The sequence below is a fragment of the Patella vulgata genome, chromosome 3 (genome assembly GCF_932274485.2).
Source record: "Patella vulgata chromosome 3, xgPatVulg1.2, whole genome shotgun sequence".
NCBI classification, from domain to species: Eukaryota; Metazoa; Mollusca; class Gastropoda; family Patellidae; genus Patella; species Patella vulgata.
The window spans coordinates 63,568,359-63,856,716 of record NC_065881.2 but is presented as its reverse complement, the minus strand read 5'-3'; the positions used below and the strand labels follow the sequence as shown (position 1 = coordinate 63,856,716).

The 288,358-nt window shown below is 35.6% G+C and overlaps 7 protein-coding genes, 2 long non-coding RNA genes and 1 other non-coding gene across 18 annotated transcripts in view; 5 read left to right on the top strand and 5 right to left on the bottom strand.

The window, feature by feature from the left end:
- The window catches only part of LOC126815583 (1,25-dihydroxyvitamin D(3) 24-hydroxylase, mitochondrial), a 17,964-nt gene extending 14,209 nt beyond the window's left edge, over positions 1-3,755 (top strand). For all 3 annotated transcript variants that reach the window (XM_050541295.2, XM_050541297.2, XM_050541296.2), the window contains exons 7-11: positions 292-455; positions 868-946; positions 1,389-1,545; positions 2,000-2,043; positions 2,367-3,755. In XM_050541295.2, the coding sequence (XP_050397252.2) occupies positions 292-455; positions 868-946; positions 1,389-1,545; positions 2,000-2,043; positions 2,367-2,477 (555 nt within the window). In that variant the 3' untranslated portion in view covers positions 2,478-3,755. The remainder of the gene's footprint in view (positions 1-291; positions 456-867; positions 947-1,388; positions 1,546-1,999; positions 2,044-2,366) is intronic.
- Positions 3,756-93,128: 89,373 nt separating this feature from the next.
- On the top strand, positions 93,129-100,285 carry LOC126816624 (uncharacterized). The gene is made up of 3 exons (XR_007678472.2): positions 93,129-93,236; positions 94,205-94,589; positions 96,354-100,285. It is a non-coding gene; the product is annotated as an uncharacterized LOC126816624 (long non-coding RNA).
- Positions 100,286-100,310: 25 nt separating this feature from the next.
- On the bottom strand, positions 100,311-125,454 carry LOC126816623 (cytochrome b5). The gene is made up of 6 exons (XM_050543323.2): positions 125,282-125,454; positions 107,084-107,120; positions 105,411-105,502; positions 103,711-103,737; positions 102,434-102,471; positions 100,311-100,974 (listed from the first exon to the last, which is right to left on the bottom strand). The coding sequence occupies exons 1-6, from the start codon at positions 125,393-125,395 to the stop codon at positions 100,884-100,886; spliced, it is 399 nt and encodes a 132-aa protein (XP_050399280.1). The 5' UTR covers positions 125,396-125,454; the 3' UTR covers positions 100,311-100,883.
- Positions 125,455-134,236: 8,782 nt separating this feature from the next.
- Positions 134,237-150,853, top strand: LOC126816622 (tyrosine aminotransferase). The gene is made up of 12 exons (XM_050543322.2): positions 134,237-134,411; positions 135,737-135,938; positions 137,354-137,458; positions 137,651-137,718; positions 141,181-141,339; positions 141,574-141,765; positions 143,400-143,482; positions 145,341-145,407; positions 145,743-145,871; positions 146,217-146,300; positions 146,764-146,862; positions 147,723-150,853. Exons 2-12 carry the CDS (start codon positions 135,794-135,796, stop codon positions 147,855-147,857), a joined length of 1,266 nt encoding a protein of 421 aa, XP_050399279.1. The 5' UTR covers positions 134,237-134,411; positions 135,737-135,793; the 3' UTR covers positions 147,858-150,853.
- Positions 150,854-152,320: 1,467 nt separating this feature from the next.
- LOC126816621 (glycine receptor subunit alpha-2) lies at positions 152,321-217,568 on the bottom strand. Of its 4 annotated transcripts, none has more exons than XM_050543318.2 (9): positions 217,226-217,568; positions 193,749-193,839; positions 163,659-163,732; positions 162,296-162,363; positions 158,825-159,054; positions 155,953-156,035; positions 155,439-155,588; positions 153,832-154,250; positions 152,321-153,580 (listed from the first exon to the last, which is right to left on the bottom strand). In XM_050543318.2, the coding sequence occupies exons 1-9, from the start codon at positions 217,239-217,241 to the stop codon at positions 153,422-153,424; spliced, it is 1,290 nt and encodes a 429-aa protein (XP_050399275.1). In that variant the 5' UTR covers positions 217,242-217,568; the 3' UTR covers positions 152,321-153,421. The 4 variants fall into 4 exon arrangements, with proteins under 4 accessions (XP_050399275.1, XP_050399277.1, XP_050399276.1 ...); XM_050543320.2 differs by lacking the exon at positions 217,226-217,568 and adding an exon at positions 211,133-211,258; XM_050543319.2 differs by lacking the exon at positions 217,226-217,568 and adding an exon at positions 197,862-198,055.
- A 777-nt stretch (positions 217,569-218,345) lies between these two features.
- On the bottom strand, positions 218,346-230,342 carry LOC126815150 (uncharacterized). 2 transcript variants are annotated; one of them, XR_008787450.1, is made up of 9 exons: positions 230,183-230,342; positions 229,659-229,922; positions 229,182-229,254; positions 228,928-229,008; positions 224,375-224,413; positions 223,257-223,301; positions 222,657-222,874; positions 221,335-221,438; positions 218,346-220,031 (listed from the first exon to the last, which is right to left on the bottom strand). It is a non-coding gene; the product is annotated as an uncharacterized LOC126815150 (transcript). The 2 variants fall into 2 exon arrangements; XR_008787449.1 differs by lacking the exon at positions 224,375-224,413 and having other exon boundaries at positions 230,183-230,327.
- An 883-nt stretch (positions 230,343-231,225) lies between these two features.
- LOC130012139 (uncharacterized) lies at positions 231,226-235,373 on the bottom strand. The gene is made up of 7 exons (XR_008787448.1): positions 235,240-235,373; positions 234,167-234,228; positions 233,601-233,849; positions 232,426-232,575; positions 232,110-232,178; positions 231,695-231,796; positions 231,226-231,324 (listed from the first exon to the last, which is right to left on the bottom strand). It is a non-coding gene; the product is annotated as an uncharacterized LOC130012139 (long non-coding RNA).
- Positions 235,374-241,824: 6,451 nt separating this feature from the next.
- LOC126816051 (uncharacterized) lies at positions 241,825-259,087 on the top strand. Its single transcript, XM_050542173.2, has 14 exons — positions 241,825-241,845; positions 244,637-244,951; positions 246,950-247,097; positions 247,417-247,556; positions 249,946-250,081; positions 250,334-250,429; positions 250,640-250,764; positions 251,804-251,901; positions 252,582-252,666; positions 252,879-252,950; positions 253,078-253,176; positions 254,220-254,378; positions 254,876-254,971; positions 255,599-259,087. Exons 2-14 carry the CDS (start codon positions 244,685-244,687, stop codon positions 255,704-255,706), a joined length of 1,629 nt encoding a protein of 542 aa, XP_050398130.1. The 5' UTR covers positions 241,825-241,845; positions 244,637-244,684; the 3' UTR covers positions 255,707-259,087.
- A 1,750-nt stretch (positions 259,088-260,837) lies between these two features.
- Positions 260,838-273,136, top strand: LOC126815297 (transcriptional repressor CTCF). 3 transcript variants are annotated; one of them, XM_050540863.2, is made up of 4 exons: positions 260,838-260,925; positions 265,837-268,439; positions 269,880-270,307; positions 272,067-273,136. In XM_050540863.2, exons 2-4 carry the CDS (start codon positions 265,872-265,874, stop codon positions 272,143-272,145), a joined length of 3,075 nt encoding a protein of 1,024 aa, XP_050396820.1. In that variant the 5' UTR covers positions 260,838-260,925; positions 265,837-265,871; the 3' UTR covers positions 272,146-273,136. The 3 variants fall into 3 exon arrangements, with proteins under 3 accessions (XP_050396820.1, XP_050396821.1, XP_050396822.1); XM_050540864.2 differs by lacking the exon at positions 260,838-260,925 and adding an exon at positions 261,058-261,181; XM_050540865.1 differs by lacking the exon at positions 260,838-260,925 and adding an exon at positions 261,391-261,572.
- A 4,322-nt stretch (positions 273,137-277,458) lies between these two features.
- LOC126815162 (trypsin alpha-4) lies at positions 277,459-287,620 on the bottom strand. Its single transcript, XM_050540719.2, has 8 exons — positions 287,214-287,620; positions 283,430-283,537; positions 282,554-282,649; positions 280,997-281,162; positions 280,307-280,431; positions 279,259-279,393; positions 278,536-278,690; positions 277,459-277,712 (listed from the first exon to the last, which is right to left on the bottom strand). The coding sequence occupies exons 1-8, from the start codon at positions 287,521-287,523 to the stop codon at positions 277,542-277,544; spliced, it is 1,266 nt and encodes a 421-aa protein (XP_050396676.1). The 5' UTR covers positions 287,524-287,620; the 3' UTR covers positions 277,459-277,541.
- Positions 287,621-288,358: the final 738 nt, after the last annotated feature.

Sequence of the window (288,358 nt, the reverse complement as noted above, 5' to 3'; positions counted from 1 at the left end):
AATCGAACGAAACCTTGAGTAGTACAGCTTTGATTTTTTAAAAGTTCACGAAAGCCACAAAGTTGACAGTACAACTTATTTACGATTTTGTACTTGCCTCACCATCCTTACATTCCTACATATATTAACTTATATTGAAGTCCGCAAGATTATAAATTGATATGAAATCTGCTACAAAAAAAAAAGTAAGTGCATGATTGTTTAGATTATCATTTGATTAGAAACCAGGTAGAAAAACGTCATATTATTTTGAACAGTACCCAGTCATTATTGGATCTCTTTATCTTGCAGGCCGCAAACTCAATGTCATTTTTGCTGTACTCCCTGGCCAAAAATACTGACGCCCAGGACACATTAAGAGAAGAAGTTGATAGTGTGTTAGATGGTAAAACATGTACTTATGACGATCTTCAACGTATGCCTTACCTCAAAGCCGTCGTTAAAGAAACACTCAGGTAATTACTATTCGAAACGAAATATAAAATAAAACATATAATCCTCATAATTGCCATCTTTTAATAGTCGGTTTTCCGATGCTGCCGTGTGAAATTATAATTATCATTTCAAAAATGTACTAGAAGACCTACTGTTGCGGAGATATTTGTGTACTCGCTCATCAAGTCCTAAGTATTATCAACAATGTCTCTATGACTTTCTCCTTCAAGATTTGTTACCTTGAATATAGCTTACCCATACTGATGCCTACCGTACTGTTTATTTATATAGAGTGTAAGAAATGGAGATATGCATTCTTAAAATGACTAATACGCCTTCTTTATCGCTGTCATTTAATTTCCCCTCGCCATTTTGTACTGTCAAATCTTACATTTTATATATTTCTCATTACCCGGTAACTTTTATTTATAGATTATATCCACCGATCCCAATCAATGCTCGGATTCTTCAAGAAGATACAATTGTTGATAATACTCTTATACATAAAGGGGTAAGTTCAATATCATCAAATGTACCTCATAATTTACAGTTTACTATAGTTTAGTTATTTTTTAAAATTATGTTTCTGACAACGCTTCTTTTTAAAAACATAATTTTCAATTGGCCGTTAATTGATGGTACATTTGTATCGGTGGTGTTCAAATTACATTGTATTCAAAATTCCAGACAGATCTGCCAAAACATTGGGATATAGGCACTTTAAGATCTGTATGCGCGGTGGGTCTACAGTGGTTTTCGAAATTTCACCAGGCGTTCGTAAACAATGCTTACATCTCTGTAGGGGAGATCTACAATTTCATAATTAGGTCTGTCTTGGGTAATTTTGAAAATTAATTATATCTATTTTCTGTTTGAAAATTCTCGTGTCAGTTTAAGTTCATTTTGCAATTATTTTTAAAATGTATTTTATATTTGTATTTATTTCCTTTCAGACGTGTGTTTTACTGAACAACTACACCATGTCAAGAGATCCTTCGATCTTTTCAAATCCAGATCAGTTTGTACCAGAACGATGGCTCAAAGCTGAAGCTAAGGAATGGCATCCATTTTCAATTTTACCGTTTGGTTATGGTGCCAGAAGCTGTGTCGGTAAGTAACTATTATGATAAGTGGTAATATTGATACTTATTAAAGAAAAGGTATCATCCCCACCAAAATAATAAATTTTATTTAATTGTTATAATATCTTGTTCAAAAAACTCCGCTTATTATCGAAAAGTACTGACCTTCTTAGAGTAAGGTGTTTTTCCCGAGCATTCGTTAAAGTTCTTGAAACCGATGAAGAATTTACACGAAAGTTAAACCGATAGCTTACCAGATTTGTCCTAGAATTACAAATAATCTGATTTGAACACCCCCAAACTATACATTCAAATCGAAAATTACTATCATTTGTACCAAACTGTAAAAACCTAAAAACCTCAAAAGAACTAATACTAATTACCCATGAAAATATATTATCTGACAGAAATTCGAAAAAAAAATTATTAGCAGCTAAAAGTTTGTACATTTGTATTTAATTCACCATACTTTTTGTTCACAGGCAGAAGAATAGCTGAGACAGAGATCTACCTTGCTACAATCCGGGTTAGTAATCTTTTAACGTGTATCTTCAAATCCCCCACAAATGACTGTGACGCTTAAAAAATGTTATCGAAAATACAGGCTAAGCAAATTAAAACCTCTTTTGTGTCGGTAGTAGAGTGTGGGCTTATGTCACAACAAAAGTTTTTATTTAATTTGATTGAAAAGCTTTACATAACGGGTAATCTGTCAATTTCAAGAGAAGTCGAACAAAACATCAAATAGAGTAAACCAAATAAACCGGATAACGGATAATTCAATCCGCTAAGTTCTACTTCAATACATGAAACCCTTCTTTAATACGGTGTTATTATTTGTTCTTTCAGGTCTGCCAAAACTTTAACTTGAAATTGAGTGATAAGTTTGACATAACTCCTTCAGTTAGAACACAGCTGACAGCCGGAGCGGAACTACCTATTCTTTTCGAGGAACGATAACAAATCACATTATTGCGCCAGGCAAAGTAGACAGAAACATCACGTGGTCGTCAATCCTTCCCTTGATATCTTAAAACAGCTTATAACAGTTGCTTAAAACAGTCTATATATATAGAAATATCGACCTACACGAGAATCTCGTGGTTACTGCATGACCATATATGGATTGGGCGATCCCACGTCATGTCGCCATTAACGGGAGAAACAATCTCAGGTTGACCTAGTGACGCCATATCCTTGTGTAGAGGTGTTGAATAATGCTGACGTCATATGTTTATGTGTTTAAAATAGTTTATCACGTAATTTTGTAGCTTCACCATACAAGAAGCATGCTGCAATAAAAACACTAATCGATTAGCGTGAATAATCGATAATCGAATTAAATATTTAATTAATAAACATAATGTGATTGACTTGTTGCCAGTTTGCTCGAACCGAGCGTGTTGTTAGAAGCATTGGACTTCTTGTGAAAGAAGCTATTAGCCAAAGACATTAAGTCTAGATTGACGATTCAGAAAACGGGTATGATCTATGTACTATATAGTGCCATGTACAGAGTTACAAAATATCGAGGTATTTAACAAGTTATGTTGTGCATAGTGACATTTTTTAATTTCTATTGTTCGGTTTAGTATATCTATTATATATATATCTGAACAAGACGGACATTGTTTAATTTACACGTTGTCTACCTCTATGTTACTCTTTTGACCTATTTAATTGTGTGTATAATAATCTTCACAACGGTGTCCACATTCAGGACTCAAATTATTAACTATAATGTGAGTAGTAAAAAAGAGACTTAGTGTTGAATAATGAATATTTATAAACTTTTTATAGAAACTCTCTCGACAATGTGACAGTGTCTCTTTAACCTAAAACAAGATTTCGTTTTCTCTTAAGTTAATAGAATTGGAGAAACTAAGCGAACAACTTGCTCCTGAAATAAAAACTTTTAAAAAGATGTTCCCGAGTTCTGCTTCTCTTAAGTTAATAGAATTAGAGAAGGGTGAATAAATTTAGTACTAGAAAAACCTATGAAAGAAAGAATATTGTTTCATTAATGAAATTGTCTGTATCTGGAATGTGTAAATATCTTGAATGCTCATAGAGGTTTATTTGTGTATGAATACATTGTCAGTATTACACTTGCAATTCTTACTGTGTATACCTCTTACTCTACTGTAAATATAATATCATTATTATTATTATTATTATTATTCACTTATTTAATTATACATAAAAAAACTAACAAGAATACATTACAATGCTCAGTTCAATAAAATTGTTTTCGTTGTATTTTCTGCACCAACCATACGCCATACAGTGTGTTATGAGTGAAAATGTACTACTTGAACCGCTCCAATGTATGAAGGAATAACTGGGGTTTCACGTCCTACTTTTCTGCACCGACAGGCTAATGAAGAGGGGCATACGCCATGTGGTGTGCTATGATGGAAATCTGGTCAGCATTTCCATTCCAAGCCAACTGTTAAGGGTTCTTTTTAGTGCACGTGTACACGGGATCTCGGTTTTTTGTCTCATCCGAACGATTTTACTGTTTTTCCTTGCCAGACCCCCGTTTTGCACCACTGAAGAGGGGAAAACCACACCAGTAAAAAATCTGTATAGTACACATAACAGAATATCATTTTCAGAAACACCTGGAAAATCCCGGGGTACTTTCTCGGCAAACACCCGGATCGAACCCCGAACCTCCTAGTGAGGCCGCGCCTTCCTCACTGTGCTACTATATTTTCTGATATACTTTTCAACTAGGTTTCCGGTTAATGGTTCCTATTCAACACACAGCATTTTTCTTTTCTGATCGATGGCAATATTTTAATATTGAGGGGCTGTGGTCAAAGAGATTGCTGATTTTTTTGCAAAAACGTCCCTCGTGTTGGTTTCAATATATTACTTAAACATACATTATGCAAGAGCTAAATCTGCCTATTGCAAGTCTTTTTTTAGGCTTCAGATGTTACAGAAATTATTAATTAGACCTTTATTTACATGACAAGCTCAAAATCAACCCTGTAGACCCACGGATGGCTTGAACACAGTTTGGATTTAAACAGTCATTCATTTAAAATTTAATCAAAAAATGGCGGACCAAGTTAACGTTTACCGTTAGTCACTGATGTAACTACCGGAAACTGGTGATAAAAGCCATCGAGCATGTTACTTGATAATCGAGAATATGTAGGTGGAGTTATCGTCTGTCAATCAAACGATCGCAAATTCTCATAGACGGTGCAGACACAATTGATGCCTATTTCTAGTCCAAACTTCCAACAGTGACAATTTTTTTAGCATCTATTTTTGAATTATTATAGCAATCGGTCACACACCAGAAATTGATCAACCCTTTTCCCAACATAATGCTCGCAGGGCTTCGTTTTATTGGACCTAATCCATCTCGAGAGGGATCTCTCGGTCATTGACACAGGAATATGATTTCAAAAGTACAAAGCCTACGACGAAGATCCCCTATACGCGAGTGTTTAAACCTTCACTCCAGAGCCTATATACACTGTTAAAATTATGTGCAGTTAACACAGCAAAGGGTGTAAATTATTACACCCTGTTTGGTTTAAAATCATGGTTACACCACAATAAGCTTAACATTGCGTGAGATGGTTACTCGCATTTTGCTGTTGCACCAAAGTAAGTGTTGGGTTGATCGGTTTTTTTTTTTTGGTTTTTTTTTTTGGGGGGGGGGGGGTGGCGGGGGGGGGGGGGGTAGATAGTCCCTGTTAACGCAAGCTATGTCGATACCCAAAATTTGGTGCGGCTGTTTCGACTGAACCACGAGTATTTTGACACAAGAAAGTGTAAGGATGACCCTGTGCGTGCCATTAGTTCCTTCACGTTGTCCACAGTGCAAGATCTATTTTCCACTACAACACCCTACACATATATTGGCGCATAGGGACCCGTGTAATTTGTTTGCTACATGTCCATCGCATAGCCTGATGAGTGGTGGTGACTGAGTGCGTCAAGTTGCAGGTTCCTGGTTCGATCCCGGTGTTGACCGAGACATTTCCTCGAGATTTTCCACCGTGGTTTCCACCTTGCTAGTGGTGTAGAACGGGAGGCCTAACAAGGACCTATGTCTAGTCGTTCGGATTGGATGGACACCGAGGTCCAGTCTGGGCTTCGGGGAGACCGGGGCACATTGTACATATGGGTACATTGAACCACCATTGATATATCCTTAAGAAATAATATTAGGGAACCCAAGACTACACAGAAGAGAGATAACTCTTTACACCTGCTTCTACGTCAATCAGGCAGAACCAACGCGTTGTCAATTATTTGTTAGGCGCTGATTTTTTCAAAAGAGGGATTAAAAGTGAAAATTCCATACTTCAACTTATCATTTTCCAAACCTTTTACCCGCTTAGTTGAGGAAAATTCTTGTACATGGACTTACAATCAATTCATATGTCTAATCTACAATCCAGATAAACAAGAGTTAGATCCACAAAGGTCATTTGGAATTTTTTTAAAACTTCTATCATAAAACTGTGATGGGGCACATTGAACCACTGTCAATGCAGTACGTTGAACCACTGGTTCAACCCAGTGCATTATCATTTAATAATTTATATGTCATTAAAAATAACAGTCGATGTTAAAGATCTGGAGTCCTATTGAATAAAGGGAATTAAACCTTCACGGAAGCAGTGTTCGGAACTTGATTGTGACATACAGGGGCCAAATGAATCTCCCTGGTTAAAGCCACTTGTCAGCAAATCGATGTGTTTTCGAATTTAGACAGAATATTGGTTTGATTCACTGCTATTTATTCATGTATTTTTCATGTTTGTGTAGCCGAGGCCTAGACTACATTTTAGTAGGCCTGCGCCTATAGCCTATAGTGTGTGGGTGTAGATCGAAAATCGGAAAACCAAAAATGTTTAAGAATGAAATCACTATGTATTATAATGTTTAATGTAGTGTTTGTTTTATAAGTTACCCAGCTTGCATCGAGTATTTCCGCCACCGAAGAAATTTTCTGCAAGCATGGATTTGCTAACGATGGATAACGAAGAAGTCACAGAGTCACAGTGAGGATATCCCTTAGAGTAATAAAGGTATGTTGCTAATAAACTGGGGTCGGTGAATTTGGTGATACTGAAATTTAATATGATAATCCACTGTAAATATGCCTAAACCAAAGTAAGCGTAGCTACCTTACCTCGACTAGTGTTTTGATAGTATCCCATAGCAACGACTACCTTAGAGTTTGTTCCCTTGCGTTTCGCATGTTTTGATAGGCCTAAAATATAAACATGTCTTTAGAAAACGTTCGCCCAATTTGTGGTACATTTTCTTGGAGTAAAATTGTTGACTTCTTTCGTCACATTACCATGAAGCATAGGACAAATATCCAGTTCAGTCTTATTTGTCCGATCGATGGATGTTTATAGAAGTCGTGTTTATAGAATTCATATGCAGTAAAAAGAGAAAGAGAAACTTCTGATTTACAGATGTAACATCTCATATTACATGTCCTACTTAACATTCAATGAATATTTTTATTTAGTACTTGTAAAAGTTGACAAGAATGTTGGTATCCAGAAATTCAGTTTAAAAAATTCTTAAATGATATGTCAGTGTCAAAATGACCAAAATATTTATAGCCTACTTGCTATAAATAGACAAAAAAACATACTTATGAACAACAGCTACTAGTGTATTTGAGCTTGATAACGCCGAGAAAATATTTTTGGAAACGTCGCCTTAAAATACACTAGTAGCTGTTGTCCATAGGTATGTGTTTTTGTCTTTACTCTATCCAGTTACTAAATGCCATTTAAAGATTATGTCAGAAATAAAAACTATTATTCAGAAATGTGAAGTAAATAGGTCTTTATTTACTACAAAGACTCTCGATATGATGCAATTCTGAATTTATTAGAGACTTATAGTGTTGCACAGAGTGTTCTGAATCAGGGCCCTAATTTATACCCGGGAGCGTTGGTGGAGAGCCTATAAGTACCCCCCCCCCCCACCTCACACACACACACACACACACGGAAAGAAATTAAAATAAACGCCAATGCACCAGAATCGACGTCAAAGTCAGTTTAGTTTGTTGCATGTAAATTGAACTGACCGTTACATATAATTAGCTCTTTGTACACTTGAGATCCGAAAAGTCTTTTTAATTGTTTAATTTTGTATAAAGTGTGACTCCTTTTGTATTTTTTTTATTTTTCAGAACACACCAGCTACTGCTGATATAATTGAAGGTCCACCCAATCCACATATTGCCAGTGTGGGTACAATACAAGAGTCCAGGTACTTTTATCTCATAGTGAGCCTAATACTGTTCAGAATACAGAAGCGTTTTGGGAGGCAGTTTACAGCGTCTTTGCATCTTATTATGTATTCATCTTTGAATATCTAAAAAAGTGTGCGATTTTTTTTTTATCTTCAGTACTGTCTAAAGAATATAACATCCAAGAAAATACCACCAAAATGATAGTGAAAGTGGTCGATTTTCTTTGATAAAGTGGAACCATTAACTGAAAGGTCTTTGAATACGGGAGTTCATGTAAGCCATTTCCAGACCAACACGTCCCCATAAAACCATTTATTGAGCTCTTGTGTGGATCTCCACCAAAGATAAACTTAAACTTACAAATAACTTTCCTCCAGCAACTCCCATTTTAAATGATAAAAGTAGATAACATTGTGCAAGTTTGAAATGAACTATTCCCCGCTTCGTTACTCACTCGTTTCCACATAATGATCTATCCTTTGCAAACATTATATTATGGTGACGGGATTAGTCATAAATAGGTTTTCGGCACAGCGGTTCTTCTGACATTGACGATACGTAACCAATAAAACACAAAGGGGGATAATGCCTAGATGATAATCAGTAAACCACGGGGATTACACAAAACAGACGACCACAAAAAAGATATTAGGTTGCTTTCAGCTTATTTTAATTTATTGCCACCAGAGGGCATTAAACTCTCATCTCGATTGTCACCCTCTGTGGAGAACAAAGATGATGACGCAGCGCCGAACAAAGCTTCACGGGAGAAGTAGCATGAAACATAACAATAAAAATATGAAACAGTCCATTAAACTTTTTAAAAGGAGGAATTAAAGTAGACCGAAGTTCCTCCTTAAATGTGAACTAATAGCTTTCCTTGATCTTTTGAAACTGAAATAAAGAATAATCGGGACGAAAAAATGAAATATAAATGTATACTATCAAAACAAGGGGATTAAAGCATCAGTACGCGTGCTCGCGGATGACAAAATGACCCGGGAAGATATGATTGGTATATATATCAGTAGCTACTGTTTCTGGAATCAAGAGGGGAGTTTATTCCAAAAAGATTCCTAATTTGGTTACGCAGGTGATTTACAGTATATATGAAGAACCTTAGTAAATGTAAATCTATTCTAAAGGAAACTTACATTAGAGATAGCAAACTCTTAAATGAATGGCAGGCAGATTACGATTTCGTTTGCCTTCTATTCACAAATGTAATACAAAACAAAATATACAAACAACTTTATTCAAAGAAAAGGGTCATAAACGTCATAGAAAACTAAGACTGCTTTCAGTTCTAGATCATATAAATTACTATTGACAATGATTTTTTAAATTAACCATAGCGCTTTAGAATTGCCAGATAATCAAAGGGATCATTTGTTTAAATCAATCGGATTGAGATAGAGATATAAATTTCGTTTCGAAGTGTATATTTTGGATGGTTTCCATTATATGGATCTGAGCAGTTGCCATATTAGATTGAGCATTAAGGTTATAACTCTGGGACATTTTGGACTATTCGAAAGTATCTCCCATGATTCTGAATACTAAAATGAAAATTCATTGACTAGTCCAACCGCAGTTTATTTTTGGAAACTCTTCTAGATCTAAATGCAGCGAGCACTGAATTATTTAAACGAATCGAAATAGATTGGATATAATGCAATTTAAGTTTCGTGACAGACAAAAATGAAACTCTCATCACAGCTAAAGTGTTCTACTAAATCGCCTCTGATTAAAAAAAAAATCTGAAATGAACAAAATCACATTCTTCTAAACACAACAATTCTGGGGTCACGGTGGCTAAGTGGGTAAGACGCTGGCTCGCTAGCCTGAAGGTCGGGTGTTCGATCCCTGCATTGGCCGAAAAAGTTCATCCAGATTTTCCGGCGTGGTTCCCCCTTGTCAGTGATGCAGGACGGAGGGCCTAACAAGGACAGCTGTCTAGTCCTTCGGATGAGACGAAAAACCGAGGTCCCGTTTATACATTGGAATGCACGTAAAAGATCCATTGGCGGTTGGAATTCGATATAAGAGTAGGCGATAGTGCCGCTGCCCGGGAAAAATTTCCCTCATTAGGCCAGTTTAGGAGCAGAACAGTAGGACGTTAAACCCCATTTCATTTCATTTCACAACAGTTCTCGGTATTTTAAAAAATAAATTTAGACATGTGCACAATACCTTTTTGTACTAGTCATTACAAATAAAGAACACTAATACGATCAAGAATGAATGGCAGATTTAATTTTACGATATAACATCTTCTATAACGTTAGTTGGTAAAAAAAAAAATATTTTTCCTCGAGTGTAAAAATTCCCTACTGATTTTGTTTGATCATGAAAATTGATTTGTACTCCGTAAAACCATATTAGGTGAATAAAAACACCAATAACAACTCAATAGGGACACATGTACTACTTAGTATAATAGCAATTGCCCAACAACTGATAAGATAGCAGAGAATGCGGGCGCGCTGAGAGTTAGGAATTTTACGTCTGTGTTTGATTTAAATCAATAACCAGCATACATATTATGTTTTGTGGGATTAGATAGTATGTCTACTGCCAATCGATTAAAGTATATGTTACGTGAAAGAGAGAGAGAATTGGGGTTTAAGGTTCATTCATGGCGACCCTACTGTCTATTAAGTACAAGCGGGAAATCGGAACCACGCTGCTCTAATGATTCAGTGACAGAACTTAAACGCGTTAAGAAATGAAATGAAATGGAGTTTAACGTCCTACTGTTCTGCTCCTAACCTGGGCTAATGAAGACGGGCATACGCCATACAGTGTGCAATGAGGGAAATTTTGCCCGGACAGCGGCACTACGGCCTACTCTTATATCGAATTCCAACTGCCAAGGGATCTTTTACGTGCACGCCAATGTGTACACGGGACCTCGGTTTTTCGTCCCATCCGAACGACTAGACAGCTTTCCTTGTCAGCCCCTCCGTCCTGCATCACTGACAAGGGAGAATCACGCCGGAAAATCTGGATGAACTTTCTCGTCCAATGCAGGGATCGAACACCCGACCTCCAGGCTAGCGAGCTAGCGTCTTACCCACTTAGCCACGTGATCCCCTAAACGCGTTAAGCCATTTGGTCACCTAGATTTTGAATTAATCGTAGTTTTGTTGACCCTTTCTAAAACCTTATCACTATAATTACATTAGAACTCACTCTTTACAAAGCTACTGGTTGGTGTATATACATTGCCTGGAGACGTATGTTTGTTATACGATCGCGGCAAATTTTTGTCCGGACCCGAAAGTATCCACACCTTTTTCAACTTTAACTGTCAAATGATCTTGTACGAGCAGTGTGATTTTCCAGCCATATGGTCGCAAGAATTTGCAAAATACAAAAACACCCCATCTGTAATGGCTACGAAAAGAACAAAAGCAAAAAAAGACAAAAGGTAATATGTATTTACCCATGGAGTTAAGAACGTAATAACGCAACCTATGTGTACTCCCAAATCAATAACAACCTTTTGGTGCGATTTTTGCATGTTTATTTTCCTAGTGTTTGTTGATTATATTAACCCAATTCATTAATGTGGATTGATTTTCTACAGTCTTAACAAATAATTAACATTAATTCAAACCACAAACCATTCTTGATGAGTCATTATGGTTTTATTCCAGGTATCTGAGGCCGTTTGGATGAATCATGTATCATTCCGTACAGATAAATTTCGCCCACAACATAATGTAAGAATTCGTTTACAGACTTGATACCTTTGTGGTTTGGACACTATAGGTGTATAAAGTGTAGGTTGCAAGTATATGCGATATATCTGGGGATTGCATAAAACGAGCTAATGTAATACTGTCACCAATAGTCATTTCCAGATGCAATGAATCGTGTACGACGTATATATACTATTCAAAAAAAGTAGGGGATATTTGATTTTTAAGTGTTATTAAAGTCACCTAATGAAACTGACGAAGAAACAAATGACAAAATGAAATGAAGTTCACATTCATCGATTTATTCCAAATGATCGTTAGACTAAGTAAGGCACAGACTGACCATTATAAGGGTAAAATGATACCCGGGGTCAAACAGCAAAGTTACCACAGCATCACAACCAAGTCAGTAACGGGTAAATCCTCCTCTGTTTGCCAAACAAGCATTGATCCGACGTGGCATACTCCTAATGAGACGTCTAAGGTCATTTTGGTCCAGATTGTCCCATTCCTGTTGCAACGCAGCAGCAAGTTCTTGGACATTGGCAGGACGTTGTTGACGTTGACGTAACCTCTGTCCAAGCATGTCCCAGACATGCTCGATGGGGGAGAGGTCGGGACTCAGTGCTGGCCAAGGTAATGTGGTGATGTTCTGTTGTTGGAGGTAAACTGTAACGATCCTGGCCCTGTGACATCTTGCGTTGTCATCCTGGAAGATGAAACGGCGGCCATGACGTCGTGCGAACGGCACAACATGGACTGCCAAGATGTTGTCCCGGTAGTACTGGCCTGTAACACGCCCTGCAACAACATGTAAAGCCGTTCTTCCAGCAACAGTGAAGCCTCCCCACACCATAACAGAACCACCCCCAAATCGATCATGTCTGATGACGTTAACGTCTTGGAAGCGCTCGTTTCGACGACGCCACACCCTCCTACGTCTGTCCAAAAAATCAACAGTGAACCTTGACTCATCTGAAAACATCACATTGCTCCAGCGTCGATTATCCCAGTGTTGACGATCCCTACACCAACGACGTCTTTCCTGAATGTGATGATCTCTCAAACAAGGGATCACGCGAGGACGTCGGGCGCGAAGGTGACCCCTATGCAGTCGATTCCGAATCGTCTGGCCACTCACTCTCACACCAGTGTCTGTTTGAAGACGAGCGCTGATCTGATTTGCTGTGATGACACGATTTCTCAAGGCCAAGGTACGGATAAATCGATCCTGGGCTTGAGTTGTCGCCCTTGGTCGACCTGAGCGTGGTCTGTCCTGTACAGATTGTGTATCACGGTATCTGGACCATAGCCTGCTTATGACAGACTGAGAAACATTCATCGTCCGCGCCACAACCGCCTGTGTTGTGCCGATCTGTAGCATGCCAAGGGCACGTAACCTTTCATTTTGGGTAAGCCGACGCATATCAAAATTTGTTTTCTGGTCACTAAAACAATTAAACTGATGTTTCCACCCTGGAATTCAATGCCACAATGACTGTAACATTCAAAGTCAGAGTCGTGCAAATCTTGGGTTGGACCCCCATGATGATCCCAAGCATCACCTGCATTCCATGCGGTAGCTATTGGTGCGTTTGGGCGTCACATGTAACTGGAAATGTTTCTTCTGTTAGGTTCTATAGTGACTTTTTTCGTAGTCATTTGCATATTTTAGTATTATGCCCCCAAAATCAAATATCTCCTACTTTTTTTGAATAGTATATAACATCCATGAATATTTTATACAGTTTCGTCCCAGTATGATTTTTTTTTTAAAACGTATATACAATATTGAAACAAAGTTTTGATTAGAAGCCACGGTGGTTCAATAACTAGCTCACTAACCAGAAGGTCAACCTTGTCCGTTTCGCAGAACGGAAGGACTGAAAAGGAAAATCCTCTAGACGTTCGGTTGGTTGATAAAAAAACCCGAGGTCCATCCTGTGCTTGGTGGCTAACATGTAAAAGCACCCTTGACAGTTTGAATTTCACAAGGCGGAAATTGTCCTCATGGCAAACTATATGGCGTACACCCTTTTCCCATAATCCCGGTTGGTGTAAAACAAGGGCTAAATCTATTTGTTAAGGCCACCTCAAATTTTGTCAGGATCGCTTAGATGTAAATAAGGTTAGGGCGCTTGATTGTTGGCAAGATTGTAGGTTAGTTAGGGTAAGCATCGTGGCTAGGTTCAGGGTTAGGGTTAGAGTTGGGATTAGCATTAGCCCTGTTAACATCTCGTGACCTATGACGAAAAATTGACCTGGCCTTATCATTTAGCACTAACCGAAAATTTCACAGCACACCATAAATGAAAGTGGAAATGGTCACTAAATTGGCTTAATCTGCTTACGTATACAGCTGTATGAGTGGCATGATAATCGTGAAGATCACTTACCACTAAAACGTAAGCAAATATTAAGACATGGTTACCGGCACTTCTACAGCGTGAAATTTAGGGATTTATGACAAACGTCAGATGGATAGTAAAGTTTTTATGTCTTTGAAAATATTTTACAGAGCTTTAGATAGTTGTATAGTACTGGAAACCAGATTGCAAGAATCTTTCACCTCAAACTAATCATTTATATGCACTAAAATATATGCGGCCTTCTTGAACCAAAAAAATAGATCATATGAATTTAAATTACGTATACTAATTTATGTACATAAAACATCAAGTGGGTCATAGCCCACTTAAATATGATATTATTACAGTCACTTGGTTAACTTGTTATCTTAATGTATAAATATATCGGTGGGAGGTATATCAATATTTTCCATAATATAAGCTTGCACGAGGGGGGTATATTCAATCGTCAAGAGGAACAAGTCTTGTTCTGTAGATTTGCTCTAATAATCATAGATGCATATATTGTATCACAAGCGCTAAAGAAACATAATAAATTAAAGATCATACTTTAGATATACTTTTAAGTAGATTCGTTGTAATTTTAGCTAAGAACCACACATGCTATGAAAACCGCGTATAATATTAGCTTACAGTAAATGAACCTTCAGCGCCTTATAAAAAAATCTGGAGATCTTTTAAGCTGAGGACGATCTCTCTCTCTCTCTCTCTCTCTCTCTCTCATTCACGTATATATATAAAGGGGTCGATTTTAATTAGTTCATTAAGGTAATTGTGGATATTGATAGGCTAGAAAGTAGAATAAGAGGTACACCGCGTTGCTGGATTGATAACTTGATACTTTAAAAAGGTTTTCTAGTGCTTGCCGTTCTTCTATTGTTTGTGTGTAGAAAGTTGTGTTGGGAGACTTGATCTTTTGGGCTCATTGAGTTGACATGGACTAGACTTGAAACAAGTCACCGAGGACAAAACTACAGTCTAAATATCCAGAAAATGGATTAAAGTTTAACAACTAGCAATATTCAAATATACTTGTTTCTTTTTTAGGGTGATTGTCTGGAGCCTATCGCTAATCTTACACACAGAAAACGAGACGAATAGCGTTTTACACGTACATTGTGAATTGCTTTATAGCTTTATAACTATATTTTAACAGGTGACTACTCATAAAAAACTTCAAGTAAGCACGGCAAAGAGGTAAAAATACATTCCGATTTTTGAATAAATATTTTAATTCAGTCTATTCTGAAGCCGACACTATAGACTGTGATTCCTTCTGCTACGACTGCAATTTTCTTCTCCACGTGGATAATCGTACCCTATACAAAAGCTGGAATTCAATTACGCATGTCCTACGACCTTAGATTTCTCGGTACGTTTGGGTTTACTAGCAGATGCGGGGGGGGGGGGCATTTTACATAGGCAGTCCTTCCATGTCTACCGGGAGGGATTTGGTATGACGTGTTAGCCCATATGTACAATTTCCTACAATATAAGTCACCCTCAAAAAAGCGAGGAAAAGTTTAATCGCGTCGATTATTCTAAATAAATGTTTTGGAATATATACTGAGTTATTGTTCTGGATAACCTTTACTACTTACTTGTTTATTGGCAGGTATATTCTCTATGTCATGGGACCAAAAAGGTACATAAAAGATAAAAACGGTTACACATCGTACCCGAAGGCTATAATTAGGCTTATACCAAAGACTTCTTAAAATGAACCCAAATATGTCAACCGGTGCCAAGAAATCCTGCGGGTTTCGCATTCATTGCCATAACAAGATTGGTTTTGGCTCCAAGACATGGCGCCCCGGGCTTACATAGAAAGGCCAATAAGCCGAGACATCAAAACTGCGCACTTGTATCTATTTTTCGGAAGATGATCCAATTTTGGAAGACAATTACCTTAGTCAGCATACAATAATAGTTCAGGGTCAGAGAAAGAAAACAAAAATAGAAATAAATTTTGTTCGTTTTTACGTATCGGCTAATTTAAACATTCCGCGAGCAAGAATATAAAATATGCCGCGTGTTAGTCCCCAAATGACATAAATTATGTTAAGTGGTTTATATACTTCCCTACCCCATCCTCCTTCCCACAATACTCCAGACTAAAATTCAAATACACATTAAAAATTATTCTTATCAAAAATCATATTTATACAAAAATTAATCAAATCGATCAATCGTGTATGTTATAGTCAGCTAAAGTTCCCATGAAGTCCTCTGATAAAGTCATTTAGTTGGTACTAGAACGCCAGTCAGCTACTGACGAATAACTCGTTTCGATCCGTGAACATCGAAGTCAAGATGTTTTTCAACTTTGGGTTTTTATTTTTATGATGTGAAGCACGGAGGCTTTAAACTAGCTACTTGTTCCCAGAAATCAATCGCTAAATCGCTAATATTTGCGACCTAAAATTTGACACAAATGGGTCGCAAGGCATATAAAAATGTAATGTGGATGTATATAGACTGATTTACATTCAATCATTTCCGTTTTTACTCTTATTTTAAATCAGTTATGTTCTAGAAATACGCCAGAATTCTCAATCGTATGGCAACCTCTAGTGTCCGATAATTCCAGTCTATACCGATAGTATTTATTGCGCATGCTTGCGCATGCTCTCTAGATAAGAATATTCCTGTCTACACCGATTGTATTTATTGCGCATGCTTGTGCATGCTCTCCAGATAAAAATATGAGGCCACCGTTTGACATGACTTGTGGAATATGTCTAGCCTCGTTCTTCGAGCCCCTTGTTACAAATGCCGCCGAAACGCATTATGGTAAAATGTTTATTTTGTCTTAAATATTAGATATCAGAAGCCCCTCTTTTTCCCAGTAAGATCATAACTTCAATGTTGATTTAAATTGACACTTATAAGTGACAAGGGTCGCATAATAAAACATATACTACACTCTAAAGAATATTAAGTTACAAGTTAGTAGTATGTAGACTTTATCAGTAGTATGTACACTTCATCAACATAATGTTGATTTCATCAATAGTATGTAGATATGATCAACAGTATGTAGATTTGATCAACAGTATGTAGATTTTATCAACAGCATTTAGACTTCTCTAGAAGAAATAGTGCCGTCGCCCCTTTGTAGTGTACGATTTTTTTTATAATATTGTACTATCTGATTCAGAATTTTTGATTGTCTTACACCGAAGTATTAATTGATAAGATCTACAAAATTCCAATTTCTAATACTGAAAAAAAATAGCACAAAATAGCACATTACAATAGAATTGTCGTATTGTCAAGTTCGCAGCTGTCGGTACTAACGTTGAACAACTTAATATTTCAAGTTATTCTGATCAATTTTTAAGTTACATTAAAATGCCTCTAGAAAAAGACTTAGATACCGTTTAACGTTAGGACAAAAACTGTCAAGAATCGTTGTTGGTTCATTCTCTTGATCACTGCAACATACAGCAAACGACTTTCCTATAAAAAAAATATGTTGAAGTATGTGCATAATATATTCTACATTGATTGCTTTCTCAATCATGAGGATCATGAACTATGCCATGTCATTCAAGTCTTATCTGCTTTAGAGCTAATGTCATTAATTATAGCCATTGTTAAATATTTCTTGTGATATTTGTCTCTTGGGAACGGATCATTACTTTCAACAACATGTCTTTCATCTGCAATAATGACAACCTATCAACGTTGACGTACCAGCACTCTACTTCTGATCACTTTACCTGTCGTTTGGTATCAACGAAATGTGATAGGCATTGTTTCGTATCAATGAAATGTGATAGACATTGTTTCGTATGAATGTACCTTACAATCAAGCTGCTAGCAGGTGAATAAATTGAATAACTCGCAGTTCGAGTACAATAACAGCACTCATTATATAGGTTCAGAAGACCAATATTATTCCATCTTACCTAGTCGAGTCACATGTCTGTCATTGAAACCCCGCGTGGTCTCACTTGATACAGACATCACCTAGTGATTTATGGGTGATCAGATATCTTTATGCTATCGCTAATTGACAAAATATGGATTCCGACAATGGAAAACTAACGACAACCTGTCACGTAAAGGTCGACGAGTACATTTGTGTTCTAGAAAAAAAATGTTAACCTCAGTTGTCGGCTGTTGTGCACAAGGCAGTGAATGTTTACTATTTGTATAATGTATTTATACCGTTATACCGTGCCCTATAGCTTTACACCATATCTCTTGCAAACATAGTCATTGAAACATAAAATGGTCCCACTTTTAGAAACTGCATTGTCCAACCATATACACTAATTGTAAATTTGATCCTGACAGTTATATTCCGGAACGGAAAAAAATGAAATCCAGAGACTATGGAGCGCCGCATTTTTTGACTCCTCTTTTAATTGGTTACTAAATATAAGAAATGCATAGTATGGAAGCGGGTATAAAATTTCCTTTTAGCTATTAACGGAATGAAATTAGATTTAAAAGATGCGGTTGGTGTGTCCTTGACTAGGGCAGCTCATGGCGGTAGAGTGTAATGCCATTTTTGTATTCCTAGGCAGATATATTAATATGGTTGATGAAGTAGAGATGGTAATATATATTACAGGGGAGAAAAACACAATTCATTAATGACAAATAAAACAAACACACCTATTCTATGTGTAATATATACATCTGTTATATGTAATAACAACTAATATATATACAATATCTACTCTAATGTAGCTAGGTCAATGATGACGTAGAAAAAAACAAAATACACCCAAACCACACTCGTAGACTCATTAAACCCTCATTAAACCCCACAAATAAACACTTTGAACACTCAGTACTTAACGTATATATAGATATGTCTAACGGTAAATGTTGATTTTACGTGCAGTTCATTAATAAATGGGAGAAAATTGACAAAGCATTCAAGAATTATCGAGTATTTTCTTGTTTGGGTAAATATGTGTTTTAAGCTGTTCGTTATTTCAAGAACTATACGAAGAGCGATTGTTTTCATAAACTTTCCCCTGCCAGGCAATTCTCGAGTGCTTTTTCAAATAACGCAACAAGAAGTCGGGATAAAAGTGATATTGACAATACATAGAAGCTTTTTGGTTTATGTCAACAAAATGAATTATACATAAATGTAGAGTATATTCAACAGTCCCAGCGCCATATTTGATGATGCCGAACTTCTAAAGAATACCAGCTTGTTACAAAATAAAGGAATATTTTTGTGCATTATTCTGGCGACTTTGATGGGATTTTCCATTGGTACTAAGCCGTGGTCTTATTGTAATGAAAAATGTTCTAATCAAAAGCCTTGGGTATTTTTAATTTCTTTGAATTTATGAATGTGGCTGAATTTTACTTTGGTTATCACGTGGTTTTGTTAACTAAGTGGATTGAATTAAATTTATGAAAAATATGAGAATCTCAGTGGGGTAGAGCTTCTAATCTTTTTTTAATGCGTGTTGGCATTTCTTTAGAATTCGCTTTCTATTCGGAGACCCTGAATTCGCACCTATTAACCTTTATACAGTATATATATCGTATCAATCTAAATAAATTATATATTTATTTCGTTTCGTCTTTATGGATCTGATTTTCTACATCACATAATTAAATTTACATATTTCGTTTCGTCTTTATGGTTCTAATTTTATACACCGCATAATTAAATTTATATATTCAGTTAATTTCGTCTACATGGTTCTAATTAAATCTAATATAAGTTATTTCGTTTCGTCCTCATGTGCACTGACCCTGTCCACAATTACCGTTTATTAATGAGTGGATGAGAGTCCCCTTAGGATGTGGTCACATTAGCATTAAAATCCACTTGGTGTATGGGAACGCTGGATGTTGAATAGATATTTAGCGAGAAGCAGGACCCCCTCTAAATGAACCACGGCGTTAACATTGAGCTGCTATCAGGACTTTCGGACCAATAATCTGCGTTCACATGCACCAAGTGCACCTTTATTCCAGTGTGATCACAGCTTTAGCTTATCCTGTCGTTATATATAGAAACTAGATAAAGACAGCCGAAACGTCGCCCAGTAATAATCAATAGTTGTATTCCATAGAATTGTGTTCTGTATATACCAAGATCAATTGCTGAATACAATTAAAACAGATACTATATGTAGCTCTATAACCAGCATAGGGCACGGATACTGCGTTTGGCTATGGTTATTAAAGGAGCTAAATGGCTAACATTTGGGACCTAGATATTGACAGAGACCTGGGTTGCAACGCATATAATAATGTAATCTGAATGTATATAAACTGATTTACATTCAATCGTTTCCGTTTTTACTCTAATTTCAAATCAGTTATGTTCGGCGATATACACCAGAAGTCTCAATTGAGTGGCAGTCTCTAGCGTCTGGTTCTTTTTTGTCCCTTGTTACAAATGGCGCTGAAACTAATTATGGTACACGATTCGTGTACATATGGTAAAATGTTTATTTTGTCTTAAATATTGGATATCAGAAACCCACCTTTCCCGGCAAGATCACACCATCAATGTTGATTTAAATTGACAAATAATTCGTGTTTTCAATGTGAAAGACTTTGGATGATATTGAGTTAGAGACTTGGCTACTTTAAATTACGTTCTTGGGGCGATTTCAGAATCCCCCCAAATCCAAAATTGTGTCTAGCCTTAACCACTTTTTTGCTGAGATGCATAATACAGTTATTGGCGAAGATATCCTGGTTGTTTATACTAGATAATTTGATGGGCATGAAGTAAGAATTTGTGATGACAATAAGTACAAGTCTATATATCTATGTCTGGTTGCATGATGTATGTTTCTCGCGATGCTTATTTTATAGTTTATTACCAACAAATACGACAGGCATGGCATAAATCACCGGAACTATTTCACTATTGAGTAATTTGTCTACATTTGTCATGACTATTTCTAGATGGCTATATTCCAGCCTCGATAGTTAAACGAGAAGAAAAACAATGGAAATTCCGTACTTGTTATTAAGAGGTAAACAGTTAGTTACAAGACACTGTAATGGAGAAACGCATTAGTGTAAATACAAATTGTACATGTACACGGAAACGGACAGTAATATATGTAATTCCGGTTCACATGTCTTATAAAACACCGTAACACTAATGGTCTAATTACTAGCCTAATGGAGCTGGGTACATACATTAATTAAAAACATTTGCTTCTAATTTACGGAGCATTAGTGATTGTTTTTCTCCAGTGCTTTTTTTTTAACTAAAAACTTAGGCAGGGTACAAACCCAAAAAAAAAACAAGCGAAATAATAAATATTGTAATATTATTAAATGTATTTTTTAAAATTTAAAACAGTTTACTCTACGACCTTTTAAAATTTAAAACACCCGGGTCATTTTTCTACATATTTAATAAATATATTTTATAGTGTTTTTACTTTTTGTTATATTTTAAAGGGAAAGTATTGCTAAATTTACATGCAATGTGTATAAAAATTTATATTTCCGAACTGAATTTCCCATTTTATAAATGTAGAACATACGAAATGAAATGTTCTTGGTAAAGGGAGATACGTATTAAAGAATTTGTTCTTGGTTCAACATTCACAATTAATAATTATGGATTGAGATATATAGATTGACGGCACACTATTCCACACAAAAGGGCAAATAATAATATAGACTTCCAGTCTATACACAATAAAGAAAGTAGTCTTGCTAAAAAGACTGATTTTTCGGTCCAACAATATCTCCCATCATGTTTTATTGATTTTATGCCGCCATATTGTTTTTGTATAAGATTGCTAGCCAGCGCGTTAATGATATTTCATTTCTATCCTTCTACATGTCAAAAAGCATAGAAGCCAAATTTACTGCGAATTATTTTAGAATTATCTTAATTCCCTAGCAGTCATCAACACTTAGTGACACTTACTCATTAGACCAAGAATGTGATAGCTCGCTAAATTTATTTTCTTCATAAGCGATAAAATCAATTTGTCAGTGTATAATGCCTGTTTCAAAATTACGCAAAACCGCTTTATCTTGATCAGAAATAATTTCGTACTCGCTATATTCCTGGAGTGAAAAGTCTGCATACCTTTGTCAAATAGCACTGATAAATAAAAGGGTGTGATAAGATGCTCAAGGTCCGTAGCCACGCCTTGTTATATCTAGTGATACATCATTTATGTACGTACAGTTTCTAAAAATCATGATTCTATTCTACGTAGGTCGACTATAATCATAAGGTTGCCAAGAGCAAGTCTATTTACTTTTCTGGGGTTTGAATAAGGAAGCGCAGGATTCCTAGAAACGATTTTACAGTTTCTTGTTATAAATCATGTCAAAGTTATTGATTTGTACACAGATGTTAAGCTTTTTTGATTGATTTATGTTCAAATTCTGCAGATTGTCAACACGATTTTCTAGCTGGTGGACAAACACTAGGAATTGTCATATAGAAGTCTGTAATAATTAAATGGTCGCCAACCAGTCTTATTTGTTAAATGACTTGGCAAGAATGTCTATAACAAATCGTTATGCCGAGTTATCATGGCCGCGACACTACGGTTATTGACATATTTTGATAAAAAAAAACAACATATTCATGTTAATTATGTTTTGTGTGTGTGAGTTGGTCTTTAATCCGATCTTCAAACATATTATGTAGCAAGGGAACCGGATATAGTAGGCCAATGTGTCATAATACATAAGCAATATTATTATTGTTACCTGGGCTTTTATTCATTGGCTTTTATTCCTGGTCTAATATTTCACTTTTCATCACTTCGTCCTTTAATGAATTTAGTGCTAGTAATACGTATAGCCCAGAAATCCTTTCAAACAAGTAACTTGATTTTTTTTAAAGTCAGTAATATAATCATACCCATCTGTCCGCATTTCTTTTGCACGGACCGTGACACTATCTTACGGATGGAGACAGGCTGTAATGTTAAGATGATGGATTTTATTCAATGAAGTAAACTCGAACTTTAGTCTCGAACATGAAGCTGTATTATTCCAAATCTAGTACAAAAGCTACCATGTCCTTTCCACAAAATCAAGTACTAATTGATATGTATGATAAGATACATGTTCCACAGAGAGTGATTAAAGGATTAAAACCAGAAGATAGGCAATACATGATAAGAATACAATAGATAGATAATACATAATACCTGGCTATTGTTTAACTACCATGTAGGATTATTAATTATCTATTAATAGTAAACGATAACATGTAAATATAGATGTTTATTATAGGGCCAAGTAGTGCAAAAGTGGGGTACACGTGGCCCGAAATTGCCCGAATCTGTAATAAGTAGGCAACCCTGAGACCTAACATAGTACCATAGTTTTGTATAGGGCAGGGTATGCTAAACTAGTACGTTGTTGTACTTCTCCATTTGCGCATCTTGTTATTGCTGGAGGCGATGCAGAACAAGGTTGCCAGTAATTTGTTGGGGCTTCATCTTCTTCTACTAGTGTTTAACGTCCGCTTCCACCGATGCTGAGATCGCAGAACAGTTGTCCTATTTCATTATTCTTAGCGCACCTGCAGGGCAGCAGGGGTCTTTCCTGTGGGAGGAATCCGGAATACCCGGAACAAACGCACGATGTTGAAAAGGAGTCCCCATCTCCAAGCCACATACGCTCACACCAAGGATCGCAGCCATGACCGACAGCCAGAGGTGACCGTCCAGCTAGAGCTCGAAGTGCGACACTCTAGACCTCTAGGCCTCCCCAACCTGTTGGGTCAGCTGCAAACGTGTTTTATACTCAGGGGTAAAAAATTCGATTGCTTTGTGCATTACATTTCATTGAACTTGATATTTCCAACTCCAATATACATGTACATGACACTGAACAGATCACTTAAATTAGAAAAGCTATGGTTTATTTACCATCTGTATTCATTGTAAAATAATATTAATAAATCAAACCTCGCTATGACGAAGGTATAAGTTTTACAAATGAAACTGTCATCTGATGACAGTATAAAATTTAAGGAAATATATTAGTTTTTAAATTGGTGCATGAAGCCCTACGCATTCCCTGACATCCTTTTGTATTCCGCCTTGAAGACGTATATACTATTACCCCAGGTAAACATTTGTTTATGATGTTGGCCCAGTTCGAAGTACGGTTCCTCTGAGCTACCGAAGTCCATTGGCCGATGCCTGGAGACTGCATGTTATAAAAAGCACAGCTCTCAAAGCCATTTATTTTTAACCTTTATTAGAAGAAAAAAGGGCTTAATAGATTATTAATATATTATAGTATAAAATATAAAAATAACACAAATTTGCTTCTACATGTTTCAATATAATTTCATCAGGAAGCCATATAGATAATATTTATCAAAATGGCTTCCTGATGAAATTATATTGAAACATGTAAAAAAGCAAATCGGTGTTATTTTTATATTTTATACTATAATATATATATATAGGTACTGTAACTGTATCAAAATCATCAGAGTTTTCAAAAGGTGTTGAGCACTTTCATCTTACTCTATTAACTCACACATAAGAAATCTGTATTTTCTTTAATTGTTCAATCTGTTGGTGAAACATCTGACAAATGATACGACTGAGTCTGTGCTTAATAAGATATGTTTTATAGTAAAAAAGGCATCAAAAAGATTGTCGATGATGATAACCAGTAGAGATACACATCGATCTGGTTAGGTTACCTACATATCTGTGGAATTTCCTTGTTTAACGTATCTGATAGTCATCTCGATAGCTTTATTAGAAACAGAGAGAAAACACTCGCCCTGTTTCGTGCATTATCTTGTGCCGAAATCAAACAAATTGTTTGAAGTGACAACAATCAAGGTTGGCGATGGGGAAGATTTTTGCCACCGATTATACAGATGAAGTAACCGACGCCTATCCATTATCAAATATGATATGGACATCAATCGCCTCCCGTAACTCTTTTATCGTACTGTATGGATGTTTCACTTCCATCACACCTGAAGTAAGTAGTCGGCATTCTTCAAAGAATCGCTTGCTGTTTGATCTTACGAAATGCCGCTTCCCTTAGGACATGCTTATGACGCATACATGTTCCAATATTGTTGCTGCATTGTTTAAACATCGGTGAATTATCTTAAAGTCATTGAATATTTCAATGGCATGTTTGGCTATTTTTTTACGACAACTCGATGTAAAGTAGAACTGATAGTACAACTCGTACTGAAGTTTTATTAAACATATGCTAGGTATATCAAAGATTAACGCCGATGTCAACCCAAGGTAAATATGTACATTTGTAGTTCAAATAAACATTGGCAAGACTTTATGTATATATGTTTGTCAAAGAACAAGTGATGGAGTACGTTTTAATTGAATTTACCAGATGAATGAATATGTAGTTGAGTGAAAGATTGAAGAAAAAATAAACTAAAGTTGAAAGATAATTAAAGGGAGTCATAAAACTAACATTGATCGAACACTATTACAAGAGAGTCGTATAGTTCGCGGTAAGTCTAAAAAACATAAAGCAAAAGAAAAAAAAAAGACCGCCGATTGTCAAGTTCTTGCTAATGGCGAGGTTAAGTGTTCTACACATGCAATGTACAGACTGCAGAAATCAATAAATACATGTACACCATAAATGGCTTAATGGCATTGTATGCTTCCCGTTTTTAAGTTACTAGTAAATGGTTTTCTACATGCACTGTCTATTGATTATATAGTTCAGAAGGGGTGTTTTTTAAACCTAGTATTTCATTTTGGTTACGACCGGAGAAAATCGGGGTCCACTTGTCTACACATCGGCACGCACGTAAACTAGCTCTTGGCACACGGAATTCGAAGACGAATATAGGCGGAAACGCTGGATATTCTTCTCCCTGGCATTGCACACATGGCTAGTAAATAAAATTAACTGTGTGTTAACTGTGGTAGCAGATTGGTATCATGTCGTGATGTCGTGATGTCGACCTCCATAAGGTGGCAACCCAACATCATGAAATTTTAACCTGACATCACGACATCGCGACATCGCGACATCACGACATTTTAACCCGACAACACGACATTAAAAATGTAATGTCGCGTAGAAATGTCGTATAGTGCAGGACGGAGGGTCTGGCAAAGAACATTGTCTAGTTGTGCTGAGGGGACAAAAAACACGAGCTCCTATGTACACATTGGCTGCACATAAAAGAACCCATTGGTGCAGAAAAGTAGGACGTTAAACCTCATTTCATTGTCCCAGTTGGTATAAAAAGCAAAACAGATGATAATTCAGATGATGATTTTCTTTGACAGCCCAGACATTCAAAACTTTTAACTTTCGGGTCAAAGATCTTTTAGTGTGCAGGCACCTGCTTTATGGAATAAGTTACCATATGGCACCAGGTCCTGTAATAATATTAATACTTTTAAGAAAAAACTAAAAACTCATCTATTTCTCCAAGCTTTTATTTTAGATAAACATGTATATATATATTGAATTTTTTTTTATTGATCCTTGTGGTTTTATTTATTACTATTATACAATTTCACAATTCTATATTTGTTACATTGTAAAGCACCCCTGAACAGGTATATGTGAAAGGGGTGGGGTGTATAACAAATGTTTGTAATAAATAATAATAATGATAATAATAGAAAAAAGTAATCATGAAAATGTAATTTAATATGATTAAGCCCATTACGGGGTATTCAGTTGTATATAATCGCAAATCATAAACATATATATGGAATGGGGTTTAACATATCTTTTCAAAACATGCAATACTTAAGTATTTCGATAGGATAACATGTGGTAATCTTTTTTCTATGACTGTTTGTAAAATGCAAGGAAGGGGAATATTGCCCAGAGAGAGAGAGAGAGAGAGAGAGAGAGAAACGGGGGTTTAACTTTCACTCGACACAAACTAGGTCATTTCGGGACTAACATATGGTTCAATTTTATTTCCATAATTCGCTTGCGCGTAGGGGCCTTTAGCAGTGGGAATGGGGGGGGGGGGGCGGAGGACCCGGGGAAAACCAGCATCTATCTGTCCATGCTTCTTTGATTTTGAACTGACAAGGGTTCTTATATGTACATGCTAAGTACATTGTTCTTTTACGTACATGTTACGTACAAGGTTCTTATCTTGTTAAAACTATAGTAATTACAAATATTTAAACAAGATACCCACACATAAAAGAGAACCGCTATATTCATTTTTAACGTAGGGATATTAACAATTAACAATCCGATACATGAAAACAACTTCTTTATTCATACTAACATACTTTTTATTAGCCCACATTTTCATGTGGACGTATTATAATGCCGTAACCCTTTCCAAACGGAAGTTTGATCACATTTGTTTGTGGACGCTCTGCAGGTCACAATTTTTATCCAAATTTAATGAAGCTTAAAACATATGTTTATTTCCGAAATATCTCGAGTTAAAATGTCGTGATGTCGGGTTGTTTAGTTGTCGGATTTTTGTCATGCGGGATTAAAATGTCGTGATGTCGGTTTGTCGCCTTATGAAGGTCGACATCACGACAACGCGACATGATACCAATTAGCCACCATAGTTGGTATTATGCTGACAAACAATATTAATCTAGTAAAGTTCTTAGAAGTCGCTATGAGTGCAAGATATAATTTAACTGTTAATCCCGAAGTATTTACGTTAAAGTAGCTTTCTTATAAAAAATGGGTTTATAGTTTTAGAATTTTCAAAACATGAATTTAGCTATAGTTATTTTAATGTTAATAGGTATAATGTAAATATTATATGATTTAATAATTATAATGGATTGAAACAATAATTTATTACTTATTGAGTTAGTGATATACTTACATAATATGTGTATACGATATTGCTGCTTATGTGAAATCACTTACATAAACAATGTTCACCGGAAAGTTTGACGACAGGATATATTCAATTAACGTATATCACAGGGTGCGAAAGTTAAGACCCCTTGAAACAAACACACAAAACACATGCAGATAAATATTTAACACTTGTGAGTAACAGATTGTTTTTATTGAGTTTTATTTTTAAACCCATTTCATCTATTTAGAGACTCGTGAATACAAAAATAAAGATGGAAATTACGATATTATATATACAAACCTTAAACGGAAATATAAAGTGTACGTAAACAGCCTATTCTAAATATGGTTAAAATGAAATACAAAAATGTACCGGAAGATATCCTTTTGGAGACTGCGCCGCCAACAAGTCTATAAAACAAAACATCTAAACATAATATAAGAAAGTGATTATATGGGTTTTTGTATCGTATTACAATATTTTAAATTATAGAATACGGAACCTACCATCGCGTGACACTACGGTGTTTTTAAATAGATTAATTAACTCTGGCTTCCACGTTGTGTATAAACTATTTCCAATGATCAAATGACTCTTGAACACTGTGATTTTATTACTATGTTTATAGATAAGTGCATTAAAAAACACTGATGCAAACCCTATTTTCCCAAATTTTCTTTTCGGAGGGCACACTGGACCGTCAAGTGTGGGTACATCGGCGCCCACAAAAGCCCCGTCGGAGCCCCCAGAAGCCCTTGCCCCCCCCCCTCCAACATTTTGGGCTAGTTACGGGCCGGTTTCTGGGAGATTTAAACGATTGATTTTGGTAGTTAATTTGTTTTTTCGATTTGTGCAAGGGCAGGTTGTATATACTTTATATTATTAGATTTTCTGTTTCAGATCACTCGTGAATTATTGAATATTAAGCTGCCCATTTCGTATCACATATTTAACACGCCTCGTAATCATCACCATATTTGACGCACTATACCCCAATTGGTATAGGATGCAATTGGAAATCATTTCATCCCAACGTTCTAATTTCAGAGATATCGATAATAAAACCGCAACTTTGATCGGCTAATTATCTGATATTGATTAGGACTTATTGTTCTAATTGAATTTTATTTTATCTTGGTAAATAAATAGATACATATCAGATAATATTTATCTTGTGTGTTTGATTATTTACCTATTTCAATGTCCACTGATAATTCAGATTGCTCAATTATAGTTTTACTATAAGCTGATTTGAAATATTTGATAAAGAATGGAATGGAGTTTACTTCTGTACACAAACCCGGGTAATGAAGACGGGCATACGCCATGCAGTGTGATATGGGGGGGGGGGGGGTTTGCCAGGAAAGCGGCACCATGACCTACTCTTATTTTGAATTCCAACTGTCAGGGGTTCTTTTAGGTGCACGCTAACGTGTACACGGGACCTCGGTTTTTGATACCACCCGAATGACTAGACGCTGTACCTTACCAGTCATTCGCACAGATGAACTTATCCCCGATGGAGAGATAAGCTGTCGCAAATTATCGGCAAACTTATTAACATAATATATTATTTGATTTATAGTACGTATTTTATATTTTACCGGACTCAAATTTACTTAAAAATCTTACAAGTTTTATCATGAGGTCATGTTATTAATGTTGCACTGAGACAGCCAATGAAAAGACATCTCTTCTAATAAAGCCAATACATCACCGACTGGTCTATTTATAAAAACGCTTATACCAATTATAATAAAGAGTTTTTTATTTTATAAATCAAAATGTTGTCATTTGATACTCCCAATAGCAGGCATGTTTATAGTTGTCAACATATAAGGGTAATAATGCTGTCAAGTCGGACATGTTGTTTAGATTAGCATACCAACCAATTAAATGTCAGTGAACTGGACACAACACAAACATCCAAAATTTAGCCCCTTTTCTGGAGCTAGTCCATGGACTGTATAAAGTCTCGCGTATAAGTCAGACGTCTGCAGGGCAGTCGTTCTGAATGTACGTTAGATCTTAAAGAGGTGTAGAAAATCTATACAATACAAAGTATAGATATAATTTTAATTAGATTTAAATTATCGATAAACTAATATAGGTGGGGGAAATAGGCAATAGTCTAGTCAAAGTTATCAATTAAGGTAAAAGGAATCACCGAGAAGAGTCTCATCCGGTACCCTCCACGACACCATACAGTTTTCGCGAATAATGTATCCCATACCACAAATCCGTATGTGTGTGCTTTGCTACAAAAATGGAGGTAATTTTGGATATATTTTAATCTTGTATATTTTGACACGAATTCTCCCTTTGACCATGCGCGTTTTATTTTCTTAGGTCTTCCTCGGTTTTACACGAAGCCATGAATAGGTATCCCCGAGATTAACCAATGGGGTCTTCCCATATCGCCGACTCACAGAGTTTTGGAAAGTCGACCGCGGCAACCTTTGATTGGATTAAAACGGATTAAAAGCGTTAATGAGGCAGGGACCAGTCATTTTTAATATAGTTCACTGAAACTGATTTTTATCAGAAGTCGACTCACTCACTAATTAATAAAATAATAAAATGAATATAGTTCACTTAAATTACATGAACTTGAATTTTGTCAATTCAACTCACTCACTCATTAATTAATAAAATAATAGGCTGCAGTTCAACATGAAGCTGACAGGTGATCGAAATTCAGTTCATTGTGATTATTTCTCAAAAAGTATAAATACGTAAATCATTCCAAGACATTTCATATTCATTTCTTTAAGATGACTAATGCACAGTTACAATTTAAGTTTATTCCTACAGCAAAAGGTGGCAGGTACCTTTGTGTTGGCGGTTTTAAGTATAGAGTGAACAAGAGAAAGAATAACGACTTAGTGGTATGGCAGTTCTGTGAAAAAAGCAGGGGATGTAGGGTTACAACATCTACCACTAATGATATAGTTAGCAGAACAGACGTCGACCACAACCACCCACCAGCCCATTCCGATTTATATTCCGATTGAAGATTCCAAGCATAGATATGAACAAGGAAGACTAAATTTATTAGAATTTTTGGACTATGTTGGACACTTTATGCGTGCAAAAATTTAAAATTGTGTTATGTTAGGTGTTAAAGATTGTTATAAATTTTAAAAAAAATGCTCCCAAAATTATCTGCTTAATGAGCTATATCCTTCAGCTTGGGTCTATTGTTCTCAGCCACTCATTCCCATAACGTCGACCAAAATTTTCCCCCTAAAACTCGGTGAGTCGGCGATATGGGAATGAACCTAACCCATCTACCCATCGGAAGTTTTTACTGACCATTTATCGTTACTATGGTATTTACCAACACGTCTGGATTATATCTTTTTTTCACGCCACAGTGTAAATATAACAGGAAGAGGCTTAAACCTGACCAATGGTCAACGTGACTCGAGGAACCAACTGACCTGTATTTATGTGCATGTCCAAAAAGAATGTTACAAACATTGTTAATATTAACTTGAACCCAAAACAGTGTTGTGGCATTCAAGCAAGAAACGAATCCCGGATGTTTTGATCCTTATTAGTTAATTACCGGTACGGTTTCGGCAACCGGTCTGTGTTACTTACTGCAGGAAGTGCTAAACTGGTTAAAATAGATATTTTGATTTGATTTGCATCATAAGTCTATGCTGTGGTAATAACGGGACATTAATTTAAAATAGAAATAATTCCCCTATAAGATGTCATAAGATTATTTTGACAAACAAATCATATAGTTTTGCTCGTATATGTTCACCATATCTATGATTACATAATAAGGACCTTGAACTACAGCTGTACAATATATAGATCCGATTATATAACCCTGGTATTATGGACGGATTTCACGACATAATTCTAACTCATAAACCAGTAATGATTGTACAAATATGCTCACTTCAATGGCAATGCATAACCCCTTGATTATATTTAACAAATTGGATATCTACACATGTAAATGTGATTATTTCGTGACGAAGCCAATGGACTTTTAGAATTTTGTCGTTTTAGAATAAAACGAAAATATGACAAGGACTAAAATGAATATCGCAAATATACATGTATAAGAAAATACAAATAAAATACAAACTACAATATTGAAGAAATAGGTCATATAAATTAGCATTATTGTATACATGTGTAAATAATAGTGAATTTACTATATGTGATTAAGAGGTTGTGTATATTGAAGTAAGTATATTAGCATTAGTATTACTATTTTTGTCTAATACGGATGAACCGTGGTATGTACAATAACTTTGCAATAAATAAAACAAATACAGTTTTTGAAAGTTATTAATCTACCAATGTCTCCCGTGTAAGATAAAAAAAAATAGACTCGGCGTAGCTGTTCGAGTTGTTTGTTGCTATATTTATATAATAATTTACTATTATGACACGTGTTGCACCCTGTCAATTTAATAAACATAGCAAAAACTATTACATTTATAATGATCATAAACCCGTCTGACCCCAGTGTCACTAACTTTACAAGTTCAGAAATATTGCTTAAGTGTCGAGTGTAAAATTGATTTTCCATAAATACAAAACTAACGGCAATGATAGATGTATACTTTATTTTATATAAATGACATTTTGTCGATGCCGCGGCCAACATTACCCCAATTATGACTCATGTATTCGAAATTAATCCTAGAATACCAAAATTTATGTGACCTGGTAAAATCGATAAATATATTTATTTTAATATAAACAATTAGAAATCTATACAAGATCGCAGCTTGTGGCAATTATTAAATGACAATGGCATATGCTACAAAAACCACAATGTTGTAGTCCAGAAAGTATATCTAAAGGAGGGTGTAATGCCGAGAAGGCCAGAGGTCAAGAAGTATATAACTGTCATGCGCAATTTTAGAGTAATCAAACGTCAGGTACAAAAATCACTTTAGTTTTAGTTAGATAATAGCAGTAAATGATGTTGCGTACGAAACAGGGTATTCCTACTATTTCTATAACACCTGATACCACTTTTTATTTGACGAGTTCGGAAAGTTTACACTTTTGATTTCGAATGAAGTGTTTAACAAAAGGAGGAGATACCACATCATATGGAAACAACGAAGAAATGTTACATCGGGGGTGGGGTGGGGCTGCTCTCGGCTTTAAATTTTTTTTGAAAAATACGATCTCTAGCGTCAATTTGGCTTTATATCTTTGGAAACACGACGAGGTCACTGCCATTACACATAAACTAACATACTAGACTGTGCCGGAGCCTATGGTCAATATCTATATATTAATTCATACCGATGACTGATGCAACTGAACGACCGCGTGTTGTGCCTCCATTAACTCGCCAGCACATGGCAAACAGGCGTCAATGGTGTAGGCAGCGTAGAAATTGGGGTAATCGTCGATGGGCGCGTGTAATGTTCTCAGATGAGTCCAGATTTACTCTGGATTTGACCGATAGGCGTGCTCGCGTTTGGAGGCGTGTAAATGAGCGCCATGCTAACGTTAACGCCAGGCAGCATGTCAGATTCGGGCGCGGGTCTGTTATGGTGTGGGGAGGAATCACCATGACTGGCAGAACGGACTTGCATATTGTTCAAGGAAGGGTCACTGGTGTGTACTACCGTGACCACATCCTGGCACCGATAGTTCTGCCCTTTGCTCAACGTGCAGGTCGAGTTTCATCTTTCAAGATGATAATGCCCCTGCCCACCGCGCTCGTGTCGTGAATGACTACCTCCAGCGTCACCATATTGTCCATATGCCTTGGCCAGCCATGAGTCCTGACCTTTCCCCTATAGAGCATGTCTGAGACATGATCGGGAGACGTGTTCGTCGACGTCAACGTCAACCGACAACACTGCAAGAACTGGCCGTGGCACTGCAAGAGGAGTGGGTCAGATTGCCCCAAATCGTGATTGGACGGTTGATTAGGAGCATGCCACGACGAATTGCTGAATGTCTGAGGATTGGTGGAGCAATTACTCATTATTAAGACAAAAATCAAAAACGTCCATTTTCACTTTTGACTGTGTATCTCTTTGCGAGTGAAATGGGGCCGTCAGATAAGCCGCCCATACGAACTGTTTATATTCACGTGTAGGCAATTGGCCTGTTATTAACATACACTGGTTACCTCTAATAAAAACAGCAGTGCATTTCCGCAGTTTTGTATTGTTTCTGAATATCCTCTACTTTTTTTGAAGAGTATATATAAATATATCATTCACTTTCATTGGTCAGTATGATTTGACTCTATAGAAAGTGTGAACCAATAATTAATTAAAGATACAAGAAAGACATCGAATATTCAAGCATTTGCCAAATTCGAGCCAATAATTTTCAGATAGTCCTCTGAACTCCGTAAAAACCCGTTTTTGTATACTTTCGATGGCCTACACCACATCAAGATCTGACCAGTTGTACTGGGAGATCGCGTCAGGGGTCATACGAGCGGCTTTTGACCCTATGACGCCAGCCAAAAACTCGCCGTAACAGACCGTTTCATTGGCTAATTCCTCACAAGGGCCATAACTGCTGAAATTCAATAGTCTTCGGGGTTTCCCTAATCTAAATGATTAGCTTCTTCGTTTCACTAATTTAAATAATGCATATAAATTTCACAAAGATCGGATGATAACTTTTGGCGTTAGAGCGTTCACAAGGTTCAACAAGTGAAACAAGGGCATCACTCTGGACGTAAGAAACAGAAATTAATGAAATTCAACAGGATTTTTCTTTTTATTAATTTAAATGACGTATATAAATGTGGGCGTATAAAAAGTGCCCTCGTTTCGTTTAGTTCTTGGCTATTGCTACTTTTGATAACTTCAGACTCAGATATACGTCACATCGAATCTAGCATGTGCCGCATAATCAATACCACCCCCACCCCCTCGCCTAAAGTTCCCGAAGTTTGGTCAACCTATAGCCTCCTTCGGAGACCCCACCACGCCTCTGTAAACCGCAACTATTATACATTTTTTGTAAAAGTAAATAAAGCAAACTAAAACTCAAATATATATGATAATTTTCACCCTTTTATAAATAATAACCTATAATACGTCTATTTTAAACATAGAATAAGCTAAAGATAGACAAGATATGTATGAAATCAAGTTGTGTTTGTATACCCCAGGCTTAATAACCTGTGAATTCAGTTGATTATTCTAAAAATACTACTATCTGAAACATCCGTAGTTCTTGGTATTTGAGAAAAGATAAATGGATTGGTAATAATTCTTTATCGATATCTATGACGTAGGTAATAATACACTCTTAAATATTTATGAGGTTCATTTTTATATTCTTTTACCTATGAAAATTAAAAGGCACTCGTTCAATATTCTAAGAAGTTTATATTCTTTGCCGTGAGAAGCAGCTTAACATATTTATTCGTCTTGCACGAAGCACATGTCTGCACAAATAATAATACAGCTAAATAACAATACTATTTTTTTTATCAAGAATAAAATCAACCCTCTTAAAATTATTGGTCTTCTCATTTGGAGTACACTTTGACATATCTGACTGACATCGTGGTCTTAGTGGTTAGCTTATCATAGCGTCGATGAGCCATGGCGATAGTAACAATAATGGCACAGATAATGGTCAGCGTATGATGCCTTTTATAGTGGCTGCGCAAAACGACACTGAAGATATTTGATGCTTTTGGTCACCGTGATCCTGCGAAAATATTTAAAGATACATTATGGGAAAATTAACACTCTTATATGGATATACTACTTTTATTAACATGCTACGTTTCAATACACATACAAGTATCGTTATCAAGCAAATAATGATTAGTTAACATCGTTCGTTCGTTCGTTCTTGGTGTTTAACGTCTGCTTCCACATAAGTGATATCGCAGACAAGACATAGGAGAGCCGAAGCTGATTCCTGTTTTTTAGAATATGATTTTGCAATCTTTCCATTTGGCCTTAGGCCATGGATTTGGTTTTGTGAGAAGTTCTTCCCTTTATTTAATATAAAACATATCGTTTGGTAGATGATCTCGTCTGCTTCTAGATTAGTAGATGTCATCGTTTGGGGTTAGTGTTTAGGTGCCAGGCCCGCCTTATCGTGGCCTCCCCTTACTCCACTATCCCGCTCTCTCGGTTTGGTATCAGTTTTATTTGTGGAATAGTGTTTAGGTGCCAAGTTTGTCTGACCGTAACTCCCCCTTACCCCACTATCCTGCTAGTTTGGTAGATGTCATCTTTGTGGGGTTTGTGTTTAGGTGCCAGGCCCGTCTTATCGTGACCTCCCCTTACTCCACTATCCCACTCTGTAGGTTTGGTGTCTGTTTTTGGTGGAATAATGTTTAGATGCCGAGTCCGTCTGATCGTGACTCCCCCTTACTCCACTATCCTGCCAGTTTGGTATAAATCCCCAATGTAGTTTAGTGTTTAGATGCCGGGCCCGTCTAACCGTGACCCCCTCTTACTTCAATATTCTACTTAGTCCAACTGTGTCCATTAGGGCGTGGATTTGTTCGAAGATTTGCAGGTCTCGGGAAGAGTAGGTTCTTAGTGTTGAATGGTATGGTGTTGGTCTCCATTGTTCTCACTAGTTCCCTTCTCTCCTCCTCGTATACCTCGCAGTCTACCAGGACATGGTTGGCGGTACATTCTTCTCTGCACTCACAGATGATGACTTGGTGTTTGTAGTCTCGCAAGCGCTCTTTCACCCTTAGCTTCGTATAAGTCTACAAATATCTCTTCTAGGGTGATGGAGTGTTGTCTTTGTGTAGATCTTGTCATCCAGCCGGAATCTGTATGTGTCAAGTTCAACGAGATTTAATTCCCAGATTGAATTGACGTGTCTTTTGACCATACTGTAGATTTCCGTGGTGCTGTAGTCTATGGTGCGGGGTGGTGCTGTGTCCTTGAGACCTTCATTGGCGAGTCGATCTGCCTCCTCGTTTCCTCTAATGTTGACATGTGATGGAATCCACACGAGTTCTACTTTGCTTCCCTTCTCTAAAACCCTCTGGTACAGCTGTCTGATTTCCAAAATGACTTCTGGTCTTGAGTCCGAGTTGTCATTTTGGATTGAAATCAGACTGCTCAGAGAGTCGCTTGGAAAAGACGAACTTACTAGTCTTTTGATGGGAAATCCATGATATAGCGTCACGAATGGCCACAAGCTCTGCAGTGTACACCGAACAGTTATTGGGCAGTTTCCTGCTTATTCCCTGTTCCCCGTTTGGCAGGTATATTCCAAACGAGCTTTCAGGATTGCGTGAGCCATCCGTGTACACATGGTCCCAGTCATCAGACGGCCAGTTGTCTTCCAGGTGTTCTAGAGAGAAAGCACGTGCAGCAGTGGGGTTGTTTTTCTTGTCGGTTTTCTGTAGTAGATCTAGATTAACCGGCGGTATAGGGAGCGTCCAAGGGGCGATCACTGGGGGGGGGGGGAGGGTCGTGTTCATTTATCACGAGCTCCCCCAGTCGCAGTTCCTTGATTGTTTCCCTGATACCCTGGCCGAAGCTTTTTTTTCTAGGATCTCTCACATATCTTGTATTTTGTAGACTGACAAATGTTGGGGATCTTTCGCCCAGTTGCGAGATCTTAGCCCAGTACCTTGTCGCTAGTTCTTTTCTTCTTAGGGATAGGGGCAACTCCCCGACTTCCTGCAGTAGTGACTCTCTCCCAGTCCCTTGCCCTACGCCAGTCGCAATACACAGAGCTTTGTATTGGATGGTGTCAAGCTTCCTTAAGAGTAATGGTGCGCAGTTCATGAAGGCCAGAGAGCCGTAGTCTAATACAGATCGTATTAGAGCACGATACACCATCATTAGTGTGACTCTGTTGGCCCCCCAAGTGCTGCCCGTTATTTTCCTCATTAAGTTTAGCATTTTGGTGCATCTATCTACAGTCTCGTCGATGTGCGGTTTCCAGGTCAGCCTTCGGTCAAAGATTACGCCAAGGAACTTGGTTTGGTCTTTAAACTCGATGGTTTTCCCGTTCATACACAGAGTCATTCTGCTTATCCCTCTATCCCTGCTTACAAGCATGCCGACTGTTTTCTTCTCCGAGACTTTGAATCCCCAATCGTTTGCCCATGCCATGAATTTGTCTAAGGCCTTCTGCATTTTCTTTTGTAGTTCACAGAAGTTCCTCCCTTTCCTCCATATGGTACTGTCATCAGCAAATTTAGCTAACTCAGTTTTGGCGTCGAGGTAGGAAGATTTCTGTATGTCGTTGATCATGATATTGAAGAGAGTGGGACTGATAACCGATCCCTGAGGCGTGCCATTTTCTAATGTTTGCTCGGCACTCAGGAATCTGCCAACATTCACCTGTATCTTTCTATCGCTCAGAAAGCTTTTGATCCACCGAAACATTATGCCCGTTATACCAATACGTCCTAACTTGAAGAGCAGCCCGTCTAGCCAGACTAAATCGAAAGCCTTAGTTAAATCTACAAACACGACACATAACAGGTTCCCAGAGAGGAGTGCCTGCGACATGACTTGCTGTAGTCTCACCAAGTGGTCCGTTGTTGAACGCCCTTTCCTGAACCCGCTTTTATTTTCGTCGATCAGTCGGTTGCTCTCCAGATAGAACTGTAGTCGTATGTTAACCATTGTTTTGCACAGAATGGATGTCAAACTTACTGGTCGATAGGACTCTGCCTTTGTTCTCTCTTTACCTGGTTTTGGAAGAGGGATGACGTTGGCTTTCCGCCATTCTTTAGGTACCTCTCCTGCCAGCCAGGATGTGTTGAAGAAGTTTAGTAGTATCCTTTTGGAATTTCTAGGCAGATGTTTGAGCATCGAGTACTTTACTTTGTCCTCACCAGCCGCACTATCCTTCTTGAGGGAAAGAGTCTTATTTAACTCCTCCTCAGAGAAGGGTAGATTGATTGGTTTAGCCCCTTCATTAGATTCAATTTCTAATGAAGGGTGCTGTGAGTAAAAGATTTATTTTCTCTTCAGAAACTCTGATGCCTTCTTTCTTTCGTTAACCGCCTTCTGACATTCTGGTGACCACCAAGGTTTTCTAATCCTTGATTGCCCTCCAGAAGTCTTGGGAATGGAGTCGTCTGCGGCACCTATAATAGCACTCGTGATGTTGGCTGCGTACACGTCGATGTTGGCATCGATGATGTCTTCTTCTTTCCACCCAAGGCAGCCTACGCGGAAGTTAGCCCAATCAGCGTCTTTTATTTTCCAATTGGATTTCCCGTTACAGACTTCCCTGGTTGTTTCACATTGGATGCAGAGTTCTATCAGTAGATGGTCGCTGCCAAGTGTTTCATCTTCGTGTACTTGCCAGTCGCAGCGGTTTGCCATACCAAGCGTACAGAGCGTGAGATCCAGATATGAAGGTGGGGCAATTCCTCCAACAAAAGTAGGGCTCTCGTCGTTCAGTACGCATAGGTCGTTCTCTTCTATTATTGAGCATAGGCTAATCCCCCGACAGTCTTACCTCGGTGACCCCCAGAGGACGTGTTTTGCGTTGAAATCCCCGCAAAACACAAATTCGCCCTGCGGAAGCTGGTCGAGAAGTGACTGGAAGTCAACTGGTTTTCTCGTGACATCTGGGGGTACATAGACATTCACTATTGTCAATTTTGTATTATTGCTCAATGCGATGGCTATGCCCATTGCTTCTAGAGGGTCCTCTACGTCCAGCGAATCAGAAATATAATTTAAGTTATCACTGACGTAGATGGCAAGACCACCGCCACGTGTCGTGCTGCCCGGTCTGTCCCTTCTCTGACAAGTGTATTTTCTCAGCTCAGCACATCTGGGGGCCAGTCCATTAACGTTTAGTTGTAGAACTTTTACCTGGCCCGCCATGATGACTGTCCGGATGGATGCCTCTCTGTCTTGTCTATTTATTGGTCAATTAGCGTTTCACATTCCATAGGAGGTACCTCATTAGTGTTCGTCTTTGGTGTTAAAACCGGCAAGCAACTGGGCATATCGCCAGTGCTGTAGTGACGAACATGAGATATCCTTCTACGGAGTGCGAGGTTTGCCGTTTGATCGCCTTTTGTGGTTTCTTCGTCGTCGTCTTCTTCTCTTGATCTTTTTTTTACCGTGTTGATTGAATTAATCATGACACACAGGACATCGGGGTTGACCATGTGTGTCCTTATTTTGCCGAGTAGGTTTGTCATCTTGGTAGTTTGGTCCTCATTGGACACGGCCACCCTGAGGAACTCGATCATGAAGCCACTTTCCGTTTTAAATTTAGGAATGAAGTGTGTTTCATGAACATTCGTTTTCGGTTCCTCTTCCTTCTTGGATTTGGTCTTGTTCTTTGGTGTTGGTTTGTCTTTTTGGTTGGGTGCCGTGGTGGGGTTTTTCGGCGTTGTTTGGGATGTCGATGGAATCGGCTCCGGAATTGGTTTTGCAACCGGAGCCCTATTCCTGACATCTTTTATCTTCGCTTCCTTCTTTTTCAGCATCAATGAGGCTTCATTGAAACTTACTTTCTCTTTTACCTGGATCTTTAGATTAGAGTTTCCTTGGTGTTCTGGATTTTCGGGCATTCGGGAGAGTTCGCTGCGTGACCGCCTTTGCAGTTCGAACATTTTATTTGAATGCCCGACCTTCAGTCGGTCGCCGCATGACTCCACCCACACTGGGCGGACACAGTCTTTCCTTTTCAGTACTTGACTGTGTGCCCCAGCTTCTGACAGTTGGCGCACTGCCTTACCCTCTGTACATAGGGGTTATTACGTCGGGCGCTGTACCTTTCTTGAAGGTTAGGGCGACGCTTCCCTGGTCCCTCCCCTCGGCCACTTTAAACCGATATACCTCGGATGCTTGGTACCCCCTCTCTATTAGATCCTCCAGAATTTCGTCCCCGGTATATTCGGCCGGTATCCCAATGAACAACCACCTTGTCTATTGACAAGGTGGACGGTTCGGACACCGTCACGGTCACACCGAGAAGTAGGTTCTGGGCCAGCGCTAGGTCCATGTCAGACCTACTTTTAGGGCAAGTCTAACATGTCCCGGCACTGTGATCTTTATGTCGGGTATGTTGATAATACCCCACTTACTCTTCAATTCCTTGCCCACGGCCGTAAGTTTGGCTCCTTGGAAGGACTTACCTTCCAGTGGCCTCACAAGTACGACGTGGGTCTGTTCTTCTCTCCTTTTTGTCGCAGGAAAGAACTTTGGTGCAGGGCTGCTTTTAAAAGCGTCAGCCATTGACATGGGTGAGCTAGCCTCTGTCGCCATCGTTCTTATGCTGCCGAAAAGTAAAATCGAAAACAAAAGGAGTGACTGAACAGTGTTGATTAAGGTTGTATGCTGTTGTTAATTAATGACGTAAGCTGATATGACTGTTGTTAACCCTTTCCACAAAGAGCCGCTAGCCAATCAGTGTTATTAATACTAATTAACTATGGGTTCCTATTGCTTGTATGAGTTTACTTAACAGTTATGAGACTTGGTAATAATAATTTAGATTGTTAGTGTTGTTTTAAGCTGGTATAACTGTCGTTAACCCTTTCCACAAAAAAGCCGCTAGTCAATCAGTGTTATTAATACTAATTAACTATGGGTTCCCATTGCTTGTATCAGTTTACGTAACAGTTATCAGGTTTGGTAATTATAAAAGAGATTTAGCTTGTTGGTGTTGTTTTAAGAGGTTTGTGACGAGTTCAATCAGTTGATTGGCTTGTACACTAAGCTTCTTGGTTATTAGATGATAGAAAGAAGAGTAGAATAGTTAAATAAATGAAGAGTTGGTATATAGGGAGAATGAAAAAACAAATAACAAAAAGTAAAAAAGGGTGAGGGGAAGGTAACTAAATAAAGTAGATTAAATAAAGTAGATTAAAAATGTAGAAAATAAAATAGAAGGAGGAATTAAGGAAATAAGCTTATATCTGATATAAAAAGAAAAAATAGTATCCTAACAATAAATCAAAGAGAAAAGAAGCAAAAAAGAGTGGAAGAACAAAATAAAATAAAATAAGGCAGATAGAAAAGAAAAAAATGAGAACAGCTTATAACTTGTGAAGGTATAAAAATAAATACAACCTTAAAATTACTTATGGACTGGAGGATCTTTGCAGAATCTAGTAGTCCTGGGTTTGAGGAGTCTTTTGGAGTCTGGCTAGGCTACTTTATCTATGATAAACTCAGCAATAGCTTTGGAGCTCTGGTGCACTAGGTGTTATCAGTACGAGTACTGATGGATTAGTTAACAAAAATGTAGTGCAATATATAGAGGAACAGTTTGGAAGCCATTTAGCAGATAAAACAATAACAACAAATTAATTAACAAGATGAAAGATGTAATATATAGATAACAAGTAGAAACCATTTTAGCAGATAAACCAAAACAACAATTAATTTACCAATAACAACAACTAATTTACCAGATCAAAGATGTAATATATAGATAACAAGTAGAAACCATGTTTCTCGATTTCTGGGGCTTCTCGGGGAATACTGTTTTTCCACACTGTTAGGTTCCTAGCTAGAATTTCCGTCTTTTCCCATTTGATTTCATGCTGCGGGTTGTTGTAAATATGTTCAGCAATTGCTGATTTGTTATATTCCTGGGCCCTGTTTCTCGAAATTTTAACTAAAGATAAAATCCAATTTTCGTAGATAATTCAATTTTGATTGGCTAAGCACTCAAATCAATCTAATATTATCCAATCAAATTACTAAAATTTGGATTTTATCTTAGTTAAAATTTCGTGAACTAGGCTCCTACTTGCTAACTGCGGTGTGATGTTCTTTAATTCGCACTGAAATCGGTCGGGATGTTTCCCCAATATACGCGTCATTACACATCCCGGCTTTGTCTTTTGTTTTGTCTGTCTTGAAATAAAATTTTATAACCTGATATTTTAATTTGTTTTCAATTATAAGATTTCAAGCAAATCCCAAACGACGCTAATTTCTATTCGTACAAGTCCGTCCAAATTATCATAAATTAAGAAAATACATTGGCTGCTTTTTATTTTTGTGACAGACCCTCGCAGGTGTAATTTGAAGAAGAGTATATTGAAAATACTCCCCTCTCATTAAACACATAGTCATCTTTGCCATTTGTGGAACTAGGCACCCATTTCTTTTACAAAAATTCGTGAGCTAACAGACAACTTTCCTACACTATGTCTAAATATGATATAGTTCTTATAGGTGCCCCGACACACCTGTAGTGAATCCACTGAGTGGAATCTATTAAGCGTTTCAAGAGTGGAAGTTGATAATGTAAAAAAAACCGTACGACGGACAGTGGTGTAACAGAAGCCCTTTGATCCAATGTCCTAAAATATAATCATGTTAGTCTCCAAGAGATCGAGTAAAATATGGACAAAATGTTAAACCCCAATCTATTCGTATTTTTAAATCCATAGTCTGAATGACATGACAGCTACTCCATTTCAGAGAAATTGCTCTTTTTAACTATGGAATCGGATTTGCACCAGATGTTTACATATATTATATTCGATCAACAAAATTACCTATTGACCCTTACTCAAAACTCTACGTTACTCACACCTTACAACGTGAAGTTAAAGCGGTAGTCGATAATGTAGGGGATCATTGGCAGAGAAAGTCCATCCAGATTTTTCGGCGTGGTTTCCCCCTTGTCAGTGATACAGGACGGAAGGCCTGACAAGGACAGTTGTCTAGTCGTTCGGATGGGACGAAAAACCGAGGTTCCGTGTACACATTGGAGTGACGTAAAAGATCCCTTGGCAGTTGGAATTCGATATAAGAGTAGGCCGTAGCGCCGCTGCCCGGGCAAAATTTCCCTCATAGCACACTGTATGGCGTATGCCCGTCTTCATTAGCCCAGTTTAGGAGCAGAACAGTAGGACGTTAAACCCCATTTCATTTCATTTAGTCGATAATGTACCTGTGTGTGGTTTCTTTGCATCGACCGTACTCTGCAGATTGTACTCAGCGAACTGCATGCCAACACTACACACAGATACAAACCTCTAATATTAGTTGAAAATTATCGTAGCGTTTGTGTAGGGTGTGTCCCCTACTTTTACCCATTCTTAATCAACACAACTCATTCATTGAGTAGTGTATGCAAGGAATTCGGTGTATTTCTTTCATGAAATTCACAACTACACTGGGTCAGCAGGAGTGACCAAGCCCTTTTTCTGCATATGGAGAATAAAACTAACAAAACATAGCTAACTAAAGTGAAATAAACTGGGGGTCATCTTGGATTTTCAGCTTAATAACGTACCTTTCTTAAAATGTACATTCTGAACATCATGTGTGCCAAATTTGGTGCTTGTAGGTCCAAGTGAAAGATTCTTATGAAATATTGTCTTAACCTGTCCCACTATACCTCAAAACGGTTTCCGAAGGATGTGAATAGAGTAAACCGGGCCCCGAGTTCACAAAACATTCTCAGACTTAAGTTAAGAATTTACTCAAAATTGTTCGCCTTATTTTAACTAAAATATAACCCTTTATAAAACTATTGTTGTTTTAATGTATCAAATACATCAATAAGAAACTATGTGCAAAGTTTTGTGTTTCTGGATCAACGATATTTCTCATAAACAGTGATTCAAAGTTGAGTAAATTCTTAACTTAAGTCTGAGAATGCTTTGTGAACTTGAGGCCTGGTTTTAACGATAAGCGAGTATGAAAGGAATAAAATATGTATTTGTAGCTTAGAACCAATCAAAGGCAATCAGGTCCTATTTTGTTTCGTTTTTTATAGTTTAAAATTTCGTTTCATTTGTCTGGAAGAGTTGTTATATAACCTGCGTTCTGGATGGCGCGAGGGATTAGCCAATGCAACCATCTGTTTTGGCGACTTCTTGGCGTTCGATGCACGGAACTGAGGGTAAACCACTAGAAACGTCAACGCTGATTGATTAATCAATGTCTGACGTCATAGGGTCAAAAACCGTTCGAACGACCTCTGACGCGACCTTTTACTATAACCGGCCAGATCTTCATGTAGTGTAGGCCATCGAAAATATTAAAAAACGAAACGAAATAAAGATCTGTATTTTAATCAGATTGAATCAAAGGCTGGAAAATCAAAATGGTATTTGTCGTCATATGCTTCATATCTACAATCACCCAAACTATTACAAGCTTGGTTAGATATATTATTATTAACTGTAATCGAAGATATAAACGAATTCTGTGAGATAACAAAAGTCGTACATTTTCCGGACGTAAGAAGCACAATATTGGGATATATAAATATAAATTTATCATTCACTTATTACACTCGGCTATACATCACCTATTGAGTCTGCTACAAATAGACATAATAGTATCACCAAAACGAATTCTAGCTAAGCAACCATCGGCGAGTCAGGGACAAAGCCTCAATTTGATCGAAGACATTTGCTACGCATTCGCGGTACTCACAGGCACGTCATCAATATACAATAGAGACTTTTGGCAAGCGGAATGAGTAGCTGAGCTGAGCTTAGTTCTATTACAGCATGATGGCAGTTATCTGCCAAGATCACCATCAGTACTAGTCAAGTGCCTAGGATACAAATTCCTGGAGGGAGTAAAGTCGCTCGACAGTCGCTGAGCTATTACATGTAAATAAAAATTAATGTTGAATCTTATTAAAAATCTTTACCATAGAATGAATTACATCATTTACAGATTTGCAAGGTCCCACTTCCCTAAATTTAGCACGTAGATCAACCAGCATGCAGGCAGGCAGACAGACAGGAAAATATGAAAATTCAGAGAAAAACTCATCAAAAACAATGATTAAATTCAAGTCTTTATCATGGTTTAAATCAAATCAAATATAAACCTTCGTGTTCTAAGATACACATAGATTCATAAAAACGCTATGGCACAACATAGCGGTAAAAGACGGTAAAAAGGCGACGATGTTATACGGACCTTTTCTGTAAACTATATAAAAACGAAACGAAACTCGATCTGGATTGTTTAAAATCTCTGGCTTAGCATGTATAGCCTTACTCTAATCATTATAAAATATGACGATTGGTGACCTAATAAGGAATTAATTCTCTCGTAATATGACCCCAACAGATGGCGAGCATAGTTCTCTGCCTTTATTATGAGACACGTGATATATTCCCCTTGTGTCAGATTAAGTCCATCCACAGATGGATCATTATTATCATTATTAAATCTCTTTACTCCCAACCGGCACGCTTCTAACTAGCTAGAGAATGGAAAGAGATTCATCGAGGTGCTTATAAAGAAATCGGGTCTCAACATATGTGGACTCTCCCGCTGAGATATTTGTGACACATAATATAAAGTAACCTTGGAATAGAAATAAGTTCAAATCAGAACAGATTTGAATGAACTCTACATCACAAAGATCATCTTATGAATGCGCATCCATGTTATTAGATCTCCTGCAGAACTTTTGGAGTATGATATACTGGTCCCTAAATATTTTTGAATCACCTATTTTATAAGAAACAATATAAAGCCCTGAATATTTCCGCTGCCATTCTCCCACCAAATTCAAAAGATATAACCTAAAGCAACATCGGGATAGGCTTCTTCCTTATTCAGTGTGATAGAGTAAATTAATTGTGAAATATTATGTATTTAAAGTTTGTATATATTTTATTAATAATAGATGTGTTCATACGTTATAGACGTAATCAACCCTCAAGCTTCATAGACTAGTTGTAAATTGTAAATTAATTTTATTATTTTAATTACCTAAACGTCTAGAGATTTATAATTTAAGCTCATTCAAACTCTACTCTTATCATTAACTATGTGAAAGAGTAAATTATAACTCTACATGTACATATCACATTAATTGTGGTATATACATGTCGAGTTATAATTAACTCTATCACAGTACTAACCAAATGCAGCCGTCGGTATGTAGGAAATTATGCAAAAAAAAGGACACAACACCACGAAAGACATCATGTCAAGTTAGTCACATAGTCAGGGTAGGGTATGCATAAAGATATACATGTAAGCCCCGGGCTATTCCACGTATGAGGTCCCTCCCAATCCCACATCCTCATTATACAGTCCGCATAAAAAAGGCTTATGACAGTGTCAAAAATATTATATACAAGCCTGCCAAGGCTATAGGTAAACCCGGCACTGTACAGAGTGACGAGACATTAAACCCCCTACTCATGCCGCCTCTCTTTCATCGGTTCAATGTGTAGATAACTGTGGTTAATACCAAAGAAATCTGATTGTACGAAATGGGCGAAAAATCTAATTTACAACTATATTAATAGTTGGATCTCAGAGACCTGCACTCAGAAAGCGTTTAACATGTTATAGAATTGGCAAGTATCGGGTATCTTTGGGCAATGATCCTAAAAGATATACAATATGTATTTACAAAACCTCTTGTTCGTGTGGGTTGATGAGCTAAACACAAGAAATTATGAATGAGCGATTGACGTATGTAGCATGTCGTATGTAATGATGTAATTCTAACTGATATAATCGTTTTACCTGCAGGGACATCAGTATTGTTTATAGGAGATGTAGATCTGTATTTATCGTGTTTGGCTATCAACAACATTTTTATCATGGTAATACGTCTGAAGTAAAACATTATTTCACCCTAGTCTTCTGGTACAGTTCGTCTAGTACTATTAAACATAGCTAAATGAACCATTTTGAAGATATGAACAAATCTTGATTTGCTATTACCTTATGCCCCCATCACACCGGGTTGGCGTCCTTACTGCGCTGCGGCGACCATACGGCGAGAAAATGTCCCAAAAAATCACAACTTGAAAAAAGTCGTTTTCTCACAGCTTTCCAGGTTAGATCGCAGAACCTTGGCGTTTGTTTGAACATGCTCAAAACAAGCGCCGTCACTCGGCGATCATTGGCGACCATGGAGACCCAAGCACGATTCCTTGCGTTTCCACTATGCTTTTACTACGCTTATGGCTTCGAGACCATTTTCTGTCGCCGTAGCAGCGCAGTAAGGGCGCCACCCCGGTGTGACGGGGGTTTAACGGATCATCCAGACGATCATGCATTTGTCTAAACCATCCCGATTTGATGGAACGTGTGTGATAAGGTGTGAAGCAAAAAATCCCCAAGAAACTGGTGGGAAATGGCATCACTTATTGGTTCAAAATTGGGACTCATGATGGTATCTTCAGATGGATGAGTTACATCTGGGATGTTTTCTTCCATGGAGACTGCTATTTAGAATTTCGCATGATAGCTGTCCCACGTGACCTATATACTCCTAATTTGTTAATGGCTCAAAATAGTTTGAACATTCGATGGGAAAATGAAACATGTCTCTAAAGGTTTCAACGTATACATTTAGTCCAGATCTTCGTACATTTTATGAACATTAACATACGACTAAACAATCATGTCTTGAACAAATGTGTCGTCGTCTGGAGGTAGCTTACTAAACACGATACCAAAAGATAACACAGATACCAAAATCAAATCTTAAGTCCTCAAAGAACTTTAGCAGCGACTGATTTCAGGGTTATGCTGTATGAGAGTCCAGTAAGTTTGGATTATTAATAATAGTAAACGAAGTATAAATGCACAAACCAAATTTTCGGCAGACAAAATTTGCGAACGATAAACTATTAAAATTACTTTTAGAAAAGAAAAAAAAATAACTATTTGTATTGTTACAGCAATCACTTTCTTCATCAGTGATGAATTCTCCTACGCAGCTTCATTTCCTCGGCTATTTAAAGCCATGTCTTTCCATTAAGTGATGGGGCTTCTTAAATAATTGATCGCAATCATTTGAGAGGACTGTTAAGGTGTAAAAGATATACTTTTATTTAAGATTACGTTTCCAGTTACCTAAAGGTTAATATAGATTAATTAAACAGATAAACTAGGCAACGGGTACGTATTCTCTATCACCTGTGGTCAATCGTCTTGATTGTGCTACCCGATAAGCCCTTCCAATGCTTATAGATTGCCTTTCGCAAGAGTTTAGCACTTTCAATTCCTCCCTCTGACGTATGAAATTTATAGCTTGACACGACTCAGAGTTCAGTTGGTTCACACATTCTTTCAATAACCGTTTCCAAAATTAAATCCCGAGAAGATCGTGCAATACGAAATAAAATGGGATTTAACGTCCTACTGTTCTGTCTGACTGTGATAATGAAGAAGGGAATCTTGCAATACCAATTGAAAACAAGGTTACTTTCCCATTCGCGATTTTAGTTTTATTCCCAAAGATTAAGCCACAGTCGGATTTTTAAAAACCTCACAAAAACACTAAAAAAAACCACCTAGAATGTGAATGAATCTAGGTAACTATTGCGATTCTTATTTTTTATAAACAATATTTTATTGCATACTAGTTTTAGGAGATGGTCAAAGCTTATTATACTCCCCTTCCCAAAAATATACAGATACAAAAATAATATGGAATACAAAAACATTCTATACACGATTTACAATATAATACATATATAAGGACATTCAATTTTCCTTGCATTCACTGACGTTGCTTATAATAATATAAATGCTACTTTATAATAATAAATTATGGTACTAATAATAATAAGTTAATAACACAATTAAAATCGTTTGTAATTTCTATGTAGTTATGTACTATTGCAAACATGGAGTAGTGGGTATCAACGGCAATATTGGAAGATTTTAATAATAGAAGTTATGTTAATGTTTTAAACCGGAACAGATAAAATATTCCGGAGTTTGACTGCAGAGAGAGAGAGGTGGGGGGGGGGGAGAGACGGAGAAAACCCACGAGGTTGGACAGGCGACCCTACTCCTTTTCACGAAAAAGCGGGGAGTCGAAACCACGCCACTTGACTCAATGACAGCCTTTGTGATTTAACGCACACGCTTTAAAACATTCGAAACGCGTTTATAAAGAACGGAATGGCTGGTACCGAATAGCGATTCAGTTTATTTGTTTTATTTGGGAATACGATTTTTTAAAAACATTTCTTACATTTCAAGATAGAAGATATTTTAAAAACCAGCATGTTAAATCTTTACGGGTAGAGAAAAAATGGTTGATTTTGGTGATATCCTGTCAAAATTGGCAACACTTAGCCAAAAGAAAATTGTGTGGAGATAAGGAAAATTGAAAAGTGCATCGGAGTGAAAGACAAGCTGTTAAAAATAAGAGAAAAGAACGTGTTATCCATGTTTGTGTAAACTTGCTATCATCATTCTTGGTTCATTTTAATTACGCCATAGAATAAATGCTGTTGTTTTTGCAAGATAAAACAGAACTGCCTTTCATTCATATACAAACTCGGTCAACCTAGAATAACATACATGGAGTTTACATAAGGGTAAATTCGTCGATAAAAACATAGGTAAATAACTAAAATAAGATATTCTAAGTTAAAAGTAAACTAACTACTGAAATCACTGATACGAATTGCTCGGTTCCTACCCAGTATCATAAAACTAACTTTCTGAAATCAAATCAGGTTTACGTTCTGACCGGGCTTATATGGGTGGGGATACCCCATACAGTGCATTATTGACAAGGTAAATTGGAAAAATCCCGTGGAACTTTCTCGGCCAATACCATGAAACACTGGTTAACGAGCCAGTGGCTCCCGCGCTGAGCCATTCTAAAACTATATAGTTTTATTCTAATAACGACAAAAAACGCATTTGGCGTACCTACATAAAGGTTGTAATAATAATTTTTAGAAGGTATTTAATTCCGAAAATAGTTTCATGTGGTGTGTGTGTGTGGGGGGGGGGCTGATGCACAGGACATTGGTTTGATTACTATTCTCTATCAAAAACGAAAGGTAACCATGATAGTATATTATAACCTCACTATGTCACCAAGAAATCTGGACACAAGCACTAAAATTGGCATAGCCACTTGAATTTTCAAAATGGCCGTCATTTTCCAAGATTGCTGAAATTTTCAGGGGCTTTACTTCCACAGTATTTTAAATACTAGATCGATTGAGACAATTTTTATACGCCTACATTTTCATATGGACCTGTAAGATGGCCACCATCTTGGAATTTCGAATGGCTAAAGGAGTTTTTGTGCCTTTTTTGATATTTGTATCCTCATTTAAAAGACTTCCCTCTTATTTTGCAGTTATCTGCTGCAATACTCTGGGGATATGCATAACCCCTTTATACGATTCTAATATCAGACATTTTAATTCACAGTCACGGGTTATCAATTGATTCAAAATTATCAGGTTTGGATTGTGGCCGTCAATATATCATATCACTAAACTGTAAACAAATATATAAGTTATCTTATAAGCAGTCTAGGGTAGGAGTAAAGTTTCCTAAATCTAGAAATAGTTCATGTCTATGTTCACATTTTAATATTCAAACACTTTTATAATTCAGCCACCATATAGCCAAAACGTTTAGATAGCTATGGATATAACATATACAAAGAATGGAATTAAACAAAGACAATTATGACAAAATGAAAGCATATAAATATCATTCCATTTTGAGATTTTGACAAAACCTCAGAGGTGCCGTTTTGTGCAAAAACAGTAGCCACAATAAGTATGGCGGCGAAGAGTCGGGTACACAATTTGAAATCGGGATTTTTATCTTCTGAATGAGCAACTGCAGACATTGCCGGCGAAGAGCTAGGTATAACGCCAGTAACCGACGCCCCAAGTTGCTCTAATAGTAAGTGCAGGAGGGCCACACTACACGCAAAGGAAAACCAACAAGATAAACTACATGGCATTGCAAGAATATCAAATCAAGTGAATGGGTCTGGGGGTCAGCCGTGAGCGACCTCTGCGCTGTACACCCCCTGGCCTGTAATGATGCAGGCTTCACTCAAAATGACCAAATAAAAAAAATATTTACAAGAAAGACGGAACAGAAATAATGCTATCTATCTTGATGGTGGTCGTCTCCTGAATGACGATAGTCTGCCATTTGACGTCATGAGTCAGAACGTCAAACACTAACGGTGATAATCTGGATAGAATCTCAGAAAACGCTAAAAAATAAGGAATAAAATGTAGTGAGCAAAACCCGACAACTCATGGCAGACTAAGGCTTTTCTTGAGAAAAGATGTTACTGCTCAGGAACCATGAGAACTAGTATTGCCATCAGTGTACACAATATTACATGTTCAATAACAATTTCTGTACAGTTCATCATCCCAATTTCATTACAAAAAATTGATACCTAGTCAACTATTGAAAGTTAAACGTCATTTTCTCGGTTCTAAGTTATGTGGGTTATCAGGCTTATGTATGGACCAACGGAATTTGGGTAGCAGACAAAATGCATTTCTTCGTCAACTTCATTATTTAAAAGGGCCGGATTATCTCTCGTGGTGTTTACATGTAGATTTTAATTTAGTATTCGGACCTGAATCCAGATGTTTATCCACAATAATTACGTTCTCATAATGAGTAATGTGAATACAACTGAAGAATCGTCTCGTGTTGTAACTTCGTCCGCCAAGACAGTTCCGCATTTAATATATATCATTGCATAGCCCCAGGGTGTATCTTTAGCCTATTCAATTGGTGCAGCAAGGGTAGCTTGCCGACCCAGTATAAAACATCAGAATACACGACGTGAACACCTCCACGGAAAGTAAAGAGAGCAGAAAGCAAGGTTACCGCCAATAGATAAAATGTTAATGCATAGATTAATCTTTATCTGATTGTTCTTATCTTGGGTTCATACAGTGCATAAACCACAGGGGTCTACAAATATACTTATATATAGTTGAAATGTGTTCAGAATGGAAAGCGTTATCTCGGAGCTCCATAATTGACGAAATACTTTTTACGTAGGTCGTAGTTTTTAGATTTCCACCCCATATAGTTTTATTCTAATTGTGCCATTAAGCTAATGGATAAAATATCTTTGTTGGAGTCATATTTTATTACCATAAGTTACGACCTATATCATTACAGCATTTACACTTATACCTCATATCTTTCACATGTAGGTCTACTTGAAGTCTTTTCAAAAAATAGCTCACGAGGTGAAAGCCCCCAATTGCTTTTCAATACACGTGGATAAACTATTTAAAAACCATTGTTTATGTTGCAAGTTAACGAATGACGTACTGCTCCGATAATGCATAACACTTGTAAACACTAACATAAGAATTCACGAATAACGCCTCAAAAACTCTGGTTGAGTGGCTAAAAGCCTTACAGGCCCTTTTCTTTTATTCTTTTCGGATATCTTTAAAGACTACCTTAGATTTCGGATTGGTGAAATGTTATAGAATTGGCTATAGGCCTGGCAAGAAACAGCGTCTAATTGTCGACACGAAATATTGATGTCCCGTGCGCAGATTGGCGTGCACGTAAAAGAACCCTTGACAGCTGGCCGTAGCTAAGCTGACCGAGCAAAAATGTCCCTCATAGCAAAATTCATGACGTATAGCCCATTTGGTGCAGTAAAGTTGGGGGTTAAATCGCATTTCTTTTAAATTCGAATTCACCCATCGCATTATTGTTATAAATGCTCACTGACAAGCCATTAAGCCGTCTTCAGCATGCAGTGTAGCTTTGTGAAATATGCCCATTTTCAATGAAAATGTAAATTTGTAATATTTTATGGTGACATTTGTGATCTACATGTAACATTTCCCCATAAAACCCCCGACTGACATGATGATTACGTGCATTAGTGTCAGTGTTAAAATTCGTTTATCACATCATATCAACTAGGTGTTAACAGATAGGTTATAATATTATTATATAAAAACTCTATAACTCATACTGCTATAAATCAAACACCGCGATGTCATATTAGTACTTATCTTCTAGATTCTCAGGTAAATGTTTGTATCTTTCTGGTAGACTGATTCGTAATATTTCATGTTAATAAAATGTTAAATAAATTGTTTCACATCAGTCTATAATATAAAAACACATATTAAATGTTATACAGTTGGTTACCTTAAGGATGTATTATGTAAGAGCTAAATCTGCCTAATGCAGATCTTTTGTTTGACTTCAAATGTCATGTAAATTATTAGACCATCGGATGTTTTTTTTTATTTTAAATGGATTTAAACACGATTTGCCAGTTAATAATAATAATGGATAATCGAGACTTTTTTATTAACTTAAAAACGATAGCAATGACAATCGAGACTACACTGTTCTTCAAACGACCATAACTCCACTCAGAATGACTTAATTTGACTCAAATTTTCAACATTTTCCCTTGTCATTATCTATTTTTTAACTAGTATAGCCTGAACTGTCAGCTAGTCATCGAAAACTTACATAATGCATCTTTAAATAGTTGTATTAAACTACGTTGGTTGTTAGATTCCTTGCTGGATTCTGTGTTCTTTTTTTAATTTCTGTGATTTGCTCATTTTGAAGATTTGTACACACGTCATAGGAAAAATTTGATATTTAGTGTCGTTGTTCATTGGGTACAAAAAATAACCTATAAATATCGGAATCATCAGACTATTATTATATTCATAGCTATATAATAAATCATTGTTGTACTTATGAATTCTATTATATATTTTTCAATGACAGAAAAAGAAAACGTCCACCCATCGTGAAAAATCTGTTGTGCCATAATATTAATTTACAACTACTGATATATATCTTTTTTTTTTTTTTATTATATTTTTGTCGTAACATTAATCCTCACATTATTATATATCAAAGCTTAAACATGCACTATGCAAGAGCTAAATCTGATTATTGCAAGTCTTAATTTAGGCTTCAGATGTTATAGAAATTATAAATAAGATCTTTATTTAAACAACAAGACCAAAATCAACTCTGTAGACCCACGGATGGCTCGGCTACAGCTCGGATTTAAATATGATTTCACTAATTGATTAAATCAGATAAGGGGTAACCTGATGAAAATACGTCAGTTAGATCGAGGCTAAATGATAGAGTGTACTTAGCGAGGCCGCTGTAAAGCGTTTCCGTATGCCATTGAAAACTTTACTTGATAATCGAGATATGTAGGTGGAGTTAACGCCTGTCAATCAAACGACCGGCGAAGGTGAAGACACATTTCGTTACCATTTCTAGGCAAATATTACAACGATGATAACTATGTTCAGAATAAAGTAATTTCACTGAATTTTTCAATATATTCTTCTTTCATCATCTACTTTTGAACTGTTATAGCAAGAATGGCCAACTCTCTATAAAAATCTCCCATAATGTATCTTTAACGGGCACATTGTGTAAATTACTCATTATCGTTTATTTATTCAATAAAACTGTCTAAAATGATGTGAAATATTTTAACCATTATAAACTACACGACAGAAGGTGGGGCAGGCTTTTCCCCTAATCCTCACCGAATTCCAAATGCCAAGTGTTATTTTACGTCAACACGGACGGACCTTCGTTTTCTATACCATTTTTTTTTTTTATTGAAACACATCATATTGCAAATAATGGCAACACTTTACTTCTCAGACCTGCTGCTCCACCTGCCAAGAATGGGGCAACCTGGCGATTCTCCTCGGCCCACGTCGGTGTTGGAAGTCAGGAAATTCCTGCCCGGGGTGTTAACCTTATCTCGTTAGACTCAAAATGAATATAGTTCTTATAATCAGTTTGGTATTAAATCTGTCTTTAGTATGTGCATATTATGTAACCCATCGAGTAAATAATATGAGGGTAATAATAAAACGTTCGCTGATACAGTAGTTCCGGAAGTGGTCGGTTACATGTCTTAAATGTTACACATGGATCAATCCATTAGGTAATGGTATTACGTTATTTCCGGCGACCACTTGCCGAGAAAATTTGAGTCATATAAAAGAAATTTTGGATTAATAACCCTATTTTTATAGCAAAGCTAGGATAAAATAATTGTACTATAATCATTTAAAGGAGCTAAGTCTCTAACTCAATATTATCCAAAATCTTCAACATTGAAAACACGATTTATTTGTCAAATTAAATCAACATTCATGTTGTGATCTTACCGGAAAAAGCTGGGCTTTTGATATCCAATATTTAAGACAAAATAAACATTTTACCATTGGTACACGAATCGTGTACCATAATGCGCTTCAGCCCCAGATGTATCAAGAGACTCGAGGGACGAGGCTAGACACATTGCACCAAATCAAACGGCTAATGTAGACTGGAATAACCAGACGCTAGAAATTTGCACTCGCTTGAGACTGCTGGCTTATTTCGCCAAACATAACTGATTTGAAATTGGAGTAAAAACGGAAACCATTGAATGTAAATCAGTTTATATACATTCATATTACAGTATTATATGCGTTGCGACCCACTTTTGTCAATTTCTAGGTCCCAAATGTTAGCGATTTAGCTCCTTTAACAGGCTTATTTTACTGAATACATTTTTTTTTTTTTAAATATCTACCATGATGATCAGTACCTCATGTGTACGTTGAATAGTCAAAATGCATAATAATTTTGTCATCAATTGTTCTTAATAATAACAATGTACATTTGTGGAGCGCCAAATCCACCCAAAAGCATGCTTAAAGCGCAACGAGAAAATGGTTGTATACACAATGAGTGGAAAGTCTCATAGTATTCCCATTATTTGCAATATGATGTGTTTCAATAAAAAATATCTCAATATATATCCCATTCCAAATGCTTTAATCCTTTCATTATCTTTTTATTCTAAAATAGATGTGAATTTACATAATATTACACATTCCGCTTTGAGCAAATTTATTTTATTTATCAAAACTATGATATATATCGGTAATTAAACCTCGACTCACTCCTTGATCTAAATGTTGAATATAATAAGCGAATTAACCTTGATAACTGCAATTTTTATACATGTATTTTTTTAGAAATAAAATACATATTGAGATCCAAGGAAGCAGTTTAGGTTCGTTATAAATAATCATGCATTACACATTTTACAGCGGATTATCATATATACCATAAATTATGTATCAAAGGGAGAGGGACATTGCTCGACAGCGATGACTCTTCAGATTTAGGTACATAGCATCATGCACACACATGATTAAACTAAACGCCAAATAAGTTCTTTCTGGGGTTTTTTATATCAAAATTATTTTTCATTGCGTATATAACTTGGTTGGAAATAACTGATGTGAATAGATCAGATAAACAATCTGACATGAATGGAAAAAGAAACACATTTACAGTCAAACGGTAGAAATGGCAAATATATAAAATGTATATAAAATACATCTATAATCACGAAAAGTAGAATAAGAAAAAAATGACAGGGCTATATAGGGGTGAAATCTGAAACATCTTATCCGATTACTCGATTACCACCTTGCACTTCTTGATTATAAACACAAAAAGCAGACATAATAGAATGGATATTATCAACGAATTCTTCTGATATCGGATAACTAATACGGTAAACTTAATTACAAAACCACATATTTGAAGAAAGTCAAACTAAAGCCTGTATTTACTTTATGTAATTGAAATAGATAAAGTTATGTTAAAGACCACATAGTATTTAAATTTAAAGGCCAAAGTTATTAAGGTGTTAGAATTTATTGTTTATTTGTAAATGCACAACTATTACGAAGGTAGCTGTAACCTTTACTTGGAGCTTATATTTAGACACAGAACAATTACCAAGCCTCTATAGATGCATGAACATCCGATTTTTTTTAATGGTTACCTTTTTAAAACACGCAACACGGGTGATATTTGTAGTAACGTTTGATAATTGCTTGTCACAAGAATTGTCGGGGCGTGCTCGAATATGATACACGATTCTTCCTGAACTGAATAGCTTACAGTCAAAGTATTTCACATCCTCCATTGAAATTTGAAAAAAAATGAATCAAGCTTTGAACTGGTGCATGCGGTGGATTGTGAATCATATGTCGACGCGTTGTCATATTCTAAATCAAGTAACATAACTATATAGTTAGTTTTTGATTCATAGTTATTACACCTGGTAATGTTTACGTAATTCGTCGCCTTTTGTAAAGAAAATAGATAGTAACACCTGGTTTAACTCCAAATCGGAACAAAACACAAATAAAATCCAGACTTTCAAAATTTTTAACCAAAAAAGAGATGCATTGTTTTGTTTTTGGGTTTTTTGTATAAAATCGTACGTACTTCCGACTGACAGAATACATTATTCACTTTCCCTTTAGCAGTTAATGCATGTTTAAGAATCCCAAATTCAATATGGATTTCGAACCCATAGTTTTGGTTGCATTTTTTTTAAAACATTCTTAATAGAATCCACGTGCTTGTGTGGCAACGCAGTTATTTCTGACAATTCGATAACGGAAAACAAACTATTTAATTTAAAACATGTAGCGCCCATGACATTATTAGCTTTGTAGTATAACAGTACTACAAAAATAAATTAGCTATACGAACTTATCATGATTACCAACCAAACAACAACAGCCCCGCCTATAAAGGAAGTGGTAGTAACAGTTTGTAATAGATTAGCATTGGTATGATGCAAATATTGCCACACCGCATCTATCGGGGAGGCTAAGGTGCTGAACTGTCTTCTTGGTTCTATTTCGCCTGTCCCGCCGTGCGCTGGTACGGGCCATCGTCTTTCGATAAGTCTCGAACTGGCCAGGTTCCTCGGAAATATTCTGCGATATCATCTTAGGTGGAAGCGAACCTAAGCCCCTATTAGTAGAAATAATTATGTCAGAAGAGCGCGAGGTAACGATAACGTCTTATCACAAGTGACTGCCATCCGTCAACAAATGGGTCAGTATTAATTTCGTATAGCAATGGGGACAACCCAGCTCTCGAGTCACTGCGTGCACAATATCTCTATAAAAACTCTTAAATCCATATGATTTATCAATATTCAAGGTTTCACTTCTAATGCTATCCGACATCGTTGTAATTACACGTGCGTAAACACCTTTTGTTTGTGTCTATTACAAAATGTTATAAAAAGAATAGCGGCTGTGGTTTCGTATTAAGGTATTAATTTACGTTATTGCCGCTCGTAATAACCCCGGTTCTCACAATTATTTAAGATGTGAAGAGCATACATAGCTTACTTAAATGTAATGCTCCTTGTGGGGCGCATTACCTGTTTGAATTAACAACACCGTGTGGGGTGCCATGAAGTAGTGTTAAAGAGTACTTTATATTTTCATATTTTGCTTGAAACTTAATTAATGTGTTGCATAACGTGAGAACATTTTTTTTGACTACACTGATCTGTAAGAGGCATTGGATAGAGCAATGAATTATAACACATACTTGTATGATACTTCGCTAGCAAATTTCATACATAAAATAATCTTTGGGAGACAAATAAAGTGTACAGTCGATTTTTAGAGATCTAAGCAAATGGGTGTGGGTGATATAATCGTGGGAGGGTTTCAGGTCTTATTAATTACAAAAAGTTTCAGGAACATAATTATTTTCTGTGCATGACCCATTTAAAGGACGTATTTTTTAAAATGAAAACAGTCTGATTAGACTGAATTGGGAAACTTGCGATAGGATGCTGAGGGTGGCCAGTATACATTTAATCACCATTGGAAAATTACTGTCATAATTTTCACAACAACGGTTAACATTTTTATCAAATGTTAACAATTGTCGATGACATATAGGGGGATTACTGTCAAATGTCACAAGTTCATTAAACGATGATTTATCAGGATGGGTGGATGGCGATTGTTCTATTAATCTCTCTTTCTTAATCCTATGATTGAATTTAATTGTTGGGAGGCTGAACATGAAGGCGCGGTTGACCACTGATGTTTCATTCTGGGGTCATGCCATTCTAGATCTTAAAAGGTTAATATATATATATCTATATCAATGAAACGATTGATTGTGGATACAATGAATTACTGGAGTGTAATTCATTAAAATCGGTTGTCTTTGTCAAAGTTAGAATATATGAAATAAAAATAAAAATCTGAATTAGTTAACTCAAGTGTAACTTCCTGTTTAGAAAATTGGTAGTTTGTTGTATACAGCCTGGAACCAAACCTAACGTTAATAAAAATTTTGAAATCTTTCGTCTTCTTATCATGAATCATTTTTTGTTATATATATATGTAATAAAATGTTAATACGGAGGTATAATAAAACAAATATATTATTGTTTCTATACATGGTTCATTTCTCAAAGAAGGGATTTCCTGTCTCGTTTATGGTCAAAATCATAAGCCAACCACTGAAAAGACAATATTTCTTTTCATTGACCGTATTACAGGACATAGGCGAACATACGTCCTTGTTCTACTCTACCAATAAATCAGAGACTTAATGAGACGGTAATATTTAAAGGGCCATTAAATGCTATAACAGAATGGCATAGGCAAAAATGTCTGAAATGGGGCTAAAACATTAATCTCCCCCTCCCGGAATTTATCTTTTTACTTTGCTAGCTCAGTTTTTTGGTATACTTTGCCATTATTGTAACGTTTTAGAGCAACTGTGGTTAGCAATTCAACGTCTCGGCAAAACGTCTCATCAGTTTGTGTTTACGATCAACATATTAGAAGGTAAATTTTATTTTCTACGATTACATGTGCAATTCTTGGTGAACGAGTGGGGGTGGGGGGCTTACTTACACACCCAAGCAACTATGCCATTGTTAAATACAAAATACATGTCACCAAAATATTTTGATGAGGGTAATTGTAGAAAGGAGCAAGAAGATGATTCTATATTAAAGATGGATATTTGATATTGTATTAGAATGTCAGTTAAATAGAAGATCTTTTTTTAATTTGCGAGAGAAATATGGTGTATCATATTCAAGTACTCGGTGAACTAAAGTTTGCGGTTTCGGATCACCTGTCTTGGAAGAGTTCGGGCGTGATTTACGAATTGCGGCGTCGCGTGCTATTGTAGACTAAATAAAGTCTTGTATTATGACCAGTGGTTGTGGTTTGACAAGTTATTGTGACACCCGTCGTCTGTCAATATTATGATAAGCGATTAACCTTTTCTATACAATATCAGTCTTTTAGAAAGTCCGAATGGCTAGGATAATTTGTGTAAGCTGTAGAGTTCGACAGGTACTTCAGTAGATTGACCAAGTGATTGTCCATGAACTCTTTTTTTTATTCGTATCTCCATTCAGTGCACTGACTCGGTGGAATAGTATATTACATGTGTGATTTTAACTTCTTTGCTTTTTATATGTGTATAATACTTTTACTGAAGATTTCCATTGAAATATCACGCACGACCTTCCATGAAAGATATGTATTAAGTGCACATGTACACAAAATATTATTCGCTTACATGACATGATTGGCTCTTTAAAGAGCCGCGTCTACTTTAAACAATCGTAAAAATAATTTATAGGTACCTTCAGAGTAAAATGTGTTCATAAAATTCTGATAAAATCCACCAACGAATATGTGCAGAATATTGTGTACAGTTCATTTTACTTTTTTGTTATTATTATCTTTTACAGCGTATTGATGTAGCATAAGGGAAGTAACTCTGGGGTTTTCTCTTTTTCTCAAGATAAAAAAAACAAGACACGCAGAGTAATTATAAATGTAATTTCCCCACAAAAAATAAGAGCAAACAATCAACAAATTCGTGTATTGGTGTAAATGAATCAACAGGGTTAAGCGTAATGGGGGGGGGGGGGGGCTTTTTCATCATTTTCGTTATTTTATTAGAATAGGACGGGGCTTTTTTTATCAGTAGATAATTGCTACTTATAAATTCCAAAGTAAATAGAGGGTGTCACCAAAATATTTTGATGAGGGTAATTGTAGAAAGGAGCAAGAAGATGATTCTATATTAAAGATACATCATACCACTTATGATGAATGTGCACATAATTATATCAGTGACCATGTGTAATCATGCGCAATAGATTGTAAAATCCAATTACAAATTTATTTTATTGCAGCAGTCAGACAAATAAGTCTATTCCCATGCACATATTTTATTACTTTACATTATTCTCCGGTTTTTTCTTTCATTTCACTAATTATTTAAATACTTTTTAATTTTAAAAAGTATACAAATAATTAGCGAAATCTGAAGATTCTCTGCGGCTGCCGTTACATGTTAATCGTTGCAAACTGGAGCATGCTTAACACTAAAAGTATTGGAGTGTCAAAATGCAATCTGTAGATATAGCCTATATACATATAAAGAAAAGAAACAGTGTATAATATCAAATGGTTTGTATATAAAAAGCGAAGACCACCAAAGATGCGTTTGATTTAAGTACGAAAAAAATGTTGCGAATGGCATATTACTACAGACTGAAAACCTCAACAATGGCATCATATTTTTTAATGGAATTACATTCCTCGTGTGAGTAGCAATTTAACTACTACAAGATGATATTATTAAAACAACATTACATTCTTTTCGTTCACATGTTACAATTTTCTTGCACGCAAGGTACTTTTAAAAAAGTAATGCTTTAGTATTTCTGGCACTATCAGGCAGGTGTAACAGGAACTTCAGAAAGACAGACATAAAAATGTTTTTTGGCACCAGTTAATTCCAAGGTAAGTTCTACCAGCCCCCACTACATCTAATTGATTGAGAAGGTTAATATGCTGTCTGTATTTAGACATTGGCACTTGTGAGTAGTTGGACTGTTTTTACAAGAATTTGTACCGAAATCCACTTTGTGTTGAGGTTCGGAGGGCATCGAGTCCAGTGCAAAGAACATCTTTTCTTCTCTCTGTTGAACTATGTAGATATCGGGAATAGCTTGCTTCATCACCCAAGCACAATAAACGATAATTGTCAAAATTTCTATCTTATAAACATCATAACACTGAGGGTGGATAGTACGATGATCGCTGTTTAACTGATCCTAGATACGTGAAATTTAGGGTATTCATTATAAATAAAAGCAGAAGTGTAAATATAAGTGCAATAACTTGTAGAATATTATCAATATATCTTGCGAAGTTAAGCGTAATCAAACATTTATCATACACACTCCCTCAAAATCTCAAGTATCAGAAGTCAATCCAGCAATGGATAGAGAGTATGGCATTTATTCGTGATTGTAAGTTCCTTCGAGAGCATATACATACCATTAACGGCTGCGCGGTGCGTAAGGCGCTGGTTTACTTAAGAGGAGATACGGGGCTCGATCTCACCGTGGTCCTAGTAATTTCTTCTTGTCAGTGATGCAAGACGGAAGGCCTGACAAAGAAAAGATTCTATTCGTTCAGATGTTACGAAAAACCGAGGCATGCACGTAAAATAACTATTGACAGTTGCAATTCGATTGTTGTCCGGGCAAATTCTCCCTCGTTCTATGGCGTTAAACCCATTTCATTCGTTTATTCAAAGCTATCTCAACCAGCAATCAAAATGCATTATGTTTTACAAAAAGAAACCCTGAATATACGTATTTTCGTTTTTTCTAGCATATTATAAATAAATTGATAAACTTAATTAAAAGATTAATGGGTGTCACTATTACTGGAAATGACATGTTTCATGGGCGTCTTCATCCTATGAAACTTAATAAAAAATACAAGCGATACTTAAAGTAGCCAAGTCTCTAACTCAATAACATCAAAAGTCTTCGACATTGAAAACACGAATCATTTGTCAATTTAAATCAACCGGGAAAAGATGGGCTTCTGATATCCAATATTTAAGACAAAATAAACATTTTACCATTGGTACACGAATCGTATACCATAATGCGTTTCAGCGCCATTTGTAACAAGGGACTCGAAGAACGAATTTAGACATATTTCACAAGTTATGTCAAACGGTGACGACATATTCTTATCTGTTGTTGTTGTTCTTAGTGTTTAACGTCCGCTTCCACCGAATGTGATATCGCAGACAAGTCTTATTTTTCATTTTATTATCTTGGCGCACGCGCAGAGGTCTTTCCTGTGGGAGAAAACTGGAGTACCCGGAGTAAACCCACGAAGTTGAGAAGGCGCCCTTATCTCCAAGCCACATACGCTCACACCATGGATCGAAACCACAGTCGCGAGCCAGAGGTGACCGGCCAACTAGAGGTCGAAGCGCGGCACTCTAGACCACTAGCTCAATAATATATATATATATATATAAAGACAGTTTCTTGCTGAATATTCTCGTGGGTCTTTTCTGAGATAGTCAGTTATCTTAAAGTATAAAGTATAGTAAAATGTCACGCCATGTGTTTGAGATTTCTTATTTTTATTATTTTAAATAGATAACCGCCTTGGCGTTTTTCGATTTCCAGTATTAAGGAAGAAACACATCTTTAAAATAGTTTTATTAACTGGTTATTGTATCGAAAATTAAAACTGTGAGTAACTTTCAAGGCGGTCCGAACGACAAAGTGCCTGATTGGAATTGCACTTAAATTCTATTGTATTGTATTTTTGTCTCTGGATTAAATAAACCATTGCTAACCTAATATTGATAGCGTGTATGCACAAAACTAAACAAATCTATTGAAGAACGAATTCTATAAACAACAAGATTTACTCGAAACACGGTATATTTTGAATACAAAATGTCGCAACTAATATAACAAAGAACGTATTATTTTATAAATAATTACTATTCCCTACAGCAATAAGTCATGATAAAGGCTCCTACAACCACCGAACTCAAGATATGAATTACTTAGAATAAATTTGAAAAAATGATATTACATGTATTTTATGCTCAATTATCACAGTAGGATTTTAAGAGGATTTGGGTCATTAAAGGACAGTTTGGGAGTATTTTGAGATTGTTAATATAAGTTAATGTCTATTACCCAGCATGTCGTCAAGTGATATTTCATAATGATATTATGAAGTATGGGCATCATAAGTTGACAAATTTAAATACATTAAACTTTTAAACCCGTTTTAATAAAACTATTTCATTGAAAGAATTCTTGTTCTGCGTGTATCTCGACGGTCTTTAGTTGGCATCCGGGATTTAAATGGGGCAATAAATAACTAAATAAATGTTTATTTTAGTTGAACATTGACGGTTTTTCATCTTTAACAGAGATAATACATTATATTGTACAGTGCTTTAAAGTAAATTTTAGAAAGTATTTCGGGTGTGAAATTAATTGTTTACTTTAATAATTCAATGTATGCATTATATTAGTCTTTAAAAAAAATGCCATTAATAGGACCTACAGTTAAAGTTAAAGTTAGACCGTGAAGCTTATCCATCAGTCGATTGGAATATGGGCATTTTCCTTCGTTGTGGTGTAAAATCCAGAAGAAGGAAAACAAAACGAAAATGTAATATAATTTTAATTAGATTTAAATATTTAGCCGCGCCTGCAACAATTTTAGATTCTTTGCTACTCTATTGAGAAAGTGGATTACATTCGATGAGTGTCATAAAAAAAATGGAATCTGAATCTGAACAAATTCGGACGACTAAACACATTTTCTTTGCCAATCCCGAAGGTGCCTCTCCGTAGTCTAATGGTAAGGTCGACACCCGAGTTCTATCCGTGACATTCGGGTTGTGAGTCCAGTGTGTTAACCAGAAAACTACTGAAGCCTCGCAATTAAATTGGCTATGGTCGTTTCAAACTATTTGGGGGAACTGGAAGGATGAAAATTTAAGTCCCAGTGGCACGGAAAGTCCGTTAGATTTTTACTTTTAGGCCTTGTTATACACATTTATAAGATCAAAACCCAATAATTACGTGTTTCGGAACTCTTGGAGATGAGTTAATTCGAATTCCGCGTACTACATTAATTTTTTCGTTAAGTCTCACTATTGGTTCTGTCCGAGATAGAAGAGGATTTCGCGTTCTTAAGTTAGTGTTATGTTCTAGTGAACCAATAGTAAGACTTTTCACGAAAAAATTAATGATGTACGTGGAATTCGAATTAACCCATCTCTAAGGTTGGGGGGGGGGGGGTAAAGGGGGTGTTCTTAAGGGAGGAAGAAAGGGCCGTGTGTCTCCTTAAGCAGTGTTTTGATGACATCTGAGGTTGGTTGACATATGCACGAAAGTTGATCGTTGTACGCATAACTCGAATTAAATCCTTATTTTGGTCATTTCACCCATGCCCCCACCCCGTTTTGTCATTCCTATCCGGAATAGAAGAGGATTTCGCGTTCTTAAGTTAGTGTTATGTTCTAGCGAACCAATAGTGAAACTTTTAACGAAAAAATTAATGTTGTAGGGGTAAAAGGTGTGTTCTTAAGGGAGGAATGAAGGGTCGTAGGTCTTCTTAAGCAGTGTTTTTGATGACATCTGAGGTTGGTCGACGTATGCACGAAAGCTAATCGTTGTACCCTAAAGTTGAATTAAATCGTAATTTTGGTCATTTCACCCATGGCCCCTCGTTTTGTCGTTCTTATCCGGGATAGAAGGGGATTACGCGCTCCTCAGTTAGTGTTACGTTCTAGCGGAAATAGTGAATCTTTCTTTTAACGAAAAAAAAAATGACTGTTTACCTGAAGTCGAGTTAACTAATCTCTCAGGGGGTAAAGGGGTGTTCTTAAGGGAGGAAGGACGGGTATGGGGGGGGGGGGGGGTCTTCTTAACCGACATCTGAAGTTGGTCGACACATGCACGAAAGTTGATAGTTGTACGCGAAAGTCAATCGAACTCGAAATTTCGACGTTTTGTCGTACCCGCAACTTAAGAATCAAGGTTCAGAGTGTCGGGAACCGCTGTCCACTCATCTAGCATAGTAGAAATTTTGTACGCGATTTACGAAACAACCTGAACCTAGCCCCCTTACTATTTGGGTGTCTGTGTTCATGACTGCTTTAGCTATTTGCGATCGTTGATGATAAAAAAAATCAAACCAATATAATGGGTATATATAGGTCTGCGTCGATAGTGTCGAAATTGTAATTCTTTTTAATTTTGGTGATCATGGCATGCATTTACATACGCTATCCATACAAGATTACGCTACTATCTATATAGTTTTATTTCAAACTAATGATAAATAATCAAACGAATATAATGAAGATTGTAATTTAATTTAATTATGTTTGGAACTAGACATCTATGCGTCATCTTACGTTTTCCTATAAATTTATTTATTTATCATAGTTTTCTTTATCTTACATGAAAACGCAACTAACTGACCTGAGAAATAATTTCCCGGTAATAACCATAAATTTTCTTGTCCATTAATAAATCAGGTAAACGGCACGTTGGCGTTAATGTGACATACCGATGTTTATTTTAATACAATTTACCTAGTTATCACGTTAAAACTTTAACTGATCTTGTACCTCATCCATCATATTCGCGTGTACGAGCATGTTCGTACTCAGTAGCCTCTCGGAATCTCCTTACCGTTATAAAGCAAATGACCCTACACTACCTGACTATATGTTATATGGTTTATATATTTTTCACCTGTTTTGTGTAAATAAAATGTTTATCTAATATATATTGTAGGAGTAATGACATTAGTATATCTTAGATATGCCATGTATCTACTGCCCTCAAAACGTCTGGATGCATTTATCTGGGATCAGAACACAAAAGTTTCTGATCATTAAGATAATGCATCATCTCGAATTTCTTAAAGCTTTCTATGTAATACCAAGGCTCGGTCCACTAACAGACGTCACTTGCTTTTTATATGCCACATTATATGGGATTATATAGTCATCACTATTGTCCATCCGGTAACAGGTTTTGAGACTTTTTCCAAACTTGCCTGGATTGTTCACCTACCCTATTGAAATTGAGAGTCCCACGCCAATTTCCACCGAGTTGTTGCCCCCGTCATCGAAACCGTGGAAATCCTGTACAGAACAAATGTAGTGATGAAATTGTTAGACAGCCCTGTAGCTAATCAATTAAATGCATTAGAAAAGTTTCCAGTTCAATCATTTCGTTAACTTAAATGAGGATTATGTAAGTGTGATCGTGGTTTATTCACCCAAAGATAAAGCACAACGTAGATTCCTTAAGAATATCGGAAATAGTTAGCGTAAGTATGATATTCATCAGTACAAATAGCTAACTGCGGCGACGGTTTGGCCCCATGGTTGAAGTGGACGTACGAACGATGGGTTGGATTTCAAAAGTCAGAAATTACTGGCTCGACAACAAAGTCATTTCAAAAGTAAAACTGTATGAACTCCTTAAATAGGAAGTAGTATCGGGTGTTACAACAACAAAAACATGCCTTGCTTCGAAGCGATAATCACGGGAGCAAAGGTCACCAGCCGAGTTCAATATAAAATATGTGCTATGTACACTCTTCAACTGAAAAATGGCACCGAGTGTTCTAGAAAGAGTAAGTCTATCCTGCCTCGTATATGTCGCCGTCACTACTTAGGGCCATTAACCGACACATCTTAACATTTTGGCTAGGGTTCCCAGTAATGGTTTATTAATTGTACCAGTGGCAGTCATTGATCGTAGTGAGTACTTAATTTGAATGCATCGTCATCTACTTCCATCTGGTTTCCTTTTAATCCTTTATTTGTCACCTAGTTCACCAATATTGCTTCTAATATCGGATCGAGTTGCCAGTGACCAGGTGCAGTGAGTGATTTTATCGTACAAAGACAGATTAAACTAGACGACCCGAGTCTTTAATCTTTTTGTAATACAATAGTGGGTTGAACATGGGCAGTATTATTGGTACAAGATAACACACACAATAACAAATGTATTTTATCAATAACCAACAAAAATAAAATCATTCGCGAGAAAAATAAACGCCCACAACTTGCACTTAACATGTTTACTGTTCAGCATGGATCGCTTTAGTATAAGTTTACCTATTGTATTATTTTCTTTTTTTTTTGAAAAAAAGTATATGTTCAAACAGAAGAAAGAGTCTTACTAGAACCGTATTGGTATATACATTAAGTGGATCACTTGAATGAATAAATTATTATCGTAGCTATATTTAAAACGTTCGTTACGGTATTAACATTATCATAGTTTTTCTCTTTAATAATTCGATCTGTGAAATTCCAGATAACCAAAATGAAAAGGGTTTGAAATAAAATGAATTAGGGGTTTAACGTCCCAAGTTTCTACACCAAGCGCGCTAGCGAAGATGTAGGTTTTAGTAATTATCAAATTTGAAACAAAGTACATTTGATTTAAAACACCATGTGAATTATTTACTGAATTTGCTTACATACTTATAATAGGAATGTCAACATTCATGACTCGTATAGTTGTGATATCATTCTCTGGATAGTGTTTTTGGTCATCCTGTGCTCATTTGTCAATATGAGATACACGATCTATCATTGTTCTATCACAACATTTATGTTTATTTTAAAGGACAATATTACATATGTGATAGAACTGGTTAAACACATTCCAAATATAATTTTACTACAGGGATTATTGCTACGGTAGATGTGTAAGGAACATTTGAAGAAATGGGTAGTGACGCCAAAAATGACAAAGATAAATTATTTATCGAAAGAAATAGAAAGAGTCGTCATCACACATGATTTCAATAGAATATCAAACTCGCAAAACCTGTTATCCCCAATTTTGGATATTACCAATTAATAAATTGCCATTGGCAATCATCTTTGGTAAATATAAGATAAGAATAATATAGCCAGATTAGTCCCTGTAGTTAATAACCCGTTTTTATGATAAATATTTATTTCTATTCGTATAATTAAAACTTTTAATATTTATAAAAGGAAAGATCACATTGAGCTACGAGGCTGTTTGATAAGATAACAGCGACCATGACAAAGACATTCTGGCTCAAAATGTGCAGTACTTGGTAACCAACTACTTTATGCAATAACGATTTACAAATAGCATTTCTAGACAACTAATCTGGAAAATCTTCCTTTAACATATGTGTTGGCTTATCTCTCAATACGTTCTGCCTCATCTGTGTTTTCTTGTTTTACCACAGTGCCTTTCCATTAACAAATAGTCAATGACATTCCAAACAATGGATTAAATCTCTGGAATTCCAATATATTCCAAAATTCTACTTGACAAGTATTTGAAAGGCTAAAAAGAACGTATTGATTGGACCACCGTGGATGTGTGTAAATGGGGTGGCGGATTGGTGTTTAGTTATCTTTGACATATGGTTATCTCAAATAATTAGCCGTAATGATAACAAGACAGGGGGCGTCTCCTCTATCTACCAAGATATACTTACAATTTCTCTATGTAATTACTAATATACTATGGGCAGCTATAACTATACCAAAAGCAATCGATAAACCTCATCAAATCTACCAGGTGGAGTGTATCTAATTTATCTTGAATTGTACCCCAAACATAATAACGGTTAAATGTGAAAAAGACGCGATAATCCAGTCAACTTTATCTCCTATAGGGTCTGGATCCGTGCTTAATATTATATCGGTTTATTAATCACGACTATAAGAAACCGAATTATGCAATCATTCATGTTCATGTTTTATATTACGGGTTTTAGTTCCACTGATATAAATGAAAAAGTTAACCTTATTTCAAGACCAGTCCCATTAACAAATATTTCCCTAAAAAATCCTCCTCGGTGTTTTGTATATTGAGTTTGCAAACTGAATAAGTTTACGTTTCCCCTAGTTCATAGAAATGTTCCAGGGGCTTAAATAGGCCTAATTCTTCTGGGTTAACAAGTAAAACAAGAAGAATTCGTATTAAGTGTTTCTTTCATTAAGACAAAAACAGTTAAGCTATTATAATCTGGCAGTTTTATGACATTCATTTATTCCCTCCTAGTGACTGTTCTGGTTTCAAAATTAACTCTCTTCATGATTTGTTTTCTATTTTGACATTCCACACCATTTTTTAAAACATGAACTGTAGGTCTAATGACTTTTTTGTGTTAAAAACTGTGGAATGAAAATGCTAAGTGTATTTTCTTATTTACTAACATTTCAATATCCGATCTCTGATAACCTTAACTTACTATTTTTTTAAAGAGCCGTTTGCAGTTTCAACTAATACTAAGGTTGTTTATCTTTATAAAATATTTAAGGTTAATATCTGTTTAACGAAATGTTAGAACGTAGCGTTGCCATTCAACGATTATACACCCACCAAGATCGAAGACAAATAATATGTGACAAATCGCTATGCTGCTCTGAATTTCGATATGAATTCCCTGTGTGGAATTGCTAGAAAGGTGCACCAAGTTTGGAAAAAAACACATCAAAAACTATAAACTGTAGATAAAACTATAAACTATACGGTTCTGTAAAAGGGGCAGTAACTCTGCAAAAATTCTTAATTTTGACGGAGTTCGTCCTTAGGACTAACCGAACAATTCCACAAGTTTGAAAAGAAAATCTCAAAAGCTCTGAGATGTGTATCGTTTTCAAGGGCAGTTACTCCTCGACAAATACATGTAGTTGTGTGACAATGAATTTTAAAGCTAGTTTTAAAAATAAAACTCCAAAACTCTGACATGTAAATCGTTTACAAGGTTTCGGTTACAAGGGCAGTAACTATGTGAAAAATCGTTGTGCTACTCTGAATTTTGATAGCCGTGCAATCCCAGCCAGTTTGAATACAAAATCACAAAAAAAACATTGATCTGTCGAATGTTTACATGGGAACGTGGGGCGGGTGGACATAAATACAACAATAAACCCAATATATGTTTTTTATGTTTGTAGATATGGTCCAGTATTGTGTCTGGTAGAGAAATTGTTTAAATCGTATAACCAATTTACAGGTCACACTTTCTGGGATTACTTTGCCGGGATTGTTTAACAATCATTTAGGCTGGTAGAAGAACTTCGGATTTACGTGAGCTGCGAAAAAAACCCGAAACAAATGATTTTTTCTTTGTTATGAAAGGTCTATATTATGAGTACAATTTCAGGAAAAATATCCACCAAAATCGCCTTGGGCAAAAATAGTTACAGGCGTTCTGGCTTTCGTACCCATTCGATTTGTAAAATCCAAAATACAATTTTTCTAACTTTTTGTCACTTTTTTCGGCATGCTGAGATTATTTTTGTGCATCACAAATGCTTTCCCGCTATTAGACCATCAAGAAAATCAGTAAATTCTGGTGTTGGGAAATTCTAATTGTAAAGACTTCCATAACCTACTCCACCCAAAAAGCTGAGCTAGAATAGCTCATTTACCAACTGCATGAAATTTGTTGCATCGTCATGTGCATCAAAAGTGATATTTTCACTGGTGAGTTAAACTCGTCAAGCATCCCTAATTGCCCCACCTAACCCCACTAGCTCATTTACTCACTACTACCCAATACTAAGTAAATATTACCAAAGTGGGAAACTAACATAATACTTCCATTATGATGGGTAGTGTTGGGTAAACTTCCCGCCGTCACACCCAGACGTTCCTATTTCCCCACACCAAAGGCAAAGCCAGATAAACCCTTTTCTCTATCGCACTAAACTTGTTGCAAATTGCTCTGCATAAGAATGGCAATGGCCAGATCTTTTCAATAGTGGGGTATCCCAGCCAGAAATCTAATTGCTCCACCCGAAAAGCTAATGTACTACGTATAAAATGTACCTGAAAATCATCAAAATATTCCATCAATAAATAGCCACTCCCAGACATATTCAGTGACGAAGTATCCTTGCCACGCGGAACTGTACAAACTGTAAATCGGACCGTTCAAAACATTAATTTTATTGTCTTGCCGCTCACCGCGCTCACTGTAACTCTTTATCGCGAGAATGAAAGCATCTCTTGATGACATTAATGATTCTGATCATGAACCCTTTAGCCCGTTCAGACGCTTATTTTTAAACCAGTTCATAATCGCTGGGGTTTTTAAGACAGCATCGTGTTGCGTTCACACGTACTATAAGCCAAACTAGTTTAACTATTCTGACCTCTTCGGTCGGAGATTAGAGTTAATTGCGCATGGGTGGCTTCATATTCTTTATTCGGTTCTCGCACGCTTTAGATAACATTGGCACAGTCTGACCCCGATATTTTCACAGGAATGTAACTTACTGCGTACTGCGCATGCTCAAAGCAAGCTGGAGCTGGGGTTTTTAAGCCAACCCGTTCAGACGGCTAAGATGAACCGGTTTAAAATAAAACGCCTTCTCGAAGACAGGTCGCGAGCTGGGGTTTTTAAACTGGTTTATATGCCCCACATGTGCGTTCAGACGCTTAAGTTAAACTGGTTTAACGATCCCCGGGGTTTTTAAACCAGTTCAACTTAAGCGTCTGAACGGGCTACTTGACAGATAAATCCAAATCTGATCCAGACGAGGACGTATACTAGTCTTGTTAGCTGCTCACTGATTATTCAATCTGATTAAAACACAGATCCTATTTCTTTTCGTTTTTTTTAAGTTCAAAATTTCGTTTTATTTTTCTGTACTACACTAGGATCTGGAAGAGTTGTTATATAACCTGCGTTCTGGATGGCGTGAGGGATTAGCCAATGAAACCATCTGTTACGGCAACTTCTTGGCATGCGATGCACAGAACTGTGGGTAAGCCACTAGAGAGTTTATAGGAAATCAGCCCACAACAATCAGTATCTCCATTAGAAACCCAACACCCGTATCAGACCAAGAAAGCCACCATCACGACACCCACCAGTTGTCCCTCAATATTTGTAACCATGAACTCCTCTATAATGCAATCTCAAACAAATTTTTTTTTCAACATTTAACTACAAAACTAAGCCATCACCCACTCGCGTCAGCATGCAATTCCGTAGCAGTTCATCCTACCATCAGTCCAGTATTGTGGATATTAATGGTTGCTCTAATAATATTATTTTTAAAAAATCATGGTGTTGAGTGTGTTTATGGTTACTTACAATTTGAAAATACATTTAGAGGGCGTAATGCTGAGGATATCATAAATAAGGTGGTATGCAAGGATCGTTCATTTGGAGGTCGGATGCCAAAACTAAATCGTACATAAAAAAAATTGTCCAAGTTACACAGCGGTGAATTTTTTTCTTGGGGTACTATATACATATCGCCTCACAAAAAAGCAAACATCATTTGTTTCGGATTTTCCCCCCAGGTTGGAGTGTCTCCTACCAGCCTAATTCGCTGGTATTAGTATTAGTAAGCGTTAGCAACAAGGCATTAAAGTTTGAGCAACAAATTCAACAATTCACCCCACCCACCAGCTCGCGATATATCTATATTTGCATTCAGTAATGATTTTTTTTATGTAAGCTACGGTTAAGTCATGGGAAAACAACATGCAAAAAATGTCTAATTAACAGAAATCTATTTATCAGAGGTATTTTAGTGCAAATATAAACAAAACCTCTAAGATGAAAGCCTTAATAAAACAAACTGATCCATTATAGCTTACGGAAAAGTAGAATTTTAAAATCACTCTTTGTAGAAATAGACATGGTTGATTGACATATGACACGTGCTACAGACAAAATAGGGTTGAAACCCGCTGTAAAAATAAACAGCACTACTCAAAGTTGTCTCTCGCCTGTCAATTACAGCATCTCTTCTGAAGTCCGTGTGTACAAAGGCATACAAAGGCAAAGAGTTACATTCCCACTTGCTACCTGGTGGTGCCAATGAGCATGAAAATGTCAGATTCGACACCTTATGGCTTCAGTGGAACTTGGCAGTTTTCGAAACCTAGTCCTGGGTTAACCCATCTTGTTTAAAGACACGATGCTAAAATTGTGATTATCTTCATCTGAATATAATATTTTGGGGGTTTTTAATGAAAGGTACTGACGTGGTTAGGGAACATTAAGATAAACATATTACAATATTGCTCAAGGTTATTTCTATTTTTTTTTTAAAGAAAATGCAATTTATGTTGTTAGGGTTTTTTTTTACACTTCCCGTCTTTCTGCACTACTGAAACCAGCATGCTTGTGGAGCTGGTCAGTTTTACACTTCCCGTCTTTCTGCACTACTCTGTCAAACCAGCATGCTTGTGGAGCTGGCCAGAATACCTGAAAACGTTACCTGTAGATACAATCAGGAATCAGGAATTAGAAACCGCTATGTGCCTCTTTAATATATTTGACCTATGATTTGTGTTTCTCCTTTTTTTCTAGCAAACCTAAGATATCGGTTAGAATGTAACAACAAACTGAGAATTGCTGATGTAATAAGAATCCTAGGGAATTAACGTACATGTATATACAGCTGTCAGTTATATAAGTAAATCAGTTTGAATATGTGTACCTAAATACAATTTACCTATTTCAATAAAATACCATGCCTATGATTAATCAGGTTCTAACAGCCCCCTTTAAATTGAGATTTTAATATGATCTTTGAATCTTGTGAGTTTTTACGCAGCCAATGAAGATTAGAAACTATAAATTGCCATCACAATTTATCATAATCGGTAACATTAGGACGTAATTAAAAAGTTTAGTTGTAGGAATAATGCGTATAAAACGAATTCAAATTCAAATCACAATTGTCATTGTTTACCCTTTTTAAATAACGGAATACTACAAAATGTTTTAATACTCTTACTATTGTTCAAAAATGATGTACAAAAAGAGGACACTACCGGTTTTCATTTTTAGTTCGTTACTTTTTTATGCACTTCCGGGAACCACTGTAGCTAAGTGAGTAAGACGCTGGTTTTCGCCTTTTTAGTGGCGCATGAGAGAGGATCTGACAAGGAACAGCTAGCGTCTTTTACCTCGCGGATGACGCGAAAGGTCTCGTGTTCGCATTGGCATACATGTAAAAGAACCGCTGTACGGGCAAAATTTCTCTCATAGCACATTGCATGGCATGTGCCCGTCTTCATTAGGCCGGTCGGTGCAGAGAAGTTAACCCCAATTGCATTTCATTTCTGCACTCCCGGTGTAGGAGGTCTTATGAATTTGATAGAACTCGCCCGATGAATAATCGACCTAAATCAAAGAAGTTTACTTCCTTTAAGTTGTATTATATGTATTCGGGGAAATATTAAACCATCTACAGTTTTGGATTCACTAAATTCCAAATAACTCTGATTTAGACGCTGAAAAAACTGGCAGTGCAAAACAACAAATGTTTAATATTTCAACAAATTTGTAAGTAACTTCGTACAACATTCTTACTGTTTCAGGTGTGCAAGTCTGGAATGCCATCAAAGTTCCTGGACTAAGCAACATTTGTATAAATTCTGTCAATAGCCAATTTGGGCACCAAAACAGAAGCAAGAAGAAATACCAAACAACATAATGCGATAACTTGAGTTCGATTCCTTGCGCCATAATGACAGCAACTAGCAATTGTTAACATACCTGTTTCGTCAGCGCTAGGATACGTTAGGTATTGTTTTGTTATTCTTGCATGCCGGCAACTGTTCGGCAACATGTTCATAACACTTGTCATTTACGAAATGAAACGAATGAGACTAATCATCAAACGTCAACTAGCACCCATCAGATTCGCCGTATTTTCACATTAAACAATAGAGATAACCTAGAAAATTCCGCGCGTATTAACCGCCCAAAACATTGCATCGAATTACTCTTATTTTCTCCCTCCTTGAGTCATGATTAACCACTAGGTTTTATGATAAAATGATTTCACCTGTTATTTTAGCTCACGTATAAAAGCATAGAAATATTATCTGACAAGGGAGGGGAATTCTTGAATAATGTAAAGAACTGCGAACAAAAGTAATAATTCTTCGATAAGCAATATAAGCTAATGTTTCACTAAGCGTTGCTACAATAACATAAGTTTATATACGCTTGGGATAATATATATGTTAACGATGTTGACCATCTTTTTGTGGCTACTAGTTGGCTAAGCCGCCGTAAGTACTTTAATAGCTATCGGACAAGTTCAGAAAGTACGCCAGCTCAGTATAATATGTAGGGAATTCGATCATTGTATACTGCTTGCCCTTTACAATGCCAGCTTCTCTATAACATCTTCATTATGTTCCTAATGCTTATTTTATCACCAAATAGCTGTCTTTTCGTAACCCATTAAAACGCCTATACATTAAAACTGGCACATAAAAACGCTTTTTATTGGTAAACATGATTACCACCACATTCTTATTACACCTGAAAATAAATTGCTGCCAACTTCAAACATCGCAAATCCACAATATACTTTTGATAGTTTTACCTGTAAGGTTTAGGTTTGGCTATAAATCTGAAAAAACAACTTCTACACGGTAAATACTTGTTGCATTAATGATATAAAGGCGAGAATTTGGTATGAACAGTAGGCTTATCTGATTAAAACACAGATCCTATTTTGTATCGATTTACGTGTCTTTACTACACTAGGATCTGGAAGAGTTGTTATATAACCAGCGTTGTAGATGATGTGAGGGATTAGCCAACGAAACGGTCTGTTACGGCGAGTGTTTGGCGTGAGGTGCACTAGAAACGTCAACTGCACTGATTGATTAATCAATGTCTGACGTCATAGCTCTTATGAAACCTGGCGCGACCTTCCACTACAACTGGTCAGATATTCATGTAGGAAAGTATAAAAAAAACGAAAACGAAGGATAGATCTCTATTTTAATCAGATTTCATTCAGACTTAGGTGCGATACTTCTCAAGAAGAGAACATAAAACAAGGTTTCGGTGACAGCTGTAATAAGTGATCATCTTGGCCTCCCCTTATTTGTTAACCGGGAGTACTAGAGTATGAAAATGTTGACCGGGTATTCACGTTCCTTCATTCGTTTGTGTGCTTAACATCCGCTTCCATCGAGGGTGATATCGCAGACAAAAGGTATTCTCGGTCATCGAATGTAATGTATATATATATATATATATATAGAGAGAGAGAGAGAGAGAGAGAGAAAGAGAGCTGAACAATATGGAAGACGAAACGGCCCTTTATTCAGTGTTCTTATTTCTTAATTCATAGTTCTTGATTATTATTTCTTCATTTGTTGTCGTGTTTCGATATTTGTACACTAAAATTAACATTTGTATCTTAAAATCATTATTTGTTTCACAAATTAGACATTGTCATATCAGATTTCTAACATGTATTTTTGTTTAATTAATTTTATTTTTAATATAAAGACAAAATTTATTCTAGTAAATAAAAAAAAATAACCTACATTTACATTTCATCATAGACATACAACGAAAAACAAATCTCGAATAACAAATTTCTAAATACAAATCTTGCAAAACATTTCTCCAAAAACATTTCTTTAATAACATTTCTCCAAAAACATTTCTCGAAATCCATCCATCCGGAATATTATGACGACATGAGCGGAAATCAACCTGGCATACAATAAGTCACCATTTAATACGCTCAAGTTGTTATAATATTCCGGTTAGATGGATTTCGAGAAATTTGTTGTTCCAGGTTTGTTTTTCGTTGTATTTCTCTGGTGAAATGTATAGGCTCATTTTTGATTTTCTAAAATAAATTTTATCTTTATATTAAAATACAATTAAAATACATTTTACAAATCTGATATGACAAATGTCTGATTTGTAAAACAAATATTGATTTTAAGATACAAATGTTAATTTTAGTGTACAAATTATGTCGAAATACGACAACATATGAAGAAATAATAATTAAGGACCATGAATTAAGGACTTGGAACACTGAATAAAGAGCTGTTTGGTCTTCCATAGAACAATCTCAGTCGATTTTTTGAAATAGAAGTACCAAAACAGGCTTACACAATTAAAATTATACTTCTGATAAACAAGCGCCCAAGAGAATAATATACTTAAACATATACTATCTGTAAAAGAGGTCAAGCGAGAAATTGAAAACTAGCGGGTGATTGTGGATTTGCTCTGTCCATGCAGAAATAATGTGTTGTAATCTGACACGACCGTCATCTATTTTATCAGGTTCAAAATGGTGGTGAAGGTGAAAACCCACAGTTGAAAGAGAAGTTGTGATGGTATATAACACCGAGACACACATAAGCTGTACATTTTCCGACAAATGGATTGAGCCACAATGAAAGGTTCACCATCTTGGACAATTTTAATGACCGTGGAGCCCAGTCTTTGTTCAATCTGGTGTTCATACCATAATCTTTTTAAAGTCCCTTTAATCCCCCCTTTCCATTTCTTTTGCATATTATATGTTCATCTTTTGAGCTTTATAGTTGGTTTGGATACGTTCCGTGTAACTATCACAAATGGATTGAGCCACAATGAAAGGTTCACCATCTTGGACAATTTTAATGACCGTGGAGCCCAGTCTTTGTTCAATCTGGTGTTCATACCATAATCTTTTTAAAGTCCCTTTAATCCCCCCTTTCCATTTCTTTTGCATATTATATGTTCATCTTTTGAGCTTTATAGTTGGTTTGGATACGTTCCGTGTAACTATCACAAGTCAGACATCCAATATTATATATCTAATATTCCTATTTGTGGAGTTCATACAGCAAACATTTTTGTTGTACGTTTGTATTTAAATCAATTCTACAGGTGTAGCACTCTGAGTCTTTTGTCAGACGTGAACAGCAGGCCTTCAAATCCGGTCGCCGTATCCTACGTATGACCCATTCACTCTACTTACTACATTTCTTAATAGCCTTGTGATCTTCTAATATGTGTAATTCTCTTCTTTGGGTTCCTTTTCACGTTGTGTATTTTCTTCTCACTACTATCTCAGTAGTTAAGGCGTTTGTCTTACCAGGAATATTAATGCAACAGTTCAGTTTTACATTTTTATGTCAAGCTGGATACATATGGTTACAATGCATAAAAGATTACATTAGCATACTTAAAATTAATAACTTTATCTCGGCCCCAACTCCTGTAAAAGTCCAACCAGCATGGCTAGACTCAGGAAACCGCTATATCATATGGTCTAGGAATTCAAATCGTAATCTCTCCGGAACCCAAATTTTAAATGGCTGGTTTGGGCTTTCTAACAGATTTGCTTACGTCATGACTTAAGATTCTGCAAATAATGAATTTGATTGGATGGCTACAGTGTATGATGTAATTAGTAAATTTCCAATCACGTGTTAAACATGATATTCTTGTTCCCAAGGAACCAGCTATGTTTAGGTTTTATAACTCTTTTTGTGTGTAAATCCGTCACTCATTATTTGAGTGCATGAGACCTGACTTCTATAGAATGTGTGCACCAAATAATTAAAAATATAATATAATGCTATCATTAATTTAAAGAGCAAAAATTCTAATAATCTTACTACACAGGTGGTCTTTGGCTATAGCTCCGAGGTTATTATAATTTTAAATTTGAAATTCAGTTTCATAAATAGGAGCGGAGCAGGGTATATATACTCTTTTGGAACCCCTGATACCACTTCCCGTTTAAGGGGTTTCAATGTTGACATTTGTTTGTACTTCTGCATTCTGTACATCTGAATTATTATTACTTAATGGTTTGATGTGTTTAAGCGTGAAACTTATCAAGGTTGTGTCGAGTTAATAACTAAATATTTGTGCCCGATATCCATTTGGACATTGGCCTTAAATTGCTGATTCAACCGAAATTGAATAAAAATTAAAATGTTATCAAATATACGTTATAACTATATGATATGATTATTTACCCACAGAAAATGACTGTGAGTTTCTGTATTTATTTTTAAATAATAAACGTGAAGGCATGTATTATCTATATATGGCCTTTACGAATTTTATTTTGGAAAAACAAATCATTTTCAAAAAGTCCTCATTTTGGGGGGAATTTACGCCAGTGTCGCAATACCTCTACGCTATTCCTTTACTGTTATTAGTATTCTTGCCGTTTAAAAAAAAACAAGCGATGACTTTAAGGTTCTCATCCTATGACACCGTTTCCAAAAATGTGGCAGACAATTACTAAGACAATACGTCATGGTAACTTATTTCTAATGGCATCGTTTCGGGGATAATCACTAAGGTAATACGTCAATGTAGTTTTTTCTATGCCTTTATTATGGTAAAAAGTTTATTGTGTTCCAGGAAGTTATTTCCTTAATTAGAGCCTTGTAATCGAATTCATTACCTTAAAAGCACACCAGTAAACATTAACTCCGTTTAGAAATAGAAATAAAGAAGTCTACATTAGATATAGGAGTAATTAAGCTCAAAGATAAAGAAATCGTTTTTAGGCATCTCTTGTTTCAAACCAGATAGGTAAAATAATAAACAAGTTAATTAAGAAATATAGTAAAACATCAAACGCTAAATTCTATTTGAGTGTGATTTTTTTTTTGCTATGTTTTAGAAGTGTTGGAAACTTTAGTTGATCGAACTTAACTAACCCCTCACACAGATAGGATAGAATATAAAAAGATTGTATGTTACTATATCAATGATTTCCTCTAACTACTCTATCTTTATGGTGATGGTTAAAGCTAACCAGAAAGGTAAACAAACTAAATACAGATAACACAGAAGAGTTTTTGGGTGCAATGATATACCCACGCAACTTCTTTCTTGAACAAATCAATGTCGTTATACCATTAAAAGTCATTACTCGTATAAAAAAAAAATTATTAAAAAAAACCGATTTAAGAAAAAAAAAGGTTCTTTATAACCATCTTACTAGTTTATTAATCTTCTAAAGTCTCCGACAATTGAAACATATCTCTACATTGGTTAACATCATTATAAGTACAAACTCATTGGCATGAATAATTTTATGCTTCATTTACATCTATTGAAATGCAGTGCTATGGCCAGTTATTTAAAGAGCCCCCTTTTTATTACTTATTCACAATTAACACGCATCCATGAAATACATTTTTAAAAGCTATTACATCAACATGCACGGTTACTCTCTTGCAATTAGTTTCTAAATTATAATATCTCTTGTGCACAAACAAGTGAATAAGCAATCAAAGGGGTGGGAGATGTCTTCGCTTTTATGTCCAGTGTCTTTTGTCTTCGTTAAATATACCGGAGGTGCTAAGAAGTACGACATAATGGTATCATTCAATAATGGCCGTTGAATATGCGATGTTTTGTTAAATTTATAACTAAAATAGTGACCGTTGGCCCCGTTAGAGGAGGAATGACAGTTGATTAAAGCGATGATACAATGGAATTTCTACGGGGTCAATTTATCGTGACCGCTTACAATGAGATATCGCTGAATAGGAGTGGCTGCTCGTACAGATTCTACTGTAAACCCGTACTTGAGATATACTAAAACAAGTCTGTTCCTTAAAAAAAATCTGCGTGGTGGCGTATTCTTGTAATTAATCGTGAGATTTTTGATTAAAACGATATAGATAAATTTAACTTTTTATCGTATACCTCCTATCATGAAACGGTGGAAATAAAGTACGAAAATTATATCATAACTTAATTTGATGATGACTTCATTAAATATATTTAACCTAACTGATTTATAAAACGCTTGTGATTAAATCTTCTTTATTAGAATAATGAATTTTACATGTTTTTAAAACCTTCACACGAATGTCCCACTATGTATTCTGACATTCGGCTCCTGTTTCTCACAATGTCTGGATATTTTTAGAGAGGAGCGGTATTATTCAGCCTTTCATAAAGATAAATACCATATTTTAAGTCGTAGAAACATTACGATGTTGTAACATTAAAAGGATGAATGAAAAAAAAAGAATGTTATCGAATTCCTGCGCCACAATCTAAGCGCTCATATCAGTCCTGTGGCCAGTAGGGTGTAATCACGCCACATACATAAATAACGTATATGTCGTAAATATACATTAAACAACATACAGATTTATATGTTCATCATTATATACACCATTAAGTGTCAGTCTCTTAGTTTGAAACTGGGAACACTTTATGCTAATTTGGTATTATTTATTAAATCGCAATGCAATGGCGGTCGCAACAAATTATTAGAGGTTGTTCAACCATATCTGGTTTGAGATATATGCCGTTATGAATGAAAAACAACATCTTTGTCCGCAGGTTTATCTTGTAGATTTTTGTTTTACGTGTAGTGCGGTCCTCGTGCACTTACTATTAAATGAAATGAAATGAAATGGGGCTTAACGTCCTACTGTTCTGCTCCTATACTGGGCTAATGAAGACGGGCATACGCCATACAGTGTGCTATGAGGGAAATTTTGCCCGGGCAGCGACACTATCGCCTACTCTTATATCGAATTCCAACTGCCAGAGCATCTTTTACGTGCATTCCAATATATACACGGGACCTCGGTTTTTCGTCCCATCCGAACGACTAGACAGCTGTCCTTGTCAGGCCCTCCGTCCTGCATCACTGACAAGGGGGAATCACGCCGGAAAATCTGGATGAACTTTCTCGGCCAATGCAGGGATCGAACACCCAACCTCCAGGCTAGCGAGCCAGCGTCTTACCCACTTAGCCACGTGATCCCCCTTACTATTAAAGAAAACGGTGCATCCTTAAGATTTGACATGGAAGCCTAAACATTGGCGGGGGTTCGTCAGGCCCCCTAAACAGAAAAGTGGTACATTCTAGATCTAAACTCAATTTAAAGCAATATGGCAGATAATATTTTAAAATACTTTAATTAATATTGAAATGTCACCCCACTCTATACAATTCCGTCATAAACTTTGTACTATATCGCGTTCACGTTCGAGATCACAAGATCTCCTAATTTGAAACGCTGCTGGAAATATACGCAAACGTTTTGAATTTCGATACGGCTCTAATCGTTCGGATGAGACCAAAAACCGAGGTCCCGTGTACACAATGACGTTGAAATTCGATATAAGAGTATGTAGCGCCGCTGTCACAGCAAAATTTCCCTCGCAGACTGCATGGCGTATGCCAGTCTTCATTAGCCCAGTCCGAACAGAACAGTATAATGTTAAACCCTATTTCATTTTATTTCGATTGGGCTCCTCGTTATGTCCCAATAAACTACCCCCCCCCCCCACGTTTTTATATATTCCATTCATCACAAGCTCTAAACGCCCAAATGTGACTGACAACCTCAAATTTTAGAGTATTCGGTATTCTATTGTGCACTGCGTCCATGTGATTTCATAATTCGAACGTATGATCAAATCAACAATCCTTTGGCGAATTTTGTAAAGAACTCTGACATGTTCGGTGTTCACAAGAAATTTTGGACGGGCCGAACGACGATTGTAATAACAATTTACGTTAGATGTGAAAAATTACATTGTACAATTGTAGTTTAGAAACATAATTAAACAAGAAGAAGGCTGTCCTGTCTATTGTAATATAAAGTAATCTCTCGATGCCCCAGTGTTTGCTAGCTCCTCTCTCTCTCTCTCTCTCTCTCTCCCTCACTCAGAGGTTTAATGTCTGCTTCAACCGCAGACTAAATACTACTGCACCAATAGTCGGGTCACAATCTCCAGATCCGTGACCATTTGTCGGGGAACAAGCATTAACAATTTGTAGTTTGCTACGGTACCTCTAAAATCTACGGGCTAACTCCAGGAGAGCTGAAAATCCAAGATGGCGGCCAAAAATGGTCCGATGGTCTGAAATTGACCTTGTCAAACATTGTTGGCCAAATAACCCGTGTAATATATCATTTTATAGGTTTTGTTGTTCACCCGACCCATTTTGGACAGTTTCCGATTCATTTCACAAACGATTGATCCAAAGGGGCGATGGAAATTGGATCGAAAAGTATTCTTTCAATACCAATAAACGTGTGATATGTCGTTCCGGAGTTTGTGGGGGACGAGAAACACAAATATGCCATTTACAAGCCTGCATAACTAATTTGAAAGGAGATAGCATATATTTCAGCTGTCATAATACATTATAATGCAATATATAATTATTCCGCACTGTGGCTCTCAAATCTCCGAAAACATGTGCGAACTTGCGCACTCAGAATGAGAAGTATTTTTATTTTGCAAGATATCGACTGTGAATTTGTTTTAAACGCTTAGACATAAATCATCGGGTGTGTATCATAAAGACAAACACTTCCTATTCACTACTTTCCAGCCATTCCTAAGAGACGATGGTGGATTCTGGAGTCTGTAATGCAGCATAATGTAGGGTTTTTAGTCAAATCCTTTGATCTTTTGCATAAAATTATAGCCATCTAGTGACATATATACGCGTGGTACACCCTACAAATTGTATGCTTCTAAGTCACTGAATAGTTTTCTTTTCAAATAATGTTGAGCGTATCGGAATTGGGGCATTCATAGTCTTTTAAAAGGGTATAGTCCCAACACATTTTAAGGTCAAATAGAAGATATCTTGTACAAAATCTGTTTCTTTTTCATAATGGCTGAATGAATTTTTTTGAAAGTGGTAAGGATCACCCCAAGATGATAAAGATAATAGTTTGTCTGAAAGAAATTGGAGAATTTTGATGACTATTATTGCATGAATGTTACTTATCGAATGTAATTGTTCGATCCCATAGTATTGGTGAAACAACACCTTGATACCGCAAATTTTCAACTCCTCTAAACCCTTTAATGGGTTTAAACAAAATTCAATGGGCATGTTGATCGAGTGATGCTTGTCCAGGATTTTTCAACTGGACAGGAAATGGACCCGAGGCATGGAATTGGAGGAAGAGAGATGGTGATTCTTCTAAAAGTCATAATAGATTGCAGATAAATTCTTAACCTATTGCCAGGATTATGCTGGACCAGTTTTATAGAGAAGTTTGTATTGAAATATTTAGTCAAAATGTTCTGTTGAAAGCGCTCCTGCACAATCCTGGCAATAGGTTCTGAATTTAGCTGCAGTCCATCTAAAGTTTTACGAGAATCAAGAAGTCCACAATGTCTAAATATGTCCCTTCATAGTGCCAATGTCAGCGGCGTGCAGCGGTTTAATGATGCCGGAGGTCATTATTTGCCCCGACCGCAAATCCAATACTAAAGTATAGGGCCTACTACTGAAAATGTGAGAAAAGAAACATTTCATATAAATTATATGAAATCGGATAAAATAAACCTTTTACAACAAAGGTAACAAACTTAATTTTGAGTTCACCCTTTGAGTTGATTTCCCATGAAATGGATGCCTGGCGCATGAACGGATCTGGATAAGCACCACTCAATCAACATACCTACCAAATTTTGTTGAAACCCATTAAAGGGTTCGTGAGGTATCCAAAATTTGCTCAGCCAGGGAGCGTTTGCACCAAAAACTGTGGGATCGAGCAATTTAAGTAAAAATTCTTCAACTAATTTCAGATTAACTATCAAATTTCTATTTGACCCTTAAATGTGTTGGGACTTGAGTGACTACATATACAGTTTGAAAAGACTATAAATGCCCAAGTTCACTAATATTTGAAAAAAAAAATATTCCATAACTTGGAAGCATACGATTTGTTCCCCGACATATTGTCACGGATCTGGCGGTTGTGCCCCGACTATTATGTTCCGTGTGTAAAAATGTTCGAGCGACTAATTATAGATTTTGAAGAACATTCGTGATATACCTAAAAACCGTAAAGAAATGCATGTAATCCCAATAGAACCATATATCAGGTAAACATAGAACATTTGTCTATTTAAAGAAATCTCTAACTGATAGACTGTACTTATTTTGAATTACGTGTTTGAAAAATGTTGTACTAGGAAGTAGATGTCGTCGTTATATTTAGTTTGTATACACATAGATATTATAAATGGGGTGGCCTGTGCCAGATTCCGTACTAAACTCAATGCCCTCGATGGAAATATTCTGTTTTATCTCGTTGTTGAAAGAAATATCTCGAAAACACATAAAGACAATTTATAGCAACCATGTTATCATTTGTACCAGCTCCACCTTCTCAAGGGAGACTTTATTTGCTAACTATAAACCACTTATATATACAAATACCAGATACCCCCACATTCAACAAACTCTTCCTTGTGTACGTTCGATTTGACTGATCAGAGTTGAAAATATGCAAGAATTAGTTCACAGATAAGGCAGTTGTTGATCGTTCCTTACGAAACGTGGCCTTATAATGTACGCAAAAACATCTGCCAATCAATTACATGTCAACATCATATCAAGACCAGCTTCAGATGCACTTTGTGCCAAAGGATATGTTGGAATCCACGTTTAACGTATAAGTATCTTAACCAGCCATTACTCGGGCATACTTTAAGCGGCAATAAATCTATGCAAGCCGGATTAATCAACTTTTAATCATACTATTTTTTGAATGCATATTAGTTTCGAACTTCTAACAGTTTAAATTCCGTGTATCTCTATAGTATCACTAACTGTAAACAAATGTTAATTTGGTAGCCAACCAATTCAATAATAAAGTGATTTGAATTTGTAAAGTATTCGATACTGTAGTTTAAAAATACATTTATTTCTGTTGATAAAAAAAACCTATATAATAGGAAATACCGCCTCATCTCAGTAGAAAACCCAGCCAGCGAACACCATGTGTATTCTATACCAGAATCTTTTATAGGTAATCAGGTGTCGTGGCTTGACTTGGTTCCTGGTTTGGCTCGGTTCCTTTCGCATTCAAATCCGTCGAATATATATAGAGAGAAATGGGGTTTAACGTCCACTAGACACAAACTAGGTCATTTCGGGACTAACATACGGTTTAATTTTATTTTAATAATTCGCTTGCGCATAGGGGTCTTTAGCAGTGGGGGGAAACCGGAGGACCCGGAGAAAAACCCACGAGGTTGGACGTACAACCGGGGATTCGAACCACGCCAGTCGACGCAATGACAGACTTTATGATACTGCGCGCGCACGCTAACCATTCAGCCATCCAACCCCCCGGTGAATATATAAATTGGCACGTATCTGATCATACGAAACTTATTTTATAACAGTCAATAATTTAATTTATCCAGTAGCTCTTTCTTTACCTTTACGTTATTCTTTGTTAGATGTTCTCCTTTGGTTATCATTATTATGCCCATTACTTGCAAAATCGTCAAGGTGAAGATTTCTTATTTTATAACTATAAAGAAGAAAGGAATACCTATCCAAACCAGGTACCCAGTGAAACCGCCACACCGCCATTCCTTTTAAATGAAGAACGGCGTAAATTAGTGTTAATCATGCTAAAGCATGTTTTATCTTGAATTATTACTTTTGTCGTAATGTTATATATTGTTTATGGGTGTGAAGGGCTATGGCGTCACCGGGGTTGTTTATCGTGACTCTTCGTTTATATTTTGATAAGATTATGTTCAAACTTAAGCAAGTCAGTCTGTGTAAAATGGATAACTTTGCAATCATATAAACCATTATAGTCTAAAATTTAGATTTCGTGATGGATGATTTAGACCCTGCCACCTGTTAATCATCTTTTAATGCTCGTCTGCTACTGACTTTTCCCGCCCGTTTTCTATTTCTAGGGTGCAAAAGTATTAAACAAGCCTGGATCATTTCAACATCAATGACTTTTTTTTTGTACACAATATTTTTTTTATCAGCTGTCGACGCAAACTCATCGTTCTAGTCATCAAGCTTTGATAAAAATTACAATTTATACCCTGCAACATTAAACTTTGATTTTCTAGAACTTCATTCGAAACTGAAGACCTTCCTTCTGATTGCTGTAAGGGTCAGAAAAGACGTAATTCAGCTATGAAAATTTACATTTTTAAAGCATAAAAAGTGTACTGCCAAGAACTAAGGTAAATGAAATCAACCATTGATTTAATGGCAACATTTAGATTATCATGTTATTTTGGGTTGGTTCAATGAGTTCTGTGGAAACAGGTGTTTGTCGATTATGGGCTTTTAGTATCACTACTCCTTTCCTCGGAATGTCACTTAGGCCTACATGATTATTTTCCTACTAAGTTGTATGCTAATAAACTTGTATTCAACAGCACATGGTAGCGATAGAATGGGTTGAGTGTATCACTTTTTAGTCAAAGAGTTTGTTTTGTGAATTTTTAAATACGATATATCCAGTCCAAGTCAGAAACGCAACTCTGATTTAGATCCATACGTTGATTCGCTTATTTCGTATCACAAATCATACCGTAACCTGCATGCTATTAGATTTACAGCAGTCAGACCTTAACCGGTACACATTGTCACCGGCTATTTTGTGTATTGGGGTGCATAAAGGTGTAGAGCATTACGCACTTCTCATAATCATTTGGTTTCTGTGACATCATACGAGTGTGGTCGGAATAAGCGTGTATTGGGTAGTGGGCAAAACTATTTTCTTGTATAGAGCCATATTGGCTACTTTGGTGACTATATCTCTATTTATCATGAACATGCCTTTACTCAAAAAAATTGGGGAGTCACGGTGACTAAGTGGGTAAGACGCTGGCTCGCGGTGTTGGCGCGAAAGTTCATCGGGATTATTTGGCTTGGTTCCCCCTGTAACTGGTGCACAACCAAGGGTCGGGCAGGGCGGCTGTCTAGTCGTTCGGATGGGACTAAAAACCGAGGTCCCGTATATACACTGGCGTGCACGTAAAGATATCTTGACAGTTGGAAGAGTAGACCATAGCGCCGCTGTCCGGGCAACATTTCCCACATAGCTCACTGATAGCACTCAGTATGGCGTATGCCCGTCTTCATTAGAGCAGGGCAGTGGGACGTTTATCCACATTTTATTTCATTTTCTCAAAAAATCGGTACTGTAGAGGTTTTTTTTTTAAGTTTCATTGCACGAACTTGCTGAACAATCCAAGATAGATAGAAAAATTAAAATCTCTGAACTATTGAGAGGTTTTGTTATCCATAACTTGGATTTGTATATGAAACCCACTTATAATCACTTAGCAAGTTTTTTGTCTTTTAAAGTAGCCATGTCTCTAACTCAATATCATCCAAAGTCTTCGACACTGAAAACCCGAATTATTTGTTAATTTAAATCAACATTGATGTTGTGATCTTACCGGGAAAAGACGGGCTTCTGATATCCAATATTTAAGACAAAATAAACATTTTACCATTGGTACACGAATCGTGTACCATAATGCGTTTCAACGCCAACTGTAACAAGGGACTCGAAGAACGAGGCTAGACATATTCCACAAGTCATGTCAAACGGCGACGTCATATTCTTATCTGGAGAGCATGCGCAATAAATACTATCGGTATAGACTGGAATAAGCAGACACTAGAAATTGCCATTCGTTTGAGAATTCTGGCGTATTTTTAGAATATAACTGATTTGAAATTAGAGTAAAAACTGAAACGATTGAATGTAAATCAGTTTATATCCATTCATAATTATATGCGCTGCGTCCCATTTGTGTCAATTTCTAGATCCAAAATATTAGCGATTTAGCTCCTTTAAATCTCAATAAGAAAACAATATGTAGAATTTTCAATGAATTGTTGACGGACGGATAATAACATATACTTCCACGTCAATAGTGGGCGTATAAACATATTATTTAATATGCAATCAAAACAGTATATAAATAGACAAAATATGGAATGTCAGAAGAAATTCATCGATGTCATTTGGTTCGGCTTAACCGCATTACTTTATTATTTGCCATTATACAGTGAACATTAATGCAAACCTTGGCCAATTCTCGAATTTTTGCCCTAAAAAAATATTATCTTTTCTCCTCTTTATATGTTTAAAATTGATCTATATCTTAAAATGTTTGGAATGATAATAAATCGGGTTTCTATTATAAGACCACCTGTTGATATTAATAATATACAATTTATTGACCTATTGTTCGTTTACATTCTTTCATAGGTATTCATCTATAATACTTAATTGCTAACATATACAGACGTCATATGCTGTAGCCCAGTGAGTACATGCGCTCGCTCACTAACCAGGAGGTCCGGGTTTCGAACCCGGTGTTTTTCGAGAAAGTTCCAGTGTGGTTTCCACTTCTCGTCAGCGGTAAGGACAGTGTCTAGTCGTTCGAGTGGGACGAAAAACCGAGGTCCAGTGCATACATTGGCGTGTACGTACAAGAACACTTGAAAGTTGGAATGCGATATAAAAGTTTGTCGTATCGCCACTGTCCGGGTAAACTTGCTCTCATAGCACACTGTATGTTGTACACCTGTCTTCGGATCACTAGCCCAGTCGGAGCAGAAATGTAGCTCGTTAAACTACGTTTCGTGTTATAATTTAGGCTAATAAATACTTGTCGTCTCCAAATAGTTACCTGGAAAAAATATTCTTCTCATCTGTGAACCATATAAAAGCGTTATCCCTGACTAGGATTAGAAGAGCTAGCTTAGAAGGGGTGTTATCGACGTCCGTTTGGACTCAAATTTGGGTTATTCTAGTAATATGTTGCATTCCCAAACACAGCCATATTTATAAAAGAATTTTAATGAACATTTTTATTTGAAACAACAGATGAAGAAATTATTTATTTGATAATATGTATGTGTTAAGAGTTAAATATACAAACTTACATATGGGTATGTTTACATATGTATCATTAGCGTTTGTTTACTATTAACATTTATGTACGAATGTATTGATTTAAACAGAATAGTTCTTTGGATAAAGTACAGTGCCGCGCAGGTAAGTAAAGTTACCGCAATATTCTCAAGAAATCATATTTGCCAAAAATATTTCCACCCCACTTTACTCAACACACTCTTTACTCTTATATAATATACAATTTTATATAACAATCAAATTATTCTGACGCATTCTAGATTTAGGGCCGCTTCAAACTATCAAAATTTAAAAATCTTCGTCTCGTTTCTTAATTTATGAGCAATCCGCTTCATGGGAGATAACTATCTTTTGGCATACCAAGGTGTGCTTAACACGCCAAAATTAATAAACAACCATTATTCAATATGATGAAAAATATGTTTGTGCAGTGTTCTATCAACTGTTCTCTCCTTCATAAATTATCCTGCATTTATAAAGTATTGAAGTCTAGACCTTTACTTAAATTGATTGGAATTCGGGATATAAGCATTATTATTGATCAAATTTTTGTGTGTATGTGTGGGGGAGGGGGGCGTTGGCTTGGTAAGAGAGAGAGAGAGAGAGAGAGAGAGACAGAGGGAGAGGGGGAGGGGGTCTTTAGCCGTGGAAGGAAACCGGAGGGCACGGAGAAAATTCACGAGTTTGGACAAACGACTCTACTCCTTATCACGTACACGGGCGGAGAGTGAGAGAGAGAGAGAGAGAGGGGGTCTTTAGCCGTGGAAGGAACCCGGAAGGCACGGAGAAAACCCACGAGTTTGGACAAGCGACCCTACTCCTAGTCACGTACAAGCGCGGAGTTGAAACCACGCAACTTGACTAAATGACAGCCCTTGTGATTTCATGCGCACGCTTTAAACCATTCGAAACCCCTTTCATAAAGAACGGAATGGTTGGTATTGAATAGCGATTTAGTTTATTTGTTTAATTTGGGAATATGATTTTTAAAAAATATTTCTTACATTTCAAGATAGAAGATATTTTAAAAACCAGCATGTTAAATTTTTACGTGTAGTGAAAAACTGGTTGATTTTGGTGATATCCTCTCAAAATTGGCAACACTTAGCTAAAAGAAAATGGTGTGGAGATAAGGAAAATTGAAAAGTGCATCGGAGTGAAAGACAAGCTGTTAAAAATAAGAGAAAAGAACGTGTTATCCATATTTGTGTAAACTTGCTATCATCATTTTTGGTTCATTTTAATTACGCCATAGAATAAATGCAGTTGTATTTGCAAGATAAAATAGAGAGAGTTTAAACTAGGTCATAAACATATGGTTCAATCAGGTTCAATTGTATTTTATTAATTCGCTTGCGCGTAGGGGTGGGAGGAAACCGAAGAACCCACAAGGTTGAACCGGTGACCCTACCCTTTGTCACGTACAAATAGGAATTGACAGATTCCATGACATACCTTAAGTTACAACGCGTACGCGTTAACCAGTTAACCGTTGTCGACCCTCCCCCTTTTCTAGGAGCAGCGACTAGTTGTTTGGATGGGACAACAAACATAGCCTACACATTGGCGTGCACGTAACACAGAGCCCTAGTTCAATGCATTAACCGCTCATCTGCCTCATCAACCGCAAATGAACTGGGCTAATGAAGACGGAAATTTATAAATATCGAATTCCAACTGTCAAGGGACCTTTTATGTGTACACGGGACTTCGGTTTTTCGTCCCATCCGAATGATCCGACTAGACAAGAGACCTCGGTTTTCCGTCTATCCAAACGACTCGACAGCTATTCTTGTCAGGCCCTCCGTCCTGCATCACTGACAAGGGGGGACCACGCCGGAAAATCTGGATGGACTTTCACTGTCAATGAAAGGATCGAACACCCGACCTCCAGGCTAGCCATGACTTAGCCACCGTGATCCCCCTCTCACCTACCGCAGCATTTATTTAATTAGACATCCCCAAGATAAATCAGACGATGCAAATGTCCATCCTTGTTTAAAGGTATGCTGTCCAAATCTCTGTCCAGAAAAATGCCAAATATGACACAATTGAGAGAGAGAGAGGGAAATGGGGTTTAACGTCCACTTGACACAAACTAGGTCATTTCGGGACTAACATATGGTTTAATTTTATTTCAATAATTCGCTTGCGGGTAGGGGTCTTTAGCAGTGGGAGGAAACCGGAGGACCCGGAGAAAACCCACGAGGCTGGACAGGCGACCCTACTCCTTGTCACGTACAACCGGGGATTCGAAACCACGCCAGTTGACTCAATGACAGGCCTTATGATACAGCACGCGCGCACGTGCTAACCATTCGGCCACCCAACCCCCGACGCAATTGAACGTGCACCCATTTATTTGTAAAAATACATTTTTTTTTTTTTTTTATAATATATCCTATAAAACACTGTGATAATCGGATATCATGTTTCAAATATTTCAAAAATCTCCTTGTCGACAGACCTTGCGTGAGAAAGGTCAATTACGTTGAGAGAGAGTAGCCTATCTGACCACACACAATCCAATCAAGCCTGTGAGCCACAGAGATACTCTGTGCTGTGAGCGTTTACTACAGGGGGGATAACTACCATTTACCCGACAATTTACCTGAAGAAATTGAGGAAGTGGGCAAATCAGTATTTATCACTCAGGTGTTTACAAATGGAGATATTTACAATTCACAAGGTTTCTGTATAAAACGAAAGGTATATAGGCCTAATTATGAATATAACTCGATTATGTGCATTATGAAACAGTGCCATTATATTAACTTTACAAAAAAGAAAGCACTGTTGTGAACGCCTTGAATTTGAATGGCTTGAATTTGTCGGCGCTTGAACTTCGCAATAAATAATGGGTTGGTGGTGTAATTAGTAACCTCTGAACTCCAGGCTGTCAGGCGATGCTCGAAGTTTATGTGATAGGGTCGGGTCGTCAGACAATGGGGTATTTTATGGCAACATGTAGGCTCTACATGGTAGACCTACATCGGTTTTTAGTCCCATCCAAACGACTGAACACTGGGGTCAAACTAGATAACTAACCTCATCTCTCATCTCTCCCTTATTCGAGATAAGAGATGGTGCTATATAGTTCCACATAGCAAAGCCCATCGCAAATCACATCGGGCCTCAGTAAGCAAAATTAACAATATTTTTCATCAAAACAACGATTGATTGTTATTTATAATATTTTTGCCACATTAAGCATATAATCCTACCTGAAATGGGTATAAATCATTGTATTTAAAATTGAGGCATTAAACCGTTACTAGGAACGCCATTTTTAAACGGGAGATATATGACGGTGTATGTCGGATAAAAAAAACACTTAATTAATTTAAACTCGAGCCACCCTGCCTCAACCCTGACCTCCTTGGACTAATAATGGGGTGTGATGATTTTAATTTGTCGAATATACTATCAGAGCAGCTTCAAAAAGAATGATCAAAAAGGCCTATTTGTAAATAATGATACTTGCAGATGGTTTTGTTAAATTACATTATGTATCCTGTTTGAATTGTATATATTGTATATATTTTATTTGACTATGTTCAAGTGTCATTTGATATTTGTCTTTATCTTGGTTAGGTGTAGTTGGGTTAGGTGTGCAGTCCTAATGTATTGTCTAATAATTTTATATGCCATTGAGGTTTTCAAACATTTATTTTTAGGTATGGGAGTATGATTTATAAAAGATACTATAGCAAGTATGCGTAGGAGAAAAATTTCTTTTGCATGTGGAAGGAGTTGTCATTTGAATTCATGCAATGACGAAAGACGATGCCAACATACTTCAGAACGATGGTTTGTCATCAACTGCACCGCCAGATAAAGTAAACAGCAGTGACAATAGTAATGAACACAACACTTTCATTCCACCGAAGGTATCAGTGACTTTAACTGACTCTGTGGCAGCGGTAACAGTGGCTGTACTAGCTTGTGTTCTGCTGTTAACTGTAGTTTTTATTATTAAAGCTATAAAAAGACGTAGAAGAGCTCAACGTGGTGAAGAGATAAATCACGTCCCAACCATTGCAGCAGGTGTAATGGGAACAGGTAAAATCTTGTCTGTTCAGTGCAGTCCTATTCCTGTTGGAATATACAAATATGTCTTCCTTAGTTTAAAATTTTTCACTGGGACAAGCTCACGGAACCCCATAATCTCTCGCTAAAATAAGATAGATAAGATAATATTTTTATTGTATCGAACATTCGTAACATCCATTGAGGACAGCATACAATATAAACGTATGTACATGTATGCTGGCAGCCACCTAAATATGAATATTGTCTGGTGGACTTTTGGTATGAAACTACTGTTACAAAATAAAAAAACAACACTCTGTAAAATAGTAGGCCGACTGGCCGACATAAAATATAATACAGTTCTCGTTAGACCTAATAATATCTACTAACTAAGATTCATTGGTTCCCCTTTATATGCCCACATGGAAATGTGGACATATATTGTGGCATTGTCTTCGCCCCATCCGTCAGTCAGTCCGCCCGTCATCCACAATGCCTTGTGCATGCTCTAACGCCAAAAGTTATCATCCGATTGTTTTAACATTGATATATGTTGTTTAGATTAGTTAAATGAAGAATCCTATTTAATTTCAATAATTTCCGTTTATTACACCCTTGTTTCACTTTGTTGAACCATGTGAACGCTCTAACGCAAAGAATTATCATCCGATCTTTGTGAAATTTATATCCTTCATTTAAATTAGTGAAATGAAGAAGCCTATTGAATTTCAGCAATTTCCGTTTATCTAAGTTATGGCCCTTGTTTCACTTTATTGAACCTTGTGAATGCTCTATCGCCAAAAGTTATCATCCAATCTTTGTGAAATTTATATATGCATTATTTAAAATAGTGAAAAAAAGAATCCTATTGAATTTCAGCAATTTCCGTTATTTACTTCTATAGTTATGGCCCTTGTTTGACTTTGTTGGACCTTGTGAATGCTTTAACATCTAAAGTTATCTGCCGATCTGTATGAAATTTATATGCGTCATTTAAATTAGTAAAAAGAAGAATCCTATTGAATTTCAGTAATTTCCGGTTATTACGTCTAGAGTTATGGCTCTTGTTTCTCTTTGTTGAAAGTAATCATCCAATCTGTATGAAATTTATATGCATCATTTAGATTAGTGAAACCACGAAGCCTATTGAAATCCATTAATTTGCAATTCTAGAGTTATGGCCCTTGTTACACTTTGTTCAACCTTGTTAATGCTCGATTGATGAAAGTTATCGTTCGATATGTATGAAATTATATGCATCATTTAAATTTGTGAAACGGAGGACTATTGAATTTCAGCAATTTCCGTCAATTATTTCTAGATTTATGACCCTTGTTTTACTTTGTGAACCTTGTGGACGTTCAAATGACAAAAGTTATCCGATCTGTATGAAATTTATATGCATTATTTATATTAGTAAAACGAAAAAAGCCTGTCAAATTTCAAAATTTTCGGTAAATTACTTCCAGAGTTAAGGCCCTTGTTTCAGTTTGTAGGACCTTGTGAAACCTCAAATGACAAAACTTATAATCTGATCTGTATGAAATGGTCTTGTAATATGCGACAACCCTTGTCAACAGTTCAGACGATTTAGCTGCTGTGAGCGTATGTTTCGTTGCCTGGCAACCTATCTTTACCATAGCTGATCATGTACTCCCCGTACCAATGAAACTTTTCATGATTTACAGAAACCAGGAAAGCACCTAGAGGACATGTCAATGTGTAGCACCCTCATGTTGTGGTGATATAATAGATGTTGACCACATTTTAAATTCCCAGATTTGTTTATTCTAGGTGTAGCAGCATACAATACTAATAGACATCATAATAACACTGTAGAAGGAAGCATTAGTTGGGAACCAGTTACTCCTTTACCTTCAACTTCAACTAGTTTACACTTTCCACCAAGGGGAGATAACTCGGTTTAATTGTACCACGAAGAGATAGCTCAGTTATAATCAGTAAACGAAGGGAACTCATTTGAATTTACTGTGATAGACTATAGACTTACAGTTTTTTGGACAATTTGTACATATTTGTGCCATAAGTAAATAAGTGAGCACAGGTTTGCCTTTTTGTATTTAAAACAGTGTTAATTTATGAAAATAATATTCACAAAAATATGTCTTGTACCAGTTTGTGTCAGGATTTATTAATCCTATGGTAGGCCTATGCATTTAAAAATATTTATATTATCTTTTATATTATCTTCTGATATGAGATACATGTACCCAGTGACGAATCATGACGAGGGCAATAGAGGCAAAAGCCTAGGGGCCCGGGGATTTGGTGACAAAAAAAAAATATTTATTTTATATTTTGTAGAAAAAAATAATGAAGACCCATTTCCCAAAATGAGTTTTGAAATTATTAGGTAGAGGGACACAAGAGGCATAGATCAGAAAAAAATTGATATCAATTATCTTGATGTGACACATTTTGAAAATTCAACTGATTGAAATGCTACTGACTTGCAGTCTGATTGATGTTATTTATTAATTCTTTTTGCAAACTCATGTAGTCCGATTTGGATAACAGGAATGTGGCATAACCGTTAAAAAAAAAAATCTTGAATCAATTCTCCAAGTATATTCCTGAAGAAACAAATTCTGCACTATTCGGAAATATGATCTGCAACAACTGCTTAGAACTAAGCATATGACTTCCCACCAGGGATATACTCCATAGACCACCATTTCGAAATTTCAAAATTTTTTGGGGAAGATCCCCTCAATCTCAGGGGGAAAGAGCCCCCAAAAAACCCTAGTGTCATCTTGTCACTGGGCTCGACAGCTACGCTGCCTCAGGGCCCAGTGATCTCATGATCTGCCACTGCATGTACTATATGTAAAACTTTCTCAAATTTTGAATTCATAGAAAAAGGTTACATCTTTTGATCTTAGGATCTATAAGATCAATTTCTGTGGAAGTAACTTTTTCTAGGAGTAAAATATTTGAGACCTACACTGTACGGGTATATCTTATTGCGCGGTAGAGAATAAAGAATTATATAAACTGTGTTATATATCATCTTATTTACAGATAATCTTAGTTATTTTTACCACAGTTAATTTTTATATTGTACTACATGTACATCAATAAATTTAACATGACATTTTTGAATGAAACTGGCATTCAGATACCATAATATTAACTTTTTAACTATACAAATCATTTCTGTTGATGTAACGGGCTGCTTATTGTTGTGAATTACAGGAATAATTCTCTGTCAGTCTGTGGTTTAGAAGTTATAACCATTTGGAGTGAAATATTAGGCTGCTATTCGGTCAGACTACAGTGTAGTGGAAACAAAATTGTAATTTTCTTGGAAGCACATTTCTCCATTTATGTTGTTGAGATAATTTGTAAATGTCTTCAATCCTTCTTAATCAATGTTGTATGCACAAAATTAAAGTAGAGCATTTATCACTGCCACAGAGATTTTTAAAATCAAGTTATACTTGGAAAAAAGCTTAACACGTAATTCTGGGAAAGGACATGGCCTTATGGTTTTGGTCACTGTTCATAACTTATAAATTTTGATATATTATTAAAATGTCTAAATCAAACAAGGATGCTCTGCTTTGTGAAAAAGCTTTACATACCAATGAGTACCGAGTTTTAAGCTTAGTTTAAATCTACCGATATTCTTAAAAATTTATTCATTGGGGCTGATTAATTCATTGAGCCTGATGAATTCATTGAGATAAACATATAGATATATTTTATCTATATTCTTATTATAGTCTACTGTATTATAGTATAATTTACTTTTATCTGTTCTCCCATTGTAGAGGATAAAAGTTCATCGCCTTAATTATATACATTTGATAGTCTCAAACACCCAGACCATATATACTTAGATCCATGAAAATGTACCACCTTTATAAACTGGTGATAATCTTGTTTGAGAGATACATTGTTGGATTTTAAAAAGATTAGGAAGTGCCTGTCTATTAATTAAAACTATTTATTAACCTGTGATATAATTGATCAAAATTACACTTACAATGAGATTATCATATAATTTATTATTTACATGTATATAGAAGCTCTTAAGTTGTGTATGTCAGAATGTCCCTTTGTTATGATATCAACATCTTCACATTTCTTGTTAGTATAATTAGACAACAAAACTACATGTATCTTGTTGAGATTGATAAGAACAGTTTTGCTCATTGGTTTACAAGTTATGCCCTTTATTATGTAAACTTGGGCTGCAATTATTAAACTATGTTTCTGAAATTTATATTGGTTGGCTATCCTACTGAAAGGAAGAATCCTATTTATTTTCAATAAATTTTGATTTGCAGTTTTTATGAAATTAGAATATTAAAATTATTGTCTTAATAAATGGGATTAATTGATTTTCATGAAAGGGGAGAACCACTGTCAAACAAATTGCATATGAACAAGTAATCATGAATGCATGAAAACTTTTCATACTTGAAACTTTGCATACCCATTCCTTATACCATATTGTTTTTGGTGAATGCCCGACCCCCAGTGGGTGAGTCACACCCATGTTTCCTTTGTGTGTCGACTACAGGTCACAATTTTTAATGGACCATCTTGGAACTTAGTATATGTATTCCTTCTAGCCTAAGGATGACAACTATTGATTTTCATGCATGACTCGACCCCCAGGGGCAGAGCCACGCCCAATTATTGTGTTTATCATAAACTGGCCGCAATTATGAATGGATCATCTTGAAACTTGCACAGGTATTCCTTATAGCCTAAGTGTGGCAACTATTGATTTGGGTGCATGTTCCGACCCCAGGGGCATCGCCACGCCCAATTTTCGTGTTTGGCGTCTAAAGGCTACAATTCTGGATGGATTATCTTGGAACTTGGTATACTTATTTATTATACCCTAAGGACGGTAACTATTGATTTTGGTGCAGGAATGTGGACTATATTGCAGCGGTAGCGATGCTCTTGTTTTATTATATTAAACTATAGTACACCAAGCATTGAAATCATGTAAAAGTAATAATATACACACACTATTGTGCTTTCTTCATATATACTGTAGTTGAAATCTTTATAATCTGGTGGTGTACTGAGCACTACAAGATTTTATTTAATTGTACAATTTTACTTTACATGTTCTCTATCATTCCATATATATATTATTGTATTATTATTTTATATTAAAAGTATGTTTTAAGAAAAGCTATTTCAGGCCCAAAACAGTCCACAGAGACCATAACATTGAAACATGGGCATGAGGAGTATAAATCAAATCATTAACATGTGTGTCCACTTCTAGCAAGAAATCTGCCGCATGTATAGACTCTGAATAACAGCTTGTGGGTTCCTTCTCCTACTTGTTGCATTGCTGTTTATGGGCCATTATGGTGATTCTTGTATATTGTAATCACTGTTTAACCGATCATAAATAGGATGAAACAATTGGTAACATTATTATATGGTGTGTTTGTTAGCTTCATTGTCAATCTCGGCTCCCTGTGAGAAGTTTACCGTGCGTTTATCTCTGGAAAAACTCGCCGGCCATTATTTATCAATCTTAGTTCGGTTCCTAGTCTCTCCGCCAGTGGCTCCTGTATTGGATAGATTTGTTTGAATGAAATGCTGCCGATTTCTCGAAAGTTAGGCATCGGTTCGTTGCATGGAAAGACAGGCCCGTTTTAATAGTCCCCTTCTTTCTCGATAAAAGAGAAACAGAGTATCATTATGAACCAAGGCTATTTTAAAGACAAGGTACAAAAGCAATGACGTAAAATATCACTTCTTCACAGATTTATTTCAGTTACAATAATATTATAGTATTCATCACATAAGTCCTTTAAAAAGGGACATTTTTAGCCATTAATACTATACAATACTCATATAATAACAGTATGTGATTTTGGTAATCTAAGAGATTAAAACTTAATAATTAGGACATGTGAAAATGAATTGGAGTATGATTAACAAAGATTACAAATAAAAATAATGAACCATCGTCATAACATAATTATTTCCTGATCGTCAGTTATACTACTTTTCACATATATAATAAATCGATATTGAGATTTTAAAATACAAACAGCTTTTTAATTTAGATATAATATAAAATAAAGCTTTAATCAAAACAATTTTGATTTATTTAAACAAAAGAGAAACAAAACTGATTAAAAGCTGTATAATGGGTCCCAAATGGACATGACCAGTTCTATTAAATATGAAATAGACAGAAGTTGCTTAAAATCATAAATATATTATTTGTTAGCTCATATTCTAAATGTCTATATACTGGGTGTTCTGGATACTTTTTGTGTAAAGCTGGCTATCACAATTGAATAATAACTAACATATTTAATGATTGGCAGGAGCAATTAAGAAACGGTACACCAGGGCAGCTGCTACAGCTATTCCTAATGGTAACAACCAACTTGTTATACCAGAGCTGTAATTAAAAATAAAAGACATATGGCTTCAAATGCAAATTTTAATTAGATTCTTAAGATTAGGCTGGCCTTGAATCTGTGCATGATAATAATAACTAACTGTACTAATTTGTTTATTCAGAGAAAGACTGGACTGAAGGAGCAGAAATCAGATCATATGCAAAATTTTCCAAAGAATCATAGAAAATGGACAAAAATCCACAATTAGTGAAGTGAGACGTGGTCATTTGACCTTGCAATTTACCTCAATATGTAGAATTCTCATTGAATAACACATCTGTAATCAAAGTTAATATCTTATGTGTGATCGGTATACCACTTAAATATATGTTCTTAATTTTAAAAATAGAAATCGGCTAAAATAACAAAGAATAAATATCAATACAGATGCAAATAAGGCAGTCGCCATTCTCCAAAAGCCTTATAAATGTGGATGACAGGAGAAATTTTGTGATAGAGTAGAATCTGTTTTAAGCAGCCACTCACAGGAATTTTCATGACTGACCGCTTAACAGGAGTGACCTCCTAATAAAATCTCAGTGTTTGTTAGTGCTGATGTCATGCATAACATCAATACTTGCATTGGTAAATTTGGCCGTTGCTGAAATTTACTTTAAACGAAAATTCTTTGACTCAAATCTCTGATGTAAACGCGTCATTTTGTACCAACATTGATACTACTGTCTACCAACGTGATGTATTCGATAATATTTATCCATTTTTGTAAAGAAAACTGATTTGGCTACTTAGGGTTAGTAGTGGAAGTCAAAAGTAGCCGGGTCTACGTACTAGGCCAGAAAACCCTCGAATTAATTTTATTTTATCAAAAAAGCACATGTCCAAAAAACATCGCAAAATTTATCACCGATTTTCAGAGAGAGCAACTCTGTATGTAATATAGGAGGCGCTAAAACATTGGTTCAGCAACAAAGTAGCAATGGAAAATAGATACTAAATGATCGTGACAAAACTCGGCTTTGTCGGTACTTCTAGTTTATTCAATCGGTATCAAATAATGTTTCTCGTTACGTGTGAAAACAATGATCAGCAGATCAGGGTTTGTGATTTAGTAAAACAAAAGATTAACAGGTAATCTCGGTTTTATTGTTATTTTCACAATTCTTTTTACCTAATCGGTGGGAGGCCAGATAATTAACTATTAATCACAGGATTACCAGAGGCACTACGAAGTATGACAAGATGGTATCATTTAACAATGGCCACTGAATGGGCGATGTTTTGTTAAATTTATAACTAAAACAATGACCACTGGCCACGTTAGAGGAGTGATCGTTGTAGAGATGAGACAATAACAATATAATTTATACGGGGGGGGGGGGGGGGGGGGGAATTTATTGTGACCGCTTACAAGGAGATGTCTAATAGGAGATGTCGCTGAATAGGAGTGGCTGATCGTGCAGATTTAGATGTATTTAAATTTCTATAATTGTTATTTACCTGCTGCTTGTATCTGGCGTTATTATTCCTGTATTTTTCTGAAGACAAAAAAAATATATACAGTATTTACTATTTACCATAGTGATTGTGCATAAATACATGTAGATTTTACAAAAGGTATAAGATAAACAATTATCAATAGGTAGTGCATGTATAGCTGTGTCCTGTATGGCCATGACAGTTTGATTTTGAAAAAAAGAATGAGCCTGAAGTGCTGCTGTGCACATAAAATTTCCCTCACCGCACACAGCAAGATCCCTTGTCAGTGATGCAGGACGGAGGGCCTGACAAGGACAGCTGTCTAGTCATTCGGATGGGACGAAAAGCCAAGGTCCCTTGGCAGTTGGAATTCGATATAAGAGTAGGTTGTAGCGCCACTGCCCGGGCAAAATTTCCCTCATAGCACACTGTATGGTGTATGCCCGTCTTCATTAGCCCAGTTTAGGAGCAAAACAGTCGGACGTTAAACCCCATTTCATTTCACACTGCAAGATGTATGCCCAGATGAAGCAGAAAAGTAGGATTCTAAACCCAATTGCAACTCATAAGTGGGATTGGTTAAACTGCATCATCAATGAAAGCCTAATTCTCTTCTACTAATAACCACATATACAAAAAGAGGGCATAAAATTATGTATTATTACAAAGGTATTAATTGTAGTGATTTGAGACACAATATTTACAAGCCAAAATAACATCCAGATGTCATATGGTAATCCAGATGTCATATGGTAATCCAGTATATATCTTATGTGGATGTTTCCACTAAACTATGACCCTTGAGGCTAGAAACAGTAGAAACATACTCTTTAGTGAAGGTAATATAGGTCTCAAAATTAAATCGAGAGCGGTTTACCTCGACTCTGGGAGAGGAGAGAGAGAGAGAGAGAAATGGGGTATTATGTCCACTCGACACTAACATATGGTTCAATTCTATTTCATTAATTCGTTTGCGCGTAGGGGTCTTTAGCAGTAGGAGGAAACCGGAGGACCCGGAGAAAACCCATGAGGTTGGACAGGCAACAGTACTCCTTGTCAGTTTTGTCACTCACAACAAGGGAATCAAAACCATGCCAGATGACTCAACTCATAACAGACCTTATGATGCAACGCTCCCACGCTAACCATTCGGCAATCCATCCAACCTTCCCCACTTACCCGATTCTGGGAAGATGATGGTGGAACAAACTAATGCTTAGTAAATTTGCAGAGTCATATTTTTAGGTAAATGGGACAAAAAACTTTGGAAATGAAATTTAAGGACTGAAGATATATACCTTTGTTTCTTTAGTACTTTTCTGGCTCTGTAAAGAGAAAATAATTAACATTCAAAATGTTGTAGATAAACATCCATTTCAGTAAACAAGAGATTTAAAAAAAAAAGGTTGCCAGGCAATGAAACATACTCTCATAGCAGCCGAATTGTCTTAGCGGTCAACTAGGGTTGTCGCATATTTATACTGTTGTAGATCAGATTATAATTTTCGTCATCTGAGGGTTTACAATGTTCTTCGAAGTGAAACAAGGGCTTTAACTCTGGAAGTAACCTAATTTAAATGAGGCATATCAATTTCATACAGATCAAATGATAATGGAAATTGCTGAATTTCAATAGGTGTCTTCGTTTCACTAATCTAAACAAGCCAACAGTGAGGCTGATGTCCCTCGCTGACATCCCAAAATAAATAGATGACACATATTAATTAATCGCACATTTATTTTTTCGAAAGTATCGAGCAATCAAACTGATTATCAACTATACAGTTTCATCACTCTCTATCAGATAGAATCAAAGTTATCTTGTCCCAAAGCATCGACCAATGAAATTGCTTAGCTCTGCTTAGCTTTAGCTCGAAATGTTAATCATTGAACTCGGTCAAGACATTCACCTAATGAACGTCTACATCAAGTTTAAACATTCTACCTTATTAAAAGCAGAGCTGTTATCTCTCAAAGTCTTGACCAATTAAACTGCTTATCGTTCCTTGGCCTAAGCAGAAAATTCTCATCATTGAACTTAGTCAAAGTAATGATATAATGAATCTATACTCAGAGTTTCATCGCTCTTACTTAATTATAAAGTTATCGTGCCCCAAAGCATCAACCACCCCAAAGCATCAACCAATCAGATTGCTTATCTCTGCTTACCATATGCAGACATGAACCCCATCAAGGCATTCACCTAATGAACGCCTACACCACGATTGAACATTCTACCTCAATTAGAAGGAGAGTTATTGTGTTCCAAAGTCTCGACCATTCAAGTTGCTTATTACTCTGCTTATTTCATTTCATTTCTACCCTCAGCAGAAAATGTTCATTATCGAACTTAGTCATCAAAGTATTGATGTGATAAAACAATACACCAAGTGTCCTCACTCTCACTTAATAAGAACTAAAGTTATGTGTCCTAAAGCATCAACCAATCAAATTGCTTACCCTAAGCAGAAAATGCTCATCTTCGAACTCCATCAAGGCATTGACCTAATAAACACCTACAACAACTTTATACATTCTAGCTCAATTAGGAGTTATTATGTGACGAACAGACAGAAAGGCATATGATTTTCATAGAAATTGGAGGATAACTTTTGTTGTTACAGTGTTCATAGTGCAACAATGTAAATAACGCTAGACGTTAAATATCGGAAATTGCTGAAATTCAATAGGCTTCATTAATATACATGTACGTGCTGCATATCAATTTCACACAGATCAGATGTTAACTCTTGTCATTCCAGCTTTAAAAGATGCAACAAAGTGAAACAAAGGTCATAACTTCAGAAGAATTTAACGGAAATTATTGAAAATAATTGTGGATGATGAACCGACAGGCCAACAGACGGTGGGGGCGACTGCAATATACATGTGCGTCCACATTTCCATTTCACATCGACTGATATCCTTCGAAATATATGGTGCCTGTACATGTATCGGCCAGTCATTAAACGACTATAAAAATCTTTAATAAAAGTACCTCGTGAACTTTTCCTATCAAATGTTCTTTCATTAATTCTCTAGCATCTGTGGAATGACCAACATCTTCAAAAGCCTCAGTAGCTTCGGCACCTGCAATAATATATATTTGAATATTTAGTTGGGAATATTTACCTACACATACATGTACCATTTGAAAAGCAATGTATTAACTGAGCAACATTTACGTGTATCTGATAGTGTTTGAACATAAATTGGAAGTATTTTTATAAGGATAGAGGATACAACATATGTTACTGAGAATGCATTAGACAGTCATAATTTACATTAAGATCAGTTGCCAGGCAGTGAAACATATGACAACAGCAGCTAAATCGTCTGAGCAGTCGACAAGGGTTGTCGCATATTTATTCTTTTGTAGATAATTGAGGGCATTTACAAGACAATTTCATACAGATCAGGAACAAGGGCCTTAAATTTGGAAGAAGTTTACAGAAATTGTTGAATTCGACAGGGTTTTTATCATTTTACTAATTCAAATTAATGCATATAAATTTCATACAGATCAGGTGATAACTTTCGCATTCAAGTGTTCACAAGTACGACAAAGCAAAACAAGGGCCAGTAATTGACAGAAATTGTCGAAATTCAATAGGATTATTTGTTTCACTAATCTAAATGATTCATATAAATTTCGTACAGATCAGATGATAGCTTTCATCATTCAAATGTTCACAAGGTTCAACTAAGTTGAACAAGGATGATAACTCTAGGCATAATAATTGAGAATTGTTAAAATTCAATAGACTTCTTTGCATCACTAATTTAAATTATGCATAAAAATTTCATACAGATTGGATGATAACTTTTGTCAGAGTATTCACAGGGTGCAACAAAGTGAAACAAGGGCAATAACTCCAGAAGAAATTAACAGAAATTGCTGAAATTCAATATGATTCTGTGTTTTAAGTTTTACTAGTTTAAATGATGCATATAAATTTCATACAGATAACTTTTGCCGATGGAGTGTTCACAAGGTTCAACAAAGTGAAACAAGGGCAATAACTCTAGACATAGATTGTGAAAATTGCTCAAATTCAATAAGCTTCTTCGTTTCACCAATATAAATGATGCATACAAATTTCATACAGATGTGAAGATAACTTTTGTCGTTCAACAAAGAGAAACAAGGGCAATCCATACCTCCAGAAGAAATTAAATAGACATTAATGAAATTAAATAGTTTTCTTAAACTCACTGATGTCAACAACATAATATATATAGAACTTTAAAAACAGTAATGATAAATGTAGTCTGTAGAGTGTTCACAAGAAATTGTAGAAGACGGACGGACATGGGCGACGGCAATATACGACCACATTTCCATGTGGGCGTATAAAAAATTTTTTTTTAAAATTTGGATCCATATGGATTGAGCAAAACTCCATTCTATTGGTCCAAAAGTCTTTGTCATTTAACATAAACAAAGGAAGAGAGCTCTTGTCCAAATGAACAATTCCTGCAAATCTGAAAACAATCCAGTAGGGTGTTCAGATGACATTGTAGACAAATCATGGCCAATAAGGGTGACAAGCTTATATGATCACCTTAAATGTGGAAGTACAAAAAGATTAATAACTATTGATTAATTTTATGTCCTGTGTTGCCACTGGACTGGTAGACCTACATGTAGTACTACAGAGTTATAAATACCTGCTTGTTCTAGTAGAACTTCTTCTCCTCCAGGATGCTGAAGATAAAAACAATATAATCATAAATAACAAACTAGAACTGCGATGCAGTAATGACGGGTTTCACCGGTGCCACGTTACCCTAAACATATGTCACTTCCGGTACCAATGAAACCATTAAACAGGTTTCCACCTCATCATTGCACACATCAAATAAAATGGACGCCGAATCAACCAAATCCAGCAATATCAATTCATTTTATATATTTGTTACATGTAAGTGTACAGTACTTCCGGTGATAATGAAAATATTCAATTAGTTTTATGAAATCAGAAATGGCATAAGGCATCACATGGTGAAAATTTTATGTAAATCGAATAATAATTGCCACTTTTATAGACCAAAAACCTTAAAAAGTGACTTGTAGAAAACCGTCAATTGCTCTGCAACCATACAAGTTAGAAACCATTTTCTGGAATCTGTATGATCGTATGGGTTTATTCTATTTGTTGATTGGAATCAAATATCATAATTTTAAAAACATAACAACTCAGACTCATTTGAATAAAATATCTGTTTTGAAAGCTAAAAATACAGTTTTTGCTAAAATGACGTTACTTCCGGTGATAATGAAAATCTTAAATTACTTGTATGAAATCGTAAATTGCATTAGGTATCACATTGTGAAAATTTCATGAAAATCGAATAATAATTGACACTTTTATGGACAAAAAACCTTGAAAAGTGACCTGTTGAAAATTACCTATTTCTCTACAACTGAACAAGTTAGAAACCATTTTGTGATACCTATATGATCGTATGGGTTCATTCTATTAGTTGATGAGAATCAAATATCAAAATATTAAACAAACAACAAATACGACTCATTTCAATAAATTATTTGTTTCTAAGGCTATAAATACAGTTTTTACCCAAATTTCGTCATTTCCGGTGACATGGAAAATGTTAAATTGAGTTGAACTAGTCACAATTGACATTACGCATCAAATGGTGTCACTTTTATGAAAATCCAATAATAATTGACTCTTTTACAGACACAATAGCGTAAAGAGTGACTCATGCAAAATTGACCATTTCTCGGCAACTGCTCATATTACAAACTAATTTTGAGATAGATTCTCTTCGTATGGATTAATGCTACAAGTTTATGAAAGTTGCGAAGAAATATTTTAAAATATGAAAAGCCTGAATGGGTTGTAAATAGCTCATTTTTTCACCTTTTTTCACCTTTAAATCAAAATGACCCGAAAAAGAAATCGAAATTAAAAAATGCTACAAGTTTATGAAAGTTGCGAAGAAATATTTTAAAATATGAAAAGCCTGAATGGGTTGTAAATAGCTCATTTTTTCACCTTTTTTCACCTTTAAATCAAAATGACCCAAAAACGAAATCGAAATTAAAAAAACTGAGCCCGATGTTTTCTGCGCCTTTACAGGGCACACACTTTCAGTCATACCAGATTTGAAAAAAAAAGTATTTGCTTTCAAAAAGTGGTACCGAACTGTCAAAATTGTAGTTTTTGCTAAATTTACGTCACTTCCGTTGCCGAAAGGTAACTTTACCGGTAACAAAAAAAATGACATTTTGGATTACGGAGCATATGAACTTTGTTTTATACAAATCGAGCAATAAATAATTAATCCAGGACTGAAAAACTGTATTAGCCAATGGGGGTCAAGGAAATTTACGATGACAAAAAATGGTGCCATTTTTGGTCAAATCAAATGACTCTTTAACCCTGGGTAAAATACCACATTAAAATATTCATGAATAAAAAAGTTTTTTGTAAAAATTTAAATTTTCAAAATTTGGCGCCTAATATCTCCGACGATTCGTGGAAAATCAAAAATCTAAAGAACCGTGGCTATGTGCCTTGTCTCTGGCTATGTCAAAATGTATCCAATGTTAAAATCCGACGATTATTGTTAATATTACGGCAATATTTCAAAAATCGACAAATTCGACGATTTCGGACATTTCGCATTGTCGCAGAACGTTCGAAATAGCTTTAATCTCTAAGTCACACCCACTTTTCCAGTAAAACCGAAGACATCAAATCAATCCGACAAGTAGTTTCTGAGATACAATCAAATTGGAAAAAAAAAAATAATAATAATAAAAAGAACTAGAACTGCGAAGCAGTAATGACGGGTTTCACCGGTGCCACGTTACCCTAAACATATGTCACTTCCGGTACCAATGAAACCATTAAACAGGTTTCCACATTAGCATTGCACACATCAAATAAAATGGACGCCGAATTAACCAAATCCAGCGCAATCAATTCATTTTATACATTTGTTACATGTAAGTGAACAGTACTTCCGGTGATAATGAAAATTTTCAATTAAATTTATGAAATCAGAAATGGCATAAGGCATCACATGGTGAAAATTTTATGTACAGTAGAATCTGCATTAAGCAGCCACCCAAGGGAATTTTCACAACTGACCGCTTAACGGGAGTGGCCTCTTAATAAAATCTCGTTGCTTTTTGTGCCGACATAAATTAAATATAACGCTTGGATGCATTGGAAGCGGCAAATTTGGCCGTCGCTGAATCTTGCGCCGAACGAAAATTCTTTACTCAAATCTCGGACATAACTTAACGGGAGTGGCCTCTTAATAAAATCTCGTTGCTTTTTGTGCCGACATAAATTAAATATTACGCTTGGATGCATTGGAAGCGGTAAATTTGGCCGTCGCTGAATCTTGTGCCGAACGAAAATTCTTTACTCAAATCTCGGACATAACTTCTGTAAACTTGTCATTTTGTACCAACCTTCGATACTACTGTCTACCATTGTGATGCATTCGATAATATTTATCCATTTTTGTGAAGAAAATCGATGAATTCATTTTATTTTATCAAAAAAGCACATGAACAAAAAACATCGCTAATTTTATCACCTATTTACAGGGGGTGTAACTCTGTATGTAATGTTATAGGAGGCGCTAAGAGAGATACTAGATGATCGTGACAAAACTCGGTACTTTTATTTTATTCAATCAGTATCAAATAATGTGTCGTTACGCGTGAAAACAATGATCAGGTTAGTCGTTTAATAAAACAAAAGATTAATTAACAGATAATCCCGGGTTGATTGTTATTTTTACATTTCTTTTTACCTGATCAGTGGGGGTCCAGTTAATTAACTACTACTCACGGGATTAGCGGGGGTGTTACAAAGAACGACAAGATGGTATCATTCAACAATGGCCGTTGAATGGGCGATGTTTTGTTGAATTTATTAGTAAAATAGTGACCGCTGGCCGCGTTAGAGGAGTGACAGTTGAATAAAGAGATGAAACAACAGAATTTCTACGGGGGGAATTTATCGTGACCGCTTACAAGGAGATGTCGCTGAATAGGAGTGGCTGCTCATACAGATTCTACTGTATATCGAATAATAATTGCCACTTTTATAGACCAAAAAACTTGAAAAGTGACTTGTAGAAAATCGTCTATTTCTCTGCAACCGTACAAGTTAGAAACCATTTTTTGGGTATCTGTTTGATCGTGTTGGAAAATGAAATGAAATGAAATGGAGTTTAACGTCCTACTGTTCTGCTCCTAACCTGGGCTAATGAAGACGGGCATACGCCATACAGTGTGCTATGAGGGAAATTTTGCCCGGACAGCGGCACTACGGCCTACTCTTATATCGAATTCCAACTGCCAAGGGATCTTTTACGTGCACGCCAATGTGTAAACGGGACCTCGGTTTTTCGTCCCATCCGAACGACTAGACAACTTTCCTTGTCAGCCCCTCCGTCCTGCATCACTGACAAGGGAGAACCACGCCGGAAAATCTGGATGAACTTTCTCGGCCAATGCAGGGATCGAACACCCGACCTGATCGTGTTGGATAGTTGATTCGAATCCAATATCAATTTTAAAAACATTACAAATCAGATTCATTTTAATAAAGTATCTGTTTTGAAGGCTAAAAATACAGTTTTTGCCAAAATGACGTTACTTCTGATGAAATCGTAAATAGCATTAGGTATCACACAGTGAAAATTTTATGAGAATCGAATAATAATTGACATTTTTTTGGACCAAAAACCTTGAAAAGTGACCTGTTGAAAAAAAGTCTATTTCTCCGCAACTGAACAAGTTAGAAACCATTTTGTGATATCTATATGATCGTTTGGGTTCATTTTATTAGTTGATTCGAATCAAATATCAACATTTTAAACAAATAACAAATACGACTCATTTGAATAAATTACTGGTTCTGAAGGCTATAAATACAATTTTTGCCCAAATTACGTCATTTCCGGTGACATTGAAAATGTTTAATTGGTTTGACCTAGTTAAAATTGAAATTAGGCATCAAATGGGGTCACTTTTATGAAAATCGAAGAATAATTGACTCTTTTACAGGCAAACTACCGTAAAAAGTGACTCATGCAAAATTGACCATTTCTCGGCAACTGCTCATATTACAAACTACTTTTCACATACATTCTCTTCATATGGATTATTGCTACTAGTTTATGAAAGTTGCGAAGAAATATTTTAAAATATGAAAAGCCTGAATAGGTTGTGAATAGCTCATTTTTTCACCTTTTTTCACCTTTAAATTGAAATGATCCGAAAACGAAATAAAAATTAACAAAACTGAGCACGTTGATTTCTGCGCCTTAACAGGACAACCCCTTTCAGTCATACCAGATTTGAAAAAAATAATCTTTGCTTTCAAAAAGTGGTACCGAACTGTCAAAATTGCAGTTTTTGCTAAATTTACGTCACTTCCGTTGCCGAAAAGAAAATGTACCAGTAGCAAAATAAATGACATTTTGGACCACGGAGCATATGAACTTTGTTTTATACAAATCGAACAATAAATAATTAATCCAGGACTGAAAAACTGAATTAGCCAATGGGGGCCAAGGAAAAATACGGTGACAACAAATGTTGCCATTTTTGGTCAAATCAGATGACTCTCTAACACTAGGTAAAATACCACATAAAAATATTCATTAATAAAAAAGTTTTTCGTAAAAATTTAAATTTTCAAAATTTGGCGCCTAATATCTCCGAAGATTCGTGTCGAAAATAAAAAAATCTAAAGACTTGTAGCTATGTGCCTTGTCTCCAGCTATGTCAAAATGTATCAAATATTACAATCCGACAATTATTGATAACATTACGGCAAAATTTCGAAAAACGACAACTTCGGTGATTTCGGACATTTTGCATTGTCGCAGAACGTTAGAAATAGCTTTAAAATCTAAGTCAAACCCGCTTTCCCAGAAAAACCGAAACGATCAAATCGATCCGATAAGTAGTTTATGAGATATGCTCAAATGGAAAAATAATAATAATAATTTGTTTAAAACAAAGTTCATATGCTCCTTTTTCCAAAATGTCATTTTTTTTTTACCGATAGAGTTATCCGTTGGCACCGGAATTGATATAATTTTAACAAAAACTATAATTTTGACAGTTTGGTACCACTTTTTGAAAGCAAATATTATTTTTTCAAAATTTGATATTAACAAAAGGATGCGCCATGCAATGGGCGCATAAAACATCGGACTCAGTTTTTTTTTAATTTCGATTTCGTTTTCGGGCTATTTCGATTAAAAGGTGAAAAAAGGTGTAAACTTAAGCTATTTATAACTCATTCAGTGTCTTCATATTTTAAAATATTTCTTCGTAACTATCATAAACTCGTAGCAATAATCCATACGAAGAGAATGTATGTGAAAATTAAATTGGTCTGTAATATGAGCAGTTGCAGAGAAGTAGGCAATTTTGCATGCGTCCCTTTTCACGTTATTTTGCCTGTAAAGGAGTTAACTATTATTCGACTTTCATGGGTTTTTTTACTATTTGATGCCTTATGCCAATTTTGACTAGGTCAAACCAATCAAACATTTTCGCTGTCACCGGAAATGACATCATTTGGGCAAAAACTGTATTTTTAGTCTTAAAAAGAGATATTTTATTCAAATGATTATTATTTGTAATGTTTTTAAAATTATGATATTTGATAAAAAAATCAACACATAGAAAAGACCTATACGATCATACAGATACCACAAAATGGTTTCTAACTTGAACGGTTGCAGAGAAATAGACGATTTTCTACAAGTCAGTTTTCATGGTTTTTGGCCCATAAAAATGTCAATTATTATCAGATTTTCATAAATTGTCACCATGTGATGCCTTATGCCATTTATGATTTTATAGAACTAATTTAACATTTTCATTATCACCGGAAGTAATGACATTTTGGTAAAATCTGTTTTTTAGCCTTCAAAACTAATATTTTCTTGAAGTGAGTTATATTTATCATTCGTTTAACATTATGATATTTTATTCCAATGGACGTATAGATTGGATCAATAAGATCATATAGATGTCCAAAAATTGCTTCTAGCATCTTCCCTTGTCGAGAAATTTCCATTAGAAAGTCAGCTAACTTAGCGGTAAGTTAGTAACAAATTTTGTCAGGATCACTTTTTTGACATGTAACACATGGTAACACATGTATAAATGGAATTGATATTGCTAGATTTGGTTGTTTCTTCGACCATTTTATAACACGTCTGCAATGCTTATGTGGAAATCTGTTTAACGGTTTCATTGGTAACAGAAGTGGCATAAGTTCAAGGGTAACGAGGCACCAGATGTGACATAAGTTCAGGGGTAACGTTGGACCGTTGAAACCTGTCATTACTGCATCGCAGATCTAGTAATGATTGTTTTTACCAAAAAATCAATCATCCAACACGTTGGCCGTTTTATTTTCCACTTGAGCATATCTCAGAAACTACTTTGGTTATACGGGAAAATTGGCATAGCATAGATATTAAATCTATTTTGAACATTCTGAGACAATGAGAAATGTCCGAAATCACCGAAGTTGTGTTTTTTTTTTTAAATATTGCCGTAATATTTACAAAAATCGACGGATTTTAACATTTGATACATTTTGACATAGCCGGAGACAGGGCAAATAGCTACGGTACTTTAGATTTTTGATTTTCGACGAATTTTCGCTGATATTATGCGTAAAAATTTGAAAATTTAAATTTTTACAAAAAACTTTGTTATTGATGAATATTTTTGATGGTATTTTACACATGATTAAAGGGTCATCTTACTTGAGCAAAAATGTGAACAATTTTTGTCTCAGTAATTTACGTTAGCCGCCATTGGCTAGTTCAGTTTTTCGGTCCTAGAGTAATTATTTATTGTTCGTTCATAGGGTCCGTTTTCGGAAATGTCATTTTTCATGTTACCGATAAAGTTTCCTGTCGGCAATGGAAGTGACATAATTTTACCAAAAACTACAATTTTGACAGTTCGGTACCACTTTTTGAAAGCAAATTTTAAAGGCGCAAAAAACATCGGACTCAGTTTTTTTAATTTCCATTTTGTTTTCGGGCTATATCGATTAAAAGGTGAAAAAAGGTGTAAAATTAAGCTATTTACAACCCATCCAGCGTTTTCATATTTTCAAATATTTCTTGGTAACTTTTATAAACTCGTAGCAATAACCCATACAAAGAGAATGTATGTGAAAATTAGTCTGTAATATCAGCAGTTGTCGAGAAACAGGCCGTTTTGCATGCGTCATTTTTCACATTATTTTGCCTGTAAAATAGTAAATTATTATTCGATTTTCAATTTCGTTTTACTATTTGATGAATAATGCAAAATTTGACTTGATCAAACCAATTTAACATTTTCACTGTCAACGGAAATGACCTCGTTTGGGCAAAAATTGTATTTTATTAAAATGAGTTTTTTGTTTATATGTTTTTAAAATTATGATATTTGATTCCAATGAACAAATAGAATGAACCAATATGATCATGCAGATACCACAAACTGATTTCTAACTTGTACGGTTGCAGAGAAAAGGATGATTTTCTACTAGTAACTTTTCAAGGTTTTTGGTCTATAAAAGTGTCAAGTATTATTCGATTTTTATAAAATTTTCACCATGTGATGCCATATGACATTTCTGATTTCATAAATCTAATTTTACATTTTCATTCTCACTGGAAGGAATGTCATTTTGGCAAAAAACTGTATTTTCGGCCTGTAAAACAAATATTTTCTTGAAGTGAGTTATATTTAGCATTCGTTTAACATTATCATATAGATGTCCACAAATTGCTTCTAGCATCTTCCGTTGCCGAGAAATAACCACTTTTGTCAGGATCCTTTTTTTAAAGATTTTTTGCCTTATTAATTTCAGTTTATTGGTTCTAGGTTACTTATTTACTTTCCGATATTTATAATACAAAGTTCATATGTTTCATGGTGCAAATCGCTAACTTTTTTGTTACCGATAATGTTATTTATGTCGCCACCGGAAGTGACGTAATTTTGCGAAAATTTTCAATTTTGACCGGGATCACTTTTTAACATATGTAACACATGGTAACAGGTAACAAATGTATAAATGGAATTGATGTCCCTGGATTTGGATGATTCTCTGTCTATTTTGTAACACGTGTGCAATGCTTATGTGAAAACATGTTTAACGGTTTCATTGTTACCGGAAGTGACATAACCCTAACCCTAACCCTTTACTTCACTTTGTCGTATTAGCTGGAACACTCAGAGTTATACAAATTGATTATTATTATTATTAAACGTTAGTACAAATAACGTGGGAAGTCTTCTCTTTAAAGAAAACGTATTGCTTAATGTCACTCCTATTGTACGGTGTATGTGAAGCTTGTAATGTATTACCGATTTCAAATCATTTCTAAAAACAATATTTTTTTTAATTACGACGGACCAATAGGCTTAGATGACTTTAACCATGTTTATATAATATGCAGATTTCGTTCTAAGTATAAGATGTTTAACACATAAGTACAAGTAAGTAAGTAGGCTTATCATTAAATATTGCGATCATTAGAAGTGGAATAATTGCCGATAGTTCATCAAACTGCTTCTACTTTGATATATTAACCAGTGTTTGATTCTACGGGGTGATTGGATAAATAACCCCGATTAAACTCTATATTTATTTATGTAAAGAATAAAACATAAAAACATGCGAGAAAATCAATACAGCTGAGCACATGGTAAATTGAAGATTTGGAAAACGTTTCTCACAATCTATTCTCTATCTTTTTTGTAAGTTTATTTTGAGGTTTAAATAAAATATTCACTGATTCAATCAATAGGAAATTTTCCATAATGGCTGACTTAATGCTAGGCTGACCTTAAAAATATCTTTGTTTCGCCTAACGCGACCGACTAACTAAAACCACCCCCGACTTAAATTATTTTATTGCACTTTTCCACGATCTTTTTATTTTATTTTGTGTGTCAACCTGAAATATATCATGAGAGTTATTTCCCTTTACTATGGCTATGGTTTGATTCATTATTGAAACTGGTTGATCAAGACGAAAGCGTCATAGGTGTCGCTTCTCAACAAAATGGTTGCAGACGAATACACGTCCATTCCCACGAAATGATTCTGCCTCTATGTCTGTGGTGCGTAGTTTTAAACATGACGACGATATTTTCAATATCCGTTTTCGAGAAAAATGAAGGCACAACCCGCACTATCGTTAAAAACGTGTTGAAGGAGTTTCACACTTCAAGTTCGTGGCAAATCGTGTGCGAGTCGGGCATCACGAAAAATCCTGATGTCATTGATTTGTTTGCCAATAAAGAAGACGAATGTTTAATAAGTTTAATAAAAACTTTCAGTTCGTTACTTTTTACGTCAGACCCCAAATTCATTAAACAAAATTAATGAATCTGTAGTATACAGCTAATAAGTTTTCTGTATTGATTTCTCTGACTTTAAAAAAAAATCTGAAAAAAAAACGACCTACCGACCCTTCTCCTCGATTGTGGGTCGGGTTTGGTGAAACAAAGATATTTTTAAGGTCAGCCCTACATGTGCAAAACAATTGTTTTATTATTGGTTAGAAATGTATTGTTTTCTAGACATCTGTCATACAATAACTTGTTGGATGGTGAAAGAAATGTTGTAGTGTTGCTTGTTTGTCATGTTTTTAAAACATTTGGTGTATTGTTTGATTCTCTAGAAATATGTACAAATAAACAAAATCAATTTCAAGCCATGTAAAATTTATTATTAAATGAATCCACGTCAAATGTTTCTACCAAGATAAAAGTTTGAATATTTTTGATGTGTCGTATTTTAAACTATTTTCGAAGAATTCAAATTTTCACCAAATATTCACCAATTCCAGATAAAAAGGTCCTTGGAGCTACCAACAACAATCCAAATCACACAGTCACGGGTAAAACAAGCTATTGGACGTATTATACATACAGTCTCAGGTTAAAGAAGCAGAGAGAGAGAGAGAGAAATGGGGTTTAACGTCCACTCGACACAAACTAGGTCATTTTGGGACTAACATATTGTTCAATTTTATTTCTATAATTCGCTTGCGCGTAGGGGTCTTTAGCAGTGGGGGGAAACCGGAGGACCCGGAGAAAGTTAAAGAAGCAATCCAATGTATTATAATAATATACAGTATAATGATCTATACTAAAGGATAAGAGGGCAGAATTCACATAGGTTGATCTTTAAATACCTAACATAAGCACATACACGTGCAAAGAACAAAAAAGTTATACACACCAGTCCAATACTTTTCTAAAAATGAGAGAGAGAGAGAGAGAGAGAGAGAGAGAGAGAGGGGGGGTAACGTCGACTCGACACAAACTAGGTCATTTCGGGACTAATGTGGTTCAATTTTATTTCAATAATTCAAGGGGTTGGACAGGCGACGCTACTCCTTATCACGGTACAACCGGGGAATCAAAACCACGCCAGTTGACTCAGTTACAGACCTTATGATACAGCGCGCACGGGTTAACCATTAGGCCATCCATCCCCCTTACTCAAAATGAAAAACAGACATACAATAAGGAATATTTCCCAAATGTTGTATAATAATATTGTAAGTAATAATCGGCTATTTGGCATAGAGCAAGTTCAAAGGTAATGTGGCACCGGTGAAACCCGTCATTACTGCGTCGCAGTTCTAGTTATACATTTGTTGCCATGTGTTACATGAGTCAAAAATGTGATTCTGACAAAAATTGTTACTGACCTGCCGCTAAGTAAGCTGACTTTCTAATGGGAAATTAAATTGCGAAAAAAATCTGAAAAATTGATCCTGACAAAATTGGTTATTTCTCGACAAGGGAAGATGCTAGAAGCAATTTTCAGACAACTATATGATCGTATTGATTCAATCTATATGTCCATTGGAGTCAAATATCATATTGTTAAACAAATAATAAACATAACCCACTACAAAAAAAATATTTGTTTTGAAGGCTAAAAATACAGCTTTTGCAAAAATGACATTAATTTCAGTGATAATGAAAATGTTAAATTACTTCTATAAAATCATAAATGGCCTAAGGTATCACATGGTGAAAATTTTATGAAAATCGGATAATAATTGACACTTTTATGGACCAAAAACCATGAATGGTGACTTGGAAACCATTTTGTGGTATTTGTATGATCGAATGGGTTTATGCTGTTTGTTTATTTGAATCAAATATAATAATTTTAAAAACATTACAAAAAAAGAATCATTTGAATAAAATATTGCTTTTTAAGGCTAAAAATACAGTTTTTGCCCAAATGATGTCATTTCCGGTGACAGCGAAAATGTTAAATTGGTTTGACCAAGTCAAAATTGGCAAAAGTCATCAAATGGTAACAAAAAAATGAAAATCGAATAATAATTGACTCCTTTACAGGCAAAATAATGTGAAAAGTGACGCGTACAAAATTGCCTATTTCTCGGCAACTGCTCATATTACAAACTAATTTTCACATACATTCTCTTCGTATGCATTATTGCTACGAGTTTATGAAAGTTACGAAGACATATTTTAAAATATGAAGACGCTGAATGGGTTGTAAATAGCTTAATTTTTCACCGTTTTTGACCTTTTAATCGAAATAGCCCAAAAACGAAATCGAAATTAAAAAAACTGAGTCCGATGTTTTGTGCGCCTTTGTATGGCGCATCCTTTTGGTAATATCAAATTTTGAAAAAATTATATTTGCTTTTAAAAATTGGTACCGAACTGTCAAAATTATAGTTTTTGTTAAAATTATGTCACTTCCCGTGCCGACAGATAACTATATCGGTAACAAAAAAAATGACATTTTGGAAAAAGGAGCATATGAACTTGGTTTTAAACAAATTGAACAATAAAAAATCAATCTACGAGCGAAAAACTGAATTAGCCAATGGACGTCAAGCAAAATTATCTAGACAAAAATTGTTGACATTTTTGCTCAAATCAGACGACCCTTTAGCCTTGGACAAAATACCATAACGAAATATTCTTTAATAAAAAAAATTTTGTAAAAATTTAAATTTTCAAAATTTGGCGCTTAATATCTCAGAAGATTCATCGAAAAAAAAAAATCTAAAGAACCGTAGCTATTTGCCTTGTCTCTGGCTATGTCAAAATGTATCAAACCTTAAAATCCGGGAATTATTGTTAATATTTCGGCAATATTTAAAAAAAAAAGCAACTTCGGTGATTTCGAACATTTCGCATTTTCGCAGAATTTTCGAAATATATTTAATCTCTAAGTCATGCCATCTTTCCTGAAAAACCAAAGATATCGGATCAATCCGAAGGGTAGTTTCTGAGATATGCTCAAGTGGAAAATAAAACGGCCAACGTGTTGGATGATTGTTTTTTTGGTAAAAACAATCATCACTAGAAGTGCGATGCAGTAATGACGGGTTTCACCGGTGCCACGTTACCCTAAACATATGTCACTTCTGGTACCAATGAAACCATTAAACAGGTTTCCACCTCATCATTGCACACATCAAATAAAATGGACGCCGAATCAACCAAATCCAGCAATATCAATTCATTTTATATATTTGTTACATGTAAGTGTACAGTACTTCCGGTGATAATGAAAATATTCAATTAGTTTTATGAAATCAGAAATGGCATAAGGCATCACATGGTGAAAATTTTATGTAAATCGAATAATAATTGCCACTTTTATAGACCAAAAACCTTAAAAAGTGACTTGTAGAAAACCGTCAATTGCTCTGCAACCATACAAGTTAGAAACCATTTTCTGGAATCTGTATGATCGTATGGGTTTATTCTATTTGTTGATTGGAATCAAATATCATAATTTTAAAAACATAACAACTCAGACTCATTTGAATAAAATATCTGTTTTGAAAGCTAAAAATACAGTTTTTGCCAAAATGACGTTACTTCCGGTGATAATGAAAATCTTAAATTACTTGTATGAAATCGTAAATGGCATTAGGTATCACATAGTGAAAATTTCATGAAAATCGAATAATAATTGACACTTTTATGGACAAAAAACCTTGAAAAGTGACCTGTTGAAAATTACCTATTTCTCTACAACTGAACAAGTTAGAAACCATTTTGTGATACCTATATGATCGTATGGGTTCATTCTATTAGTTGATTAGAATCAAATATCAAAATATTAAACAAACAACAAATACGACTCATTTCAATAAATTATTTGTTTCTAAGGCTATAAATACAGTTTTTACCCAAATTTCCTCATTTCCGGTGACATGGAAAATGTTAAATTGAGTTGAACTAGTCACAATTGACATTACGCATCAAATGGTGTCACTTTTATGAAAATCCAATAATAATTGACTCTTTTACAGACACAATAGCGTAAAGAGTGACTCATGCAAAATTGACCATTTCTCGGCAACTGCTCATATTACAAACTAATTTTGAGATAGATTCTCTTCGTATGGATTAATGCTACAAGTTTATGAAAGTTGCGAAGAAATATTTTAAAATATGAAAAGTCTGAATGGGTTGTAAATAGCTCATTTTTTCACCTTTTTTCACCTTTAAATCAAAATGACCCGAAAACGAAATCGAAATTAAAAAAACTGAGCCCGATGTTTTCTGCGCCTTTACAGGGCACACACTTTCAGTCATACCAGATTTGAAAAAAATAGTATTTGCTTTCAAAAAGTGGTACCGAACTGTCAAAATCGTAGTTTTTGCTAAATTTACGTCACTTCCATTGCCGAAAGGTAACTTTACCGGTAACAAAAAAAATGACATTTTGGATTACGGAGCATATGAACTTTGTTTTATACAAATCGAGCAATAAATAATTAATCCAGGACTGAAAAACTGTATTAGCCAATGGGGGTCAAGGAAATTTACGATGACAAAAAATGGTGCCATTTTTGGTCAAATCAGATGACTCTTTAACCCTGGGTAAAATACCACATTAAAATATTCATGAATAAAAAAGTTTTTTGTAAAAATTTAAATTTTCAAAATTTGGCGCCTAATATCTCCGACGATTCGTGGAAAATCAAAAATCTAAAGAACCGTGGCTATGTGCCTTGTCTCTGGCTATGTCAAAATGTATCCAATGTTAAAATCCGACGATTATTGTTAATATTACGGCAATATTTCAAAAATCGACAAATTCGACGATTTCGGACATTTCGCATTGTCACAGAACGTTCGAAATAGATTTAATCTCTAAGTCACACCCACTTTTCCAGTAAAACCGAAGACATCGAATCAATCCGACAAGTAGTTACTGAGATACAATCAAATTGGAAAAAAAAAATAATAATAATAATAAGAATAATAATAAGAATAATTTTAACAAAAACAATAGTGTTTCACACAAGCTACGCAGTGTGAAACCCTAATAATAATAAGAATAATTTTAACAAAAACAATAGTGTTTCACACAAGCTACGCAGTGTGAAACCCTAACTAGACAGTATAGTTTTATTATAGTTCAACAAGAGACATAAGGGACAATGATTTTAACAAATATATGTTCTTTCAGTAGATACATGTATCTGTATCTAAAGCCTTCTTGGTTTTGATCACAAGATTATATACATGTATGTGGCAAGGACAGTGCTGAATTTTGGGCAAATAAGGCCCTGTGCTAGTTAACTGATGAGGCCCCTTACTTGGGCTGTGAAGGAGGTAGGCTCCAGCATGCCTACACAGGCAGCCCAACATTATATGCTCAGTGGTAAATCCGGCACAGGGCAAGGCTTTCTCTAGAACCTACGACTTCCTCCCACTGCTCAAGACCCCTATGTGCAGACAAATTTTTAAAAAACATTGTACCTAGTATGTGTTGATTGGATGTTAAATGCCATTTCTTTCCCTATGAAAAATATTGACTATTTAGGTTTGGTTTGTGACTTAAACATAAATAATCTGTTGAACAGGTGGCCTTCATAGGTTTTTCAGTTTATGCATCCTCAACAAGACTTTGTGTTATGCTTCTTTTCCATAAATGCAATCAACAAGTATATTTTTTTAATATTTTGCACAGTTGGAGAACAACTAGCTGACAGATTCAGCCCAACCTTCAAATACATCATTATACAAAACTTTAATTCTTACTAATATAAAATGTTAATTACATTATAATAAATCAAGACGGTTATGGTTGAAATGTAACTCCTGGGGGTGGGAAGAATTCTGTCAGTTTTGGATGCAGTGTATGGTACATGTAAGTGGTTGTATTTTATAGTGAGAGGTTAGAATTTGGAGATAATTGGCTAGTCTTTCAGCCACTTGAGCTACTGGTAGTGGGTATTGATACTGTAAATAGACAATGGAGTTAATTGTAAAATTCTTGATAATTCTGTAAATTAACTAATTTTTGGAGGGTAAAATTAAAGTATGCTGTCAGTTTATAACAATATTGATGTACATGTAGTATGTGGTAGTATTGTTTTAGTATTGGATAAATCATTCTGTAGGCCTACCCGCTGGCTTAGTCAAGACTTAACTGCCAATGAAATTCTAGTTAACATACATGTACATGTAATTATTGGTTGGTGTAAACCTAGTTCAGCTCTGAACATACATGTAGGTTCAGGAACCGTCCTATTGAAGACTTGTCGAAAAAGAATCGGCATCCAGTCAATTTTACTGGGCAACTTTTTACTGCTAAACGGTTGTGTGTGAGTCTCTGTGAATGTCTGAAGAATGTAATGTAACATTTTAGTAGGAAATAAGACCTTGCTTACCTCACTAGAGTCATTATGTGCATCACAACATGCTGTTAAAAATATGTCACTATCTGCTAAACGGCATGGCAGATAAATATTGATGTAGTATGTGGTAGTATTGTTTTAGTATTGGATAAATCATTCTGTAGGCCTACCCGCTGGCTTAGTCAAGACTTAACTGCCAATGAAATTCTAGTTAACATACATGTACATGTAATTATTGGTTGGTGTAAACCTAGTTCAGCTCTGAACATACATGTAGGTTCAGGAACCGTCCTATTGAAGACTTGTCGAAAAAGAATCGGCATCCAGTCAATTTTACTGGGCAACTTTTTACTGCTAAACGGTTGTGTGTGAGTCTCTGTGAATGTCTGAAGAATGTAATGTAACATTTTAGTAGGAAATAAGACCTTGCTTACCTCACTAGAGTCATTATGTGCATCACAACATGCTGTTAAAAATATGTCACTATCTGCTAAACGGCATGGCAGATAAATATTGATGTAGTATGTGGTAGTATTGTTTTAGTATTGGATAAATCATTCTGTAGGCCTACCCGCTGGCTTAGTCAAGACTTAACTGCCAATGAAATTCTAGTTAACATACATGTACATGTAATTATTGGTTGGTGTAAACCTAGTTCAGCTCTGAACATACATGTAGGTTCAGGAACCGTCCTATTGAAGCCTTGTCGAAAAAGAATCGGCATCCAGTCAATTTTACTGGGCAACTTTTTACTGCTAAACGGTTGTGTTTGAGTCTCTGTGAATGTCTGAAGAATGTAATGTAACATTTTAGTAGGAAATAAGACCTTGCTTACCTCACTAGAGTCATTATGTGCATCACAACATGCTGTTAAAAATATGTCACTATCTGCTAAACGGCATGGCAGATAAATATGACAAAAAGAAATTTAGGTAAGCTGGGGAAAAAAATTGGAATCTTTGAAAAGTTGAGAATCTTATTGCTTTGCCTAGTCCAATTACAATCGAATTATTTCAAAAATTCCAATTTCGTTTCACTTGATTACCTAAATTCCTTATCGTCTTATATGGCCGAGTTGCGTAAATTTGCGCATTACCCTATATTAAGATTTCAATGGCTTCTGCCAAGCAGTTTAGCAGAAGGGGACATATTTTTAACAGCCAAGTACAGCATGCTGTGTTGCACATACTGACTCTAGCGAGGTAAGCAAGGTCTTATTTTCTCACTAAAATGTTCCTTTATATTGTTCAGGCGTTCACAGAGACTGACACACGATCGTTTAGCAGTAAAAAGTTGCCCAGTAAAATTGACCGGGGGTGATTCTTTTTCGACAGCCAAGTACAGCATGCTGTGTTGCACATACTGACTCTAGCGAGGTAAGCAAGGTCTTATTTTCTCACTAAAATGTTCCTTTATATTGTTCAGGCGTTCACAGAGACTGACACACGATCGTTTAGCAGTAAAAAGTTGCCCAGTAAAATTGACCGGGGGTGATTCTTTTTCGACAAGGATTCAATAGGACGGTCCCTGAACCTACAGGACGAGTGTAATGAGACATATGTTCAGAGCTGAACTAGTGTGAACCAGCATTTATTATGTGCTAATTTAGGAGTTTCCATTTAGATTATGGTGGACAACTGTGTAAACGTGCTCTGAAAGTCTACTTAGCAAGGTCATGAATTTCGTCAGTGTGAGGTCAATAAATAGGACTTTATTACTTACTTGTAAACTTTATTACTTATACATACTATAGGCCAGTATTTTCCTATATTATGTATGTAAATCAGTCATTTTCTAATTTATGAAATAATATAGACCTATGGTTGCATCATTTAAGCAATCTCCCACTCCAATCATCATCATGCATCTTGCCATCTGCATTCACTTCTTCAATTTTCAAACATCCCTTCTTCAAACTGTCCGGAAGGCGAAGTCATAGTAATTTGAAACTCTGTATAATCATCTTGTACAAGAGTGTGTGATATATCATTAGATCAGTGCAATGTCAGAAAATCGGAATAGAAAGACTAAGAAAAACTTTTTTTTACAGAACATCACGTATCCTCATATCATATTCATGACCTCGAATAAATAAGCTAAGTCTCAATAGATAGATCTAGGCTATATAAGTTATAAGAAATGTACAGGCAATAAATAAACTATTACCTCTTCCAAAAATTTAGTAACATCATAAACTTCGTCGTGTATTATGAGCCACGTTGATTTAGAATTATTGTGTTTAGCAATTTCTTCTAAACGATACACTTTTAACTCAGTCATTGTGTGATTCTAACGTGTAGCTCTTTGTACCGGAAATCATCAATCTTCGCATTGAATTGTGGGTATGGTAAATAACTAATACAAGAATGGGACTGGATCAGACCATAGAACTGTACTAGAACCACGCGCTTTAAAGCTAGATCTATTTCTTAAGGTCATCTTCAGATTTCGTCAAGGTCGCTGAGGTGTAAATAAGGTTTGGACACGTGATTGTTGACGAGATTGTGGGTAAGGGTCTGGGTAAGGGTAAGGGTAAGGATTAGGGCTAGGGCTAGGTCCAGGTCTGGGGTTAGCGCTAGCCCTGTTTATATCTTGTGACCTTTGAACAAATCTGGAGGTAGCCTTAAGAAATAGATCTATATATATATACGTCATTGGATCTAACCTTGTAAGTAAACCTGTTCCGATGTCATATTGAATGATCATCCGATGCAAACCGGCCATGGAAGAACAAACCGGTCAAATTTGATTATTTTTGAAAATAAAAACTGCATTAATGATTTTGTCTACAAATTTAAAATATTAGGCAGGAAAGTTCTCGAATATAAAAAATCTAAACTATTTTTTTAAAAAATTTAAACTGTCTTTAAAATATATATATATAAATAACAAGATTCTCAAATGGGATTTCATGTCAAAATTTTCTCCATGAAAAATTTCAAGACAAATATCTTGGTTTCACGACATAGTTCAGCAGATAGTCTCGGTCATCCAGAACCTCATAGTCTCCAACGTACGTAGGGTCTAAATAAAATATCTTTAAAATATATATAACAAAATTCTGAAATGGGATTTCATGTCAAAATTTTCTCTATGAAAAATCTCAAGACAAATATCTTGGTTTTACGACATTAGTTCAGCAGATAGTCTCGGTCATCCAGAACCTCCTAGTCTCCAACGTACGTAGGGTCTAAATAAAATAAAACCAAGTACGACCAATCCAAACCCTTAGACAAAATTCTAAGTTCTAAAAAACGGTATAGGCAAAATACTAATAGTGTAATCAGCAAATGGACTGTTCACCATATTATAGGGCCTACCAAATACATGATGAACATTGGTAACAATTCTAGGTGTCCGGAAGCGTAAGCGTACCATGACTATACAGCAGAAAGCACTTTGAATCCCATCCTCGGTATCCCCAGGGGTCTCACCCCTTTCTACTCCACTATACCCTGGGTAAATCCATGGGGTTTCCACGATTTCAAATTATACAAAATACATGATGAACATTGGTAACAACAGGTGTCCAGAAGAATAGCGTACCCTGCCTGACAATGCTGGAAATAATTTTCGAATGTGTGTCTGACTCCCTGTCAGACTGGATGTTAACATTCTGCCTGACATTTAAAATTTTGGGTCGGACATAATATTCTGACATTTGGGTTGGCACAATGTCTATCAAGATCTATTCTGTTGACTAATATCTTTTGCGATCCATAGGCGTGAGCCAGGACAATTTAGCTTAGTTTTCGTAACTTTGATCGACGAAATAGGTTTTGATTTGTCACGGATATATAAAAATGTTATCCATTAAATTGCCTTGAATGTCATGATACTTGTGGTAGATACGTGTCGGTCGGGAAATGCAGGGTGCTATTTTTTCTCCGGAATCAAACACGAACACGATGTTAGTGACTGAATGGTAGAGACTATACAGCAGTAAGGCACTTTGAATCCCATCCTCGGTATCCCCAGTGGTCTCATCCCTTTCTACTCCACTATACCCTGGGTAAATCCATGGAGTTTCCACGATTTCAAATTATCTGCCCTGGGCTTGATTGTAGCTATAGTCTACGAACCAATTAAAAAACAGTTTACACAGGGGCGGATCTAGGAATTTTGAAAAGGGGGGGGGGGCGCACTGACCGCGGAGACAGGGCACGCCGCTGCAGAGAGGGGGGTTTGGGGGGGGGGGGGCGAAGAAAATTAGCCGTCATTTCCTTGCATCTGTAGCCATTCCAAGAGTTATTTGGCTGATATTTTCGTCGAAGTAAACGTTCGGAAATCGTTGAATAAAGAGCCTTAAAATCGAGCAAAAAAGCCAGTAGAACATGCGACTCGAAAATTGTCATGGCGAGCGAGGCATTATGATAGGATCAAAGACGAATCTATTCCCTAGCCACTTTGTAACTTGTACTGTGTACTGTCCACACATGAAACAATGCTACATCAAGTTGCACTCATGCGCGTCGTGATGGGCATGAGTGTATACGCCGCCGGGGATCACGTGGCTAAGTGGGTAAGACGCTAGCTCGCTAGCCTGGAGGTCGGGTGTTCGATCCCTGCATTGGCCGAGAAAGTTCATCCAGATTTTCCGGCGTGGTTCTCCCTTGCCAGTGATGCAGGACGGAGGGGCTGACAAGGAAAGCTGTCTAGTCGTTCGGATGGGACGAAAAACCGAGGTCCCGTGTACACATTGGCGTGCACGTAAAAGATCCCTTGGCAGTTGGAATTCGATATAAGAGTAGGCCGTAGTGCCGCTGTCCGGGCAAAATTTCCCTCATAGCACACTGTATGGCGTATGCCCGTCTTCATTAGCCCAGGTTAGGAGCAGAACAGTAGGACGTTAAACTCCATTTCATTTCATTTCGTATACGCCGCCGATTCCACAAGATGCTATCAATGATGTCTGTCTATTGTCACTCTATAGGATTAGGGCACCGCCAGCTAAACAACAAGAATTCGTTTGAAAGTGGAAGCATTAATTAGACCAGACTGGTGTATTTGAGTCGATGGTTTGAGTCATTTGGGATCCCTTCAACGGGTTGGGAACGGACATATTTGGGTCTGAGAAAAGGCACTTTCAGCAGTAAAAAAGGGCACTGTCGAAAATTAGGGGGGGGGGGGCGCCCCTTCCCCCTCCCCTTGGATCCGCCTCATTTACAAACCAGTCTTACTAATGAAAGGCCTTCGTTTTGCGTTCGTTTTTATAGGGGTAAATAACCATATTGATGTCCATTTACTAAATGATTTATGTAAATTATAATGTATATTTTTCTAATTCATTTATATTAAATTTAATTATAGTATCAAATTCTGTGGTATGTTTCGCTGATTGTGGTCGTCGTTTCGATCAATGGTGGGGGCGTAATTATGTGGCTTGGAGACAGGGGAGCCTTCTAAACTTCGTGGGTTGACTTAACCCTGACGTGACTACTGTTGTGTCTCTCCTCTTTAAGACTTCAATGCTGTTTTCTAAATAAGTAACACAGGAACAACAATAGTTTTTCTAAACGTTTTTATGTCACAACTGAAGCAATAGTCTACATTACAATATTTAAAATTAACCTGTCTTTCCCTTAAAACCCCTCCACTCGCAGAGTTAGTTGATGAAAACCTCTACATCTTGGCTCTCTCAGAATCAACAGGTCGTCTGGGAATCAAATGGTCGTCTGAAGATCCAAGCGGTGACTGACTATTCTAGCCGTTGCTATGCTCTTCTATAGATAGGTCCCATGACGTTGCTTTACGTCATAGACTGATAACAGATACTAAATATGGAATAGACATGCACCATATCGGCAGGGATTGTTACCTAATTTGGTCAACAAAAATGATATACGTTTATGACAAAGAAAAATGTAAATGACCAACATGTTAACTTAACAAAAATAACCTGCATTACTTACTATAATTTTTTTTAATTATGAAATTTAGAATCTATAATTCTATAGATTGTTACACATGACATGGGGTGGGGTGGGGTGGGGGTGGGGGTGGGGTCTACGGATTGCCCCTCGCACAAACTCCTATGGGATCAAAATTCTGTTTATAAACTATATGCAATATTGAGACGCAGTGAATACACAACATTTTTATAAATGAATGATTGTCATATTTGGTTTTGTGGGGTATTTTAATGCTATCAGTTTTAAAACCAACAATGCATTTCATTAGTTCCAGTTTTTGAAAGTTTCCTGTTGTCAGATTTCTATAGACGATCCTTGTAGAGTAAGCCAAGGAAAAGATTATTTGCTGTAGTACGCAGATGAATCATAATTTTCATATGCTAGATAAGAAAATTGAGCCCCCCCCCCCCCGAATATTTTGAAAAATAGACGGGGACGCAAACGCGTTTTCCTGCCATTCCGACTCGTATAATAGCAACTAAAGTAGTCCAACTATATGCCTTATTATGCGGTTTTGGAACAGAAATAACACTCTGTGTTCACCTGAATTCCAGATTTTGGGGAAGAGGGGCAGAAATGAAAAAAAGAACCGTTAAGTCTCATCGGAGCCTTGATAGGTTTGGGGTCGCAAATGCGTCTTCCTGCTATTTAATCTCAGCATGGAAGTGATCCAATATAGTTTATATTGTTTTGAAACCGAAGTCACACCCAATGGCCATCTGGCGTTCAGGGCTGGGGCCATTACATTGCCAATGTAATTAATTACATTACTATTACCATTACTTTTTAAATGTAATCATTACAATTACTTTCTCACTTTTAGCATTGTAATTAATTACCATTACAATTACTTTCTCACTTTTAGCATTGTAATTAATTACCATTACCCATTACATTGAAAGTAATTAATTACCATCACCCATCACTTTGCTTTATCACCCAATAATACATTCTACAGTAGATATCGCTTGTGTGATATATTTCATAATCTACTGCGATATTTCCTTAGGAGATATCGCTTTACATGAATCTGATTGGTCAGTTGAAAGGGGACTATTAAAATGGGTTCGTCCGTCTGTCTGTCTGTCTGTCTGTCTAGGGTCTGTCTGTCCGTCACACTTTTTTGGGACACAATAACTCTCCCTCTAATTGACCTAGAATGTTCAAACTTGGTGTAGGTGTTTATTAGGTCAATGCATTGATGGAGTTCGAAGATGAGCATTTTCTGCTTAGGGTAAGCAGAGATAAGCAATTTGATTGGTTGATGCTTTGGGACACGATAACTTTAGTTCCAATTAAGTGAGAGTGATGAAACTTGGTGTATAGTTTCATTACACCAATACCTTGACTAAGTTCGATATTGAGCATTTTCTGCTCGGGGTAAGAAGAGCGATAAGCAATTTGATTGGCCGAGACTTTGGAACACAATAACTCTCCTTCTAATTGAGTTAGAATGTTCAAACTTGGTGTAGGAGTTTATGAGGTCAATGCCTTGATAGAGTGCATGGATGAGCCTTTTCTGCTTATGGTAAGTAGAGATAGGCAATTTGATTGGTTGATGCTTTGGGACACAATAACTTTAGTTCTAATTAAGTGAGAGTGATGAAACTTGGTGTATAGTTTCATTACATCAATACCTTGACTAAGTTTGATGATGAGAATTGTCTGCTTAGGCTAAGGAGCAATTAGCATTTTGATTGGTCAAGACTGTCGAACATAACTTAATCGAGGTAGAATGTTTAAACTTTATGTAGATGCTCATCTTGACTGAGTTCAATGATTAACATATCGAGCTAAAGCTAAGCAGAGATAAGCAATTTGCTTGGTCGTTGCTTTGGGACAAGATAACTTTGATTCTATCTGATAGAGAGTGATGAAACTTAGTGTATAGTTGATAATCAGTTTGATTGCTCGATACTTTTGAAAAAAATAGATGTGCGATTAATTAATATGTGTCATCTATTTATTTGGGGATTTCGGCGGGGGACATCAGCCTTACTGTTGGCTTGTTATTTTCAAAGAACAGTTCATTTCTTATTTAAAGTAACTTTTTTTTTTTATTAAAAATGAACTATTGTTATTCAATTGACCTTGATGGAAACACTGGGTCAATATAAAGGACTTTGCAATGGTTGAATTGCTGTCAAAAAATGAGGTATCACTACGCCATAATGTTCAGTAAAAGTTAAATCTACAACAAAGAATTATATTTATCTATTTGTGCATGTAAGAAGGGATTGGGTGATAAATAAAATCTCCTACTCGTCTTTTTTGATATCAAAAAATATCAACACTCGTTGATAAAGTAAAAAATACTCGGCAGAGCCTCGTTTTTTGTTACTTTATCAACTTGTATTGATATTTTTTAATATCAAAAAAGACTGGTAGGAGATTCTCTCTCTCTCTCTTTCTCTCTCTCTCTATATATATATATATATATATTATGCCCCCAAAATCAAATATCCCCTACTTTTTTTGAATAGTATATGTTCCTATGAACATATATGTTCCTATGAACATATATGTTCCTATTTCTATGAAAAATGTTTTATATTTATATATATATATATATATATAAAAAAACATTTTTCATAGAAATTAAAAAGACAATCTTATATTTCTGCCATGAAGCGCCTACAAAATCAAAATCAAAATAATCTTTGATACACTATAATAGGAACATATACTATTCAAAAAAAAGTAGGGGATATTTGATTTTGGGGGCATAATACTAAAATATGCAAATGACTACGAAAAAAGTCACTATAGAACCTAACAGAAGAAACATTTCCAGTTACATGTGACGCCCAAACGCACCAATAGCTACCGCATGGAATGCAGGTGATGCTTGGGATCATCATGGGGGTCCAACCCAAGATTTGCACGACTCTGACTTTGAATGTTACAGTCATTGTGGCATTGAATTCCAGGGTGGAAACATCAGTTTAATTGTTTTAGTGACCAGAAAACAAATTTTGATATGCGTCGGCTTACCCAAAATGAAAGGTTACGTGCCCTTGGCATGCTACAGATCGGCACAACACAGGCGGTTGTGGCGCGGACGATGAATGTTTCTCAGTCTGTCATAAGCAGGCTATGGTCCAGATACCGTGATACACAATCTGTACAGGACAGACCACGCTCAGGTCGACCAAGGGCGACAACTCAAGCCCATGATCGATTTATCCGTACCTTGGCCTTGAGAAATCGTGTCATCATAGCAAATCAGATCAGCGCTCGTCTTCAAACAGACACTGGTGTGAGAGTGAGTGGCCAGACGATTCGGAATCGACTGCATAGGGGTCACCTTCGCGCCCGACGTCCTCGCGTGATCCCTTGTTTGAGAGATCATCACATTCAGGCAAGACGTCGTTGGTGTAGGGATCGTCAACACTGGGATAATCGACGCTGGAGCAATGTGATGTTTTCAGATGAGTCAAGGTTCACTGTTGATTTTTTGGACAGACGTAGGAGGGTGTGGCGTCGTCGAAACGAGCGCTTCCAAGACGTTAACGTCATCAGACATGATCGATTTGGGGGTGGTTCTGTTATGGTGTGGGGAGGCATCACTGTTGCTGGAAGAACGGCTTTACATGTTGTTGCAGGGCGTGTTACAGGCCAGTACTACCGGGACAACATCTTGGCAGTCCATGTTGTGCCGTTCGCACGACGTCATGGCCGCCGTTTCATCTTCCAGGATGACAACGCAAGATGTCACAGGGCCAGGATCGTTACAGGTTACCTCCAACAACATAACATCACCACATTACCTTGGCCAGCACTGAGTCCCGACCTCTCCCCCATCGAGCATGTCTGGGACATGCTTGGACAGAGGTTACGTCAACGTCAACAACGTCCTGCCAATGTCCAAGAACTTGCTGCTGCGTTGCAACAGGAATGGGACAATCTGGACCAAAATGACCTTAGACGTCTCATTAGGAGTATGCCACGTCGGATCAATGCTTGTTTTGCAAACAGAGGAGGATTTACCCGTTACTGACTTGGTTGTGATGCTGTGGTAACTTTGCTGTTTGACCCCGGGTATCATTTTACCTTTCATTTTGTCATTTGTTTCTTCGTCAGTTTCATTAGGTGACTTTAATAACACTTAAAAATCAAATATCCCCTACTTTTTTTGAATAGTATATATAGGAGGCTTCTGAAATTTTGCAGTCTATATAAGTAGGCTAATCCCTTGATTCCGTGAAATAAAAAAACATTTTGCCACCAAAGTTTGAATATTGATGCAAAGTGGACGTACCCTTTTTTACAGCCTAGTTTGCTATATGTTATTGTGTGTACGGTGATAATGGGTTTTTGCGGTTCCTTTTTGTCTGTCATATACATATATTAATATCTTGATAAATATTAAAATAATACAGGGTTTTATTGGCGCTAGGAATATGTTTGCTAACACCATTTCGAATTCGTGTGAGAGATCCCACTCGGTAACATTAAACCCCAATGATTCCATTATAAATATTTAGAATATTTGATCTACTTGTGAACTTTATATTTACTTCTTTTTTTTTTCGGTTACTGGTACCAGTGGCGGATTAAGCTCCACCAAGGCCTGAGGCGGCAGTTGCTGGAGGGCCTATTTAGTTTTTAAAGTTAGAGCCAAGGCAGTTGCTAACATTAAAAACGTAATGTAACTTTATATGCCCATAAATGACGTCACGTGGATACAATATATTAAGCAAGACATAACCGAAAACTTACAAGGATTTAACGTACATTGTAGGCCTACGTTTAAAAAGTAAGTTCAGATCTCCAAACAATAGGGCCTATTTAAAATGGCGTGGGCCTAATTAATTTCGGGTCAGGGCCTATATGTTGATTCCCGTTGGGCCTAAACCCCATCCCCCTAACATTCATTGTCTATGCGTTTTTAATCGTATCAGACAATTCGAAAAAAATTTTTTTTTACAAAATCTTTGGGCCTGAGGCTGCAGCCTCATCAGCCTCACTGATAATCCGCTACTGACTGGTGTGTTAACTTGTATCCGTCTTTATTCGTTTCGCATTGGCCCAGTTGTATAGGACGTTACAAATGTAAGCAATTAGGCGAAATCCTTTTCTTTGAAAGGTGGAAAAAAGAAGCCGATTAATTTCGTCACTAGTCGAATTTTATATAGACTACGCATATAAAAACGTGAAGACGCAATAAAGCTAACGAATGAATGTTTATCATTCAAGGGTCGGATCAATCGGTTTATTATTATCTCACACATTCTCAGCCAATCAAATTGAAGTGAAGAAGACCTGCCCACTTTCGAACCAATCAACGAGGAGTAGTGTGGAATGGCGTGAAGGTCGACTTATTGCACGCTAAACCGAACAACGTCGACAGATAACGGAACAATTTCTCCTGAAACACACAGGTAAGCCCAGGTATTCTCTTTTATTGCTGCATTTTAACATCATGACATTTTTCAAAATCCATCACATAACACGCATAGATATCAAAAGTTCAGTTTGGATCGACTGTCAAGACTGATTTATGGAAATGTTTAACAGAAATCTACTCTGAACTGACTGAAAATTAGTCGTGAAAATGTCACCCGATTTTTAGAGGTCATTATTCCAATGAAGGGTTCAACACATAATAATAAGAATAAAATGTTTGGTTCAAAACTTTATTTATGAATTAAATTTCCACTAGTGTCTTTTTTTCTTTCTTTTTCTTTATGTTTCACCATACCATTGTTTTATCATTGATTAAAATAATAATCTAGATTAGATAGAGTATTAATATAGGATAGCCTAACCATGCATTAATTGGCTAAAATAGTTTATTTCATGCAAATATACCGGTATTGAATATTAATTGTATTCACAAGTAGAAATATAGTATGCATGGGGCCCCATGTTACTGTCTAACATGTGCATATATCAAAACATAATTAAAAAGTCATTTTAAAATGACATTAAAATTTGTTACACTATGCTGCAATTTACAAACTGCAAGTACATATTTAAATTATAAAAGCAAAAACAAATCTGATTGTGAGCCCCATGTGGATTGTAAAGGCCCTATAAACTAGATACAGCTTGTTATAAAGCTTTTCTTAATTATTAGTACATGTTATTAGTACATGTATGCCATGGTCTTTAAAAGTGTCAGACCTGTCACCTGTTCCAGCATGACAAACTGTGTTATTTTTTTGAATGCTGTTTGTTGTTATTACATAGTTTACTGACATGTTTAATTTATGAGGCATTTTTTAAGTATCAATTAAACAGTCACAGTTAGAGATTAAGTCATTTATTTAGGTTATTCTTTGTGGGCAATTAAAAATCTGTGCTAATGAGCTTATGTAATTTATCTATTTGAATTGACTAATTAATCAGGATTATGAGGTTAAAGATAATCATATATTGTTTGTTTGAGTTATAGAAAAGCATTATTACAATTTTATTTTTTAAATCCATTTTGATTCATGTTTTTCTTTTCGCAGTGGGGGGGTTGGATGGACAAATGGTTAGTGCATGTGCGCTGTATCATAAGGTCTGTCATTGAGTCAACTGGCACGGTTTCGATTGTCCAGTTGCCCGTGACAAGGAGTAGAGTCGTGGGTTTTCTCCGGGTCCTCCAGTTTCCTCCTACTGCGAAAGACCCCTGCGCTTAATCCTGAACTTTCTATATTTGAAAACCAGCATTCTATAAGACTTGCTCACAATCAAATTAACCCATTCTTTTTTTCAGAAAATATTTTCCCTTCACTTCCATTACTCGTAATTAATTGTCTTCCATCTTTGAAAAATGTCTACGAAGATGAAGGAAGCAAAAAAATGGAATGTTTCTTGTTCTCATATGGCTGAACAATCTGTTAACCCCATTCGTAACTTGGTTGACAGTATGCACATTACACCAAATCCTGACAAAGATATGATTGCACTGTCAATAGGTTAGTAGTTTGTTTTATATCTTATATATGTACTTCTTACGAAGATAAGCAAACATCATATCCAAGGATGAGTTTAGGTAATAATGACACAGTGAAATGTCAAAGGTAATAATGACACAGTGAAATGTCAAAGGTAATAATGGCACAGATAAAAAGTGCACAGGTGGAAAAAAGAGAAATGAAACAACAAATGAAAAAAAAATACGCAATGTTTAAACATAATTTAATCAAAATTATACTAATCATTCCAAATAGAAGCAAGAAATTACCAAGTCCAATCTGATTACAAAAATTGTAATTCCATAAAAATTCATAAAAAAATTTAATTGTAATCTAAATTTAATGATATAATGTCAGTGACAGTATAAATTGCATTTGTACACAAATATATTTTTACATTAAACATATCAATAAAAGAAAAGCAAAACAGAGTAATTGTGGCCTGAAATAGTCAGTCACAGATGGCTTATACCCAGGCTTGGTTATCACTCATTAAAGATTTTTGAATCTCTGATTGTCTTTTGCAAAGGTGTTTTATCTGGTTACAAGTTTTGCACAATCATTGTTTTCAATATATTATATTTGCAAAATTTATAGATGCTTTATTGTGTAAAATTTATACTAACAAGGCCTAATGCTGCTCAGGCAAATTTTTTCATGCTGTTTACATCTATTGCTTTTAGTGACCCAAAATAAATGAAACTAGAGGACTAATGATCCTTAAATGAGAACAAGTTAAACATACATTATGCAAGAGCTAAATCTGCCAATTGCACGTCTTCTTTAGGCCTGAAATGTTATCTAAATGATTAATTAGACATTAATTAACATATCCAGACCATATCAACTCTCGATGTCATCGCTAGCCTGTGATATTTACTGGATTAGAATCCTATCTGCCGCACAATGCTCATTGATATTTAAATCAAAAAATGGATAATCGAGACTATGTTTTTTATCGTACCGACTTTAGTAATGATGATCGAGGCTAAGCCAAAAATTCAATCGCTAAATTCTTGGTTCAGAGTGGATCAATTTCACTGAAATTTTCAGCAAATTGCCTTTACATTATCTAGTTTTTAACTATTATAATGAGAACTGACAGCTCTTTATCTAATCTCCCATAATGTATCTTTAAATAGTCTTAATTTTATGGCATCTATGCCTCCTCCTCTATCGTCAACAGAATAGTAATCTTTTTTATACATTACCATAATGGAAAGGTTCCTTATTTGTTTGATTTATTATGAAAGAGTACTTTATGCTAAAAAGTAGGCCAAAGCAATTATTGTGACTCTCCCTCACCCCTATCTGCATGTACTGACAAGACTACACTCTCAATTCAATAACTCAAATAGCTCAAATAGCTACTTTCTTGAAAATTACAGTGCCTTTTTTTCCACATATTTTTTTAGGAGATCCCACTATATTTGGAAATCTACCATACTGTGAAACAGCCGAGAATGCTGTAATTGAAGCTATAAAAGGCAGAAAATCAAATGGTTACACAGCTTCAGTAGGTTAGTATAATGGATGTACATGTATCTTAATTAGCTTATACATCCTTTTATGTATAATTTTTTACAGCAAAGAAGCCATTATTACTGATGTGCTTCAGTTATATTTATGAATTCAAGTATTGAAAGTTAACTAAGTACAAAGTTTGTACGGGTACTTGAAACATATTACAAAATTTTATATTTTAATTTGAGGTTATGAGAGTGCAAGAACTGCTATAGCAGAATATTCATCTACACCCACATCAGAAGTTTCAGCTAAGGTATGTAAAATACTCTTTGATTGGGTAATTTTGGGGATAGATTAATGGACTTCTTTGCTTAATCTTATCTGTGGAATCACAGTGAGTAAGTCAGTGTTAAACATGCCACATTTGATGCCAGCATTGGTCGAGAAAGTTCCTTATTTTTTCCTGCATCATTTTCCCTTGTTAGTTGTGCAGAATGTAGGACTTGGCCAGGAACAACTTCTAGTCAAAAAAACATGCTTCTGTGTACAATTTGACGCACACATATGAAACTTTGACAGATGCGTAGGGGGTTAGCTGTCTGGGCATCATGTCTTTCATAGCATGGCATATGCCCATGTTCATTAGGGAAGTTGGTGCAGAAAAGAAGAATGTTAAACCCCATTTCATTTTGATCATGTCTGATGTGTTATTTTGATTGCAGATGCAATGAATTTACCATTTTAATTTTGCCCTTTCAAATCATTTGTTGCATTATTTTATGTATGGTTTTTGCTTTGGAGCTGAAATCATATACATGTAGTTGTAGAATCAAATTTTGTGAAATTTTAAATGTCACACTTTAGATGTAACAAAACGACATATGGCTCAGGTTTTATTATAGATATATTAATTACATTAGCATTTATGACATTTGGCATTTAATCTCAATCAAATCATTAAGTCTAGATTAATCTAGATATGCTGATTGCTGTCTAGAAGGTTTTATGAATTATGTTAATTTTAAAATCTATAATTTAATATCATTTCAATTATTTATGCTCATGATTTGTGATAAGGATTGAGAAGATACAAAATGTATATTTTATCAGTATTTAATAATGTGGAGCAAAGCTAAATGCAATAGCTATTTCCATAAGCTTACACCCACATTTTGTTAGACTGTTTTGTAATCAACATCATCTGTCCATACGGATGGCCATTCCCAATTATAATAAACACTGCATAGGTCAGAGTTTGGGGGATTTTATTTCTAAACTTGACTAAACACAAAATTGAAATTTAGAGACAATAATCAATTGGAGATTGCCCCTGCCTCTGAAATATGTAAACACCGAAAAAGACCAAGGATTGGCTTGGTAATGCACAGACTTTTTCTATTTCTTCGTTTTCTCTTATCTAGTGACATTCAATTATTTTTTTGAATTGTCAGATATCCTCCCACAGTCTCATATAACAACTTTTGGTCTTCTAAGGAATTATTTCTGAGCAGAAATTCGTCCATGTATCTGTTATCACTCATCACTTCAGCAGTCATTATTTTTTGTATTTTAGAGGAGAGCCAAAAAAAGCTCTCCTTTATGAACAAATTGAAAAAATCACTCCCCTAAAAAAAGCTCTCCCAGTTTCGATAAGAAGAGTGATTTAGAAATTAAGGAGAGTGATCTGATATTAAGGAGAGTGAATTAGTTGTATGTATATGGAAAATGCTTCTGAAGATCAATAACTGCGCGTAAGGTGTCATTCCTGATTACATAAATGATAATAAACATCGTCTGCTAAATAATAGCACTCGTAGTCGTACGGTCAAGTCAAACTTTTACCATCGTCTAAAACTACTTACGGTATTCCAATAGAAATACTTGTCGATAAATATTTATTGCTTGTATAAATTTGGGTTAAAAACATAACCCATATATTAAAAAAACCCTCGAAAATTCCATCGAAATATAATCTATTTATTCCGGATTTATTCTCAATGAGAATTTTAACGTGCCATTTCTCGTAATTTACAAATAAGGAGAGCAGGGACCGTACAAATTAAAAACATTTATTTTTTCATAAAATTTTGTCATTTCTCATAAAATTATCATAAAATGGAAAAATATCATAAAAAATATCAAATTACACTACTTGTCATCAAATGAGAAGAAAAAATTTTCAAAATATAAAATTAACCATGAATCGCTACTCCAAATAATAGATTTCTATACTAATAAATTAGGATGTGAATAAGTAAATCATCCAGGTATTTATGACCCCAGCTTGTGGCTCTCTTAAATTTTCTATTTGACAGTGTTCAGTCAATGTTATGTGGGTATATTAACACAGGGCCCTCACATAAAAACATCATAAAAATCATAAAATTACACTACAAACTTTCATAAAAATATAAATTTTTGACAAAAATCTGTATACTGTCCACGGAAGAGCAATTTTCAGTTTTAAGGTGGAGGAGAAAAACTTCCCCTCTGTTGACATTCTGGTGCGCTGCAGGGCCCACAAGTGATCACGCACCGCAAAAAACAATGACAGCTTCAGTCAGTTTCCTTTTGCGTTCGTCACTTCCCTTTCTTGAAATCTTCATAACGCATCTATCGTAGCAATGATCCCTGTGTTAAAATTATATTTGGAATGTGTTTAACCAGTTCTATCGCATATGTGGTAATGACTGACACCTATATTGTCCTTTAAGAAGAAACCTTGTCAAAATTGTGTGGTTGGTCAATAAGAAGAATTCTGTTGGAATTACTGATATATACATTCAAAACAGTTGAAATATCTTGCAATATTCATTAAACAGTAGATGTACATGGAGTTGGGTTTTTTTTTCTTAAGCAAAAGGTGAATAACCGTCACTGTTGTTCTTAAAATATACATTGAAGGTTAAATATGATAATAAGACGCTAGCTCATGTCACATGAATGAAATAAGTGACACATTACTAAAGACAGTTTGATAAGAGAGTATATTACATTTTATACACATTAATAGGAAGTGTCAGATCTCTCTCACTAAATGAACTTCCACACAACCCAACTAGGCCACTTTGTGAATAATTTTCAGTGACATTTTATTATTGGAACTGGATATACACAGGACACAATTCAACGAAATACAATTACTGCTTATTGCTTGATGTCTTGGTACTAGAAGTCATAGTTTTTATCAAGCAAACTATTTACTGCTGGATAAATACTATTACAATTCAAAATTTTACCAAGCAATACAGTAAATGGTAATTAATCCAATTATGTTTTGTGTATATATGATATATCTTTATTTCAATAAAATGGTTTACATTCAAAAAAAGGTTAGACATAAGACTCTGCCATTTTCCAATGTTTCAAAATTGATGCTTAATATCCGGGGTCAACCTTTTACGGTCTATGTACCAAATATTACATCTACAACTTCAGATATGCCATATAACTTAAAAAGATTAATTAAGGATAAAATTAAATAGAAACATTATTTACCATAATGAGACTTTTGATTATATTTTAATATTGCCAATGGTTATTTTTTATATTGGGTGCAATTATTTTCATAGGGTGCAATGTGTCACTTGTGGCACTTGTGCCATAGATGGCCAACCCTGCTTTAGACCATTCACCCTGCTCTACAACATGAAATATTCATACAAGATTGAATATACTGAGATTGTCTCAAGTTTTGGACCTTGCCTCCCATTTTCCAGTGTTATCTAGAAAGGTTTAGTCTGTTCAGTGATTACTTTAATTCTGTATATTTCAGGATGTGATATTGTGTAGTGGTTGTTCCAGTTCTTTAGATCTGTGTATTAGTTGTTTAGCTAATCCTGGCCAGAATATATTAATACCATTACCCGGATTTTCTATATATAAAACATTAGCTGAATCACTGGGCATTGAAGTCAGACATTACAAATTATTGGTAAGTTTAACAATATTTCAGTCCAAGCAACTGCACTTGACAGGGTATGCTTACTCCATCTGGAACACCTGATACCAATGAACTTGTCGCTGGTATATATGCATGATTTCTTTGTTTTATTGTTCAGTTTGATAGATTAAAATTACTGATACAAATTTTGAAAAACACATAATGATGCAGAATTCAGACAAATAAAACTATGGGCCAAAGCTAATTTTTTTTCTTATTTTTCAGCCTGAAAGAAGTTGGGAGGTAGATTTAGATCATATTGAGGAGTTGATAGATGATAATACAGCATGTATTATAGTTAATAATCCATCTAATCCATGTGGATCAGTGTACAATAAAAAACATCTACAAGATATACTAGAAATATGTCAACGTAATAAACTCCCTGTTATTGCTGATGAAATTTATGAACATTTTGTAAGTATTTTTAATTTCGGAACATTAAGCATGTTTTACAGTAATTTCTGAACATGTAGGGTGTATTGCAGTCATTTCTGAACATTTATCATGTATTACAGTAATTTCTGAATATGTAGCGTGTATTGCAGTACATTCAGAACATTTAGCATATGACAGTAGTTACATGTAAGTATATGTGAAGATGGCTATAAATCAATTGGTTATAAATCAATTTGAATTCTTTTCAGGGAAAGAGCATTCTAATCTTCCCGAATGTTATCACAGGTATGGGCAGTTGATGTACAGTACATGTATTTCCACTAAAGTGACATTTATAATGTGGAAATAACAGAAATTGATTATAAATCAAATTAAATTCTATACAGCGAAAAGCCCATGCCACATTCCCATACCTTCCCCAAAGGAATAGGTGATTGATGTACAGAACATGTATTTTTGCTATTAATTAAACTGTATTTTTGATGTTAAGGAAATCAAACTCCAAGTCGTTAAGAATAAAATAAATGGAAATGAAACATTATACAGCAAAAATATAATAACTATATTCCATCAGAGCAGGGCTTCCACTTCAAAATTTTCACTGCCGGTCATTTTTGATAACGCACGAAATATTTCATGTTTTTTATTGATGGTAGGGTATTGTGAATTCACGTGTCTATAACACTTTGTCAGCATGGGGTACACAAAAAAATATATATTGGACTTAAAAATGAAATATTAGTAAGGCTTATAATAATTATTTATTAATTAAATATTCTGTTTTGGCTACTTAAATAACGAAATAGCTGTTAATTGGCTGTAGAAAAACCATTTCAGTAGCTCACACGTAATTACCACATGCTCTATAGAAAACACACTGACCTGGATAATTTTGAGTTGTAATACAGTATCTTTGAAATGAAGATAAATATATAATTATCCACAGCATATTTCTCACATTTATTGGTTTTAGACTATCTCTTACGGAATTACGAGCCACAGAGTGTATTTATTGTTATTTTAGCAATAAAGCTAAATCATCTCACCTACAGTACGTATGACCACATTGTACATCAGGTTCTGTAGATGATTATAATTACCCAGTATCTGTAGTGAAATTGACATATTTGGAAATATTATATAGCCTAAACCCAACAAAACATGCTATTGTTGCCAATGCTGTATTTAGAGAGAGAGTGAGAGAGAGAAATTGGGTTTAAGTTCAACTTGGCATAAACTATGTCATTTTGGTACAATTTTATTTTAAAAAATTATCTTGTGCATAAGGGTCTTTAAGTTTAGCAGTGTGAGGAAACCAGAGGATCTGGAGAAACCGAAAAGCTTCGGGTGGTAAACCTACTCCCTGTCACAAACAAGTGTGGGATCGAAACCATGCCACTGTATGACAGACCTTATGATCTAAAGCCTACATGTTAGACTATTCAGCCACCCAAACACCATGATATATATATATAACTGGATAATATGCTGAATACGTGCATGTATAGACAGTGATCTTGTCATGTTCAACTGAATATTTGTTTAAATGATTGACCTGCCATATTGATTTAACCTCAATAACATTGACTTGTTGAAATATTTAATATTCTGACGTTGTTCTTTTTTCATAAATAATTATTGTTTATTTATAGGTATTTTCTGGTGCTAAGTATTATCCTTTGGCTTCATTAACAGATTCTGTACCAATATTGTCATGTTCGGGACTAACAAAGAGGTAAATTTTCTCAAATTGATTTTGTATTTAAGAAGTGTACTTACACAATAGGTAGAACTAAATGATTTCCCCCAGGTGTTTAGAATTCAGTTTGAAGAAGTGTATGGCTGTTCTTATTTATGATTTAGGGCAACCAGACATAAATTACTGTTTTGTCTAAATAAACAAATATTGTTGTACAAAGAATAGAGATGCAAAAATATAATTAATAATTATACATATTATGTACATTTGTTTGTTTTAAGAACAACATTTGTTTGTTCAGAAATCTTTTACACTGTATCAGCTTTTAGTAATGTTGACCTCATTTTACTCCCCTGATCATGTCATTTACCTTTTGATTCACATAGACTGCAATATGAAAGAATTTTAGTATTGTATCAATACTTATGTTATTGTAAGAATGGTAATTTTAGGCATTAGCAAAAAGCATTTAGTTTTATGCTTGCCTGCCCATTCACAATTACTTGTACATGCTGTACTACAGACTTGAATTTATAAGATTAAAAACAAATTGCTGGTATGAATTGTTGTGTGATATAGTGCACATATTTTAATCTATGATTGATTGGAGGAACCTAAGGCCTATTGAATCATGAAGTTATTACCAGCAACATTTACATTTTGATTTCTAAACCCTATGTGATTTGTTATTCATCTTTAATTTAAGAGAGAAACCGAGCCTTATATACATTTGTCCCTAACAACAAATAAATTGAACCAAATTATTTTTAAAATGCTGTCTGTTAATTAGCTCAGACCTAAAATCTGTGTTAAGTCAATGAAAAGACAGAACCCTTAAAATATTTTGGTTTAAGGTCGGAGGCTATCCGAAAATTTTTATTTTGAAATGTTAAATCTATTGAATTGAAAATAGTACAAGTAGTTAGGAAATGTAATAAACAAGGGAAAACAAGTATAAAAAAAAAGTTGTTGCCAGGGTAACACATTTTTGGGGAAAAAATTATGAAAAACGTAGGTACACTATATTTCTGTAACTAATTAAGATATCCTCACCAAATTTGCAGGATATATAAACTAATATCTACCACAGAATCAGACAGAAAGCAATTTGAATTATCATTAATATTTCAAAAATTATAAAAATATTTCTCCAAAGACAAAATATTGTGGTGAGGCAAATGTTTTAAACACCATTTTCCAAGAAACTATAAAAATTATAGAGAAAATCTCTCTGCCTGCTTTTGGAGTTACCATTAAAGAATATGCAGTCCTAAAATGAGACATTTATCTTTATTAGTGCTAGAGATATGGGGTACCTACGTTTTTCATACTTTTTCAACAAAAAAAGTGTTACCCTGGTAACAACTTTTTTTTCTTTATTTTTAATGTTAGTTTTCCCTTGTTTATTACATTTCCTAACTTCTTGTGCCATCTACAATTCACTAGCTTTAGAATTTCAGAAATCATTTTTCGGGTACCGTAGCCTCATCCCTTAATTTTCTGAATTACCGAAAGCTTGATTCATAGAAAGTTATATTTGGTTAAATATGACTATTGAGCTCAGAAACATGAATTACAACCACAGTAGAAACTAATGTCATTGACTTTTATAAATTTTCATAAAAATAACAAATATTGATATTAATCTAGGTATATTTATGCTGTGAGAGTTTTAACTAGGTCAGCAGATGTGAACTATACAATATTTCAACCCACATCGTGTTCTATGATATATAACAATTCAAACATTTCCTTACTTTCATTTTTAGACTAAACAAAAAAATATTCTGGTTATCAAACAATCCTTACCAATTAGAATAAAAATTCATGTGCAATGGGTTTGGCCAACTTGAAAATATCTAAGACTGTTGTGCATTTGTTGGTTTTATTTTAGATTTCTGGTACCCGGATGGAGAATGGGCTGGGTTATTGTACATGACAGGAATGATATCCTGAAAGATGTAAGTTGAACTCTACATAATCTTGATAATCTTGTACAGTTAGCCCAATTTGTATATATCATGTCCAGTTTACAATTTAATGATCCTTAAATTCTGTTTCCTACATACATTGACTCAGGGACTCTGATCAAAGATTTGATCCAATAACCACGGCAGGATTATGGACAATTAGAAAACTAACATTTGGTTAGGAAAGCCAACAATTAGAGAACTAACGTTTGGTTACATTGGGAAATCCAACAATTAGAGAACTAACATTTTATTGAAAACATCCACTAGTCTATGGGGTCCACATATGACAATTTCTGATTTTTTGTCTATATTGTCCTTTGCAGATAAAACGAGGATTGGTGAAGCTTTCACAGAGAATACTTGGACCAAATACTTTAGTACAAGCAGCTATTCCAACTATATTAAAAGAGACACCAACAGATTTCTTTACAGAAACACTTGTACACATGAAGGTAAAAACGCTACATAGCAAGATAGTCATAGCAACATTTAATACTTTTTAGATAAAACCTAACTATCATGCATTTTGGTAGACATAGACTGAAGAGTTATGGTAAAAACTTTTGAGAAACTATTGTGGTCATTGATGTTTAACAATATACCCATATTAAATTTACGACATGATGGAAATACACTTTAATGTTGCTTTTAGGGACAGTTCTAGATGTTCGTATGGATGAAAGTCAAAGTTTTCTTTCTTCAATAATTATTTATAATTTCTTTTCAAGATATAACTAAAGTTAATACATTCTTTTGGGGTTTAAATTTTCAAAGATGAACTTGTCATTTATTTTCAGAATAATGCTGATACGTTCTATTCCCGTTTGTCTGCAATAAATGGTTTAACACCAGTAATGCCACATGGAGCTATGTATATGATGGTAAATAAAACTATATACATTATTTGTTATTCTGTATCAAAACCTTTAAATATACATCTACACTCAAAAGTGCTACTATATCAATGCATAATTTTCTGTCTATTTAGAATGCATTTAATTTACTGGCCAATCCAATAACTGGCTTTAGATGGTTTGACAATTTTATATTTAAATAGATGCAGTGGCGTATTTAGCCTAAGTTTCAATCATACTTTTAGAGTTCAGGTTAATCCGATTACACTGTTATTGTTTGTTAAAGCATTATTTGACCAATCATAATTTGGCACAGAAAAATTATTCAACCATGTGTTGATAATTTAATAAATGGAATCCAAGCATGGTCGAAGAAGGTTTTGAATATTTGTCCAAATGTGTTGGCAAGATTATTGGAATCTGAAGGAAAATTATAGATTTGAAACAAGAAAGTGTTAATGCTTTCACTACATTTTATTTTCACTACTAGGTTGGAATTGATATAAAGACATTTCCAGAATTTCCAACAGATATAGAGTTTGTTGAAACTTTGGTCAAAGAACAGAGTGTATTCTGTCTTCCCGCAAGTGTAAGTAGTTAAGAGTGTATAATAAATTTATTACAAAGATTCTGTTAAATCTTGAATATATATTTCTATGAATCATTGTGTAGATAAAAGTGGCTATGAAGACCTGGTTGTCCCAAATGTCAGTGACTATTTTTGTTTGAATTGAAATCTTTAGACTCATTATCCGCTTCCACCTTGGCTGATATCGCACACAAAATAGGACTCATGTGGTGGACTTTTATTTATACTATTCCAAAACCCCAAGGGGGTTTCCATGGTCACAAATTGGCAGAGTTACCGGGGTTGGCCTCTTGGCTGGATTTGCGAATTTATTAATGGGGTCTTTAGCTCGCTTGCTGGGGTTGTACAGACAACTGACTGATGTATTAGTGTCCATATTTGTGCTAACTAAGATGTGTTCGATTGTGACATTGTTACATGTCATAATAAAAGGATATTATATAAACAAGGATGTTGAGGTAATACCTGTGAGGGGCTTGTTATAGGGTTAAATATAAATCTGAAGTTGGAACACCCAGAGTTGTAGAGTAACATACACGATTTTTAACCAGCATAGGAACTGCTATTAATCTGGGACCTGTTATCAATCATTTCTAAAGGGTATCATATAACATCTTCTAAAATAGCATTATTTTCTATGTGACATACTAATGTTCATGTTAATACAGTATCCTGTAATGGTCAGCAGATCTACTTATACAGTATGGTCAAAAACATTCTGATTGGAAGTTTTTGTGAACTTGCTAGAAGACTGATATAAATGAATAGATAGAGGCATGGCTTAGTTGAGAATTGAAAGCTGATAAGTTTAGCGATGTTTTTGACCTTACCTATAAATTGAGTTTATTGTTTTGTTTCAGTGTTTTCAGTATCCCAACTTTTTCCGTATAGTGCTAACAGTTCCTGAAACAAAGGTGGATGAGGCTTGTAATAGAATACAAGAATTTTGTAAGAAATATTATGCTGCACCGAATGGTATGAATGGTCATGCATAAAGTATTCTGTTTCAAACAGATGGTGTAAAAAATAAATCTTTAATATTCAGTATTTTGGTACCTGCTTATAAGTTTATGTAAAAAAGCAGTTTTAGATAGCCCCTTGATCTGATAATCAATATGTTGAATAGGATATCAATACTTGATCTCAAATATTTTTGTAGCCAGCATTGGTACATGCTATTCAGGTACCATAATCATGATCTGTATCTTAATCTTTAGGAAATTTAAATTCCTTTTATATTATATTCATGTAGCTCATTTGAAAAAAGATGTAATTTTATTCCTGACTGTTATTTTAGTGATAATTAATTTTAAATTACATTGTGTTGAGATACTAAAATGGAGGGGGGAGGGAAATGTAGCAATTGTGTATAAATAACCCATTTTAATCCATAATATTTGACTTTGTGCTTCCTAATTTTATTGATTTAATATATTTTTCTCTACTAAAAATATTATGAATGGTTGTGGAGTTATTGTTAAATCTTTGTGCCTTATACTGACAAGTATTAATATGACAAAGTATTAAAGATATAACTTCATAATTTATTGGTGCTCAATAATCCTTTTCTTTATATAAATTTAACAGAAAATAAGGCTATAGTAATCTAGACCTTTAAAACAAGATCACTATTGATAGAAATAAATGATCTGTTAGGTGTTTAGTAACCATAAAGATTTGAAGTGTGAATTTGTCAGAAAGTAGTGTGAAATTCAGATGATTGTAACTTAGGATTGATCAAGTTTAGTAATTTTTGGACAAATGAGCTTTTTAATTAAGACAACTAATTATTGTGTATGTTATGAGAGTCTACCTTTTATCATTACGGAAGTGCCTCAATTAAGTATTCTTTTAAAATTATATGCAAATTTACTGTTTACAGAAATATAAAAAGAAAAATTTGAATTTTATTAGATTATGGTAGCTAATGATGATTTGGTCACCTCACTATAGAATATTCATTTATTAAAGCAGCTAATATCTACAATTATTTATTTGAATATTTAATCATATTATACTCTCATACTACAAAGAGTGTATTAGCTTTAATATTATTATCAGTATAGCTTTAGGTTTAACTTTTGTTAATTAATATTATATATATTGTGTTGTTAAGTTTTGTTTTAAATAAGATAACTATGAAGGATAATAATTAAACGAAACAATAGGTTTATTCCAAGTTTGTGTGCAAATTCAAAATTTTCAAAGAACTTTGTTTTGTTAAGACAGGGATAAGAGAACAATATAAAAGATAATGACTAGTGAAATATTGTTGATACCTCATGTGTATGTAAATTAGCGATTGTTATTCATATAACTGTGTTGTGTTATATTATGTTCCGTCTCTAAATGTCATTCAAAGATTATAATAAAAAAGATGTTTTTATCAACCAATTGAGGTGTTAAGAAAAGCAATTGATATTTTGTCTGTCTTATATTAGAACATCATCATAATCTAGTATTCCAGTATACTCAAACAATGTGTTTATGACAGAGGGTAAATATTATTTATCATAAATGTACATATGCTTTAGCTAACCTAATGTCAGCTAAATAAAGTATGTTGACAAATTAAAATGTATTTAATTGAAAAAAAAATGAAGAAAATTAATAACAAACAAAGACTAATGAAGCTTGGTTAATTGGACATTAAATGATAAATCTTACATATCTTTCGGATACAGATTCTAATCATCTTAACTCATTTAGTTTTACAAGACAGTAAACTAATTGTTTGACTATTTTTCAATTTGCACATATATTGGGAATACACCTTTATATCTCATAATATTACCGGTTATTATACTACAGATCTGATTTATTTATTAATATTGTAATGATATTTATTATTCACGATAAGGCAATAAAAAAGAGATGACCAGAATATATTTTTGTTTGCATTTAAATGTTAGTGAATCTCAATTAAGAATGAGAAATGTTGACTTGCTTTTGAAAATAATACACTTAGCAAACTATTAACAATAAAAAATAATACAAATATTTTTATAATTTTCATATACACATGAAACAGTATAATTCCATGTCAGTTCCTTAATAATCATTATTCAGCCATCAAGATTGATATTAATTAGTGCCAAGAGATATTATTATGTGGTAGCTATGAAAAATGTGATCATTCCTAATTTTAATACTACAGAAAACTAATAACTGTAGCAATAAGACATATCAAATATGTATATTTATTTTTATAGAATATTTATATACAAGAAATGGTATAAGTAGATATATTTCTTTTTAGACAATATTTAGACATTTGAAATTATAAATAGCAGACTAAAGGGAGATAACTTTTGCACAACCCATGGTTTTTTCCTAAGGTGAACAACTGTGGTTTTAGCTGCATTTAGATCATTATCTAATTAATAAGATAAAATATATCGTAAAATGTATAGTTTACATTATATCAAACTCATTATGAATTCCTTAGAACAGAGTCTCTTTTCATTTATCATTGATCTTGGAGAATAAAGGGAGATAATTGGATAATGTCCCCTATTTTGCCACAGATATGACTTAAATGTCAATTCTTCTTTTTTTGCCTTGACATAACTTTTCCTCAAATTTTCATTGTACTGAACTCTTTCCACCATAGATGTAGCATCATGTGTCAGCACCTTGCCAGTATGAGGCTGATCATAGAACTTTTGTAATACACAAAGAGTTACTATTTTTTAATTGTGATTTATGTTATGGATAAGATAAAAAAAATTGTTATTTCTGTGTAAATATTTTGTATATAATACAGTATTACCGGTGCCTTGTGTGGATATACATTTATTACATAATTCTATATATTATCATAATTTTGAGGGAATGTTTTAATTGCTAGTCTGTGCTGTTTGGGATAATATGCAATATATAACAGGATTATTTTTGTTTTGAATATATTTGAATAGTATTATATATACACTTATTATGCTTGAATATGTATAACTTGTTTTAACAATAAAAAAAAGAATTCACAAATTTATATCTTTGCTTCTGTTCACAACCACAAGATAGAACAGATTCACTGGGATATAGAGAAGAACAAATATCCTCATTTATGGATGATGAAATTTAATATGATCACATCTTCATATGGTCATATATTGCCATCACCCCAGGGGCCGATCCGTGATTTTCAGCAGGGAGGGATCCAGAAATTGCAGATTGCCATATTAAAGTTTCCACCCCCAGAAAATTTGAAACAAGTGGTTGCCATGCCAGATATGCCCACCTTATGGAGGGGTCCTTTCACTGTCCCAATGCTTCACATCAAAGCCGGGTTTTTAACTCAATCAAATCTTTTGATCCTTGACGAAAAAATTGACAAAAAATTGTAGCTAACTAACTTCTTACATATTTCTCATTTTTATAAAAAGCAGAGATTTTAACTCTAGAATTTAAGGTCTGATGCGTACACAAATCGAACTTCAAGATATATATATTTGAAGTTTCATCCAAATCGGACAAAAATTGTGGCATCTACAGGGTCCATAAAATAGGGTAAAAGCATGTAATACCAAGGTTTTTTTTAACTTCACTTGCTTTTACACTATTTGCGTACAGGGGAGTGTGGGTATGATTTTCATGAAATACGACCTTCAACCATGGTGTAACGGTCAAATATAAAGAGTGCAAGAGATGGAAGGGGGACTCATTAAAGATCTTTTGAGCCTTAACATAAGTTTCATCGGAATCAGACAAAAAATGTAGCCTCGGGTGCGCACCAAAACCTTTGATACTAAATCGGACAAAATTTGTCGCCCCTGAAGGTTCCACTACTTTGTACATATTAACATTTTGCAAAAAATACATGGGGCATAACTCCCTGAATCCCCACCTGGTCGTAGAAAATGAAAAGATATCGAGTTAAAGTGTCTTAATAAAAACAGATTAAAATTTTATTCCTCAAGAGCAGAATATCACCGTAACACCACAGCTAACATATGCACCTGCACAAAACATTATAAATGTACATAATAACGATTCGTTCCCTCTATACTTATAATCTCCATCAAAGATTCATAAGTAATATGTTTCTAACAAACCAAACCGCTTTAGATAATATATAATATGTATAATTGGTTTATCTGTCAAAATATGGAATATTTTTCAAACATTAATTTGATATTTTGTCAAATACCAGAAACCCACACCAAATCAGGCAAAGAAAATAACCTTTCCAAATAGGCCGCTCTTGGAGCATGTGTTATACATCGGAAATGTACAGATTACATTTATAGTGTTTACAAAATACGTACGAAGTGGGCACCAAAATACACATACATCCATACAATAAATAAACATTTAATCATACTTCATCATACCAAGAAATTACTTCGCAGATTATAAAAATAAAACTTAAAAATTCACAATATATAAAATATAATAATACAAGCTCACAATTCGCAATGTCCAGGTCTGTCGAAACCAAATCTATATTGGGGGGGGGGGGGGGGGGGGGGCAGTGCATAGTGTCAAAATTGTTTGCCAGTGAAAATGGTTTAATGAAAATAAAACTTAATTATTCACAATATATAAAATATAATAATACAAGCCCACAATTCGCATTGCCCAGGTCGTGGGAGGCGGGGTGGGAGGTGGGGGGTTAGAGGCTGAGCATTGGGTCAATATTGTGTGCCAGTGAAAATGGTTTAATGAAAATGAAAGGGACTAACGTCCTACTGCACTGTACTGTCGAGAGAATGAAAATGGAAAGAGTTGCAAAAAATAGGGGCCGGTACAACCATCCTTCTTGGTTAAGTCGAGGGGGGGGGGGCTAATGGTTAGTATGTGCTCGCTGTATCATAAAGTCTGTCATTGAGTCAACAAGCGTGGTTTCGATTCGTCAGTTATACGTGACAAGGAGCAAGATCGCCTGTCCAACCTCGTGGGTTTTCTCAGGGTCCTCCGGTTTACTACCACTGCTAAGAACCCTTACGCGCAAGCGAATTATTGGAAAAAAACTGAACCACGTGTTAGTCCCGAAATGACCTAGTTTGTGTCGAGTGAACGTTAAACCCCATTTCTCTCTCTCTGGTTCCGACGGACCTGTTATATTTAATATCAAGAAATGCATACACGTTGTGGTGAACTTTTGATTTTTAAATCGTTAATCTTCTTAAGAACAAGTTCGCTGGCGGATTTGAAGGAGGATAGAAATGTTTTTGAAGAATTCGCCAATTTCGCGGGGTTTTATTCCTTTACATACACAATTTTATAAATGGATAATTGTAAATCTCATTTGAGAACTATGCAACGGCATCAGATCAAGACGATAAAAGGCGAAAATGGTCAATTCCTTAAAACACAAAAAACTGAAATCGACAGAATGTGAATGTTGAAAATCAAGATTTTAAATGCCGACTTTGAAATACACGAAACGCCACTGAACTTGTACTTTTCATGCAGAAATGAACACTTCCATAGATATAAATACAGGTACTGCATCATAGTTTGGAATAAAACTGAATAATTTTGATTCAAATTATCTTTCAAAGTTCTATAAACGTATCGGCACTTGTTTTTACTTCGATGGAATTACATCAGCATCCTAAGTTACATAAAATGTATAAATCAGCCAATATATAGCGTTAAAGGCAACAAATACTATAGGGAAGGCAACCCTCGATATTTTATCAGCCATACGAGCTCTCTGTCGGCGTAATTTGTCTCTGAGATAGAGAAACCTTTTATTGGCACTCATGGTAATCTGAAATAGAACAAATTTTAAATTTAATATGTAAATAAAATTATTTTAGTATTCTATCAATGTTTCTGAAATTTTAGACAAGAATGCTGTCAAAGGCGGGTATGAAATTTATGTAGACATAAAGGGGCTTAATCTAAGGCGAATTTGATCTTTAATTTCGAATTCCGTTTCTGAAATTATACCATTGTGGCGGTGGTGGTTTCCATTTTTGCCTTTTTTTGTAGATATAGGCCTACCTTATAAAAACCTACCTCCTTTGTTTCCAAAGATATAGGATCTCCATTCCTATCGAATCCTTCGACAGTTCTACCAGAGGAAGTTGAATGTAACACAGATTCCCGTCTTCTTTTTTCAACTCGAGCCTGAACGTTCACATAGGCAAATTCTAATAATGCCGCGAACACAAACACTAAGCACATAGACATCCAAACGTCTATAGCTTTTATATAGGATACGCGTGGCAAGGCTGAACGTGCGCCCGTGCTCTGTGTTGTCATGGTGAGAACTGTCAGTAACCCTAGGGACACGCGCGCTGGAATGGCGTCAATATCTATCCAGAAGGAAACCCAGGATAAGATGACTATAAGTACACTGGGAATATAAACTTGAGCTATGTAGTATCCAAATAATCTAGTTAATGTAAAGTCTATTTGAATACAGGTATACTCTCCTGAAATATAAGGTAATATATTCTTATAGTATGTATATATATTTTATATATATCAAAGTTTCAGAGAACATGTATACTAGGCGGGGTGTTGCGTGGCCGAATGGTTAGCGGGCGCGCGCTGCATCATAAGATCTGTCATTGAGTCAACTGGCGTGGTTTCGATTCCCCGGTTGTATGTGACAAGCAGTAGGGTCGCCTGTCCAACCTCGTGGGTTTTCCCCGGGTCCTCCGGTTTCCTCCCAATGCTAAAGACCCCTACGCACAAGCGAATGATTGAACTAAAATCGAACCATATGTTAGTCCCGAAATGACCTAGTTTCGAGTGGACATCAAACCACCCGGTCAGAATGGTGCTTAACATCTTACCAAAACAATGCTTCTATTATCTTCATAGTAATATATTATTTACTTTGCTAATTTTTTGTTTCGATGTTGAATTTCCCAGAGCGAGGGACGATGAGAAATATTCCCCGACTGGCTTAACATCTCATCAAGCAATCTGATTAAAATACAGATCTATATTTCGTTTTTTTTTAAATACTTTCGACGGCCTACACTACATGAAGAGTTGACCAGTTGTAGGGTAAGGTACTAAGGTCGCGTCAGATGTCATACGAGTGGCTTTTGACCTTATGACGTCAAACATTGATTAATCAATAAGCGTTGGCGTTTCTAGTGGTTTACCTAAAGTGCCGTGCACCTCACGCCAAAAACTCGCCGTAACAGACCGTTTCATTGGCTAATCCAGATCCTAGTGTAGTAAAGAAAAGTAAAACGAAATTTTGATCTATAAAAAAACGAAACGAAATAGGATCTGTGTTTTTACCAGATTGCTCGTCAAGTAACCGCGATATATTACTTCGGCCATTTTGAGGCAAACTTTTATTTCTATTGTCTTGTGCGGCATTCGACGGGAAGAATGTAGTTCCCGTGAGCCTTTTGACACTACCACAGAGTGCACGTTACCTTGAACGAATAGACATATGTTTTACTTCAACTAAAGTAAGATGGATTCTTGTTTGAAAGATCCATTCTACTCTGCTTGGGTATTAGAAGCCTACGCTACTAGTCAGATGGTATAACCTGGGGTCATTGATTACAAAATACATTTTGAATGCAAACATTAGTATAATGTAAGTTATCCGACAGACTATATTTACCGCTGACAGGGGTATGATATATACTTACCCACAATCATGTTATTATCATTAAAATTATGTTCACAATTATTTCGAACCCCGTCAGATTTTACAGTAAATCTTGGCAATGTTAATCCGTTTCTCATGATGATAGGGGTGGAATGCCATTCATACACTACGTTCTCTGAACTATAGCTGTCTGAAAACAAAATTATAGAAAAACAAACTAAACATGGCTACATACATTAAGAAATTTACAGCTTTCTTTAATTCTGAATATGATCGGTGACAAAAGTAAAACAATAGATAAGAATTTTTCATATTAAATTTTTATTCAGTGAAAGACATGCAACGGAACAGAGAACTATAGTAAATTTTTCAATTAATAAATTTCGACTGAATAAAGAAAAGCAAATGTAAGAATGGTTTGTCATTCTTTTAATCAACTGTAAGGACGGGCATGATTTTTTTAATGAAACCTCATCGCTATTTAAAGTATGAAAGATTTTCGCTTAAAATATTGAAACATGCATATTTCAATAGCCAAAAATAGATTCACTTACAGCTGCCAATTCTTAAGGAACAGATTTGTTCATCGTGTGGATATCTCTGTAGAAACATATCACAACTAGCCGACATAGATATTCTATAATATAAAATTTATAAAAAATAAATCCATCTGCAGGATTGGAACAGAAACAACATATACCATAAAGATTAAGAAAATATCGCCAGAGCAATCGAAGTTCGTAGAATATGAATCATCCCTGTGGTTATTCCTTGTCATAGTTTAAATCACCAAGATAAAGGTTGATTAAGTTTTAAAGGGGCTAAATCGCTAATATTTGGGACCTAGAAATTGGCTTAAATAGGTCTCAACGCATATAATAATGTAATATTAATGTATTTAAACCAAATTACATTCAACCGTTTCTGTTTTTACTGTATAATTTCTAAACAGTTATGTTCGCCGAAATATGCCAGAAGTCTCAATCGAATGGCAATTTCTAGCATCTGGTTATTCTAGTCTACACCGATAATATTTATTGCGCATCTCTCCAGATAAGAATATGGCGTCACCGTTTGACAGGACTTGTGGAATATGCCTAGCTTCGTTTTTCGAGTCCCTTATGACAAATAGCGCTGAAACGCATTATGGTACACGATTCGTGTACCAATCGTAAAATGTTTATTTTGTCTTAAATATTGGATATCAGAAGTCCATCTTTACCCAGTAAGATCATAGCATCAATGTTGATTTAAATTGACAAATAATTCGCGTTTTCAATGTCGAAGATTTTGAATGATATTGAGTTAGAGACTTAGCTACTTTAATATTTCCCTCGACCGGTTTGTAAGGAATTCAAATTCACTCAAATGACGATCGTCGGCTTTAATCATAAACTGAAAGTTTTATGAGTTATTTAGCTCATACACTGCTTGGACGACTTGGCTGTTGGTGTTCGAGTGTTTCTTTGCCTGACAACCTATATACTAGTGACACTATCAACACAACCCAAAACATGGTTTTAACCAGTCGAGTATTATTTTCGGTTCACACCAATTAAGTTATGCTTAATAGAGAGGCAGTTATATCTGTAGCTATAGAGCGGGAGCCCAGGGGGGTAACCTAGCTGAAAAGTGTGCCAATTTTCTCCTATATGGTATCAATGCATGTATATCTGGTATCATCAGAATGTAAGTCTGCAGGGTTTCTGGTGGTGGGTGTGGTATTCCACGCCCAAAATACCCCCCCCCCCCCAACTAGGCTAGATTAGCTCAAAAGTGTACAACACGAAAATCTTACTGCAGTGTACCGTACATCTTCAGGTGTTACAAAAACACTCTGACAGGCATTTCTAGTGGTGGGGTACCCCTGACAGAGCTATGTAATTGCCAGACATTTGTAGTGGTGGAGTATCCCTGACAAGAGTTATCTAATTTCCAGACCATAACTAGGCTAGATTAGCTGAAGTCTGTACCACCTAAAACAACCTTGGAGTTGTTCAGTACCACGTCAGGAATCATGAATGGTACACTGCTTTACAATTTTCATGTGGTACACTTTTGAGCTAATCTAGCCTTGTTGGGGGGGGGGCGTGGCATTTTGGACGTGGAATACCACACCCACCACCAGAAACCCGGCAGACTTACATTCTGATGATACCAGATATACATTCATTGATACCATATAGGAGAAAATTGGTACACTTTTCAGCTAGGTTGAAATGACGCGCTTTAATTGCGTCATGGTTTTGAGTTTTTACGCCCCTTGAGTTTTTGTGCCCCTCGCAAATGGCAAAACAAATCACGCGGTTTCAGTGCGGTTTTCAGCATTATAATCATAATGCTTAACCAGTGTCGAACATATACCGTGCTACAAATCGAACTAACATGTTCCACACAGCTAAATATTACCTGAGAGGGACCCCCTTCCCCCTCCCGCACACACATATAAATGGGGACCCGGACGGTATGTGGTTCCTCATGCAAAATCATGGGTCACTACGCCCCTGATCTGTAACAATCGTTCAAATCTGGATATAAGCACTAAAATCTGTATAGGTGTCCGTTCAGGATCATTTATTAAGAAAATGAAGTTAGACACCTGAATTTCCAAAATGGTCGCCATTTTGCAAGATGGGCGCCATTTTCGACTTTGCTTGCATCAAATTGTACCTACTATAACTAGACCGATTGAGAAAAACGCCCATATTTTTTAGCCTGGACGACCGAACGTCGGTTCACATTCATCTGTAATAGTCTAGAGGTCACAATGTTCCGATTTTGATGAATCTTAAAACATATGTTAAGGAGCAATAAATTTAATAGCCCAGAATCATTTGGTGTGATTTCATGGCAAAAATATTATACTTAGTTGTGCGAACGGCGACCATCTTGAAAATGATTACTATCTGGGATTTTTTGAATGGCTAATATGTGCTTTTTCTAAAGAGCAGTCCCCAAAGAGTAAGTGTGCCAATTTTGATACTTGTATCCACATTTGAAAGTTTTCCACCATATCATACATTCAAAGTACTGTGTTTGGCTCTTATAATGTCTTGTCTTCTAGTATGTACAAACAAAAAACTCCAGCAGCTCCTTGAATGATCTAGGCAACCGAGATTAATTAGAACCAGGATGAAGAATCTGACACATCCAAGAATAAACAGTGAGTAAACAAATTAAATAATAAAAAAATATCCAGTTTTTGGCTCTTCTTCTTCAGCCTAGGAATTTCTTTAGTAAAATGCACTTGATAATGAAAGGTTCCTTATGCTTACAAAATGTGTGGCGTGCTAGTTTGTGTTCCTTTACTCTACTGTCATTGAATGCAAACATTTGTCAGCTATGCGATTCCTAAAATGCTAATTGTGCAGATTAATTATCGATTTCCAATAATTGACTATAATAAATTTTTTAAACCCCTTCTACCTTATACTGGACTGTATTGAACCGTTTCTGTATATATGTAACAGACGGTTTGGTACCGTTACATCATGAATATTAGCAAACTTTTCATTAATAAAATATATATCAGGCATCCACACATCTGGCATCAACTTGGTATCTATTTCCAAACGTTTTAACAATTTGGAATTATCCGACCACGATAATCGGGAATCTGTCCAGTTTGTCCGAAGGAAAATACTCATGGAATATTCCTGTAATAAAACAGAACAATGTATATACAGTAAGAACAATGATAACTCGAATCATGATGACCTGAACGATGTCAGTATAATCTCCTGGATATAAAAGAGCTAAAACTGAACATATTCCTAAAGACAAATCTTAATTATCACTTTTAAAGCATAAAAACGATAGCAATTTTAGATTGACAGTAAACATGTAATCAAAACAAAACGGCAATAGGTCTTGTTTATTTGGAGCCTTGGGGGAATTACCTTTATTCTACGCTAAAGACAAATTAAATTTGTTATTCCGTGTATCCATCAGATGAATCACCAAACGCTACTTTTTATAAAGTTAATTGCAGCTGATGCGAAATCCTAGACAATGTTTATGGACAAAGCGCATGGTTCTTAGTGTATAACCAACAGATATTTGTTAATTTTTAAACTCGGTCCTATCTAAAAACTTCAAAACGACCAAATCAATCGAAAACTAAATTTAAATGTCTGGATTCCAACACACTTAATATATGTTTAATGATTCCAGTCTCCAATTTAGTACGCTGGATATTAGAAGCAGACGAACGGCCGATGTCTGATTTCATTATTTTCATATAATTGAGATGCTTTGTTCACGGAATGATGAGCATTGTTCCACCTTTCCCTAGACTTGTTTACCAGATATTTAGGTGGTGTTTTATTGATAATGTCAGTGACTTTTTTACGTATGAGAGAGAGAGAGAGAGAGAGAGAGGGGGGGAGATCTAACGTCCACTCGACATAAACTAGATAATTTCGGGGCTGAGATATTGTGGTTCGATTTTGATCCATATAGGGGACTTCTGTAGTGGGAGGAAACAGGAAGACCCGGAGAAAACCTACTAGATTGGATGTACATTTATAGGAATATTTCCAAAAGTGGTGTTTAAAGAAACATTATGGGAGATTAGATAAAGAGCTGGCAGTTCTCACTATAATAGTTAAAAACAAGATAATGTAAAGGGAATTTGCTGAAAATTTTAGTCAAATTGATCCACTCTGGACCGAGATTTTAGCGATTGAATTTTCGGCCTAAAGTCTGTACGATAAAAAAAAACAGTCTCGATTATCCATTTCATGATTAAATCATGAATGAAAGTTAAGCAGCAAATGAGGTCCTAATCCAGAAAATATCGCAGGCTAGTTAGATTATGGTCTGGATAAGTTAATTAATGTCTAATTAATAATTTAGATAACATTTTAGGCCTCCTAAAGAAAGACCTGCAATAGGCAGATTTAGCTCTTGCATGATGTATTTATTATGTCCATTGTCACAAAATTCGACCATATCTTTTGAAAGAGACATTATTGTTTTGTTTTTCTAGGTAGACGTGATATTAGATACGCTTCCTCATTCAGTCTTTGTTTTATGCACACCCTGGCATAAACGTCTACTGGTCTTTTTCTGATAAAATTATAAAGCTATGGAGTATTATTTGCAATTTATAATGTCTGAAAGAGAAACATAGCTTTATAATAAGAGAAATTAGGTGTTATGTCCATTCAAAAGCCATTTTCAGATGGGAAATTAATACTTTAATATATCGTTGGCATGCTGTTACGTTCCTCAGCAAAGGGAAAACCACAGAAAACAGATATAGCAACCTAACGGCCGACGCTTTATTACATCTTTGTGAAAATGTAGATATCTATTAACACACTTGATGCGTGTTCAGAAACACATCGTCTAACAACGAAAACATTCGACTTTTATCGCTAATTTCTGAGTAGGAGTACAATTTCCAACAATGCTGATATCTTGATCAGTGATATTTAATTATTGAACTGAAAATACACAATTCACACATCGAACAATTTCGTAATTGCATTTTTCTCAGTTGCCATTTGTATAGAAATTTAACCTTTAGCATGATTCCGGGATAATTAAACGTTACGTCATGCAATGCTTTGATATTTTGACGCACAAAAACAGGAGAAATGGAAAATGTCAATAAATTTAAACTAAAGGACTATCCAATCAAATTACTCTCAATCTACTAAGATAATTAAATATAAAACTTTTCTTTACACGTTGGTACCAGCGGTAATAGATGTAATTTCGCGTAGGTAACCGTGTGGTTAACTTAATTACTTGCATTATTGACAGTGTAATAAGAACCAGACACTTGATGAAATACGATTACTCAAAGATCAAGAACCTTTAACTTAGTAAGGCAATTGATTTACTCGTGTGTTCGTTGAAAAATATTTAAGTTAACATACTGGTTCCTAAAGAGCTATGGCAATGAACTATTTAATTCGGGCGTTTCTCACTCGTAGATGAAGCAATATCAATATTGAAAAGGCATCTGAAAATAAGAGTCGCTTCAAAAGGTAAACACCGGGTAGATGTAATTCGCTCACGAAACAAGTTGAAGCGTACAATGGACCAGAAACCGATTATGGCGTCATCGCGTAACCATCTGAAATCGAAGTTCTCCATTCGATGCGTAATTGTCCAAGGAACAAGCATGCCGAGTTTCATGTCGAGCGTACATGAATTGGCAGAGCGTAATTCGTTTTTCGAAGAGTGTCGCACCCGAGAACAGCACGATGCATAGCGCTTGGGGACCAACATTTTAAAGGCAGGTGTCAACTATTCGTAGCATATCAACACATTAATTTAAGCAAATCATTACTTCTTTTTAAAGTTAAAATCAAATGTTGCATTATGTAAGAGCTAAATCTGCTCATTGCCGGGTTTTCTTATGACCTCAAATGTTTTATAAATTATTTATTAGCATAAAAGAACATAATCAACTCTCTAGAATATCGGATACTCGCCATTTACAAATTAATGATTGAAACAAGATTGTCGTTTAATAATTTAATTTAAAAATGCATAATCAAGAAATTGTTTACTATCGTAACAATGGTAGCAATGACAATCGAAACTACGATATTCTCCAAACAGCCATACCAGTTCGCTCAGAATTAAGTAATTTGACTGTAATTTTCAATATTATATTCATTTTTCATTATCCATTTTTAAACTATTATAGCGAGAACTGTCAGCTCTTTACCTAAATCTTAAATAATGCACTTTTAAATGTAAATTACCTGTATCTAAAACAAGTAGGAACATTTTATTCTGTCGATTATTAATGTATTGTCACTAGAGACATTGTATATTATCGGCTTGTGGTCATTTGCATATCATAAGAATTTCACGATTCAACTTTAATTAGGCATGCTCTTCATACAGTTATTAAAACATCACAAAAAAACGTACCATAGCAGCTTCGTTGACGGAATCAAAACTAAGAACATAAATCTGTACAGTAACTTTGGTAGGATAATCTATTAAATGAAAAACAGAGAGCAAGCGAGCTCGTTAAAATACTAGATAAATTTGAAGAGGTTAGTAATCAAACGGCGGTGTCCATAGCTGTATAGAGAGAGCTATCGTTTTCTAGACAACTTTTAATGTGCTTGAAGATGGTAAGTGTAGGACAATTTAGTTCTTTTGATTTTGCTCCGTCTAATGAAAGAAAATTCACAAGTAATACATTTTGGCAAGCTGGAAATATGTCTGGTAGTGGAATTCATCCAGATAAAAGACGCATTAACTGAAGCCGGCCAAACTACACACAAACAAATCTGTCGGATGGCATGTATGACGTCCTGAAACATAACGTAAGGATCGTTTAGTATACCAAAGTCACGGGCACTTGAAGGGATTAAAATAAAACTTCTTACTACTGCTTGACTATATATTACAGTATATAGAATGTTTCTTACACGCCATGTTGTTTTCACGCGTTCAAGACATTTCGTCTGCTATCATCTCACAATACTCACTAGTTCTAACATTTCCCGCCATTTTTATTGCTAACGTGACTTTATTTGATCATTATACACCTTCCAATGTAATTAAATTGGATATTTTACAGACTGTGGAACCGGTACCAACAAACACACAATGTTGATGATAGACCTCTTTCAGGTCGTCCTAGAGCCATTACACAAGCCCAGGATCGATACATTTGTACACAGGTCCTGCGAAATCGAGGACATACGGCCAATCAGCTTTCTGTAAACTTGTACCAAGTTACAGGAATTCGAGTTACACCCCAAACGATTAGAAATCGGCTACATGCAGCTCATTTGCATGCGCGACGACCGCGTGTTGTGCTTCCATTAACTTGCCAGTACATGGCAAACAGGCGTCAATGGTGTAGGCAGCGTAGAAATTGGGGTAATCGTCGACGGGGGCGTGTAATGTTCTCAGATGAGTCCAGATTTACTCTGGATTTCACCGATAGACCTGCCCGCGGTTGGAGGCGTGTAAATGAGCGTCATGCTAACGTTAACGTAAGACAGCATGACAGATTCGGGCGTGGGGCTGTTATGGTGTGGGGAGGAATCACCAAGTATATATAGTCAAGCAGTAGTAAAAAGTTTTCTTTTAATCCCTATTATGATCTACTCCATATGCTTTCATGTACATGGTGATTAACCCATATATCGGCTACGGTTCAACTTTTAACATATTGAATGATCAGTATTGACGACAAAAACAGATTCTTAAAACTGTTTAGTCCATTCTTCAGACATAATTGTACTTAGAATACCTACTAAATAGTAGCACTTACCATTTTCAAAGTCTGGTGGAATGCGTGGGTCGTAGGTTTTATTATTGTGTAATATGGCATTGATGATGGCTTGTCTGGAAAAAAGAATACGGATCAGTGAGTGTAGGAAATATAATTTAATATTTTAACGACTTACTGGTATATATATATAGATGTAAATCGTTCAACATTAAACGTTAGTTAACCACACAAAGCCCAGGCGGTCCATATAAGTCAACAAGTCAACGGTGACGCTGATTTCCCTCGCCTCAACCCCCAAGTAAATAGATCACACTCATTAATTACTTGCCCATTTATCGTTCTAAAGCTTTTGAGAGCAATCCACTTGCATGTTTAGCCTATGCAGGAAATTCTCATAATCGACCTCAGCACATTCATCTAACCAACATCTACACCAAGTTTGAACATTTTACCTAAATTAGAAGTAGAGTTTTGGGCTTCCAGATATAATGTGTCGCGAACAGATTGACGGTAGCTTCTTAGCCTGACCAAAAACTGCCCTTCATCGCACTCATTGAACAGTTACAGAGTTATTGTGTACCATTAAAGGAAGGACGGGTGAACCCATTTTGATAACCCACTGCTTTCTTAGAAATGCGGGGCACAAAAATCACTAAAATGTTACAGCAATACGATAGCAAAACATAATATCAGGTCGTTTCTGGCGAACCTAGGAATCTGATATATTTAAGTATTGAGAATTATGCGTTTGAAATTTGCGTTCTGTTGTTATCTCTGTAGCCATCAAATAATAACATTTATGTAAATAGCGTTCGGTGTCCTGATGTATATGTATGATATATTAAATCACAAATGAATGTCATTATTTATTGTCCACAGATATAACAACAGAACGCTAAATTTCAAACACATAATTCTCAATACTTAAATATATAGATTCGTCGGTTCGCCAGAAGAGCGACGATATGATATATAACCAACTATATGATCACATTTGTGTGCTGTACCAATGATACAAACATCTCCAGAGAAACGATTGCTAGCATTCTCTCTTACTTTTATTTCCAACAATATAATAAACTCTACATTATTCATAACTTAATGGCATTAAATGTGCTACTGTCCAAAGTGTTCAAACCATTGTTTCGCGTTAATGGAAGCTAAATAATATAAAATAATTTGAACATATTATAGACATTTGTCACGAAACAGAACAGCAGTGATAAAATGGTTTAATTTGATTTGCTCTTCGGCCATCATCCGACTTGATTATACACGGTAGCCGCTTCTTGAAATATCATTCTATAAAACCATGCGTTAACATACAGAAGGGGAGCCACAGTGGCTAAGTGGGTAAGGCGCTGGCTCGCCAGCCTGGGGGGTCGGGTGTTCGATCCCTGAATTGGCCGAGAACGTTCAACCAGATTTTCCGGCGTGGTTCCCTCAGTGATGCAGGACGTAGGGCCTGACAAGGACAGCTGTCTAGTCGTTCGTTTGAGACGAAAAACCGAGGTTCCGTGTACACATTGACATAGACGTAAAAGATCCCTTGGCAGTTGGAAGTCGATATAAGAGTAGACCATAGCGCTACTTCCCGGGCAAAATTTTCCTCATAGCACACTGTATGGCGTATGCCCGTCTTCATTAGCCCAGTTCACAGCAGAACGGCGGGACGTTAAACCCCATTCCATTTCATTTCACATAGAGAAGGACACGGGACTTGACCTACTCACTAGAATTTTCAGGTGATTCCTATTCTGTCGGTTAACGGAGATTTATTTTCTCAAGGGACTTTTAGAACTATTTATTCATTCATCAGTATGAGTAATAACAGACTGATATATCATTTCAAGGCAGCTAGGTGATGAAGTATATTGAATATATATTGACTTAGCATGTTTTAGAGGATTCCCTATGGACCATTCTGTCAACACTATATGTCTCTTCTACACTGAGATGTAATCCCTAGAGACGCAGTTATAAAGTGACAAGGTTTCTCTAATTGCTTCATAATAAACGCCTCCAGAAGAGTCATAGCAGCGACAGACTCGGAAACGTTATAGATTATTCACGTTTTCAGAAAGGATACAACCACATTTGAGAGAGACGGGTGTTGTGATCCAGTATCTGCCAGGGGTCTATATACAACGACTGTGGGTGACAAGGGTTGAGTCTTAGTTTTTCTCCAAGTTATTCGATAAAATAAAAGCTAATCAATAAAGTACTCTCGTGTATGTCAGTACAGATATAACCACATTGAGTTTCCTTTAAATCGTAACATATACCAGAAAAAGTAATGAATTGACATAGCATTGTTATTGTATTATCTTATAAACCACCAACTGTCTTTAAACCGGAAGCTTTCACATTATAAAGGCCCCACCATGTTAAAGTTCATTATTGAGCGTCATTCGCACATTTTGATAAAATAGAAGCGAATTTTAAACATCGCATCCACAGATTGCCTAACATTTAGCTCAAATAACAAAGGAGTCTGTTCAGGTATGGCACCAGTATCCGGGCTTATACCTATCTACAAAGACTTTATTGCAATAAAAGACGATATGTAGACACGATGGGAATGGGGTTTTTTCTGGCAAGTATTAAAGTTGTCGTTGACATATGTTTTATATTTCCTCTATGTTTGTTGGTGTTATTAATATTCCTGTGAGTGATATACCGATAAAAGAACTTTGATATTGATGTCAACATTTTATTTAGTATCGTGGAAAATACACCTATACAAAACGTAGATAGCATTCGGCCTCAAAGATATCAATAAGTTGTATCTGTAATTGATCATGAACTTGGGATGTGTATTAACAACCAATGATTTCTGGTTATTTCCAGTTTACGTGTTAGTAAAGATGTAAAATAACCTTAATGTGGTGATACGGTGTTGGTTACCTTCAAGGTCTTTTCTTCCAGAATTTTACCTGCTTCAATATAATACTCTTCATTTAAACAGGTATTATGTAAGAGCTAAATTTGCCCATTGTAGGTCTTTCTTTGGGCCTTAAATATTATATAAATTATTAATTAGACATTTATTAACATGACAAGACCATAATCAACTCTCGATGCCGTCGGATGGCTCCGATTTTAAGTAGATTAGAACGGTTCGGCCCTTTACTATTTAGTGATTTGATTTAAAATGCAGAGGCGAGGCTAAGACTCGACGGACCAGTACGCTTGGTAAGATCAATGCACACATCTTATGAAAACAAGAACCATTGATACCTTCGCCAAAACTAAAGTAATTTGAATTCAATTTTCAATATATTCATTTTGCATTATCTATTCTTGAACTATTATAGCAGGAACGGTCAGTTCTTTATCCAAATCTTACATAATTCCCCTTTAATTATTAGCATCTGCCATAAAGCTTCAAATTGTGATACTAACAATATAAGAGTTGTTTCAAAATCGTAGTTTTATAAAGTTTCTTTACATCTGAAAGTTATCTTAATAAAACGAACAGTTAAACATACATTATGCAAGAACTAAATCTACCTATTGCATGTCTTTCTTTAGACCTGAAATGTTATATAAAGTATTAATTAGACATTTATTAACAAAACCAGACCATATTCAACTCTCGATGGTATCGGATACTTGAGATTTTAACTAGATTAGAACGGTTCGCCATTTAAAAATTTAATTTAAAAAAGGGAAAGCAAGGCTAAGTCTTGAATATACTAGTGACCTGGTTATCACAATGCACACATTTTGTCAAAACTACAGTGATAACTTGGCTCAGAATGAAGTAATTTAAATGAAATTTTCAATATTTTCATTTTACATTATCTATTTTGGAGCTATTATTACAGCTCTTTATCTAAATCTTACATAATGTATCTTTAAGTTATCTTAATTTAAAATGATAAATGGTGTTTTATTTATTTATAATAACTGTGGAAATAATCTCCTGAGACCCATTTGTGTCATATTCTAGGTCAAAAATATAAGCGATTTAGCTCCTTTAAACACTAATTTGTTATATAGCGTTGTAATATATTTTGTAATATGTAGGTTATATTTATTCACTTATACCAACTTGAACCAACAAAACCCTTTGATTTAAGAAAATGGGGTTGATCAGATGTGTTATTTCATTTAATAATGTATTTAAATGGCCACCGACGGGCACAAAATCGGATTGGTGATTTCTCAACGTTTGCTTTATTTGCAGAAATAAAATGTGAAACAAAAGGTCTACTAGGGGGATCCCGAGGTTTAATCTTAGAAATCTCAGAAACCTAACCACATCATATTTTATAATACCATGTAATATTTATGTAAGAGAGCGAGCATTGGTCTTTTACGTTACTTCTTAATATCCTCACAGGGTTAATCAGTGATATATAATCAGACTAATATACGTACAAGACATCATTTAACACCAGATTAATCTATAGTCTTATGTTTTTATTATCTACCACAGTAGATAATTTATAGCTGATGAGGTCAGATAAAACATAAAAAGAAAGATTGATTAATGCTTTCACAAAAAGCCTTTAAATGAAGATCGGATAACAAATACAGCTTTTCCGTTTCTAATCAATTAATAAAAAGTATAGTCTTAACAAACGGCATATTGGTCCACATTACTTTCCTATTCGTGCCACCATCTTTATTGTCTTAAGACTCGTCACTCGGCAGCCATATGAAATGAAATTTGGTATAACGCCCACTGTTCTGCACCCACTGGGCTAATGAAGACAGCTCGTCAGTCAATGCCACTATAGATAACTTATTTCTAGCCATGAACATCGCCCTTGTCTTAATCATCGAAATTAAATACAAGGGTCGAAAAATGTTCATTAATTTAAAAATTGCTAGCAGAGTTCAAAACTATTTATGTCCAATATCAGTGTTAAATGTTAGTTTGATATCGAATCTGGTGGCAAGTTGATTTCTTTATTTGAATACGTATTGGGTATGTGTGTGTGTGTGTGTGTGTGTGTGTGTGAGGGGGGGGGGGGTGATCATGGAACTGGACAGAAGACTGATCTCAATTTTTTTTTTCAGTATGCCCAATTTATATAGACAAACCGGATATTGGGTGTCGCGAGCGTCCAAAAATTAGTCCTCTAAAGACAATGTTTAACAAGAATAATTCATATTTACGTCGATTACGATAGTTACAAAGTTGACCGAGCCTTTAAATAAAGAAAATTTCTAGAGTATGGCTGCTTTAAATCTTAGAGATCGAGTTGACCCAACATGAACCTTATTGAAATTAATGCGACCTTATCGGGTTTTATAAGACAGTATTGAATATTAATTGAAAAGGCTGTCATGTATAGTAAGGCACATTACACCACCTCTAGAAATCTACTTAGGGTTTTGACAACTAAGAACTTTAAAAACTTCAAACATATTATGTTATATGTCGGATTTGTTTGATATTTTGCATCAAATCCGGGTTAATTTGCACACACCCCAATAAATATATACAATAGTCAATAATACAATATAATTGCCTATATCGATCCCCGATCACGTCAACAAATCAAAATATTTTTTTTTTCTTTTTTGTTTTTACGACGGGAGAAGAATTTAATTTAAATGTTCGTGTTTCTTTAAATTAATTTAGTACAGCCGGCCTGGGGTATTTGCATCATTGACAGAATATTTACATAAATGAGTAAAAGTCTCATCAAAAGTGTCTACACAATCTGAATATTATGACATTTGAAGAATTTGCAATTCCTAATTTTCAGTTTACAAGACAAGTCTTGTATTATTCAGTTAAATGCTGATCTCGATTTGGAATAATAAACATATTCTAACAGGCAATCTGATTAAGATCTGATGTCAATAACGTTTCCTTTGATTTTATCTGGGTGAAATACTTTCATTGAAATCGGTGTTCAGATCACGTGAACCTTATAATAATATGGACCTATCAAATTATCCGTATTGGTATACGGGTCATCGATGTTTTGAAGTAGACTAAGCTAGCTTTTGGGTTATGATATGACTAATTGATATACGCATGTTAGAAAATCAGTTTGATTAGTTGTGTAAAAATCAGAAAATGAAATTTGTAATATGATTATTATGAGATTGTCTGCAATCATGATGCTTGAAGTGGACAGTTCGTCCGTGGTTGAAAACTGGTAAATGTAACATATTTAAAGTACAGAACTACATATTCTGCACATTACATTACCTACTGTAATGCAGAATTAATGCCGATTAGTCCGACAGATAACATTTTTCCTTTAGTATGTATATAACAAAAAGAAACCTAACATTCTAGAAGATACTGACACGACAGGGAAATAAAAATACTTTTTCTTTTAGTACCAACACCTACCTTGGAGTTTTTAATGAGTGCCATTTTTTAAAACTCTTCAATTTATATCCCCTTCCCACATATTGAAATACTTTAAGATTTCTCTTACTATCTCTAATATGATATCCACACATTAACTCCAAACTTAAACAAATTAACACATAGATATATAACCTCATAGTAGACCACTTGTAGTCAATATAGGTCCATTACACTCAATTTAAGTTACGAAATCCGATCCATTCCATGTTAAATCACAAAGGTAAAAATATTACTAGATTTTACTGCAGATATTAGTATATGATTGCATTATGCCATAAGAAGTTGTTTCGCGGTTTAAACAGAAGTCTACGGTGTAGTAGTAAACAAACATCGTTCATGAAGCACTGACACACTTACAACCAGTGAACTGCTGTAATTCTGAGTACATCATTACCTCAGTATCATCATGAAGCAAACGGTGATTCGGTTATAACGTCCATATTATGGCTTGATCAACTCAGCATGTAGTTAGATGAGATGAATTTTCCTTATTTTGTGACGCTTCTCTCAATAAGTGGCGTATACTTGCACTTAAGGGTTACACTGCTCAACACTCATGTTACTATTATAAGAATTGATCGAGCATAAGAGCTCAAATATTTGTATAGTTTTGCGTTCCATACTTCTAAACAATTATTAACGCTTGTCATCAATAATTATTCCCCTAAAGCTGACACGGCATAAACAACCGTTATAATTGTGCCCCTGAAGAATGCCAATAAATAATCACCATATTCCACTTAAACATCGTGTATTGTAGTCAACCTGGTCGATTCTGAGACTAACATCATAAATATTCAGGCCCGTAGCTAGCAGGGGGGGGGGGGGCAAGGGAGGCAGCCCCCCCCCCTCCATTTGGAAAAAATCGGCTCCCCCAATGGGCGTCCTTTCCATGCCCATATCGGTATTGGCGCCCCATAAACCCCCCAACCAATGTCGCCGATCATGTCACCATAATGAATCACACGATTAACACCACAACTTGATTGATGGCGCGCCCAAAACGGCGTGATCTGTGTGGTGCCTTATCTCGGAGGGGCGCCCATAATGACAAGGTTGGTGGGGTGCCTTATAATGACAATATGATTTTTCGGGCCGCACATAATGCATAATGCCGAGTGAGGTTGGCTGGGCACCCACGACCGCATACCGACGCCCAAAGAAATCTACCATAAGAAAGCCTCTGGAGATTGTACAAAATTTTCCAGGTCAAATTCACGATGGGGAGGCGATTAATTGAGGCCGCACCTGGCGTGATAATCTTCAAAATTCAAACAAGTCGCACTCTAACCCGATTCCGAACTTTTCGTTTTTCTCATAAATTATTATAGGTACGCTGAAGTCGTATTCCTTCCTTCAAATTTTTATAATGTACATATCAAAATATCATATAATACGCCAATATCTCAAATTCAGCCTCAGAATTGAAATTTTCCGTCATTTTCATAGTTCCTCTCCTCAGGTGCAACTGCAAATCCTATTTTCCAACATTTATTTTTTTTTTTTGGGGGGGGGGGGGGGGATCAACACACACACAAACATTTTTGGGGTAGCTACGAGCCTGCATAAATATTTATTTTCTATTGGTTTGTGCGCAATATGGATCTCTTCTTTGCATTTTTTCAACTGCGAAGGGATTTTCACGCGTGATGCCGTTATGTATTCGAGGGATTTCGGATTTCCATCTCAATAATTACACAATTATATTGTATTCTGTAATATGGAATACTTTCTGAAGATGACATAATATGTTAAAGTTTTAGATGGAATGACTGGTGTTTAGATGAACAAAGAGCATACTTGGAAAGGCATCAAAAGGAAACTCTGATTGCATAAAGAAACCCAATCTGTTTCACAGAGAATTACGAGTCTCGTAGAATATCTCTGTCATAGATGACTGCCTTAACACGTGCTGTCACAGCACGCGGTGTGAATCATTGGCTGAATGGCGCGTGCATTGTTTACATAAGACATAACTGCTTCGGAGAGAATGCTGCATTTTAGTCATTTTAATACCCATTTACACTAAATCGGAAATAATTTTTAACTACAAATACGTCAAACGCCTTTATTTATTTTTCCAATATATACAAAAAAATGTTTTAGAATTTAATTTGTCGCAGGAAAAAAGTTAATATTTCTAGCTCATTAAGCCGCATCAATGTCATCCTTATCAGTGATTGTCGCGGCCAAGCAAATATTCACTGCGGATCAGTGTGAAAGAAACCTTACAAAGTTATAATTAAGCATGCATGACTAGTAAAGTGTGCAGGAAACAAAGTTATAGGTACACACATATATTGTCACAACATAAATTGGTATACAATAGCTCCTATGCATTTTAATAGTTTTACGTTTTCGTTCAACATCAATATTTTAAACTACTGGGAATTGTTCTATTCATATTTGAAAAGTGGTTCCTTATACAAACTTAGACTATAGCATATTGACAATTGGCTATAATATCAACTGATATCAAACGATTAAAACATTTATGTCGTAGTAATAAATATTGCAGGGCTTTGTAACCTGATCATATAATTGACTTCAGCGCCATGATTTCACTCTTATCTTCTGTACCCACTTCAATTATCCAACCGCTCAACCAGTTTCAATACATAAAATATGTATTAATGATTTATATGTGCACTCGTTCATCTGATGATAGATGACTATTTATAACTTTTATAAATTGGTTAAATTAGTTAAGCGCATTTACACCACCTGCTCAAACAAGTGTTATCACATGTTTTACAGATATGATGAATTGAAAGATAAATATTATCCTAACTGAGGCCATGGGTTATTCCACATATCGACCGAGGGTATTAGGGTAATATTTGTGTTACACACTGACATCAATGTTAAATCTATCCTAATTGATTTCACCTATAAGACAAAGGTTTAGCCCATATCGGCCCTGCGATGTTGGCGTACCATTATTTCAATAATCGTATGGGCAACTTGCCAATCGTACATTATTTATACTAGTGAAATATTGAACTCGCATAACGTATTTCACTGTAAAAGCACGTGCGGAGTGCCAATCGTACATTATTTATACTAGTGAAATATTGAACTCGCATAACGGAGTGCGGAGTGTCTGTATTTAAGTTGTTTAATGGTCTCGAGGTTAAGACATTGCGTAATATATTGTATAAACACTCGGGCCTACGACCCTCTTGTTGTTACAATATATTACTTAATGTCTTGCTCTCGACCATTAAACAATACGTAACCACGTGCTCTCAAACTGTTATTCATTTTGTGCAATGTTGTGAAACGATTCTGACGACGAACTGATCAGCGCAAGTCAGTTTTTAAAAAATATGGCTGAAAAAGAAAACGTAGATTCTGACAAAGAATTATTTAAAGCTAGTCAAAGTGCAGAATTTATGCAGGAAATATTTAACAAGGAGTTAATGTACTCGGATTGTGAGATACAAATGATAAACGCTTTTCAATTTCGAGTGACAAGACATCAGTGAATGTGCCAACAATACCGTGCCCGTAAATACCTTACGCAGAAATCTGTGGTCTATGAACTTTTTTGACAGTTGGTCAGTGAGCGAAAAATCCTGTGCGCGCTGGAAGATATGAGGATATAAGATCTTATATTTTGGATGTCTAGATTCGCCTCGGAAGTAAGCAAAATAAAATGATGAATATTATCCACCGAATTCCGTATTTAGTTATGGGAATAGTTTCACATTTACGGATTACGAGTAAAATTGATGTGGATATACTAAACAATCCAGAATGACAAGTTCTTGATGACCAGATGAAGAAACTAAGTAACATGGGCCTGACAAAGTTCGTCGTCCGAATCGTTTGACAACATTGTACAATAAGTGAATAAAATGTTAACAGAAAGAATTTGTGTCCTTTTTCTTTTCAGAGTCCGTAAACCTGTAAATCAGGGGGTGATATCTAATATCGTCCCTAGTATAGGGATATATACGATTCAAAAAAAGTAGGGGATATTTGATTTTGGGGGCATAATACTAAAATATGCAAATGACTACGAAAAAAGTCACTATAGAACCTAACAGAAGAAACATTTCCAGTTACATGTGACGCCCAAACGCACCAATAGCTACCGCATGGAATGCAGGTGATGCTTGGGATCATCATGGGGGTCCAACCCAAGATTTGCACGACTCTGACTTTGAATGTTACAGTCATTGTGGCATTGAATTCCAGGGTGGAAACATCAGTTTAATTGTTTTAGTGACCAGAAAACAAATTTTGATATGCGTCGGCTTACCCAAAATGAAAGGTTACGTGCCCTTGGCATGCTACAGATCGGCACAACACAGGCGGTTGTGGCGCGGACGATGAATGTTTCTCAGTCTGTCATAAGCAGGCTATGGTCCAGATACCGTGATACACAATCTGTACAGGACAGACCACGCTCAGGTCGACCAAGGGCGACAACTCAAGCCCAGGATCGAGTTATCCGTACCTTGGCCTTGAGAAATCGTGTCATCACAGCAAATCAGATCAGCGCTCGTCTTCAAACAGACACTGGTGTGAGAGTGAGTGGCCAGACGATTCGGAATCGACTGCATAGGGGTCACCTTCGCGCCCGACGTCCTCGCGTGATCCCTTGTTTGAGAGATCATCACATTCAGGCAAGACGTCGTTGGTGTAGGGATCGTCAACACTGGGATAATCGACGCTGGAGCAATGTGATGTTTTCAGATGAGTCAAGGTTCACTGTTGATTTTTTGGACAGACGTAGGAGGGTGTGGCGTCGTCGAAACGAGCGCTTCCAAGACGTTAACGTCATCAGACATGATCGATTTGGGGGTGGTTCTGTTATGGTGTGGGGAGGCATCACTGTTGCTGGAAGAACGGCTTTACATGTTGTTGCAGGGCGTGTTACAGGCCAGTACTACCGGGACAACATCTTGGCAGTCCATGTTGTGCCGTTCGCACGACGTCATGGCCGCCGTTTCATCTTCCTGGATGACAACGCAAGATGTCACAGGGCCAGGATCGTTACAGGTTACCTCCAACAACAGAACATCACCACATTACCTTGGCCAGCACTGAGTCCCGACCTCTCCCCCATCGAGCATGTCTGGGACATGCTTGGACAGAGGTTACGTCAACGTCAACAACGTCCTGCCAATGTCCAAGAACTTGCTGCTGCGTTGCAACAGGAATGGGACAATCTGGACCAAAATGACCTTAGACGTCTCATTAGGAGTATGCCACGTCGGATCAATGCTTGTTTGGCAAACAGAGGAGGATTTACCCGTTACTGACTTGGTTGTGATGCTGTGGTAACTTTGCTGTTTGACCCCGGGTATCATTTTACCCTTATAATGGTCAGTCTGTGCCTTACTTAGTCTAACGATCATTTGGAATAAATCGATGAATGTGAACTTCATTTCATTTTGTCATTTGTTTCTTCGTCAGTTTCATTAGGTGACTTTAATAACACTTAAAAATCAAATATCCCCTACTTTTTTTGAATAGTATATATATATCTCCAAAAAACAATAGTATGAATTTCACCTACACATACATTTAGTTTTGGCCCTTAAATCCCGCCATATTGAACAACTCATTATTAAAGATACATTATGGGAGATTAGATAACGAGTTGGCAATTCTCACTATAATAGTTAAAAACTACATACTGTAAAAGCAATTTGCTGAAAATTTCAGTCAAATTGATCCACTATGAACCGAGAACTGAGCGAGTCAAAGTTCCGCTTAGCCTCGATCATCATTACTGAAGTCGGTAAGACAATACTAATAGTCTCGATTATCCACTTAATCGTTAATCACGAAGGGACAGTTTTGCAGCAATTCGAACTATAATCCAACAAATATCACAGGCTAGCCTTACCATCGAGAGTTGATTATGGTTTGTATAAGCTAATTAATGTCTAATTAATAGTTTTTATAACATTTTGGGTCTAAAGAAAGACCTACAATAGACCGATTTTGCTCTTGCATAATGTATGTTTAATCATCAGGGCATCATCAGGGCATAACATATATAATAGCTAATCTTCAATCATTGCAAATCAAATAATATGAACGGTCTTTGTTTGCTTGTTTTGTTTTTTTTGTTGTTGTTGTTTTTGTTGTTTTTTTTTTTTGGGGGGGGGGGGGGGTCTCGTTTTTTTCTTTAAAATTAGAAATGGCATTATCTATTTTAAATCATTACAAAATGATATCTAGCAGAATCCATAATTCTTTAGCAACAATTTTTACACCTCCCCGTTATTATATTTTGTTATTTATTGCTATAATCTGCTCGAAATGTAGGGTTGAAATGTGAATCAGATTGGGTTGGTTTTATTTCTGTTCATTCTAGAGAGATTACGGTAATTAATACATTCCTCAAATCTAATGTATTTCTGCTTGGGAGTTATCTATCACTATTATTGACCGTCTTACTTAAAGACAAAGAGTTTTAATTCATCCCAGGTCTGGTTCAAACTGGGAAGTTATCATATTTTCTGCTTCAGTTCGTCTTAATACAATGTCATATTCAATTTCCAGAATATCAGCGAAACTGTAGACGAAAAATACTTTAATCAGTAGGCCTTCCATGATTTTGGTTGTTGTTTTTTTTTTAATTTCGTGTATTTTTTTCGCATTCCATCCAAATCTAATTACTTAATCAAATAGTGGAAAGTATTGCTCCTGTAACGATAATTGTACCTTGTGAAGTCGTCCTTGGACACTCCACCATAACAAATGTCGGCAAAATCTCCTGAAAACTTTCAACAGATAAATAAAAGAAATCGATTAACTGACAAGCAATCTGTGCTATGGACGAGATCAATTAAAACAGCTGAATAGGTTACTTAAAGGGGCATTAGGTAAGATACAAAACTGACAACTCTAGCTATAATAGTTAAAAAATAGATAATGAAAACAGAATATGCTGAAAATGTCAGTCAAATTGCTTCGCTCTGTACCGGTATATTAGAGATTCAATTTTAGGCTAGACTCGGTCGCCATTACTACCGTTGGTTAGATAATAAACATAGTCTCGATTATCTATTTTAAAATTAAATCATCCATCAAAAAACGTAATCAAATCCATTAAATATCGCAGGCAAACGATAGTTGATTATGGTCTTGATAAGTTAAACATACATTATGCAAGAGCTGAATCTGCCTATTGCAGGTCTTTCTTTAGCCTGAAATGTTATCTAAATTATTAATTAGACATTAATTAACTTATCCAGACCATAATTAACTCTCGGTGGCATCGCTAACCTGCGATATTTATTCGATGGATTAGGTTCCGATTTTCGGCCCGACTTTCATTCATGATTTAATCATGAAATGGATAATCGAGACTATGTTTTTTATCGTACCGACGTTAGTAATGATGATCGAGGCTAGATCGAAAATTCAATCGCTAAATTCTCGGTTCAGGGTGGATCTATTTGACTGAAATTTTCAGCATATTCCCTTTACATTATCTAATCTCCCATAATAATTTATCTTTAATTGATGTCTAATTAACAATTTAGACATATTTCAGGCACAAAGAAAGACCTGCAATAGGCAAATTTAGCTCTTGCATAATGCATATTTAATGTTTGAAAGATTTCGAATTAATCCCAGTGTCCCACTTCCACCATACTCATCACAGTGTTTCGTTTGATTAGATCGATTCCCACTCAAGCACTGCCGTACTCGCCGCAACTTTCCGTCCCAAATTATGATTGGTTCAACAGTCCGATCAACAACCAATACATTACTTCGTAACAAAATCAATCGGGATTAACCAACTCTAAATAGGTTACCGTAAAGTGTCTGGCAACATAATTGTGTGATAAACGAGGGTATCCCAAACAGCTACAATGTAAACATTGGGTAATCGCCCCACACGTGAAATCTTTTTATCATCTCTTAGAGCATACAGCACATGAACAATATTTCCACCATCTTTTAATACATTTAACCAACTGTCCAAACACCACAGGGGATCACGTGGCTAAGTGGGCAAGGCGCTGGCTCGCTAGCCTGGAGGTCGGGTGTTCGATCCCTGCACTTGCCGAGAAAGTTCATCCAGATTTTTCGGCGTGGTTTCCGCTTGTCAGTGATGCAGGACGAGGGCCTGACAAGGGCAGCTGTCTAGTCGTTCGGATGGGACAAAAAACAGAGGTCCTGTGTACATATTGGCGTGCACGTAAAAGATCCCTTGGCAGTTGGAATTCGGTATAAGAGTAGACCGTAGCGCCGCTGTCCGGGCAAAATTTCCCTCATAGCACACTGTATGGCGTATGCGCGTCTTCATTAGCCCAGTTTAGGAGCAGGACAGTAGGACGTTAAACCCCATTTCATTTCATTTCATTTCCAAAGACCACAGATCAAAGAGAAGGGCTGTCATGTTACGTATTGTGTTTCACCAAACTGGATAGAATTTAGAAATACGACATAAGCTTTTTTGATAAAATAAATAATTCATGGATTTTCTTCACAAAAATGGATAAATATTATCGAATACTTGAAGGTAGACAGGAATAATTGGTACAAACAGGCACGTTTATAGAATTTATATTGAGTCAAAGAATTTTCGTTCCAAGGATGCTGCGCGTGCAGTTAGTCGCGAGGAAATTGTGGTAGGTGTTGAAAGACTAAAACTAATTAAAGAGGTTTCTAGGGCGCATTCCTGTAAATTATCAAGGTGACCTAGTAGGAAAATTAACACTTTATATACTATTCAAAAAAAGTAGGGGATATTTGATTTTTAAGTGTTATTAAAGTCACCTAATGAAACTGACGAAGAAACAAATGACAAAATGAAATGAAGTTCACATTCATCGATTTATTCCAAATGATCGTTAGACTAAGTAAGGCACAGACTGACCATTATAAGGGTAAAATGATACCCGGGGTCAAACAGCAAAGTTACCACAGCATCACAACCAAGTCAGTAACGGGTAAATCCTCCTCTGTTTGCCAAACAAGCATTGATCCGACGTGGCATACTCCTAATGAGACGTCTAAGGTCATTTTGGTCCAGATTGTCCCATTCCTGTTGCAACGCAGCAGCAAGTTCTTGGACATTGGCAGGACGTTGTTGACGTTGACGTAACCTCTGTCCAAGCATGTCCCAGACATGCTCGATGGGGGAGAGGTCGGGACTCAGTGCTGGCCAAGGTAATGTGGTGATGTTCTGTTGTTGGAGGTAACCTGTAACGATCCTGGCCCTGTGACATCTTGCGTTGTCATCCTGGAAGATGAAACGGCGGCCATGACGTCGTGCGAACGGCACAACATGGACTGCCAAGATGTTGTCCCGGTAGTACTGGCCTGTAACACGCCCTGCAACAACATGTAAAGCCGTTCTTCCAGCAACAGTGATGCCTCCCCACACCATAACAGAACCACCCCCAAATCGATCATGTCTGATGACGTTAACGTCTTGGAAGCGCTCGTTTCGACGACGCCACACCCTCCTACGTCTGTCCAAAAAATCAACAGTGAACCTTGACTCATCTGAAAACATCACATTGCTCCAGCGTCGATTATCCCAGTGTTGACGATCCCTACACCAACGACGTCTTGCCTGAATGTGATGATCTCTCAAACAAGGGATCACGCGAGGACGTCGGGCGCGAAGGTGACCCCTATGCAGTCGATTCCGAATCGTCTGGCCACTCACTCTCACACCAGTGTCTGTTTGAAGACGAGCGCTGATCTGATTTGCTGTGATGACACGATTTCTCAAGGCCAAGGTACGGATAAATCGATCCTGGGCTTGACCTGAGCGTGGTCTGTCCTGTACAGATTGTGTATCACGGTATCTGGACCATAGCCTGCTTATGACAGACTGAGAAACATTCATCGTCCGCGCCACAACCGCCTGTGTTGTGCCGATCTGTAGCATGCCAAGGGCACGTAACCTTTCATTTTGGGTAAGCCGACGCGTATCAAAATTTGTTTTCTGGTCACTAAAACAATTAAACTGATGTTTCCACCCTGGAATTCAATGCCACAATGACTGTAACATTCAAAGGCAGAGTCGTGCAAATCTTGGGTTGGACCCCCATGATGATCCCAAGCATCACCTGCATTCCATGCGGTAGCTATTGGTGCGTTTGGGCGTCACATGTAACTGGAAATGTTTCTTCTGTTAGGTTCTATAGTGACTTTTTTCGTAGTCATTTGCATATTTTAGTATTATGCCCCCAAAATCAAATATCCCCTACTTTTTTTGAATAGTATATAACAGGACGTCTTTGAAACATAAACAGGATCTGATCTCCACACAGGACGTAATGACAACGGTAGTGTTTTAAAGTATCAGACTACAATCTCAAATTGGTTACAAATCTTATCTCTGTAAATGTCATACCCCACAGCAATATTTCAAAATAATTATCAGTCTGTAGCATGAATCTTTTATTTATAATCCATTTGTACCGTTTTATTTCTCAAGAAATCAATATTTCAAAAAATACTTTCCCAGTATTCTTCCCGTTAGTTGTGAAAATTAATTTGTAATAACAAGAGCATCAATATTAGTCTGAAATGTACATGTATAAGAATTTTATAATATTTCCGGCATTTTGATTTTTAAGGACCAGTAATCAGGTCCCTTTGATTACGCCAGTTTTGTCACTTTGCAACTGCATTCGGGAGTTTGTTTTTCTTAAAAGGTTTCTCACAGACTCCGTCTCTTGTGTCAGTATATTAGATTTCTATTCATGTAATTTCTAAAAGACGACGTATAATCCAGTTCCGTAGTAAGGAAATTTTATCGTCAGTGAGGCATTTACCTAACCTCACTACTTCGATTCCTATATAAAATAGAATAGTGTGTAGTATGTAGAAGGTATACCTGCCGCTGTTTTGTACCGACTTCTCTGGACCGGAATATCGCTTATAATAGATAGTTGGTCAATCTGATTAAAACACAGATCCTACTTTGTTTCGGTTTTGTTTCGTTTTTGTTTTGTTTTTTTTTTAGGTCAAAATGTCGTTGTCTATACTACACTAGGATTTGGAAGATTTGTTATATAACCAGCGTTCTGGATGATGTGAGGGATTTGCCAATGAAACGGTCTGTTACGGCGAGTTTTTGGCGTGAGGTGCACGGAACAGTGGGTAACCCACTAGAAACATCAACGCTGGTTCGTTAATTAAATGTCTGACGTCATATAGGGTCAAAGGCCACTCGTATGGCCCCTCTCGCGACCTTCCACTACAAAAGAGTTGAGGCCATGGAAAGTATTAAAAAAACGAAAAGAAATATAGATTTACTTGTCTGCGATATCACTTATGTGGAAGCAGACGTTAAACACCAAGAACTACTACTACATATAGATTTATATTTTAATCAGATTGGTAGTTGGTAAAAAAAAATGGTGCATAACTGTCTATTACAGTATGGGGGGTTCGATGGCCAATTCGCTACCACGCGCGCGCTGTATCATAAGTATCAATACAGTATAAAATAATAGTAAGCAATCTTGGTCTGAATACTTTCAAATGTCAGTAATTAGAAGTTTTGAGAAATACAAATAAAATCGGAATATACACATTAGCACCAACGATAGCAATTATACCCAATCTACAAACAACACATAGATACAACAGAGTAATTCATATATAATTATATTAAATACGAGTCTCTTATAAATCTATCAAAACAGATTAATAATATCTGATTGATTAGTGTTACCTAAACTCTAGACGTTTCTTTTACATCACGAAACAATATGAAGTCAGATATATCATATTAATGTTTTAAGAAAATTGAACTTTAATCATAAAATGGTGATTTAAAACGTGTCTGTATTAATATAAACCACACATAAAGAATCGCAATGTTCAAATATTGTCAGGAAGGTTTTAGGAAACAGGACTTTAAGGACCAAACCTAATAAAGATTATTAGAGTTAGAGTTTATTATCCCTCGCCTTTCAACAAAGACTTTGGGTTATTAAATTGGGTCACGTATGGAAGCCTATAACTACCATTCCTAATTTCTACTTTTCGCCTCTTCAAAACACGAAAGTCGAAAAGTCGAAAAGTAGAAGTTACGACAAAATGTGAGGCGACAAGACGGTATACAAGCCAAAATCAACTCGAAAATAGGAAATTAAGAAATAACACACCGCGATAATAGCGCCCCCCGTTTTTTCTTAATTTCTACTTTTCGACTTGCATTTTGGCTTGTATACCGTCTTGTCGATTTTCGACTTAGTCATATTTTTGTATTTATTGATGTCAGTAAGAAGGCGTCAACACGCTATACAAGCCAAAATGCAACTCGAAAAGTAGAAATTAGGAAATTAACACACTGCGCTATTAGCGACCTATGATCTGTCGTACTGTCGACTTTTCGACTTTTCTACTTTTCGCCTAGGAAGTTATTGTAGTCTCTGCCTTCCAGGTCACATTTGAATACGCGCAATTCCAGTTAACAAAAAAGTCTGTGTGATAGAGTATAGTATTTGGCAAATTAAAATTCTAGACTCTATCACACAGACATTTTTGTATTTATTGATGTCAGTAAGAAGGCGCCAACACGCTATACAAGCCAAAATGCAACTCGAAAAGTAGAAATTAGGAAATTAACACACTGCGCTATTAGCGACCAATGATCTGTCGTACTGTCGATTTTTCGACTTTTCTACTTTTCGCCTAGGAAGTTGTTGTAGTCTCTGCCTTCCAGGTCACATTTGAATACGCGCAATTCCCGTTAACAAAAATGTCTGTGTGATAGAGTCTAGAATTTTAATTTTAATTCGACTTTTCGACTTTCGTGTTCTGAAGAGGCGAAAAGTAGAAATTAGGAATGGTAGTTATAGGCTTCCATAGTCACGCGCCTTCATTATCAAGTTCGAATATCAACGTTATCTGCTATCACACTGCAAGCTTTTATCACGCAACGATTTTACTATATTGGTAAATAAATTTTGATAAAACTGGCAATATACTTTTATCATGACAAGTTTAACCATGGACCGTATAATAATAAATGTAGCAACATAACTTGCGCGCAGAAATGGGATGCATGCCAATTGAAAGCTGTATTAGAAGTTTGGCACGAATAAAAACTGCGACAGAATTAAAACACTACCTACTTCAAACTCAACACGACTTGCGTTAAATGAAAATATGCATGTAGAAAGAAGATACAGCTAGTTTTCATAAAAATTGTAAATATATAAAATCAAAATGAAATGAAATGGGGATTAACGTCCTACTGTTCTGCTCCGACCTGGGCTAATGAAGACGGGCATACGCCATACAGTGTGTTATGAGGGAAATTTTGCCAAAAGATCTTTTACGTGAACGCTAATGTGAACACGGGACCTCGGTTTTTCGTCCCATCCGAACGACTAGACAGCTGCCCTTGTCAGGCCCTCCGTCCTGCATCACTGACAAGGGGGAACAACGCCGGAAAATCTGGATGAACTTTCTCGGCCAATTCAGGGATCGAACACCCGACCTCTAGGCTAGCGAGCCAGCGTCTTACCCAGTTAGCCACCGTGACCCCCATATAAAATCAAATATAGACTTAAAAATAATAATACACGTAATAAAGACATAGATGGAATTTCTTTAAAGATAGGTTAAGGGAGATTAGCTAAAGAGCTGTCAGTTCTCACTATAATAGTTATAAACTAGACAATGTAAAGGGAATTTGCTGAAAATTTCAGTCAAATTGATCCACTCTGAACCGAGATTTTAGCGATTGAATTTTCGGCGTAACCTCGGTTATCATTACTAAAGTCGGTGCGATAAAAAAACATAGTCTTGATTATTCATTTCATGATTAAATCGTGAATGAAAGTCGAACAGCAAATCGGAACCTAATCCAATAAACATTGCAGGCTAGCGATGACATCGAGAGTTGATTATGGTCTGGATGAGTTAATTAATGTCTAATTAATAATTTCGATAACATTTCAGGCCTAAAGAAAGACCTACAATAGGCAGATTTATCTCTAGCATAATGTATGTTTAAATAAGCTAAAAAAAAAATGATGTAAATTTTGAAAATTATTTAGATCGAAAATACAGACACGCAATAACAAATTTAAGAATAAGCGCACATAGTTTGAAAATTGAAACATGGAGATATATCAAACATAGAGGTAAAAGGTCGTTTATGTATTATATGTCAGGGGGTAGAAGGCGACATTCATTTTATAACAAATTGCAAATGACACGCGGAAGGAAACAAGAAAGGAACCAAATTTTGATGAATTGAATGATTTACAATTTAAAATACTAGATGTCAATACTACCAAAGTATATTACATTAACTCGTTCGAACATCAACGCCATTTCCATTATATTTAATTTGCCTACTAATTTATGATGTATCGTTTATTTGAAACGCGATAATAGTGTCTTATATACCTTAACATCAACGCCATTTCCATTATATTTAATTTGCCTACTAATTTATGATGTATCGTTTATTTGAAACGCGATAATAGTGTCTTATATACTTTAACATTAACGCCATCTTCACGTATTTGTTTTAATACCTTACGGCAATCCGATGAATTCGAACATCAATATTATTATCATCATTTCATGTGTTATTGCTCTGCCAACTAAACTGGGTTTCTACTCGGGGTCCCCATAAAGCAGTTCCATTTGCTCATGTTTAATTACCCTGTTTCAATCTCATTGGTAAATTTTGTGCACGTTGCGTTCTCTGTAATAAGTCGGCAAACAATTCATTGCAACTTTACCCCCCCCCCCCATATCCGTCTCTAAACGACATATGTGACGCTAAATGGACTCGAAATGACACAATCATCACGGAGTATAACGTAAAAAATTAATACAAACGTAATGATATTGTAGTTTAATACATAAACTTAAACAGTCTATAATTACTAGAGATAACATGCGTGTTGTTAAAGATTTCCATAACATTCATCCTTGGTATCCCAGTGGTCTCATTCCGTTCTACTCCACTATATCCTGGGTTAATCCATAGGGAGGCAGACCACCATTAATTTTCCGACCCACAAATTGTAGTGCCGGTTATTTTTAGATATATTTTTCTCCCTCCTTTCCTGCCATTTTGCATGCTTATCTCTATTGACTTTTTGGTGTAGAATTGATGAAGAGGCATTGAATTTCTATTTTCTGCCTGGTTTGGTGTCAGATTGAGATTTTTAAGGCGGAAGACTACAAGGAGTAAAGAGGCTTTGTTTTGTTTGTGCACTAACACGGACATGATATTCTGACCCCAGTCTGCTATGAATTTCAGTGAATTGAAATTTTGGTGGTCAATCTCATACAAATTTAGTACTCTGATGATCCCATGATGTCATACTTGCTGTGCTGTAAAGCGAAGTTCTCAACGAAATTTAGGGAATGGGCTACAGCATGTAGAACACCACTGATTTAACATTGGAGTCAATGGAGAAATTAATGGTGGTCTGCCTCCATAGCGTTTCCACGATTTCAAATTATCTGCCCTGGCCTTGATTGTTGCTAAAGTCTGCGAACCAAACAAAAAAAACAGTTTACAGACCAGTCGTTTTGCGCTAGTTTTTTCAAGGGTAGATAACCATATTCGTGTCCATTTACTGAATATAACGTATATATTTCTAAATCATTTATATTTAATTGTATTATCAAAATATGTAGTATGTTTCAAGTATGTATAACATCTATATATGTTTGACTACAATTTGTTCATTGTCTGGAATGTTTCATTCTGTTATGTTTATTATTATTGAACTTATACTTGGCAATTTGATTCTCAATAAAGGGGAGTTGGGATGGCCTAGTGGTATAGAGTGCCGCGATTCGACCTCTAGCTGGCCGGTCACCTCTGGCTTGCTGTTGTGGTTTCGATGAGAGTCTAGCTAATGAGAGTTACTTCCCTTTTCCAACTTCCTTTGTAATTAACGATTTATGGGATTGGTTGATAAAAATAGCACAATCACCACTGCCCGTCACTATAAAATTTGCCTTGATGTTATAATTGCTAGAAATAACAATTCCTAAAATACAGATGTGACGTCACCCTTTGATGTTGGCGTACCATTATTTCAAATAATCGTACGGGCAACTTGCCAATAGTACTTTATTCATACCAGTGAGATATTGGACTAGTGTGACGTAAAAGCTCGTGCGGAGTGTCAGTATTTTAAGATGTTTAATGGTCTCGCTCTCGACCATTAAACAATACATAAACGAATGTCTATTACGTGAATCAAGGATTATTTTGAGTTTGATTTTGTAGGCGCATCATGGCAGAAAAATAAGGTTGGCTTGTAAGAGAGAGAGAGAGAGCGAGAGAGAGAGTTTAACGTCCACTCGACACAAACTAGGTCAAATCGGGACTAAAACATGGTTCAATTTCATTTCAATGATTCACTTACGCGTAGGGTTCTTTAGCAGTGGGAGGAAACCGGAAGACCCGGAGACAAGAGAGAGAGAGAAATGGGGTTTAACGTCCACTCGACACGAACTAGGTCATTTCGGGACTAACATATGGTTTCTAATTTTATTTCAATAATTCGCTTGCGCGTAGGGGTCTTTAGCAGTGGGAGAAAACCGGAGGACCCGGAGAAAACCCACGAGGTTGGACAGGCGACCCTACCCCTTGTCACGTACAACCGGGGATTCGAAACCACGCCAGTTGACTCAATGACAGCCCTTATGATACAGCACGCACGTGCTAACCATTCGGCCATCCAACCCCCGGACCCGGAGACACCTGTAAGACAAATAAATATGTGATTATAGGATTTATGTCGTATTGTCAGTATTATTGGTTTTAACAGGATAGACATGGTAATGACGTGCTTACAGTCACTCTGTAACACAATGGAAGAACTGCACAACGGATCACAATACACAACTTGCTTCCTAGCTTAATGGAATATGTAAAAGTCAATTTCCTGGTTATAAAGACTTTATCATATTTAATGTCACTAGACTTATTTTTTATATGTTTAATCCTAGTTCGCATTATGTATATCAGGAAAACGTCCTTTAGGGGATTAGAGTGTGTAGGTTTTATTTTACAATTATTTGAAATGACAAATTGCTATCTTTTGTGAAATAAAAATTACCACTGTTTCTTTATACGTTATAAATTTGCCGTGGTGCTGTTTTCTGGCGGTTGTAGCTTATTCCAACACTAACGACGATAACTCAGATAAATAGTTGAAATTGTACTTTTAATAAACGATTGTCCAAAACTAGCTAACGGTCACTAACTATAAAGAGATAGGCATTGCTAGGGCGAGCCGATCACCAGTCTAAATAGTAGAATATATAACATATATACATGCTTGGTATTAAAAAAAAGTATATAATAAAAATTTGATACGAAATGTTAAATTGCACATAAGAAACAAATGTTTAAATACAGAAGATGATATCGACATTTATCACCCAATAATACATTCTACAGTAGATATCGCTTGTGGGATAAATTTCATAATCTACTGCGATATCTCCTTATGAGATATCGCTTTACATGAATTTGATTGGTCAGTTAAATAGGAACTACTTTTTGTATTTTCAAAGAACATTTCATTTTTTATTAAAAGTAACTTCTTTTTTTTATTGAATTATTTTTTTTACTTAATTGACCTTGATGGAAACACTGGGTCAAAATAAAGGATTTTGCAATGGTTGGATTGCTGTCAAAAAATGATGTATCACTACGCCGTAATGTAATCAGGTTCAGTAAAAGTGAGGTCTATAGCAAAGAATTATATTTATTTATTTGTGCATGTAAGAAAGGATTGGGTGATAAAGAAAATTATAATATGCTGAAAATTTCAGTCAAAATGCTTCACTCTGAACCGAGATATTAGCGATTCAATTTTCGGCTAGTCTCGGTCGCCATTACTACCGTTGGTACGATGCTAAACAAAGTCTTGATTATCCAAGTTTACATTAAATAATCCATCACAAAACCTATTCAAATCCATTAAATATCACAGGCTAACGATGGCACCGAGAGTTGATTATGGTCTTTATGCGTTAATTAATGTCTAATTAATAATTTAGATAACATTTCAGGCCTAAAGAAAGACCTACAACAGGCAGATTTAGCTCTTGCATAATGCACGTTTAACTAAAATTATATGATAAAATATATACAAAGATATACATTATAACAATTTAAAGAAAGAAAGAAACATCGCCAGAAATAAACTTCTAAATGTAGTCCATATATAGCCACAGCAGCACCTTAAAGTACTCCTCTTGGGGCCAAAAATTATGTCATAAGCTACATAGCTGAAACTTTCTAAAAGCAAAGGTATCCATAGCTGGAGTAAATATTTGATAAATCTAACCAAAATGACCGGTTGTAGTGGAAGGTCGCCTCAGAAGTAATACGAGCGGATTTTGGCCCTATGACGTCAGATATTGCTGATTCTAGTGGGTTACCCACAGTTCCGTGCTCCTCATGCCAAAAACTCGCCGTAACAGACCGTTTCATTGGCTAGTCCCTCACATCATCCAGAACGCGGGTTATATAATAACTCTTCCAGATCCTAGTGTAGTAAAGACAAGTAAAACGAAATTTTGAACTATGAAAAACAAAACGAAATAGGATCTGTGTTTTAATCAGATTGCTGTAATCCAATTAAGTGAGGGTGACGAAGCTTGATTTATAATTTCACTACATCAATAATTACACTCAATAATTAGCGTGTTAGCGTATTTTGCACATGTTAAGCAGCGTGACAAACAATTGTCGATGCTTTATAAAAAGATAAATTTGCAAATAATTTTAACCCCTAGCTAAATCCAAATTTCACAAAACATAACAGGGATAAACTTAATACTTAATACATATTTGATCACACTGTTCCCAGCAGAATGTAATATAGATGTATCCAATAACGTTTGAACAAAAAAGATTGTATTGCATTATATATTTATGCATAAAATCTCTATGACAATCAGATAAGTATTATGTTTCGTTTACCGTGATTACAGACATTTACACCCTATGCTGTCATACATGTTAACTGATATCTACACAGACACTAACATTATAAATCTTCTTATTTTAAACTATAAATCATTGAATTCTAGGATTAAGTACATTAATTTAACAAGAGAAAACTGTGAACCTTGATGTCTGATAAAATTGATTGATGTCATGTGTGGATTTGTCTCCCTATAATGGAATCACACTGGAAAAATGCTTAGTACCAATACATCATTGATCTCGGGAGAGAGTGATAAGTATATTACGTGTGAGAACAGATCGTTTATTTGTTTATTGCGATCGGGTTTCTCGATTGTTTTAATCAATTTGTCCAATATCTGATGGACGTGTTACCGCATTGTTGACAACGTTAATGTAATAGTTGTGCGTTAAAAACAGGAAGCTTTTGAAACCCAGTCAGTTAAATGGTGCATTAATCCGACGAAGTCATCAGATGATGCTCTCTCTCTCTTTCTCTCTCTCTCTCTTTCTCTCTCAGCGGGAGTGGGGGTTAACCGAAAAACCAATCTGAAAGTTTACGTTAAAATATATGCATAAAAAGTAGAAACGATCAACAAATAACTACTGTGTATTTATAAACATGATATACTTAAGGGTTAGGCTAAATCATATTTATTGTAACATTCCCTTTGACTCTATACTGGATATAAATTGGGGGAAAATACAAGTTTTTGTTAATGGTTATACACAAGTTTGTATGAAACCACACAAGTTTCATAAATTTCAACATAAGTTATGTGTAGAATTTCACACAAGTTTCAACACAAGTTTGTGTTGTTTGATAAATTTTAACACAAGTTTTGTGTTGTGTCAACATTTAACACAAGTTTTGTGTTGTTTCAACACAAGTTTGTGTTGTTAAATAGAGCCACCTAACTTGTGTTGAAAACAACACAAGTTTTTTCTTCAGTGTACTTTGGGCCAATTTAATTCTTTAACCCACCAAAATATATTACAAATTTGCTTTGGTAGTCGTACTTATACGACGACATCATTTATCATCAAAGAAAACACATTATTTAAAAATAATTTGATAAATGACTTGACAACACACATGGGTATATCTATTTTTCAATAGCAATTTATCACCGATGCAACAATTAGCTTGTTTTCGTGTTCAAAAGCGTTTAGTTTCTTTTTATGTTACATTAACTTGACTAATGCTACATGTAGAATACTGTACAAATGATTGTTACTTCAGATCCATCGTATAGTTTGTAATAAAAACAAAAAGAAATGTATTAATGTTATATGGTGTTATCACGCGTATGATAACCTCTCTAAAGAATAATAGAAGTGTGTTAGGCACCAATTCGAAAAAAGTATCAGGTATTTCAAAAATCAGTGAAAGAGAAATCCCAGATATATTTCAGTGACCGAAACGGGTTAATCTGGGTGAAAGACTCTTAGAACCCTTATTTAAATCTTAGGATACAATTTCAAAGAAATAGTTGGAGATGGGCTTCTTCGCTGGCAATCGTATAAATTAACAAAGCCGCGTCTGCGGTGACAACTTTGCGCTATACCTCCCGGGTTATCACTACGTTTATAATAAACTCTTGGCATAATTTTAAATTTCGATCAGGTATATAGACTAATTCTTCACGCCAGGATTTCAATTACTTCAATGACGTTTCTCCCCGACACCATGAAAACTGGAACTTCTTCTTTAAAAAAAATGTAAACATTAAAAAAACATTGGATATTGTGTTGCTTTTAAAGGAATTAGGGAGTAGAGTTTTCAATATTGTGTCATGCTATGTCTCATTAGAATATATTGACGTGTCTTAGTGACAAGTAAGCAATATACAATATAAACATTATAACACTGGGACACTCTGACTGTAATATCAGATTTATCATTAATGTGATCATATCATACCGACACAATAACATACATACATCAAAATTTGATATTCCATACTCTATATATAAAAGATTTTATTGTATGATCTCAATCATATCATAGTAATCACATACATCATACATACAACAAATATTTCACACGTTTATAATGGATTTTACAGAAATATTCGACTTGACATGTAATAGATAATAATTTGCGTGTTTTGTGAAATTGCTTCCGAATTGATTAATGCGATGAAAATAACGGTTAATGGTTTGTGATAAGCAACATAATTAATACTCAATCAAATAAAACAACAATATCTGGAACGACATGAAATTGAATCGATGCGATTCCAAATCACGATAACCGCCTAAAACAAGATAGGTTAGTCTAGGCAATGCTTATTTGAAACAGTCTTCGAATTTTATAAGCCCGTTGTGTCGAACTGTGGCAAGCAATCTGATTAAAACACATATCCTGTTTCGTTTTGTTTTTTATAGTTCAAAATTTCGTTTTACTTGTCTTTGCTACACTAGGATCTGGAAAAGTTATATTACCTGCATTCCGGATGATGTGAGGGATTAACCAATGAAACGGTCTGTTACGGCGACGTTTTGGTGTGCGTTGCACAGAACTGTGGGTAATCGACTAGAAACATCAACGCTGATTGGTTAATCTAATGTCCGACTTCATAGGGTTTTCATGCAAGGTATAGCCATATTTTGCAAGAGATGGACAAAGAACAAGCTAAATAGGCGATTTTCTTGCAATCAGGGGCAATAATCCAGGATGTTACGGTCCGATATGCGACAATATCAAAAGGAATCAAGATCTTTGGGATATAAACATATATTTTTACGTGGCATCAAAATTGGGCATTTTTTCGGACAGTTTCTCTCAAACCTCATCCAGCCAGACTCACTGGGCGAGTCTGCCGATAGAAATTGCTACATCTTTTCCCTTCTGGGATCAAGCTGCTGTCTAGTGAATTCTCACAAGTATGATAGTTTTGTAGCTTTGGGTTTTGGACCTTCAATTATCTAATTTGTCAAATAGGTATAGAGTTTGGTTAAACAAGCTGAATAATGCAATCGTAAATTTCCTATCACGTGTAATACATGATATTCTTATTCCCACAAAACCAGCTAATGTTTACCAACCAAATTATAACTACTTTTTATGTAACCATCTGTCACACATTCGCTAACTTGATTTAAGTACACATACTTCATATATGTGAATATAATAACTTGCCAAAGATATTAATTAATACAATATAATGCCATCATTAATTTCAAGAGAAAAAATTCTACAAAAAGTGTTACAAAGGTAGTTAAGTGGATATTCACTTTTGCCATCTGTCAAAACACTACTACTCGTACATAGTTATACATAACCTTGCTAAACCACACGGAACCCCTCTGATCTCATGCCTGCACACATGTTGTTGTTTTTTTAATTTGGTAATATATTGTATAAAATAACATTGTCCCTTTAAACTAAGAATTATTACAGTCTCGTTACAAATGCCATTAGCAATAAAATGCGTAGGCAACGATAGATATCTACATATATTTTTTCGCGAGTACAAATGTATAAGATGATTAAAGAAGCCATTTTATATAAAGTTATTCTCGAATTTCCAACTAAGCCAGCGACGATTTAATATTATTCTTACACAAAATTGTGGAAGTGCTGGGACGTATTAACAAAGATGCATTTTATTAAATTAGTCTCGAACCAAAATATGCCATTACTGTCTTCAGACACGCTAATCTATCGTTCAAGCCAAACATTATGAGAATGATCTATGCCAGAGAGATATTTAATGGAAAAATTAATATTTATTTTAAACCATGTAACTCGCTTGGAATCAATGCTAATATTGTTACAACAATTAAAATCTTGTTAAAGGTTACTAGCTTAGAAGGCGGTGCCCGGGTGTGTTTCCAGAAAATGATTTTTCGCGAACATATTGTGCCAATCTAGAAACGTATAACAATGTGCGAGGATGTTTATTTCTTTTCGGACTATTTGATCATATACTAGATGTGAAGCACAATTCTCTCATTTAAAAAAAATTAAGCCATCAATTTTTCAAATATATATATTTAAATTCACACGAAGAAATATGTCATCCATGGTGGCACCACTAATATTGTATTAAATATTAATAAGCGAATCTAATGTCATCCGTGCCAATAAGTTTAAAAGATAACGGTTGAAACATTAACCTGTGTTTCCTAAATCGATTCAAGAAAGCACCAGTGTCATTCTAAACATTTGAGTTTGCAAGAAATGATATTCTCTAGTAAATGAATGAAAATGAAATGATATTTTTAGCTCTGACTTGGCTTAACAAGACGGACACATGTCATACAGTGTGCTGTGGGGGAAATTTTGCCCGATCTTACTCACAGAGCTACCGCGGCTTCCTACACTCTAGTAAGTAAATAATCACAGAAAGATTCAAATCAAATTCCTGAAACCTAGCGTTTAGTGACAAGATCAATAGATTATTGTCGCACTGTCTGTTAAACTGCGACCGCTTGGGCGTCCTTATTAATATCAGTGGCAACGACAGTAATACTGAGGTTAATCGTATTTTATCCTACCAATCTGTGAACTTGTATTATTCAGTATTAGAGTAAACGCCCTATTAAGTCTACTGGGGGACAAGGGTCGAGACCAAGCGTGGGATTGTGGACTTCGAGCCTAGATAACCAAATAAATGTACAGTGTTTTAGGTTATGGATTCTTAATTACCGATTTTCAAAATGTTATTCAGTGTGAACTGCTTTGTTCAAATTATTTCTCGATACGAGATTTTAACTCGGTTAATTTGTAAAAATATCAATTTCTAGCACTGTCACTGTAAAATATTTAAAATATAAATAACTGACACCAATGATCTGACATTTACAGTATACATTAAGAGCAAATAAATAAATAGAAAAATAAATAAAATCGTCTTACCTTTTCTGGGCTAAAGTTATATCTCCAAGTGTTACCAGGGTAAGGTTTACTAACATTGGTATTAAAGCCATTCTCATTCTATGTCGAAATCCTGCAAAATCGAAGAGTAACGCCCATATATATACACTACTGTATAATTATATCCAGTGATAAATCAATGTTAAACAGTATAAAATGTTAGTAACCCTACATAACTACGAGGCGACAATAACACGCAATGTTTGTCATTCATTATATTTAAGTAGTTCAATCATCATGATCGTCTCCGTAGACCCTGGAATCGTGTACATACACACAGCATGATCACAACACAATTTATAAAAAAAACTACTAGATTTCAACACAATTTATACAAAACCAACACAGGATCTTAATACTTGGTTTACTGTATAAAACACGATGTTACACAATACAATTGAAAATTCTAATCCCATACACCGTCATATTTTACAATGCTCTCGAATTTATAGGAATCATTCCATTACATTTTGTGCAGGAAACAGTTCATAATCCTAAGATTTGAAAATCGGTGTTTATGGAATTATCAGGCTTTATATGAAACAGTGGTATAAATCATCAAACAACCGCATCGATGTAGATTTATCTGTCGTGTTTGTGGAAGGAATTAATTCCTCTCGTAGACACACACTAGATTCTGTAGAAAAATCTAGATCAGTGATCTTTAAATAAGTGAATAACATGCTAAACCGAGTGCGGAATCTCCACCATATATCATCAACGTAGACTTGCTCGTTTATCTTTGTAAGTAAAACACTTATTGTGCATGCACATTATGCTGTGATTTATCTGTTTTCTTCATTAGAATGGTTTGCTTATTGGTAGGAACATGTATACGATTCTTGTATGTTTTATTTAGGTGAAATAGTCATTTTTGCAAGTTTATGTTGGGAAAACGCGCGCATGACCTTTGCAAGTATTGACACCTTAATTAAAACCAGATGTTATCTGCGTTCGGTTTATTCGGTTTGTCACTTCATTACAGGACAATGTTAATGTCAGTCATTGTGACATATGTGATATAACTGGTTAAACACGTTCAAAATATAATTTTAACACAGAGATCATTGCCACGATAGATGAGTTAGGAAGATTTCAAGATAGGGAAGTAATAATGACTGACACCAATATTGTCCTTGAACTCTAAAGATATGACTGTTTCCGAAACGCGCATTCTGGGCGTTGACGACGACAGCAATTTTAACCTTCAACCCAAAGCCAATCAAGTATCTGGATAATCAAACCTCTCAAAAGATTTCGATACATTTTCTGTATCATCGTATCATCTGTGCATCTACATTTTACTGAAATGTCTTTAGACCAAGATTAAGTGGAGTAGTCAACCAAACATACGGAACGAATGGTTGATGCAATTTCAATCCACCTGATTATAGCTGCCATTGTGGCAACATATAACGGACACGCACCACCAGAGCTCTTCAAAATGTCGTTGCAAGCATTAACTATAAAGTTGAAATAAAAGTCGAAGTTTGATGGGATTATCTTTTCAAATTAGGATTTGTCAATGCATGAACATCTCATGAATGGGAAATCTTAACTCAATTGTTAAATGTGACTATGATCGATCCCTTCGCGTAAAAAAGAAATTGAAATTAATCTAAAACTTGAAAGTACATAAGTCAACATGTAATGATTTGTGGCAAACAATTTCCGATTTAATTCAAAAATGGCAGTTTTTTTTGTGAATTCTATAATCTTATCATGCTAAAAACTTCTGTAATATGCTCAACAAGAATTCTGTTGCTTCGAGAATAAATCCGATAATTCACTTCATGGTTAAAAATTGCAGTAATCAAGTAGCGAATTTAGAAAAAGGTTAATATAATATTTTGATCTATCATTATCATATTAAAATTTGCCCCGTTATGTACAGTTATGAGGAGTAATTGGCCTGTTCTGAATGTCAAGGTATTTTTTATTTGATAAACAGGTCTATGTTAACGACCAGACTAACTGTCATTGTAACTCCATAAAGCACAGGTTCACTAACCAGGAGATATTAGGTTTGATCGTGTTGTTACCCGATAAAGCTCTGTCTGGAATTTTCCAGTTTGGTTTACCCATGTCAGTGGTGCAGAAATGGGGCATGGTATGGAATATCGCCTAGTCGCTTGAGTGGGAGCGAAACCCGAGGTCCCATACGTGTACATGTTGGTGTGCACGTAAACAGACCCTTGGCAGTTGGATTTTGACAATTAGTAGGCGAAAACGTCTCCGTCCGGGCAACGAGTGGGAGCGAAATCCGAGGTCCCATACGTGTACATGTTGGCGTGCACGTAAACAGATCCTTGACAGTTGGAATTTGCCAATGAGTAGGCGAAAACGTCTCCGTCCGGGCAACATATGTAGTAAAGTAGGGAACAAACCCCGTTTCATTGTATTGCCTCGAAGGGTTATCTTGTTCTACGCTATGATTTGAATACGACTTTTTAAAGGCCTGCTGCTTGACAAGACGAACAAAGTTTCATAAACAGTATTGTCCCAAAGTGCGCAGGCAACCTAATTTGAACACAGCCAGTAAACTGTATAGACAAATCTCCTCGAATCCAAAATTAATTTTTTACCAACTGAAGTAAGATCTCCAAAAATTTAATACCTCTTTAAGGTCATACACAGTTTAAAAGCACGTCTATTTTTAAAAATTTGCTAAAAAATATTCAAACTAATCAGCTCTAGCTTAATGTTAAAATGCCAGTCAGCTTATAGAAGCCCCCACAGGACAAAAACTGCTCTAAATCATGACCTAAACACAATCGGGAGTTCGGTTGATGATGGTAATATAGCTATCTTAGTTCTGTTAGACCTTCAGCAGCCTTTGATACGCTACATCACAAAAATATTTTATTTTAGATCGATTGGCATCAGAGTAGGGACAAAGTCCTTAGCTGGTTTCCCTCATACTAGGAATGAAAGATCTCAAGCTGTCCTTGTTCGGAAACCATTCTCGAAACCGATATCCTTGTGCTGTGGTGAACCTCAAGGGGCAGTGCTTGGTCCCATATTATTTTGTATGTTCTCAAAACCAGTTGGAATTCTGTTACACCGGCATAAGAATCGCCAATTTTACGTAGATGATTCCCAGATTGACTCCTCTCGACCAAACCTTGTCAGTCAAAACCCCAACTGCTCCACAAAAGCGTGTATCAAAACTGTGAAATAAAACTAAATGCTGATAAGACTGAAATCCTAGTGGTAGACCCAGCTCGCAGATTACAAAACATGCTAAATTCATCATCTTAATATTGAACAATCAGCGATAAACTTTAAAACATCCGTTAGAAATCTTGATCTGATTATGGACAATAATCTTTCGATGGAATCCCATATTAGTTTCCTGTGTAAAACCTGTAGTTGCCATCTTAGGAATATGCTGCATCAACACTTGTTCGTTGTTTGATCATATCCCGATTAGATTACTGCAATAGTGCCTTAATTGGAATAGCGAATAAATAATTTCAAAGTTTACAAAGAATCCAAAATAAAGACGCTAGAACCATTTGTAAAATTAAACAGGGTGAACTCATTTCTCCAGTATTGACTTTGTTATATTGGTTTCGGATTAATAAACGGATTCAATCTAAATTACTGTCTGACGTGCCAAGCTGTGAAAGGAACTGTTCCTTCATACCTACAAGAACCAATTCATCACCATTCTTATTCTAGAAGCCTTCGATCAAATGGCAAATCTCTACCAATGATTCACAACTACAACCTGAATCTTTTGGTGCGCTATTTATTAAACACTGTACACTACAGCAGTATACAGGAACAAGCCGCCTATCCACTTTTAATGGCAATCCTTATCAAAATGTTTTTGACTTTTCGGATAATTAATATTTAATAAATGTACAATTCAAATAAATGTACATCGAGGTCCATTTCAACAAGGATATATAATTTACAAGCATGATATAATCAAAATATTATTATAGTTTTACTCACTGTACGTGTATTGATCCTGTTATAGAGACTAATTGAAACATATGTTCCAATGAACTGTCTCTATAAACATCACAACAGAATAATTTCATATTTAATAAAAGTCAATTGACATAAAATATACAATACTGTGACCTTAATATCTATACTCGGTTCACTCAGTTTATCTCCGTATAAGACGTTACCACGTTGAGATGTACTTTAAAAAGGACTTCAAAATTTTCAAAACGGACGGAATGTCAAGAGCTATGACTTCAGATTCCCTTTTGCCTAAATGTTGAAACTCGATAGTGGCCAGAACAGTTCTCTCTGTTATACGAGCTGGTCAACTATCAGCCATGGCAAGGGCCATAACTTTGAAACTTTATTGACATAAGGAGGCAGACCACCATTAATTTCCCCATTGACTTCAATGTTAATTCTGGCCTCTTTGCCCACCTCCAACTTTTCCCTAAATTTTCGTTGGGCTGAATGCTTTTCACTACAAATGGTCATGTCTTTGCACTAAAATTTTGAGATACACAAACTTGAAGAAGCATACTAAAAACATGTAACTAGTTGCCGTACATATCACCGTAGCCAACCTGATAACCCCGTTATCCTTCCGCCTCAAAATCATGAATATTTACCAAAACCTGGCAGAAAATGTTAATTCAAACCCTCTTCGTCCATTCTGGACCAAAAAATCAACAAAAATGGGCATGCAAACGGGGAGAAGAGAGAGAGAGAGAGAGAGAGAGAGAGAGAGAGAGAGAATTGCTATAAATAGACGAACTATACAATTCGTGGGTACCGAGATGGTGAAATTTAATGGTGGTCTGCCTCCATAAGAATGTTCAGAAGTGATCGGAAACGATTTTACCTGGATACCGATTATCCCTGATATCGGCCAAGAATTGAACTCTATAGATTGGTAACGTGTACTTGCCTTTAACCACAATAAACGGCATCGCAGTTGGTTACTTGAGTACTAATAGATTTTATAATGAATTCTATAAAATCACACTCCAACTTTCATGTCATGCTCAGCTGCGTCACAACAAATTAGGTTACTAATAATAATTGTTGGGAATACAATTATCTACTATAGAAATTATATAGTATCATAAAGGATGAAAGCTATGTATATGTTGATCAATAAATCCAAGTGTCAAGATAGAGGAGATTGGGTCATTTGCAGTGCACGTCAATGTATAGCCAACAGGAGGGAAGTTTGACTTTTCTGTACTAATTCCCATCAGTATGACAAGGGATTCAAAACTTCTAAAGGCTTTACTCCACAATGAGTAATCCCTAGCCAAAGAATCACCGTCTGTTTCTGTGGACCGCACACAAGATGATGATTTGTTTTATGATTTGCAAATCTTCAAATGATAAAGATAAGCAAAATAAATTTTCTTAGAAATGTTTGTATCCTTTCGCCATCTTAGAAATGTTTAAATCTTTACCCCATTTTAGAAATGTTCGAATCTCTATGCCATCTATTAAATATTTGAATCCTTGCGCCAGTTTGGCTTGTAGCATCGTTTCATGTTCTACAACAATATTTAAAATCCAGTTTACTTCACTGACAGCCTTGGGACCTTCATTTTTGTAGTTTACGCCACGAAGTTCGTTAAATGTTTAGCGTGATCATTAGATCAACAACAGTTAGAGGATTAGGGAATACTTAGTATCAACAAACTCTGGCGAACAGATTCAGAAACGGAACATCAAAATAATCCCGGTTTATACCTGAGGGACGTGACGTACAATAAAACTGACTACTTGTAATGTCAGAAAGCTCGTGTAGCTTCAATCGAGCACAACATCACTTAACTACAATTATGTAAACACAGTTTAACGATACAATTAATAGAGTCTAAGACTCCTTACGCAAGTTTAAATAGGTTCAAACGCACAATTGTCAACACATATCATTACAGTTTGTATTGCAATAAGTAATTTTATCACAAATAGTGAAGACTGGACCACTAAAATAGTTACCAAACAATCTTTGTGGTAATGCGTTCTACATTTTCAAAGCGATGTTTCTTATAATGTGAAAGCCGCCATGACACCGGCCAGTTGAAATAAGTTTGGTAGGCGAGAAATTTCGCGCAGCAGTTGGGTTTCATATCATATAATTATGTGGTAAGGCTTCACCTTTATTTCAATAGGAATTGGTTTATTATATGTTAAGCTATGTGCAGTACCGTTTTGGGTCAGTTTATGTGTAAATGAAGGGAGCTATAGGCTAGTATTTTTTGTAGTCATTTGACTAAAAAACTTGCGCAAACTGTGGCTGGAGTGAGGCGGAAGACATCAGCAGTGGAACCATTTCTAAACATCACTTATTTTGACAGAAAAGTATGGTGGCTGATAGTGGCCATGTTAAATCTCGCCCTTTTCATAGCGCGACAACACGACATCACGACAGTATTGACGCAATCATACGACACTTAACTCTGTCGTATCATCGTGTTTTTTTTATCGTAACGTCGAGATGTCGACTTATTGTCCTAGTCTCTTTCTACAAGTCACAAAAATACAGCTGTACTCATTACATCAGATACATATACATAGATACATATAAATAAGACTCGTCAAAAGAGATAATAGGAAAACGTTGATTCGTTTTCTAAAAAAAAATGAAACATTTTGCGCCCAAAATTGAATTATATTTGGTATTAAATTCAAAAAATCTAGAATCATAATAGCAGGACAAAAGTGAGTCAGCTATGTTAATTCCTTGAATAAGAAGTGGTGTCGGTAGGTATCGAACAAGTATGCATTGCCTCGTGTACGACACCCACCAATACTTATAGATTACTGAAGCGATAGTTTAGAAGCGATTTCAGAAGATTTCCAATTTATTTTATTAGAGTGGGAAGGGGATTATATAAAACCTCAAATCAGACCACATAAAATCACCGCATTGGTGTAGCACGCCATCCCAATAAGTGCAGGGGAGGTTTTTTATGAGGTGAAGAAAGCGATTTGCAGCTGTTATTGACCTTATCGCATATTCATCCGTTTGGCATCACTAATGGGATCGGGGCCTAGATGATTAAAAATAGGCCCAGTATTGCCTTCAGCTATGAACACACTCCGAAAGTCCCCTACGCACCCCCCCCCCCCTCTCTTATTTTGTTTAACAAATAATTTCGGAATCAATAAAATGGTAGGTCCCTATCAATGATGTTTGACACGACTGGAAATTAATGTGTCTAAAATTGATTAAACAACATAGGGTAGTAAATATTACATTTTGAATCCGTATCAATGATACATTTAGGGTAGTAAATATTACATTTTGAATCCGTATCAATGATACATTTACTCAAAATGTTCCTTCCAATGGATCACCATTTAACTTGAAAACAAGGGAAGCAGCCGATCGAAGAAAAAAAGATTTTAAAAAACAAGTTTCAATATTATAGTAGTGGTTCGGTCATGCATTTACATCTGTGGGTGTCATCCTTTCTTTGAAAGTAATGATTGTGCCAGATTTGAACAAAGTCCATCTAGATTCGCGGCCTGTAGGTAAAGTGTTGACAGATAAAACGTAAAAAAAAACCCAGACCTATAAAAATATATTTTCTAAAACTATTTTAATTTTGAAATTATATTATTTTCACATGTGCTAAGTGTTTTAGTGAATAGTTATAGAAAGGGTCTTGTAGATTAAGACTATAGCGCATGTGCACTGTGCAGTTTTAAACTTCCGAGACGACAAGTCGACAAGTCGATGATACGACAGTTTCGCTTTTTGTCGTGCCGTCGTATCATCGACTTGTCGTGGCGATAAGTCGATGATACGACGGCACGACAAAATCGGGTCGATGACACGACAAAATCACGCGATCTTACGACAGTTTGTTCTGTCGTAAGATCGCGTGATTTTGTCGTAAGATCGTGTGATTTTGTCGTGTCGTCGTATCATCGACTTATCGCCACGACAAGTCGATGATACGACGGCACGACAAAATCACACGATCTTACGATAAAATCGGGCGATCTTACGACAGAACAAACTGTCGTAAGATCGTCTGATTTTGTCGTATCATCGACCTTATTTTGTCGTGCTGTCGTATCATCGACTTATCGCCACGACAAGTCGATGATACGACGGCACGACAAAAAGCGAAACTGTCGTATCATCGACTTGTCGACTTGTCGTCTCGGAAGTTTAAAACTGCACATGCGCTATAGTCTTTATCTACAAGACCCTTCTATAAATATTCGCTAAAACACTTAGCACATGTGAAAACAATATAATTTCAAAGTTAAAAGAGTTTAAGAAAATATATTTTTATAGGTCTGGGGTTTTTGTTTTTTTTACATTTGATCTGTCAACACTCTACCTACAGGCCGCGAATCTAGATGGAATTTGTTCAAATTTGGCACAATCATTACTTTCAAAGAAAGGATGGCACTCTCGGAGGTAAATGCATGACCGAAGCACTACTGTCACACTGAAACCTGTTTTTTTTTTTAAAAAAAATCTGTTTTCTTCGATCGACTGTTTCCCTTGTTTCAAGTTAAATGATGATCTATTGGAAAGAAGTATTGAGTAAATCTACGCTATCACTAAGACGGATTCAATATGTAATATTTCTCATTACTACCTATGTTGTTTAATCAATGCTATACATGTTATTTTTCAGTCGTATCAAACATCATTGATATCATTTTATTGATTCTGAAATTATTTGTAAAACAAAATAAGAGACGTGGGGGGGGGGCGTATGAGGCTTTCATAGTGTGTAATCATCTAGGCCTCGATCCATTGTTTTTGGTGCTTGATATTTTGCGGGGGAGTCGCAGTGTCTAGGCAGGTAAGACGTTGGTTCGGTAACCCGAAAGCTGGGTGTTCGATCCCTTCATTGGACGAGAAAGTTCATCCAGATTTTCCGACGAGGTCTTGTCAGTTGTGCTGGACAGAGGGCCTGGCACGTAAAATATCCCTTGGTAGTTGGAATTCGATATAATGGTAGGCCATAGTGCGCTGTCCTGGCAAAATTTCGCTCATAGTATGGCGTATGCCCGTCTTCAATATGACAGTACTGGTTCGGTCATGTATTTACACCCGAGAGTATCATCCTTTCACAGGATCGCGTGGCTACGTGGGCAAGACGCTGACTAGCTAGCCTGGAGGTCGGGTGTTCGATCCCACACTGATCAGAAGTGAATATTCGCTAGGCCTCTGATAAGAATGACATCGATGCGACTTAATGAGTCCCCAATATTAACATTATTCCTCCGACAAATTTAATTCTAAAAAATTTTTTTTTATGTATTAGAAAAATAAATAAAGACATTTGAAGTATTTGTAGGTAAAAAATATTTCATATGTAGCGTAAATGGGTATTAAAATGAGTAAAAGGCATCATTCTACCCGAAGCAGTTACGTCTTATATAAACAATGCACGCGCCATTGGTCCAATGATTGACACCGCGTGACGTGATTGCATGTGTTGAAAACAGTCATCTTTTACAGAGATATTAGACGACTTTTTTCACAGATTGGTTCGATCCCTGCATTGGCCGACAAAATTCATCAAGATTTACCGGCGTGGTTCCCCCTTGTCTAGTCGTTCGGATGGGACGAAACACCGAGGTCCCGTGTACACATTGGCGTGCACGTAAAAGATCCCTTGGCAGTTGGATTTCGATATAAGAGCGGGCCGTAGCGCCGCTTCCCGGGCAAAATTCCCTCATAGCACACTGTATGGCGTATGCCCGTCGTCTTTAGCCCAGTTTAGGAGAGAACAGTAGGACGTTAAACTCCATCTCATTTCATTTCATGCCATCCTGTCTTTGAAAGTAATGATTATGCCAAATTTGAACATCTAGTTCCGCAGTCTGTAGTTATACCAGAGGGTTGACAGATAACACCTTAAAAAAAACAGATCTATGAAAATATATTTTCTAAACCTTTTTTAATTTTGAAATTATATTGTTTTCACGTGTGATAAGTGTTTTAGCGAATAGTTGTAGAAAGGGTCTTGTAGATTAAGACTATAGCGCATGTGCAGTTTCAAACTTCCGAGACGACAAGTCGACAAGTCGATGATACGACAGTTTGGTTTTGTCGTATCATCGACTTGTCGACTTGTCGTCTCGGAAGTTTGAAACTGCATATGCGCTATAGTCTTAATCTACAAGACCCTTTCTGTAACTACATGTATTCGCTGAAACACTTAGCACACGCGAAAACAATATTATTTCAAAATTAAAAGAGTTTTAGAAATATATTTTTATAGGTCTGGTTTTTTCTTTGTTTTTTTGTACGTTTGATCTGTCAACACTCTACCTATAGGCCGCGAATGTAAACTGACTTTGTTCAAATTTGGCACAATCATTACTTTCAAAGAAAGCATGACACTCTCGAATGTAAATGCATGACCGAATCACTACTGTCATATTGAAATGTGTGTGTTTTTAAATCTTTTTCTTGATCGCTGCTTTCCTTGTTTCATGTTAAATGATGATCCATTGGAAGGAACATATTGAGTAAATGTACGTTATCACTGATACGGATTCAATATGTAATAATATTTCTCATGTTTAATCAATTTTTGACATATTATTTTCCAGTTGTATCAAACATCATTGATACCATTTCATTGATTCTGGAATTATTTGTAAAACTAAATAAGAGACGTGGGGGTGGGGGGGTATGAGGCTTTTAGAGTGTATTCATAGTTGAAGATATTACTTGGCCTTTTTTTACTCATTTAGGCCCCAATCCCATCAGTGATGTCAAACGGATGCAAGCCTATATGCGATAAGGTCAATAACGGCTGCGAATCGTTTACTCCACCTCATAAAAAAACTCCTGCATCTATTTGGGTGACGTGGGGGGAGGGGGGGGGGGTATGAGGCTTTTAGAGTGTGTTCATAGTTGAAGATATTACTGGGCCTATTTTTACTCATCTAGGCCTCAATCCCATTAGTGATGTCAAATGGGGGAGAGAGAGAGAGAGAGAGAGAGAGGGAGAGAGAGAGAGAGAGGGGTTTAACGTCCACTCGACACAAATTAGGTCATTTCGGGACTAATATATGGTTTAATTTTATTTCAATAAATCGTTTGCGCGTAGGGGTCTTTAGCAGTGGGAGGAAACCGGAGGACCCGGAGAAAACCCACGAGGTTTGACAGGCGACCCTACACCTTGTCACGTACAACCGGGGATTCAAAACCACGCCAGTTGACTCAATGACAGGCTGTGAATCGTTTTCTCCACCTCATTCAAAAAAAAAAAAGACTCCTGCAACTATTGGGGTGACGTGCTGCACTATGATAATGCTGTGATTTTAAAGAATGTGACCCGATTTGGTTTTTTTACAATCCCCTTCCCACCCTGTCTTCTGAAATCATTTTTAAACTATCGCTCCAGTCATCTATAAATATTGGTGGGTGTCGTACACATGGCAATGAATGCTTACTTGTGTGATACCTCCCGACACCACTTTTTCTTCAAGGAATTAACTTAGTTAACTCACTTTGGTCCTGCTATTGTAATTCTAGATTTTTTAAATATAATACCAAATATAATTCACTTGTGGACACAAAATGTTTCATTATTTTGAGAAAACAAATAATTAATCAACGCTGTCCTACTATCTCTTTTATATTTATCAAATCTACTACTTAGGCCTATATATGATGTAATGAGTACAGCTGTATTTTTGTGACTTGTAGAAAGAGACTAGGACAATAAGTCGACATCTCGACGTTACGATAAAAATAACACGATGATACGACAGAATAAAGTGTCGTATGATTGCGTCAATACTGTCGTGATGTCGTGTTGTCGCGTTATGAAAAGGGCGAGATTTAACATGGCCACTATCAGCCACCATAGAAAAGAATGAAATACAGTGTGAGCCCTGATTGCGCGTATTCAAATGCGACCTGAAAAACTGAGACTACAACAACTTCCGAGGCGAAAAGTCGCTAATAGCGTGGTGTGTTAATTTCCTAATTTCTACTTTTCGAGTTGCATTTTGGCTTGGTATGCGTGTTGGCGCAATAAATACAAAAATATGACTAAGTCGAAAGTCGACAAGACGGTGTACAAGCCAAAATGCAAGTCGAAATAAGAAATTAGGAAAAAACGGGGGGCACTATTATCGCTGTGTGTTATTTCTTGATTTCCTATTTTCGAGTTGATTTTGGCTTGTATAGCGTGTTGTCGCCTCACATTTTGTCGCAACTTCTACTTTTCGACTTTCGTGTTTTGAAGAGGCGAAAAATAGTAATTATGAATGGTAGTTATAGGCTTCGATACTTATTACTTCGCCACACCAACAAGTACAATACTGCGGTTGAAGCGTGGTTAGAACGAGTCGCCACAAGAATGTAACAGACTCACGGGTTTGAAGCCATTACATAAAACACAGTTGTTGATTAGTGTGTGTCACTTTGTAGTTAAGCAGGGAAGTCCGAAATAAAACCAAACAGACAAATTAGTCAGTAATTACCCTGTGTTTCAATTTGTTTTATTTACCATTGTTCTATAACTATGTCGACATTTTAGTTTTAGTTTAAAGGAGCTAGAAATTTTACTCTAATTTCAAATCAGTTATGTTCGGCGAAATACGCGTGAAGTCTCAATCGAATGGTAATCTCTAATGTCTGGTTATTCCAGTGTACATCGGTTGTATTTATTGTGCATGCTTCCCAGGTAAGAATAATGGCGTCAACGTTTGACATCACACGCGGAATATGTCTAGCCTCGTTCTTCGAGTCCCTTGTTACAAATGGCGGTGAAACGCATTCTGGTACACGATTCGTGTACCAATGGTAAAATGTTTACTTTGTCCTAATTATTGGATATCTGAAGCCTTTTTTTCCCGGTAAGATCACAATATCACTGTTGATTTAAAGACTTAACTACTTTAAACATTTACCACTAAACTAAGCTGGCGTGTCGGCTAAATTTGGCTGTCATCTAACTTATATTTGTAAAAGCTCATTTCTCTACTGAATTCCTTGAAAAACACCCATGGAGCGTGCACAGGACAATAATGCGAAGGTGTCACTAATTGTCACTTTGACGATTAAGAGCTGTCTGCTCGAGTGACGTCAAATGTTGCACGCGTAGCTTGTCCGATCTCTTGGCGTTAGGGAGCGCTTGATTTATATAAGTTGTTGGGTGGGGGGCGGGCGAGTTCAGATCCTATGTCGTTCCGTTTTTTATAGTTCAAAATACCGTTTTTCTTGTCACCACAACACTCGGATCTGAAAGATTTGTTATATAGCACGCATTCTGGTTGAAGTGAGGGATTAGCCAATAAAAACGGTCTGTTACGGCGAGTTCTTGGCGGGCGATGCACAGAAATGTGGGTAAACCACTGCAATGGAAGCGTCAACGCTGATTGATTAATCAATGTCTGACGTCATAGGTCAAAAGCCACTGGTGTGATCCCTGACACGACCTTTCACTAGAACCGGTCAGATCTTCGTGTCGTGTACGCCATCGAAAGTATAAAAAAAACGAAATGAAATATAGATACATTTAATCAGATTTCAATTTTGTTTCATAAATTCGATGATATACTCCCGCCCTCTGTTTGTCCCTCCCCACCCCACCCCTCGCAATATTTGTGATATGTTTCGATAACCAATACCTTCTACCGTGATTAAATCCCACATCCCGACTCACGCATAGACTTGCATGTTGTAGATTCTTACCAAGCCTATCCTGCTGTAAACCTACTATGAACAATGACACGTGAACCACTTGAGAAGTGTTTTAACGATCCTCAAAGTTTTGTGGTATAGGTTCAGCGCGGCGAGAAAACTCATTCACTTTGATTCTTCCAGTCCGTTCGTTAGCCACTATCCCCTCTGGTCGGATAAGCTAGTGATTTGGCGACAGACGGTATCAGGTAAGCTCTATCTCAACGACCAGTGTCTGAAATACTGCCAAGCTGCAGTCTATTTCTCAAAATATCGTGGCGAAAATATTCATTCACTTTGATTTGACACTTTCCTCTCTGTCGGATAACTAATGATTTGGCGACAGGCGGTATCTGGTAAACTCTTTTTAAGGGCTTGTAAGTCCGTTCGTTTGACACTTTCCTCTCTGGTCAGGTAAACTAGTGGTCGGGCGACAGGTGGTATCTGGTCTGGGGCGGGTTGTTTAAAGTTCCGTTACATTTTAACTACTCGTTAACATGGAGTTAATGGATCGTTATCTTTAACGGAGAGAAAGTCTGTTGCTGGAAGCTCGTTAACTTTACGTTATATTTAACGGAGGTATTGGGCTCATTATCTGTTTAACGATGGCATTCATTATAAGTATACCCTTAGCAAAAAGTTATAGATTACCAGTGTAATTTTTAATAGAACAATCTAGAGGGTTGGGCGATGGGGGGCTATTCCATTTTCTATAGGATGAAATTATATAGTATTCTACCAAATGTTGGGGTCTTGTAGGAAATAATGGTCCAAATATTCTACAGTTTCTGTCTGTAGTGCAAATCCCATAATTTTTCCTACAGATTTATGCTAGAATTTCTAAAGGAAAAATAAAGTATTCTATGGTTATTTTATAGTGTTTTTGTAGTAAATTCTACAGTTATCTTTTTGTCTTAATTAAGTTTTGTGAACAGACTGTACAGTTGTCCCACTGTCTCTTGTTAATACTAACTTCTATGAAATTGTTATACATGTACATTGAATTTAAAAATTTTAAATTCGGTCTTCTCTTGGATTAACTTTAATCAATCCGTTAGCTAACAGATAATGAAATTGACTTTCTAGCACAGAAAGTTAACGGACCGTTAACAAACGATACTTTAGCAAGATAACGATCCGCTAGAGCAACCGGTCCCAGATCTATTTATCTCGACGACCAGTGCCTGAAATACTGCCAGACTGCATTTCCGGCGGTCTGTTTTTCAAACATTTCTAGGGAGGCCCGTACGCCTAGTTAAAGCTCGCGCCTTTGCCTCCTTAACCTTGGACTTTGTCCCAGCTTTGCCCTTCCAACCACCGACGACGGACGCAGCCACTGAATAGAGGCAAGGTCGAGTGTGGTACTAGTTAAAGATCCTGATATAGGCAGATGAGACTGGATAAGAATACATGCAGAAACAACAGTGTCAGGAAAATCCCCCACGTAAATATACAAATAATAAGGAGACCATAAGCTAAGATACTCAAAATTCTTCATTCCCAACTAGCTAAATTTTCAAACATACGTTAATTTTTAGTGTTCGGCACGAATATTCGAATATTCGCTCGTCGAATATAATATTCGAATAGCAATTACCATATTCGAATATTTTCGAATATCTATTATTTAACCTATTTGCTCTCAAATATTATCAAAGGCGACTTCCCTTGCCACATTTACATTCAAAGCTTACTTAGATTACCTAACCACAGCTTGTAAGGGTGCTACCCCTACATAGATCTACCGTCTTCAGAGACAGTTATTCTGTTAGTAGCATGTTACCTACTTTGGTTAGCCAGTTAGTTCCGCGATGGAGTTGGCTGTCTTGATCATAGAGGTGTATATATTGATAATATATACACCTCCATGGTCTTGACTAATATCACATCAAGGCTAATTTTTGGAACCACATGAAGTTGAAACATGGCTACGTAGCTCCAGATACTTCCTCTGAACGGGACGTGGGGTCAGGCAAGATTCAGCCAATTAAAAAGTTATACACAAAGTTCTTCAGGCAACATCAAGTAAGATTCAGCGCAGCAAAAATCATCACTGAGAAACTGATAAAGTTTGTAGCCAAGCATTATCCGCCCCTCTCTCTTATTGACAATGACCATTTTCGGGAATTGGTAGAAGCCCTGAATCCATCCCACAATTTGCCGTCAAGTAAAACACTCAAAAAAAAGAATGGAAGAAATCTATGATGCCGTTCGTTCCGACGAACGTCAAATCAGGAAAAACGGAGGTCCCGTGTACACATTGGCGTGCACGTAAAAGATCCCTTGACAGTTGGAATTCGATATAAGAGTAGGCCGTAGTGCCGCTGTCCGGGCAAAATTTCCCTCATAGCACACTGTATGGCGTATGCCCGTCTTCATTAGCCCAGTTCGGAGCAAAACAGTAGGACGTTAAACCCCATTTCATTTCATTTCATTGTCAAATCAGGAATGACCCAAGTCAGAAGTTAGCCACTGTGACCACAGATGTATGGACATTAGATGAACAAAATGAGTCTTGCATTAATTTAACCGCTCATTTTGTATCACCAGATTGTGAGATGGTGGCTAAGACTCTGGAAGTGAAATCATGTCCAGGTTCACATACCTCGGATAAACTAAAAGAGCATCTGACGGAGATGGCAGTTGACTGGAGTATGGTCGAGGTCCGCGTCTACTTGTTGCGATTTCATGGAAGGCCGAGGTCTTGTGTACAGATTGGCAGTTTAAAAGATACACTGGCAATTGCTAAAATATAATCTTGTGCATTGTTCACATAATTAATTAGAAATTATAATAAATTGAATATAAACCACTTTAAATATATTAATATCAAGAATTGAAAATATTCGAATAGTATTCGAATAGTATTCGAATACAAATTTCAAGACCCGTCCAATATTCGAATAGTATTCTTGTTCGAATATCCGAACACTATTAATTTTATATAATATGCAGCATTTATAGAAGCAAATAATCTGTGTTCATTCATCGTTATTAATCACTCGGTTCAAGAACACCGTTCTCATTTGTTTCAATACTGGCGTTTAATTCGGATCTTTATTTTCATTAATTCAACTCTGGTCAATTGTAATTTTATCCCATACAGATCGTGTCTCAATATATTCATCAACATTTGCCTTCAGAGAAAAATGGTAAGTTAGAAATAACATAACCAGACTATAATGTCTCACGTCATTGGTATACAATCCAACGCAGTATGAAAGTCTGAATTGGTGTTCAGAGGAGTATACATATATTTAGATAAGGGCTTATGTAACTTTAACAGATATTAAGCATCAGTTAAATCTTTCTTTAGGCCTGTTATATAAATTATTAATTATAGACATTAATGAAATGTTATACAAATTATTAATTATAGACATTAATGAACATACCAAGACCATAATCAACTCTCGATGCCATCGGATGGCTGCGATATAGGTAGATTTAGGTACGTAAAAATGGATAATCAAGACTTTGTAGTAATGACAACCGGGGTTAGGCTTTAATATCGCCGATATCTGGGCTCAGAGTAAAGTAATTTGATTGGAATTTTCAGATAGCGAGAACTATCAGCTCTTTATCTAATCTTACTCAAAGCCGCTTTAATGAAGGGCTGTGCTTTTAACGTCTATTTGTAAATATCCATTCCTTAAATTACGATTTTATTTCATGATGACAAATCTGTGTGTTATTATCTATATAGGTCAATATGAAATAAAATGATGGGGCTTACCTTGGCGTTGATAGTAAACTATCAACTATTATGTTACAAAAGTAGTCTATTGTTTCCTAAACAATTAAAAATAACAGCACTTTCTGTAGGGTATCTTTGGGAAGCAGTTCTTGAAAATAAAAGGAATAATGTCGTGAAATAAGAATCAATGCCTAACAGGTATTCGCCAAATCGCTACAAGTCTTTCTTTAATAGCATCGATGCTTCAAATGACCATAAAACAAACTAAAACCGATCTTTAAACACAATAATTACAGCGACGTAAAATATCTGTCACTGTCTTTCTTTCTGGTTCTAATGATACCCTGCAAACGGTTTAAGTCGAAGCAGACGGCACTTTAATTCCAATAGACCTAATCCAACCTTCTAATTAAAGGTGGTAACTTATTCTGGCGAATGTAAAGAAATGACTCTACTTAATGTAACATTAAAATCACGTAGGTCTACTTGTATTCTCATTCACAAACTGATTGAATTTCAAGAACTGTTATGTAAACACTGGCGATAGAAGCTTAAAATATATCCGTTATGCAAAAACATCACACTTAAACCTTATATTATAAAGTCGCTTAACAGGCTTATGCAGAATTCATAAATGTCTACACCTGAACCAACTGACAGGCATGTTGATTTTTTTATGCAAAACTGATTGAATTTTAAGAACTGTCATGTAATCACTGGCAATAAAAGCTTCAAATACGTCCGTTATACAAAAACCTCACACTTAAACCTTATATTATAAAGTTGCTTAACAGGCTTATGCAGAATTCATAAATATCTACACCTGAACCAACTGACATGCGTGTTGATTTTTTTTATGCAAAATGAATTAACTACAACTTAATTAAGGTGTATTATGTACAACCGTGACTCGTGACATCATTATCGTTAGTTGTATCGGGAAATTGTAAACGTTCTTTGATCCGACATTGTAATGCTAACAAATTAACGACTGAATTGTTGTGATCAACGAAATACATTTAATAGCCGCACTGGACTCATTAGTGAGCCCCCGAGACCATTCTCCACCCACCGGGTTTTTATTGATAACACAAAGCATCGTATTTTAGTTATTATCTGCAGCGTTAACTGACAATAAAGACAATTGATTTTTCTCTTAAGTGAATGTCGGTAAACTATTTTCCGTTACAAATAAAAAATCAACAGCTGTCCTGGCACATTCTAGTGGATCAATGATATTGTCAAGGGCGGATCCAGACAGCAATAGTGAGTACAGCTACGCGCTACGTCAATTGGTTTCGGGGACTTTACCATTTATTTCAAACATCAAGTAATTCAAGGTCCATTAAAAGTGATGGCAAAAATAGAAATAATGCTAAAGAGTACATTAAAAATACAAATAAAATATTTTTAAAAAGTGGATTTTAAATCATTTAGCGTGGTAAGCCTACAGTGTACTTGCCTGATGGTAAAATCCCAGAATGTGAATTTTAATCTAAAATAGTCCATCTGTTTATTTCTCGTACAAAGATCGTTTGATACTTATTATCTATATGATTACTCAAAAGCCTTATTTAGAAAACTCTCTGTCAAATAAGAAACGCATGGAATTATCCCTTTAATTCGAAGTGGTATAATTTCGTTATGCTATGGACGGACGACAGTGGAGAAGGCATTTTCGTAACCAAGACTAATAATATTGTACACAGAAACCTTTTTTTGTGATACTCTGTCAACAAAGAAACTCATGGAATTATCCCTTTAATACAAAGTTGTATAATTTTGTTATGCTATGGGAACAGTGGGACGTTAAACCCCATTTCATTTCATTTCGTTATGCTATGGACCGAGGACAGTGGAGAAGACATTTCCGTAATACAAGACTAATACTATTGTACACGGAAACCTTAATTAAAATATACTCTGCCAAACAGGTAACGCATGGAATTGTCTCTTTAATACAAGGTTGTATAATTTCGTTATGCTATGGACCGAGGACAGTGGAGAAGACATTTTCGTAACCAAGACTAATACTATTGTACACAGAAACTTTAATAAGGATATACTCTACAAACAAGGTAACACATGGAATTGTCTTTTTAATACAAACTTGTATTAATTGCGTTACGTTATTGACCGACGACAGTGGAGAAGACAACCACTGGGGTACTGTGGCTCCCGCGTCGAAATCAGTACCTTGTGTGGCCATCATGAGCATCCATCACTCTTGACATAAATAGAACGAACCTCTGAATCCGAGCACGTGGCATCATAGCCCACCCTTCCTATACTGCATGTGACAGTTGCAGAAGCGTTTGGGGGACCGGGTCACCCTGGCATAGACGTATGTCCAGTTCGTCCCAGTTATTCAAAGACATTCATTGTTACACGTTCCTGTGTGTGGTCTGGCATTGTCCTGCTGAAATATTTCTATCTGTGGATATAAAATGGGAAGCATATGACGTTGCCCTTTGCGAAACAAGTTCACTTCTGTCGGCGTAGAAGGTTCCCGGCATCGCGGCGCTACCTCTACCGAATCTGTCAACCTGCACGACGCAGTCTTGGTAAAACTTTCATTGCGACGCCTGTGCACACGTTGTCCCCCATCACGTCGTTTTAAAGGAAACATACCTCGTCGCTGAACCGTTCTCGTTTGTACAGACACACCTTTCATACATGGCACGCGTCCAGAGTCGTTGCAGTAGGGTGACGCAAGTGCAGAACCCAAATGTAGCGATAGTCTGCAGCATTTGTCATACGAGGTGCAGAATAAGTGCTCTGGTGGAATTTCGTGTGGCGTGTGACTGCTTACTGCGATTCATCTACCCCGAGGAGGCCTTAGTCTGTAAATTCGTCGACACCATTGCGGGCATCGCAGCTTTAAATACCCAACACTACCAAAATCTGTTCCCAAGAGTTTCAAATGCATTCGACAAAATCTGACCTTTTCACGCCGATTTCCTGCAATTTTCGCATGTGTCACATTTGGACCTGTTGAGTCATTGCAGAAACATTACGAAATATGGTCATTCATCAACATTGTAAAACCAAACCCTTTTCTTCTTTCCATATCATCTATGCGTTTCTTTTTTGAAAGAGTACAAAATTATCTATATATTTGAAAAGTTATCATTTTTGTACTATCTTTAGCTGGACAGCACCGACCGAAGTTTCAAAAAAATATAAGCCTATCTGTGAAAGACTTGTATAAAGTCGATGGTTTTCATTTATTGTTGTACATAGTCCCATTCCTGGTGTACACACTTCTGCCAACGATGTTGCAAGGTCTGGATGTCGACTAGGAAGAAATTATCTTTAGCCACCTTAAAAAAAAGTCGTTCACAGCTAACATGACGTTATCATTACTAGGAAAATGACGACCGGCTAGTTCGTTTTTCATTTTTAGAAACAGGTGGATTTTGGTTGAAAGTGATGAATCCAGGTTTCATCCATGGTTACAAATCTGGCCCAAAAATTATCAGAATCTGCTTCAAAATGGCGCAGATTGTCAGGCATCTGAAACGTTTCTAATTCACAGTCAAGAACTTTGGCATCCATCTTGCAGAAATTTTGTCATTCCTAACTCGTTGGCGATAATGTGTTCAACAACAGTCGCAATATGTCGAGTGGTCAATCGGCAATCAGCCATGGCCATGTCATGCACCTGGGTAATGTTTTTTTGAATGGTTGCTGTTGATGGTGAGATGAAATGGTGTTTAACGTGGTACTTTTGTGCACTTTCCCGTCTAATTAAGACGGACCTCTTGAACAAATTGGATAAAAAAAACATCATTCTGTTTGGTTGCTGAAACGTTTTATGATAGAGTGTTTCATAGAGTCGATGAAAATAAAGGTACGCAACATGTTTAATCAATTCTTGGCTGTTATAAAATAGGTTCCGTATGAAAACAGCCAAAGAGTATAATACATCTGATACCAATTCCCAAAAGTGAATCACATAAATGTCTGTTGTACTTTTGTATCGTTTATTACGAAAATTTAGCCACTTGAAATTAAATAATGGCCATTATTTTCCAAGATGGTCGCCATTTTCAGCTTGAGTGACACATTTTGTTTAGCAGAATTTTACCTACCGGGCCAATTGTGAGGATTTTTGTATGTACGCTCGTTTTTGTAAGTTTTGAACCATGAGATAGTCATTTTTTTTTTTATCATCGGGGCTCAGTTGTGCCCTTTTCAAAGCAGATAATGTGAAAATATATACAGACACGGGGTAACTGAGAGCACAATTTTATTATTATAGGACATGCATTAATACAAAAATAATTACACCATCTGGAACTCATGGGCCACCAAGTTTAGCCCACTAGCCTAAGTCCTCCGCGCGGGGCCCTGTTCCTGGTCAATTTGGCCCATGCCAAAGCTGTGCTGTGCCCAGTAGCGTGGGAGAGTCGGCGAGATGGTAGTTTTCGGAAATGACGTTTCTGGGGTTTATGTCAATTTTCATAATGATTTCTTTTCTAATTTGGTTATAAATTAGCTGTCCCAGGTATGTTTACAGTTATGTGCAAATACCGGCGAATAGCGCCCTTTCCATTGGACAGAATACGAAGCCAACGACCAACCGGCCCAACCGCCCCTCGTTATATATGAGGCGCCCCCCAAATGGTGAGGCTCCCCATAATGAATCACACGATTAAAGTCACAATTTGATTGATGTGGCGCCGAAAACGGCGTGATCTGTCGGGTGCCTTTTTCCGGAGGGGCGCCCACAATGACAATAGAGACTTTTGGCAAGCGTAAATTCCTGGTCCGCTTCGCTTATCCGTATGGATTGTGCATGTGACGTCATCAATGTGTGTGTATTTCTCATACGTGATACGGCACACGGATACAGCAGCACGTATCGAACAGCTTTCATACGCAAAAGTTCCGTATAACATTGTCGTCTTTTTACCGTCAATTTTGCTACCTTTAGACACTGAAATGTTGTATCATAGCGTTTTTATGAATCTATGTGTATCCTAGAACACGAGGGTGTGTATTTAATGTGATTTTAACCATGATAAAGACAGGAATTTAATCATTAGCTTTGATGGTTTTTGCTAAGTATTGTCATACCTTTCCTGTCCGTCTGCTTGCTGGTTGATCTACGTGGTAAATGTAGTGGGGTGCGACCTTGCAAATTTTGAAATGATTTTATTCTATGGTAATGGGGTATAAACTTTCTGAAATGATACATAGTGAAACCAACAATTTTTTTAATGGCTCAGCGACGGTCGAGCGACTTCGCCCCCTCTTGGAAATTGTAGGCTAGACGCTCTGTCATCATGCTGTAATAGAACTAAGCTCAGCGAAAATCTGCCAAAACTCTAAAACTACATTGACGCGACGCATCACGTATACGATACGGATACGTGATACGGATGGGAAACATTCCGCTTGCCAAAAGTCTCTAATATATGATTGTCCGCACGCATATCATGCATAATACCGAGTGAGATTGATTCAAGCCCGCACCAGGCATGATAATCTTCAAAATTCAAACAAGCCGCACTCTAACCCGATTCCGAACTTTTCATTTTTCTCATAAATTATTATATAGGTACGCTAAAGTCGTATTCCTTCCTTTAAATTTTTATAATATTCATATCAAAATATAATACGCCAATATCCCAAATTCAGTCTTAAAATTGAAATTTTCCGTCTTTTTCATAGATCCTCTCCTCAGATGCATTTTATTTCCTTGGGGGAGAGCAACCTAGCCCCCCCCCCCGTCCCAAAAAAACAAAACATTTTGCGTTTTGAGATTTTATTTAAATAGCTGTATTAAAAATAAATTATCATTATTATTATTATTTTTAAAAAATATGGTCTGTAACTTAGAAATGTGCAAGAACCCCCCCCCCCCCCCTTTGATTTCCTCTACGGAACATTTGCTGAGCCTATATATTTATACATAAATGAATAAAAACATCAGAGCACAGTGATATATTTGTTGTATATGAAATTTACTTGGAACTAGGCCCTTACCGATTAATTCCGTGATACCTTGTGGATCACAACAGTTTTGTGATATGATCAGTTAATGTAAACGGTTCCAGGCGAGCGGTGGCCTTCCGCATGTTTATAATTCAGTAGTATCAAACGGGACTAATGGCAAGAACTTACCTGTCTTGGTTACCATGGTGATTGATAAACGTCTCCTCCTTTGGTGATGGTGCACTTACAAGCTCTCATAACTTTCAAACGTTATCGGTCCGCTTTATAGTTATGTTATGGTAATGAGCTGCATCGACCTTTTAAAATATTGGCTTGTATTCGCACTAATAATATACTGTATTCCCAAGCTGCTACAGAATCTTTCTGTGTTATAAATGAAACTATTAGTGTTCATGATGATTGTATCTAGTATATAGGCCATTTAACGCAATAACCAAAATGAGCAGGGTAAACTAGGCCTTTAAAGTGAATATAGAATTTGGTATAGAAATTGATTAAATTCCATCAAAACATCAAGAATTAATTTGGTATTTGTTGGAATTCCCATAAAGCAATGAACATAGCAAAATCAGCATAAAAAGTGCATGTCAAATTTGATGGAATCCCCAAAACCTGTATTAAAAGTAGACAACGATGTAATAGAGAGTAATAACTTGGATAAGATATTATCAATGAAAACTTTGGACACTGGAACATTCACAAGAAAGTAATCAATGACAATAAATGCAATTGACAGAAATCGTTGAAAATAAATAGGCTTTTCTATCTCTAGTTTTAAAAGAAAATGAGATACAACAAAATGTACAGAGTGTGGTGCCTTTTCTGCGCTTTTTTGTATCCCAGCAATGATCAAAGTTTAGCACTCAAGGTAAAAAACTGACATTCGAGAGGGTGGATAATCTATGGAAATCAAGACTTCTATTAAAGATGTGGCTATGGTTGTTGTTTAAAAAGAAATAAGGTACTCAACCAGAACTGACATCGGGTCATTGAATGAAGGTAGTCAATAATTGTAGATGAATTGCTAATTGTGTACACAAACATAAGTTCTAGGGTCAACCTGCTGGCTATTACTACAGAATGATGGACATTTCCACGACACAATTCTCATCAACTACTTAAAATGTCAGTCTCCTATGGCCTTAATCCACACACAGACGCAAATATATATTGATCAAATGTCTATATATAATATATTTAGACTACATTTCAGGTTATATTCCTGTACAATTCCTGTTGTATATAGTTTCCATTAACTATCATCATTGTAAACCACAATACCAAACTATTTCATGGGGAAAAGCTTTATATATGTATAACAAATATTATACAATTTATATACATTTTATCATGCAATGTAAAATATTATTTAAAAAATATATGATTTCGTTATTAAATATTATTATATGATGAACATATAAGTCTTTCAATTTCCACAAAAAGCATGTATCCAGGAATTTGTTTTGGCAGAGTGAGTAAGAAAGAGCACCAAGACAAATTTTTTATTTGATTTCCCATCCCAGAAATGTTCCATTGGCCTGTCTAAATGACAGATATTTATTAAATATCTCCTTATTTTCCCAAATTGTTAACGTATGGATAAATGGTGGAACTTGTTTTGTTGGGTGTTTATTTCCGGGGGAGGGGGGGGGGGGAGAGATTATTTTCATTTGACCCCCTGGTCCATACACTACCCTTGGTTTAACCAATAAACCTTGATTATTTGGCGCCTACTTGGCCATGGCAGGGGATTGGCCAAGCCAAAACTACACACGTCCCTTAGTCCTGAATTGAGGCTACTATAGGTGATACATCTCTTTAATAGATCTATGTAGAATATTCTCAGTGGTATAGTAAAAAAAAACAAAAACAAGCAGTATTCATTATATAATTAGAAATTATTGATAGGTCATGGATAAACTTTATGAATTGATAATACCCAAATGAATTTGCATCATTTCAAAAATGGCCATCATTATGCATGTAATCGGGCTAACCTTTATCTTTGATTTTTTTTAACATACCAGTACCAGCGGTAGCATTTTGCTGACTATGAATTTTATGATTTGTAGCAGATTGTAATTAGTTCCTTAACATAATATTCCCCAACAACATATGACTTAGTCAATGATTCAAGGGGAACTCTTAACAATATATTATTTAACAAAGCACTATAACACTTTAACTATAATATATAACCATTTAATAAAAGTACAATCTGATTAAAACACAGATCCTATTTCGTTTCGTTTTTTTATAGTTCAAAATTTTGTTTTACTTGTCTTTACTACATAGGATCTGGAAGAGTTGTTATATAACCCACGTTTTGGTTGATGTGAGGGATTAGCCAATGAAACAGTCTGTTGCAGCGAGTTCTTAGCGTGCGATGCACGGAACTGTGGGTATCCTACTAGAAACATCAATGCTGATTGATTAATTAAATGTCTGATGTCATAGGGTCAAAAGCCGCATGTATTACCCCATGTAGTAGAGGCCATTGAAAGTATAAAAAAATGAAACGAAATATAGATTTGTATTTTAATAAGATTGGTAAAAGTATAGACATGTCATATTCAAACATGTCATATTCAACAACTTGCCTGGGACACAGCCATGAATAGGACATCCAGGTATTTTTTAATTTTTGGACAAGCTTTGTTTTTCAGGGGCCTGCTATCACAGTGCCAACCTTAATCAAGAAGAAGAGATTTTTACACCAACCAACTACTTGTTTTTGGTAAATTGTTGATTTTTTTTTTTTTTTTTTTTTCTGAACCACAGAATCTTATATATTTAAGATTTAAAGAATTTCATTGCCAATAGTTGTAGAAAAATATAAATTCATCATGGCATGATTATAACAATAAACAATATGGCACCTTTATATAAATAACAGAACTAGTTTATGACTGTCACTTTACTGGATAAAGCTGAATCACTGTTAGAATTTGTTAAACTTCTTTCATCTATTGCACTGAAAAAATACAAGATTATTTACATGTATTTTAAGACATTTTAAAATTATATAGTTTCCTGTAGACTGTATATCATTACATCAGAGGTGCATTACTTATTAAAAAGAACCACTTGTTTATCTTCTTTCAGAATGGCTCTGCTGATAGCTGCCAATAAAGAGTGTAAGAAAAACAACTGCAATTTTAATTGCCAACCTAAGATCGTTTTTCAACAAAATACTTCTTCTTGTTGGGCTAGAATCTGTGCTAACTTTTGTGATTTTTGATTTGAGATGTGAATGAGATAAATTAACAGAAACATTAAGAATTGTTATATCATGTGAAAGCTCTTTCAGTGTTATACAAAATAAAATTATATATGTTTTGCCACTAGTTGCTAGATATGTAATAGTTGCCAAGTAAGTTAACCTCATTTGTAATTTTTGATTCTGTTACAACTTAAGTTTTAAGACTTGCCAGAAAGAATGGGAAGCAAAGTGTAAGAGTGTTTAGAATATATATAACCCTATATAACACCTGATAGTTTCATCCAAGTATTTTAATATAATCTTATTTTAAAACAATTTTAGTTAAATAAGTTGGTTAGTTTGTTGTTATAATATGATTACAAGATTAGAAATATTTTATGACTACAAGTACATCATGTTTGTAGGTTTGTAGGTTTTATAACATCACATGAAGGTTACTATATAAAATTTGTTTTATGAAAAACAAGTTAAAGAGACATTTCACTGAGGCAACTATACAAGGTTGGTTGTATGCCTATGATAGTCTGATACATGACATCAGAACAGTAAAAGGAGGAGGATGGTGGTATGGAACATAATTCAGATACTACAAAGGATGATGGGATTCCCCATCACCAAATAAATAATTACAGTAAACATATAAATATTAAGCACCAACTATTTGAATTTAGAAGTAGTAGCCTTTACCATTCTACCCAGGAATGAAAACAATATCAGCACTATACAACAATATTACTATAGGAGGGGATGTTTGTTTCTAAAAAATACTACAAGAATTAATTTTCGATGTTAAAAATGGGTAGGTGATCAAGGCACCACGATAGCGAAACTATCAGAATGAACTATGTTAATATTACAAAAAGACATAACAACTGATTTCAGTCATCATGAGTTATGGATCCTCTATTTCATAGGTGTACATTCACAAAAACAGCAGCCAAAAAAGGGGGACAACTCTTGTTAAACATGGGTGTAATCCAGCAATCCAGAATTTGATTAATCAAGACACTTTTTATGCATGTTTTTATCATAACATATACGTATGCATAATTACCTGGCACTTTGTGTTGTTAAATTATCTCTACTGGCAGATTTATTACGTCTCTGTGTGGGTGCACTGGGAGGAGGCATTAAAAATCGGTCTTTAGGTTCACTTCCCTAGTGACGAAGAAAATATTTACAAGATAAATTTTAGTTCTCAGATTCCTTAATGAACTCTAATCTATATGGAGGCAGAGATGGGATTTAGGCTCATATATTCCGGACATGTACGACGCTTTTTTCTCAACGTCCTAAATTGTCCGACCAGGAATATGCCCAATCGAACATCAAGACATGGTGAATAATATTCAAAATTACAAAATTAATATAGTGTACCGAGTGTATAATTACCACTCAACCCGATTTTCGTTGATAATAGGCTGAATTGATTAGGTAATGGACGCAACAGTAGAAATCGCCATGCATATTTATGAAACTATTTACATGACCATTGGTTTAGCACTAAGTATTTATATAGCCATTAGTTTATAATTATTAGTAGTAGCTAGTGATGACTAAGTATTTGCATAACCATTAGTTTAATAGCTAGTGATGACTAAGTAGTTACATTATCATTAGTCTAGTAGTTAGTGATGACTAAGTATTTCCATAACCATTCATTTAGTAGTAGCTAGTGATGACTAAGTATTTACATTATAATTAGTCTAGTAGCTAGTGATGACTAAGTATTTATATACTATTAGTTTAGTAGTAGCTAGTGATCAATAAGTATTAACATCACCATTAGTTTAGTAGCTAGTGATGACTAAGTATTTACATTATCATTACTCTAGAAGATAGTGATGACTAAGTATTAACATAACCATTAGTTTAGTAGCTAGTGATGACTAAGTATTTACATTATCATTACTCTAGTAGCTAGTGATGACTAAGTATTTACATAACCATTAGTTTAGCAGTAGTTAGTGATGACTAAGTATTGACATAACCATTACGTTAGTAGTAGATGATGAATGAATAAGTTAGTGATAATAAGTATTTACATAATCGTAAATTTAGTAGCAAGTGATGAGTATTGGAAAAACTTTTTGCTTGTAATAAATTAATAAATGGGTATCTACAGAACCATTAGTTTAGTAGCTGATGATTAACCAGTATTTACAAATTACAGAACTATTAGTAGTAGTAGCCATTGATAAATGAGTATTCATAGAAATGTTACATTTTGTAGCTAATAATGAATGAGTATTTACAGAAACTTTTAGATTGTAATAAATGCATATTTACAGAAACATTAGTTTAGTAGCTATTTGTCATGATAAATAATTAAGCTTGAAGATTAGTAAATCTTAAATACCAGTAACAAGTACTTACAGAACTTTTACGTTTATTAGATGGTGATGAATGAGTACTACCAGGAGGAGTAGGATCTTCTGTAACATCTTCTGATGAACTACCCCAACTAGCTCGTAGCATAGTAGATTTATTACGATGTACTGCTGAGGCTGTGGCTTGAATTAAGGATGATATAGCCCTAGCACGATTACTCTTTCGTAAATTAGTACGAAGAAAACTGTCATCAAGCGATTGACCTGTAACAGATTAAACTCATTAAAGTACCAAATATTTCATTGTCCCCTTTTTGGTTACACAGTAAACAAGTGTAAATTAATGGAGTTGTTGATTCTCATAGCAAATGAGAACTTATTAAACAATGTTCATGTGAGAGTTAACAGTAATTTCTGATGCAGTGAAATATTCTTTAGTAGATGATAGTTACAAAACATTGATTGATAGCACCTATAATACTTGATTTAATCCAAGCAATGTTTCAAAAAGATTGGATGATAATTTTTGTACCAGAGAGTTTCTATATACATTAGTTGTCAATATATTTTTCAATGGAAAGTAAAATAATTGTAGTCACATAAACAAATTAATGGACATTTAAAACATGTTATAATTAATAGTTACCTTTGTTGGTTGATGTAGCTGCAAGTCTTCTTGATAATAGTAATTCTGAAAAAATATACATAATAATATAAGTATGGTAAAAACAATACTTTAAACTTAAATATTATCTACATTTTGTTAATCCTCAATGTAAATTCTATAATAAATACAAAAAATTTCATTCTTCCAATTTGTTGAGCTGCATTTTTGTTATATTACAATATATTTTTATTAACCTAATTTAATGCATAATTTTATTTTACCTAAATCAAAGAGATTTAGGTGTTTAGCTCCTTTAATATAGGTACTGTTAAATTGGGAATATTGAGATAGTGAATATTTTAGTAGCATAGTCTTATAATATTTATTAGTATAAAAAGAGCAATCAGATTAATTTGGTGAGAGATTTAAGATGCATTCGTAATGTTCTGTCCTATTTTGGACATTACCAGCAATATTACTGTGTGTTGGGTTTTACATTAATGAATTATACAATATGGTGTACCCTATTCCTTAAACAACATAAAAACTAGAACAAAATTATATTACAACATTTAAAACATCACAGAACCACTCTTTTACTACAAATAAATTCAAAAAGCTAAGAATATCTTTTAGATATAGATCTATAAATATATATCAATAATTGAAATTTAAAAGAATAAAATGGAAAAAATACAGAAAAGCAAAAATGTTGAAGAAGGGAGATGGTTTCATGAAAAATTCTTTTTGTATGTCTTGTCTTGTATAAAAGTAAATTGGACACCCATTTCTAAATGATTTTAAATTGGCAGAAACCTGTTTTGTCTTCTAATTTGTACTAATAAAATATGTTTTAAAAAAAACTAAAAGTCAGTTGGTAATTTTTTAAGGCAGCAAGGGTGTACAATACTTCATACGCTGCACTTTTTTTTCACAGACCCAAAAGTTTGATTCAGATCTTGTGATTCGTTATATATAAGATATATATCGTAGAGTATAGAATGTGAGAAAGGGATTAAATATACAAACAAGTATATAAATTAAGTGACACACAGCAAAATAATAAATTTCCATATATTTTGTGCAAATAGTTGAGTACACTGTGAATTCAGGGATAAAAACATAACCTAATATTTGTGAAAGAATATTATTGTTACTTTTATCAACCTGTTTGTTGCTCAAAGATATTGTGATCGCTAAAAAAATGAGAGAGAAAAAAACTCTTTTAAAACATTTATTCTATTTTCTTGCAAAAACAAAATCTCGAAAATATAACCTAAATTTATTTTAGAAAATAAAACCATTTTACCCACAAAAACATGCTTCTTATATTTATATATCAAAACATGGCTTCAAACACTTTCGGTTACTAATGGTTAGCATGCAATTATCCCAATAAATTAATCTAAAAAAAAAAAAATTTGACCAAACCAATCAAAGAATATCAACCCATGCACATGTTCAACCGGTCACAAATTAGAAAAACTACCAATTATCTTGATGTGGTTGATGCTTTGGATAAAAAGATCTGCTAAGATACATTCTTGTTTCTCTTCCTGTTGGTTTTTTCAATGCTAAACATCTTGACAACTGTCAACCATTTTCATCAAGGTATTAAAAACTTCAACAAGATATGTAAATATCAAAATAGACTTCCAAAATACTTCATTTATTCCACTCAATCCATATGTATAACTTTGTGAAAAAGGTCTGGGTTTCATCAATCTAAGGTAATCTTTATATAAAGCCAGTGTGTGGCTAATGCTCTAGATTTCTTCAAATTCAAGACATTCTTTCAAATTGAATTAATAATTCTTTATTTTCAAAGGCAAAGTAAATAGATTTGCAAATATAACATAATAATAATCAATATAAATATATAAGCAAGTAAATAATATATACAAATAACTATTATATCATATATAGACAGTGTCTTTATAAACAATGATTCAGTTGCTTCTCTATGATCACCATAGTGTAAAAGACTAGTGTAAAAATTGTGAGATACTGTAATTAAAGGGACAACAAACCAGAAAAAGATAGGTTGCCAAGCAACGAAACATACGCCCACAGCAGCTAAGTCATCCAGGGAGTCAACAAGGGTTGTCGCATATTTCTTTCTTTTTTCAGCAATGAAAACATTTACAACAAACTAAAAACTGATTATGAGTAACAATCCATTTGGCTTCTAGTTCTGCCCTATTCTAACATTTAGCATACAAAACATCTAATATCAATTGCCATAATCATTGAAAATCAACAGGCTTCTTCGTCTCGTTTCCTTCAACACTGTATAAATTCAAGTCAATCAGATATTAACTTTAGCGTCTAAAGCGTCCAAAGATATTTCAAAGTGACGGACCCATGGGGGCGACGACAATATACAACCACATTTCAATGTGGGCATATAAAAAAACCAACTTTACTTCAAAACTTTATCCAACCTGAAAATAATATCCTAAACTTTAAACTAATTCAAAGCTTTCAAAGCAAGGTTAGAAAAACTTGGTTCGTGATTGTCAAGTATACATGTTATTGACTTTTTGACTTGATTATGTTGTCTCACACATCTAATTCAAATTGTCTTTCTATCCACTTTTTTTTTTACACCACAGTATTTGGCCTATTTGCAAAAGGGAGATTAAAATTGATAAACAATATGTCCAATGACCTCTCCCCCTACTAAATACACCAATGATTTTTTCATTAAGATTATGAGAATATTTGATCTACATTTTCTGTGCTAATCTTCTGAATTATAACACAATATTTTTTCCAACATTTAAATAAATAAATCTTTTTTTTTGGCCTCCCATCATGTTGCCCTTTTAATAGTTTGATAAATAAAATATAAACAAGTAGGCTGAATATATAATTAATTGCATAATTGATATAGAAAGATGTATATTTCAATTGGCACAGTGATAGTTCATACAAATCATTATTAATTTACACATAATTCAAGTTAAACTTTATCATAGGAAGATAAGTTCTTTCTCATTATGTATGGAATTGTAATTAAAAATAGTTTAAAAAACCTAAAATACTGCAAATGTAGAAAGAACTTTTTGCTTCCTTATTAGAAGTGATCAATATCTCATCCAATAGAAATGAAATGGGGTTTAACTTCCCACTGTTCTGCTGGGCTAATAAAGACCACCCATCCTATAGATTAGAGGATTTATAGACAGTGTTATAATAATGTTATTTGGACCCTGAAAACTATTTTTATTATAGATTTCAACTTGGACTATTTGGAAGCTCACAATTCTCTATGTTCCCATTAACATCCTCCGTCATTTATTCATGACCTTAAGCAAGTACTACACTATGACTAATATGTTAAATAACCTACATCAGTATGCTTGAAGTGTTTTGTAAAGATAATGTTTTTGGGAACTATAAAATTGTTCCTGGCTGTGTGAATATAGCCAGTATTTGCCCATAAATGGTAACATAGAAAATCTTGATTGTCACAGAAATATATCTTTAAATGATTTCGATGTATTAATAGGCAGATAGCAAATAAGGTAGAGATTCATCTTATAATTAAATAAAGTTATCAGTGTTATTCACAGCAGCTTGGCTAAGCATTTAAAAACATAGTAATAAATTAAATAAAACAATAATAAGATCTTATATACATTTGCATGGCATAAAAAAAACTAGAATTTTAAGTCAACAATGGCTAAAATCTATATATTTATAATAAAGCCTGTGTAAATGTCTATAAAAAAATACATGACTTAAATAAAAGACTAAAATTAAAAAGATTAAAACAATATTCAAAGATTACATCCCTGTATAGATGAAGTCAGTTTTTTATTGACTCTCTGAGAATTTCTTGAATACTTTTTCTTTCTATTGGTATATAAATAAAAGATTAAATAGCATATAATAATGTTTAAAATACCAGCAACAATCTACTTCTTCCATATGGCAATTCTGTGGGTCTGTACTCTGTAGACCTGACAAGTCACGAACATATGACTGAGCAATTGAGGTTCAAAGCCTTAATAGCCCATCAGTGTTTATGTATAATTTTCTTCTAGATAAATAAAAATCCTCTAGATTCAATCCATTTAAGAAAACAACCACCCTGTTTAAAAATCTATTTTGTTCCCTAAAATCCAGATACAGATTTATAACAATAACAATGTCACAGCTAAGAATTATTAGGTAGATTCATTATAGGTGGAAAATTTGAAATTCTATTGTAAAATTCTTTAAATGAGCTTCTGGTCATGATTTTCACAAATGAGAGGAAATAATAACCTGGTAACAAATTTGATACAGACCATATTTCCCTGTGTATAATACATAACATTTCCAATCTGATTAAAACACAGATCCAATTTCGTTTCGTTTTTTATAGTTCAAAATTTCGTTTTTACTTGTCTTTACTACATTTGGATATGGAAGACTTGTTATTTAACTAGTGTTCTGCTTGAAATAAGGGGTCAGCCCATCAAATGGTCTGTTGAATCGAGCGTTTGACCTTTTTTGCGCGAAACTGTGGGTAGACATTACCAGCGATAGAAATCAAAACAAAGCAAAAGTAGATTTAAACCAGCATGGCAGTCGCTAATTGGTTAATCGAATGACTGACGTTATCGGGTCAAATGTCGCTTGCTTGGTACCTGACGTCATAGAACGTGAACTCCCACTATAACTTGTTAGATCTACATGTAGTGTAGGCCATCGAAAGTATAAAAAACGAAACGAAATATAGATTTGTATTTTAATCAGATTGTTAACATTTCCTTTTCAATGTTACTGATGAAACCTTATAATTCTCAGGTTATGACTGGACAAATAATTAAGGATTAAAATACTGGGATGAAAATACTTTACAATAAACTATAACAATATTCATACAACACGAGACAACTACAAATTATCTCTTTATCTTCACACACCAATATACTCCTTGATAATTACATCAATGATTAAAATCACTGATCAATAAGAAAAATGTTATTAAAAATAAATAACAATAACTTAAAGAGTGCACCGAAGGGCTACACCCATGTTACGTATATGATTTTCCTTCAATACAATAAATGTCTTGATTTTTTTTATCTATTTGGTTGAAATCACATCTGCAGTTCATAAGAAGTTGTAAATGTAATTTGTTTAGCCTGTACAGACGATCACATAGACGAACAGACAGATCGTGGACAGAAGTGATGACATAGCCTTTGGTAGGGTGCCCTATATTTAATTATCTATCATTAATAAAATTAAAAAGAATACAGCCAAAAATATTTAAAAATTTTTGTGTCAGAGTTAAATGACTATAGTTTTCTTTTTGATAATCAAGGTATCTAAATCAAAGGTTTAACTATTTACATCCAGGCATATTCTCAAAATTTCAGATCTATATTTTTCTTACAAAGAAAAACAGACAGACTAGATTAGGTAAACGGGTAGTATTAAATAATAAAATTATTAATATCAAATCTTAAAATAATATCTAGGATAAAATAAAAGTGAGCATAAACATTGTGACACTACCAGGATTTTAAAAAATTTGTTCATTTGCTTCCAATCACATATATTGAAAATCATTTTCGATTTTTCAAATCGAAATCAGTCATAGAAAAGCGTTTACTGGCTCTGATTTTAGACTGAGCGGGTAATGGTGGACCCATAATGGTTCTAGTGGTTTTGATATCTAATGACTTAGTATCAGTAACAATAAGCTTACGTTGTGTGCGTGATGAAGCTGAGTTCTTTAAATATTGTTTAGCTTTTTTCCCGCTGTAATCTCTTATATTAGAATCAGCCTCTGAAAAACAAAGACTACATTTAGAAACAGAGGATTACATTTAGAAATAAAAATAATAACAACCAGTGCAAATGCTTCCTTAAATTACTCAACACCTAATCAATGTAACATGCAATGGTAAAATATTTGTAAATTATCATAATGACTCTTGACTCTCAAAAAGTAATACTTACTATAATTTTGAACTAATAATTCTATGATATCTTCATGTCCCTGCATCGCTGCTAAATGAAGTGCTGTGTATCCCTTGGAAGAAAAGGTAAAATTTGTTGATATTAAAAATACTGTACAATTTACTAGAATGTAATAATTAACAGTAAATACTAATATCACATAATAAATCTACATTCCATTTAAATATGTCTACCTTACTCATATTTACATACAACAATTATCAGATTTAAACTGGCCTAATTAAAATAAAAGTGATTTAATCATCAGTTCACTCTTCTGCTGATTTCATCTGTCATGGAATTACATACATTCTGACTTTTCTTATTTCATCACATATTATGAATGACTTTACATTCTTTCCCTGTCAGTCCTAACCATACAAAACCCTACTATTCAAACCATAAACAGAATGAAATCAATATCTTAATGACCATATCTAAAAATGTTGTTTCTTCTGATTTTAAAACATTACTTACCCCCTAAAATTGTGGAACACATGAAATTAAAAAAGTAAAGAAATATACTCTATGACAAAATAAACACAAGCAATAATCTTCTCTAAATATTAAGCCAAGCCAAGGCAGGTATTTCATCATTAAAAGCATCATCATTCTAGACTAACAAGTAAATATAGATAATAGAACACCTACATGTATTACAATTTATTATTGATCAATTTTAAAATATTTCTGGCACACAGAGGGTTTAAGTTATAAAACAATTAATACTATACTTACATACTGTTTATTTAATTATATGAAAGAAAAAGAACACAAACAAAAATGTTAACAACATAAATAAAAGCATTTTCAGTTGAAGAAAAATCCTGAGGTACATAATTAACAACTATTGATCGATCTCCATATTTTTTGTGTGTAGTTTTGTATTCCAGTTTGAAATAAAGAACAAAAGTATGACCTAAACCTACAGTGTAACCCTTTATTGCTTTGAATTAAATATCAATAACCAATCTACTGAAAAATGAAAATATAATACTCACTGATCTTTGATTCATACTGAGTCCTGGTTTACCAGCTAATAATTTGATGACCTCTGCTTTACCTTGCTTTGCAGCCCAATGCAGTGCAGTCTAAAACAAAACAAATGGATTAAGATGTCAATATAGTAAAGAGAAAATGTAGGAATTCGCACAATAAATTCTGTCATCTAGAGTTAGTTTTTTAGAGTGTTACAGATTTGTTTGTGGTCTAAGTTAAGAGATGTCCAAATTCTGATTGCATCATTTCTAAAAAGAGAATATCACTTAAGTAAATAAATATACTTACATACTATATTGATCCAAACGGAGGAATATGAAAAGGAAAAAATTAAGGCAAAAGATTAAGTTTAGAGTCATTTACACAGACTTTTTTTTTTAATATGGGATTGGGAGCCATGGTGGCTAAGTGAGTAAGATGCTGGCTAACTAGCCTGGAGGTCGCGGGTTCTATTCCGGAGATGGCCGAGAAAGTTCATCAGATTTTCAGGCATGGCTTCCCTTTGTCAGCGGTGCAGGACGGAGGGCTTGACAAGGATAGCTGTCTAGTCCTTCGAAAAACTGGGGTCCAACGTACGCATTGGACTGCACGTAAAAGATCCCTTGGCAGTTGGAATTCGATATAAGAGTAGACTGTAGCGCCGCAGTCCGGGCCAAATTTCCCTCATAACACCCAGCATCGCATATGCCTGTCTTCATTAGCCCAGTTGGAGCAGAACAGTAGCCTGTTAAACCTCATTTCATTTATTTTCAAAATGAGGTTTGTTCTAAATTGAATAGAATATATATTCATTTATCGTTAATTTAAAAAGAACTGGTTCATTTATCTTTAATTAAATAAAACTGGTTAATTTATATTTATTAAACAAAACTGGTTATTTTTATCTCAAAGGCTCTAAAAAAAGACCATATCTTTGTACCATGGTACAGATTATTTTCTCTTGTAAGAAAATGGTTACTTACCCCCTTTTACAGAAGAAAATTTCATGAAAAAGAAAGAAAAGTATTAATAATAATATATCAATATATAAAATTCAATTAATACAGTAACACCTTTTGCATCTCAATTCTCATTCTCTAAATTTCAATTAGACATTTACCATTAGTATATTTATCATTAATAGTATACTTACATTTGTAAAGTCCTAGAAAAAAGGAAGAAAAAAGAAAATTAAAAATACACATAAAACTAAAGAATATGAAAAATAAATTTCTTGCTTGTACACCTGTAATTAAAGTGCTATTTTTCAAAACACGATCAATTATAATCATTATTACATAAATTTATATAGCGCAGATTCCACTATAAAGTGTGCGATTGCGCTTAACAATAATAGTATAAAATCATACAAAATGAAATAAAATCATATAAATAAAACTATAATGGATAAAATAATTCAAAATAAATTGTTTATAAAAATTACATATTTAAGATAGAATTATTAATGAATATCTTAAAAAAATCTAACTAGAAAAGTCATCTTATTCATTTTCTAAATAAAAAAAACAACTTACCCTGATTTTAGCAAGAGCAGGATTTTTTGATAATAACCTATTCATTTCATGGTATTCAGCTGAACAACATGTTAACATCCAGTTTTTCTCCTCCTCATCATACTGTATTGTAGAATATTGAAAACATTTTCAACAGACTATGAATTACATAAGTAAGATTTATAATTACACAGTTCAGAACTAATACAGGATGTTAAACTCATGTGTACTTCAACACGACACTTTATTTTTACACCTTATCCTTTAGAGAAAAGGGCTGGTAAATAGAATTTACCCACATCAAAGAAAACAATCCTGCATTTGGTAAAATATTTGTTATATATTTATCATCTTGTGGACTGATTTAGTATTACATGTATATCAGTGCGAATAAAGCTCTTTACATACTGGAATATTATAAGATTTCAACACATACCGTAGGAAAGGCAGTACCCGAGGAATGATCATCATCATCATCTCCGCCACCCCCAAATTTTTCTCTAGCCTATAAAAAAAAGAGCATAAAACAAACTCAAAATTATATGATTTCCTTATTTAAGTATGACATTAGTTTTCAGGGACGGATATAGGATTTTTAAGTACAATTTGTTAGATTTTACATTAACCCAGCTTCCACCCACCCCCTTCTCACCTCAGCACCTGTATCCCCGACTATGCTTTCATGTTGGTTAAGATCACCATTATGTGCAAATAAAATGAACAAACAACCATGGAAAAAAAACAACACTTACAGTTTTCTTTCTAAATTGATTTGGCATCAACACATCGCTTTGTGACTCTATTTTATTTAAATGTTTGGCTCGTTCTTTTACAGATATAGATTCATTCACTTCATCTTCAGTAGAAGCTGTGCCTGTGGATAGTTGTGATATCTGTGAACCCTTAAAGTACCAATATCAATAAAAAAAAATTAGTGAAATAAACAAAAAACTATAATAATACATATATGTGTGTTACAGTGTTCACAGGATTAACAAATTTCTTATTGTGAGTTTCAAATCCAAGAGAATTAGGAAATAATCTTAAAATCTTAAAATCAAGCTTGAAATTTCTAAATATCGATCCAGGCAATAAGTGCACAGACGGAAAATTAAGAACATTGTAACAACATTTATGTCAATATCATTTTACTTTTGTTTATGCTTATTCGATTTCAGATACCGTAAATATATCTTAAAATATCAGAAGTTATTTAAAGTATTAAAGATAAATAGCCAACTAAACATACGCCCACATCGCCTAAGGTATACGAGTAGTCTATGAATTTTTGTCACATTATATACTGCATAATGAGTTTTATAAGTTGCTATGACATAATCAAGGGCAATATCCTATAATTAATTATCAGAAATTATTGTAATCGTGATTCATCTCAATAATCGAAACAATGATAATGACTTTCATAATTTTACAAAACATTCACAAGGTTGTACAAAGTCAGCAATGAAAGCAATTCTAGAAGTAATTAACAGAAATTTATCTAACAATGCACATATTTTAACCAGATCTGATGACAACTTTTACTGCTACAGCATTCAGACAACTATCAAAACTGAACAGAGGTAACAGGTGATAGTGAGGCTAATGTCCTCCAACTCAATCCAAAATAGCACATAATTTATTAAAGGTATCATAATACAAAATATCAACCAAATCTTAGCGGAAAATAATAATGTTCGAACTCAGTCAAGACATTCTCCTAATGAACACTTACACCTCAGTTAGAAGCAGAGTTATTGTGTTCTTTAGTTTTTACAAATCAAAGTGCATAAGCTTATTGTTTCTTAGTCTTAGAAGATTATGCTTATCACTGAACTTACATGTACTCAAGGTCCTGATGTAATGAAATGATACAATCTCTCTTAATTAGAAACAAATCAAATTTCACTGATTCATAATTACTTACTGATGAAGCTATGGATGAAGTAGAAGCAGCCAGGCTATTAACACCACTATCATTGTTTTTAACTTTTATTCTGCTGTCAAAATATTCTTCACTTCGTACTTTAGACATTCCAACACCATCGTGTTCATCATCAACTCTTCCAGGAGGTTCCGAAGATGCTCTAGCATTATCAGTTCTTATAGATCTAGGGGCTGGAATGGGTGTAGCTTCTGGTCGGTATTTCTTTTTTAATACCAATATTTTACCAGCCTACAAACAAATAACATAGAATGACATACACAAAATGTTCACAAGATTTCGAAGTCTAAACGTGACCAGAAGACAATTCTTTAAAGTTTAAAGTGCATTTCAAATTCACGATCTGAAAATTTTAGAAATTCCATAGGGCTCTTGCTCATATGAACAATTAGACAGAGTTTTACATTAAAATGTGTTAATCACTGGTAAAACATTTTTTCTGTAATGCTTTCATAAGATTTCATACCAACAGATAGGATGACAACATACAACAATATAAAAATGTCGGCATATAAAAGGAACACATACAACAACACATATTGTCTTACTTCTTCTAGTTTAATTGTGGCTAACTCATTAACAAAATCTTTGAATTTTTCTCTGTGTGTTACTGTCAATAGAAAGCAGAAAATTACTGGTATATAAAATGTGCAAAATAGGGTGGCTGGTTCTAACAATGTGAGAAAGATCTCTATTTACAAAGAAATTCATTTGGATAAATGGCCTGCATCTACATGGGCAAAGTATCACTGAGTATCTGCACAACCCAATCGTTGAACTTCTTCATAACATCCTGCACATATTTGTGGGCAGTATTACCTATTACTTAATAATGAAACGTGACCATGTGTATTGTTGGATTAAATGATAAGGATATGGTGAGACAAAGATCCAGACATCTAATTTGTATAATATGTAAAAGAGGTATAGAATTTGAATATTTCATTCTCTTTGAAATGCTTTGTCATCCCTGCTTTTTACCGTGTAGTGCTAGTACCATGCCGGGTCAGTCACTAGTGACAGTGCTCTCTTCTTCTTGGGACAGTGACATAAATAAAATATTCATGACCACAACTTAAAGAAGCCGATGGAAACCATGTTAGATGGAGATGAACTTATTAGTCTGCCATGGCGTACATTTAAATTTGTGAAAATGCTTATCAACATTAAATTAACTGACTTGACAGACCAATGGTACATTGAACATTGAATGAGGGGATACCAGTCATTTGAGGATACCCAAATTGAAATATTGGATTACTATAGGAAGCCTATCTAGTGGGGTGAGTGACAGTAAAGTATGTTTTATTGTTTATCTCTAGATTTTTTTCTGTTCTAAAAATATTAAATATTTTAAATATGTCATTTATATTCTATGACGAACACTTTCTTGCACTTTCCAACACTTAGATTTTTCAAGATATCATTTTTAAAGACCCCAAAATAAGGCATTTAAAAGAGTCTTAATTAGAGAATAAGTTAATCAATAAACAGTACAGTAAGTAAAGCAATAATGACATCATTGATTGATGATGAAAATAAAGTGTAAACAAACACTCAGGGTAACTTTTGAACCGTGCCACATCCCTACAGTTTTATAAAATGGGTTAGGAATTTTAACCTTTTGACACTGGATCGTTGAGGAAGGCTTTAAAATGTGTGACGAGTTGTTGATTCGTCACTCTTCCTCCATTATTTATCATAAATTCTTTCACTGCTTCAAGAGTGAAACAAGTAGCGGCCATTTTTCTGAAAAACCGGAAGCAAATTCGTATCCGGTAGACACGAACACCAGGTACGTCAATGACCAGGATACTCAGGATACTAGAGTCGACCAAACAAGTGACATTCACGCAGGTTTGGACGTGATCCAATGACAATGCGTTTTATATCGGAATTAATGCATCAAAAATGAATTAATCAATAACATAGACCAAAACCGCGACTGTCTTTAAAGAAAGCCAATTTTTTTCTGAAAAAGATCATTTTCAGGTTTTAACATGTAAAATATATCTCAAGCTTAATTTAAGTGTATCAATAATGGTCTGTCATCGAGTCAATTAACTGTCGTGGTTTCCAACCTCGTTAGTTTTCTCCGGGTCCTCCGGTTACCTGCCACTACTACAGACCCCTACGCGCAAGCGAATTATTGAAATAAAATTGAACCATATTAGTCCCGAAATAACCTAGTTTGTGTCGAGTGGACGTTAAACCTCTCTCTCTCTCCTCTCTCTCTCTCTCTCTCTCTCTCTCTCATAATTATGAATATGACTAGTTTGGCATGACTAAATTGTGTAACCCCTGTTCGTCTATTAGTATTTAACATCAGCTTCCACCGATGGTGATATCGCAGACACGTTATCTTATTGTAAATCATGCTGAGCGCAAGGCTTTCCAGGGTGACCCAAAAAACAACAGAACCCATAAAATTTTTTAGTAAATCCTACAATTAAAAAAAATACAACCACGCCCAGTCTTCTGATTCCCAATTGTTTAGTCTAGTGATCTTTAACGTACGTAAAGTAGTATTGAACCTCAGTTGTTTGTCCTTTCCGAACGACTTGACAATCGGAAACCAGACTGGAAAATGTGCAGCGGTCCACATCAGCGCCATACTCACTGAGCAACCATTGTTCCGAATTCGAAGAAGGGTAGTTCGAAACGCTGACGCTGGGGATTTTGTTTTCCAATCGTTTTGCACCTGTAATCAGTGTCGGACTGGGCCCACCTGTCCACTTGTCCGTGACAGGTGGGCCTAAGCTGATTTAAAAAAGTGGGCCTAAGCCTATAAAGAGGAAAATAAAAAAAAAGAGAAAGAAAAAAGAAAAGAGAAAGAAAGGAGAGCTAATATTGTATCAGGAAATCAAAAATTTGCCTTCTTCTGCTTTGGTCTGAAATACTTGGAAAATGGTTGTGCGGTTGTCAATTTTCAAAATTTTCCTGCGGGGAGACCCGACCCCCCTCGGACGCTCTAGCGCCTTCGGCGCATACTTGTGTGGGCCTTGGTCAATGACCTGGCAGATGGGCCTTCGGCCCACCAGTCCGGCCCTGCCTGTAATCATTGCAATGAACATTGCCATGTGTATATTATTGTGTTGACGAGACGTTCTGATACTTAGCTTTTCTTTTTATTCTTTAGTCGTGAACATGGTTATTATAATAGACAGGGTAAACAAAGGATGAATTGGTTTAATTCTGAATGTTCTCCCACTTCTAAAAACCACTGCTCACGAGCAAACTATTAAAATTAAAATGTACCATATGTTATTCACGTAGCCTATACTTGAAAATTGAAAACTGTGAAAAAAAATATTCACAGTGTTAATTTTAATCATGGGATATAGAATGGTTAAATGGTGGAAGCGGAAGCAAGGCTTCGTCAACCCAATGTGACTGCCCTTTCGGTATTATAAGTCGGAATTGTAACAGACTGGTATCAGGTCCTTTCTATAGTCTTTTTAACAAACGTGTATTACACGTTTCATTTAAACCGTTTAATTGTCTTAAAATGTGTCTTCATGCCAGAACTAGCAGGTCAGAGCTATGATGTTATATTTGTAATAAAATAAGATTTTAATTAGATTTACTTTAAAATACGTCTTCGGGTGGGGGGGTAATTAGATTGACCTGTCATGTCACTTTCCTTTTCATTTTAGGAGTTATATGATAGTGAGGTATTCGGGGTTTAAACAAAGGTCCGATTCAACCGAGCAGGGGCGTGCTGGCAGGGAGTTTAGGAGGACGGTGTCCTCCCAGGCCCCCATTAAACAATACGTCCACCCGTATAAGCTGACCCCCATGAGAGCTCTAATTTTCACGCGGAATCCCCTCAAAAAATTGAGAGTGCGCACGCGAAAAACCATATATACACAACGATTAGTAAAATATATTATGCTGACGTGCAAATGTCTGTCACCTTAAGGTGAAATGGTCTTTGATTAAAACAATCGGTGGTGCTGATAGCATAATTGCATTTCCTGCATTTTTGTGTTAGTATCATGTCTCATAGAGACTAAAGATTCATACATGTATTCATGCCTCGATATGTATAAGATGCAATTTATTATTTGGATAGAAATACATTGTATTAGCATTATATTAAGCATGAGTGTCTTGTGTAGTACAGTAGTATGTCTTATAGTCAAAATAGCAGCATAAATTTGGAAAATATGATACCTAGATTTCTCCCAGAAGTGCTTGCAAAACGCGTTTCCCGTTGTCAAATTTCAAAAATTTTCTGGAGGGAGAACCCCCCCACAACCCCCTACCTGCGGAGCGCCTTCGGCGCGCGGGTCGCCTTCGGGTAGACCACGGGTAGGTCTAGATGCTCAGAGGGGTAACTTACTTGAGTGTATTGCCCACACGTGGGTCCAGATGTTCTGTAGGGTAACTTACATAAGTGGTATTACCCACAGATATGTGAAGTTACTCAGTGGGGTAACTTTCATGAGGGGTATATGGGCAACAATATGAGAATTTAGACTGGTTCCTCGAGATTTGTTTGCTTGAAAACTGCAAAAAAAGGATTCATGTCAGGATGTGTAAAATTTTGACGGAGGGATGTATGCCGTTATTATTGTAGTGGTTTTTGTATACTATGTAGATACTTAAAACTGATAAACATCAGCACTAAAATAAATTTATTTGACGTAGCCGGGCAGTTATGACTTGGTATGGCCTTTGCCTTAATTTTGTTACTTGAAATAGATAAGTATGTCTATTATGACACTTCTTATTATGTTACAATAATTATCATGCGAATTTATGTCATTATTATACAACGCCTAAAGGCCTTTGACGTCGTCACCGATAACACATTGTCGAGATACGAGCATTTAGAAAATAACAAAATCAGACCAATCGTCATACGAGGTTTGGTTACACGCCAATAAAATAAAAACTATTTATCGCAGAATTCCAATTTCATGTTAACAAATTGAGTTCTGCAAAAAAGTGATTTTTCGAAAAATGCCGACTAACGAGGTTTTGGAATGACACGATGATATGTGGTGTGCTTTAAACTGTGTGTTAATGCTCGATGCAAATAACGTTTAAGCTTAAACCAATGAAAAGAAATGAAATGAGGTGGTTCTGCCCCAACTGGGCTAATAAAGACGGACATACGTCATACAGTGTGCTATGAAGGAATTCCAACTGCCAAGGGTTCTTTTAGGAGCACGCTAATATCTACACGGGACCTCTATTTTCGCCCGACTACACGTTGTCCATTGCCAGACCCTGTGTCCTGCACCATACTTGGAGGGGGGGGGGGGTGGCTTAGTGGTTAGCACGTGCGCCTTGTATCATTAAGTCTGTCATTGAGTCAACTGGCGTGCTTTCAAATCCCCGGTTGTACGTGGCAAGGAGTATGGTCGCCTGTCCAACCTCGTGGCTTTTCTCCGGGTCCTCCGGTTTCCTCCCACTGCTAAAGACCCCTACGCGCAAGCGAATTATGGAAAATAAAATTGAACCATATATTAGTCCCGAAATGACCTAGTTTGTGTCGAGTGGACGTTAAACCCCATTTCTCTCTCTCTCTCTCTCTCTCTGCACCATACTAACAAAGGGGAACCACGCCAGAAAATTCCGATAAACTTTCTCGGTCAAACGACTCCATTATTCACATTTAAATTAAACTCAATTAATATCTTTAATGTTTGGTATTAAAAATAAAAAAAATTATGAGGCGAAAATGTCATATCAACCGTTAAAATAGCAATTGCTTTATAACAGAAAACTGAAAGATGATTATGATTTATAGCAATTAAAACCAGATGACTCAAAATAAACAGCCGGTGTGTTATTAGAGAAATTCAATAAGTCGCCATTACATGTGTTTAAATGTTGACGTATTGCCAACAGTTGTTCGATGCTTTTTATTGATCTAATAAAATTCAACTCTTACCCTAATGTATTATATTACATTATAGTTATAGATAGGTAGAATGAAGGGAGTGGAAGCTGCTTCTGTTGTTCTCGAGGTCCCGCATACTGGCAACTTGTTAAAGATCCGATGACAGTTGGAAATTAAGATAAGAGTAGCCCGGTTTTTGGTCAGGGCAAAATTCCCCACGTTTCACACTGCATAATATTTTTTTTTTTTTTTCATTCGCTAAGGTTGGTGCAGAAAAGTAAGACGTTAAATACCATTTCACTTTGTTCTCGGTCGCATCATCGAGAAAACATTTTTGGTTAGAAAATAAGAGTCAGTAGTCACTGTGCAACGTTCATTGAGCTAAATTATAAAAATCAAATGGTACCACGCGGTTGAAAAATGGTATACATACCACACTTTGTACACGACAGCTGTTTCATTCAATGGTGTGCGTAAAACAAACACGTCAACAAATATTTATCACCAAATAATATATAATTATAATATACTATTCAAAAAAAGTAGGGGATATTTGATTTTGGGGGCATAATACTAAAATATGCAAATGACTACGAAAAAAGTCACTATAGAACCTAACAGAAGAAACATTTCCAGTTACATGTGACGCCCAAACGCACCAATAGCTACCGCATGGAATGCAGGTGATGCTTGGGATCATCATGGGGGTCCAACCCAAGATTTGCACGACTCTGACTTTGAATGTTACAGTCATTGTGGCATTGAATTCCAGGGTGGAAACATCAGTTTAATTGTTTTAGTGACCAGAAAACAAATTTTGATATGCGTCGGCTTACCCAAAATGAAAGGTTACGTGCCCTTGGCATGCTACAGATCGGCACAACACAGGCGGTTGTGGCGCGGACGATGAATGTTTCTCAGTCTGTCATAAGCAGGCTATGTTCCAGATACCGTGATACACAATCTGTACAGGACAGACCACGCTCAGGTCGACCAAGGGCGACAACTCAAGCCCAGGATCGATTTATCCGTACCTTGGCCTTGAGAAATCGTGTCATCACAGCAAATCAGATCAGCGCTCGTCTTCAAACAGACACTGGTGTGAGAGTGAGTGGCCAGACGATTCGGAATCGACTGCATAGGGGTCACCTTCGCGCCCGACGTCCTCGCGTGATCCCTTGTTTGAGAGATCATTACATTCAGGCAAGACGTCGTTGGTGTAGGGGTCGTCAACACTGGGATAATCGACGCTGGAGCAATGTGATGTTTTCAGATGAGTCAAGGTTCACTGTTGATTTTTTGGACAGACGTAGGAGGGTGTGGCGTCGTCGAAACGAGCGCTTCCAAGACGTTAACGTCATCAGACATGATCGATTTGGGGGTGGTTCTGTTATGGTGTGGGGAGGCATCACTGTTGCTGGAAGAACGGCTTTACATGTTGTTGCAGGGCGTGTTACAGGCCAGTACTACCGGGACAACATCTTGGCAGTCCATGTTGTGCCGTTCGCACGACGGCATGGCCGCCGTTTCATCTTCCAGGATGACAACGCAAGATGTCACAGGGCCAGGATCGTTACAGGTTACCTCCAACAACAGAATATCACCACATTACCTTGGCCAGCACTGAGTCCCGACCTCTCCCCCATCGAGCATGTCTGGGACATGCTTGGACAGAGGTTACGTCAACGTCAACAACGTCCTGCCAATGTCCAAGAACTTGCTGCTGCGTTGCAACAGGAATGGGACAATCTGGACCAAAATGACCTTAGACGTCTCATTAGGAGTATGCCACGTCGGATCAATGCTTGTTTGGCAAACAGAGGAGGATTTACCCGTTACTGACTTGGTTGTGATGCTGTGGTAACTTTGCTGTTTGACCCCGGGTATCATTTTACCCTTATAATGGTCAGTCTGTGCCTTACTTAGTCTAACGATCATTTGGAATAAATCGATGAATGTGAACTTCATTTCATTTTGTCATTTGTTTCTTCGTCAGTTTCATTAGGTGACCTTAATAACACTTAAAAATCAAATATCCCCTACTTTTTTTGAATAGTATAGTTTAGTATAAAAAAATGTTGTAAACCATACTTAAGGGATTAGTCACAAATTCATTACGAATTTCCAGAATAACATGTTTAATTGTCGAAAAAGTCGTTTCAAAACTGAGCAAGAATACAGCTACGGAGTTTCTATTTCCCCCGTTTATACTGCCAGCGTATATATAAAACACACAACTGCTGTAGGTAAAACAGATCAATGTCACAAAGAACAAAGTTGTTACATTGTCGTGTTCAATTTTTTGTATTGAATACAATAATCAGTAAATGTTATACTTTTCAATTTGATTTATGATGTTTGGTTGACTTTCAGGTAAAGAAATTTTATTTATATAAGTTTATATCATGTTCTTAACAGTTTAAATATATTTCGATTCTCACAACTTAGAAAAAGATACAAGTTTTAATATGGGGGCAAATTATAGCCCTATGCTGCTATATAAGTAGTGATAGGTGTCGTTCACGCTCAGGGTTTGCTAATATTGCAATCATTTTTTAGATCTATTAATTATTTGAAAATGATATAATTTATTCTTGAATCATACGGTAACAAGGAGTTTTGTTTACTGGGGTTTGAGGTTTGTTTTTTTTTGTTTTTTTTGTTCTTGGGGGTTTTAATTTGGGACTTCATCTAATTGCTTATAAACCGCAGCTATATTTCCCATGCATTCTGGGCCCTGTTTCACAAAAACTTAAATCTCTTTAAAATCGTCTTAAACTAAAATTCCATTCTACTGTAACTTAAGATAGATGCGTTTAACAAAACGATTTTAAGCATTTTAGATAAAATCCACTAAAATAGTGGCGTTTCACAAACCTATTTTAGAGACAATTTTAACTAAAATCAATTTTAACTTAGGACAGCCGTCACCCTCCCCTAACTTAAAATCACGACATTAACAAACATTGATTAGAGCTACGCTGTGAGATCTATTGCGACATATTGATATATTTGAAATAATGATAATATTGCCAATGGCCCGGGTTATATAATTTAAACATACTATCATTCACAAAAAATAATTTTCATTCAATTTCTTTTCATTGCATGGGAAATATAGCTGCGGTTTATAAGCAATTAGATGACGCCCCAAATTAAAACCCCCAAGAACAAAAAAAAAAACTCAAACCCCAGTAAACAAAACTCCTTGTTACCGTATGATTCAAGTATAAATTATATCATTTTCAAATAATTAATAGATCTAAAAAAAAAACTAAAAAAAAACCTAAACCCACTTCATATTTAATGTCTATAAAAACATCTTTGTAGGCCTACAATTGTTGAGAGAGAGAGAGAGAGGGGGTAGGGTTAACGTCCACTACACACAAACTAGGTCATTTCGGGACTAACACATGGTTCAATTTTATTTTAATATTCGCTTGAGCGTAGGGGTCTTTAGTAGTGGGAAGAAACCGGAGGACCCGGAGAAAACCCACGCGGTTGGACGGGCGACCCTACTCCCTGTTGTCACGTACAACCGAGAAATCGAAACCGCGTCAGTCCTATAATACTAGATACGCGATATGCAAAGTAGTTATGGTTTTGGGGTTATGATGATTAATTTTATATAGGAGCCAAGTGTATTTTATATTGGGAAAAAATCATTTTAATTTAGTAAGATAGATAGGCATTATCTAATAAGGAGTGTGGCACTTTGGCATTTTCAAAGTATTATTGAAAGAGTCCATGGGCTGACATTTCAAATCTAGGCATCGGAACATTAGTTATTTCGTGTATTAGTTTAAAAGTTGTTAAATACTTTTAAAATTCGACAATACTTTAGTCTAGATTAATCGTTTGGGTCAGAAATATCACATGTTTGTGACAATTGTCAATAGTTTTTGTTATCCAAAATACCATAAAACTACGAAATTCAAGCGATTTAGTTTATTGATCCGCATTATTTCCATTGAAGCCTGCGAGTAAATCAAATGCCAAGGTCACGAAAGCAACATGCAAGTTCAAGGCCAACCATCTGATACAGTTCAAAACGAATAATACACAATAAACTTATTTATTTCATCTATTTACGACTGTCTGACCATGTGCAGACTTTGTTACAACCCTCCTCATTGGTATTGTAACGGTTAGTTCAACCTGGCAAAAGTTTTCAGTTCCGAAGCGTTTAAGCTTACACCCGAGTGCCCTCGCCGGAATTGTGCACTGCGGGAGAGCAAGCAATTTTAACTTAAATCTATTAAAATGGCATTTTAAGTTACAATCGATCTTCGTGAAAGGCATAAAATTGAAAATTTCATTTTGATTTTAGTTAAAATCTATTTTAGTGATTTTAGTTTAAGTTTTTGTGAAACATTTGATGCCACCTTTCAGTTAATTTGAAACTCCACATAGCAAGAAAGGTATTCCGTCGTTTAAACCATTCATACCATTGTTGCTGCCTTGGCAATATTATAAGTTATACATGTGGAAACCAAAGGATATACATTTTATTAAATGACACATCAATGTTTGTGTTTTAAAACAAACTTTCAAAATATTATAAGATTTCCATAGTTAAATTAAATTGAAAAATAAAGGAACAGAGCATTACTTCAAACACGAAAACGTATTCTGACCTGTCTATTCAAGATATGTCTATTCAAAGTAGTCTGAAAAGTTTGGTCTTTATTATCAAGAACTTCTATTGCAGAACCTCCATGGTGATAATCTGGAGTGTTTGTCTTATATGTCTGTAATAATCTGATTGGTATCTGCTAACATCGACGTCGAGAGATTATGTCATCTACATTTTATTACTTTTACTATCTAAATAGCACAACATTGGCCTTTTGTCATTTTGCAAAAACAAAATAAACGAATCACACTGTCAGCAGATAGGTCAAATAGAACAAGAACTGAAACCGTGTGATATAATTATGACGAATGTTTATGGAGAGATCAATAAGAATCCTGTGTTACCATTGACAGGTGATATAGAACAGCTGTAACTGTAAATAATATGTTTATTAATGGCATATTACAAATTATGCTAACATGACTCTTTGATATGCCACATTGATTGATACTGAAATGGGGCATGAGCGCAGATATGTCATATGATATTGCATTTCAGCTGTATTAATTTCATTTCTATTGTTTTTAGACCATGTTGATATGTCTGAGCGTTTAGGAAGAGTGAGTTATAATAAGGATGGGTAATTCTGAATCACAAAAGATTATCTTGCCGGGTCCTCAAAAAAAAGTGATACAGGCCGCTAAAACATCAAAAGACCACGACAAGAAAAAGCCTAAAGGATCTATCTCTCTAGATGATGGTGCAGACAAAGACTTATCAAATTTAAATAAGCTTGATTTGTCGGCCAGGGTGATTGATCCAGCGGATTTTAGTTTCCCATTCGAGAATTTAGTGTTTGAGAGCGGTAGATTAAAATGTATAGCATTCTGTGGAGCCTTGGAGGTAAGTTTTTGCATTTTACAAGTAAGCCTAGTTAGTTTATCTATCTTTTAATGACAAGCCAAGTATATAAATTGTTCAGTATCCAGTAAGATGTCATCCAGTAAAACCACAGATAGAGGCTTGTCAGACAACCTCCATATCCTTCGCCGAATGTCACTGACCATGTCGGATGAGCAGTTTATATTAAAAATCGCAACGTAGCTTTTAATATTCCATAATAAATTATGCCCTGTATCACGTTCACGAGCATTCAAACGATTCTCTATTTCAACATTTTCGAACAATCTCAATTGACTCTTTCCAAACTGTTAACAGGGAAAGTAACTCGTAGAACGTGTTCGGAATATTCTTTCAGAAAATTTAGAATTTCGACAGGGTCATACTGTAGTCCACTAAGATTTTATAAAATTCCATCCAGAACTTATATTAGTTTAAAATATAAGCATGTATATATTTCAGGGAAATAACAGAAATCAATATTTTATGTATATTAATATGTATATATAAATATTACCCTGTAGATATGTTTGATGCAACAAATTTATAATGTACATTAGGAATGAAATTTAATATATGTATATAGATTTAAATAGATTTAAATGTACTTATTTATATACTTTATTTGGTTTAAATGATACCATGAAATATTTATAACTTTTTTGATTTAGTTAATTCCATTGAATATAATTTAAACAATTTATTTCATTTTGTTAATCCCATTAGTTATTTAATTTATTCCAAATAACCTTAAAGTTACTTTCCAACAAAAGTATTCATCGAGTGGTCATTTCCAATAAAAGTGTGGCAATTTTGGTATATATGGAAAGTAGAAACGTCCAATCTTACTACAAATATACCGGATTCCCTGAAAAAAAACACATGGTGCGCATACAGGACAAAATGTAAGGGTTTTCCGACGATTAGGGATGTCTGCTCGAGTGACGTCAAACGTTTCACGCGAAGATTGTCTGATCTCTCAGCGTTAGTGGCCGCTTGATGCATATGTTGATAAACTTGATGGTGAGCTTAAACGTACAACAGCCCGTGGATAAACCGAGAATTTAATAAGGCTTCGATAATTTATGATAAATGGCCAGCGATTAAAGACTTGTAAATGCAACGAATTCTCCTCCGTTGCTAGCTGACTCGTCAGCCAAGTCACGTGACGCAAACATGATTTCTATTAACACATTTTTTATAGCAGGGATATTCCCTGGCGAATATAATGTTTTGAGAAGGATTTGAAGCAAAATTTTGATAGATTAATTAGTTTCAATATAATTTTAGTCCAAATATATCATCAAGTCAACCAGCTCGTACACGGGAAGGTATCTTTAATGGTTGTACTGAATTATACCTACAGCAAATTATAGTGCTCGAGTCTGTCCTATCCTCCTCGTATTTGGGATGGATAAACGTTTATCACAAATAGAATGTCCTAGGTTAAAATCCTGGCGTGGACAAGGAAGAAACTTCATGATTTTACAAACCTGGCTTCCATTCTCTCTAGGGATGGATCCATGCCAAGGCGACTCTCCCCTCCCATCATTAACGCATGTCACGCGTAACCATATAAATGAAATGAAACGGTGTTGAACGCCCTACTGTTCTGTTCCGACTGGGCTAATGAAAACGGACAGTGGCGTTACGGATTCTTCTTATATCGAATTCCAACCGCCAATACGTCTTTTACGTGCACCTCAATGTGTAGCCTACACGAGACATCGTTTTTCGTCCCATCCGAACGACTATACGTTGTCCCTTGCCAGGCCCTCGGTCCTGCACCACTGAAATCTAGACGAACTTTCTCATCACACACGGGACCTACAGGTTAGCGAATCAACGTCTTATTCATTGAGTCACCGCGGCTCCCTCGTAACAATAGAAATATATATATCATATATGTTAGTCTCAAAATGACCTAAGTACTGCCATCACTGGAAGTTTAAGTTCCTCACATTATAAATTCATTCCTTTCAATTTGATTTCCATTTCTAGTATCTGGAACTAGTAGGATGTTTATCGAATATTAAAAGAGTGGCGGGGACTGGCTATGGTGCTATGGTGTCTTTATTGGTAGCTGTTGGTTTCTCCTGGCAAGAGATATCTGAAATGCTCGGGGTTGACATAGCTTCGGTCACAAAAGGTAGAATATGATTTTTGTTTTGTGTTTTGTAACCAGTTGTAAATAAAATTCCCCGGCCAATAAGGCAAAATTTAAAAGCATTTTTTTAAATATTTTTGTATGTAACCATCGATACCCGGATTTAGCTCTATATTACTGATCTATATAGACAAACATTTTCTATAGATTCTTGAACGGTTACCCTTTCCAAAAATAAAATAAGAAATATACGAATATGTGGCTAATGGTAACTGTGTTTAATCTGTAAAATAATATTTGTAAATAATGAATGATATTAGCAAAAAACAGATTTTGATACATATGTGGCACTTTTCTTCAGGTGGTTTATTTGGAGGAGGAGGGTTACTATCTGGTGTTTTACGTGGTCTTGGTGTGACATCGTATGGTGACGACATCAATAATAAATTAGGTCGATGGCTGAAAGAAAAATGTGGCGATCAGGATATTACATTTCAACAGGTTTGAAGGGCTAATGATAACCCGATTTATTAAAGATTCGATAACCAAAATGCCAGATGTTCAACAAATACTTCATTTGTAATTAGAATACAATTCAGAGGCGTAGGTGTCAATGTCATTCAAGATATAAGTGTGGGAGCGTACACAGTTAAAAATGGGTGTAATTAAAAAAAACTATAAGCAGTGTTAATTAAGTGTAAACTTTACCCCAGAGCTAGCGTTTTTAAAATGTAATACTTTTGCATGGGTAACCAACTAAAAGAACTACACGTAACAAGTGTAACCAATATTCATGACTACTGAACACCTGATTAGGTGTAATTGTGGAGTGTTTTGGATAAGCTACACCACTACCAGTGTTATACTGCATTTACACCAAAGGGTGTAACCATTATTGGGGAATAATTCATAGAAAAGCGTTAACTTTACAGCGTTTATTGGGTTGCAAAAGTGTAATCGATATTCATGAATACTGAACACCAGGATAGGTGTAATTGTAGCCGCTAAAGGGTGTTTGGGATGAGCTACAACTCTACAAGCGTTTTACACCTTATTCCTACGAATAAGGTGCCAATTTACACCTTATTCCTACGAATAAGGTGACAATGTTACACCTTATTTTGCGTTACAAAAGTATTTGTTTACTAATTGCACGAGTAACACAAATATAACTGATTTTAGAGTGTTTACTCAAACGAGTAAAATATAAATTATTTTAGCTTGTATACACTTAAAGAGGTATAAATGCTCAGAAATATTACCAAGTATAATATCTTAATTAATAATTCTTAATTCAGGTGAGGTGCGTAATTGAATAAACCACATGCGACTATATGTGTATTGATTTTTCCTCATAATTTATATTCATTGTTAATTGATACAGATTGTCTAATTGCCCAACAGCAGTTGAATTTGAATCAGTCTGAAGGGTATTTATCAATTTAATGTCGTTGTAATATGAAGCGAAATAGCCGACGGTCTATATGTAATCTGGGTCGGGCTAAACGCCATATACTAATTATCATAGAGACCGATAGCCAATTCAAGTTTTCTAAACTTAGAAGTCCTTGGCTTGAAATAAATATCCAATAAAACAAATTATACCCGCGTTGGTGTAATAATTACAATGGAAGTGTATTTTACAAAACATCCTTGAGGGGTAATGCTTAAGGATGGGTTCCCGCGTACAAACTGGGTGATTTAATAATATATATATGGACTAAAAACATATTCAAACTAATTAATTTGTCATAACTTTGCTTCAAATCCTTCTCAAACATTGTAATTGCGAAGGAATGTCCTGCTATAAAAATTCGATCAAACCAGGTCATGTTTACGTCACGTGACTTACCTCTCTTTAAAGTCAGAGGAGAATTCATTGCATACATAAGACGGTGTTGTCTTTAATCGCTTACTATTTATTACAAATATCGAATCCTAATTAAATTCTCGGATTATCCACTACCCGCGTCTTTTTCCATCATTTTTATCTCAGAAAATGTTGTACGTCTAACTCTTCATAAAGTTTATTAACTTGTACATCAAGCACTCAATGTTCGCGTGTGACCTTTGACATCACGCGTGCAGAAATTCCTAATCGTCGGGTTGTTGATTACGGAAACCCTTACATTTTTGTCCTGTATACGCTCCATGAGTGTTTTTCTGGGAATCCAGTATTTTTCTAGTAAGATTGGATATCTCTACTTTCAATATATACCAAAATTACCATACTTTTATTGGAAATAACCACCCGATAAATACTTTTCAGGGAACCCATCTTTAATCTACACCCACGGGTGTAAACTACAATGTATGTAAGTGTAACATTACACTGTCTGAGTGCATCAGGCATGTTACACTACTGGTGTAATGTTCTACACTAGTTGGGTGTTATCGGCTTACACCACTAAAGGCTAGGAGTTACCCCTATTTAGGTGGCAACTAGTTTCCGCCCGAATTGGTGTAAACTACCTTATTATTTTTAACTGTGTACGCCAATATAACATTATTATATTGTTTGTTGTGCTATGCTGGGTATATGATATGTGTTGCCCAGGCAGCAAGCAACGTGTGGATCTCTGATTTACATCCTAACCGAACGGCTAGTTAACAATTTAGTTGTCGCATCTCCTAACAAGTGGAAATAGGTTCTGAAATATCCCTACTCCTGTCCCTGGTGATATTAAAATGTCCGCTTGGCTTTTTTTAATACTTACTTCTAGAGGCTATATTATGCGAGATATTATTATTGATTATGATTTATAAAAAAGCATTACCGTTTGAGTATACATGTATTATGTTGCATATCGTGAGAGGGAGATTCCGGGTGCATGGCGGAAACCGACGAAGTTTGAACAGTTTTTTTTTGTTTTTTTACTTTTCTCTCCAGATTTTCGAGAAGTATAAAAAAGAGTTATGTATTGTAGTTACGAATGTTAATCTGATGTGTATAGACTACTTTCATGTTAAAACAACACCCAATCTACCTGTTAGAACAGCCGTTCAGATGTCCTTAACTATACCAGGTAAATTATATCATATTGGAGCAAAATCAGAGGGACCGAATCTTGCCATGGCCCTGACGAGCTTCGTTGCTATTTTAGTTTCTATTAGACTACGTTCTGTCTCTCATTTCGAAGAAATATTAAGGCAATAGATCTCATGACAATAGACACGGTGTAAAGACACGGTGTAAAGACGCGGTTTTTATTTTATAGTCCACTGTAAATATCTATTCTAGTCGCCAAATTACACGTTTAGTTACATTTATATTACAGGAGCATACATACCAAAGTTAGAACCAGTCAATGGTATAGAATATCTCTATGTTCATGGTGGTGTTTTATGTACGTACCCTGTTCACTGCTTTGATGGTAAGTAAAAAAATCAAAATGCACAGCACGCTAATGAATTAGTAATTATCCGAATGATCTAATCTAATCTACAGCATGTATTTAAACGTTTTGCTGTATCCGAAAAATCACACTAAAAAACATATGACATGATTTGTAAGATAAATAGTATTGACTCGTAATATATAATATCTCGCAATGATGTTTGGTTCTCTGTGTTTATGCTTCTAGGTTGGTTTTTGTCAATGAATCCTGAAAACAGATTAATACAGAAATTGTTTCCACTAAATGATTCAGTTGTTGATAAAAAGATAAAATTTAAACAGTTCAATGATAAAACATTAGGTTTTTCAGTGGTATGTCTTTTATCCCATTAAATATTACACATATTTAAGATTTCTCCTTTAACACCGAGAGAGAGAGAGAGAGAGAGAGAGAGAGAGAGAGAGGGTAACGTCCACTCGACACAAACTAGGTCATTTCGGGACTAACACATGGTTTAATTTTATTTTATTAATTCGCTTGCGCGTAGGGGTCTTTAGCAGTGGCAGGAAACCGGAGAACCCGGAGAAAACCCACGAGGTTGGACAGGCGACCCTACTCCTTGTCACAGGCGACCCTACTCCTTGTCACGTACAACCAGGGATTCGAAACCACACCAGTTGACTCAATGACAGGCCTTATGATACAGCGCGCACGTACTAACCATTCGGCCATCCAACCTCCCAACACCGAGAGGAACCTCACAACATAACTAAAATAGGAAATGCAATGAAACAAAATGGGGTTAAACGTATACTACCGTTTTTCACCAACCGGGCTACTCTTTTTTGTAAATTCAACTGTCAAAGGTTATTTTACGGGCACGCAGCGTGTACACGAGTGCTGTATTCTGTATCAAACTAATCAGCAGTAAACATTCGCTTGACCGCTACTATCGCTATTAGGGATGGCATCGGTGCGAGTTAATTAGCTCTGAATATTCATTAACTTTTTTCTTCTGCAAATTAAAGTCTAAATGTGTTGAAAGTATATCTGGATAAAAAGATATTTCGTATTTAGTGTAAATGGGTACATAAAATGGTATCCCGAGGCGTAAAATGAGTAAAGGGCATCAATTCTGCCCGAATCAGATTGCGTTTGTAAACAAGGAGCGTGCTATTGAGGCCGTATGGTGTGACATCACACGTGGGCCTATAATGCACGGGAACCTACAGATTTAAAATGGTTCGGTCTTGGTTCTATTCAACGGAAGTGTGTGACAATGGGCAAAATCGCGTGCCTAAGCTCGTGGGTTTTAAGTATGTGAGCTTTCTATTGAACTTACGCCCGATTTAAAGACGTGTATTGGGAACAAACAGAATGTTGAGACGTGTTTTATTCCTTTATCTTCAGTATTCTAACAATGAAGAAGATATGATGCGTTCTAAATTGGAATCAAGACTCGGAGTGTTGATACCACCAAGGCCATCGGAAGAAACTGATCTATATAAGTAATACATTTTATTACATTCATAATTTTAATTACAGTAATAGGTTTTTATTTTTGGTTTACGATATAGTACCATCATATCCTGCATTAATGCAATCTGATTAAAATATAGAGCTTTATTTCATTTCGTTTTTTTATACTTTCGATGGCCTCAACTACAGTGAACATAAGATCTGATAGGTTGTAGTGGGAGGTCGCGTCAGGGGTTATACGAGCTACCTATGACCCTGTGACATCAGTCATTCGATTAACAAATCAGCGTTGGTGTTCCAAGCGGCTATTCAGAAATACAATTTTTGCTATCACGTGGGTCAGATCTGAATATTATGGCCACCTGCAGATTTCGTCAAGGTCATGAGATATAAACAGGTCTAGGGCACGTGATTGTTGACGAGATTGTGGATTAGGGTAAGCGTTGAGGTTAGGGACAGCGCTAGTCCTGTTTACATCTCGTGACCTAGAAAAAATCTGCAGGTGGCCTTAATATTTAGATCTAACCCTGATGTACTGATTACAAGTAAACGGAATTTTGAAATATAATGGACGAAACGAAATAGGATCTGTATTTTAATCAGATTGGCATGAATGTTATTTAAAGCTAAAACAATTAGTATTTTTAGAGAAAATTTGAGAAACTTTTAGTTTGTATCTAGTTTGTGCCCTAATATTCTTTAATTGTAGATTACGAACAGAGACTGCTAAGCTAAAATTGGAAATTGAGAAGTCCTACATTACCATTTGTGAAGCTGTGGATAAATTTAAAAGGGTATGTATCATGATTTATACACCTCACTTCTATTCAAATTGAAGAATATTTTCCAGTTGAAATAAACAAATGGCGCATTAGCACTGCGCCTTGCGAAATATCTTATACCGGAAATGTATTCCCTATTTAATTAAAATGTTTTATATGAGAATAAGGCGTTGTGAAAACATCGAAAAAAAGTGCTAGTTTTATTTTTTTTATATATATTACAGATATTGGACGAGAATCAATTTAATGACCTGGAATTGCTGGATAAAAAGTACCTTAAAGAATCATTTCAAGATGTAGGTCAGATGTTGTTTGTTTATGCTTATATACAGAGAATACGCAACTGTATAATATTTAAATCTAATCGACAGTGTTTAAAGAGACTCTTAACTTGTAAATGTGCTCAGTTTAAATCTGTTTCAGGAATCGGCATTTACACCTGAAGATATCGTATCAGTATTTGGAAAAAGCGTCAAACTTGAAGTGTTTTTTGAAAGACTCGACCACCAAGGCACTGGAATGGTAATGATTTCCTTTGAATAATACTTTACTATAAATTCATGATTTAGCAATCACAGCTCATGACTTTCGATTCACGTTGCCTTATGCGTACCTTTTGGAGTACATAAATAAAAGTCGAAACTGAGATTCGGAACCCTATGTGGTTGTATTTGTTTAAATTCGAGTTCGACGTTGTTGGTGTAATATACAGAAAGGCATACTTTCTGTTTCGAAAATGCATTTAGGATTATTACTGGTCTTAGTTTTATTTGCACAAATTCAGAACCATGTGAAGATTTCGAAAGTAAGGGGGTACGTTTGTCGCGATTTCTTCATCAATCTGTGGTCAAATGCGCGCACTGTCGATCATAATAAGAGCCACCATCTATGCAAGTGTCATGGGTTAGATCACACCCGTGTACGTGACAATGAGTGGCGGTCATTTTCTTTTTCACTCGAATTTTCAAAATGAATCAATCATTAACTAAAACGAATTTGCCACAAAACTCCACTTAAGTATTATAGTATTCAAAACGTAAACCGCGAGTGATTTCATTTTACAATTATACAATTATATTTTTGATACATGGTCTCATTTTCTGATGTTTGTGTCCGAAAAAACGGAAATATATTGCCCGACAAATGAATGGTTTACCGAATCTGGGAGACCCCCTCCTCCCCCAGCTCCTACGTCTACGATCCACGTGTTACCATTTTTAACAACACTTGTGCGCAAATGATTTAATGAAATAAAAGAATACTATGTTGGTCCTGAAATAATTTAGTTAGGGAGGGGTTCTCAGAAGATAACTAATCAGAGACTCAACTCTAATATCGACAGTGAAATGGTTAGTGAGTTTATAACCACGGCTTTGGGGAAAAGTGGCGCTTAGTCTATTTGACAAATTCTAGTGTTTTCTTGAATGAACATCATTGGTTTTAAAGGCATGTTCATAGAGAACATTAGATCTACTTTAAATAATAATATCTTATAATAAACAATTAACTTCGGGTGGTATGTTATGATGGAACACTAATACCTTATAATACATGATTTACTTCAGGTGGTATATGATGAGCTTATACAGAAAGTTGAGTCACATGGCGTGGATGTCGGTAACAAACTACGTGCTGTAAATAAAAAACAAACAACTAATTTCATCAGCTATATGACAATATTACAGTCAACAATTAGTCAAAATACCAGAACAGATTATATTGAGGTTTGTTTATTTTGCTGCTGTCTCATAATATCAAGCAAGGGTACCTAAGGGTATTCACAGGCACGACAATACATGTATAAGTGTAAGGGGCCGCCATAAAACATGCTAAATCGGTAACACGTAGATTCAGTGGGGGCTTATGTCGTCACCTTGATCCTATTGTGGTCAGGATAGAGACTACAGTTTTTGACGGATTCTTTTCAAATTCAGTGTGAAGGATTGGGGTCGTCGGTGAATGCACCCTATTGATATTCAGAGTTCCGCTACCTTCCGTACCAGTTATGCCCCCGTTGCCAAAAAACTTTATGGGTGCGATAGAGGCTGTAGTTTTTAAGGAATTCTTTTCAAATTTGGTGAGAAGCATTAGGGTCATGAGAGAACCAACCCTATCGATATTCAGCGTTCCGAATTAAAAAATCACCGCGTGTGAAACGTCGCTGATATTGTTATCCATATTAAGTGGTTTGTTAGTCTATTCTGTACATTATATTTTAAAGGCGAATGATGTAGACAGAACTGTTGGTATAAATACTGGTCACATTGAAACAGAAGATAATGACCTACATCCAAAAGATAAACAGTTTCTTATTGATGTAAGTATTAAAATACGGTTTTCTATAAAGAATAACTCAACGTAGAGGTGAGGTCAAAGTTTATCCCTAAAATTGAGTTTAATGCGAATTTTAAGGAATTTACCACATCTCTGCTAATAATAAAAAACAAAAAAACAATGGAAATATTGCGAAAATTCATATAAAGTTGGGTTGGGGTTTTTTTTATTTTAGAGATACATGTAATCAGAAATTGAGATTTAGATTTTCCTAGAACAGAGCGGCTGAATCAATGTTTGCTTGACATTGATGAAATACCGCCTGCATTGCGTTACAGGAGCTGATAAAAAGAAAAGATTTGACTAGTCTTCCTCGAATAATTTAAGACTAACCTAGACGTCTATATTTATTTTAATTTTACATACTGTTTCATTGTGTTCACACAATACCGGGAAACGCTAAGATCTTTTTGTTAAACTGTCTTCGATTTTGCTCTTCTCCATGCCATATCATTTCTAGGAATGTGTAATTGAAAATAGCATCGTTTGTTCTGCCTGTGTTTGGTTATGCAGTTAAATGATTTGAGTGTGAGTTAAGCCCTGTCTCTGGTCATGATATTATACTAACGTAAAATATTCACTTGGATGCTATCTATCTTATATTTTACAGAGAGGCTACAACTCGACTCGTGCATTTTTGCAATATTATGTCGCCAAAAACAAGTGTAGCAAAAGATCTACAACCATAACCCAATCTATTATTGAAGATACGTCTTAATTTAAACTTCAACAGTGGAATAGATTGAGTTTAATCTACAAGATTGGAATGAACTGTTTTTAATCTGCAATAGTGGGATGGATTGATTTTAACTTATACATCAGTAGAATGGATTGAAAGAAAATCAAGCATGTGTCGACGAATAAGCGAGTATCTTTTTAATAGACCATCCATATAAGAATGGTTCTATTAGTAAAGTTGACATTTCGGTGACTTGTGGTTCTATTAGTAAATCTGACATGTCGGTGTTCTGCGGACCCATGGCTCTATAAGTAAAGTTGACATTTCGCATTCGGTGACCCACGGTTCCATTAGTAAATTTGACATTTCGGTGTTCTGTGGTCCCATGGTTCTATTAGTAAATTTGACATTTCGGTGTCCTGTGCACGCATAGTTCTGTTAGTAAAATTCACACTTCTGTTTTGTGGACCCCGTGCAAAAGGTATTACACGGATTTAATTGTTATGCTTCACAAATTGTCATTATAAATGTGTTCTATGTTTATACGCTCAAATGTTGTCGTCACCCCTGACCGTCTGTTCACAATTCTTTTAAACGCTCTGCAGGTCAGAGTTGTTTCTTTCGGCAAGTCCTAAGGGGAATCATATATCCGTTAAACTAGTTTCTTCCTCTGTCGCCGAAACCTTCTAAACGCTCCGTGTCAGATTTTGTTATTGGGTTGGGTTTTTTTTGTCATTTTATTTCTTCGTGTCTGCTGGGATTGTTGGGCTAAAAAAGAACCCTGTCGGAATTCAGGGTCGGGCAACGATTTTCAAATTTACCGCTTATTCCAATGAAACTTGCTTGGAGTGTTCGTCTAATTATAAGGATGAAACTTATCGAAATTCAGATTTGTCCTTGAAACCTCTGACAACACCCCATTTGCTGTAATTGGGTTTATTTTTGTTGCCTGCCACTGCTGTTATATTTCTTTGATAACTGATAACTGGCTTTTGTTGTCATGGTCAGTTGTATTCATTCCCAAATGTATGTATACCACTTCCGACATCTGAAATACTATACGGCATTCTGTGAAATCCGTCATCATTTTCATGTCCCGATTTATTTTCATATTACTTCAACCAAAATCGTTTTGAGTAGTCCGTATTCTGAATATTCCGAATTACGACATCAATCATTGGATAATCCGGCCTTCAATCACCAATCAATTATCGGCGAGCTTAAAACACGTGTCGGTCTTTGTTGATTACCTTGACGTGACAAGGAGTAGGGTCGTCTGTCCAACCCCGCGGGTTTTCTCCGGGTCCTCCGGTTTCCTCCCACTGCTAAAGAGCCCCTACGCGCAAGCGAATTATTGAAATAAAATTAAACCACACGTTAGTCCCGAATTGACCTAGTTTGTGTCGAGTGGACGTTAGCCGTTAAGTGAATATATGCTTCCGTGTGTAGACAGGAATTGTCCATAATTCTTTGCGCTGTCGCTGTCTTGTATTATAGCTCGCGGTAACTATGTACGCTGTCCTTGTATTAGTGCAGCACCATCCAACACAACTTACCTTGACAAAAAAAAACTCGTTAAAAACCTCTAAAAAAATATAAGAGACCATATTTTATAATAGCTTAGCAATATCGTACTGTGACCCTTAGTAATCAATTTTTTCAAAGGCCTAAACATGCGTCTTATTTGTCACTCCAATCATATCTCGTGTACTAAATTATAAAATGGCTAGCGATATCAGTACCAATTCTTACTTCAATACTCGTCGCTTCAGCAACTAAGCGACCGAGTCGGAGCGGCCCCTTTTACTGACCGCGGGGCCCAGACGGGGGGGGGGGGGGGTCCCTGGAAAATTTTGAAAAATGAACCCCAAATATGCGATTTGGTGGCATATCTGATTATAACCTCTGTCAAATAATATATCTCATAAATCGATTAATTTACGACCATCGACCTGTGAAATTATCATATCGTCATATTATTAATTAACGTATTATCATTGTATCGTCAAGAGAATTTAACTGGTTAAAAAATGGGACTAGTTGAGAAAATTTTGACCATTTGATTAACCAGTTAGGAATATTGAATAAGTAGGAATATTTTCATTGAAAAATGCCCCATTTTTGTTGCCGGGAGCGCTAGTTGATTCCTCCTGTGATGGAAGGTCACGAGACACATTGGTACAGAGTGACGAAAGTGAAATTCATGAAAGCCTTTTGAATTTTGGATTTGTTGTTCCAGGTAAATTATTTTACTTTGACTCTGAACATTTGACACACTACATATTGATTAATGAACATAGCATTAGTTCAGATAATGAATATTCGAGTATAAGGCCAGACAAATTTAATTATGAGAATTGCGTTACCCTCGACATTTTTGTCAGGAGTGGCGGGTGGAAATAAAAATAAAAATAAAATTTGATCTTGGACGCAAAATATAGCTACCACGACAGTGTCAGGTGAATCCGATGAAATTTATGCATGAAATTCGGAATCCCCATTGCAGGATTCCGAATTCCGGCCCACACCCAGCACACTCGGCCCAGAAAGTCTATTATACCAGCCCATTCCAGACTCCAGTGATAGCGTGGCGGCCCGTTAAAGCCACCGGCCACATACAACATGATCATCATCGCTCCATGACCGGTCCAATACCCCACCCCCACCCATATAATGTTAAGCAGAAAAGGGTTTTTTTTAGACGAATTGGACAAAATTATTTTTTTCATTTCCGACCGGCCCTTCGGGCGATCGCCCGATGGCCCAATCCGCCCCTGCCTGTCATGTCACACATTATCCATAGGTACACAAACACTTTTAAATTGATTTTATCCTTATTTTGATCCATATTAATATCGTGATTTAAGAAACAGTAAGAAATGATTTTACTCGAGATCTAAATTTGAAGACATCAATAAAATGACGAAATAAAAACAATTTTATGTATTGATACAATTGGGTATTCCGTCATGCTGTATAATCGGGCATATTGTATCGACCTCATTTAAGTTATAATTTAAACAATATTCATAGAGGACAACAATACAATAATAATACAATATTTGAAATGAAAAAGGATTATATTTTTATATCAATCCAAACGTGAACAAGATTACAAATGCAGTAATTTTAAAATGTTTAGGGGCTTCTATATACCATACGTTCATATCTTTGTAAGATTTATATCTCTGTATAATTATGCAAATGTACATGTATGTATCTTTGTTGGTTTCATGTATATTTTTTATTATTTTTATTCATATATGCACATGACCTTGTAAGGTTTGTTGTTTGTTTTTTGCAATAAAGTTTCTTCTTCTATAAATAGTATGTAATATAATATGTGATATCAATAGATGTATATATAATTGATGTATTAGTCTACAATATAATAAAATACAATAGAACTCTGAAAATCAATATTTACGTATTTTCTTATAACTATACAGGTGCTGTTAACATTAATGAATTCTTAAAGAACTGAATTATAACACACACACCTTTTTTTGCTTCTGGACCTTGAGCAGTTGACATACATGTACAGTATCTTGTATATACGTAAAGATGTAGTACTGTGGTCTTTGCGATCATATTGTATCTTTAATTAATTATTAGATTCACACATTCTAGAGAAGTCATATCTCACGTACTTAAAAAAATGATTGAGTGGTTGACACCTAAAAAGATTTATAATCCAAAGCATAGATGATTCTATTTGAACCCAGAATATCATGTTATCATTTGTGTTGGAAAATTCCTATTGCATCATTTGGTTTAGTAACCAATCATAAAAAATTACGTAGTATTTGTCGCCACCCTTTCATAGTTTCGACCCCTCGCCCACCCGCCACCTCTCTCCTTGCCGTAATTTCTGATTTGAAATTTTATCAATTTGATATCTGATAATTATTAGTTAGTGTTAGTTGTATTTTACGTCCGCTTCCACCGAGGTGATATCGCAGACAAATGATAATTATAGGGAATGGGTTCATATATATGAACCCTGATAATTATAGGGAATGGGTTCATATATACATATAGTTTCTAGTTAAAAATTGTGTCTAACTACTGCAGGTAACAAAATTGAAACCATATATTGTAGACGGACATTCGCTGTGAAGTGTGTATTATGTGTTAAATTGTGTCCAGGCCGCGGCGTTTCCGCCTAATCATCATCGAATTACAACTCTCACAGGTTGTTTTAGTTGAACGCCAACACGCCTACACGGGACCTCGGTTTCCTGTCCCATTCAGGCGACTAGACATTGTTCTGTGTCACTAAATTGCAACGCTTGTCAATTCGGTACGTAGAGGCTATGTGACACTTAAGGATTCATAGCTAGGTATCCTCTTTTTTTACCCTCGAAACATTGTTTTTCCGTCGTAAAATCTAATTTTGGATAGAAACGATACAATTGAAAATAAGAATGCTCGAATAGGCTACAAATATTTGATTAGTAGGCTAGGCCTACCAATAAGATACAAGAATTGTAATGGATTTTTTATATAAAACTTACACGCCCAGGACACTAAAATGACAAAGACGTGAAGAGCTCGTTTTAACACCTAGAAAATAAGTGTACGCCTGATTTTATTATTTTTTCACGAACTACACGCTGATTAAATTAACATTAGGCTACGCCGAATCATGATTTTTATTTTATTTTTTTATTTCCGAGAGCCGACTACAAGCCTTCGACAGTTTGTTTTATGTGTACAGGTGTAAAAAAAACGTGGGAGGGTAGGGGTAGTATGAGATAACTTATTTTTATTTTGAACAGATTCAAATTTCACTTCATAGTTCATGCGAATTAATGGCACGGTTTTGCCAGGTGCCATAACCCTAATACTTCATCTTGTGACCTATGAGTATGACGAAATCTGCACTGTTTCTTAGCTTTGAGGCGGCTAAATCTATTTAAGGCCAGTTCAATTTCCGTCAAGGTCGCCGAGATGTAAATAAAATAAGATTAGTGCTCGTGATTGTTGGCGGGTTAGGGTAAGCATTGGGGCTAGGTCCAGGGTTAGGGTTGGGTTAAGTTCTAGCATGGGCCTTATTACATGTATAAGGTCCATGGTGCTAGCCCTGTTTACATCTCATAACTTCGGCCAAACTTGAGGTTGGCCTTATAAAATAGATCGAACCCATCACATGGTTTGACTAAGCGCATGCGTGAAATTTATTATGGTCGACCACCTTGCAGAAAGAATCATTCAACAGAAAACAACGCCCTCCAGTGTCAATTATCGTTACTAAGGTATGTTAAAATAAATCCCAGTCCCATTCAGGATATCAAAATGCCGAGATTTTAACGCAAATACGCCCGGTAATTGCAATTTTATCAATTACCACCATAAAGCCACTACTATTCGAGAGCGCATCTTTCACTACAGGCGTGAACAAATTATCGAGTCGTTCATTTCCGCATCGGCCATCTTGTAAATTTTACCCCAACAACAGTGAAGATCCCGAAATATTTTGGTAAACATCTACTTTGCCAATGGTTTAAAACGGTAGGTTTTTAAGTTTCTTAATCGACAAAAACACGGTGCATTTGTACTAAATAAAATCAAGAGCGTCAGTTCATTTGAAATTCTCGGTTGAATATAAATTCTAGAGAACAGCCGCAGTATTCTCCAAAACAAGGTTAACATCGCAGAGGGCGCTATGATTTCACTCGTAACTTGGGGGCGCTGATTGTCAAACCTCGCACTCCTAGCGGTAAAATACCTGCCAGGAAAAGTAATCTTTCACATTTCTGATCTGGAACCGTTGCTATTTTTGTTATTTGACTCTGAATACACCAAAACATTTCGGATTTTCCGTAACAGGGCTCTTGACCAAGAAAACAAGATGGCGTCAGTAAACAGAAATTTCGCAATTAAGTCTTCTTCCAATGACTTGGTAATCAAGACATGCTACACAAATCATTGTTTTAATTTCAAGCCCACTCCCAGGATCTGTATGTGTATGACAGCATCCAATTCGTATGAAGAATATTGGTATCCCCCAAGATCTGAGATAACTAAGATTTAATTTGTTCAAAAGTGTTGTCTACCCTTGGGACGAGTTAGGAAAAAAAATAAATAAACACAGTGGTGTCAGCCAATATTACATTTTACATAAACCCATCCCCAATATAATAATTTTAACACAGAGATAATGGCTACCGTAGACGCGTAACGAAGAAATGAGAAGTGACACAAACAAAAGGGAAACAGGTTTTCCTGAAATGAAATGGCTAATGGGGTTTAACGTCCTACTGTTCTGCTCCGACTGGGCTAATGGAGACGGGCATACTCCATACAGTGTGCTATGAGGGAAATTTTGCCCTGGCAGCGGCACTATGTCCTACTCTTATATCGAATTCCAACGGCCAAGGGAAATTCTAGTGCATGCCAATGTAGGCAAGGAACCATACTTTTTTGTTCCATCCAAATGACTAGACCGCTGTCTAGGTCAGACCCTCCGTACTTCACCACTGGCAAGGGGAAATCATGTCGGAAAATCCTGATGAACTTTTCGGCCAATGTAGGAATTGAACATGCGACCTCCAGGCTAGCGAGCCATTGTCTTACCCACTTAGCCACCATGGCTAGGGTGACCCATGTACTCTACAGAAATAAAGTCCAACGCTGATAGTTCGAGACTACCACTGAAGCGTGCACATTCGCCGTGCCGAGACCAACTTTCTGACAGTATGATACTATAAATAGCCATGGCACGCGCAATTCTCTACAAATCTATCAACTATTACAGCCGTAAAAAATTTATTGTTGACAATTTTGAATAGCAGTGAAATTAAGCTTCTTGGTTATTACAGCGGATTTAGAAATTACGTTCGTTTCATTTTTTAAATTGCTTTATCTAACTGTACCGTTAAGAACGGCATCTTTTGGTTTAGTACAAATAATATCTCTGAATCACTCGGGTTAGACAGGAACATGATACTAGCAGTAGTTTCATTTTACTTTTACACAGGGCTTGCCACGAGCAAATTGGAGGCGAGTAGATGACTACTCACGCAAATATAGACTTGCGCGAGTGAGGCGATTACATGTATTTACTCACGCAGAATGATGTGCGTGAGTAGCCATTTAAATTTCATTTGCCTAACGGCAATGCTCTTGTCACTTCGGTGGAAGCGGACGTTGAATAAAGCTATTTCACACACAATGGCAATGCGGGATCGAAGGAATTGCTATAGAAACGACAACATCCGCTCAATTTTTGATTATCCAGACACGGCAAAGGACATCCGCTTAAAAACCGCCTGGCAGTACGCGTCTCAAAGTATTTTTAGTAACAACAGGTGGCACTTGAAAGACACGCCGCGTGCGCAATAGTGCATCAATATGAAGGCATACAAATTGTTTACGGCTTTTTTATTACGATATTCCATTATTTCTGATTAAATTATTTTTTATATTTGCGCGAGTACTTAATCACTCACGTAAATTTGGTTTTACGCGAGCGTAGCGTGCGCGCGAGTAATTACTCACGTCTCGTGGTAAGCCCTGTTTACAAGGTTCTTAAAACGATTGTTGAGCTACCTAACGTGCTTATTTCTAAATTCAATTTCTTGTTCTAGCTTTCTGTTATGTTTCGTAAAAAAGTAGTCTTGATTATCCCGACCTGTCAATCAGATGTAGAATGGTCGATAGACTGGTTAAGCGAGTCTAATTTCAAAACAAGGGCACGTAACCTATCTTTTACTCAAAAGTGTCTGGATGTTATGGACGACACTTGGAACCAGTTTTCAGTCTATTATTTATAGATGATTAATGGTCATAGTTTATTAAGTACAACATGATCGTTTATTTAGTGACTATAATTGTGTGAAACTGATTTGAGGCTTGGCATATATATAAATATTGTGGCGTAATTGTCGAGATATATGGAGATATTTATTTATGGTGGGTCACCCTACCATGGCTCCCACAAGTTTTCCATATCTAGGCCTATAATAACTGACAAAAGTAGACAGCTTCAATAGATATACAGTCAATTTTCAGCTGATAATTTCTTTGAAGACGAAAAGTTGTTATATGAGACTATGAGAGGATATCTGTTCAAAACTGACAATTCATAAAAAGAATTGACTGCCACAAGATAAGAGAAAGCGAGAATTATAGAAATAGTCCGTGGATTACCTTGTTTTTATTAATACTGTACTTACAAATTTTAAGTGATAATTATAGTTTATTCCGTTACAGAACAAGTAACATTTATGTTTTGTAATCCATATTGTGAGGACGACAGCAGATCTCTAAAATCACTATTATATTAAAATTTATATTGCATACCAGTACATGTTTTTTGACTCTATTCTTGTAAATTCTGCTGATTAAAGTAGCATCCCAGTTTAAATGCAGCTATCATAATTGAATTTTCATCAATTTAAAGTTACTGACTCAAGTTGACCTTTTCTTGTGAATTAAGTTTTTACAAGTATCTTGCTCCTTGGCGCAGATTGTGGCATATTTCACTTTAGTTATAAAGATTAAAGGAAACCCCAACATGAGAACAGTGGGTAAACTTATAAGATACATGTAACAGGAGGAAGCCCAAATAATTACACTCAATTAAATACAATCAATGTCCAAATCAAGGACTAATGTAAATGTTAACAAGTAGCAGAATCCAATTTCTTTACTATCTGTTAGATCTCAAATTGACTTGATCCTCAGAAGTACCAGTATTTTTTTTATTTGATGGCTGCTTCACTGTTATTAATACACAGTTAAACACAATTCTTTGGAATACAATTACTGTTAGTTAAATACTGATGGACATTTCGATTAGGCTATCATAGTCTGTATCAAGCTTGAATTGTGACCTGTCATGGTTATTGCCAGTTTTATTACTAAACTGAAAGAATTTATTTTAACTGACTAAATACATAACCTTTAAATCTAATAAATTGTGTACAATCAAGGCTTACAAAATAGAGTTACTTCCCTTTCTATATATTTTGTTTATTTTTCATGAACTATTCCCATCATTTGTCAGTGAAAGGTCTTATTATTTATTTATGTTGTAACATCTTTGAGATAATATTTTTCTCAGAAATTCAATTGGGTATTACACATATATGGTTATTGTCATGGAAAAATTTTTATGCATGCTTTTAAAGGTACATGTACTTGTACATGTAGTATATGTACATGTAGGTCTAAATTAGTACACTCGGCAAATTGCAGAAATGCTGACTTTTTGAAGATTTTATTTTTAATATACAATTTGTTTCATCATTTGTCCACGTGAATAAGAGCCTATTCTACAACTACACTGATGTTTGTCCCAGGTGTTATTTTATATTAAAGTTTCTGTGAGTCATTTGCATTTTTCAGAAAATATAAACTTTTCTTTGGCTTAAACATACATTATGCAAGAGCTAAATCTGCCTATTGCAGCTATTTCTTTAGGCCTCAAATGTTATCTAAATTATCAATTAGACAATAACTTATCAGTACCATAATCAACTCTCGATGGCATCACTAGCCGGCAATCTTTAGTGGATTATGACCCAATTTACTGCATAACTTCCCTTCACGATTAAATCAATAAATGGATAATCGAGACTATGCTTTTTATCGTACTGACTTTAGTAATGATGATCGAGGCTAGCCGGAAATTTCAATCTCCTAAATCTCGGTTCATAGTGGATCAATTTGACTGAAATTTTCAGCAAATTGCCTTTACATTATCTATCTAGTTTTTAACTATTATAGCGAGAACTGCCAACTCGTTATCTAATCTCCCATAATGTATCTTTAATCCACACTAATTGATTATTTAATATTTGATTCAGAAATCAAAATATCCATGATATATAATCTCCCAGCTTGGATTCAATTGGGGTAAAAGGTGGTCCTTCAAAATATTTCATTGACAATCATGTTGCCATGGCTTGTGTTGACTATATCTGATTTTTCGCCTGCATTGAAATGGATGTCAAATGTTGACAAATTTTCAATTCATCATATACATGTATCTGTAAATACTGAATGGAGTTTTTTGACTGATATTCCTTTTAGAGATCCAACTTTTATAATATTATAGTTAGTAGAGGATTAGCAATCCCTCAAATGACAATCAGAGACTTAAGCTTATATAATATTATGTAGCTGGGTCCATGTGTTGATTTTACTTCTTATGTTTTCAGATTGTCATCTGGTGGACTAAAGATTGAACGTTAAAATGGATGGTTCTGGAGATGGAACTACTCCACAACCACCCCAGAACCTAAATGAATTACAAAGTCTCTTGGTATCCTTTAACAAGGAAATAGAAGATCAGCCAGTTCTTCCTACAGCTAACATCGTTAATGCAGACGATCCTGTTTTCTTGGAATCGGCAGAAGGTGATGATTCTACTCCGGGAACAGTGGAAGTATCAACAGAGCAACCCTTCTCAGGATTTTATGCAGAACAGCATGGTATATTGGAAACACCTCTGCAAGAAGATAATGATAACTCAATTCCTTCAATTGTTGCGTCCTCTTCAAATGATATTCAAAATTCATCTATTACCCCAGAGTCCTTGGCATCAGTTCAGATGTCTGCTGGTACAAGTCATTTAACTGAAGATTTATTACAACCCGGCCAGGAAATGTCCCTTCAAGGTATTCAGCCACATGATTTAGCAGCATTGAGTCAGTCCAGTGGTAACGTGTTGAGAATCGTGTCTATTGGAAATGATGGTCAGATGCATATTGTCAGTGAAGAGCAACTGCAGCAAGGATCAGAAATCACATCTTTACAAACAGGTCATTTGACTGGGCAGATGTCTGACGAAAATGCAGAAGCACAACAGAGTATAATTGATGGAACCGATCCAGTAGCAGTTCTCGCATCTGTGGCAGCCAATACCTCAAGTGTCAGCCATTTGCAAACTGTTACTATGAACCAAGGTGATTTACACAACCCACAGTTAGTGGCCTTACAAAATTCAGCAGATAGTTCACAACCTCAACTGGTGGCCGTTCAAAATGCTGACGGCACATCAACAGAAGCAGTTCAGATTATTGGAGGAGCAGATGGGTCGGCCTTGAGTCAAGCTTTGTTTCAAGGTGCAAATAATTCATTCCAGACAGTAACACTTGTACCTTCTGAGACGGGGCCTGGCGGTGAAGTGAGTTATGTGCTTATTATGTCACCACCCGAAGGAGAAAATGCAGATGGTACAGGCATGTCTGTTTATGATTTCAAGGAAGAAGGAAGGGAAATAACAGAAGAAATTATTGAAGAAGATGGTAAAACAAGGAGAATTCTAAGGATCACTCCTAAGAATGCTTTTATCGGAAACGGACAATTGATGTGCACATATTGTAACTACACAAGTCCGAAGAGGTATCTGCTTACAAGACACATGAAAACCCATTCTGAAGAACGACCCCACAAATGTCACATCTGTGAGCGAGGATTTAAAACACTGGCCTCACTTACTAATCATGTCAATACCCATACAGGAGTGAGACCACACAAATGTAAGATGTGCGAATCGGCATTCACGACCTCAGGAGAACTGGTTCGTCATGTTCGATACAAACATACATTTGAAAAACCTCACAAATGTAATGTGTGTGAATATGCAAGTGTTGAACTGAGCAAATTAAAACGTCATATGAGATCCCACACGGGTGAAAGGCCTTATCAATGTCCGCATTGTACATATGCCTCACCAGATACTTATAAACTTAAACGTCATCTGCGTATTCATACTGGTGAAAAACCCTACGAATGTTTAATATGTCACGCTAGATTTACTCAAAGTAACAGTTTAAAGGCTCACAAATTGATACACACTGGTACTAAGCCTGTATTTCAATGTGAATATTGTCCAACAACTTGTGGTCGACGCACAGACTTAAAAATCCATGTTCAAAAATTACACATGAGCGAACACCCTCTCTTGTGTCGAAAATGTGGACAAAATTTCCCAGATCGTTATACTTATAAAATTCATATCAAAACCCACGAAGGTGAAAAGTGCTTCAAATGTGAATCGTGTGGTCATGCTGCTTTGTCACAGCGCCATCTTGAATCCCATCAGCTTATTCATACAGGGGAGAAACCATTTGAATGTAAATCCTGTGAACATGCATTCCGGCAAAAACAGCTGCTAAAACGACACGAAAACCTTCATCACACACCCAACTACGAACCACCGAGCCCTAAAGATAAAGCACACGAATGTCAAGATTGTGAAAAAGCTTTCGCACATAAAGGAAACCTAGCCCGTCACTTGACAAATCATAATGAAGATGGCACAGTAAACGATGAGGAAGACGAGGAAGCCACTGGTGCCGAGGGGGAAGAAGTAGAATCTATAAACTCCCTAATTGCTCAGAATATTTTGGAGAAAAACTTGATGCAGGAATGGAGAGATGGTAAATTAGGAAATGCTCAACAAGTTGTTATTGTACATCCTGATGGTACTGTTGAAGAAGTAACTCACAAACTTCAAGGTCCTCAAACTAGTCAACACTCCTGTCCACATGGAGCTGGTATTCCCCCTTGTACCCATACCCCCACAACCATACCCTCATGTACACATACATCAACAACCACTGTATCTCTCCCAATGGTATCAGATACTCCATCTATTCCAGCAACTACAAGTACAAGTGAAGAGTCCGAACTGTTAGAAGTTAAAGGTGATATTAGTGAAGAAGTCAAGCCTGATGTAAGTCAGATTATGATAAAAGAAGAACCAGGCATAGAAGTAACAGCTCCACATATTGTTATATCAGCCCTAATAGATGAGGTATGGCAAAATTATTTTTATACGCCCACATTGAAATGTATATTGTCATCACCCCCGTCCATCGGTCGGTCCGGCTAAAGGTAATAGCCAATTGACTTTAAATTTATACACAGTGTTTAAGGTTGTGAGATGAAGAGCCCAGTGATTTTCAATGATTTCCGATAATTACTAATAGAGTTATGGCCCTTGATCACTTTGAAAAATCTTGTGGATGCTCTAGAGACCAAAGTTATCATCCGATTGACTTTAGATTGATAAACAGAGTTAAAGGTCTTGAGACGAAGAAGTATATTGATTTTCAATGAATTTTGATAACTAGAACAGCTAAATCCATGATATTAAATGTTTCGTATTATAAACATTAGCATGGGGCAGAACTAAGTAAAAAGCCAAACAATTTCTAATGATTTTCGGATAATTACTTAATGAGTTGTTACTCTTAATCAGATTTTAGTGTATTATTAATGTTTCATTACCGACAATAGTAAAAATATGTATAGAGGTGGGTGGGGGGGCGCGAATGGTTAACGTGTGTGCTTTGCATCCATCATAAGGTCTGTCATTGAGTCAAGTGGCTTGGTTGTGAAAGCCTGCTTGATAGATGACACAGATTAGTGATGCCTGTCCAACCTCGTGGGTTTCTCCAGTTTCCTCCCACTGCTAAAGACCCCTACGCGCAAGCGAAATATTGAAATAAAATTGAACCATATGTTAGTCCTGAAATGACCTAGTTTGTGTCGAGTGGACGTTAAACCCCATGATTATTTTTTACTCAGACTAAGAGATTTGATTACTTGATGTTTTAGAACTTAATAATCACATGTATGAATTGAATTGAGACAGTCATGAAACTTGACAGTACAAATGTATAAAACATCAAAAATTAGCATTTTCTTCTCAGATTAAGGGGGATCACGTGGTTAAGTTGGTAAGACGCTGGCTCGCTAACTTGGAGGTCGGGTGTTCAATCCTTGCATTGGCCGAGAAAGTTCATCCCGATTTTCCGGCGTGGTTTCCCCTTGTCAGTGATGCAGGACGGAGGGCCTGACAAGGACAGCTGTCTAGTCCTTCGGATGAGACGAAAAACCGAGGTCCTATGTATACATTGGAATGCACGTAAAAGATCCCTTGGCAGTTGGAATTCGATATAAGAGTAGGCGATAGAGCCGCTGTAGGGCAAAATTTCCCTCATAGCACACTGTATGGCGTATGGAACCCGTCTTCATTAACCCAGTATAGGAGCAGAACAGTAGGACGTTAAACCCCATTTCATTTCATTTCATTTCTTAGATTAGGCAGAGTGAAAAGTAATTTGATTCCTGGATAAAAGGTAAATGTGCAAGCAATTAATGAAGTGTTATCTATTTATTTTGGGGGACATCCACCACGTCTGTCAGCTTGTTAAAATTGATCTGTTTAACCCAGACCTGTATTTTGTAGACAAAAGAAGCTGGTACACAAGCTGAACTAGAATCAGAAGGGGAAGATAGTAATGATATTGATAAACATAAAAATGTTAATACTGGTACTGATACAGATAGCAATACTCTTAATATTGAGCGTGTGGATGTTGGTGAACATATTGATGCAACCAGTCCTGACTTAGAGGATTCAGAATCTAATGATGAACAGCCTGCAATGTTTTATTCTCCTATACCGATACCTCTAGCAGATATAATCAAACCAAGCAATGTTGAAACTGATGATATTCCTATAGAACCTCAAGAAACCGAAGAAATGAAAGCTGATGTATATGTAACTGAACAAAATAAACTTGATGTTACTGAGTTAGCTGAAGAAAGTAAAACATCAACACAGAAATCTTATACTGTAGTTAAACTTGTTTCATCGCCTGATAGACAAACAAGGTATATATGATTAAAACTGATGTGAGAGATTGTCCAAATCTGACTTGTACCTCTATATTATCATGATATATATCAATATTTCTTGAGCCAATTTAACAAAATGGGTACGATCTATAATGTAATATGTTTTATTGCATGTTTTGTTTCTTATAACCAATCTGACAAGATAACGATTTTCTCTTAACAACATGTAACTTACGACCTGTGATCTAACGCATACATATTCTGTTTTGAAGAATATCATTTTCTGTTTGATGTTCATTCCAAATTAAAAGTGTCCAAACATGCACTAAAATGCATTTTTTTTTCTAAAACTTATTATCACTGGTACAGTAATATTTGCAGAGATATACATGTATAGGAAAGGCCTGAGTTAACATGATTCAAAACTTTAAATGTGACCTTACTGTGCTTGTACTATGAATTACACTTTGCTGTATTATCAGGTTTGTGCCACAAATCTATGCATAAAAACTTTGATATTTGAAGACAAGTCACAATATTAAAATAAAGATTTAACAAACCTATGAGATGAAAATATTGGATTCTCCCCAAAGTTCTCATATTAAATAAGACTGATTATTCAATCAGGTGATGTTCGGATTTAATGGTTCTTAAAGATACATTATGTAAGATTTAGATAAAGAGATAGCCATTCTTGCTATAATAGTTTGAAAATAGATAATGTTAAATGAATAATTTGAAAATTCCATTCAAATTACTCTATTGTGACGAAGATATTAGCCTTTGAAGGTTTGATTCTGGTTGTTCAAAGCTAAGTCTCGCTCCTCCATTTTTAGATTAAATCAAAATATGACTTAGAAAACATTTCAGGCCTAAAGAAAGACCTGCAATAGGCAGATTTAGCTCTTGCGTGTATGATTATTTGGAAGACATTAAAATGGCATATTAAAAACAAGATAATGCTACACATGTGTATAATATTAAATATACTCTTTAAAAAAAATAGGGGATATTGAAATTCAAATACCTATGCAGGTTGTGATATGATAAATAGTCATGGACACTTGACATGCTTTGAGAGTATGTTCACAGATGAAGAACTTGTCGCCCCAACAGAACCACTGAGCTGCATGTGCGATACACAATAGTGCCATACACGTAGGAGGGGTTCATTGTCAAATTTGACACTTCAAGGAAGGGTTGATGAAAACTGCCGCTTGCTGGCTTATCCTATCCATGTTTGCTTTCCTATCAGTTCTTGCATAAGATTTACTGTTTAGCGTATCTTTGCTTTAGTGTGTTACGCTTAATTTGATCGTCAACGTCAACTGACAACACCGCAAGAATTGGCCGTGGCACTGCAAGAGGAGTGGGTCCGATTGCCCCAAATTGTGATTGGACGGTTGATTAGGAGCATGCCAGGACGAATTGCTGAATGTCTGGGGATTGGTGGAGCAATTACTCATCATTAAGACAAAAATCAAAAACGTCCATTTTCACTTTTGACAGTGTATCTCTTTGCCAGTGAAATGGGACCTTCAGATAAGCCACCCATATGAACTGTTTATGTTCATGTGTAGGCAATTGGCCTGTTATTAACATACACTGGTTACCTCTAATAAAAACAGCAGTGCATTTCCGCAGTTTTATATTGTTTCGGAATATCCCCTACTTTTTTTTTTGGAGAGAATATATGTATGCGTGTGTGTAAGAAGAAATTGTGATCTTGGTATAAATTTATTTGTTTAATGAACCAATTAAAAGATATCATATATTGTATCTTGTATATTTTTAGAAGTATGAAAAGAAAAGAAAGTACAGAATCTCAGTCACCCGCTAAAAGAACACGAAGAGCCACAGCTGAAAAATCTTAATACAGAAATGAAATATTAATAAAACCTCCGTTTATGATAAACATACTGAAATATTTTTGTTCCCCCACCTTTCGAAGAAAGCAGAGGACTAGTGAAGTGCATTTTGTCACACTTCTTGACAAAGGGAGAGTGATAAAACGTGGTGTATTGTTTCTCTTCATCAAAACCATGACTATTCAATCACAAGCATTTTCTGCTCAGGTTTAATATAGATAAGCAGTTTGATCTCTTCATGCTTTTCAAAAAGACATGTGATTCCTTGCATCTTCTATTTATTTTGGGATTGGGGGGGGGGGGGGCATCAGCCACACTGTTGGAGTTTTTCTTTAAAGACGCATTATCACTCTCACCAAGAAATAAATATCATATTTAAAATAACCATAGATTCACCTTATTATCAAAACTCCTTAAAAAAAACTATATCTCTTCAATTTTCTTGACTAAATTGTCATAAAGTGTACATTCAATCTTCATCTCTGCAATGACTTGACTGAATTGTGATAAGCCCTAATGCCTCTTTAAATTTGATGACAAGGGATACATATTAAAAAAAATACAAAAAAATGACCTAATGATCTGGCAATTTGATGTAATTCATTAACTAACATTAATCAAATTAATGTGTTAATAAGAATATGTAAATTTTGTATTTAATGTAATATATGATATACATGTACATATGCTTAAAAAGAAAATATGAATATATTATTATTGTTATTTTATTATTATTATTTATGTTCTCTAGTTTAATATAATTAATTGTAAAATAGTGAATTATTGGGATGGGGATAAATTCTAGAATGTTTTGGAAACAGTATTAATTAGATAAGATATTTTAGTCTATTAATCATGTCCATTGTCCATTAATTAGCAAGACAAATAAGTAATTTGTTTATTATGATCAAAATGTAAGTAAATTGAGACATAGATATGTTAACTATTATACTGTTGAATTCAGTAAATAAATATTTCACTAAAATGGCAAAATTAACTACAGATTCTCTATTTTATTTCCTGTGATAAAGTCCTACATTTTTTCCACTGACCAACACTGTCATTCTATCTTTCTGCAGTGTAGTCGAGGAAGGCTCCTTTATCAGGTTAGCCCTTTGATTGGGAAATACGGCAGAGTATGTAGTCTTTGGATCTTTCTGAAATGTAGATAAGTTGTTCTGCTTAGTAAATTGACTGACTGGAATCGTTATATTAAAATACATAACACCATTCAGTTGACATAAATTAGCTTCATATAAAAAAAAGGTAAATCAGGTCCAATTAAATTAACTGGAAGATGTCAATTTCTCCCCAATCAGATGTGTTGTACGTTTGGGATGGGAAACCCATCCGTGTAGGCCTAATGCTGAATTTTGTACCCAAACCACACGTTGTCCCAACCTCTTGGGAGCCACGATGCCTAAGTGGGTAAGTTCATCGTGATTTTCCGACGTGGTTTCCTCTTGTCAGTGGTGCAGGACGGAGGGCCTGATAAGGACAGCTGTCCCATCTTTAGATGGGACGGAAAACTGAGGTCCCGTGTACACAATGGCGTGCACATAAAAATCCCTTGGAAGTTGGAATTCTATGTATGGCATATTCCCGTCTTCATTAGCCCAGTCAGGGCAGAATAGTAGGACGTTAAATCCCATTTTATTTCATTTCCTAACCTCTTGTCCATCATCAACAATCTATAATCTGAAGTGTTATATTTATTAAACAGAAAGTCCCATCAAGGATTACAATAATTACTTCCATTAGCTATTGCCCATGGTCACCATTGTCATAGTATATCCTTTGTTTACTGTGGTAAATCCCCTAAACGCTACTGCATTCAGTAGCTCAAGTTATCATCTGATTGTCTTGGATGTATGCATTGTTTATGTTAGACTCACTGGCACTTTAAGGGCTTAAAATTTCTTACATGATCTTGTCTAGCATACTAGACAAGGGATATCATGCACCATATTGTTTTTTTACTCAGTGAAAACATTTCTTTGTGGATTATCTCACATTACTCAGTAAATGTAACACCCTCCTTCTGTTTTATTGCAGACTAGCTAAGTCTCTAACTCAATATCATCCATTATTTATCAATTTAAATCAACGTTGATGCTGTGATCCTACCAGGAAAAGATGGGCTTCCGATATCTAATTTTTAAGACAAAATAAACAGTTTACCAATGGTACACGAATTGTGTACCATAATGCGTTTCAGCGCCATTTGTAACAGGGGACTCGAAGAACGAGGCTAGAAATGAAATGAAATGGGGTTTAGCGTCCTACTGTTCTGCTCCTAAACTGGGCTAATGAAGACGGGCATACACCATACAGTGTGCTATGAGGGAAATTTTGCCCGGGCAGCGGCGCTACGGCCTACTCTTATATCGAATTCCAACTGCCAAGGGATCTTTTACGTGCACGCCAATATGTTCACGGGACCTCGGTTTTTGTCCCATCCGAACAACTAGACAGCTGTCCTAATTGTCAGGCCCTCCGTCCTGCATCACTGACAAGGGGAAACCACGCCGGAAAATCTGGATGAACTTTCTCGGCCAATGCAGGGATCGAACACCCGACCTTCAGGCTAGCGAGCCAGCGTCTTACCCACTTAGCCACGTGATTCCCACAAGGCTAGACATATTCCACAAGTCATGTTAAGTGGTGACGCCATATTCTAATCTGGATTGCATGCGCAATAAATACTATCGGTATAGACTGGAGTAACCAGACGCTAGAGATTGCCATTCTATTGAGACTTCTGGGGTATTTCGCGGAACATAACTGCTTTGAAATTAGAGTAAAAACGGAAACGATTGAATGTAAATCAGTTTATTTACATTCATATTACATGCGTTGCAACCCATTTGTGTCAATTTCTAGGTCCCAAATATAAGCGATTTAGCTCCTTTAATTCTTTTACAACCCAATGTCATTAAATTTAACATTTCATAGCGTTATTATTTACAAATCTAACTTTAAAGGAGGCAAGTCTTTAACTCAATATCAGGTTCTCGCCCTTCATAAGGCGACAACCTGGCATCACGACATGATACCAATCAGCCACCATAGGAAAGGGTCCGCAATTGGCAAAATATCGAAAAACATCGAGATTTTTAGCGCCTAATTAAACGAAGACAAACATTAAAGTCTCGCTTTCAGTTTCGTTTTTAATGATCGAATAAGACCGTGGGCAGCCCACCTAGTGCGATGATTGTAACCTTCTACAGGCCCGAATACACCGACGATGACGATAACCTCAAACGGAACGAGGGCGGGCACGGGGCTCGACGGCGTTATGACCCGGGCAGGTGGCTTATAGTTTGTAATTTACCAATTTTTATACACCGACATTGAAATGTTGTCGTATATTGTCGTCGCTTGTGGACGCTCTAGAGGCTAAAATTAATATCCGATTGACTTTACATTTATACACAGTGTTTAAGGTCACGAGACGAAGAAGCCTATTGATTTCCAGCGATTTCCGATAATTACTGCCAGAGTTATGGCCCTTGATCACTTTGAAAAATCTCGTGGACGCTCTATTCGTTATAAAGTTAATATAAATTGTTTAAGGTCATGAGACAAATAATCTAAACAAATTCTAATGTTTTTTGATAATTACTTCATGGGTTATTACTCGTAATCAGATTTCATGTGCTGTAAATGTTACTGACAAAAGAAAAAATATGCGACAAAACTTGTTGACTGATCGGACGACTTAACTGCTGTGGGCGTATTTTTCGTTGCCTGGCAACCTATCTTTTATTACTTGGTACCAAAAATCTATTTTTTGAAAAACATTACTCGGCATATCTCCATACCATGCTTTTTATCAATATTTTTTCTATTCTCTATTATCGTTGATTTTAGATTTCCACCTTGTCTTGTTGATTCTGTATAAATGTGTGTAAATTGTGGTATGTTATTGTTATATTATATTTCAGTAAATATGTAAAAGTTGCGCTATAATCATAACAATAATAATTCTCCAGCAACTCACAGTTAATTCTCCAGCAACTCGCAGTTAATTCTCCAGCAACTCGCACTTAAACCTGTGTTTTTTTATTCATTGTCCAATCTTATTCATACTGAGAAAGGGGTTGTATGTTTGCAGAATGAATTCGGAAAACTATGGTTAGAAATCCTTTGCCGAATCGTTGACCTGTCAACTGTGAAGATCGGAATCTTGTTCTAAACATTTCAAGACGTTCTATTTCGGACATGATTCTTTATTGCTCGTTTCTGGTTACATTTAAAAGTAATATACTAAATACTGTATAAATGATAGCATTAATTATCACTGGTCTCAATGTATAAAAAGGTCGAAAACCATAAGACTTCGTAATCGGGGGTCATAACTTCGAGAACCCAACAGAATATAACAACAAACGAAGTCTTCGCAGTTTTATTTTGTAAAAAGAAACAGACAGAAAATTACATACAAAATATTTAAACATGCATTATGTAAGACCCAATTCTGCCTACTGTCTTTCTTTTGGCTTCAAATGTTATATAAATTATTACCGGTACTTTTAGACATTTATCCACGTGACAAGCCAATAATTAACTCTCTAGACCACCGAATGGTGATGATTTTTAATAGATTGAAACAAGATCGCCATTTGAAAATTTAATTTAAAACTGTACAACGGAGACTTTGTTTATTATAGTAACAATGGTACTTGACAATCGAGGGTATATTGTCAACACCAAGTTCAAATCTTGATAAATTCGCTCAGAAACGAGTAATTTGACTGAAATTTTCAATATATTCATTTTTCATTATCTTTGTATGAACTATTATAGCCAGAGCGGTCAGCTCTTTATGTAAATCTTACATAATGCATCTTTGATAAATAAAATAAATATGTACAGTCTTGCATTTTGTTATTGTGTTTACTTCCTAAAGTTAAATCTGGATATAATGACATTGAGGTTCAATTTCAGATTTAGAGTCAAAATCTTGCTCTGGATGGCAAAACAAGATATGGTCAGCGGCCTGGGTTGTTGTGACTACTACCAATTCAAATTTAGTTATTTCAATAACTGTGCCACTACTATCAATTTGAAAATTAGAGACCAATAATTATTTTACTAAGCTGCACTCAGATTATCATTTAAAAGTATCTTTAAATTTGAAAACTTTTTAGGACTGTATCAAATTTTGTTACTATAGTCTATAAGGGGGAGAGATTTGTACTTAAAAACTATAAACATTCAACCTATCGTTGATTTCACCTGAAAGTAATTTTCTTTTTGGAGCCCCCGATCCCTGCCCTGCCCTGCCCTCCACCCCCGCCCTCAATATACCACATAGATTATTCTTATAATATATTAATAATAAGAAATCAAACAGAAATGGATCACAGCATAAAACTGCAATGATAAAGAATGTAGCTCTATTTAGTGGGCAAGATGCTTAATTGAGAATTGATCCAGTTTCTGTAATAAGGAATATTAGTATAGAATCCAGCTTCTCCGGCATCAGCACAACCACGTCCACTAGATACAATACCGAATAAAGTATACTTGTTCCCTACCATGCACATTAATGGACCACCAGAATCTCCCTGAAATTATATCAAAAATAACTCTATAAGATTTTTGATCATTCTTGGTCTCACTGTGGTAGTATTAGTCAGAAGATTTTCCCTGGTCATGTTGATGGCAATTATTGTGGTTATTGTGATCGTTGACGGCCCGGTGCTTTTTATACGCCCACAATAATTGTGAACAATCTAGAAGCCACAATTTTATCCAATTTTGATGAAATTAAAACATATTTGTATGACCTTTCAATATTCGCGCATATCAGATCGTAACTTCCTGGATTATGGCCCTGATTATTGCTAAATGTGGGCGTATCTTGCATGACAGCGGCTTGTTGTAAAAAGGGTGGATAGATATTGATAATCTCGAACCTGACATAGTAAGACATACATTATAGTGTAGCTCACACCGCTTTTACCTTTCCAGAGATGCATCTTCCGACATATCTATCGAATTTATCCAAAATATAAGTACACAAAACAATTATTGGCCTTACCAAGAATCGACGTTACTAAAAATAAAAAAAAATTGTCAACATACGCAATCGGATAGGAAATTAATGCAGCTTTCGGTCAGTTTTATAACGGTGATTATCTCAAAAATGGAACCTATGATAAGGCTAGGGAAAGAGTTGTGTTATAGTACTGTAGACTGATCTCCAAAATGAAATTTCTCACATCTTAGTTTGGATATAGATGATTTTTTTTTTTTTTTTTTAAATATTTGTAACTGTATGGATGGATACTTTTAATAAACATTACTAATTTTTTGCCAACAGTCCTTTCCAATGTATGTCAAAATTATTAGTACACTGCAGAAATTATCCACAAATTATTTGCCTACCTTACACGCATCCTTTCCACCCAAACCATCATTATCAGCACATATAACACCAGCAGGAACAACGTTTTCTGATTCACCAAACCTAATTCTACAAACACTACTGGTATACACTGTTAAATCCACTTTCTGTAACACAGCCGGCTGAGGTCCAGTTACTGTTTGTTGGGTTTTTTTTACAAAACATAAATAGAAATACAATACATACATTAACTAAGTTGGTGGTTTATCGTAATACATACATTAACTAAGTTGGTGGTTTATCGTCTATTTCTGGTCAACAAAGTTATATAATATTTTTATATTTAGATAGTAGTATGCTACATTTTTGGAAGAACATTTTGAAATAATAGTTTTCTCTCATTTTAATTCAAATTTCTTAAGCATCATTGCTAAAGTACTTACATTTAAAGATGCATTATGTAAGGTTTAGATATAAAGCTGACCGTTCTTGCTATAAACATTCCAAAATAGATAATGCAAATTTCATTCAATTTACTTTATTCACTTTTCGAGGTTTTGACATTATGTGGTATAGATTGTTTATTATCATAACGGCACTTGTTAATCGAGACTGTCTTGAGAATAAATGTCTAAATAATAATTTATATAACATTTGAAACCAAAATAAAGACCTGCAATAGTCAGATTTAGCTCTTACATAAGACATCTTTAATCTTTGCAATTACATAACGGAGAATAACTTTAAGCTTTCGGTCAACTTACGAAATAGTGTTCCCCATCCAGCAACAGTACATTTTTGTGTTGGTAACGGTTGGCCTAACTCGGGTAGACAAATCGGTTGTGCACATAGGCTAAATGTTATTGGCCGACTGAGTGTCAAGATAGCAATGTCATTCACTGGAAAAAGAATCGAAATTACATTTTTTATGTACGGTTTCAAATTAGTGTGGAAAATTTTTTTTATAAATTTTACTTTTTAGAATATAAATATCATCTGCACACCTAAAAAAGTTTGTGCTGGAAAAATGATTGTGCCAATAGCAATATTTACGTATTCCTTAACTCCTCACGAAGAAGGCACGGTGGCAAAGTGAGGTCGCGGGGTCGATCCTGGTGTTGGCCGAGAAAGTTCATCAGGATTTGTCTTCGTGGTTTCCGATTGTCAGTGGTGTAGGGCAGAGGGCTTGACAAGGATAGTTATCTAGTTGTTCGAATGGGACGAAAACCGAGGTCCCGTGTATACATTGGCGTGCACGTAAAAGAATAGGCCGTAGAGCCGCTGTCCGGACAAGATCTCCATGGCGTATGCCCGTCTTCATTAACTAACTTGGAGCTGAAGAAAAGGACGTTCAACTCCATTTCATTTCATCCCTTCATCTTCTTCTCTCAATCAAACCCAGCCCCATCCCATCAATATACGTCATTACAAACTGTGTATTTCAAAGGGATCAAATATTGTGATTAAGCCAACAATCCCCAGAGTAAGATGGAAAACAAACTAAAATTCTTGAGATGTAGAGTGTTTAAGCCGTTTCAATAACTGGGGCTATATCTTTGCGACTAATACACAACTCCGAGTTCATCCCTCTGCGTGATATTTGGTAATAATAAATTGGCATTTTAATAAACCGGATTTTTATGAGATGGGCATCTATAGCCTCCCGGATTTTGACAAGATGAGCATATTTACAGCCTCCCAGATTTTCATGAGATGAGCACCTATTCAGCCCCCATTCTTAACCTGGTAAGATGAAGGTGGATAATAAGATAAGACTGTACACACGGTGGTGAACAAATTATCTTGATATACCTAAATTGATAGAGTCAAAGTTTTCTTCAATAGTTTTGGACATCACTTGAATTTCTTCCCAATATCGATCGTTAAAACTGTTAGTTTCCCATTTACCAACTTCCACACTGTACAAGGTATTAGTTCTGCAAAGAGCAAAATCACATAATATAGCTTTGTCTAATCTGTTTTCGTCCGTCACGACTTTTCACGATTAAATAGACCTTTGAATCTATCAGTATCGAGTGCCCCATCATCCGGGACGTCACATTAACTCTGTTGTCACCCATTCATTGTCCATCCCCAATTGCGAATGATTCTTCTGCGAGCACTACCAATGTGTACTACAATGTGTAAATAGAATCCCGGTTGTCTGTACCATCAAAACGATTAGACACACTTTCTCTTAACCAATATGTAAATAGAACCCCCGAGAGTGTGTACTATCAAAACGATCTTACACACTTTCGTTTGCCCCACTTAAATTTGGTCCCGATCAAGCATACTGTGCCACGCTCTATTTACACTATTAGTGCCAGGAGGATTCTTAGAAGGTTCATTTCAAATCCATCCGGTTATATATCCGGTATTTTCAAGTTGTTGGCGCTCCTGGTGTTGATCGGGAAAATTCATCGAGATTTGCTGGCGTGCAATCCCTTTCCCCAAAACATTAATAAAATAAAACGCGACTATCTCTGACCCTGGACTAACCTGACACAATGTGCAGCAGTGATAACTTGACGTGAACTTATAATAGTTCCTCCACAGATAAAAACACCGTTGCGTTTTATACCAACAACCCATGGTAATTCACACTCCGTGGTATTAACACCACCAACTACTCTACCGCTAGGAGCAACATACGAAATACCACAAGCTGAAATATCAGTTTATACAAAAAGTTACAAATGTGATGCTTAAATTGCTTGCGCCGGATATAATCCCTTTAAATAACTTTCATTTATTCATTTTTCAGTTTATTTAATAATCTATTGTCTAACATAAAGAAACAATTAAATGAAGACTGCGTCAACATCATTCCCGGTCTATTCCACTTTACAAATTTTTAATACTTTTCAACAGCATATACCATAGTTAACTATTCTGCCCGACCCGGTCTCACCAAAATAGTTAATTTACTTTCAAAAATTGGATCCTTTGGCAAAAACATTCTTTTCACCTCTTGCTTGTCGACCTATAGGTAGTTATGCACTGGAAGGTGAGCTTAAAAAGATACCCTGTTTAATATAAAAAAGAGAGCAAACAAGGCAAGTTTCCTGCTTGAAAAGTACATACATATTTGATTAAAATCTTGGAAATCAGAAATGTTTAGAGCAGTAAACAGACTTAAAGATGCATTATGTAAGAGCTAAATTTTTATAATACAGATCTTTCTTTTGGCCCGATATTATTATTATTATTATATTGCAGCATATTTATAGTGCTCCATTACATATAACATGTTCAGGGGCACTTTACAAAGTGATATGTTATATAAATTATTAAAGGGGGCAAATATCATCAACAGTCTTCGACATTGCAAACAAGACTTATTGGTCAATTTAAATCAACATTGATGTTATCATCTTACTGTGAAAAGATGGGCTTCTGATATCCAATATTTAAGACAAAATGAAATTTTTAAAATTGGCACACGAATCGCGCGTCAGAATGCTTTTGAGCGCCATTTGTAATAAAGCGACTCGATGAACGATTACTACCGGTGTAGACAGGAATAGCCAGTCGCAAAAGACTGCCATTTAATTTGGACTCTTCGTGTATTTCGCCGAACAGAAACGATTGAATGTAAATCGGTTTATATACATTCATATTACATTATTATATGCGTTGCGACCTATTTGTGTCCATTTTTAGGTGCCAAAGAATAGAGATTTGGCTCCTTTAGTTGGACATTTATTTACATGCCAAGCCCATAATCAACTCTTTAAGACCATCGGCCTGAACTCCGCTCAGAATGAAGTAATTTGACTGATATTTTCAACATATTCTATTTCCATTGTTTATTTTGTAATTATTATAGCGATAACTGTCAGCAATTTATCTAAATATAACATAATGCATCTTTATACTAGGTACCTTGCTCAAGGCTCCCGTGAACCTTAATTCGGCTCTTTGGGTACCTCATGCAATTGTTAACGAGCAATAATGGGTATCAAGAAAGGTACGATGTTAACTGCTTAGCACATAAACAATTATATTGGGTTTTTTAGTATTACTTGGATTCCTACGTGATTTATAGATTCGTACTTTGTATGGTTACCGGTGTCGTTGTGGTTGTTGTAGCAGTGGTTGTTGTAGCAGTGGTTGTTGAAGTAGTTGTCGTAGGCGGTTGTGTTTGTGCACCTGGAGTAACAAAAATAATACGTAATTTATCATTTTGTTAATATATTATATAATATTTTGTAAATCAACCCCATAAACTCCCAACAATAAACAAAATTGTCTCTTCGTTATCAAATAAGCATATTACCAATTTACAACCCCAAACATGCAAATAGACAGTTGAGCCATAATTCAGGATGCCGATACGAATCGTCTTCATTATACAATGAACATTCCATTCATGTTTTAAAAATCAAACACCATCCATCTTGGATATTTTATAGAGTCTTCCTCATATCTGAACGGACATTCCCATTAAGATAATTCCGCGGTACGCAGTTAATTTAGAATTTATATAGGTATATCTATAATATTAATACTGTTAATATACACATTATTAATACCTATAATAATATTAATAATGTTAATATAAATACTAATATGATGGTATCTAATATATGTGTCTTTTTATGACCAATTAAATAAAGAGTATTTTAAAGAAAAATCTGTCAAGAAACCTGACAACTAGTCAACTACATGTCCACAGAAATTATGAACGGATCGACGGGTAACAATATGCGAGATGACATAGTTTCTACTATTTCAGCCTATATTACTATATGCCACTGTCTGAATCAAAAAATCTGTAAATCTAAAAAAATTGGGGGGCTCTTACCTCCATGACCCTTCCCTAACTTTCAATAATAAAATAGCCATAAAAAAGCCAGGAAAAATCAAACATCTATTATAGTAATGGTTATTGTGAGTATGTTGAAGAAATACGTAGAGTAATGCAAGTACCTGAACAACATACAAATTCTATAACTTCCGCTGTATCACGAACAAAGCAATCTGAACTATCTTTTGCATTTTCAGTCTTTAAACATGTCGGCTGTAATATGGGACAATCTGTAAACATAAAATAATTATTACTATCCAGGTCTATATGGAAATAAACATTTTTTACCTGTTACACCAGACCTTTTGATGATGAAGGATGATAATTATGAAATCAAAAAATAACCGTAACTTGGTACTACACCACCAAACTGTAAGTTTTCTAATTGTGGGAGCCAGTGTAAATTAAAAAGGACTGGGTAAATATGATCTCTATAAGAAGCATGAGCAATAAGCCTTGCTGCAGAAATTTGCAATTTGTGTAGTTTTTCGATATGTTTAGCATGATTATTATATAATAAAGCGTACAAGTTATCAATGCGAGAAGTTAAGTTATTAAGGCATTTACAAAAGCGTTCACACAATCTGCAGCCACAGTCGGTTTCGGTTATCCAATATTTCTCAAATTAAAATATCCTAATTCACACATATGATTTATGAGGCTCTGCATTACCAGCTATGAGTCAAATATTAACCCAATGATCCGGATCGACTTTGAGGGACAAATGACACTAACACCGACTTCAATATTCAGGTTATTATCCAAATTATCTACATTTTTCTTCGATTCTATAACCAAATATTCAGTCTTTTATCTTCATTAAGTTTGAAAAAGTGTTGGCATACCCGCAGCTTTATTTCTAATATACATTGTTCTAGAGTAGATTTTGAAATATAGACGTGATCTTGTTGCTGAGTTTTAAAATGAATGTAAAGCTATGAATCATCAGAATATAAATGAAATGAAAAGCCATATTTCCTGACATTTACTCTAAGGGGAGAAGTGTATAGACTGAATACAATTGGTCCTAATACGGATCCCTGTGACACACCACAGTTATAAGGCATTTTGGGTGAGGGTTCGCCATTCGTAAATATAAGGAAGTGTCATCAGCAAAGAGTCTAATAATGACATTGTCAATTATATTAATATATCGTTTACAATATCATTAATATTTAGAAGAAATAAAAGAGGCCCGAGAATGGAGCCCTATGGGACACCAGCTTGGACAATTCCTGGGTCAGAGGATGCACCACTAGCAACTACTATTTGTTTTCTATTCTTCAAATTAAGCCAGGATATCTTTAGATGCAATTATTATTATCATTATTACGTGACCAAGATACGCTTTACACGAAGAACGGACAATGAATGTGCATGATATAACAATATGACAGAATAAGATGCAAAACAAAAAGATAAAAATGTGTAAATATAAAGAACATATATTTAGGTAAAAGTTCGAGTGAGTGGGGTGTAGGATCTGACTCCCTTAATACTAAAGTCTCACAACATATAGAATGAAATTCATGTTTAACAACCCATTTAAATAGATTATTTGTCATACACTGAAACAGACAATAATTTGTCTGAATTGAATCAGTATGTAATAAATTTATAAAGAAACCTTCCACAAAAACGTTTGTTTAATATAACTCTGTCATCGTGATGAAGATATTTACGTTCTAGTATATAATAATATATGTTTGTCAAACCGTTAAATACATTCAGATTAGTAAACAAATATATATTTAAGTATCGCTGTAAACCCTTATGTGCAGTAGAATATACTTCTAAACCTAGGTAGAGAACGACCTATTATTTTGCAAGCATTTTGTGATGAATTTGTTTTGCTATAAAAACGATTTTGCAAAACCAAAACGACCTAAATATATTCTCGTTGTGCAATAAAGATTTTCTTTTCATTGTTTATATTTTGGGAGTTTAAACATACATTATCCAAGAGCTAAATCTGTCTATTGCAGGTCTTTCTATAGGCCTGAAATGTTATCTAAATTATTAATTAGACATTAATTAACTTATCCAGACCATAATCAACTCTAGATGGCATCGCTAGCCTGCGATCTTAAGTGGATTGTGAGCCGATTTACTGCATAACTTTCCTTCTCGATTAAACGATTAAATGGATGACCGAGGCTAGGCAGAAATTTCATTCGCTTAGTTCTCGGTTCATAGTGGGTCAATTCGAATAAAATTTTCAGCAAATTGCCTTTACGTTATTTAGTTTGTAATTATTATAGTGAGAACTGCCAACTCGTTATCGAATCTCCCATAATGTATCTTTAAGTTTTAACTTGGTATATCAAAATACACGCTTTGTTATTATCGCAACACGATTTGCTGTTATCGCATACAAGTTTTTTTGGGAGTTTAAGTTAATGATATATCAAAATACACGCTTTGTTATTATCACATACATGATTTGTTGTTATCGCATACATAATTTTCCATAGAAATACATTAATATTTTTTATATCAAATACATAATTCGATATATCAATACATTATCTATTAATATTAAAACATTATTTCTTATAGCAAGTGCATAATTTGTAATATATCAAATCTGGTATACAAAATATAATATTGGTCATATATCGCATACATAATTTGTTATATCGCATACATATTACATACATAATATGTGTTATATTACATACATAATTTGTTTTATCCCAATACATAATGTGTTAATCAATCATAGGCAGTGAGGTACGGTATCGAAAAATATTCATATATACAATAAAGCATATACACAATAGATTTTGTATATATTATTATAATGATCTACAAAACTGAGTAATACTTTTATTGGTTGGTTAGGGTTGTTTTTTTTTAAAGAAAAATGTTTTATGACCAACCTCGGGGTATATTTAAGGCTTTGAAATATCTCAACTAACTTATATGTAAAATAGTTTTTAGTTTGCGTTGTCAATAAGTGTATACAGTATCTGAAAATATGTAGACAAGAACTTTTGTGTCACTCAAATAAATTGACATATTGAATCTTTAGAATCTGCCATTACGTGCAGGACTCTCATCTAATAGTCAAAATTAACTAAACCTATATTTATATATTTCAAACAGTCCCTTTTAAACGTTTTTTTGATAAATCTCTTCACAATTTTATTCATCATTTATGAGAATAATAGGCGTATTAATGGTCCACAGACCCGTAACTAAGTTCAACCCGCCAATTAACAAATGGTCTGTAAGACCACGCCGAATTTTTAATTTCTTAAAAGAATACCATTTATGAAAACTTTATTTAGAAAAGTAACTTCATCTCACCATGTGTCTTCCTTACTCAATCATGGGTTTGGAATGTTAAAATTAAACACACTTTTTGCGAGATTTCTGAATTTTGTTTGTACTCATCGTAGTATATTTAAAGGTCGAAACTATGTCTTTGATTAAGTGTTTCAAATTGTATGAGAGTTTCTTCTCAATTGACCTGTCACGCATTTGAAATGCATCCTCACGTTTACATCCAAAGGGGGGGGGGGCTATAATCCTTAATTTTTAAATCTAGCCCTTTCTTGCCGTTTATAACGTGTATATATTCTATTTCAAGCGCCTTAAATGTCGATCTTTCATTCGTTATTTTGCAATCAGTAATAATCCATACATAACTTGCATGGGAAGGTAAAAGGATGTGAGAACATTATACGTCGGCAAAAATGTTGCTTTCTAATCGTGTCGTTATTGCGGCAATTCCGAGATCTGGACTTGAAAATAGAGCCTTAATCACTTCGCAGTTTATGTCGTAACGTGATTTGGCCAATATTTTCTAGGTCTACAACTTGCAATTACCACATGGCTTGAATGAAGCACATGTTTGAATCAAAAAAAACACAACAGTATTATTTATCTCAATGTACTTACATTGAACAAGAACTTTCCAACTGAAATCACCAAAAATTTTATTTCTGTAAGCCTCACAAGAATTGACATAAGGAGCAAGAGCAGGATACATATAATACATCACAAAGCTCAGTTCTGACATCACTTTGTTAAAATTCCCTACAGTTGCTCTTTTTTGACGATAGCCATTGTTGCTATTACGAATTCCAATGTTAGAATAATAAACACTGTTCAATGATCTATCGGAGGGTTTTTGTGGATAAGAACTGACCATAACACACAAGATAGAAACCAAGAAAACAGAAACACAGGTTGAGCCTATAACCCTCATTTCGCACGTTTATTATCCTAAGCAGACGGCCACCGAAAAAAGAACAACTAAAGATGTTTAATATGTATACAGATTATATATGCCGCTCGCGCAATGAATCCATCAGCTCAGCTGAGTCATATTTTAAAAGAAATTGGGGGTGTGTGCGAATCTTTTGGCGACGTCCATTGTTTCCTTTTATTCAGGCAAACTAAGAAATTTGTTTATAGTCGGATGAGACTTTTATCTAGGACGATTGAAAAGCCCCAACCTGTTCAATTGCTGCTACAATGTCAACACACCACTCTTAATTCAACTTTACACCAATCGTCTACATGTTTACTTATTAATGTAAATACCCCATGATTTCTCGTGTATTTATTATCCTACTAAGGATTTTGAATCTTATTCCAACAATTACATGCATGAAGCTGTATACTTGAAAAAGATTACGATCAATCTATACTGGTATATGTACTCCCAAAATCTGACCCTAGAATGCGTCTTGATGCCAACAAGGTGTTCGGGTTTATTCTTTGCTGTAGCATTGTGGGTTCACGGTGGCGGTTGGCCGTTAAATTTAGAAATTGTAGTTCCCTTCGAGTTGTAAAATGAAAGTGGTGTGATCCCTGTGTTCCTCTTTCCGCGAACATCTTCCATCGCAACCTTGATCGAGAAACAATATTATTATGTACAGTTTACATTCACCTATACGTTAATTTATCTGGACAGCGTTATTCGTAACCAAAGTGTTTATGGAGAAAGATTACCTCGTAATAACAGTGTTTACGTATACATAAGGATTACAGTATTTACGTATACATAAGGATTGCAGTGTTTACGAATAAATGAAACC

Excerpts from the sequence above, each read along its gene's own strand:
- LOC126816623 (XM_050543323.2), bottom strand. The coding sequence starts at position 125,395 with ATGACTGAGTTAAAAGTGTATCGTTTAGAAGAAATTGCTAAACACAAT. Across the intron at positions 105,503-107,083 it reads AGTTCTACTAGAACAAGCAG|GTGCCGAAGCTACTGAGGCT; the intron begins GTATTTATAACT and ends ATATTATTGCAG. Across the intron at positions 100,975-102,433 it reads ACGCCAGATACAAGCAGCAG|CTCTGGTATAACAAGTTGGT; the intron begins GTAAATAACAAT and ends TTTTAATTACAG.
- LOC126816622 (XM_050543322.2), top strand. The coding sequence starts at position 135,794 with ATGTCTACGAAGATGAAGGAAGCAAAAAAATGGAATGTTTCTTGTTCT. Across the intron at positions 135,939-137,353 it reads TATGATTGCACTGTCAATAG|GAGATCCCACTATATTTGGA; the intron begins GTTAGTAGTTTG and ends ATATTTTTTTAG. Across the intron at positions 146,301-146,763 it reads ATGGAGCTATGTATATGATG|GTTGGAATTGATATAAAGAC; the intron begins GTAAATAAAACT and ends TTTCACTACTAG.
- LOC126816621 (XM_050543317.2), bottom strand. The coding sequence starts at position 170,102 with ATGAGGTTATATATCTATGTGTTAATTTGTTTAAGTTTGGAGTTAATG. Across the intron at positions 155,589-155,952 it reads TTCCTTAAGAATTGGCAGCT|ACAGCTATAGTTCAGAGAAC; the intron begins GTAAGTGAATCT and ends TTTTGTTTTCAG. Across the intron at positions 154,251-155,438 it reads TGATAATAACATGATTGTGG|GAGAGTATACCTGTATTCAA; the intron begins GTAAGTATATAT and ends CTTATATTTCAG.
- LOC126816051 (XM_050542173.2), top strand. The coding sequence starts at position 244,685 with ATGGGTAATTCTGAATCACAAAAGATTATCTTGCCGGGTCCTCAAAAA. Across the intron at positions 251,902-252,581 it reads GAAGAAACTGATCTATATAA|ATTACGAACAGAGACTGCTA; the intron begins GTAATACATTTT and ends CTTTAATTGTAG. Across the intron at positions 252,951-253,077 it reads TTAAAGAATCATTTCAAGAT|GAATCGGCATTTACACCTGA; the intron begins GTAGGTCAGATG and ends AATCTGTTTCAG.
- LOC126815297 (XM_050540863.2), top strand. The coding sequence starts at position 265,872 with ATGGATGGTTCTGGAGATGGAACTACTCCACAACCACCCCAGAACCTA. Across the intron at positions 268,440-269,879 it reads TATCAGCCCTAATAGATGAG|ACAAAAGAAGCTGGTACACA; the intron begins GTATGGCAAAAT and ends TGTATTTTGTAG. Across the intron at positions 270,308-272,066 it reads TCGCCTGATAGACAAACAAG|AAGTATGAAAAGAAAAGAAA; the intron begins GTATATATGATT and ends GTATATTTTTAG.
- LOC126815162 (XM_050540719.2), bottom strand. The coding sequence starts at position 287,523 with ATGAGGGTTATAGGCTCAACCTGTGTTTCTGTTTTCTTGGTTTCTATC. Across the intron at positions 279,394-280,306 it reads CTTTGACTCTATCAATTTAG|TGAATGACATTGCTATCTTG; the intron begins GTATATCAAGAT and ends TTCTTTTTCCAG. Across the intron at positions 278,691-279,258 it reads TGGATGGGGAACACTATTTC|TAACTGGACCTCAGCCGGCT; the intron begins GTAAGTTGACCG and ends CCCAACAAACAG.